Source organism: Apodemus sylvaticus, chromosome 12, assembly GCF_947179515.1.
Source record: "Apodemus sylvaticus chromosome 12, mApoSyl1.1, whole genome shotgun sequence".
Classification (NCBI taxonomy): Eukaryota; Metazoa; Chordata; class Mammalia; order Rodentia; family Muridae; genus Apodemus; species Apodemus sylvaticus.
Window position 1 is genome coordinate 98272338 of NC_067483.1, and position 243793 is coordinate 98516130.

Genomic DNA, 243793 nt, shown 5'->3' on the forward strand with positions numbered 1-243793 from the left:
CTTGTGGTTTCTGTCAGTGTAGTCAATCTGATGCTCCCCTGGCCTTGAAATCAGTGTGTGTGTGCCTGTGTGTGTGTGTGTGTTCAAGCTTATGTATGTGCTAATGTACTCTGTGCATATGTATATGTCTATATGTGTAGCAAGGGTGGGTGTTTATAGATGTGAGTTCATATAGGTACATATATATAATATATATAAGCTATGTGGCATATGTGTACATACATACATGGATCTATATATATGTATATATATATAGAGAAAGAGAGATTACATGTGTGTGCTCTGTATGTGTATGTTCAGGTGTCTATATATTTATGTATGTGTATGAATATATTTGGGTGTGGGTATGGATTGGTGTGTGTGCCCATGTGTGCATGTATGTGTGTGCCCTTGTGTGCATGTATGTGTGTGCCCTTGTGTGCATGTATGTGTGTGCCCATGCATGAATATGCTCCTGACTCCTGAGCCTACCCTTCATTACACTCAGGGCTAACAGACATCCTTTCTGGAGATATGCAGTTGGTAATAAGTTAGAAACCCCAGTTGCCCCATAAAGAAGAGTAGAAATACTGAGTATGAAGCGGCCAGCCGTTTCTTAAGCTATGATGATCGCAGGACACTGAGCCGAACGGTCAGGGAATGCCAGGGCCCTGGGGCATTTTAGAACAGCTGATCACAGAAACCAAAAGTGGGATCCAAGTGATAGGAGCAAAAAAGCCAGAGAGAGGGCAGACGTCTGCTGCGTGGAAACTGGTTTCAGAGTGGACCCACACGGCTGAGGCTGCGCGTGTGTCCTTCACAGCAGAACCGGGTGGAGGGCCTGCAGTGGGTGATTCTCAACTAAGTAAGTGCACCTCCGTCTTCTCTCTCCCAAACACGGTCCTCCCCAAAGTGAGGGCTTTCCAGGTTGGTTTGTCTGAAAGGCTTGTCATCTTACAGATTTCAAATGGTTTTGTGGAAGTCTCTGTAATCGAGCGGTGGAGACGGAGCTGTTGCAAGGAAAAGCCTCACACCCAGGCTGAGATGGAGGCTTTCCCAAGCCAGCTACGGCAAGGCTGCCCTTCTCCGTGCACACAGGGGTGGATTCCTAAGTGCCTCCCCCCAGCTCTCAGATGCGAGCTCATGGACATGCCTACATCCTAACTCTCTTGTCCCCTGGTAACTAGCCCGGGGACAGGCACAGGCCATCCATAAACGTCCACAGAAGAAACAGAAAGATGTCTTGGAGTGGCATGTGTAAGGTGGGGAAAGGACCCCCTGGGCATGGCAGTCCTCAAGATAAGATGCTCTCTGAGCTGTGACATGACTAAGAACCCAGAAGGGCAATGAGTGAAGACAGTCAATGTCCAGTTGGCCACCCTTCCCCGAGACGTGCCCTTGGTGCCGCAGCAAGGTAGGTACCAGGATGTTTTTGTTACATTCTCTGCTGACTGTGGAGAAAAAATAGAAACTCAACCCCCATCCTCAGAGACAGCGAATCCATGGAAGGACTCACTGCAGTGGAGCCTGTGCAGTGGCACTGTGGTTGTGCCTCATGGCATTCCGAACCACCCGGAAATGTTTGCCTGGTGCTATTTACCATGTCCGGCAGTTAATCTTCATTGTCAGCTAACTGGACTGAGAATCCTAGATTCTCAGGGTGTGTTAGGATGATATTCCTGGACGCATTTAACTGAGGAGGGAAGACCTTGAATGCAGGTGGCGCTATCTGATTGGCTGAGGTCCAAGGATGGAGGAAAAGCAGGGCTGGAGACTAGGATGGAGAGGAGCGCCGCCTGCATTCATCTCTCCCTGCTTCCTGACTGCAGGAGCAAAGTGGACAGCTGAATACCCGCACCCCTTCTGCCCTATGCCCCGCCCCTGCTGCCCCGCCCCTGCTGCCCTATGCCCCACCCTAATGCCCCGCCCATACTGCACCGCCCCTGCTGCCCTGCGCCCCTGCTGCCCTGCCCCCACCCCCATGCCCTGCACTCCCCTACTCCGAGCCTCGGACTGTCCTGCTGCCACCGCCCCGCCCCACGCATCTCTCCCCCCCCCCGCACTGCTCCCCCCCCCGCTTCCCCGCCACACCCACTGCCCCATGCCCTCACTACCTCACACTCTGCCATGTGCCTTCTCCACCCTTAAACTGTGAGACAAGATAAACCGTTCCTTCCTGAAGTTGTCAATGTTTTGTCTCAGCAATAAAATAATAATAATAATAATAATACACTACAGATGTCTGTACAGCCTACGGATGTTATTCTTCAAGCTCTCATGGATAAAGTGTCTTTTCCAGGTACCTGCTAGGACCAGCTCATGTTGCAGTTTGCAAGTCCTATGGTAACAACTTGATATCAGCCTTAGTGAGGAAATATTTACACTCCTGAAACCGAGGATGCTAACAGAGAAACTGAGTCACACACAGATGCTTTTGGCTCGGGCTCCCCAGTTCACTCTCTGTCCAGCTTCTCATGCTGCACTGCGTGCCCTGGAGAGTCCGTGGGAACTGAGCATGTGTAGACATGGGCCTTCTCGGAAGTCTAGGTGTTCACTGAAGGGTAACCAACACCCAGAAGGGGAACATTGATCTGAAATTAATCTTTAGCCTCACATTGTCCCTTCAGCCAGTGCTGTTTGAGACTTAACCAGACGCTACAACAAGGTCACACTCGATCCTTCAAGCTGAACTCAGAGGCTTAAATTTTTATTACCCTTCTAAAGTTACAGGAATTGCCTGTGGGAGCCCAAACTCGGCCTCAGGACTGCACAGCACCATGGCCTAGACTCTCTCTACTCCATCACTGTGGTCATGACATCACAGTCTCTCTACTCCATCACTGTGGTCATGACATCACAGTCTCTCTACTCCAGCACTGCAGTCATGACATCACAGTCTCTCTACTCCATCACTGAAGGGTCATGACATCACACTCTCTCTACTCCATCACTGAAGGGTCATGACATCACAGTCTCTCTACTCCATCACTGAAGGGTCATGACATCACATTCTCTCTACTCCATCACTGAAGGGTCATGACATCACACTCTCTCTACTCCATCACTGAAGGGTCATGACATCACATTCTCTCTACTCCATCACTGAAGGGTCATGACATCACAGTCTCTCTACTCCATCACTGAAGGGTCATGACATCACACTCTCTCTACTCCATCACTGAAGGGTCATGACATCACAGTCTCTCTACTCCATCACTGAAGGGTCATGACATCACACTCTCTCTACTCCATCACTGAAGGGTCATGACATCACAGTCTCTCTACTCCATCACTGAAGGGTCATGACATCACAGTCTCTCTACTCCATCACTGAAGGGTCATGACATCACAGTCTCTCTACTCCATCACTGAAGGGTCATGACATCACACTCTCTCTACTCCATCACTGAAGGGTCATGACATCACAGTATCTCTATTCCATCACTGAAGAGTCATGACATCACAGTCTCTCTACTCCATCACTGCAGTCATGACATCACAGTCTCTCTACTCCAGCACTGCAGTCATGACATCACACTCCCTCTACTTCATCACTGAAGGGTCATGACATCACAGTCTCTCTACTCCATCACTGAAGGGTCATGACATCACAGTCTCTCTACTCCATCACTGAAGGGTCATGACATCACAGTCTCTCTACTCCATCACTGAAGGGTCATGACATCACACTCTCTCTACTCCATCACTGAAGGGTCATGACATCACAGTCTCTCTACTCCACCACTGAAGGGTCATGACATCACAGTCTCTCTACTCCATCACTGAAGGGTCATGACATCACACTCTCTCTACTCCATCACTGCAGTCATGACATCACAGTCTCTCTACTCCATCACTGAAGGGTCATGACATCACATTCTCTCTACTCCATCACTGCAGTCATGACATCACAGTCTCTCTACTCCATCACTGAAGGGTCATGACATCACAGTCTCTCTACTCCATCACTGAAGGGTCATGACATCACACTCTCTCTACTCCATCACTGAAGGGTCATGACATCACAGTCTCTCTACTCCATCACTGAAGGGTCATGACATCACAGTCTCTCTACTCCATCACTGAAGGGTCATGACATCACACTCCCTCTACTCCATCACTGAAGGGTCATGACATCACAGTCTCTCTACTCCATCACTGAAGGGTCATGACATCACAGTCTCTCTACTCCATCACTGCAGTCATGACATCACAGTCTCTGTACTCCATCACTGCAGTCATGACATCACAGTCTCTCTACTCCATCACTGAAGGGTCATGACATCACATTCTCTCTACTCCATCACTGAAGGGTCATGACATCACAGTCTCTCTACTCCATCACTGAAGGGTCATGACATTACAGTCTCTCTAATCCATCACTGAAGGGTCATGACATCACAGTCTCTCTACTCCATCACTGAAGGGTCATGACATCACACTCTCTCTACTCCATCACTGAAGGGTCATGACATCACAGTCTCTCTATTCCATCACTGAAGGGTCATGACATCACAGTCTCTCTACTCCATCACTGCAGTCATGACATCAGTCTCTCTACTCCATCACTGCAGTCATGACATCACAGTCTCTCCATCACTGAAGGATCATGACATCACACTCTCTCTACTCCATCACTGAAGGGTCATGACATCACAGTCTCTCTACTCCATCACTGAAGGGTCATGACATCACACTCCCTCTACTCCATCACTGAAGGGTCATGACATCACAGTCTCTCTATTCCATCACTGAAGGGTCATGACATCACAGTCTCTCTACTCCATCACTGCAGTCATGACATCACAGTCTCTCTACTCCATCACTGCAGTCATGACATCACAGTCTCTCTACTCCATCACTGAAGGGTCATGACATCACAGTCTCTCTATTCCATCACTGAAGGGTCATGACATCACAGTCTCTCTACTCCATCACTGCAGTCATGACATCACAGTCTCTCTACTCCAGCACTGCAGTCATGACATCACAGTCTCTCTACTCCAGCACTGCAGTCATGACATCACACTCCCTCTACTCCATCACTGAAGGGTCATGACATCACAGTCTCTCTACTCCAGCACTGAAGGGTCATGACATCACAGTCTCTCTACTCCAGCACTGCACTACTCCATCACTGTGGTTATGACATCATACTCACTCTACTCCATCACTGCAGTCATGACATCACAGTCTCTCTACTCCATCATTGCAGTCATGACATCATAGTCTCTCTACTCCAGCACTGCAGTCATGACATCACAGTCTCTCTACTCCAGCACTGCAGTCATGACATCACAGTCTCTCTACTCCAGCACTGCAGTCATGACATCACACTCCCTCTACTCCATCACTGAAGGGTCATGACATCACAGTCTCTCTACTCCAGCACTGAAGGGTCATGACATCACAGTCTCTCTACTCCAGCACTGCACTACTCCATCACTGTGGTTATGACATCATACTCACTCTACTCCATCACTGCAGTCATGACATCACAGTCTCTCTACTCCATCATTGCAGTCATGACATCATAGTCTCTCTACTCCAGCACTGCAGTCATGACATCACAGTCTCTCTACTCCATCACTGCAGTCATTACATCACAGTCTCTCTACTCCAGCACTGCAGTCATGACATCACACTCTCTCTACTCCATCACTGAAGGGTCATGACATCACAGTCTCTCTACTCCAGCACTGAAGGGTCATGACATCACAGTCTCTCTACTCCAGCACTGCACTACTCCATCACTGTGGTCATGACATCATACTCACTCTACTCCATCACTGCAGTCATGACATCACAGTCTCTCTACTCCATCATTGCAGTCATGACATCATAGTCTCTCTACTCCAGCACTGCAGTCATGACATCACAGTCTCTCTACTCCAGCACTGCAGTCATGACATCACAGTCTCTCTACTCCAGCACTGCAGTCATGACATCACACTCCCTCTACTCCATCACTGAAGGGTCATGACATCACAGTCTCTCTACTCCAGCACTGAAGGGTCATGACATCACAGTCTCTCTACTCCAGCACTGCACTACTCCATCACTGTGGTTATGACATCATACTCACTCTACTCCATCACTGCAGTCATGACATCACAGTCTCTCTACTCCATCATTGCAGTCATGACATCATAGTCTCTCTACTCCAGCACTGCAGTCATGACATCACAGTCTCTCTACTCCATCACTGCAGTCATTACATCACAGTCTCTCTACTCCAGCACTGCAGTCATGACATCACACTCTCTCTACTCCATCACTGAAGGGTCATGACATCACAGTCTCTCTACTCCAGCACTGAAGGGTCATGACATCACAGTCTCTCTACTCCAGCACTGCACTACTCCATCACTGTGGTCATGACATCACACTCGCTCTACTCCATCACTGCAGTCATGACATCACAGTCTCTCTACTCCAGCACTGCAGTCATGACATCACAGTCTCTCTACTCCAGCACTGCGGTCATGACATCACAGTCTTTCTACTCCAGCACTGCAGTCATGATATCAGTATCTCTACTCCATTATTGCAGGGTTATGACATCACACAGTCTCTACTCTGTCACTACAGACATGACATCATACTTCATGTTCTCAGTCCTGGATTCCCCGACTTCTGCTACTAGCTAAGGGCAGACACAGAAGCAGCTGTGGCAGGCAATGATAGAGGGACAACATGGGAAGCCAGGACCCTCTCTACTAGAGAACTGGGAAGACAGGATCTGTCTGTGAGGCCTGCACCAGCAGCTCAGTAGATGAGCTGCATGCAGGCTGCCATTGTACTGATGGAGCCCTAATCCTCAGCAAGAGGGACGGCTGCCCTGCTGGCTTCTGCCTGCGTTTGTTATACAGCTGAGGCAGAGTAGAGAAAAAAATCTCTTTCCTGCCACAGAAATAAATAATTAAAACCAAAGTTTGCTAGCCTTGCCAATGGGTAGAGAGAACATAGTATATCCAAACCAAGTCTCTCACAGAAGAGCACCCACGGGCACTCGGGCCCGTCACCACCCTGGCAACGCTAGCTGTGTTTCTCAGAAGCCAAACTCTGCACCATGCATGTCACATTGCCACCTGGCCCCCAGGTTGCAAAGGGTTGGGGACTGAGGAAGAGGCTGAAGCGCAGGAGAGAAAAGATACAACACACTGAGGTTGGGAGGGACTGGGCGGCGCCACACACAGGCCACCAGTGAGCCAAGCAGAGTGCACTAGAGATCAGGACGGGAAAGGAGCTGGGTGTCTACGCTCTGGCATCCTGGCAGGGAAAGGATGTGATCTGGAGCTGCTGCCAATTTCTGTGGTGTAAATACTCTATGACTACTTCAAGGTACCAACAATCCAAAAACCAGCCTGCAGATGTCCTAAATATTTGATCAACAGCACCGGCACCCAGCTATGGGTGATTCCCAGAAACGACCCTAGCCTACAGTGAGCCTGGACATTCAGGTTGGAGTTACGTGATAGGGTAGATTTGTCACAGAGCAGAAATGGCCAAGAGTCACCTAAATGGAGTTTGGGGCTCTGCATGCCTTAGCCGTCCAGAGTCCTCACCCACCCAGCTCTTCTGTGTCCTTGCCTGTTCTTAGTCCTGTGATCTCTGCCTTCACTCCCACCTTGTCTGGGTCCCTGTGTTAGCCACGTCCTGGTGTCTCCTACTCTGGACCCCATAACACCTCCCCCAGGATGCTTCACCTTGACCATCAGTTTGACAGACCACTTGGGGGGAAAAGGTGATTTTTTTTTTCTATGTAAGTCTCCAGAGAAGCTTCTAGATTGGGTTAACTGAGGTGGAAAGACTTTCTCAATGCGGGCTCCCGTCTATAAGTTGGGGCCCCACAGTGAATTCAGAGAGGAAAGCCAGCGAGCAGCAGCATGCATCTATCTCTCTGCTTCTGGACCATGGGTGCCATGACCATGAGCCTCTCACTCATGCTGGGACGGCGCATCCATCATGGTGGATCGCACACACAGGAGAGGTGCACAGAAACCGCCCCCCCATCTTCTTTAGGTTGCCATGCCTTTGTCATGTCAACAAGGCATGTAATAACACTTCATGTATGTCAACCCTCAGTCCCAGCCCCTCTGCTGACTCCCTTCCCGTGGGACAGAGAACACACTTTGCTATGATCTCTTGACCTTTTACCCCATTCTCAAGCTCCCATCGATGACTTCATATTCAGAGGCACCATCTGCTCTGTCTGTCTCTCATCTCTCTAGCACACATACATGAACATACATTCAGACACACTCAGACATGCACACACCCACACATGCATGCACACACATGCAAATTCTCACATACTAACACACATATTCCTACACACTTACACACTCATATATACTCACACACATGAATAGACACATAGGCTCACAAACAGATGCACTCATGCACACACACTGACACATGCACACTCACCCATACTAACACACACATTCCCACACACTTAGACATTCATATACGCTCTCACACACATGCATACATGTATTCACTCACACACACTAACACATGCACACACACTCACAAGTACACTCATACACATAGTCACACAGTCACACACAGATGCACTCACATATGCACTCACACACACATGTGCATGCATACATGCATACACAATGAACACATGCACACACACGTACATATACATATACACACACATACTTCTCTGACCCTTAGCTCCTGTCCAAGCCTCCCCAAAAAATCCTGAAGAAGAAGCTGTAGAGGACATGACCAGACACAGCCTCATCCATACTTCATCCCAAGGACCAAATAGCAAGACACTGGAGCAAACACATGGGCAGTTGACGCCGATGAGACCAGCCAAGTCCTTCCAGAAGGAATGGCAGCCAATATGCTAAAGATAGTCGGCCTTTTTGCTCAGAGGGTCTTAAAATTGCCTGAATACTGGTATGGTGGACTTGAGAATGTGGGGCAACTGCTTGAGATTTGGAGTTGGGGGTAGCGGGAGACTGAGAAAAATTAGAGTTTGGAGCCCATGACTGGGGTGTGCTAGGAAAAAGAAAAATAGGCCTAGGCAGGATGGAAATTTCTTTAAGAATGCCTTTAGAAAACTGTTCTGGAACTTGGGAGCAGCTGACAAGGAAGCATGCAGCCTCAGTTAGGTCTTCCTATGACGCCCTCAGCATGCACCCCAAAGCTCACTAATGCATTAGTATGAGGGACTGGAGGGAGGGGGTGCTCAGAGAGAAAAACAAGGGGCCAGCTGACATCTGGGTTACCCCAGCTACAGCAGGGAGGAATGACAAGTGAATTCAGCAAAAATGTTTTATTTCCACGTCTATTGTCAAGCCTAATTATTGGTTGAAATTAGAGGTTCTGCCCTGATCATGGCCATGAATAAATAAAGATATGTTTGAATTTCCACAGATGTTATTGAGTTTCATGTATCTTTCCTTTCTGGGAATGAAAAGGAATCTGCAGCCAGCCCCACATACACTGGCATCTACGTACGTTTAAGGTATAGAGAGACCTTGCCCTCCTGAGGAGGCACCTGACTACACACACACAAGTCAGCCTTCTGACTGAGTTCTGACGTGTCCATCCATCAGACCACATGGATGACTAAATAAAACCAAGACAATCTGTGTTCCTGAGTTTTCCTCCGGGCTGTGGAAGATTCACTCGGGTATCGAATCCAAGCCCAGCAAGACAACGGCAGTGTGTGGAATGTTTCCCTCCATGCACGCCGCATGTGCAATCCTCACATTGTTGATCATTTAATCAGATGGTCTTGGAGCCAGCTTGGGCCTGAGAATACAGGTGACAATGAGAAAAACATAAAGACAAAAGACACAACAGTTTCTGCCTTGAGGAACCCAGGAGCTCATGCCCATCAGCACTTAGAACACTCTCCAGTTGCCCCTGATATCTGTGAAATCTGATTGACTGAATTCCACCAACCCTGGGTGGAAAACAAGAAGGGAATGTGCCTTGTGTTGAGGAGTTCAGACTTAGCCACATGAGTGAGCTAGATATGATTTAAATTATGTGGCTAGCCACGCTTGGCCCATGAATGCCCATAATCCAGCACTTGAGGGTTGGTAGACACTGGGTTCGAGGTCACCTTTGACTATATATCCAAGTTCCAGCCCAGCAGAGCTGCACGAGACCCTGTCTGGAAACAATGATGAATAATAAATGCATAAAGGCAAACAAAGTACTCAGAGTGCCAAGGCGGTGTTCAAACACTAAACAGGGCGTGAGCATCTGTGGACTTCAGTGAGGGGACTTGAGCCTCTGCCCTGATAATACCGAGTGACAGCCAGTGTTGACACCTCTCAGGAGTGAAGGTATTGTCACCCAGTTCCTTTTCCTAGAAACCACCCTACAGGAGTCTTAACAAAAGCAGGCCTCTACCTAGGCCTGAGTCCCCTTCACCTCTCACCTGTTCAGTCTCCCCTCACACTTCAGCCTGGCCTGCCTCCTGCCAGCTTCCTGCTCTCCACAACTTGAGAAGAAGTTGTAGAGCCCCCATCTTATCCCCTGCCTTCCCTCCTCCGTCTGACCAGCGCACCGGGCTGCCTGACAAACATGGTACTTCTCAGCAGCACTGGGATCTGGTGACAAGACTGCTCTCAAAATCAGTTCGTAGTAGCTTCATAGAACCTCAGCATGAGACAACTTATTCTGTATTGTGGCAAAGTTACCTTTGCCTGCTGACCAACTCACCAAAAAGGATCCATGTCTCGAGGCCAAACAGTGCAGAGATGGGTTTCAAAAGAACCAAACGACACATGAAATTAGAAGGACTGAGTATGAGGATCAGAGGGAAGAGGGGAGGGTGGCTGGGAGGAAGATAAGAGAAAAACACAACAACATTGTGTGCCTGTGTGTGCTCACACATGTGTGTGCTTGTGTGCCATCATAAAACCTACTACTTTATGCAATAACTTTTTTTAAAAGAGCCAAGCTACTAGAAGTGGCTCTGAGGGGACCCAGGGCCCAGCTTCCTGCCCTTGACTTCCTTTTTGAAGAACAATCAGAATCTTCCTTGTCGTGAATTACCCTGAGCAGAATTATTAGCATGCACTTGGCCTTGTATCTTAGACAAGAATAGGAAGGAAAGCAACACAAAAGCTATAAAGACTAAAAGTGCTCGGTTATGAACATTAACACTCCTGGTGTGGTCTCCGTGGCAGGCATTGTGCTGGGCTGTGTGCTTTTATCACAATGAACATGCAGTAAGCATTATGCTTCTACCTGATTCGTAAATTAGGAACCTTAGGCACAGAGAATGAAGAGCCAGGAGCTGGCAAGGCCTTACGCCATGGGTCCTCTGCCTCTCACTACTAATGCGGCACCAGCACTGCTAGACGGCTGGTGGTGTGCCTCCACTCTGCCCAAAACAAGATTCCATGTGTCAATCAAGCTAAGCCTGAGCTGCTTTCCAAAAGTCTGGGCCTGTGCAACAATGTTTCTCCCTGTCCTCTGCCTGCTCAGTTCCTTCATCAGTGGCCGGCAGTGCTCCTGAGAGAAGGGTCAGCCACAACCAGCGTGCACCCCAGAGCTGTGTTCATCCTATCCACTCTCACTTACGCCGCGGCTCCAGTGTGCTGTGTGTATCTCATTGTGCCAAGTCACCCTCCATCATGAGGCTTATGGGCTCGGCCAGGTGTAAAAGACAATGTGTTTGCCTTTCTGACTCTTTATGAGACTCAGATTGTAAACACATGGTGCTCAATAAATGCACACAAAAGGACTGAATCTGCATGTGACTTCAAATGCCAGTGAATTCTTAAGCTAAAACAAACAAAGGCCAGAGGCAACCTGAAGAAGAAAAATTAAACTGTAGAATGACATAAATTGGTATCCCCTCCAAAAACAATCCCAAATTTTCAACCTCAAGTTACCTGTGCAGTACAGAATCGTGCTTACACACATGCCCTAACCCTTTACTAATGCATGCTGCATTTGGTTTTAAAGGCTGAACCCAGGGCAACACAGCACTACCACCAGCCTGTCGTCACCAAGAGAGGCAAGATGTGCTCTTTCTAACCAGATGATGAGCATGACCCACCCCAAGCGCAGAGTCGACAGACTCTTTGCAACGTTCTCCTTGGTATCTAGAAAATTCCAGCCCAGTGAGAAAGCAGATGGGTAGAGGTACCAAAAAGGCAGAGCTGACAGACGTGCTCCCGGGTGTGCACTAAACCCAGGAGTGCTCCTCCAGCCATTACGAGCAGGGCGACACCCCACCCGAGTTCTCCAGATAGCGAACTCTTATCCCAGTGACTGTCACCATCATTCACCATATTTCCCATCCAAAAGCTCCTCTCGGCTGCACAGCGAGCAGCTTTTATAGCGGAGATGAGTGTCCACCCCTTTCAATTTTCATTGTTACATCTGCTTTGCTGTTTCCCTACAGCAGGTTGGATTACGGCGGAAGGATTAACGAGGAGATGGATGCAAACATTTTTATTTCAAATAGCTGCTTTCAGACAAGATCTGGAGAACAGAATCAAGCCATATGATTGTAAAAGGGAAAAAAAATCCCCACCATCCAACTATTGGGCATCTTGCCATTATTTGTGAATAGCATGTAAATACAAACAACTTAACTAGGGTGGGGGGGAGAGATGTACATTTTTCATTTGTGTCTAGCTAATCATTTTTTTTATTATTAATTTGGTCTCTTTTATTTCACATAAATGTCATCTCAAGCACCAAACATCAACAAATAAGATCGTTTATCTTGCCGGGGAAAGCAAAACACTGCTCACTGCCATTCAGAGAGGCAGCTGACGTCCCAGTCCCCGCCGCACTACTAATAAAGATGGCCTTCAGAACAAAAAATAATCATTTTCTATTACTTTCCACCAGGCCTCGTCCATAAACGCAGGGCCCTGCTGGTAATTGCCTTCAGTAAAGAAGCGGGCTCTGGCTAGTACAATTTCCAAGGATGAAAACCTGAAGAACACCCCAGATTGAGGCTTGAGCTGGGGTGCCTCTCTCTGCCTGCTGCTCTGAAGCAGAGGATGGAGATAAGAAGGGGGTGGGTAGCAGTGTCTTCTTTAGCCCTCCATTTTCCTTTTCTTGGCCTGAGTAGAAGGGAGAGGCGGGCACACAGTGGATGGAAAGGAAGGGGAGACACAGCAGCGTAGCCCAAGAACCCCGAGGCTGGTCCAGCAGCTGCTGCTCCCAGGCTCGGACACACAGGACGGCCGCATCTCTGCACACGTGCATGTGAACCTCCCGTCACAGGCAGGGAGGCTTCGTGGCGGCTGCGCCGATGGATCCAGCGCAAGCCCGCAGACTCCACGCTTCCCAGTCGTGGAAGCATTTGGCTCGCCCGCCCGAGCCGCCTGCTCTGCCAAGCGAGGCGCTGACTCCACAGGAGAACCGTCCTGTCGATCTCTGCAGGAACATAAGACCTTTTTTTCCAAGTAAAATGTTCCCCAACTCTGCAAGGGAGGTTGGCAGTACATCTCCAACTCTGGCCTGTCTTTTTAATACGCTTACAATAGCTCTGTTGGACTGAGACCAGCTGTTGGGACATTACCATTTGTAAATGCTTAAAACAGCTAACTCCTTGTTTTCTTGGCAATGGTGACTGGGGGTGGCAGTGGGGGGGGGGGGGGTAGAAAGAAAAGAAAAGAAAGAAAGAAGGCTAGCTCCAGCCACCTCCATTCAGACATTAAGAACCACTGCCTGCCAGCCTTGGCACTCAGCGGCCATTGTTTGCAAAGCTTTCTTCAACAAGTTTCTCAGCACACCTCACTATCTTCCACTCACCCAGGGGCCCTCGCAGAGCTCAACAGGGCGCTCCAGTCACCTGGGAGTTCACACCAGCAGTGTGTTCAGTCTTCATCTGAGAGGTTGAGAGATGCCCAGGGCTCTTTCTTAAGACCTCCCTAGTCCACTGGCGCCTGCTCAGGATGGTGGTCAGTCAGTGTTCTGGGATGGAGGAACCACATGAGATCTTCCAGAATTGCCACCCTTTCTTATTTTTGAATGCATGCAGATGAGGGGAGGATTCAGGGAAGATGAGGGGCGGGTAACTGAGGTGACAGAAACAAGCTAGGTCCCTCCACCTGAGGCTATGCTGAAGAAAGGTTCCTGTTCCAGGTCCACCTCTCAACTAAGTGAGGATCTCAGTCATCTTCAGGAAAGTCCCCCAGTCATCCTTGGTTACTCAAAAGATAGGGAATTCCTGGATGCACGGAGTTCTTCCCTGCCTTCCCACTTCTGGGCGGTCACTGTTGGCAAGGCAGCCTCCAGGGCCATGTGCCCATCCACCATGGGCACTTCACAGGCCTCCAGCCCAGCAGCCCTGGAGAAGAGGCACAGACAGACCCAGCACCACCACGGCGGGGACAATAGACTCCGTGTGCCATGGCCCGCTCTCTCGGCCTTCTGTTCGATGGCCTCCCCCACCAAGGGCAGTGGTGGCTGCATCTGTCCTCGATCCTTTAGTGGGGTTTCTGGGCATGAGATAGCGCAGTCTGTCTGTGTCGCACACACTCTTGGAGATGAGTGAATTCAAGTAGCCAAATGTCTCGGCAGGGTTGAAATCCCACACAGAAGCTCCGAGAGCCAGGGTGGTGCCCAGAATTGAGCTCAGGAGGATGAGCGCTGGGTGGGAGCCTTAGACAACTCAGCCTGAGATTGGAAAGTTCTGCCCTCGTGTGATGGCAGTGAGATACGGCCCGGTTCTTGTGTGTAGGACAGGAGTGTGGAACAGAAAAGTCGGCTGCAGGCCTAGGAGCAGGGCACAGAGGAAGGAGCAGAGACAATGAGCCCCTGAAAGTGCCCGGGGGTGGGGGTGGGGGGTGGGGGGTGGAGGTGGGGGGTGGGAGGGGGAGGGGACCTGCCCCATGGCCTAAACCATGTCATTTGCACCAGCCCGGCGGCGTTTGGTCCGAAAGCTGCCCTCGCTGCATCTGTTCTAGAATGACACTCCGAGACCCTCGGTGTGCCTGCCGACGCTCCGGTGTGAACTGGATGCTCCATTTGAAAACTAAAGCCTCTCTCTACATTTGTTAATCAGATAAACCCAAACCAGCCTAGATTTGTCTTTTCAGGAAAAAATAGCAAAAGGTCCTTTGATGGAAGCTTCTGATTCCCGGGAAAGGTGTAACGCTCAGCACAGAGTGGGCTCATCCTGAATCACATTCATTGAATGGAACAAATTTTCTGTGCAAAGTGGGGTTCTTGAGAAGGCAGCAGAGGTGACTTACAAGAACCAGGATGACCCGAAGAGAGACGTGTGAGGCTAAATCTTGAGGTGGAAGCTTTACACTTGCCCAGGTGCAGCTGACTTAGATCATGGATGGAGAACTGAAATGTAGGGCCTCTGTTGACCCTCATTACCACTGAGCAAGAAAAGGCCCAAGGATTCTTCAAGCAGAAGCAAGGATGGCATACAGGGTTGGGTGAGGCTTGCATGGGATTGTGTAGTTAGCCAGCTGCCAGCCCTCTTCATGCCCGTCTAATATTCCTCCCAAGCTGGAGCTCTGTCCTCCTTATCATACTGCATTTTCAGAGTCTTGCACCAAGGGTTTTCTGGTGTTAGTACTAATAACGAGACAGTCGTAAGGAAACTCGGAAGAGCTGAACCTCGGCCCTCGGATCCCCTCCCCTAGAGACATACGGGAGAGCAGCTGAACAAAACGAAAGGAAAAGAAAGACTCATGGCAGCTCATCTACGAGTATAGTTTTCTATGAGTTCTTGTTTTCATTTGTAGATGAGAAAGCTGAGGCACAGAGAGGCTAAGATACTTGCTCGGAGCTGCACAGTGACAAAGCCACGTTTTGAACCCAGGTGGTCTGATGGCTATGCCATCTGTCCTTCCTTTTTAGCCATTGTCTTAGCTAGGGTTTCCATTGCTGTGGAGAGACACCATGACCAAGGCAATTCTTATGAAAGAAAACATTTCTTTGGGTCTAGTCTGTTACCATCATGGTGGGAGCCTGGCAGCATGCAGGCAGACATGGTGCTGGGGGAGCTGAGAGTTCCACATCTTGATGTCTTCCATACTGGGTGTGGCTTGAGCCTTTAAGACCCCAAAGCCCCACCTTCATAGTGACACACTTCCTCTAACAAGGCCACACCTCCTAATAGCCCTATTTCCTATGGCCAAGCATTCAAACATACAAATCTATGTGGTACATAACTACTCAAACCACCACAGACATTACATGTTGCCTTCCATGACGAGATGGTAGGGCTTGCTCACATGGCCTGGTTGAGGATTCTGTAGACAAAGTCAAGAACACAGCATTGTACTTCTCTGGATGACTTGACAGAGACAGGTCCCATGCATCTTCTACTTTTTAGGCCCAGTATTTATTGCCTGAGAGGTTCAATGCTGATGAATAGACATTAGCTCAGTGTGGCAGCCCATACCTGTGGTCCTAGCACTGGGGTGGTTGAGGCAGGAGGATTGTGAGTTCCGGGCTAGCTGAGTTTGCATATTGAGACTATTCCAAACCATCTAAGTATATACTGCCAACGATAGACCTTCACAGGGCAGGTGTCTGAGGTGACGTGCCCCAGACCCTGCAGGGCTCTGAGTGGGGTGGACACAGCCAGTCCTGCATGCAGCTGCTCACAGGGGCACAGCTCAGTTGCGGGCATTTCAGCCAGGCAAGGTGGTTCCATTGTTGGTGGCTGGCATTCAGGTCCACCCAATCAGAAGCTGGCTAACTGCAGCTCAGTCGCCAACCGGCCTGTGTTTCCTGGTCTGAGAGCCTTCCTCGAAGGGCTTGGATGGTACTGTGGTGGCCGCTGGCTCTGTTCTGGCTACTATTTGTACACCGCCCCCTTCCCCTCCCCCTTCCCCTCCCCTTCCTTCCCCCTCCCCCCCTCCCCCCCCCCCCCCCGCAGTGGCTGCCCTGAAGTTGTGGGTGATTTATCATCATGGGTGAGGACTGGGAGGACGACATGAGCCCATGAGTCCTCTCATGGCTGTTGGCAGGAGCTGGGGGAGTTGGTGGGATTCGGAATGCAGCAGGGCCAACCCTGTTGGGCCCCCAGTTTCCTCACACTGTTGGGGGGATGCTTTATCTCCCAAATCCAGCAGCTGCTCTCCTGAGTCCCCTCCCTCCTACCAGTCCCACCTACAGAGGCCCAAAACACACACTCTCTCCTCTCCTGTCCCCATGATGGTGACGCTCACCCCTGTTCTGTTTTTAGCATTATTGTTTCAGGTGCTGGAGAGTTCAGCTGGCTGCGTGCCTGTCTGGCATGCACAAACAACCATGTTCAACCCCAGCACTCACGGCATCAGCTGGGTATAATAACACACATCTACCATCCCAGCATTGGGGAGATGAAGACAGGAACAGGGGGCTAACCTAAGCTAGCATAGAGAACTCACATTCCTGCCCCCAAAGCCTGGTTATACCATCGTGAAACTGGAAACCCAGGTTGAACAGGTTCAGTAAGGGGTTCTGGACCCACCATTTATGCCACTCCCAAGCAATAAGATAAAGATGGCTCAGGCATAGCCTCTGAATCACACACTTGGGTTAAATCTCTGTATAACCCACTCCTCTGTGACCCTGAACAGCCTTCCCTCCACTCCACGGTCCTTCCCGGAGAAGGTATCCATCTCAGTTCTTGTGGAATCACTGCATGGACCAGGATGGGGGTCATGGGTTTAGGTTTCAACATATGAACTGGGGGAGTGGGGGCAAACATTTGGTCCCCAATAAGTTTCGAGGTAGGTGTCGGGCTTATTTAACAGGGACTGAGAATCTGGGCCCCATCCACAAGCCTACAAGCAGGCAGTCACCCCAAAGGCTGGCCTTGCCAGGATAAGGTCTCCAGAGGAACCCAAACCCAGAAGCCTAAGAGGTGAGAGTAAGAGGAGCCCAGAGACAGTCTCTCTCTCTCTCTCTCTCTCTCTCTCTCTCTCTCTCTCATCATAAGCAACTGTTTTAATTGAGATGCTGGTCATCGGTAGTGGGTGGGATGAGTTCAGAGCATAGCTGATGGTTAGGATGGTAGGCAGGAAGAGGCCAGTGCTCAGCTCAACGCCTTAGCTGAGCTCTGTGGCTTTGGCTGTTGTCACAGGGCACAAGGCTAAATGACCCGTAAAAAAAAATAGAGATTTGCTGAATCTCACCGTTTGGGAGTCTCCGTCTGATCACATGACCCTGGCATCTTCTTGGCTTCTCCAAGGGACTTCCTGCTGCTTTGCCAAGAGCAAGCCCAGACATGTGTGCATGTGAGACAGCTCGCCTCTAAGTCAGCACTTCCCAACCTGTCACAGGGTTGGCCCCATGGCCATCAGAAAACACAGATATTTACATTACAGTTCTTAACAGTAGCAAAATTGCACCCATGGGATAGCAGTGAAAACAGTGGGGGGATAGCAGTTTTACAGTGGGGGGTCACCACAGCATGAGGAACTGTATTAAAGGGTCACAGAATTAGGAAGGTTGAGAACCACTGCTTTAAAGGTACCTATTCTCTGGAAACAACCAAACAAGCTCTGAGAAAATGAGCCCAGTTTGCTGAGAAAGGTGTTAACCCCTTACCACCTCATCACCTCCTAAAGGCGGCCCTTCCCAACACTGCCACCATGATGAGTTTGGGGACCAGATTCAAATTGTACCATGTACCAGTGGGACCTGGCTGGAGAGGCGGGGCTTATTCCAGAGATGGAAGCCCTGCTCTGCATCAAGAGTCCCCATAGCCAACTCACACGAGGGACCCCCAGTATCCAGTGTAGTCATTTAACTGTTTTGACCAGTGTTGGGATGTTACAAATGCACAGCCCCAACTCTTTCAGGATGCCTTCCCCAGCACTCAGGCAGCTCATGCCTGTGTTCCAGAAACACAGCCCCCAGGCTCAGCACTGGCAGGTTCTTGGGAATATTGCATGGGACGGGCTTCCCTCCCAGAAGGAAATGGCTGCGCCCAGTCATGGAGACAGTAGAGAAGAGCCTGTGAAGACTGAACTCTAATAGAAAACAATCAAGCTACAACCTTAGGCGTGACCTTCACAGCCTCCTGACTGCCAGCAGCAGGGCTTCCTGCCCCCCACCCGCTCTATGGAGGCAAGAGGGAAAGACAGCTTCTCCCAAAACCCTTTCAAGAAAGAAAGGGAAGAAAAGAAGGGACTGAGGAAAGAGAGTGGAACCTGACTCCCAAAAAAACCCGTTACTTTCCTGAGCCACGTGAATTATTTAACAGACAGCTGAAAGAACTGAACTCAACAGAAGAGTACAAACCCAGCCTGCAGTGCACACACCTTCCCCAAAGCCCGTGACAATGAAATGTGTTTTATGCCCCAGATCAACATGCCAGGGAAGGAGCTTCAGAGATAGATGCCCACTGGGATCATTAGCCCTTTATCTCTCAACCCTTGCCACCAGCATCAGATCCCTGAGCCTGGGCAGCCCAGGGGAGATGGGCTGAGAAGTGTCTATATTGTAAAGTGTTGGTTAAACAACCCCACCGCATTCTTATTTGCTGGAGGTTTTAGGGAGCAGATGTAGGACTGGCAGGGCTCGGAGCTGGCGACGTTGTTCCTCCTCACTCAGAGCCAACACGCACAAACACACACAAAAAGAAAGCTGCATTTGGTGCGCGTGTGCCTCACCCCTGCACTGTCCTCCTGTCCAAGGTTCCTCGGAATCTGAGCTGACCAACGCAAAACCAGCTTGGGGGCGGGCCAAGAGAAATCTGAGCTCTCCCAGAACCTGCATGTGGGTGTCTCTCTCCGAGAGGGCTTGCGAGTATCCCTGCCTGCAGGCACAGGGGCTGGGCAGGCGGTTCACCCACTGCAGGCTGGTGCAGCGGTTGCTAGAGAAAGGGCGGATGGATGCAGAAGCGACTATAACGGCCAGCGGCAGCGAGGCTATGCTGCAGCTGTCAGGCAATAACTTAGATAGTTACAGCTGCCATCACCTAGCTCGTGCGAGCTTTTTAATATCTTTTGGCAGCTCTCGTGTCACAGCACAAAGGGAGAATTGGCACTTCCTAGCACACTTTGTTTGACATAACTGTAGGCAGGACCCAGCTGATACCTTCAGTGCCGGGATGGGTTTGCTCTTAAGGTGCATTTGATTGGATCAAATGCCAGGATCCTCCTACCTCTCTCCCTCCTCACACCATGGCCCTGCTTCTGTGTGGGGCACATGACACCCCTAAATCACACACTGGGCACCAGATCAGGTGGATGGGAGGACACTGCGGGTGCTCGGCATAAGGCTGGCTCCGTGAGCATCCAGCAAAGGAGAAAAGAAGGGGAGCACAGCAAGACGCAGAAAGGAGGGATGGAAAACGGTGGTGAAACTTCCCCTAGCCTCGGGGAGAGGCAGTCCTGCTTTGCCCCTGCATCCAGAGAATACGGTGTCAATCACTACACCACCATCTTGTTTCCCACTTGGCACTCTAATCTAGGCCACACACCTCCTCTCCAGTCACTCGGGAACCCAGCCTGCTCCATGCAACTCCCTCCCTACACATCATGATTCTTCTGCACATCAACAACTAAGAAGGTGGGAGCAGCTTCTGTTTCTACCACAGTGACACTTCCACTGGCTGGGCTTCCCGGTTAGAGAGAACTATCATTCTAAGACCTACGGAACTAATGGGCATGAGGATAGGATGCAGAGGATGAGTGGGGGAGGGAGTGGGGGAGGGAGGGGCTCAGCCCCGGGGTGGGGGTGGGGTCCAGTTGTAGCCTCGGTGCCCAGTCATTCCGGTTCTATCCAATAGATACGTCTCTGTGCTCCTCTCTAGGAAGTGGCTCTAGAGGTGGGGGATCACCAGAAGACACAAAAGGAAAGTGTGTGAGGTCCGCCAAAGCTCAGGATGAGCCCTGCTCTATCAGCTTTCCAACCACTGTGGCAAATCCTGGTTAGAGTAAGCGGTTATTCTTGCTCACACAGTAGAAGGATCCAGGTCATGACAGGTTGGCCTGTTTGTTTGGGCTTGGCAGGACCAGAGGCATATCATGGCCGGCACACATGGACATCATACTAACATGAGCCAAGAACTAAAGAAAAGGAGGAGACCCGAAATCCCCTTTTGAGCATACCTCCCACTGGTCTAATACACACACACATCACACACACTCAAACACACACACTAAACCGCATCTATTAAAGACTCCACCACCGAAGCACCTCTCTGGATCCCAAGCCTCCTGCTTATGGACCTGGGGACACTTAAGACACAAACTATAGCAGCTCCTGGCTATATTCATCGCTAGGACCACTGTGCAAAATGCTGCAAACCAAACTGCTACAACAGAAGATGCTCTCATCTCATCTGGTATCTAGATGAAGGTGGCAGCAGATCTGAGCCCTCCTAAGGTCTGGAAGAGAGCACCTGGCCAGCCTCTCCCTTGGCTTCCAGTGGGTTTTATGCAAACTTTGGTCCTCCTTGGCTTGTAGATACACCTCTCCAACCTCTGCTTTCATCTTTATATAATGTTATGCACACCTATGTGTGCTTATGTATATGTGTATGTGTGCATACTTATGTAGAAGTGTGTCTGTATGTATGTATTCTGTAAGCATATTCAGATGTGTATATATGTGTATGTGTGAATAAGTATTTATGTATGAATGTGTTATATATGTGTATATGCATGTATATATGTATACATGTGTATGTATGCATAGTTATATAGAAGTGTGTGGGTATATGTATATGTGTACGTATATTCAGATGTGTATGTGTGTGTGACCTCTGACCTCCACATGCATATGCATGCACACACAAACACACACACACAGTGGGGAAGAAATGTAAACCCTACTCCTATTGCGTTACTTGCACAGTTCTCTACCTCCCAAACACTTTTCCTCTAGAAAAGCCACAGATCAGTGCCCCAGACACTAAGTTAGAGTACTAAAGTCCAAATAAATGAAGTTTCCCTACACTCAAGATCTGTCATGTGGATCCCAAGCTTAGAGGTGTGACCTCCCCATGCAGGCAAGGCCAATATCCAGCATCCAGACTCTAGCTTCTTAGATGAGGTGAGAATCCTCTACCCTTGGTCCTCTACTCCCTTTGGCAAAGGCAACTTCTTGCAGAGACTCCAACAGCTTCCAAAACAAAATTCGACGCAGCCACAGCTTGAGAAGTGCCCCAAATCCCAGGCTTCTGGCCTTCAGGACCATTATTCACTTAGTATCACTCAAAACAAATAAGAATGGTAAAACTTCAGCTGGATCCAGGCCAGGCCAGAAGGGATGGAACATCTCATAAAACTGTAGTATTCCATAAATAGAAAGTGTGAGAAAATGCAGGGAAAACAATGGTTTAGGACATTCTGACCTCCCTCCAAACACAGATCACCCGAAATAACATCACCGATGGATGCCTGTCTCACAGACAGCAAGAGCGCTGGTAAGGGCACCCTCGATGACAACCTCAGAAATAAAGCAAACATCCACATTCACAGGACAAGACCTTCAGTTCGTTTCCCTAGCTCCCAGCAAAGGAGAGGAGGCTGGGCTGGAGCCTTCGTGTTGGACGTAATAAAGGCATTGGGACAGCTCACTGTGTGTCCCTCCTCACCAAGGACAGCTCTGATGATGATCCAGAGCTGAACACTCCTTCTCTCTGGTTTACTGTGTGGGGTCCTGTGCTTGCTGTGTGCGGCCCTGTGTCATCCTTGGCCTACAGACCATGTCTCCCATTACAGCACTCTGGGGGTCGCCACTGCTGGCTTATCCCAAGGTCAGCCATTCACAGAGAAACTGTGGTTGGGATGTATTGGAAATAAACAAACAAAAAGTTAAAAAGAAAACATAGTGTATATTCAAAATGGATTACTATTCAGTGACTCAAAATACAATCTGATCCTTAAAAAAAATCACACACACACAGAAACAAGAAACAGAGATGGAACAAGGGCTCATAATGTTAAATAAAATAAGCCAAGAAAAGAAAGCAAAAGGAAAAGAAAAGAGAGGCGGAAACTCTCCCATCTGGAAGCATGATGTGACCACTGACAACATCATGTGATACTACATGATCTGACCACTACATCATGTGATACTACATGATCTGACCACTACATCATGTGATACTACATGATCTGACCACTACATCATGTGATCACTTCTCTTTGCTTCACTTGCTCCTCAAAACCTCTTTGATCTGGGTTTCTCTGGGGCTTGTATTCTCTCTCCAGGGAAACTCTCCTAAGCTTTATTCTCCAGAAGCCCAAGTCCTTTCGCTCAGGAATCAGAACCATCACACCCCCTAGTGGTGGCCAGACGAATCCCCCTCAGTTCCTCTACTCGCGCCACCCATGGGGACAGTTCTCAAGGTGTGCCCTACCTGGTGCCTCTGAAAACAGCCCAGGAGAAAGGGGCTTCAGCCTTCGGGCAAATTTGAAGACAATGAATGAGTTTGCTTTCCCACCACCACCACCTACCCCTGGTGGAGTCTGGTAGCTGTCAACTTGCTCAGGGCACCACGACTCTGTGGCTTCAGACTGCAGTAGGCTCCACATTCATCTAATAGAGCTTTTGGGAATTAACCAAATAACCATCCCTAACTGGATATAAATTATCACAGTACTTCCAACAGTGTGTGTGTGTGTGTGTGTGTGTGTACAGGTGCCTCAAGAGAGGATCTGGCCTTCTGGAGCAGGAGTAACGTTGCAGTTGTGCCTCATCTGACATGGGTGCTATGAGCTGTGTTCTCTGGTAGAGCAGTGTGACTGCTCTGAACCAGAATGTCCCCCACAGGCTCAAACATCCGAACGTGTGCCCCACTCCCCATTGGTGGAACTCTCTGGGAAGGACTGGGAGGTGTGGCCTTGTTAGAGGTGTGTCCCTCGGTGTGAGCTTTGAGATTTCAGAAGCTCTCTCCATTCTCAGTTTGCTCTGTGCCTCCTGATTTGAATTATAAGCTCTTCCGCTGTGCCAGCCTGCCTGCTGATGTGATGGTCTCAGACTCACCCTCTGAAACCATAAGCCCCAAATAGGCTTTCTTCTGTAAGTTGCCATGGTCACTGTGTCTCTTCGTAGCAATAGAACGCCTAGGCAGGCAGCAAGTGCTCTTAGCTGTTGAGCCACGTCTCCATCTCCCAGTGCTTCTATTTTGAGACAGGGAAATTGATGTTCAGAGTGCTCAATAAAAGCCCATCATCAGATGAGACAGGGGGATTTCTATGAGTCCCAGTACACACTCTCCCAGCCGCCTCATCAAAAGTTAAATTAAATTAAAATGTCAAATAACTTGCTTAGATGACCCAGAAGTCTGAGATCTTAATAATGACAAAATCAAATTCCCACTATGCCTGTCATTCTGCTTGGTCCCCGTGTCACTGGTTACAGGAAGCCAAATAGCAGGAAGCTTCTAGCTGAGAGAGAGAGAGAGAGAGAGAGAGAGAGAGAGAGAGAGAGAGAGAGAGAGGAGGGAGAGAGGGAGAGAGAGAGTCAAAGCACCTCTCGGTTCTCAGCAGAGGGGATGGGATGGGCACCACGTTGGGAGCCCCGTGGCACACTCCTGTGGGCACTGCAGAAGCTGCCTGGTTTTGTGAGCCAGCCATATTCTTCTTGTGTTTTCCATGACTGCTGGCTTTTACAGCCATAGCACATTCTGTAGGCATGTCATCTGTTGAAAATGGAAATTTAAAAAAATCTCATTTTAAGATACTTTGTCCTTGCATTTATTAGGGGAGGCTCACTCAAGACACAGCACACACATAGAGGTGGAGAGCTCTCCCACCCAGCGGGGCTCTGTGGACGGAAGTCAGTCATCAGGCTTAACAACAAGCCTTTACCACTGAGCCATCTCACCAGCCCAATGTCTCACATTTCAAATGTCACATTTAAGTGTATAGTATGTTTAAAAGTTTGATTCTGATAATACAGTTTTGGAGTTTTATTAAAACTGGTTTGCTTTTTTTGCTTTTTTTAGTTTGTTGTTATTACTGTTGCTGCTGCTGCTGCTATCTGACGCTGCTTCTCCCTCCTCCCTTCTCCCTCCTCTCTTCTCCCTCCTCCTCTTCTCCCTGCTCCTCTTTGATTTTATGAGACAGAATCCAAAAGATAACTTTCCCCACATCACTGAAAGTTTGGCCTCAGGCACAGAGCCCCAGTGAACGAAACTAGAATAGGCTGCTAGAAAATGTCTTGGCCCCTTTCATGATTGACACAGACATCCTCCAGTGACTGCACAGCACTCAGCGGCTGGGCTGAGCCATCCTTTCCGACACTGGCAGCCTTGTGCTGACCCTTGCTGAACATTTACAGAGACTGGATTTTCCCATCTGTACTGGCTGGTTTTGTGTGACAACTTAACATAAATAGGAATTATCACAGAGAAAGGAGCCTCCCTTGATGAAATTCCTCTATGAGATCCAGCTATAAGGCATTTTCTCAATTAGTGATCAAGGTGGAAGGGCCCAGCCCACTATGGGTGGCACCATCCCTGGGCTGGTAGTCCTGCATTCTATAAGAAAGCAAGCTGCGCAAGCCATGGGAGCAAGCCAGCAAGCAGCATCCCTCCATGGCCTCTGCATCAGCTCCTGCCTCCAGGTTACTCCCCAACTCGCTTCTTGGTCATGATGTTTTGTGCAGGAATAGAAACCCTGACTGAGACACGTAGCAACATCCCAGGCCACGCTACCTCTGCTGCTTCTGTGGAGACTGTGATAGGTCACAGGGCTTTCGGACACATTTTCCTTAAAGGCTTGGTTCTTAGGATGTCAGTACGTATAGACCCATGTATGCATATACTGCTATTAATAGTCATTTTTCCTAGCGATAATACTTTATACTGGCAAAGGTTTCCCCTGTGTCTGTTTTACAAATTTACCATTTAAAACTCCATAATTAGCCTGGAAAAATACATACATTCCGAGATATAACTATAGTTCAAGGTCAGTTAAGCTACAGGGGGAGAGAGAAGAAAATATAGAGGGAGACGGGTATGTACATATTTAAATTCACATTATGTCCATGTGTGTGTTTGCAAGACACATAGAAATGGAAAATAAGGAAACTTCACCAAAAAAATTAAAAGACAGACAGCTAGATAGCCCCAGATTTTAATGCCACCCCCAAGGTAGAACAGGTGGCGAAAATATAATAAAACATGTTGCAAGGAACTTGTCATGAATTTTAACAACAAAACCGCCTACAGACCAAATAAGCAGCTCCGACACCAGGCTAAATCCGAAGTTCCCGAACTATTTTAAATGACAAAGCAGAAGCCCCCTAGAGAAGGTCCAACAGAAATGGTTTGAGGGCAATTGCTGCTAAACTCCTATAGAAAAGAACTTGGAGAGAGGATGCAGCCTGCTCTCCCTGCCACAAAGGCCACGTGCAGATGTCCACAGCCAGACCATGTGCAGGACCAAGGCCTGTCCACAAAGGCCCCTGGGTGCCTCCCATGATCCCTTGACAGTGGGATTCTCAATACATATGATAGGATGCTGGGCTCCGGCTCACGGGCAGCCACTCCAGGGCCCCCTGTGAAGTAGGCTAGAGACAGAGGCTCTGGCTAGTACAGACTGACCCCCCACCTCAGCAGTGCCCACCCTCAGCAGTGCCCACCCTCAGCAGTGCCCACCCTCAGCAGTGTCCACCCTCATGCCCCCATCTGTTCTGTCATTGAAAGCACCAGCCTGTGCTTTGTTCCTGGCCAACCATATATGAAGAAGTTGCTTCCAGGGCCCCTCCCTGACCTCTGGGGGTCTGGGTGCTGCACAAGGTGACCTCGGTCTTCTTCCTGGTATCAAAGCGACTGGACAGACAGCATAAATCTCTGTCTCCTCCAGCACTGTGTTGACTGCAGTACGCTTATAATCTAGGGGATGCTCATAGGGTGCATATGTGAGAACCTACCACTTGGAGGGCCAATGCTTAAATATTTGGTTCCCAACCACAAGAATGACATTGATCAAAAGGAACCCCTGGAGATGTACCTCAGTCAGCAGAACCCTTGCCTAGTGTGCACAAAGTCCTGAGTTCAATCCCCACACAAGCTGAGAAAACTGGTCCCTGTGTTCCAGGGACAACTGAACATCATGCAGCCTTGCAGGACTGTTCACAACACCCAAGTCAGAGCATCAACAGAGGAATGGATAGAGACGTGATCTAGCTACGTCTGTGGGAAAATGGGAGAACTGGGGATTGTCATGTTTAGCACAATCAGCCAGGCTTAGACAAGTACTGCATGTTTTCTCTCATAGGTAGAAGCTAGAATTTTTAATAAACATGAAAGTATAAGCGGGGACTATTTGGAAAGCAAGGACCAGGGAGAGAAACCATATTATGAATAGGATTGAATAGGAACAAAGTACAGGAATCCACATATGAAAATATCACAGTGAACCCCTTTATTTTATACAATCAGTGTGTGCCAAGGAAAGACGACCTGCCCAAAGCTTTCTCTGCAGGGCCCACATGAGAAACTTCCCTCTCAGGAGATCCTGACAAGCCAGAAGCTCACTGGCTCCTGGTGGCTGGCCAGCCTTCTCCATGCTGTTCCCACTCTGAGGGGTGTGCCCTACTTTTGTCTCCTGCTTCTATGATAAAATACCCTACAAAAGCAATTAAGGGAGAAAAGGTTTATCCAGGTTCATAATTTCATGTGGTAGTCCATCATTAGAGGGGGGTCAAGTCGCAAGACGGCAGGATCCTGAAGCAACTAATACATCTATACTCAAGAGCAGACAGCAGTGAATCAGTGATCACTGAACATCCAGCTTGCTTTTCCAGTCCCAACCCAGAGAATGGTGCTGCCCACAGTGGGCAGATCTCCACACCTCAGTTAATATCATCAAGGTAATACCCCACAGATACACACAGAGGGCAATGTAGACAATCTCTCATCTAGACTGCCTTCCCAGGTGGCTCTACATTGTATCAAGTTAATAAGATTGATCACCAAATGGCTCCACTTCCAAACCTATTCCCTAAGCCAGAGACCCAGGCTCTCAGTGCACCTGCTGGGCCAGTTCTGCCTACCTTCTGCTTATATCGATAAAGTTCTACTGGAACACAAGCCCACCCATCCATTTCTGATTGTCTGCACTGCTTCCCTGTGGTACGTGTGGAGTCTAGTCATTGGACAGAGCATGCATGGCTGGCAAGCCTCACATGGTCACTCTGCACACCTTTCCAGAAAAACCCTGCAGACTGGCCCAGGACTTCTCTGTAGTATGTGGGTAGGCGATGTGTGCTTTCTAATGCAAAACTGAGAAAATCTTGCAAAATTGGGAACCCCATACAAAAAGCATTTCCTGAGCAATACAAGAGAAAGGGGTCCTAAGACTTTATAGGTCAAAAGTTTTAATCTTCTGTCTCTTGGGGTTTTGTATACCATTTCCCTAGGGAACACACATAATAAACCAATTGTTCTGTCCCTGGGTTTTCTAATAAGTGTGGGCAACATGCTTCCGGATAGTTATGGAAAAGGGCAGGCACTCCCATGAATTGATATTAGAGCCTAATTAGCCACCAAGCCCAGCTGATAACAGCCCATCAAACTCCGTTGCCCAAAGAAAGCTCAGGTGGAAGGAAAGAGGGGAAGAGAAGAGGAAACAAACAGCTAATTATGATAAACGGGTTTCCTTGGCAACACTGTTTACAGCGGTGGTGATGCTGGCGGACATTTAATGATAAGCACAAAGGTTTGATGTGACATTGCAAGACGCCCACCGTCTTCATGCTCATTCCACTCTAGCAAAGGCAAAGCCAGATGCACCTCAAATTTTGTCCAGCCTGGAGACCTCAGAGGTCTGTTAGTACAGTGTTCTCTGAGAGCCAGAGGTCAGGAATATGGACACACATTTGCAGTGTCTATGGCACCTGTATCCATTCGACCCTCCGAGTTTCAGACACAGCATTTCCTGGTTTTGGCTCAGCTGGACAATTGTCCTGTGGCTTGGGGAAGGTGGCTGGGAAAGGCTGTGCAGTGTGCAGTGGGCTGGGGTCCTTACTAGCTGTCAGCCAGCTATCAAAGGCACTCCTGAGACTGCTGGGCTATCTCATTTCCATCCCATTGGGAATGTGTGCATCTACATTTCTAAGAATAATAATTTGATTAAGATATTTTGGAAAAGGGCATATACTGTATTAGTTATTTCTGTATCCTTTTGAACAAAATACTTGAGAATAACTTAAAGGGACGAGTGACATATTTTGACTCAAATTTCAGAAGTGTCAGGCCACCATGCCAGAGGAGATAAGGCAAAACAGTATGTATACATGTACATGTAAGCATTATGTAATCTCACACTCACTCTTTGTGTTTACCACATGTATGATATGTGTGCTGACTTGTTACATCTCAGTTCAACATAAGCTTGAGTCATTTAGGAAGAAACCTCAGCTAAGGAAATGCCCCCACCAGACTGACCTGTGAGTAACTTGTGGTGCATTCTCCTGATTGGTGGTTGATTTGAGGTCCCAGCTCTGTGTGGTTGGTGCTGCCCTGGGCAGGTGGGCCTAGATGATACCAAGGAGGCAGGTGGAGAACGTCATGAGGAACAAACCAGTGAGCAGCACCCTCCACTGCCTCTGCTTCAGTGCCTGCCTCCGGGTTCCTGCCTTGAGTTTCTGTCCTGATTTCCCTCAGTTATGCATACACAGACAAGTATGCACACACATAAATACATAGATGCATACACACCACACATGTGCACACATATGCATATACATACACACATATATACATACATGTGCATACATATGCTCACACATGATATATACATGTGCATACATACTTTCACACATGATACATGCACACATGCATGCATATACACATACATACATTCACACAAAAATGCACATATATACTTGCACACATACATATATGCATGCACATGCATAAATACATGTACAAATACAATGTATACACATATATATACACACATACATATACCCATACATACAGACACACACATACATATATCATATACACACATATATGCATACATGCATACATGCACACACACCACACAGATCAGGTCGTCTTCATGCTGTCTACAAAGCTACCTTCAGTGGATTCTAAAAGCTCAAAGACTGTTTTCAATATTTTAAGATTTGATTAGCCAATTTGTACTTAAATGATTAAACTTCTCCGAGCTGTTACAGAGGTTGCCATGGCTCTAGTCAGTATTTAGCTGTTCGCACTGACAAGGTCTCCACTTCTAACGTCATTTCATATGTCTCTACTGCATTCCAGAAAGAATATCAGAGTGTCCAAACCCAGAACTGTTATCCATTTATAAGGATGGATGTTAAGGAAACAGATGCCCCTGAGGTTGGGTAGAGACATCTCATTATAGAATTGATTATAAAAGACAAATGTGTGCACTTGCTTAATTAAATATAATCTTATAAATAATATAGGAGCAGTCAAATACATTTTTGAAAAACCATCAACTGCTTTATTATATAGTCATTAAAATTTAAAAAAAAAAAAACGTTGGCGCAGTGTCTCAAGCCTCTAATCACGGGACTCAGAAGGCTGAGACAGGAGGGGCCATGGTTAAGCCTGTACTACATAAGGAGAATGTGTCTCAAAAAATGCGAAATATTTAATTCCAGGAAAATAAATATCCGGCAGGCTCTAGTACATTACCAAATAGGGTGTAAACTTCCATATATGCATATGTGTGAACATATACTTAAAATTCCATGCACTACTATACACATACATGAGCCATTTCATTATATGACTGGGTACATAGTAAATACACTGAAAGGACTACAATACACTGAATACACTGAAAGGACGTGCAAGCAGCTAATTGCTGGCCGTGCTGAGTGATCATAGTGGGGTTTTTTTTCTCTCAGCCTTAAATATTTTCTATAATGATTATTATTACTTTATAGTCTAAAAAACCAAAGTTATTTTAAAGAAAAAATATCCCAACATTTCAATGAATTCAGCTATTCTATCTTGGGTATTCTCCAACTGCATTATGTCATCCTTACGAGGCAAGAACAGGTGTGGCAGGGGAGTTTCCAGGTGTCTGCTTTGGAGAAATCTGATTTCTTACACACTCAGGGGCATCATTCACTCCACTCCCCTCCCCCTCCCCTCCGTCTCCCCTTCTCCTCCCCTGAATGTCTCTCAGAAGCATCCATCCCCTTTGCCAGAGCCCCTCTCCTGTCGTTTGGCTGGATCGCTGGGGTACTTACTGTGGCACTTGGACGGAGTCTCCGCTGGAAAATGAGTAAAACGCCATAAAAATGACCAATCTCCACATTAAAAGCAATCCTAAAGAACCTGCCCAGCACCTGTAGCCTTCAACAGCAGCCTGCAGACAGCTCTTTCCTACCTCAGAGAGGATAGACACTTAACTCGCATCTGTGTAACTGGGAAGACCCACAAGAGTGACCTGGCTCTCAAAGGCCACGCCTTGCACCCACTCCAAGTTCTAGAAGCCATTGCTGGCAGTTGCAGACGACCATTTCCAGTCTTCCTTTGGAGTGGAAATCCACAGCTCCAGAGCCATCCAGGTCCCAACCCTGAGGACAGATAAAGAGGCTTGGTGTGTCCAGTGGTCAGGGCTGGAGAACAGACACCAGGAAGGGCAGGGTATGATGCAGAGTCGGGATCTATCTGCCGTTTGGAAACAGTTCAACAAATATCAAAATGTCTACTCCAACAATTCCCAACCTCTGAGTTGCCATCTCTTGGGGGTTGAACAACTCTTTCATAAGGATCACCTAAGACCAGCCTGCATATCATATATTTATATTACAATTCATAACAGTAGCAAAATTAAAGTTATGAAATAGCAATAAAGATAATTCTATGGTTAGAGGTCATCACATGAGGAACTGTATTAAAGGGTCGCTTGCAGCATTAGGGAGGTTGAGAACCACTGTCTACATTTACCGTGGACAAGGCTCTCTGCCTCTGAAACAGCAGGCAGCGGCTATGTCTTTTACCACAAGCTCCTGGCTGTACCCTCCTGGTCTCTCAGCTCAAGGGTCCCCAAGCAGCTTCACTACAAAGCATACAGGGCCAGTTCTTCAATTTTATTTTTAAAAATATACCAAAAAGCAGGCTACTCTGTCTGTACATGACTGCACCTCTGCATTCAAAAAGGTTTTAGGTTAGCAGAACGTGGGTTCAAACAAAGCAGCTACAAACTTCCAGGAGATTTTGGAGGAGGCTAGCCAGTCGTGGAGCCTGCAAAGTTCTGGTCAGCTTTAGTCTGCAGGCTGGCCTGCAACCACACTAAACTGCAGTCTTCAGAAACCTGTGTGAACCTAAGGCAGGGGCCATGAGATGTCATCTCAGCATCTAGAAAATGCCCCTGTGTGCTCCAAAGCAACTCCATCTCTTTCTCTTCTTTGCTGCCTCAGGCTATCCCAGTGCTCACCTGTTACCCTCCTTAAGGGTCAGTGGGACAGAGAGTGAGCATTTAGGAGAAGAAAACTGAGTTTATACTCAAATTGCACAACAAGTGGGCTAACCTCGAAACTACAGCGATCCTCCTGGGTGCTGAGATTACAGGTATGCATCATTGTGACCACTTTATGTAATTTTTTGTAAGAATAAAATAACTGATTCTTCATCTTATTTAAAGAAAAGAAAACATGTAAAGACCTGCATCTGGTTAAAAATAAATATTTTCCTAAGCTAATCAAAGTTTATTCTTTATAAACAACAAGTAGCAGCTGTTTTAGCTTCATGCTTGTTGCTGTGATAAAATGTGTGACATGAGCAACTTTAAGAAAGGAAAAGGGTTATTACATTTATAGTTTCAGGTTACAGTTTATCACTGACAGGAGTCACCACAGGACAGCCAGCTGCCAATCTCAGCACACCCAGGGAGAGAAGAGAGAAATGGATGTGTGTGTGTGTGCATACTTGTTAACATTCAGTGGGCTCTCTACACGGCCAGGGAATGGCGCCACCCACAGTGGGCAGAGCTCTCCTACATCAAATGGCATCATAAAGACAATCCCCTACAGACCCATCTACAGGTCAGCCTGATCTAGACAATCGCCTCTGGTGATTCTATGTTGTGTCAAGTTGACAGAGCCAGACAGTACCACAAAAGAACAGTTGCCCAAGAAAGCCAAAGTGCTTTCAGTCCTAATCTGAGAAGAACAGCCTTGAGATACAGACCACTGTGTTGTCGGCTGGGTTTTCTCGTAGCCCTTCAACAAATCCAATCGAAGCCAGCAGGGAATGAATGCTTAGCGAACACCCTGTCTGCCCAGAGACTGCGCCAAGCACTTGGAAGACACTGTCTCATTCGATCCTTCTGTAGATGAGCTGCATAGGGTTTGTCATCGGTGGACGAGGGCGAGAGCTAGGGCCGCTTGGTAGCTTTCCCATCTCATCCACGAGAACAGGAAAGACTGTCCACTTTCCACCGTGGAAAAACTAAAGACGGCTTTTGCCCCATCAGCGGGGAATACTGTGCATGCTGTAGGGTTTCGGGGCAACAGCCAACAAATATGGCGTATACCTTAAGCAGGAACAGAGATAACCTCCGTCCTGGGTAAGGGTCTTTCTCTTCATTCCCACAGCATACCAGGCAACCTGGAGCTGAAATAACTCCACCCACCCCCGCCCGCCCCGCCCCACTCCAACCCGCCCCGCCCTGCCCTGAGGAAACCTCTCTCTTCCTCCCTTGTGAGAACTAAGCCACTTTTGTGTTCTTTCCTATGAGATTAGTAAAGTTCTCTCATTTTTCTATTGTTTTGCAAGCTGGTATTTTATTTATATTATTATGCTAATTATTCAGACACTTTACATAAATAACTACATATTTTCCTAATTATGAAGACGCTTAATGCTGCTAATCTCCACCACCACGAAGCATGAGCTGTTTTTCTCCTGAAAACCAACAATAATTTTTCTTGTATCCTTTGTGAAATGAAGGAGGAAAGGTTCAGGTAGGCAAAAGCACTCGGTGCGGAGACAGCTGCAGTCATGCCTATAGCCTGAGTTCCGCCCTCAGAATCCACACGGTGGACAAAGAAAGCCAACCCACAAATTGTCCTCTGCTGTCAACAAATGTGCCAGGCACACAGGCCTCCCTATCCTATGCAACACAGAATAAGTAAATACGTTTTTGCAGTAATGTACCTCACTACTGGTCGTTACTAATTCCCAATTTTCCTCGTTTCCACTAGAGAAAGGGGAAAGTTCCCAGCCTCACCTGTCCTTGGAGCCTCACTTCATGCCTATAGTCTGCGCCATTGTCTCCTCTGTGTGAGCTTCCTTCTGCTGTAGCTGAGATCTGGAATTTACTCCAAAGTCCCGTTATAACCCCATTCCCCATCGTATTTTTTTTTAGATTTTTATTTTCATTATATGTAAGTACACTGTAGCTGTCTTCAAACACCTCAGAAGAGGGCATCAGATCTCATTCCGGATGGTTGTGAGCCACCATGTGGTTGCCGGGATTTGAACTCAGGACCTCCAGAAAAACAGTCAGTGCTCTTAACTGCTGAGCCATCTCTCTAGCCCTGTCATGATCTTTTAAGAGGTAGGATCCAGTGAGAGAGTTTATGTCATCAAAGTGCACCATCCAAGGGAATCATGGGACCCTCATATCTTTTACCTTTGGTGTCTTGATTGTGAAGTGGATACCTCCCTCAGTTGCACTCACCACCGTGGCACACTGCCAACATGGACCCAATCAACCATGGACTGCAGCCTTCAAAAATTTGAGCCAAAATAAGGCTTTCTTCTTTTCAAGTTGATTGCCTTGGGTATTTTGTTACAGTATGGAAAAGTGACTAACAGTATCTGTTAAACATAAGAATGATGGATTTATTTATACTTCTGAATGAAGGTTGACTAATGCAGGTGAACAGCATAACTTCATTCTGATACTGCATAAGTCTTTTTCTAGGTGTCTTCCGCTGAGAGGAAACGCTGACTGCATGTGGAATGGCCACCCAGGGGCACGTTAGAGGCTGGTCTCTGATTCGGGTCAAACTAAGAAAGGCTTAATTCAGTGCGGCCCAGGAGCCACACTGGGATGTGTCACCCTGGACACACCATTCTTCTATTTACATAAGGGGGTGCTGTGGCACACGTGTGGAGGTCAAAGGGCAAGGTGCAGACATCATCTCTCTCCCTGCATCGTGGGCCTTGATGTTCAAACGTAAGCCATCAATCTGGACAGCCATCACCTCTCACACTGAGCCACCTCACCAGCCATGGCTGGTCCACGTGTCACCACTCATGATGCTCAGGGCTGTGAATCTGGTCCAGATGTGACATGATGACACTTGTCCTTGAAAACCGACATGTGGATTCTAAGTGGGCCGTAGAACGTGGTGTGCGGCAGTGGCCCAGACAGACTCCATGCAGAACCGGCTCTGTCGGCACAGCGTGTGTACAGGTGTGGAGGCCATTGTTCACTTGGTGGGTCAGGTGGAATCAGACTTGTCATCCTCCTGTTCGTCCTTCAAACAAGCAAGGAAAGCCAGGTAGTGATCGATGTTGTAACTGAGGAAAGGAATCAAGAAACAGAGATCCCGAAGTGATCCCCAAGCGCTAGGACTGCAGGTGTGTGCCACACGCCCAGCCGTGAGGGAAGCATGACCAGTCAGGGACCCTTTCTGTGTGTCTCCAAGCTGAGCCCAAGTTCTCCACACAGCACGCAGCCCCAGACAGTAGGTCTGACGTAGCTACCACCCAGCATCTGAGGAGAAAACAGTTCCCCATGGTGACAAAGAATTCTAGTCACAGGCTAGGTATGGAGGCACACACTAGGAATCACCTCCCTCTCACCGCTAAGTTCAAAGCTAGCCTGGGTTATAGAGTATTTTTTAGAAGATCAGAATTCAGGTAGTAGAGGCAAATATTGAGATTCAGACCTGAGCTGTGCCCCTTCCAGTAGCCTAGGGTGAGTCCCTTAATAGTTCTGAGGCTCATTTTTCTTAACAGATGACAATGCCATGTGTCCCCTACACAGGACTTTAATTGTGAGACTACTATGAAATTTAAAGTAATTCAAGGATCTTGTCATAAGGCCAGACACTTGACTGTGAGAAGAAGAAACTGTGGGGTAGTCTTAGCTCACTGGCACAGGAAGGGCTTCTGAACAGAACACTAATAGCACAGGCATTAAGATCAACAATTAATAAGTGGGTTCTCATGAAACCAAAAGGCGTCTATACAGAAAAAGGCACCATTATTTAAATAAAGAGATGACCTGCAGAGTGGAAAAATATTTACTATATATCCATCTGACAGAGGTTGGTATCTAGAATATACAAAGAACTCAAAAAATTAAACATCAAGGAAACAAACTAGTTTTAAAATGGAGCAGGGGTCTAAAGCCTTCTCAGACAATGAAGCCCAATGACTGAGTGACATTTTTGCATTCTAGATACCCAAACACATCAAATAAAATCAAAAATTAAAAACCTCAATGTCTCTGCCCATCACAGAAATTAACACTGAAACTATTCTGAGGTTCCGCCCCAGTCATATCAGCCAAGACCAAAGAAACAAATGGCAACAGATGCTTCATGGATGTGGGAAAGGGGAGGACGTCTCTCCTGCCGATGACGATCAAACTGGAGCAACCACTGTGGAACTCGGTCTACACACGGATCAACCCCAAGATCGATCCAGCTATCCCCCCGGGAACATAGAACCAAAACTCTACATCTGGCTACAGAGGCACCTGCCCATTCATGTTCATGCCCACTGGCACAACAGGGGTACAAACGTACTAGGAGTGGTCAACCACTTTCTGATTGGATCAAAGGCCCACTCCATGAGATGGAACCCATGCCCGACATTGTTAGAGTGACCAGGAACCCGTGGATACACGGGCCATAGGCACTAGGGAGAATCCAATGTTATTAATCAGCTAAGTGGACACAGCATTAAAATGACTCCTAATGACTTACTGCTATGCCCACAGATCACAGCCTCCCTCAACCCTCATCAGAAAAGCTTCTATTTGCCGTAAGTGGCAATTAACACCGAGACCCTCAACCAGTCGATGCAGAGAGGAAAAGACTGTGAACCGCTCAGTCCCAAATGAGACATACTCATCACATCCCCTGCAATCCCCAGGTCTTAGGAATCTTCAAAGAAGAGAAGGCAGAAAGACCATGAGAGCCAAAGATGTCGGACAACATCAAGGAAGTAATGTCTTTTAGACACAGCAGGGGAGATGAACATACAAACTCATAGAAATTGTAACATCATTGAAAAGACCCACACAAGCTCTAGCCAGTCAAGGTCCCAGCATAGAGGACAGGTAGGTATGAAATCCCATGCCTAGTCAAGGAACTGTGACCAGGTGGTAGCTATTGGGAGAGGAAGGACCTAAAGAAAACTTAAAATATTAAATAAAACTAATGATCTGACACCTAGTAGGTCCACCACACTCCAGGACAGGCTCCACTCCCAAGAACCATTGGGCGATATAAACTAGAGTCAATGTTGGGGAAAGACAAAAGGAAGATTATGAGAGGAGCTGGGGTGGGGGGGACATGAATATGTTCAAAATGTATTATATAAAATTCTCAAGGAACTAACCTTTAAAACCCTCTAAAAATTAATCTAAGTTCTTAAAACAATAACTGTCATATAGTAACCGCTCAATAAATGCTAACATCATATCGTTAGAGTGGCTGGCCGTGGAAGGGCCCTGAGGTTAACTCTGTCCTCTCAGACTCCTGGTCCGCATTCCTGCCTACTCCTCTTTGCCCTTCTCCTATAGAACAGCAAATATCTCCTCAGTGAGACACCAGCAGAGCCCAGGACACTCTCGAAGGCCCAGCCACCGCTTGTTCACTGGGCAACCTATAAGTGAGGCAGTGAGCTGATGTTTTCTGTTAAAACATAAACACATGTTCATCTACCCTCTCTGACGTCATCTGTCAGTCACTTGAGTATATGAACAAGGTCCGTATCCTTTTGTAAAAGCCAGTCTTCACTGGGAAGGTGGTGAAGGGAGCATGTTGAGGATCTGAGAGGACAATGACGGGAGGGTGTGTGGTTTTGAATGTCAAGTGTGACCCTCTACCCATTGCACTGGGTGGCATTTGGCATTAGCACACACTCCCTTCTAGCCCAGGGAAGATGGCATCTCTATGACCTCTATTTATGGAGGTGTAGACTTCTCTAAAGTGACTTCTCTAAGGTGGATCAGATGCAGACGACACAGCCCAGCTCTTCCAGGCACCTACCTCATCCTGCCCACCAGCGCTGCCTCTCACGGGCCAGAGCACTGTGTGCCCCGGTCACTCCCATCCACAGCCACACAGGTGGAGGCAGGCAGGCCTCATAGTCTGCTTCCCCCTCTGAGTCTATTCACCGAGACACCCACAGCAGGCCCAGATGTGTCAAAATAGAGAGAGAAAGGAAGAAAGGTCATTGTTCCCAACCATTTGCAAGAATATCTGAGTTAAAAATGGAAGATTTGTCATTTGCACAGTGAAGGGGAGTGGGGGGAGAGGGAGCATTGTTAGGTGTTGGTAATGTAAAAAACGCAAGTATGCTGTTATTTATGTAATTAGTTATTGCTTTCATTATGGGTGCAGTCTTAATGGTTATAGTATTTATGTATAATTACCTTAATATTCACTGAAATTTCCAAGTAGCTCCCTAATTAACTGTCTCAAATATATAATTACATTGCATCTTTACGCAAGACTTGCCTAATTAATGTAGTTACACCACTTCTTTTGTGATGCGCATTATCAACTGCTCTTTGCATCCTTCTTCTGACTTCTTGTAATTCACGCTTTACAAAAATTAAGACCTCGAATTAGAAGCCTTCAGAAGCAGCTCGGTCCTGCAGCAGAGTGGAGGCTCAGGGAGCTGCTTTGCAGAGCCCTCATTAGGACTCTCCTCCACAGCAGGTCTACCTGGAGGCAAGAGAACTGGGCTGGGTCACAGGCCCGTTAGAGGAGGCAGCTGGAGCCACGCCCTCGGGCTCAGTTCTCCTCCCCATCTCTGGCCATTCTCCTCCCCAGGGAAGACCACCCTGTGTCCCAGGGTCTCTGTGTGGTGGTGGGCTCCATTCTGCATCTCCTTCTACTAGGGACCTCTGAAGCCAGCTCTCTGAGCCTTGGCTTTCTAATGCAAAAAATAGAGCACAGCTCCTCAGAAAAGCTCTCTGAGAAAATGAGTTCCTGGGAAAATTCTACAGGGCTTGACCTTAAGCAAGGCAGAAAATAGCTCGCTGGTAAAGCGCTTACCTTATACGCACAAGGACCTGAGTTTGAACCCCAAAACCCACATATAAAAAGGCAGGGATGACATCACTCTTGTGATCCCAGCTCTGGGGAGGTGGAGCTGCTTCCACAGAGTTCACTGGTTACCCAGCCAAGCCTTCATGATAAACTCCAGGGCCCTAGAGTGACCCTTACCCTAAAAGCAAGGGGTGGTCCTGAAGAGCTGAAGCTGACTTCTGTCCCCACATGTGTATACACTCACTTGCACACTTGGACACAGACTCACAACCATTTAAAATAAGACTTGAAGAGCTAATGAGCCACCGAACTCACCACCCCATATGAGAGGCTTAGGACAAGCCTCGTGTCTACGGCCATACCTTTCTGAACATTAAAAGCTAAGTGGAGGAGGGGAGACCATGGGAGATGCACAAGGACCTGAGTTTGAACCCCACATTGTTCAGCTTCTAGCTGTGTGGGTGGATAATTGGGCCAGGCTCTGCTGAGCAAACTTTCTGGCTGGAATACACTCAACTAGTCTTCTCCCAAATCTATGATCACAAGAGGAATGGCCAAGATTTTTTTTCATGAAGATTCTCAGAATTTTGTACCAGGCTGGCCTTGCGGGGCTCCCTGATTGGAAGCATTCCCAGTCTGAGGTCAATAGCTACTAGGCTCCTAGACCAAAAACTGTACAATGTCACCTTCAGAGTGACTCATGAGGCAACCCAGATTCAAGGGCTGGGGGACAGACACTGTCTTCTCAGGAGGAATCTGTGCTGTTGCTTATAATTCACCTCGAGGCCTACTTCCAACCTATTCATGTGTAAGTAGTGTGTCTTATGCATGTGGTCTAATGGGTACACATGTATCCAGCCAGGTACACATGCATGTGTGTTCCATGGACACATGTTGCAGCAGCATGTATGCTTATATACATCCATGGGTGCACATGTATGAATGTGCATGGCATTTATATACATGAATATGAATACAAGTATACATGGGGGCGTCTGTATGTGTTTGTGTGTGTAGTGTATGCATGAGAGAGAGAGAGAGAGAGAGAGAGAGAGAGAGGAACTCGGGTGTGTTATTCTTCAGGCACCAGTCACTTATGTTTTTGAGACAAAGTCTCTCATTCTGGCTGGGGAGCCCTAGGGTCCTCGAGCCTCCACCCACTCAGAGCTGATTACAAACGTGTCTCACTGTCTCTTTATCACGGGGCCAAAGATTGAATTTAGGTCCTTGTATTTGAAAATGGAGGACTTTACCAACTGAGCCATCTCCTCAGACACTCCGATCTTTTCTTGTGGAGGTGAAAATAACTCTTCAACCAGTCAATGACCAAGAGCTCAGTGGGCATCGCTGTGGACTTGGGACCGTGGGAGAGTCCCGTGGGGAATCCAGACGCTGAAGACAGCATTTCAGCGCTGCCAGTGTCCACGGAGGAAGCAAAGCCAACGCAGATAGATGAGAAACAAGGCCCGTGGACGCTCTGAGCTCATGCTCTCGGCATCACGCTAATATCCACAAGTAACAGAAAGAAAGCTAAAGAAGTAGGCAGGAGTGCTGGAACCAGCAAGGCCGGCCAGACTCATGCCACGTGCAGGAAGCAGGAAGCACAGACGGGCTGATCACGTGGGTTATGCCGGAAGGCCCAGTGAAGCCTCTGGACTCGCTCGAAGCAGGAGACAGCAGAAAAGCAAAGGAACCTGAAGAGATTATTACTTTTCTACTACTGGGCATACAGTTCCCTTTCTAGGAGTCTAGGAACTCAGCCCTTCCCCGGACAAACTTCAGTCTCATAAATTCATACCTACTTCTCAGAGAGGCTTTCCCAGCAGCCCCTTGTGTGCTCACACGTGTCACATGCCCAGATGTGCACTCATGCACCTCCATCCTCATTAACCCCTTGTTCCACTTCACTGGTCTCAGAGAGACGTGTGCCCACTGCCTTGTGGAGCGCCATGTGCTTCTGTCTGCAGCTCCTCCATAGAGGACTGCAAGCGGCTTAAGGAAGGGCTGGAGCTGGGGCTGGAGCGGTGGCTCAGCAGTTAAGAACACTGACTGCTCTTCCAGAGGACCTGGGTTCAAATCCCAGCAACCACATGGTGACTCACAGCCATCTCTAATGGGATCCGATGCCCTCTTCTGGTGTGTCTGAAGACAGTGACAGTGTACTCACATACATGAAATAAATAAATAATACTTAAAAAAAAAAAAAAAGGAAGGGCTGGATCCATTTTGTATGGCGATGTGCCATCCCCAATTGCCTGACACACAACAGCCCCTCAGTGAGTACCTGTTGGATTGGGTGACTGAGGCACTGAATACACACTTCATGCCAGTAACCAATCATTGGGATCTGGTCAACACCAGAACAGCACTAAACCCAAAACCAGAATAATCATGATAGCCGAGAGAAGCAGCGCTGGGTTTAATGATAATTCAGCAAGACCACTGCTGTGGAGGCCAAATCTGCACATTTGAGAGCCCGGCTCCTCCCACCGCTCAGCCACCCAGAAGCAGACAGGCAGGTCGCCATGGCCATCCAACGTGCTTTTAGAAGAGTGTTCTGTTTTTTATGGCCAGAGGAAAAAGAGGACTTACCCAAGACCCAAAAGCTTGCTGACGATGAACAGGAGGCTCAAACCTATGCCTTCTCACTCAGACCCAGTCTCAGCTCCCAGCACACTCACTACTATGATACACAGCCTTATTGATCGAGAACTCCTGAGTCCTTCTATGAGTTAAGACTTATTTCCTGTTTCTTTCCAAACTCTGAGGTAGTTGGAGAGACAAAAGGAATGCAGATGATGTCAGAAGTCCTGAAAGTCTGCAGTCGCACACTGCAACTTGTGGAACAGCAGTAGTTGTGGCCGTCTGCAAGCTTGTGGTACCGAGAAAAAAACATCTTCCCTCCAGGACTCCCAGTGAAGGGCACCGTGGCCCACTATAGCATACTGAGAAGTTTTGCACTTCCTGTTTTACACGTAAAGACCAGAACAGGACTCCACAGGCTGCAGTGAGATGGGCCCCTTAGGGTCATGCAACCCAGGCTAAGACTGAGGAACTGTAGAAGAACTCAGTAAGCCATGTGATAACCAAGGACACAAAGTCTAGATCTGGATCCAGAAAACGTGAATTCGGTTCTGGATCCTTGATTCGCTTGTCCCCTGTTTTCAGTAAGTCACCCAAGTCCCCGAACCTCAGGCTGCTCATCCGCAACACACACATACACACACACACACTAAATAAATAGATGAGATAAAAGTACAAATAAAATAAATAATTTATAAATTAGAAAAACGTACCTTCAACTTCGGAAGTTGATTTTAATTATATATTGTTATATCTTACATATTGAGATCTCATCAATGTACTATAATGATAAAATGAACGAGAGCTGGAAACCTATCTCATAAGTCAAGAGTGATCACTGCTCTTGCAGAAAATGAGGTTTAGATTCCCAGCACCCACATGGTAGCCCACCACCATCCCTAACTTTAGATCCAAAGGCTCTGATGGCATCCTCTGACCTCCAAGGGCACCAGGCATGCATGTGGCGCATACAACATAACTACTTGCAGCCAAAACACTCATACATGTAAAATTTTAAAAATTTAAAGTGCATATTTTTTAAATGAAGTGTGTAAATTGTTTACCTGAATAATCTCGAGTCATTCCACACCTTGAATGCCTTCAATCCTGTGTGAACGAACAGAAGGCATGCCCTCAACATCACACAAAAAGCATCATGATAAATCTGCCCAATTATTCCAGCTGCCCTTTTAATTAGCTCTGATATTTTTTTCAGTGTTCTCTGCACATATGGTTACCCAGAATTAAAACTTCATTTCCCAGTCTCCATTGCAGCTTGTGGTCACATGACCATAGACTGTGGATCACGGATTAAATATAGAGGTAGAAATTATAAATGTGTGGGGGGGGAGGGAGAGAGGGAGGGAGAGGGAGAGGGAGAAGGAGAGGGAGAGAGGGAGAGGGAGAGAGAGAGAGCACTGAATGAGTATACTTTAAAGGAAGCCTAATTTCCTTCTGTCCTCACCTACCTGCTGGCTGGAATACAGGCAGCCACATTGGGCTTTGAAGTAGAACTTACAGGACAGCAGAGGACCTTGGCCTGAGATAGGCAAATTCTCTTCTGTCTTAAATCATTGCTACACAGGGATTTTTCCAGCTCACAGCCAAAGCTTATCCTGAAACAACAAGCCTCAGCATGTTCCCACATTCCCCATGGAGCTGTGAGCATTTGCCACCTCTCCTCTTGAGATCACAGCAAGACTTTGAGCTGCATTTCATCAAGGCCATCAGTAGTTCCGGTGTGGGAAATGGCCATCGTGGCTGGCTCTTCCTTTGGGCATTTCTCTGGGACTCAGTCATACATGTGCAAAGTAAGAATAATTTAACTTTCATCTATGCCATGGAAGCCATGCCTGTCAATGGTCAAGGTCACAGTTTTCCCATCATCTCCTAGGGAATTGTCACACCAATACCCAAAGAGAGCCAGTACACATACACATGATTCTTTCCCTTTTGTCTTATTTCTGTTGCTGTGATAAAACACCCTGACTGTCTTAGTTAGGATTTTACTGCTATGAACAGACACCATGACCAAGGCAAGTCTTATAAAGGACAGCATTTAACTGGGGCTGGCTTACAGGTTCAGAGGTTCAGTCCATTATCATCAAGGCCGGGGAGCATGGCAGCATCCAGGCAGCCATGGTGCAGGAGGAGCTGAGAGTTCTACATCTTCATCTGAAGGCTGCTAGTGGAAGACTGACTTCCAGGCAGCTAGGTTGAAGGTCTTAAGCCCACGCCCACAGTGACACACCTACTCCAACATGGCCACACCTTGTAATAGTGCCACTTCCTGGGCCGAGCATATACAAACCATCACACTGATCAAAAAGCAACTTGGGTAAGAAAGGGATTTCATCTCAGTTTCCAATTCTAGGTCACAGTCCTTTGTTGAAAGGAGTCAAGGCAGAAACTCAAATATCCACAATCCAGAGCAGAGAGAAACAAATGCACTGTTGGCAGCTGCTGGCTGCAGACTCTCTGTACTCTTAGATACTTCAGGTTGGTATCACCCACAGTGGGCCAGGTCTTCCTATCTCAGTTCCGATCAAGACACTTTCCCATAGATATGTCCATAAGCCAACATGACCTACATAATTCCTCATTAAGATTCTCGTCCTAAGTAATGCTAGGTTATGGCAAGTTAACATTAAAAGTTGTTATCATACCTTTAGGTTTCTAGCCTGTTCTCACATGTTACATATTTATTTCATGTGTGTAGTGAGTGTGTGTGTGTGTGTGTGTGTGTGTTTAGAAAGTGCAGAAGCCAGCTCCCTTTATTCTAAGTCCTAAGTGGTTAGGAGCTAAATATGGGGCAGGAATAAATTGCTGTGGTGTTTAGGGGATCCTTCTTGGGAAAAGTTGAGTCATCTATACATTTAGTTTGGTTTTGGGGGCTGTGTGTGTGTGGTCCACAATCCCTGGCCCTGACATCATGTAGATTCTGAGTAGGGATGATAACCTCGAGCACTCCTAACATAATCCATTCAGAGTATTTACAAACAGTTCATTTCAGGCTGGCGATGTGTTTCTGTTGGTAGAGTGTGTGCAGCACATGCACAGGCCCTGGGTTCTATCCCCAGCATGGCATAAACCAGGACTCCTGTGTGCCAGCCTGGACTCCTAGCACTCTATGGGATAACAAGTTGAAAATCATCTTCAGCTATGTAGTGAGTTTAGGCCAGCCTGGGCTACATAAGACCCTCTCTCAACACAAAAATAAAAATTAACTTAAATAATCACTAAAACCCAGGACAGCCATTCCTCCGTGGGGTGTGGTGGCACATGTCTGTAGCCTTAGCATTTGGGAGGCTGAGGCAGGGTGTCAAAATTTAAGAGCCTATGACTTGCCTCTAAAAAAAATTAATAAACTGCTTATCTAAATGTATAACTATTCAGTTTGAAACTTGTGTTAGAACAGAGAAGGGGAATCTAAGAGGCCTCTGGGAAGAAGATTTGGGAAGCTCTCCACTGAGGGGGAGGAGTCTGATTGCTGAACAGGAAGAGCCCTGGGTCAGAGGCACACACCCGGATTCCCAGCCCACTGTTCCTGCTCTATGACACCTCCTCTGGCTTCAGTTTCTCTCTAACTATGTCCCACATCCTCTACCTTGGTCACAGAGTGGAGATCCAGGAACTTGCCCCCTCTCTGCATGTTCTTACATCCCAGTGGTTAGGCCCCAGCCCTGCCCGTCTGCCAATACCATCTGAAGCCAGCCTTCAGATAACAGTGTGGCCCACAGTCTAGCAGAGAGAACACACTATCCGCAGAGAAGGGACTCCCCATGGCCCAGCTATGCCATCACCTCAGGCGCCCACAGAGCAGCTGACTAAATGGTGTCAGAGGAAGCAGTTTACTTCGCCGCGGGAGCTGGCCCACACGGCATTGACTAACGAGGTTCTTGCTATAGGCATCGCTCAGACCCAATTCCTGGGCATCACCACCTCTGCCAGGGATCTATTAGAGTCCCATCGGAGCAGCATATGTCTTCCGTGGCATCTTTCATTCCTATGTACAGAGGAATATGTTCTCTTCTGCCACGGCTGGATCGCTGTACTGGTGAGGTGTTTTAAAACCAAGACGTAGCCAGCCCAGCCGTGGTGGCGCATGCCTGTAATCCCAGCACTCTAGGAGGCAGAGGCAGGCGGATTTCTGAGTTCAAGGCCAGCCTGGTCTACAGAGTGAGTTCCAGGACAGCCAGGGCTACACAGAGAACCCTGTCTCAAAACAAAACAAAACAAACAAACAAAAAGCCAAGACATGCAGCAGAGAAGAGGCATCAGTAAGAACCGTGATCGCCCACAGGGAGGGCCCGGAGTGAAGCCTATAAGAGCCTGTGCACTGGAGGAAGAGCACATAGCTGGGATTGTGGCTGTTTTCTTGTATGGAGACTTTTGTCTGGAGGCATGCGTGTGCACATATGTTCAAATGAATATTATGTGTATGCACATGGATATGGAGGGCAGGTATCAGCCCTGGATGTCATTTCTCAGGGAACTGTTCATCCTGAGTTTAAGACAGGGGGCTTCTCACTTTGACTTGGAACTTGCTGATGGGGGATGGATGGATGGCCACACACCCCTGAATCCTCCAGCCGTCTCCTCCCCCATGCTGGGAGAAACACTCACACTGAGACCCATTTATTTTATGTGGGTTCTGAGAACCAAACTCAGGTCCTCCTGCATCACAGTGGGCACTTTCCTGACTGAGCCGTCTCTCCCCAACCCAAGTTGGGAACATTTCAAATGAAGTTACTATTATGTCTCACTTGGCTGTCCCAGTCAGTTTGTGACAACATTCAATCCATGTCTCTGGCCCATTATCCAGCCTGGAAAACATATATGGAATTTTCCTCCCCCAATATAGGACTTTTCCATTGTCTTCCCCCCACCCCCACCCCAACTCCACCTTCCCAGATCTTGTGAGACCCAGATAGTTACCAAAATAACCAATAACTGCAACATCTGGAAACCCAAACAGACACAGGAAAGATACCGCAGGAGGGAAGAGCTACAAAAACAGGAAACACCGAGGAGAATGAAAAAAAAAAAAAAAAGTCAAAAACAAGGTGGCCAGGCCCTGCCACCAGAGAGGAAGTCAGAAAGAGGGGTCACGAGCTCATCCACCCCAAGTCCCTCGGAGTCGACAGAGAATTTCCAATGGCATCCATCCTCCCATGATTACACAAAGGAACCACTGTGTGTTCACATCTGCTTCACACACTCACAGCCTTTGTCCAAACCAGGTAACAGCCGCATCAGCAGGAAGTGACGACACCGTATAGATGGCCACTGTGCCCAGCCAGGTCCCGAGGCCTCTCCGTCTCCACCATCTCCTTATTCTAAGGCACTGCTAAGCCAATACTGCAGTTAGCAAATGGCCAATCTGGACTAAAAATGGCTGACTGGATGGTTCCATACATATAGGTCACTTACCACCAAGCTGGACAATCTGAGTTCAATCCCTGGACCAGATGATAGTAGAGAGCTGACCCCTATATGTTGTCCTCTGACCTCCATATGTGCACAGTGGTGTACACACACACACACACACACACACACACACACAAATAAGTAAATAAATAAATAGGAAAAATTTAAGAATAACTCTGCCCATGCCACCCATCACTCATTCCCTGCCCTGGGTTTCCAGCTGAAATCAGGGTGATGAGCACCCACAGCGGAGGGGCTCAGCACCCAGGGGCTTCTCCTAAGCAGAGTAGAATGCCAGTGAGCCAGTGCCCTCAATGGCTGCCGAGGTGTCACAGACCCCAGAGGCAGGAAGTGTCTCTCTTTTGGAACGCAATGAAGCAAGGAGAGTTTATGTCTAAGAAGCCTCGGCCTCTGGGATCCCTCCAGCTCCGAAGGTTCTGCCTGCCTGGCCTGGAGCCGTGCACTGTGTGGGTCACCACCCTGCACAAGTGAGATAGCAGAGGCTCTCTCTGGCTCAGGTGGGCACCAGCTTGGTTTTGCCAACAGCTCCTATTCCTTTGAGCCCAAGATGGGTGAGGCCATTTCCCGGCGTCACTGGAAGCATCCCAGCCCTTCGGCACATGGCTCTGCAGGAGAAGGGCCCATCCAAGAGACATCTTCCCCTGGAAGGTCGGGTAGAAGCTACAGACCCTCGGCCAAGCAGCTCCTGCACAGTGAGTTCATCGCTCACACCTTCCCTCCTTGACAGATCGCACCGGACAGTGGCTCCATTGTGTGACTTTCCCAGGGTCTAGCCGTAAGTGGGTAAAGAGGCACAAAAACCTAAGATGAACCCAGGAGCCAGTTGGCTAAGGCATTCGCCAGGAAGAGTCTCAACTAACTTGGGGACGTGGGGACGAAGCAGAGCCTGACAGGTTTCTGCTCTATCCCATGGGAATCTCTTTCTCTGGCTGTTTGAAGTAAGGTCTAAGGAGCCAGGGCAGACACAATGCCCAGCGTGGGAGGCTCCCACTCCCTGCGGACCCCAGGGAGGCCCTCAGCCAGTCTGGGGAGGGGGTCTGGGGGAGCTTTCCGGCACTATGCCACCTCCCTCTTGAACTCTCCTCCCCGCCCCCTCCCAGGTTTCTTTGAGCGGGTGCCAGGGTTTCACATGCTGGCTCAGGAGCTGCTCCTTCCTCGTGAAAGGCCAAGCAGGAGGAGTTTTTGTTGCCGGCCCTGCTGGGGGGGCGGGGCCCAACGGTGAGACCCCCATGGAGGAAGGATTTCAGACAGCTGTCTGCCAAGGCACAGAGGCACGGCTTTCTTATTTTATGAGAAAGAAAACAAACAAACAAACAAAAAGATCTAAGGAGAAGGGAAGAAAGGTATCCACGGAGACGATTCTAAGGAGCCCAAGACAGCCAACGCGCCAGCCGGGCAGTGGGACGCTCCGCTTTGTTCTAGTGGAAGATCGAGGCTTACTTGGACCATAAAAAAACAAAACCACCAACTGAATAATCAGATGGCCCTGGACCGGCTATAGAAGACTCTATCTAGCGCCCATGCTGCTTGCCGGCTTCCTCCTGAGATGAGAACCTCCCCCCAAAACTGCATTCTCCAAAAGTCGAGTTCTTGGCATGGAGCTCGGACTCTGGCAGTAAGGGATTAGAGGGTCTGGGGCCTGCTCTGGTCTTCTTCCTGCCAGTTCTACATGGAACAAAATGCCTATTGCTGAGTGGCTCACTGGGAACCTCTACCCCAACCCCACTCTCCACTCCCATCGTGCCTGTATGTGCAAGGATCTTCCAAAGTTTGAGAATAAGATGGAGTCTCTTGGAAGAAGTCTCACTGAGTTTGCTGGGAAAAAAAGAGTCATTACAACTGTAAGACCAGGAGAAAATAAACTACCCAGAGGCCAGGCTAACTCAGCTGCACTTCATTTACCCAGTATATGGAAGGCTCTAGGTGTGAGCCCCAGCACACACACACACACACACACACACACACAATTTATCTCAATGACAATAAGTTCGGGGGGGTGGGGGGGGAGAAAAAACAACTGTGCTGTGTTGTTTGTTTTGTTTCATTTGGCCCAAGTGAGTCTGACTGACAGAAAAGGGCCTGTCACTCCCCCCCACCACCAAAAAAAGATGCTATTAATACCTGTCCTGATTTGGGGCCTGGAGTTAGGACAGGGAACTTATCTCCTAAAAGCCTCTGCTATGAAGTGAGCATTTGAAAAGGAAAAAATCAAAACAGGAAGGGACCCTTTTCTCTGTGACTCTCTTGGCTTGCCCTGCTCCTGGAATTAGCGTCAGGCTAGACTAACATTTCCTCAAACCAAACCGGTGTTTTTCTTCCTTTCCAATCCGTATGGGACTCATGTGCAATCTCTGTAATATTTGCAATTGGGAGATAGGTAGCATAGGACAGTGCAAAGAAACACAGAAAGGACATTGAACACACACACATGCATACATATACATATACTAATGTACACATAAATGCACACATGTATATACCTTCATGTACATGCCCATGAAAACATACATATATGCATGCATGTGAATACCCACACACATACATGTTCATACATAACCACATATACATGCACACACTCATATACATATATACATGCATGTGTATATCCACATATACATGTACACATGTGCATACTCACATATACATGAACACATGTGCACACACGTGCACTCATACTACTTCTATAATATCTTCCCCCCTATTTGCTTCTGCTTTCCTCTCCCGACTCCTCCCTGTTTCCACACACAACAGAGCCCGCCTAGCTGCTCCCCATCAACCTCGTCAGAAGACTACACAGGACCACGGGGATGGCAGACACATACTCCTAGTATGTCAATACAACAAAACTGATAGCTCAAGGAGAAGGAAAGAGCAGCGGTCAGTTGTAGCTCTGGCTGAGCAGCGGTCACTGGTAGCTCTGGGAAAGGTGACTGGCACCTAGGCGATACAAGTTTCAAAGACACTTTTTTTTCAAATTTTCAAATGTAACTCAGTTGTCAGAGCACTTGCCCACCATGCCTGAGATTCTGAGTTCAGTGCCCAGCACTGCATAAACCTAGCAAGGTAGCTGTGCTCCTGCAATCCCAGTATTTGGGAGGAGGGAGCAAATGGATCAGGAGCTCAGAGTGAGCTTCAGCCACCCAGACCGGCCTGGGCTACATGAAACCCCATCTTTCAAAAAGAAAATCAGTCACTGGTTTAAACAAGTATTTACTGCATACTTACTGAAGGCCAAGACTGGGTCTAGACGTGGGGGGTGGGGGAGGTAGCTGAGAGAGATATTGCCTCTGCCTTGCTGAGAGGAACAACAGACAAGATCTGCTGAGTGAAAATAAATACTTAAGATTTAAGTCTCACATGGGGGTTAGCAGCTGCAAAGAAGATAGTGACTCAGTAAAGAGACCGATGAAGGGGAAGTGTGCCCACCCTCCGGTCTTTGCAGGCAGAGCTGCATCATTTGAGGGCTTAGGATCGATTCTAAGATCCACCCGATGGAGGGCACCAAGGCTTGGGAAGAGCCAGGGAGGGGACTGGCAGGTGGAAGGAGCAGAAGGAGCAGGCAAGAGGAGGAGGGAAGCGTGGGAGAGACAGGGATGAATCACCTCGGCCGAGGCCCCTCATCTGAGGAAAGGCATTCAGATCTAATGCAAGCACAATTCCTTCCCTGCCTGGGCCTCTTGTTTTATTCCAGCCCCTGACTCTATTTCCTCTGCTTCCCAGTAGAGCATACACACAGGCACACAGCTAAAGGGGCTTCCCAGAGAAAATGAAGTCTTTTCTTCAAGATCTTAGGACCACCCGTAAGCTGGGCACATGACCAAAAACCCTGAGCGGAATGTGAGTCAGAGGCCGGGTGGCCGGGTGGCCAGGCCACCAAGCCACAGAACAGAGGAGGTGTCTGGGCAGGGCTCTGTCCTCTGTGCTTTATCTTCCCTTCTCCGTTCTGTGTGAACAGCCCTGGGTCTTAATGCACTGGCTCTTCCTTTTTAATAGATTAGGAGTCTGAGAGGTGAGGAACATGTCCCCGCAGCTGGCACATAGCATGACTTTTTTCTTTCTTTGCTCTCTGTCCTGTCAGTGATGCCTTCCTCCTCCTCCATCCAAGCCACCACCAGCCAGCAGTCTTCCTTTTCCTGTGTGTTGCTCGAATATTCAAAAGTTGGACAACAAGGCTTTAATTCAACTTGATCATCTTCTCAAAAGGAAAAATTAGAAGAGTTTTTTTGTTGTTTTTTTTTTTTAAAGAGGAAAAAAAGAACTGGGGGAAGAACAAAAGTTGGGAGAGGCCAGACTCAATGGGTCTGATCTGAATGCATATTTGTGTTACAACCAATACAACCGGCATCAGAGAGGGACCAAGATCAAATAATCGGAGGAACCTGACAAAGAGAAGAATGGATGGTACTGCAGCCATCTGTTCTGGAGGACACCCAAATCTGTCTGAATCTGTGAGGCCAAGCTACCAGCTATTCTAAGACGCCCCATTCCAAGAGTGGCCCGATGCGGGGCCGCACAATCAGTTTCTCTCACCATCACTTTGGCTGCAAGTTTTTTGTGCAATTAAGTAATTTATTCCTTTCTTCAGCCTCCTGATTCTAATGAAGCAGAGCCACAAACAAGCCTCAGTTGTTCCTATTCAAGGAGTCTGATTGCATCTGGCCATGATTGCTGAAAACGCTGAGGAGGAAGCCGGGAAGGGAGGCATGTTGTTTGAGGGGCAATAGGTGAGGACCTGCCTCTCTTGACCTATAATACATTAGTGTCAGTGAACATTTGGCAGCCTTCAGATGATTAGCAATGAAGATGAATCAAGCAAAAAAAGGGGGGTAGGAATCTGCCTCGTCTGAATCACCAGCACCGCATACATTTGCATGCTGATTAGCTGTTCTTTTGTCTGTGTTCCTAATTATTGTGACACATTATGTCTTCATCATGAGGGTTCTGATCTGTCTTGTTCAAAATGCACGTAGGAAAAAAGTGCTGTTTATTGATTCAACATGTAACTTTTATTTCTATGTTTGCTTTAATTAAATACATATTTGATTGCCTCTGCCTGCTGTCTTTTTTTTTTCTTTCTATTTTTTTTTTTTTGCTCTTATTTATTTCTTCTTGTTGACAAACACACAGGTAACCTCCCTCTATCAGGCTCCGATCGGTTGGTGCGCATAGCCTCTCCCGCTCTGCCTTCCATTCTCCGTCTCAGAGATGCTAGTTTCCTTGAAGAGGAAGGGAGGAAGGGGAGATGAAGAAGGAGGAGACCATCTTCCCCAGACCATCTTCCCCTCAGCTGTCCAACCTTAACAGGAGCAGGCAAATGCCACGGGGTAACTCCAGAGAAGGGTTTTCCTGGGATCACACGCAGCAGAAGAGGGTTAAAAATTACACGGTCCTATGGGAGATGGTCTTATTGCAGATGGGAGGTAGGGGTGTGGGTCTGTGAACTAGGGTACCACATGCCTGTGGGGTCAGGCCTCCTGGTCTCTGTTGGAAATACAGGTAGACAGGGAGGCTGTGTCCCCCCTCACCCCACCCCAGCCCCCAAAGCTGGCCTTACACCTAAGGAAATGCACCCAACCTCAAATATCCCCAAGCAACATGATCAGAAAATCAGCATCTCTAGAGAATGGGGTAGAGACAAAGAACTCCGAAAGGATGAGCGTGGGGAGCATGTACCTCACTGTCTGCTGGGTCTGTGCCCTCCAAAAGATAGGAGTCTTCCTTTTCAAGGAAGGCAGAGAGGGAAGGAGAGAACAGAAAGGTGTTTATTTCCTGTTCCAGCCACTCCTGATCCCGATGTCCTCCCACCTTCCAGCCTGGAGCATGCTCCACAGCTGTAAGGAACACAAAGCCACTGGGGAATCCAATCAGGACCCTTAGAGAGGAGAAGAGTACCACAGAGGAGGAGCGGATGCGGGCATAATTGAGAGCCAAGGGCCCATGCATGCCCAGAAAGCAGGCCCAGCCCACCAGAATGCAAATGGCTCCTTGCTGAAGAGGCATAATGCCCACGCTCTTCCTCTTAATGGGCGATGATTGGCTGGAAATGTAATCAACAGCTCTGCCCCCAACATCTATCCCTGGGGGAGGGAGGGTGTGGGGGGTGCTGGGATCCATATTCATGAGAGCACAGGCCTGCAGTGTGTGCTGGGGTGGGGTGGGGGCAGGGATGGCCTGGATGAGCTCAAGGCCCTTGGAGAGCAGTAATGAGACCCCAGCGCAGAACACAGGTGCTGTCAGAGCCCCTGGCCTGCCCAGGCTTTCCCTTCCAAATCAGCACCCTACATGGGCACGCGCCCCTCACCCTGGGACCAAAGAGAACTTGAATGCCGTGAGTCCATGCTCTGTGCATGGCTGTGTGGCTGTCCCTCCTCCCCAAATCCTCCTGGAAGTTCTTGTACCAGCCTTGTCCCATCCACACCTGCACGGTCAGCAAGAGCAGTCACAGAGAAGATGATGGTGACCAAGAGTCCAGGTGTCACAGAAGGCCTTCGAAATTAATCTTAGAACCACATGCTGGCTGGACCAAGCTGCTTCCTCTTCAGACCGCAGGTCTAAGCCCGCTAGGCTGGCATTAGTTTGCTGGTGTTGCCAGTCTTACCCCACACTTGCAGAGGCTGGACATCTAAGATCAAGGGCTCTCCTCGTTCTAAGATCCTGCCCTCATTGTAGCTTAGATGCTAATATGCCCCAGCCATGCAGAAATTATGGCAGAAGAGATGGAAAGAGTTTTCCTAGTATCCATTCATCACAACGTTAAAAGCCAGAAATCCCCTGGTTTGTTTAACAAACAAAAATCTAAGTCATGTAAACTTCCTACAAGAGTGTCACCACATGCCCTGCCCCCTTTGCACTGGGTACAGTTCTGGCTGATTTTTCACATGTGATTGTCCTCCAGCTCCTTCCAAATCCTATGCATGTTCCCAAAGGAAAAGACCAACATACACACACACACACACACACACACACACACAAGATAATTGTATCAAATGTGAGATTTAGAGATTCTAGGCAGGCAGCCATACTGAACTTGAGTCCCGAGTCCCAGGACTGAGGTTTTCCATCACAGGGCAGATCCACTCAAACCCAAATCCCCAAAATGCTAAATGAAGGGATACAAGAATTCTCAGAGTGAGAAAAATACTCCATATAATATTGCAGTACCGGGAGATGACTTCCATTGGCTTGGACCTGTAGAATTTACAACACCAAGAGCCAGCCCCAATGTAGACAATTCACCTGGAGGACTCAAAGGTCTCCATAGTCCTACTGAAATAAGTTTACCACCCTGGAAGGAGACTGCTTACATTTGAGTAACAGTGTACAACAGGGGAGAGGCCATATGGGAAACTGCTTCCTTTCTGTCAGTGAACCTAAAACTGCCCTTGAGACAAGGTAAGACAAGATAAAACAAAACATCATTTAAAAACAATGTTAAAGCCAACAAGTTTCTAGTGGACCCAGAACAAAAGGGGAATTAGAAAGAGAGGCAGTGGACCAGTAGCTCAGGGGGTTCGGCCCCATCACAGGCAAGTGTCTATGGTTTCCTGCATGGGAAACAGACCATAAGTCAACTGAAACAATTATGGATACCTATGCTACAGGCCCAGAACATACCAGAGGTTTACATGTCAAAACAGTCAAGGTGTGCAGGTGGCCTTGGAAGCTGGGAAGAGTATTTTGGAAGAGGATTCAACTCCAGAAGATCTCAACCCGTTGACAGTGTGATTTTTAGACTCTGATTGCCAGGGCTACAAAATAATAAATTTGTGGGCTTTAAGCCACTAAGTTTGTACCAAATTGTTAAACCACCAATAATCCAATGTGTCTCTGGCCTAAGGGCCTTATACAAGCTGCACACTCTTGGAAGGCTCCATCCCTCAGTAGCTCTCTGCCCCCTTTTCTGTTGCTTCGATAAACTTTGACAAAAACAACCCTGGGCGGGAGGAGGTGTATTTGACTGGATCTCAAGCAGGAACTGAGGCAGAGAATGTGGAGGAGCAAGGCTCAGTGGTGTGCTCTCCCGTGCGCTCTCCCGCCAGCTCTCATACAGCTGCCTTCCTCTGCAGCCCAGCTCCACCTGTCCAGGAAGAGAACCACACGTCCACTGTGGGTTGAACCTTCTTACATCCATTAGCAGTCAAGAAAATGCCCCACGGAGATGCCCACCAGCCAATCCAATGGAGCCAACTCTTCAACTGAACTTCCCTCTTCCCAGGTGTCTCAAGTCGACAGCCAGCAGCCATGATTCCTACTGCCTCTGTGTCATTGGCACCTCCTTAGAGTGGCTTTCTGGTAGCATTTGTTTAAAACTATAACCCAGGGTTGAAGAGATGGCTCTGTGGTTAAGAGCACTTCCTGCTGCAGTGTCTATAGGTATGGCCCCATAGACTCATGTGTTTCAATACTTGGCCACATGAAGTGGCACTATCAGGAGGTGTGGCCTTGTCAGAGGAAGTATATCATAGTGGGGAGGGCTTTGAGGTTTTATCTTCTCAAGCTATGTCCAGTCTTACAATCTCCTTCTAGTGCTTTCAGATCAAGATGTGGAACTGTCAGCTCCGCCTCCAGCACCATGCCTGCCTGGACGCTGCCATGCTTCCCTCCAGGATGATAATGGACTGAACCTCTGAAACTGTAAACCAGCCCCATTAAATGTTTGCCTTTCTAAGAGTTGCAGTGATTATTGTGTCTGTTCACAGCAATAAAGCCCTAGCTAAGTAAGACACTGTTCTTCCAGAGGATCTGAGTTCAGTTCCCAGCACCCATGTCAGGCAAGCTCCCTGTAACTCCAGCTCTGGGGGATCTGACACCTCTGGGGGGTACCTACACACACAATAACATACACACAAAAATACATAATAAATAATCTTTACAATAAAATAAAGCTGGGATCCTCTTCTACTGGGTCCTCTTTCCCTAGTCTTCTGGCATTCACACACGCACACGGACGCGCGCGCATGCAAACACACACACACACACACACACACACACACACACACGCACGCACACGCACATGCACACACGCAGGCACATATGCACGCATATCTGGCGTGTCTTATTTCTTCCTCCAGTGAATATATGCCTCATTACAACCAGGGCTTGCCTATTTTACCCAAAGCCCCAAACCCACATCTAGTGCATACGGTGTGAGATCGAGCTTGTCCAGGCGGGTGATTACCTTCCTCCAGCACTCCCCTGCACCGTGACATTGCTGTTTCTCCTATGCAGGTCTCCGCTTCAGTCCCACAAGTGGGAAATGACAGGAGGGAGGAGAGACTAAAAGCCTGGTGCAGGAAGACATGCTGACTCAGCCGACCACAGAGGCTCTTCACTCATGTCCCTCAAGGGGACTCTCCAAAGGACAAGGTGAGCAATGCTGATTTCTTATCAAGGTCACAGCATAGTGAGAACAGGAGGGGAGTATTTACCGGGGATGGCAAGCTGTGACACTCCCAAGAGTGACAGTGACACTCTACCCATCACCCTCTGCAAGTGACCAAAGCATTGAAAGCAGTAGTCAGTGTGTGTGCGTGCATATGTGCCTGTGTGTGTGTGTGTGTGTGTGTGTGTGGTGTCCATCTTTATAAGCACCTGTGTGTACATGGTGGATGTACATGAGGGAGTCAGTCACCCTCAAGTATCATTCCTCAGGAGCCATCCGCTTTGTTTCTGAGACAAGCTTTTCTTCCCTAGAACCTGAAGCTCATCTATTGGGCTAGGCTGTGTGGCCAGTGAGCCTCAGCCATGATGCTGGTGCAACCTCCCCAGGGCTGGGGTTACAAGCATGGGACACCAAGATTAAATTTGGGTCCTCATGTTTGCACAGCAAGCACTTTACACAGAGCTGTCTTCTCACAGACATCAGATTTTTAACAACTGTAATAAACCCACCATCACCTACTTTGAGATGGGCAAAGAGGTCACAAGTTTGGAAATATGGGAACCTTTTCAAAACTCTTAGACTTCTGCTTGGGAGCCCAGCCTTGGGACCTGCTCTCTTCCTCACGTTAGAGTTCCAAGAAGCACTGGAGCAGGTGGTAAGAGTCAAGATGATGAAGAGGCCACAGGCAAAGGGATTGGCCAGGAGCCCCAAAAAGGGGCATGCCCAACCGCTTGCTCCCTGAAGACCCACTTGTGGAGAGCTGAGACCCAGTAGCCTTGGCTCCCCAGGATCTCCTGGGAAGACATCCTTAGATTATCTTACGAGAGCCTTAAGTACCTGAAGGTAAGTAAGCAAAGGAAGCCCTTGGAGGCTCTATGATGGGCGGGACTTCCTTTGTTTGCCACTGCATTCTCAGTAGTAGACATAGTCAATAAACAAACACATGAGAAGACCCAGTGAGGTGTAAAAACAGATTTGCACAGGGCAGACAACTGCACATTCCGTTTATTTACCTCTTCTAACAAACTGATACCTGGGGTGACATTTATTAATAAACGGCGTTACCAGGTGCCTGATATGTGGCTCATGGAAATTAATTACCCAGCCCATGGTAAAACCCTAACAAGCCCGCAGCGCTGTAACATTTGTGCTAATTGAAAACGAGATAAGTGCTGTGGGTACAATCTGCATTCAATGCAGAATATTAATTACCTTTACTTCTCTTCATGATACATACACCTGACTGACTCACTCTCCTCATTTACCCAGTAATCGAGTCATAAGTGGATTCCTTTGGGCCCAAGGGAAGGAAGACCCTGAGTTGTGGGCAAGATGGAGACCTCGGCTCTTCCTGGTCCCTCCAGCAAGTTAGCCCAGGTTCCACTTTCCCAGGACCCTGTTATGTCCCTGAGCTCCCAGCCTCCAGCAGAATCCTTCTCCTACCAGGTCAATTGTTCTAGAAGCTCAGAGAACATTATGTTAGGAGGGATGCCTCTCAACACAAGCAGTGCCTCTACAGTGACTTCACGGAGTACGATGCCACTGCACTGCACTGGCCCACACTCAATGGAAAGAGGACTGAAGAAGAGGGAGGTCTTGGTTTTTAAATCCTGGGGATTCACAATAGATTCATACCTGAAGAGAGAGGGCTCCACTGACAGCTCCAATATGAGATACAGACCAAAGGCCCTCAGGGCCACATGGAAGGAAAGGCCTAGATTCAAGATGGAAGGAAGGAGACACGGAAGTCACTATGAGCTAGGGTTCCCCAGGCATGCAGTGCCGGGTACCTACAACATATCTATCATCCCTTCAGCTTCCTGGCAGTGTGTTCTCCTCGACTTCACACACCAAGCAGCAAAGACAGTCAGGGATAAGTGGCGATAGTAAGAACAGACAGGACAGTGACTGAATTCTGTTTGCTGTGGCTGTCAGGCTGTATGTAGCAAAGGGGCCTCACCCACAAGTGAGACAAGTGGCACACAACTCTCTTCTCAGCTGACTTTCTTGCTCATTCCGTCTCAAGATCCTGGTCTTGATTTCTGTCACTGTGATAAAGGCCATGACCAAAAGCAGCTTGGGGAGAAAAGGATTTATTTCACTTACTCTTCCACACCATCGTCCATCACTGAAGGAAGTCAGGACAGGAACCTGGAGGCAGGAACTGATGCAGAGGCCATGGAGGGATGCTGCTTACTGACTTGCTCATCATGGCTTGCTCTGCCTGCTTTCTTATAGAGCCCAGGATCACCATTGCAAGGATAAAACTACCCATATCAAATCACTAATTTAGGAAATGCCCTACGGGCTTGCCTACAACCCGATCTTTACAAAGGCATTTTCTCTATTGAGGCTCCCTCCTCTCTGATGATTCTAACTTGTGTCAAGTTGACATAAAACTAGCCAGCGCACCCTCTATCCCCAGCTCACACAGCCTCTCCAAGACCCCAAGATGCCTATGCTTGCTTCTAACCTGACATTGGTCCCAACCTATAGTCACCTCCCTTGGCCGATTACTTCAGAGGCAGCATGGCTTCCCCCTAGCTGGCCTGCAAGTGCAGAGCCTTGCCTGTCCCTTTGGCCCAGCCATGCTCCCAGGACAGAGTCCCAGACTCAGTATTTGTAGAATTGTTAGAGAGTTTGTGACCCCTGGGAAAAGACTGTAGACTCAATCCAGTTGTAATTAAAGGATTTATTGATCAGTCGCTACCAGGACTACAGCCTCGAGCCCAGTCTCAGGCATGTGGTGAAGAAGAGGAAGGGAGATAATGGGGGAAGCCACAAGAAGACTGTTCAACATCTATTCAAGCAAGCAACAACTAGTCTGCTTTGCCAAGTTAAGCAGTTAAGGCAACTCAAAACAATCTTTGGGGATCTACAAAGTTAACAGAAGAAAAAAGGGCAGTTAGTCATATAACAAGTAGATAGATGGTCAGGGCTGTACAGCTTTGGGTGGGGTTCACTGAGTCAGGGTTTGGGGGACTTATCTTCCAGAGGAGTCAGAGACAAGTGGCTAGAGAGTCCCAAGACTGATGCCTAGCCTAAAATGGAGTTTCTGTAGCCATCGAAAAATGAATGCAAATTTACCACAATCCTGCAGAGGCAAACCAAAACCTGAGTTATAACCCAAATCCAAGCAGGGCGTAGATTATGTCCTCAAAAGGATAAACTGAGGCAAGGGTGAAAACACCCAGCTCTGCCCATCACACTCAAAAAGGCCAGGAACCCCTTGAAGCAAGTATAACCATGAAATCCTATCCACTTCTAGAGGGAGGTCAGGCTTGCCTTCCACAGCCCCAGGGAAGAGGACAGAGTTAGTCCCTGCAGGAAAAACAGACTGGGCTCCAGTAAGCATACCTTTCCCAGTATGATGCTGACAGGAATTTCTCCTAAGCACAAAGACACCTTTGCATGTTGAACTGCAGGATTCCTAGAAGGAAGCGCCCCCTAGCGAGTGGGTACTCAGTGAGCATCCTTTCTCAAGCTTGTGAAGCCCTCTTGGCACAGATAGAGGGTGGGCCTCCAGCTTCATTAAGCCCCTAAGACAAGGGCCCCATGACACAGTCAGCAGCCCTGGGATAGCCCTACTGGGGGCGAGGGGCAGGGGTGTGGTGTGGTATGTGTGCCAGCTTGGGACTGTTCCCTCCTACAGTCCTTCATGGTAAAGTGAACCCCAGTAAAATTCACCCGTGGAGACCCACAGGATGTGGTATCTACTCTCAGATCTACGTCTCCTGGAGCATGCCACAAGCTCACTTCCACCCATGCCTGATACCACATGGCCACAGCCACCACCTGCAGATGTCTCCAATTCTCCTACCAGGTTACGCTTCTATGTGACAGATGACAGAAATACCTGTTCTCTCCTGAGGCTAAAAAAAATACAAGTCTGCCCTTCGTTCTGACACAAAGAATGGAACTTCTAATCTACGACTTCCAACATAAACTGAATATTTGCACACCATGCAAATTCATATGATAAAGCTCCAAACCCCAAACTGAACATACTTGGAGACAGGGACTTTAGGGAGAGAATTCAGGTTAAATGAGGTCCTGACCCAACAGAACTGATGTCCTTAAAAGAGCCATGGGAGAGTGGTTTGTATACCTCTGTGAAAAGACACTCAAAGGAAGCTGCCAGTGACAGACAGACTGACAGCTCAGAATGATAGATCATCTTGAGCTTGGCTTTCTAGCTTCCAGATTATGAGAGGCAAATTTTCATTATTTAAGCTACACAGTCACGAGCATTTTGTTACAGTAGCCCAAGATAACAGTCCCAGATCCAGGTGGTGCCATCCCTAGGCTGGTGGTCTTGGGTTCTATAAGAGAACAGGCTGAGCAAGCCAGGGGAAGCAAGCCGGTAAGTAACCTTCCTCCATGGCCTCTGTATCAGCTCCTGCTTCCTGACCTGCTTGTTCCAGTCCTGACTTCCTTTAGTGATGAACAGCAGTGAAGATAGTGTAAGCTGAATAAACCCTTTCCTCCCCAACTTGCTTGGTCATGATATTTGTACAGGAGTAGAAACCCTGACTAAGACAATAACCAAGACGCTTTAGCATCTTGGCATTTCACTACCCTGGGATATGAACTGCTCCAAAAGATGTGTGTATAACAGAGCAGGTAATTCGGGGCCAAAGGAGGCAGACAAAAGGTGAGAAACAGGTCAGAACATTGTTGCACGATGCTGGAAGATGTTCAGCTGCAGCGTCTGCCGGAATGCCAAGGGCAGAGCTTAAGCCAGGTCTAGCTCTCATAATAACCGTGTAAAGGACGTGTTGTTAACACCATTTTACAGGTGAGAAGAAGGAGGCCCTTAGAACAAGTCATCAGCACAAGACCACAGGGATAGAAAGGTGCAAGGCGGGTCAGGGTTTTGGCCCAGGTCTGTCTCCTTACACCTTCGTGCTCCTCACTTGAATGCTGACACAGGCCTGAAAAACAAGACAACCAAATACATGTAAGTTAAACAAATGCTTCCTATTCTAAGTAACCTTGCAGAGTGTGGAAGTGTAGAGTGCCTGCCTCACATGCCCAGAACCCTGGGGTAAGAAGGCTCCTAACACTGCATAAAACCAAGCTCTGAGGAGCTCGCCTCCTGTGATCCTCCCATGATTCAGTGGAGATATGAAGATCAGAAGTTCAAGGTCGTCTTTTTTAGCTACATATCAAGTTCAAGGCCAGTCTGAACTAGACAAGACTCTGCCTGAGGAAGACCATGCATGGCATGGGGTGGGGGCTTGGGGCTTTGGGGTTGACTAAATCTTGTAAACCTTAACCAAAAAAAAAAAAAAAAACAAAATGCCTTTCAATAACTATCCCTCCCACAAACTGTCTGTCTGTGATCAATACATCAGACTATACCATGCTTCAAAAAACACTTGGCTTTATGGTAACGTGTGATATTTTGCTAAGAAGCTGACTTTCTGTATACTTTCTCATCGATGTGGTAAAATACCAGACAGTCGCAACTTAGAGGAGAGAGGACGAGAGGACACAGAGCCCACCACAATGAGAAGACACGGGGACTGGAGTGGCTCTGTTTATGGGGCGGGAACTTTGGGTGTGTCTCGTCTGGATCTTGGTGGATCGGGAAGCAGAGAAGGTGCTGGGAGCAGGGCCAGGCTTTAGCGTCAGACTCACCTCCAACTGCTTGACCTCACAACAAACCTCTGGCAGCCATGCCTCTGGCCCCAAAGGAGGCACCAGACGCTGGGGATTATGTGTTCAAAGACATGAATCTGCAGAGAACATTTCACACTCAAACCAAGACTCTTATTAAATAAGCGTTGCAAATAGGCTTATCTTCCCAAATCAAACCAGTGGACAAACTCGCCATCAGGAGCCTGCTAGAAAAAGTCCATCCGAGATTAAACTTTTACCAAAAAGCCACATGCTGCTGTACGGGGTAAGATGAAGATTTATTGTTGTTGGAAATTATCATCATTACGTTCTTTGAAAAACAAACAGAAAATCACATTCTCTGCAGCAGTCCAGTGTGTTATCCCGTCATTTAAAATCATTGTGATTGAAAGTATAGAATCGCGTGAGGGCTCTCCGACTCTGCAGAGGCTCCTGGCTGAATTGCTGGCCTCAAACAGCAATTACCCACCGTACATGTTAAGATCTGCACTTGCTCCTCACTTCACAAGGGTGGCGGGGAGGCAGAGCAGGAGGCCCTGGGCAGTTCCATCCGGCTCTTGACTCAATTTGAACTGAGTCTTAAAAAAAAAATTTCTATCCCTCAGCACTCGTTTCGGAACTATTCAACACAAACAGCACCAGACTGAAGGTCACATTATTCTACGCACTTCATTTGGGGCAATTCATACGGCACAAGCAGCAGTCATTGGGCCTGCATCCCGCACCCTGGCTGTTAATGGAGAAAAGCCGGGGTAATACAAAAATGTTCTCAAGTTTCTACAGTCAAAAGAATTGGTAAAATAAGTTTCGCTGGGATGGTAAGATCCTGTTGCTAAAGACGCCACATACTTTTTTAGTTGCAAGACAGAAAGAAACTGAACTGTAATCCCCACCCTAGCCCCCAACCCCCAACCCTGCCAGCTAGCTTTCATGGCTTTCACACCGATGGAAAATGCAAGGCAGTTTCGTGGGGGAAAGAGACATCAACGGGAATATGAGGGATGGGTCAGCTCAGTATGGATCCTGCAAGCTGTGCTGCCCCCCAGGTCAGGGGTGCCCACCGATGCAATAGTGGCAGAGTGTTAAGGAGGTAACCAACTGCTTCATGCGCTAGGGAATCTTGCCTAACCAAAAGTCTGTGGGTTAGGAAGCCATAGGCCCATCAAAGTGCCTTCTATCTACTTATATTTAGCCCCACAGAGTTGTGCTGCTGTCGGCTTTAGGCAGAGGAGGTGCCCTTCGCAATGGCCAGTGGCCACTACAACTCACAACTCGTCAAAGTGCTGAGTGTAAGTGGTTGTTTAATGTGCAGCTCTAAATGGGACATCTGTCTCACCGTCTCCCACATAAAGGCCGAGGGAATATTGCAAAGGGAGGGGGATTAAGAGTCAGGAGAAAGAACTTTGCATGTTCTCAACCTGGCATGACATGGGTGTTACTCCTGAATGCACAACAGCTGTGATGACCACACACAAGAGAATCTCAGCACTCTGTCATGAGTCATGATCATGAGGCCCCACCTCTTCCCCACACTTTATAGGCAAACTAGTGATTGCTGGGGGAGAGGGGAAGAGACACCTTTAGTGATGTAGTCACTGGTAAGGTGTGTACATTCTAGCAAATGACCCAGCACTCACATTCCTGTAAGCAACCTGAATTAAATGTGTGGCCCTAATTTTATGTCATACACACACACACACATACATACATACATACATATTCACACACACATGCACATATACACCCAAATATACACAGATACACACATATACACACTCACACATACACATACACACATTCACACATACATGCATACATACATACAAATAGACACACATACACACATATATGTACTCACACATATACATGTGCCCATTTTATGTTCCTATATATCAGTTTAAATATGTTGGGTTTGGACTTTTTCGGTTTTGTTTTTTATTTTGTTTTGTTTTGTTTTTTTTTTTTGAGACAAATTTTCACTATGTAGCCCTGGATGGCCTGCAACTAGTTATATAGACTAGATTGGACTTGACCTCACAACATCTGCCTGTTTCCAAATAGAGGGATCGAGGGTGTGTGCTCCCACATCCAGCCCTATTTATTTATTTATTTAAAAGAGAGACCCCAGGCTGGAAATATGACTTAGGGGTTAAAGTGACAAACAAATGTGACCAGAGTTTGCGAGAAGCCACGTAAATGCAGGTCAGAACTCAAGGTGGGGCTGAGGGGGCCCCAGAGCAAGTTGGCCCAACTGGTCAACTGCTGAGCTCAGTATTCAATGAGAGACTCTGCCTCAGTGAATAAGGTAGAGAAGAAGGAAGACTCCTGATGTAGGCCTTGGGTCTTCTGTACCCATGCACATACATGTTCAAGTGCACCTGCACACACACACACACACACACACACACACACACACACCTATGTGCACAAAACACCCATACATACATATGTGCATCCCACGTGCATATACATGGGGGAAAGAGAGAAGCTCCTTAGAAGGCATCTTAAGTGCCAGGAGTAAATTCAAATGGGTGTACATGACACAAAGTGCTTAGCTGCAAGACAGACACCATGCAAGACACACAGCGCGCCCTGAAGCATCATGTCGAGTGGACGTGACCAAAAAGAATGTCAAAGGCAGGCACGGGGCTTGAGAAAAGCGTTCTCTGAGGTGGCCAGATACAGCTTCAAAATGGAAAGGGGCGGGGCAAAAAGAAAAGACTTTTCCATTGCTGTGATAAAACACTGACCAAAACCAACTTGCAGAAGGAAGAGCTTATTCAGGCTTACGGTTCCAGAGGGCTAAAGTGCCCCATGACTGGGAGGCATGGTAGCAAGCAGCAGCATGGGGGCCAGGGCAGGGCGCTGAGGGCGCACCTCTTGGACCTGAGCACTGAAGGAGAGCTTTTACTCCCAGAGCCCACCCCAGTGATGAACTCCTGCAGGGAGGCCACACCTCCTACACTTTCCAGAACAGCACCACCAAGTGGGAACAAAGTAGCAAAAGTCTGAGACCATAGAGGACATTTCTCATCCCAACTACTGCAAACACCATTCTAGACTTGTTAGTTTGAGACACACACAGCTCAGTTGACTAGAGGAGATCCACATACCCCTGAAAGCTTTCTCCCTGTGATGTTCAAAAGCCTCAAAGGCCCCGTGGATCTCTCAACAATGGCCTAAATCAGCTTTCAAAATACATATATTTTCCATTTCCATGAGTGTTGAGTTCTGGAGCTGCTTCCCCATCAGGAAAACAACATCTGAATGAGGAGAGCTAAACAATTAATAATTTGAAATCAGGCCAGTAAATGACTTCCCTCCTCCTGGTCCCAGAGAAAAGCTAAGGATAGGAGAGGTCTCTCTGAAACTTGGGAGTAGGAATTCTCCACCAAATAGAATGGAGGATGGTTTCTGTGGGGGAAGGGGGAATTCGGAACACCTTAACTTTTAGTGTGCAATATGCCTGTTAAATAGACCCACTAATGGTGTTATTGCGGCTAAAAACAGTGACTTGAAAATGTTGTGTACATTATTACTGTCATTATCCGCCAACTGTAAGAATGCTATGTTAAAACTAACTCAAAACACCTCGGGAAAGGTAATTGCTACTAATGGATCTGAAGTGTGCAAAATTGGACGTCATTACCCCCCTCCCGTGGAGGGCCGGGAGCTGCTAAAGATGATAGGGGGAGGCTCTCTCTTCTTTCAATCAGGATGTGGCTTGAGCAGAGGGCCCCTGGCTTTCAGGCTGCAGCAGGGATACAGCCCTGTCCGTCTCCTCCTTCTCCCCAGCCTCTCTGCTGTGGAGGAAGTGCCTGGAGCCAGAGTGAAGTACCCTGCTGGGGAATCTCCTCCAGCTGCCAGTTTCTCAGATCAGTGGCCGCCAAATGGTGAAGGCTTGCTGACCCTGAAATTCAAGGAAATAACCCAGAATCAGAGGCTTAGGAAAGGCAAGTGGGTCACCTCAAGCAATCTGTGAGCAGACATCTACGCCCCCGAGAGGGGGACTTGGCCTCTTCCCTGAGCTTCAGCTGCTGCCAGTATCCCAGCTCCCAGCCAGCCTGGGATGTAGGGTCAGCACTGGCCCTGGCTACGCTGCCCCCCCTACACTGCCCCCGGCTACACTGCCCCCCCTACACTGGCCCCTGGCTACACTGTCCCTGGCTAGGTTGAACTTCATCTCCTTGCCTCATACAACCCAAAGATTCCTCCCCTGATCCCAGCCAATCAGATTTTAAAATCCTTAGTCCTTGATTGTCTTCCAAATTTCAAAAGGAATGCTCCACGAAGTGTAAACCCTTCAATATCAGAGTGTTGCTCCCCTGCCCAACTCTATTAAATTACACACACTGCACATCACATACACTGCACTTCACACACTGCACATCATACACATTGCACATCACACACACTGTACATCACACACACTGCACATCACACACACTGCACATCACACACACTGCATATCATACACATTGCACATCACACACACTGCACATCATACACAGCACATCACACACACTGCACATCACACACACTGCAGATCACATACACTGTACATCACACACACTGCACATCACACACACTGCACATCACACCCATTGCACATCACATACTGCACATCACACACACTGCACATCACACACACTGCACATCACACACACTGCACATCACACACACTGCACATCACACCCATTGCACATCACATACTGCACATCATACACTGCACATCACACACACTGCACATCACACACTGCACATCACACACACTGCACATCACACACACTGTACATCACACACATTGCACATCACACATACTTCATACATGCACTGAACATCATACATGCACTATATATCATACATGCACTGTACCATACATGATTGCACGTCACACATCCACACACACTTTATCACACACATACTGAATATCACCCACACACTGCACATCACACACACTTGTATATCACATACACACTTCATCACACACCTACTGTGCATTAAACACATACTTCATCACATACACACTTCTCACACACTGCCTATCACATACACATACACACATACACACTTCATCACACACATACTGCATATCACACACACTTCATACACACTGCCCATCACACACACACATACACACACACTTAATTACGCACATACTACATATTACACACACACTTCATCACATACACACTTCACACAGTCTATCACACACACCACACACAGACACTTCATCACGCACATACTGCCCATCACACACACACATATGCACACACTTAATTACACACATACTACATATCACACACACACTTCATCACATACACACTTCACACACTGTCCATCACACACACACCACACACACACTTCATCACACACATACTGCACATCACACACACACTTCATACACACTGCCCATCACACACACACTTCATCACACACGTACTGCACATCACACACACACTTCATATATACTGCCCATCACACACACACACACACACACACACACACACACACACACACTTTATCACACATGCATTGTCCATCATGAAACCTAATGCTGATTGGTAATTTTCTTTCCTTTTTGTATTGCAAGTCCAAGCAAGTTTCCCTCCTCCTCTGGTCACAAAATAGGAGCTAAAAAAAAAAAAAAAATCATGAAGGCCCAAAGCCCGGAATAACCTAAGTTGGTTCTGATAAAGAACCCAGTCCAAATTCTAAAGATTTAAGAAAGCTTAAATTCTGAGCATTTAAAAGAAAAATTCCAAGCCAAGGGTGGTGGCACTCCTGGGACCCCAGAGCCAGCATCTGAGTAAGGAGTGTGGAGGACAGCACTTCCAGGCTAGCCTGGCCTACAGAGGGCCTTTCTTGAAAAGAATTAGTCCTCTGTACATGTAAGATGTTTCCTTCCACACGATGGTGTGAGAGGGGGAGGCATACAGCACTCACGGAAATCAGATCGGGGACACGAAGGGCAGCACTGACCAGGCCAATGCACTTTTCAGGGGGGTCAGAACCCTGGAGACGGACCACCTACAAAATGCCACTGTGTTCACAAGACAGGCTCTTACCATGCAGACCAGGCTGCTGTAGAACTCCCTACCCAGCCCACTGACCCTGACCCCTCCCGCCTCCTCCACACCTCCTGAGCGCCAAGCTGAGAGGCATGGTCAACCACTCCGACCTTTAGAGCACACTCTCATAAGAAGTCCCAGTATAAAGCCTGTCATTTATTCCTTTCTTTATTAATGTCCTTATTTCTTTTTATAAGTGGAATGTGTGCTCACAAACAGAAAAAGGTATAGCATAGCTGCTGACACTGGCAAAGAGGCCAACATAGAAACCACCAGGATCGCAGAAAGCCAGATAAATACACAAGTCCACCTGAGGTTAAGTAAGTCTGGACCAGTTTTCTTCATATGAAGAAAAATTAAGTATAAAAGGATGACGATAGGGTAGGGTGTCCCTTTGGGATATGTGAAGGTAACCAGAAGTACATGGAAAATCCAGGGGAATCAGGGAGGGGGGAATGCAAAGAATGGTAACAGGGAGCCTTAGAGCTGGAGGCTTAAAAGGAGGAAGGACCAGACAACCAAGGAGGAGGGACCAGATGACCCCCAAGGAGGAGGGACCAGACAGCCCCTAAAGCTAAATTAGGCACATGACTTGGTGGGCCTCCTAACCTCAGTGAGGTCTCGTATGTTTTTGCTTTTTAATTGTTTTATACATTCTATTAGCATATATTAATATTAAAACAATGGGTCTCATTATGACATTTCCATACCTCTATGCAAAGTTCTTTGGTCATGGCCTTTATTTCTCTTATGCCAACACTCTGTGGTGCTCCCTTTCCTCTTCCCAAGATGTCCTTTTTTTTGCTATATAATTCAAAGAAATTTCTGGTTTCCACAATGAGTGAAAATACCTAGCCTGGTATGTCTGGTTTATTTTGCTTACCACGACAATCTGCAGTTTCAGCCATTTTCCTATGAACAGTATCATTTATTCTTCATGCATACCCCAATGTCCTCACTCACCCATCTGGACAGGGTGGAATCATATGACCTGATTGATCCCATACATAGTGCAACTGTAACAACGATGTATGTGTGCATGGCTCTCAGTGTCCAGGGCACTGGGGTCCTGGATAGGGTGGCAGCAATCAGGACACAGGGGGTGCAGAGCAGCCGTGAACCACTGCATACGTCACTGAATTCTCCAGCATCTCTTATTGGCAAGTGAGATAAAGATTTCCCACAGCTTCTAATTCTCAACAGCGGCTGTTTCTCAAGCAATAGTTTATCTGGGTTCAAGGTGAGAGTTTATCTGGGTTCAAGGTGACTCAAACCTCCTTGTAGACTGAGACATATGTCAACAGCCCACCTCTTTTAAATGTTGCTTAGTTTAATCAAGACAAAATAAGTTTCTCATGAGAAGATGGTAATGAAGGCCACTTCCTTGGGCATGCAGCTTACTTGGCGGACATCAGGATTCTCTACTGAGAAAGTACTCTTTTCTCGGTGTCCCAGTCAGTGTTCTGGGATTCACAGATATCCTTAAGTCACTCACAGCTAGCAGGGTGGGAGCAGTCACCTCATGCCATTTCTCTACACACACAAACTTATTCTCAGGGTCCAAAGACACAGGAGATTCAAACAGAGAGGGAAGATGTTTCATAGAGATAGAGATAGAGATAGAGAGATAGAGAGATAGAGATAGAGATAGAGATAGAGATAGAGAGATAGAGAGATAGAGATCAGTAACAGCGGCATAGAGGGGACTCTGTGGGATCCTGGCTAGACCATCACTGTGGCAACCCAGAGGTGGGATGCAGAAGAACGGGGGAGACACAAACAGATTCATATGGTTCTCTGAAAGAAGTTTGAGGGGTCTGCTGCTGGGTACAGGATGGGGTTGAGAAAATGGCAAAGCAAGGCTCTGAGAGATGGGCGGGCTCTGGTCCTGTCCACCACAGCAACAAGATCTCACGCAGTGCATTTGCCATTTCTCATTGGGCTTCCTCCCCAAAGAGACAGTGGGGCTAGAAGACTTAGAATGCTCCCGGGAGCTCTTCTGTCTTTCCCTCCATTTCTGACAAGGGAAAATTCTATAGCACATCACTTTTAAAATATCCAGCTACCAACTCAAGAGTTCTTAGAGCTCAAATATGACCTTCGGCAGTTAGTTGTGTCAACTTGGTGGGATTTAAGATCATCATGGAAGAAAATCTCTGGGCCTGTCTATGAACTAGGTGAGTGGAGATGGGATGGCCTACCCTGCACCCGGATTGCACCACACTTGTGCTTGTGCTCCCTGAGCTGAGTGAAAAAGAGGAAGAAAGCTGAGGAGAAGCATCCGTAGCAGCAGCATCCCTGCTTACCCTGCTGCGTCTGCTGCACCTGCCTCAAGCTCCTCCCACCACGATGAGCAGCACTCTTGAACTCCGAGCCAAAATAAAATGCCCACTCTCAAGTTAGGAAATTCATTAGTGATAAGACACTAAGACAGATATGGGATCACCGTTCAGGTCCATGTTTCTCCTTCTACCACAGGTCCTAGGGATGGAACTCAGGCTGCCAAGCCCCAAGGCAGACATCGTCACCCACTGAGCCATCTTACAGGATCCTATGTCCTCTCTTTGATTTCTTGTTAACTCTCGTCTGCCAGACTTAGGGGACTCTGTCTTTGTGACTGGAGTAGTTATGTGATCATTAGGAACAAGTTTATGGGAAGCTTGGCCTCCTGCAAAATTTTGTTAAATTTTGTGATCCATTCAGATTTTACTTTCCTACATCCTAAACTTAGCTGAGAGATGGACCAAGAACAAAATATGCTAAAGACGTTGGCCACACACATGGTTCAGGCTCCAGTGTGGAGCAAGGGGAGAGAATGGTTTTATAAGCGATCATGCTGTTGCTCAATGGTTTCCTTCCTGCTGCAGTTGGAGACTGGGGTAATGAATGCTGAGGAGAACAGAAGGATCCTCGTGCCAATGAGCAGCCAGCTTCATTAAGTCTCTGGTGACAGACCTGAAATGTCATTTAGCAGGAAAACATGGTTTCCCAGCATCCATTGGTACATCTGATTGTATTTATATATAATGATAACACCTGAGGCTCAGTGGGTTCCCAGAGATAAAACGTTTTATATAACCTGTCGCTGCATATTTACTAGACAGGTACAGGAAAAACAAGAGGGAGATGCAGTTATTGTTTTTTCGGAAAAAAAATTATGTTTTTCCTCATTAATATTTCCTCTTTAATTCTGACTACATCCCCACATCTGGTGTGGCCCTTCATTTGCAGCCCTCTGCAGACCTTGGGAAGGCTCTAAGCCAGGGGTTTTTGGCCTGTGGGTCTTGACCCCACTGGCAAATCTCTATCTCCAAAACTATTAACAGTACAATTCATAATGATAGCAAAATTATACTTATGAAGTAGCAACAAAAATAATGCTTTGTTGGAGGTCACCGCAGCATGAGGAACTACATGAAAGGGTCCCAGCATTAGGAAGGTTCACAACACTGGTCTCAGCACATGCTGTACACACAGGAACTAGCGCAGCACACAGAGCACAGGGAAAGGCGTGAGAACGGGGAAGACAGAGGCAGCAAGCCGGCCGTGTGCTTCCTACAGAGACTCGGTCCTCAACTGCTGCGTGTGCAGAACACATCTCCCACGGAGAAGCCAGCCTTGGATTTTGGCTGAGAGTGGGTCAATTTGAAGATTCTTCTGGTCTTTCTGATATTTCTCCTGAAAGAACTGAAGAATGAAGGTGACCTGAGGTGGGTTTTTAAAACAAATGTTTTGAACTGGAAAGATCGCCCAGCAGTTAAAGAACATACTCTGTTCCCAACGCACACTGGAACTCCAGGGCCGGGGATCGTATCCCCTTTCAGCCTTTCTGGGCCGTGGACACACACATACACACACACACACTCAAAACTAAAGTACTCTTAAATGTTTTAAGCATGTTTAAAGAAGCAGAACACTGCTGCCACCCCTATGGGGAATCGCCAGAGGAGACAGGACTTGCCACACCTCCAGCTTCCTGTGGAATGCTATGTGGGGAGGAAGCACTTGGTCCCTTAGGAGGGATCCTCTGTAATGAGGAAAGCAAACCCGCACCCTTCCCATGGGTCAGGCCGCCTGCAGGGATGCTCAGAGCTGGGCTATCGGCCTCTGCATGGTGTCCTAGGCTCAGGGAGAGAAAGGGGGGGTGGTCCTCTGCTCTCTTCACCAACCACACCCAGGTCCACAGCCTATGGCAGGTGCAGATCGATCGCTGACACTGGTCCTACCATTTCCACCAGGCCTGGAACACCAGCATATACTGCAGCACCCACTGCCTTGTTCAGTGGATGAACCACTGCACCAAATGCTCCGTGGAATCTTTGCCCAGCTGCAAAACTCCTGGCTGCACGGTCAATTTCTTTGTGTGTCTGGCACAAAAAATCTAAAGCCCCATGCCACCCTTTCACAGGCAGCTAAAATCCCAACAATCTCCTTCAAGGGAGGCACTTCCCTCTGACGACAAAGGCGGACCCGCTTCCCCACCTCCCTGGCAACAGCAGGTCAGGCTCAGGCAGTTGTTTTCATGGCTCGGGGAACAGCTTCCGTGTATTTGTAAACAACAAATTCTGTGTGAAGCATCCAGCCCGTATAATGGATGCTCCTGACTCACTATTTGCCAATACTGTTTGCACATTGTTAATAATGGGTTTTTTTCTCTAATTACTGTGTTTGGAGTATGTTTTAAGAGTTTTTTTTTCTTAAATTCAGGTAGGCACAATTGTCATCAGTGTGTCCAGGACTCCTTCTGGAACACACGGCACGTCTACTTCCTGACCCCTGGCACTGTGGGATGGGGCCACAGAACTAACCCTGAAGGGAAGGCTCCAACCGCTGGTCACCTACGAAAGCACACTTGGGCCGTGTGCACATCACCTACCTCGGTGCGATAGCGGTGGAGTCCAGCCCACGAGAAAGGCTGGATCCTCAGCTGCTGCCACTGGTTGATGGAAGAAATGTCAGGAATTACACAGCCTCATAGGGAGAAGTTAAAGTTGTTGGAAATGTCTCCTTGAAAAAGCTATTGGGACCCTGGTCCCTTCCCTTCTCTCTCTAATACTACTGTGAAGAGTCTCCCTCTGCCATAGACTCTTGCCATAGGTAGGAGTCATCACAGCCTCAAGCAAAGGGCACACAACCGTGGGCTAGTCTGACGCACCTGCCACCAGGAGCCAAAGTTAGCTTCTCTCCCCTCAGGTATTATGTCACACTGATACAGAGCTAAACACATGGCAATGCCAAAATCATGTCTTAAGAGCAAGCAGCCACAACATCCCCACAGACTGGTTTGCTGAGGTCACATTCCACTGGGAAACAGCTGCCCGTGAGGAAAGAGACTTGGTTATATCAAGGCACTGGCTCCTTGGTATAGTTTGTTACACGGCATTACTTAGCTTATCCTGACGAGTATATAATAAACGAGGTCCACCAGTTCTGAAAGGATACCCGTTCCAAAGGCAAATGCTGGAAACGATCTGTGAGGTCAGCAAATGATGAACTCGCTCAGAAGCAAACACCTACGGTATCACACAACATTCTATGTTAACCAAAGAAGTGTTGTCAAAGAACACTTGTTAGCTTCTGGAAATGCCAACACAGTGTTAGGCAAACAATGCAATGAAAAAGTTGCCAGATATGTGATGTCAGTCTCCATAAAATCCATAGTATGCAAAGAAAGAATAGGAGGAAAAGATGTCAAAATTTTTACCACTAAATAGATCTAAGTAGTGCTTTTTATTTTTCTTTGAAGATTTCTATATTTTTCAGATTATTTCTAATAAGTATATATATAAAACATATATTATATATATTGAAATCAGGAAAATTTTTCTTAACAAAAAATTAATTTAAATTGTGGGCTTGGTGATTTCAATAATTCCAGGGTATGTTCTGTGGTGGAGAAAGCCTTGGTCAACCATCTGTACCTACCAGATGCAGCCCAGGACAAGGACCATGAGTGTTCAGTGTAATGGCTCTATGGAGGAGATGTTCTATTAATTAAATAAGTTATTATTATAATATCATTTGAAGTCCTGGTATTAAATTATGTCTACAACCCTTTGGTAGTCTAAAGCTATGCTGGACTTACCTCATTGAAAGCCCTGAGGAAGAGAAAGACCCTAAGTTCAAGGTCTGCTTACACAAACTCTCAAGCAAATCTCAAAGGGATTTGGCAGTGTGAGCTCTCAAGACAAAGCTGGGGATTTGGCGGTGTGGCACTTTTTGAACACATGCGAACCCCAGAGTCACATATTTAACACTGAAAATACAAGGGAGGAAGTCTAATTTTAAAAAAAAACCCTGTAAGAACAAATGCAGAACTCTTCTCCCCCACTTCTTTTCCCCAGTCCACCCTCCAGTTCAACCTCCTTCACCTACCTGCCGGCTCTGCTCATCTCCTGCACCTATGCTAGACCTCCCTCTCCCACGCTCTCCATAAACTCTGCCCTCTCTCTAGACAGTATGTCCATACAATGTTTTTAAATATACCTAGAATGAAATAACTCCTAAGATCGGTAGTTCTTATTGTTGTATTTGTTATTGTTTTGTTTTGTTTTCTAATTTTAACCCTTGGTCTAAACCTGGTTGGCATTCCTGAGCACAGAACCTCCCAATCTCTAGAAAGAAAAGGCAAATATTAGCTAAGAATTAATTAAGGATCAAGGGTTGTCTTTAGAAAACAAGCTCTAGATGTGTTTGTTACTTTTTTTTCCCTGTTTCTGTGATAAAAATCTCTGACAAAACAACTTACTGGAGACAAGGTTCACTTTCGCTAACAGTAAACAGAAAGTGGGGCTGGGCTCTAAAGCCTCAAGGCTCGCCCTAGTAACACATTCCCTCCTGTGTGGCTCCATCTCCTCAAGATTCCATATCATGCCAAACAGCGCCACCCTCTGGAGACCAAGTGCGCAGACACATGAGCCTGTGGGGGACATTCCACACGCAAACCTGATCGCTTCCTCCTCATCGATGTGCAAGGTCAGGTTGCCTAACTCCTGATGCTCCTGCACCTGCCCCAAGTTAGGATAACATTAGTGTGCCCATCTCTACGCTAGGACAAATGTATCTAAACAGTCCCCAGAATCTTGCATGTGAAAACTACGTGAAATTTTTTATGTCAAAAATCTAGTCCTTTTGGTACCTAATCTCCCAGAAACCTCCCAGAACCACTCTAGTCTCCACATAATGTTGCCACAGCTGCTTTAGCTACAGGTGTTGGCCTTTACCAAGGTGTACATCTGGGAAGGACATTATCAGGGACCACCAAATAAAAACACTTCAAGAAATCCCAAGCCATCATGTGCCTGCATGACACACTTCCACTCTGGAGGAGATCTGTGACTCAGGCTCCCTGGGGACTTTTCAGAAGGCAAAGCTCAGAACTGAGATGTCTTTCAAAGAACATCAAATAAACAGCAGGTCTGACCTGTGTTCCTTTGACCTCCGCCTTGCACCCCAGATCACAGTGCCCCACTAACAGCTGTGCGCACACCCTCAACTCTCTACGCAGCTTCATATAATCATCTTTTCCCTTCTGAGGCTTTGTTAATATTCTTAAAAATCCCTTCCTCTATCCCATTACTCTCTAAGCCAGAGATGAAAACATGGTAAATGGAGTGGCTGGGAATGCTTCAGACAGGTTGACTGCTCTTGCATGCCTCTCCTTGGGTTGAGGTTTGAAATGTGGTGACCTACTGCAGGCTTTACCGGCTGTCTTCTGGTACCCACACCATAGCCGCTCATCATGAGTTCTCCAGTCAAGAATGCTTCTGCAGACACTCCCTCCGGAATGATAGAACTGCTGGGAATCTGAGACAGAGATTCAGATTCACCGGTGCAGGAGTGGAGATTTAGGTTATTTGGAGGAGGGAACAATCTACAAATGATCAAATGATAAGACTTGGTAATTTTGGTGACCAAGGGACTGGAAATAACCTGCTGTGTGTGGGTCAGCTTCTCAAGGTTTCCCCAGACACTCCAGCCGATGAACGCATTGTGTCACTCTTCCTAGAGAGACATAAAGAAACATTTTTCCCCTGATATGGGGCAGTGATAGACCAACCCAGCCTGGTGAGCCAGTGAGTTTCCTTACAGCAGCCATATCTCCAGGACACCCCATCACAGTCAGGACAGTCCCCCACCATCACACAGGCCCCCACCATCAGGACAGTCCTCCACCATCAGACAGGCCCCCACCATCAGGACAGTCCCTCACCATCAGAATACCTCATCACCATCAGGATACCCACCACCACTATCAGGATACCTCCCCACCATCAGGACCCCCCACCGCCCCCGCCACTACAATCAGGACAGCCTCCACAATCAGGATACCCCATCACCATTAGGATACCCTCCACCGCTATCAGGATATCCCCCATTATCAGGACACACCACCACCACCATCACACTTGACTCACAGCAGCTGTATCACTCAGCAGTCTCACTCCCAGTAGATTACCTCAAACACAGTCTTAAGAGTCACATGAAGACCCTATGAAGAAGACCTCGTGAGTCCTGTGAGCCTTGTGACCTTCCCTTTTCCCTCTAAGCAGCAATGTTATTAGACCCCTGAGTCGCAGAGCATCTTCTCAGGCTGAACATGGTTGGTCTGCCTCTAGAGACCAATGGTCACATAAGTCACAGAGGAAACACCTACACTTCCTTGTGATCAGCCAATGACAATGGACTTATGTCTTCACAAACCATCATGGGCCACGGAGAACCAAACCAGCAGGGCCTGCCTGGCTTTTCTGGCTATACCTTCCTCAATGCAGAGCTCTCTCGGGGCCCCACCTGCATCACCCCACTACTGGGAATGAAGTGCAGAATAAATATGTCCTGCTTGGCTTCCTTCTATCCCAGCCGTGGCACACTGCATAGCAACTCTGTGCTCCTTTCAGACAAACAGCACAAAGGGAATGATGGGGTTTTAAAGCCAACACTGCATTCTGATGGGGAGTTATTATGGTCACCCCTATTTTCCCAGTTTCTCTAAGGTGCTTATAGGATCTTGAGGAATCACATCTCCTAATGAATAAATAGCCCGCCATGCCCTTCTTGGTCCAATAGGATTATAACCAATTTCTCCTAAGAGATTTCTAAGAATGTCTTTTTAAAAATCTTATATTTTCCAAGAAGATACTCAAGTCTTGAATCTTCGGGGGGTGGGGGGCGGGGGGGGTTACTTTAAACTTTGTCTTTAAAAAAAAAAAGTCTGTTTCCCTAGCAGACATGCATGTGGCTTAGAAATGACTAGACCCTGAAAAGCTTTCGTTTTCTCCTCCAAAATTCTACATAAATGGCATCTGGTCCTACCAAAGTGAGGCTCCCACATCGCGTGTCTTTATAATGGGGGTAGGGAGAGAGGGGGAAGGCAGGGGTAATTTTTTCCCAATATGTTTGTCATTATTATAGGTTATATATACAGAAGGAAAGTTAATTAAGCTTTTTTTAAAAAATCCATCACACATCAATGGCTGCATTTTAATGAGTACAAAAAGTTGAGGTGTTTACTACCAATTAAAGTGGTTTTTAAATAAGCATTAATTAACACAGAAATTCAGAAGAAAGTTATACCTTGTCAAAGAAAGGCCAGTGCAGGCTATGCCCACTTCTGCTCCCTTCCGTATTCAGATGGTAATTACCACCAACCCTATATTTTCCATAATAATGAGGAGATGCTGTCCTGTCCATCAAACAACAACACACACAAAAGTGGTGGAATTAGAAATTCTCAACCTGAGTAAACTTTTCAAATGTTCTCCTTCTGGATTTCCCCCCACATCCGTGTCAGAGTTACTCAAAGAAGAGGTTAGCCTCATTCCAAGGGTGAGCTTCTCTCTTTTTTTTTTTTTTTTTTTATTCTCTGTTTGTAGGGAACATGGCAGGGGAGCCCTCATTGGTCAAGGAGGCGTTGCTTAAGCCGGCATCAGCAAATCAGAAAGAGTTCCCAGTCCCCCTTGCGCGGCAGAAAGCCTCCCTTTGTTTCTGTCTAATCCTGAGCTTGGAAAGGGCTGACTCTTGGGATGCTAGGGGGCTTATATTGGTTACTTTCCTCTTTGCTGTGACAAAGTAACAGTGGCAATTTTAGAAAAGATTTATTTGGGCGCACAGTTCAAGGGTCCAGTCCAGCACCGTGGGGAGGTGCATGGTAGCTGGAGCGGGACCAGCTCGCCACAGGGCACCTGCAGTCGGGAAGCAGAGGGAGACATGGACGCTGGTGCTCAGCTCAGGGTTTCTTTTGTTCTGTCTGGGACCCCAGGCCATGGAATGCCAACAGCTACCTTGTCATCGTCGTCGTGTGTCTCAACTAAACCAACCTAGACAAGCCCTCACGGCATGCTCAGAGGCTTGCTCCCTGGGTGGTCCTAGATCCTGACGAGCTGACGGGTGATGATAATAAGCATCAGAGAATGAAAAATATCAAACCTTTCAAACACTGTCACTCGCATCCGGACGGGTAGCCTTACCCTGGAAGGATATGGGGACTGTGGGTGGCGGGGCAGAGAAGAACTTCTACAGCATCTCAGACAAGCTCCACACTGCCCTCCACCTCCTCAGGCAGGGGCTGGGGGTCTTATTGACAACCCTTTTCTAACAAAGTTCACAGGAAATTGACAGACACATCAGCATCATGGTTTCCAAGGAAACGATGAAGGAGCTTCTCCTTGCAGTCAAATCACTCTGACCCACGGGACACCAAATTTCCGTTAGATGGAGCAACAGAGGTCAAGAGGTCAACATATATAATATTCCAGTATGACATGTTATCACTATTGTAATATAAAATGCCAACAGAATAAAGGGTTCTCAACACTAAAGTGTTATCCACGTGACCTAAAATGTGTACGTTAATTCGCTAGATTTGTGTTGCTCTACAAGGTATGGCCCCTTCAGGACATCTTATTGTACACAGTAAATGCAGTCAGTTCTCTCTCCCAATCAAGAGTTTTAAATGCGAGTCACTAAGTAGCTTGACACTAAAGCCAGGAACGGTGGTAAATACCTACCACCCCAGTACTCAGGAGTCAGAGGCAGGAGGAGCATTGCATATCTGAGGCCAATCTTGGTCACCTCGTGAATTGTAGCCAGCCAAGGCTATATAACAAGCTAGCCCCTCCTCCCTAAACTAACAAGTGGCTTACGTTTGTTGTATCTAAAAGCAAGGATCGTGGGTATCTGGGTAGTATCAATAAATTACTTTGGTCACTTTGGGCCCCATTTCAGTGTAGATTCCTCTTGATCATGGCTGCCTAATGCAAAGGGATGCTCTGAACAGGAGGGCCTTCTACTGTGGTAACTTAACTGTTCAACTCTCTGCAAACAAGAGACTCTTTAGAGTCAAAGTTTTCAATCACAATTGAACACTAAATATGAAAAGACTGACCCTAGGGACATAAGCAAGAAATAACTAAATCATCAAGTTGATGTAGGACTAATTCCTTGAGGAAACCATGAGCATTTCCCAGAAAGGAGTGCTTTCCCCTAGGATATGAAGCAAAAAAAAGATACAGGGTGCTTCCAGACATCCCAGAAGAACGTGCATGGAAGGCAGGGGGCGTCTACTCTTCTCAGCCTGTGTGTTATACCTGCATGATGGCATGAATAAAGACAGTTGGTTGGGGGTCTAGATGTGGTAGCTCATGCCTGTAGCTCTAGCACTTGAGAGGCTGAGGTCGGAGGGTTGGGAGTTCTAGGTTCTAACCTAAGCTCTCCTTAGGTTGGGAGTTCTAGGTTCTAACCTAAGCTCTCCTTAGGTTGGGAGTTGCCAGCCTAAGCTACACAGTCAGACCTGTCTCAAACCAAAGTAAGACAGCTCTGGATGGAGATATGATTTAGCTACTAGGATCCTGGCAAGCTTGTGGTAGCTTCCAAAGTCTACTCACAGTGGCTGTCACAAGCAGTATCCTTGGAAGGGCGCTAACGAGCTTGTTTTACCCATCAGATGGCTCATGGGGTAGAGGTACCTGGCACCAAGCTTGGAGACCTGCATATGACCTCAGGACAAACATGGCCGCAGGGCACGAATGGCTGCAAGCTGTCCTCTGATAGCAAACAGGAAGCCACCTAGACTCACTCAATCTATCAATCCATCAATCAATATGTACTCTAAGTAAAAATTTTTCATATATTAGAAGAATTTTCTCTGGCCAGGGTTCATGGCACAGACCTGGGCAGAGCAGGAGAGTTGTGAGTTCAAGGCAAGGCTTTGTCCTAAAGAAACAGATGACAACAAAGAACTGTTTCTGGAAGCCACATTTGCAAGCAAATCTTTCCATTTTATTTGCATTAAATGTTTCCTGGAGTATCCTGGGGTTGCTGCTTCAGGAGCGGAGGAGATAAACCTTGGTCATTTGTTGTGGGGTCAGTGGGCGAGGGGGTAGCCCAGGACTCATCTGTCAGTGTCTAGCACAGGAGGGGACACAGGCTCATGCCCAGGTGTTTAGATGTGAAAGGCCCCGCCACACCCAGCAGCCACTTTCCCTCCATGCCTACTGACGTCCCCTAATTTGGGCCAGCTGACTTGACATTTGACCTGCCACAACGAGACATAGCAGGAGACTGAGAATCGACTAACCCAAATCACTCAAAATCAAACAAAACCGAAGTATACGATCTCATCTAGAAAGCCCTGGGCCAGGCTCTCAGCAGCAGAGAAAGACCTCTGCACCCAGGTCAAAGACACACCTCGCCTTGGAGCAGACACCGATGCCCCACCACCCAGACTGCACACGCATCTCAGCCTGCTTTAATCAGCCAACCTGCTCACACTCGCTGGAGCCCACTCTGAATACACAGTTGGCTTTAGTTCGTTTTGGAAAAGTGGCGTTTTCCCTACGGAGTAAGGGAAGGGAGCATGCCTCCTTGGTCACGTCTGGCAAAGTGAAATGTTCTTTTTTCTAATCCCTCAGTTATGTTACTCCCATTGTCTTGCTTTATTAAAATGGAGAGAACTCTCCCTTACATGTGCCCGTCCTGTGATTTACCAGAACCAGGGCCGGCCGTGCCTTTCCACTCAGTTTGGACAATGGAATGAGTTTCATTTTTATTTATGGGCTTCATAAATCCGTTTCACTTGCTGCTTTTCACGCCCCACTTCCACGCTGTTGTGTTGGGATTTCCCTCCCTGCCAGGCAATTAAACCAAAAACTCATGGAAGAAAATTTTTTCTTTACAAAATTCTTCTAAATTCAAAATATACATAAATCATCCCCATTTTGGGTCCAATCCATTTGAGGGATGGGGCTTCGAGGCCTTTTGGGCATCCAACGTGCCAGGTAAGCTCTGCTGTCAGCAAGCTCACATTTGAGAGCTTGTTTGTTCAGAACTCCAGGATGGAAAGAACTTTTTCAATTTTAGATATTTCCAGACCTGGTTCCAGGACATGAGAAGATGATCGGGTAGCCCTGTGGCTCAGAGGCTCAGAGATCTGTGAGGGACTTGCAAAGCATCATGGTCTGAGCCCAGAGCAGGGCCAAGAAACCCCAGAGCAGTGACAGCACTGGGATCATCTTGCATCCAAAGATAAAGGATAAAGATAGACAAAGCAACAACCAGACAGACAGACAGACAGACCACAGGAAGTCCTCACCAGTGAGGGAGGGGAGGGACTCAGCCTCTCTCAGGACTCTGTGACTCTCACAAGAAGTTTCTACCATTTCTCTAAACACAGAGGAGGCCTCCAGCTGATAGAGCTGAACCCAGCAGGACTCTGTAGTGCCAAGCAATAAAACTCATGGACCAGGCTCAGCACAGTTCCGTCTTGTACAACAACCAGGGGGAAAAAGTCAAACCTTTAGACAATGTGGTGGTTTGAAAAAGAAATGCCCCCCCCAAATGCCCCCCCCCGCCACCGCCAGTCTTGGGCATTTGAACTCTTTGTCCCGGCTGGTGGCACTGCTTAGGAAGGTTTAGGAGGCGTGGCCTTGCTGGAGGACTATGTCTTAGAAGGTTTAGGAGGCGTGGCCTTGCTGGAGGACTATGTCTTAGAAGGTTTAGGAGGCGTGGCCTTGCTGGAGGACTATGTCTTAGAAGGTTTAGGAGGCGTGGCCTTGCTGGAGGACTATGTCTTAGAAGGGCTTTGATGGGAAAGCCTCTCAGCACTTTCATCTCTCATCTGCTTCATGCCAATGATAAAGGATGTGAGCCTCAGATTCCTGTGCATGTCACCACACCTTTTCCTTTTGGGACTGTAAGCCAAGTAAACTCTTGGTCATGGTGTTTTATCACAGAAACAGAAAAGGCAGGATCTCACAAGGTCTACCCTCAACCTTGTTAAGTTATCAAGGATGGCCTGATTCACCTCCCTAGCTTTTTCAGTACTGGGATTACAGGCACAAGGCAGTACACCTGGCCTGGGTTTTCTCTTGATGCTTTCTCTGATTCATTCACATCATCCTTCTGTCTTTCCTTGCCAGACCTGCGCCCCCCCCCCCCCGCCCTGCACTGTACTTGGGATTGGACCAGGTACTTATGCATTGTAGTTAAGTATTCTGCATCAGGCTACATCTTGTGCCATGTTTAAAAGTCACGCCCCCCCCTCCCACTCCTTCTCCTCTTCTTTGTACTAGAAATTGAGCCTAGAGGCTCACACACCCTAGGCAAGTACATGCGCAACCCTACCTCCCCCCCTCTCTCTGTCGATTCACATGTGCCCCCAGAGTGTGCTGAGCGCCCCTGGATCAGCCTCCACTTCACATCTTCTTGGTACCCAGTTTGCAGCAGAAGGTGCCCACTGATTGTTGGTCTTATTTCCCTGGGATTCTCTGCATGGGGGGGGAGAGTGGGGGAGGGGAAGCTGCTGTTTCCTCTGTCAAGCCACACATTACAGGGCTGACCTTGTCTCTCAGGCTTACTAGTGGAAGTTGCTCCCTTCCTCCTCTCTGTGGAGCCTGGGAACATGAGCGACAGAGCAAGCATCTGTAGGTGTGTGTGCCACGTGACATGGCTGACACAAGTGTTTTGGTCCAGCTGGCAGGCATCTCCCTGGAGCAGAGATGGGTGGACCGGAGTCTGATGAGAATGTCAGAGACGATTAGGATCAGACACCTCCCTCTGTTTCACAGTTTCTCGCAGGGTAGAAAGGGGATGGAACTAGCAGGGGTACCCCTCTGGGGCATTACTGCTCATGATTCCCATTAAAAACTAGTAAACTTGCATTCTGATTTGAACCTCTACCACCATGGGTCTATCCTCCACCCTGTCAGCTGAGTTATGGTGATTCAAATTCCAGAGGCCAAGATGAAACCCAGAGCCCAAACTGCGCCAGCCACCGAAGGACATGGTGCCATAGAACTTTCTACCTCAGCTGCCAGGCAGCCCTTCCATTCCCAGTGCTGTGTAATGTCTCAGGAAGTGCTTAATTCTACCTCAGGGACACCATGTACTGCAATGAACAAGAGAAATAGTAGGTACCATAGCATTGCCTAGTCCCGCCAGAGCACACAATGCACTGAAGTAAAACTCTTCAAATAACAAAATCATGTTAGAAAAAGCATCCCAGTTCTTAATAAAACTGAATGAAGACAGACTTGGACCAACGTGGAGACCCAAGGCCATTTCATAAAACTGTGTGGGTTGTACACTGGACAAGAACATCATCAAAGAGGTGTCTTTCACTTCACAGACACTATAGGTTTTCTATTCACTGGCCACTAACAGTAAATGCCTTGAGGAAAGGCTGCCTTTTTCTAAATTGCAGATACTCCAATAAAAGATAGTCCTATAGAAATGGGAAAGGGACAAGGTGGCCAGTAGCTACTTTATATACATAGACACACATATGCACATGCATGTACATGCATATACACACATGTACATATATACTTGCACATGCATCCACACATAAGTATATACAGGCACACTTGCAGCAGGAACATACAAATATACAGTTGTGTACACATAGACATCTACTAGGCACATATTTGCGCATACAGACGCACATACACAAACACCCAGAGATGCACACACTACAAAGGCACACACACCAACACACCCATACATGAACAGCCTCAGCTACCCAAGACCCTATCCTTAAAAAAATGCACAGATAAATAAGTAGCAAAGATAACAACACATCACAAATTTATTTAGAGACTGGCCATTCAAATGAAGTGCTGTCAAGTCTTAACCGGTTCTCTCCATCCTCAGACTCTCCTTTCTCCCACGCTGAGAGCCCTGGTCCCTGAAGCAGAGGAAATGGCTAGTCTGAACTTCATGTATTAACATCCCTGCTTTATCCCACACATCCCGGACTGTTCTCTTATTCTGTAATGAGTAATTTACACACAGCAAGCGCTGTTTTCCATTCAGTGGCTACTCTTTGCCTCCTCATGATAAAGGTGCACCTCTGTTATAAAGACAGCCATCCTCCGTGGCTTGTTCGCTACCCCACGGGGATCAGCGGACATGAGGAGATGACATGGAAATCTTGCAGCCGTGTGTGGAGTGCTGGAATCCCCACACCTCCCCTTCCTCCTGTGCTCACAGATCTACAATTACTGAATTTGTGCATCTAGCCACTGCCTTTCTCCGCACTCCAACTGTCTATGATGTCGCTTCCACTCGGTTCCTTAGGAAGAGGGCATGGGAACTATCATAGATTGTTTGGTCCTTCCAGAGTTCATGGTGAGCCCTAGCCCAGTTTGGGATGGTAGAAGGTGGAGCCTTTGGTAACTAGGATTGGATAAGGTCATAAGGGTGGGGCCCTCAGGAAGGGGATTAGTGCCTTACAGGGAGCACAGAGAGCATGCCTCCTCTCTCCAACTCCCATGTCAGGACAGAAGACAGCATCCACATACAACAAGGAAGAAGGGACTCTTGCCAGGCCCATCATGTCCCCTAGTCTCATACTCCTAACCTCCCCAAACTCTCTGATCTCCATCAGCCATTGTTGTGTAGATCCGTTACAGCAGAATGACTAGGAGAGAAGACCCCGATTCCCCACTTATTACTAACTGCAGGTGCCTTTTCTACTTGGGTTTTGCTGGACGCAGAAGACTTCTGTGTTTTCCTTTCCACCAATGACGCTATTCTAAGTGGCGCGAGGCAGTGACCTTGTGTGGAACATCTGCCCCTTGTCCTCTAGGTGCTCAGAGCAGCCCCCATCCTTTCCTTGAGGTCACAGTGTTGGCAGTCCCAGTGTGCGATGCGTTGGGTCTAACTGGGTTGGCTCAGCGACTCCACCACCAACCCTGTTCTTGTTTTGATCTTATAATGGTATGCGCCATCCTTGAGCAGCTCAGTATTTGGTGTTTTCTCTTCCATCCTTATTTTGTTTTTGCCATTATTAATATCATCATCCTCATCATCATCACTACTGCTGTTGCTATGAAGATACTGTTTGCTTCTTGTTCTTATTCATTCTTTTGGTCATTCTGTTTTCATTTCTTGAAACTTTCTTTTCCCAATTCTTTCCTGAATCAGCTTCTCATTCTGGAACACATCTTTCTAGAATCTGTTCCTTGTGTACTAGGACATTATTGTAGCTCTGTCATATCTCTGTGTGTGTGTGTGTGAGAGAGAGAGAGTGAGAGAGAGAGACAGAGACAGAGACAGAGACAGAGAGAGACCCATAGACCCATAGAGCCCAGGCTGGTCTCAAGCTCACGATCCTCCTGCCTCAGCTTGCCAGGTGTGTACAGTGCAAGGCCACACTGCCATCTTCGTCCTCCACTCCTCACCTGTGGGCTTGCCCTCCTAATCTGTGGTAATAGATGAGGCTGTTCTGGCTCCCTCTTCTTTTGTCTGGGTGAAGTGTCTGACATGTCTGACACCTCGCTCCCTGAGACGGCTTGGCCCTCTCATCTGCTCTGAGCCTTTTCCTGCCTTGGTCCTGCTCAGCTTGGTTCTATCCTCCTCCATAGCTTTCCCTTGGCGTGGGGCCTTGAACTAGCTTGGAAGGTGGATGTGCCTTCCCCAAGCTCTGTGCACTTACAAGTGCTAGAATGGAGCACTTGCCTGCTATGTGCAGCTGCTGGCGCCAGGTGGCCCAGTGCCTCATGGGAAGACTGGCTTCCTGTATGGTGGGCTGCAGACAGATGCTCCATCGCTGTTCCCTTTCCCTCCTAGACAGCACAACCTCTTGTCTGTCAAGACTTCATTTTCAACCACTGACATCTAGGGTGTGTGGTCAACTCATTGTGGAGAAAGTTGTCTGTGAGTTCCCTTTGCTCTCTAGTTGCTCTAGAAGAGGGTGGAGATGGTCATCTCAGAATTCACACCGTCTTTGCCTCCTCTTGGCTGCTTCCTTCGGCTGGTCTTGGCCCTCGGCTTTGTAAAGAACAGTGTGTTGGGAAGGAGGTGCATAGAGAGGGGTCATGTGTGAATTTCTGATAGAATTTTCACATAGGGAGAAGCAATTCAGAAGAGAAACTTACCTCAGCTCATGGTTTGGGGGCTTTGCTCTGTGGTTAGCTGGTTTCATGGTTTCTCAGCTCAGGGAGGCAAACAGCGTTGCATCTCCACAACTGGGAAGCAGAAAGAGGTGGGAACAGGGAGAAAGCTGTTCCCTTCAAAGGTGCATGAACATCAACCCCTTCATCCAACCAGCCCCGCCTCCTAGTCTCCATCGCCCTCAGCAATGCTGCTGATTATCAATGCACTGATGAGGTCACCTCTGAGTGGCCAGATCCACCCCCTGGGGGCCACGCCTTCAACACGTGGACCTCGGTGGTACTTCAAACTACAGTGTCACTGGATGAGGCAGAGCTGCGACACTGCGCAGTCTCCACACTTAGTCTGGAACCCAGAACCCGAGCCCTGAGCACAGGGACTCTAGCCGCTGCTTTGAAGAGCCAGCTCCTCTGCGCCTGCCACGCGAATGAGAGTGGATCCTCTTCTTGGGACTTTTGTGTCTCCACCTGCTAAACAGATCACTCCCCTGGCCACAAAAACATGTGAATGGTACCATGGTCTGTGGGGAGGGAGGTGGCAGAAACATGTGGGTCCTGGGCACCACGGGCTGCATCCCGGAAGGCAGTGCTCCATCCTCGCCATGTCTCTCCCCTCCACACCCTGGACAGAGTGTCTGACACATTCTGAACTGGAGCCTTACACCTTGAAAGGAGGACTGAGCCCTACCATGCAATCATTAATTCAAAAGGCCCCCAAGCCTCATCAGTGGCGACAAGGGTTAATGTGTCCATGGTTGAGGGCTAGCCTCAGAAAAGACCTTCACATAGAAGAAATGGCCTTCACTTCAAACGTCAACCACCAGAAGACATGGAAGGGCTGAGTTTAAAATGCATTTTTTATTATTCAGCCTTCAGCAGAAATGTCACCTTTCTAAGGCAAGCTGTTATCATGCGTTCCCTGTGCCAAACGGGTGCCTCTGAGGAGTGGGACCTGATCTCTGCATTTTTTAGTGATTTGCGTTTCTCTTTCAAGGGGCTCCATGCCTTAAGGCACCTGCGGCACTCACAGCACAAGAAGGTAAGTTTGCAGGAGAAGCCAGCTCTGAAGTGTGGAACAGGGGTTCTTCTGCACAGGTCAGGAGAGCCATCAAAGCTAGAGCCCACAGTCCACTGCCCAGGAATCCAGGTCCCCTCTGCGCAGTGCATTGTTTTCTGGTGGGCACCATGGTCGAAAACATATTCTCAAAGAAACTCTGTTTTGTCACAAGGCCCCCATCCACAGGCTCTGCCACATGACAGGCCCAGAAGCAGCCAGCACAACTGCTGGCGACGCTTGCCAACGAGCCAGATGCTGCCGCACACTGGCATCTGGGTCCTGGAATAGTAAGCATGTTCTCAGTCTGGCTAGGGATTCTGACCCCGGCTTCAGAAGGAGACAAAAACAGGGAAGACGCAGTGGGATGGGGGGAGAAAGGTCGGCTGGGGAAGGCTCTCTTGGTAATTTCCCTATGGTGAATTTAGAGCTAGCGAAAGTCTCCTTGGAAAGCCGCTCCAGGAGATGCAGTGGTGGAAGAAGCGGGAGTGGGGGAGCCTTCTGGCACCTGGGAAGTGGGGGTGGCTGCGTCTAAAGGAGACAGCTGCAGCAGGCAGTTTCTCCCCCTCCTGTCCTCCAGCCATGATGGCCCACGGAGGAGCTAAGCTTTGTGGGACATGGCTGCAATCTGCAGCAGGGGAACAGGAGCAGGATCCGTGGCTGTCGAGCCTGCTCTCCAGGTGCCAAGGCTCACCACTGCCAGCCAGGCCAACTGAGCGGTAAGAGCCAGATCCAGACCCTGTGCAGAAGGGAGCCTTATAAGCAGAAAAGGTGCAGTCAGTAGGTTCTGTCCTCAGATACAGGGTGAAGGGGAAAGGAAGCCTCCGGGGGGCCTGGGGTCACACAGCCAGGGGCTGAGCAGTGCAGGGGCTGAGCAGCGCGGGGGCTGAGCAGTGCAGGGGCTGAGCAATGCAGGGGCTGAGCAGTGCGGGGGCCGAGCAGTGCAGGAGCTGAGCAGTGCAGGGGCTGACAGGGGCTGAGCAGCGCGGGGGCTGAGCAGTGCAGGGGCCGAGCAGCACAGGGGCTGAGCAGTGCAGGGGCTGAGCAGTGCAGGGGCTGAGCAGTGCAGGGGCTGAGCAGTGTGGGGGCTGAGCAGCGCGGGGGCTGAGCAGTGCAGGGGCTGAGCAGTGCAGGGGCTGAGCAGCACAGGGGCCGAGCAGCACAGGGGCTGAGCAGTGCAGGGGCTGAGCAGTGCAGGGGCTGAGCAGCACAGGGGCTGAGCAGCACAGGGGCCGAGCAGCACAGGGGCTGAGCAGTGCAGGGGCTGAGCAGTGCAGGGGCTGAGCAGTGCAGGGGCTGAGCAGTGTGGGGGCTGAGCAGCACAGGGGCTGAGCAGTGCAGGGGCTGAGCAGTGCAGGGGCTGAGCAGTGCAGGGGCTGAGCAGCGCGGGGGCTGAGCAGTGTGGGGGCTGAGCAGCGCGGGGGCTGAGCAGCGCAGTGGCTGACAGGGGCTGAGCAGCGCGGGGGCTGAGCAGTGCAGGGGCTGAGCAGTGCAGGGGCTGACAGGGGCTGAGCAGTGCAGGGGCTGACAGGGGCTGAGCAGTGCAGGGGCTGACAGGGGCTGAGCAGCGCGGGGGCTGAGCAGTGCAGGGGCTGAGCAGCGCAGGGGCCGAGCAGTGCAGGGGCCGAGCAGCGCGGGGGCTGACGGGGGCTGAGCAGTGCAGGGGCTGAGCAGCGCGGGGGCTGAGCAGCGCAGGGTGGGTAGGAAAGCAGAAGAATAAAACAGGAGCAGGCAGCAGTTCTTCCCTAGAACAGCAAATTCTATCCAGCACCCCCTTGGTTCCATCTCCATGCCTGGGCCCTGGGAGCAGCCTATGCTCAGAAGAGCCCTGCCCCCACAGCTACAGAGCCTGCAAAGCCGTGCAATGTCCCTCGTGGGACAGAGCAACTGTCTGGGCCTGGGTACCACAGCCTTTACCCAGACTCCTGATGCTCTTCTGGCCATCACAGGTCTCTTAGGCAACAGTGTCATTTAGAAAGGCCAGTGTTACTAGAACCATAGCCGAGTCAGCACAGCATAGACACAGGAAGTAACTGCTCGCGTGGAGATCTCTCCTGGCTGCTACATATGCAATTCTGCTTTCATAAGGCCGGCGGGAACGCCTCACGCTACTGCCACAGTCTTCCTATTGCAAACACAATTATCTGAACATTTTATATGTGTTTTCTGAAAAGTCAAATGAATATATACCTTATATATGATCTCAGCTAATGTATTCTTAATACTTTATAAAATGTCCTTCTGGTAAAACAATTTAAATTGGATCCTCTATATTCCCCACACTTCCACACTCCCATACACACCCTCGGCCTACAGAGATGGTTTACTCATAAAAGGCCTCCTGTTCAAGCATGAGAACTAGAGTTTGGATCCCAAGACCTGTGTTAGGCCCAGTGTGGTGGCACAGGCCATGTTATCACACCCCTGTGAAGCAGGTACAGAGATCGCTAAGGCTTGCTGACCTGTTAGCCTAGCCTAAACTCCAGGTTCAGTAAGAGACCCTGTCACAAAAAAAAAAAAAAAAAAAAAAAAAAAAAAAAAAAAAAAGGTGGAGAAGTCTGGTAGGATGTCTCAGTGGGTAGAACACTTGTGAAGCAACTCTAGCAACCTGAATTCCAGCCCAGAACTGGCATAAAGGGAGAGAGAGAAAAAACAATTCCCTAAAGATGTCCTCTGACCTCCACAAACGGCACAGTCATACCTCCCCTAACCCTGTGCACAAGAACAAATAAAACAAAAGGGTAGAGGTCACCCCACATTAACTTCTGCCTTCTATGTATATGTGCATTCAAGTACATGTGCACCTGCACACATCTATGCATACACATAGGAAAAAGTGCATGTGTGTGCATACACACACACTTTAAAAAGTACAAGCCTCATTTTCCTGATGTGAAATTCAATGCCCCTTGTAAAATGTAAAATGAACTGAAGTACCCCAGCTGAGGCCTGCCAGAGGAAAAGCCCAGCAGCAATGTGACTTTCAGATGACTTACTTTGAAGTCTGTGGTGGCCTGAATGACAACAGCCCCTACAGACTCATAGGGAGTGGCATTATTGGAGGTGTGGCCTTGTTGGAGTGGGTGTGGCCTTGTTGTAGGAAGAGTGTCACTGGGGGTGGCTTTGAGCTTTCAGATGCTCAGGCCAGGCTGGATGTCAGGCTCTCTTCCTGCTGCCTGACATCCAGGTGTAGAGCTCTCAGCCCCTCCTCCAGCAGCACTTCTCCCTGCAGGCCGCCATGCTTCCCACCAAGATGACAATGGACTAAACCTCTGAGCTGTAAGCCAGACCCAGTTAAATGCCGTCCTTTATAAGGTTGCTGTGGCCGTGGTTTCTGTTCACAGCAATAGGAACCCTAACAAAGACAGAGCCGTTGCATTGTCTTGAACAAGATGGAGACTAGATGCTGAATTTCAACTGCAGATCCCCTAAGAAGGAACATGAAACCCAATCTATTCTAGGAATCAAAACCTCTAATATCTATGCCATGCACTACAGCAGTGTCCTGGGAACAGGAGCTGTCTGTCAAAGAAACTGTACTGAGGCAGCTGATATCCTTGGGGACATAGACACTCTCTAACAAATGTTCCTCTTAAAGACATGAGCCACCAGGGCCCAGCTTGGACTCCTCTCGCCAGCTGCCTCTCAGTCACCCTTTCCTGTCTCCCCTCAGTCACCCTTTCCTGTCTCCCCTCAGTCACCCTTTCCCGTCTCCCCTCAGTCACCCTTTCCTGTCTCCCATCAGTCACCCTTTCCCACTGATATGAAGACTGGGCGACGTCCATGGAAATCTCACAATGTCTCCTAACTTAAGTGTTCCCAGGGTAAGCAAATGTCTCACACATCCTAGGCAGGTGCAAGACAGACTGTCCTAGAGATGTGCTGCACGGACCAGCAGGATGGGAACCAGAGCCTGCCTTTCTACCTATGCCCCATCCTGCTTTCCTAAAGGTTTATATAGATGCAATTTCAAACTCAAAGCAGAGTTGCAAGAAGATTCTCCAAGTCCCTTGACCCAGAATGGAGGTCACTCTTGAGAACCACGAGCAAACCAAGTTCTGTCAACAGTCTGGGACAAAGAGAGAAGGTATCCTGAGAACAAATGTCAGGATATTGCCGAAGCAGAAAGCAAACCGTCTGCATAAAAGTCATCTGAGAGGTGAGGCTGCGACCCAGGGCGTCGGGCCCTGAGTGGGGAAGCATCATTAGCAACCACAAATAGAGCTGCTTGGTTTTCTCCGAGGACAGTTATCTTCGGAGGAGTGGGAATGGGATTATAGTTCTCTGCATCCTCCTGTCACTCAGGATGCCATCTCCAGCCCAAATTTCTGTACTGAACCCTAACTATACCATCTCTAGTCTCTTTCCTTCTAATCACTCTCTATTTCCATCCTAAAGTCATCTCTCTAAAGAAGTTGCCATGCATACCAGCTACCTGAGAACCTTTACTGGTCTCCCACAATCTAGAGTCTACATCTCATGACCCAGCATGGCCTTGACCCCAGACCCACTCAGCTCCACGGACGAGAACAACAGCTACGTTCACCTCTGCAGTACACAGCAGATTCTCACTCACTCACACTCATTCATTCATCATTCATTCACTCACCTTCTCTTTCTCCTTCCCTCCCCCGAACTCACCTCCCATATGTCTCATGGAAACTTTCCTTTCCTTAAACAAAATATGGGGAGTGGGGAGAATACCTGTTTTTAAAAGTCCTCAGTGGGGCTGAAGAGATGGCTCAGTGGTTAAGAGCATTTGTTGCTCTTACAGCGGGCCTGGGTTCAGGTCCCAGGACCCACATGATGACTCACAACCATCTGTAACTCCAGTTCCAGTTCTAATGACCTATTTTGTAAGCATGTGGTGCAGACACACACACACATAAAAAGTCTTTAAGATCCTTTATAAACCATGCTCACACTGCACGGCACATGCTCACACTGCATGGCACATGCCCACACTTCACAGCACATGCTTATACTGCATGACGCATGCTCCCACTGCACCACACATGCTCATACTGGCACATGCTCGCACTGCACAGTACATGTTCACACTGGCACATGCTCCCACTACACAGTACATGCTCACACTGGCACATGCTCGCACTGCACAGCACATGCTCACACTGCATGGCACATGCTCACACTGCACAACACATGCTCACACTGCACAGCACATACTCGCACTGCACACCACATGCTCACACTGGCACATCCTCCCACTATACAGTACATGCTCACACTGGCACATGCTCGCACTGCACACCACATGCTCACACTGGCACATGCTCGCACTGCACAGCACATGCTCACACTGGCACATGCTCGCACTGCACAGTGCATGCTCACACTGCACGGCACATGCTCACACTGCACGGCACATGCTCACACTGGCACATGCTCACACTGCACAGTGCATGTTCACACTGGCACATGCTCACACTGGCACATGCTCCCACTATACAGTACATGCTCCCACTGGCACATGCTCTCACTGCACAGTGCATGTTCACACTGGCACATGCTCCCACTATACAGTACATGCTCACACTGGCACATGCTCACACTGCACAGTGCATGCTCACACTGGCACATGCTCACACTAAACAGTACATGCTCACACTGGCAAATGCTCACACTGCACAACACATGCTCACACTGGCACATGCTCACACTGCACAGCACATGCTCACACTGGCACATGCTCCCACTATACAGTACATGCTCACACTGGCACATGCTCGCACTGCACAGCACATGTTCACACTGGCACATGCTCTCACTATACAGTACATGCTCACACTGGTACATGCTCGCACTGCACAGCGCATGCTCACACTGGCACATGCTCACCACATGCGATCGCTCAGAGAATGCATCTTCTTTCCCCGTATTCTTTTCCAAAGTCCTTGAAGTGGGTGCTTTGTCTGTAGCTGTGGGGGGCGTGAGGGGCAGGTGCCAAGCAGATGAAGACAAATGGGGAAGCAGCAAGAAATCAGAAGGAAGACATGGTGGGGTGGAAGGTTTCCATTTCTTCGTCATTCAGAATTTTTGTGCAAAAATCATCCAGCTGATAGTCTCTTTCTAGATGCTAAGTAATCAAAGTGGTGTTTAATTTGCTTAATGTTCTTCTAACTCTAGACCTGGTTTTCTCTGTCAGCCGCTTTTGTGCACATCTCCCTGGTGACCAGGGAAACACAACTCAGTCCCTGTGCTGCCACTGAAATTGGCTTGTGCCCTTCAGTCCCCTCTCCTATTTACCTGTCTCAGTGGTGACCACACTTAGGCCCTATCTCTCCCAACCTTACCAAGTAGGCAAGCTCCTGGCGAGCTCTGATCAGCAGGCATCCCAGAGAGCTGACCTTCTGCTGATTTTCCTCTGTGCGAGTTCCAAGAGCAGCTTCAGCAGCTCTAAGTACATTCAGCTGCTATTCTTACCATGGTCAGCAAGCTTTCCCTCCTGAAAGAAACCCCAGTGGCCCACTGCAGATGCTGGTCTTGCCTTCACACCAGCATGCCAGCGGCTGGCAGCAAGCGACAGAGCCAAAAGGAAGCATGGCATTCTGTGCACCAAAGGTAGGCCAGCCATCTATGAGCTGGGGCCAAAAGGAGCAGTTGTAGCGTTTGCCTAACTCTTCCTGAAGAACAAAGAACTGCTTTTATTTTTTAATTGGCATGTGTGTCTGTGTCTGTGTGTGTGAATGTATAGCACATTAGTGCAGATGCCCACAGAATGTGTGTGTGTCTGTGTGTGAATACATGCCACATGAGTACAGATACTCACAGAATCCAAGCAAGCATTTCAGATCCCTGTTACAGACAGCTGTGGGCTGCTGATATCGAAGGGATCAAACTCGGGGTCTCCTTAGGCGCACAAGCAAAGCAGTTTCCACGTGAGCCATCTCCGCAGTCCCTCTACTCAGTCTTCTCCGCTGTGTGACCACCAGCGGATGTGCTAGTGAGTGGGGGTACGGCAGCAACACAAACCTCTAGGAATAACAAGAAAAGAATCATAAAACAAAGCAAAAACAAAAACGGGTAAGTACCAATTCAAGGCTTTCATTAACCTTGCCTTCCACAGTGTGAGATTATCATACTAGTTCATGGTAGAAAACCAAACCCACAGCACTCTTGTACAGTGCAGAGCTTGGTCCCTTCTCACTCTGCAGTGAGATCCCACAGCAGTGCCATCTGATTGAAACTGAAGGTCAGTTAGTCAGAGGCATAGCCAGGATGCCACTTAAGACGCTCTCGTGTGTGCCAGGACCCTCAAGGAGAAGCTTGGGCTTTTCCCCACCCACATCCATCACCCACAGCGCAGTGAAGCAGAGCCAGGCCCTCAGAAGAAGAAAAGCATCCTGTGAGAGAGTCCAGGCCGAGTGGCAGGAGGGGCCCTCGGAGGCAAGGCACTGCTCAGCACTGCAGTCAGACTGCTCAAGCACTGGCAACTTATGGGGCCAGTGAATCCAACCACGACATGCGGTGGTGCCCTGGCATAGTGTTACTGTCACCCACCCCAGGCATATGGGTGGCATGAAAGAGAATCTGTCCTTGGTTCCCACTGACCTAAAGTGTGTGCAAACAGGAAATGGTTGAGGGGGAAAACCCAACAGGGCTGCAGCTATTTAAGGACAGTCTGAGTAATGTGGGGAGATGATTGAGCGGGTGGAGGCTGCCACCCGAGTAGGGTCCTCACCCCGAGCATGGTCAGAGTCCACAGCGGCTAGCCTGGCAGACACAGCTAGTAAGAGACCTGTTCCAAACACAGTGCAGGGTGAGGAAGACTCTGATGTCCACAACCCACACAAATGCACATATGTTACACACACTAGACAGGGAAGTCTGAACAGATTCCCTAGATCCCAGAGAGCCCCAAAGAAGAACAGCGGCCACCTGAGGGAGGTGCTGGTCCACGGAACCCCACAGCAGGTGGTTCCCGAGGATGGCTCATATCCACAGCTGCAGAAAAACAGGACGCAAGACACAAATGTACCTGTGGGAATGTGTGTTCATAGGTTCCACAATATACACACATATCCAAACACTACATCGTGCCCAATAAATGCATAGTTACCTTTCAATTAAAATAAAGCCTAAAAGAGTTCCACTGTTACTGTTAAGTCAGTTGAAAATATGTCTCAAATAATACAAACTCACGTCACAGCATCTGCAAGCTGAGCGCTCTCAGATGGCATTCTCTTTGCTTTTAGAGGTAAAGTTGGTGATGTTCACATCACAGTGTGAGCACTGGCTACCTGTCTGAAAAAGTCTTCCAAAGGGCTTTTTCTCTGAAGAGCAGAGAAAAGTCAACACCAGAGCTTCCAGGTAAAACATATAAAGTCATGGGTGAGGACCCCTCAGGTACCTGCACGTCCAAGTTCTGGACACCATCACTCACAACAGCCCATCGGTGAGAGCATGTAAAGGCACAGCCCAGTCAGATGTGATAAACTGTCAACACAGCACAGTTAGCACAAGCACAGTAAGCCAGGCTGGGAGAACAGGTGACCAGGACCAGGGCTCAGGCAAGACAGCAGCCCCTTCTTAGGACTGGACTTCACTCAGCACGTGAATCACTTACACAAAAGTGATATAAACTCACTCAGTCTTTAGTAAGAGACAGACACAATGCACAGCATGGACTGACTTAGAAATGACACACTAGGAAACCAGACACACAGAAGCACAGTATATGATTCTACTTACCTTAAGTACCTACCATAGCCAAACCAGGAGATCTGGGGAGAGGACGGACAGGCCATAACCGTGGAGCAGATATGGTTAGGCTCAGGACAATAAATGGTTATGAAGAGTCAGCAGTGAGGGCTACACAAGGTTTAAGTGGCTAAATGCCGCTTCTGCACTGTATGCCTAAAGCTGGCTGAAATGGGGCTGGAGAGACGGCTCAGTGGGCAAAGGGCCGGCTGCACAAACAGGAGGGCGTCAAGTTCAGGCCCCAAGCTCCCCTGTTAACACACAGGCAGTGCAGCCCTGTGCTCCCTATGCCAGGGAGGAGGCAGGACCCCAGTCTCACTGCCAGTCTAGTCAAAACCAGTCTAGGTTCAGTGAAAGATACTGCCTCAAAAATACAATGGAGAGAAACCCAAGAAGACACTGCACTGGCTAGTGTTACGTCAACTGGACATAGCTAAAGTTACCCAAGGGAGCCTTCGTTAAAAAGATGCCTCCCTGAGTCAGGCTGTAGGCAAGCCTCCAAGGTATTTAGTGATTGATGGGGAAGGGCACAGCTCACTGTGGACGGGGCCATCCCTGGGCTGGTGGTCCTGGATTCTGTGAGAAAGCAGGCTGAACAAGCCATGATGGGCAAGCCAGTAAGCAGCATCCCTCCATGGCCTCTGCATCAGCTCCTGCCTCAGCTTCCTGCCCTGACTTCCTTTGATGATGAACATCGATATGCAGTGTAAGCTGAATAAACCCTTTCCTTCCCAACTTTCTTTTGGCCATGGTGCTTCATCACAGAAATAGAAAGCCTAAGTCAGATACCTATTGTTGACTTCTGACCCCTACACATATGGACATGTGGGTACACATACATTCAAAATGCCACTAAAATAGCCAAACTCTAGTTTTAAAAAAAAATGAGAAATTTCTTTTATGATTTGACCCATCTTCTACTCCTCAACTTGAGCTAATGAAATATTAACTACAACAGAAGCCAGTCCTGATCACCAGAGCTTCAAACACGTGTATACTATAGCATAAAAGACCCATGGCCATTATCCCGCTTATTTCTAAAATAATTTGTGTTCTATACGAGTGATGTGTTTACACTAAGTACACACTCCAATCAAACATGCAGAAAGAGAAATGGCACCTGTGGAGGTTGCCCTGGCAACCGATTTTGTTACTGTCCTTTGGGGCAGGGCCTTCACCTTAGCTGTGCTGTCCTGCTTCCATGTCACAGGGCATTTCTGGAAGGAAGTTCTGAGCGCTCACAGACTTCCTACCGACACACACAGGAAGTGCTTCTGTGTCTCACCTGCATGAGTTCCTGTCATGAGGCCACAGGGTGGTGAGCCAAAGCTGGTTCCAGGGACTGAAGTCATCTGGACTGAGGGGTGATCTTGGTGACCTGCTACATCCCAATCTGGTGTTGTCACAGTCCTTCAGCTGGGCTTCGGGTTATAAGGGGACCAAACAGGGAAGGGGGAGTCAAATGACGGAAGAAGGGAAAAGCCTGCATACTTCCTGTGTTTCAATAAGCATCTCTGCTTCTGGTTATCCTGATGGGAGACCGGGCAGTCTGCAGGCCGGTGCTGGGATGCTCTTGGGGCCTGGGTGGCCTCTCACACAGACTCACACAGACGCACATGAGTTAGAACAGAAAAACTCAGGAGCTGGAGCAAAACCCAATGGGACAGCATTTGCCTAGCATGCAGGCACAAGGCTCTAAGTCTAATCTTTGATATAACAAACACAAACAAAACCCATCAACAACTGAGAAAGAACAAAAATGTCAGGAACTGCTGGTGGCCTCTCACTCACGAGCAATAATTCTGTAATCTCTCGATGAAGTTTGACAAATACACGCTAACACTTGTCAAGCACCTGTAATTTTTGGCAAACAACATGGTGGCAGCCACCCTACCTCAGCGAGATGAAGAAGTGGCATCAGCAATGCCGGAGACAGCGTTTCTTTCCCAGCAAATGCTGGAGACAGGTGAACGCCTGGTTCTTTCCCAGAAGAGCAGGAGCTCAGCTCTGTGAATCATTAGACAAGAGACAAGACATCCCTCTGCGTGGATGATAGACCACAGCCCCTGGGATCCCAGCCTGAAGAAAAACGAGCACACTGAGATGCCGCGGGAGAAACTGTTCACTTTTCACAAGTGAAAGGACAGAAAGACCCTCGCAATGAACCTTTGAATCGTAAGCTATTAAATGAGGAAGCCATACAAGGTTTAACTACATTTATTTGACACCATGATTTCTTAGTCTTGTTAAGCTGGCAGTCTGGGGAAACACACCCCTTCCCTTTCTCGTTGCATATGTGTTAACAGAAGTAGGAAATGCAGAATCCAAGAGAGGCAGCAGAGGATGCAGGAGGTGGAGCAGGGTAGAGGGGACCTGGGGGACGGACGCATTCCCAGGGGCCCCTCAGGTTAGCAGCATCAGTCACCAAGTTCAAAGCTGGCCAGAGTGTTTCTCCTCAGAAATAACCGGCCTGCTCAGCACTGGGCATTTCTCTTTGTTTTGCCAGCCCACTGGTGACGCTGTTCACAGAGCACATTTAGTGTGTTACTCAGCAAATATTGACTGTATCTTGTAAACCAGTCTTGTTTAGCAGAAGCACCATTAGCTGCCACCAAAAGGGTCACATCAATCTTCCTTCTGTACTGCCAGCCTCCTGGCAGAGGCATGACACTTAATAAGTTACGTCTCATCTCGGGAAGGTGTACATAGCAGCTGCGGGCACGGCTAGCTAGTCTCTTTGCAGACGGCACGAGTGGGCCAATCTGTTAGCCTCCGGCCACATCACTTCCTCTAAAGTCCTTGTCCCAAGGCTCTGGCGCAGTGGCTGCAGGGTGTGCCTGAAGCCCAGCCCCTTGTGGAGCTCCGTCACCAGGGGACCCGTCTGGTAAGGACACTCCACGTGGGGTTCATCTTGTCAGCTCTGTCCAGTCCACAGGGGTGAAAAATGGGTGAGATTTGATATCTTCCACACCAGCCACTCCAGCACCCAGACGCTCCGTGGGGTTGAACTGTAGGAGCTGAAACACAAGATTCTGTGAGTGACAGTCACTGTGGCAGTGAGAGAGGACGGGGCTTGCAGAAAGGAACCAGGGGATAAAGGGGCATCCACAGCTGTCTGGCTGTGGGCTGGCAGAGCACCCCAACCGAGCAGCATGTTCTTTCAGGACTGCAAGCATAGCCACGGGTGATTCACTACGTGTCCCTCACCCTCAAACAGGGCCATGGGATCAAGAGAGACAGCTACTTTCTTCATGGCTCTAAAGTCTGGGAGTCCCACAAAATATTTCAGTTCCTTAACTACAACACATTAGGACTGCACGTGCTCAAATCTGAACAAACAAATCTATGTCTCCCAAAACACTTTCTCTGCAATGGCTGGTGGGTTTGATGAGGTAATTTGATCCAGTGAATGACACTGTTTCAGAATTAAGAATTATATATAAAATAAGCAAATAATGTTATAAGCAATCAGCTCTTCAGTAGTAAAAATCAGAGGCAATTGTGTATAACCATAGAAGGCCTTGGTCAGGCTGGAGAGTCATTCCCACATCCTCAAATTGTGTGTTAATAGCTATACTAAGAGATTATATATATATATACTGCAAGTTACAAGTGGACAGTTCGTGATCAGTTTAGACTCATGTCAGAGCCAGTCCAGCTCTAGGCCCCTCTGAAGAGCCTGGATGTCGGCTCCGTGGCATTTGTGTTACCCTACTACCTTGGCCCAAGGCAGCCACTGACTATGAACTTGTCTGTTTCAGGGACTTCTGTTGTACAGTACTAAGTAGGCCTTTATGCTGAGCTCAGTGCCTGGGGATTCAGCCATCTGGAAGTAGGCCTGGCCTTCGCTCTGATCAATATCCCATAATGACTCTACGGCATGCTATTAATCCAGTCACTTGCTAACAGGCCTTCAAGCTTCCAGTTCTGGACGATAATGAACGACATGCCATTAGGAGTCACGCATGTTCCTCAGGGGGACATATGTCTTCAGTTGATTCCATCCTAGGATCGGAACTGAAGGGCTGCTGGGTTACAGAGCAGGTTTGTATTTAACTTACTAAGAACCTGACAAACTTTCCCTGAGTGGCTGTTCCTGTCGACACTCCCATCAGCAGTGAGCCGGGGCTCAGGATTTTCTACCTCAGCAACATCTGGTCTTTACTAAACACAGCTCCAGAGGGCGCATGGAGTACTGTAGTGGTTTTAATCACACTCCCTGGTGACCGATGACACTGAGCGCCGCATAAGCTCACATGTCTCTACTCAAATAGCTCACCGACCACCCATTTCCAAACCAAGCTGTCTGCCTTGCTGGGTGACAAGCATTTATTCCTTCTGAACATAAGCACAGACAAGTGCCTTGCAAACTGTCTCCCAGCCTGTGGCTTGGTCTCACTTTCTTCCCATCTTTGAAGCACTCACGTTTTTAATTTTAATGAAGTCTACTTTATCAATGTTCCTTTTATAGATCATGCTTTTGGTGTCAGATCTAATTGGCTCTGCGTAGCCCAAGGCCATGGGTGTTTTCTCATGTTTTCCTTTACAGGTTTTACAGTATTCGCTCTTCCCTAAGGTCTGTGAGCTATTTTGAGTTAATTTTTGCATATGGTATGAAGCAAGGGCCTGGTTCACTGTGGTTTGGAAGGTGACTGCTTACTAATTTCCAAGCACTTGTAGAAGGTACATTGTTGTCTTGATGATCGCGGCACCAGGTTAGCTAGCTCAGAACTGTGGATGGCCAAGGCATCTCTGCCTCTTCGTGAACACTGCAATCAGAGTTTCTGCTCCCCACTGACCCCTTTTATGTTCTTTTGTTTTTCTCTCTGTGGTTGTTGCTTGTTCAGTTGGCTTTGAGTTTATTTTATTTGGATAGGCCCTTTCTGTATGTATTAATTCTTTTTTAAGTAGGGACTTATTCTAGAGCTCTAACTGGCTTGACTCCTGGCAATCCCCCTGCCTCAGTTTGCCAAGTGCTGGGATCATGGGTGTGCACCCTCATGTCCAGTTGTTTTCAGTGTCTCAGGGTGCAAGCTTAGACTGCTACCTGACGCAGCTCACCCCAGGAGCCCCGGGCACAGTTTCCACTTCTGTTCTGTTACAGCTGTGTTACGAGCTTTCGCATGACTTCTTTCACCCCACTGTGCAGAAGTAAGCATGTTGTTTAATTCCCACTGTCTGTGGGCTCAGCCCACTGGTTCAGGGTGGGGGAGGGGAGGGGCTTTGTCTTACATTGTTTTTTGAGGCAGGATCTCCTGTAGTCTAGGCTAGCTTTGAACGTGCTTGTGAAGGCAAGGTTGACCTTCAGGTTTATCGGAACACAGCACATGGTTACCCAGGAGGAGCTTTCGGTACCTGAAGTGCCTGAGCCTTCAACCTGTGTCATTACCTGTGTCCTCTGTAGCTGTCTGGTTTCTGTAACTACCACAGTTTGGAGCACTCCATTTGTTTTGTTGAGCTGTTTTTCCTTTCATTCAGCCTCTTATGTTCTTTGGGGCTATGACTCGGTACCCTCCCCTGTACTGGCCTCTTCTCCCAAGGAGCCATCAGTCTCTGGCAAGCCCCTGCCGCAGTGCCCACCATGCTGATTCTTACACTGCTCCAGCTCTCGGGTGACTGTGTGCAGGCTTACCTCTCCTTGACCTGTCCCTTTAACCCGCCATGTCTAAACTCAAAGTTGTCCCATGTACTGTTTCCAGGCACTTTAATGGCCTTTTGTGCGGTGTGTACAGATAATCACTTAGACTGTTCCCAGGGTTCTTTTCATAGTTGCTGTGGAAACCACACAATTTATCGCAATCTACTTCAGAATAGTACTAATGCAGTAACAGGCAAGAATTTTCTTCTACCGTGGTCCAATTCTGTCCCTCTACATTGCCAGGTAGAGTCACCCTTTGGTGTCTGTGGGGTCCTAGGTACAGAACCTGAATGAATATCAAGGCCATGGGTGCTCAAGTCCCTGACAGTGTTTGGAGAAATATCCTCCCACACAGGCAGATCATCTCAGATAACTTTAACTCACAACTCAATGTAACCAATATGCACATAGTTCCCACATGGCACTGTGCAGAGAAAGGTGACAAAAAAATCACGCACATAGCTTTCCTTTCTTGAAGCAGTGTCTTGTACTGTGACTCAGCTTGGTCTGAAATGACCCAGGCTGACCCTGAATTCATGGTAGACCTCCTGTCTTGATATTCCACACGCTGGGATGTGCTGTGTAAACTGCCAAGCCCAGAAAGCCTAGAATTTAATATATATATGGAATAGCAGGCATATATATAGATATATAGATATAGATATATAGATGTAGAGGTAGAGATAGAGATAGAGATAGAGATACAGATAGAGATAAGAGATAGAGATAAATATTTGATTTGTTGTTTGAATTTGTGGATAAAGAATGGACTTACACAAAGATAAATACATATATGTGTGTATGCATGTGTGCATGCATGCATGTACGTGTGTGTGTGTGTGTGTTTGTGTGTGTGTGTGTGTGTGTGTGTGTGTGTGTGAGAGAGAGAGAGAGAGAGAGAGAGAGAGAGGGAGATAGAGATCCAACAGTGCTGTCTCATAATTATTACTACACATTCTGTATCTTTTATAAGAGGTGGAGAAGGTGATCTCACTGCACTGTTCACCGCATCCTCAGACCTGAGTCCCACCACTCTCTCCGCCCGAGAGAGTCCCTAGCTTCTGATAGGTACATCCCCAGCTGGGAGTTTCTGTGTCATTTTTTTACTTTACCTTTTATGAAAAATAATTTTTCTGAGTTACTGGCTGACTGCTGTTCCCTTCCACACCACAGATGTTATTATAGCGCCCAGCCCTCTCTGCTGGTTTAATGACCAAGCATTACTGCCCCCGCCCCTGTGGGAGGGGCAGTTTTGAGCTTCTTTCTTCCTGGCCTCTGCCTCCCATAGACCTGCATCAGCCTGTCTGTCTATGGCTGTGGAGTCTGCTAAGTTCCTTCCTCGTTGCTCAGGAAACCGGGAACATTTCCTTCGCTATTCCTTCAAGTACTTTGTGACTTGTCCCAGCTTGTTTTCTTCTGGAGTCTTGTTTTAGGTACTTCGGCACATTTGAAGGAGAATATTGCCTCGCAGTCCCTTCTGGCCCTGCCCACTATTCTTCATGGATCTGGTCTGTCTCAGACTGGGCCACTCCCACTGACTGATGCTCCTGAGTCTGTCTCGGATGTGCTGCCACATTCCTCGGGGACTTCTTTCACTCAGTGAACTCCGCAAGCCAAGCCCCAACCTGCTTTTAAGCTTTCAGTCTGAGACCCACTTGGTTCACAGTTGTGACACTTTCCCTAATTCTTTAAACTGGGCATACTTAGTTCTCTGACAATATTCATAGTAACTTGAGTCTGGCTAAGCCCCACATCTGGGGTCACACCCTGACATCCTGAGACATGCCCATCATCGGTGCTTTTCCCTGCATCTACTGTTCTGCTTCAGCTAGGTTTCATGTCACATTTCCCTGAAGTCTCTCCCTACAAACTATCACAGCAGTTGGTCTGTTTCCACTCCAGCCAGCTCTGAATGTCTGCAGAGACCCCCACCCCACCCCACCCCACCCGACTCTGTCCCACACACTGAGCTATCTGCAAAGCACTTCTGACATCTCTGGTTGTTGGTTTTGATTTTAAGCCTCTTTGTCTCTATAGCTTGGCTGTCGACCAGTTGACCTTCTGCCCACAGGTAGGAGACTGACTGTATAAGTCAGGCTAACCTAGGGACTGACTGTAACTCTACGGACAGCTATCCTTCATTCCTTTCATAAAGAGAAAACAGAGACCCCAAGAAATTAGTAACCTACTTAAGATTATACAGGCACGTCCGTAACACATCCACAGCATCGAGAGCCTCCAAATGTGTAGTCACAGTCTGAGAAGCCACTATTCCTTTTGGTGTTACTATGCACAGAAGAGTGAAGCACACACTCCTGAAGGGCGTGGGTGACACTCCTAATGCCCTGGCTCAGACGGCAGAGACAGTAGGACTGCCTTGAGTTCAAAGTCATCCTGGTATTGCAGTTTTAGGTTAGCCAAAGCTATATGATAAGACCTTGTGTCAAAAGTAACTAAAATAAACAAAATACTAATAAATTTTTACCTGAAGTTATTTTACTAGCATTGTTAACCAACATAAAACTGTTAATCAAAGCTAATTGTTCAAAGAGCTTTTAGATTAGAAACCTGTAAAGTGTGGGCTTTTAGATCATTTTATTTGATGTGTATGATTAACTGTTTTGCCTGCATGTACATAGGTGCACCACATGCAAGCCAGTTGGCTCACAGAGGCCAGAAAAGGGTGTCAGATCCCCCTGGAATTGCAGAGACTTTTCTGCAGCTCTGCAGGGTCTGCATACCTGTAACTCCTTTCCTTACAACCGTCTTCTCACTCTGCCAAAGGGTCAAGAGAGGTCAAAGATCGAACTGCTTAGGAGGACATGTGAGCCAGCAGAGGCCCCACGAGGAACTCAGCACTGTCCAACAAGCTCCTTAACCTTATCTGGGACAGGGACAAGCAGGGAGACACAGGGACCTCATCTGAAGGTCTTTCTTCCTCATGGGTAGTACCCCACCAATGAAGGGCTGAGTGCTCAGGGCTGAGTCTATGCAAACACTGGCTCTGAGACCTCTTAGTGTCAGAAGAAACCACTTACCTCAGTACTGCCCACATTTCTAAGACTCAAGTAAGAAGCAGAAAGAGGAGAAAGGGAGGCTACCCAAAGCAGAGTAGGCATTTCCACATGGACTGTGCATGGCTCTTCTACAAGTGACCTCAATAACCTGCAGGGTGAGCCCTGCCGGGGACCCCTCCCTTCTGAGGGCAGATGGTATTTTCTCAGCATGGGCAGAGATAAGATGGCTGTTATTACACAATGGAACAGACCTTCAGCCTCAACCGCTGCATAGGGAGGACACCTGCTAAAGACAGGGGCAGAATGGTGGGTTATCATAGACAGTGCCCACTAGCTCAGCCAGTGGAGGTAGACTGTTCCTTTCCTGCAGCTCCAGGTCTATGCCTTAGCACTGCTAAATGGAGTCCAAATTTCTCTTTAGGGGAATACAATGTTTTTCTTCATATAACCCCCCTCTTTTAATTTTTATTTTCCCTGATTTTAAAACATCTATATTTATTAATTAATTTTAGTTCACCATTTTCAAATCACCTTTTTGGTTTTATAACTTTCTTTCGTGGAAGGGCAAGGACTACAAGCCCGCCTGGTGCGCTGTGAGCCTCTCCCCTCACAACAGGACAGGATGACACAGTGCCTTCCTCAGACACCCCTGCAGAGGCAGGAGTCTGAACACAAATTCTCAAACACCTGAAAGCTCAAGTTTCCTGAGTATACACAGGACTCTCAAAACCTTTCAGAGTTCAGAGCACTAGGTTTTCATTAGGAATGCCTAACCATAAAGTCTCCATACACAGGACAAAACACCACAATCTGGAAAGCTCTGGTCACTTGGGACTTGTGTTATCATGTAAATTAATATGTGAGAACTGGCTCGAACAGGTCTCTGACCCTACATGTATACATGTAGCCTACATATGCCTGTCTAGCATGCACAGAACATGTGTCATGTTCACTCCAAATATAACTATACATGAGTTTTTCCCTGCCCCAAACTAATTCCTAATGGCTTTAGTGCATGGGTTCTACTGACCTGCAAGGGTGAGGTACTTAGCCAGGGGGATGACTAAATTACCTGTTGAATGAGTGAACGAGCCTCTTCAGAAACACAATCTGGCATGTTCAAAGTAGTGTGGGTATTTATTCCCGCTGGGTGGCACTCCACCAATGTCTGAAAGAGTCAGTCAGGTACAGTTCTTATCCCAAATCACATCTCCCCCTGTTCTATCACAGGGCACGTAGGCAGCAAGTAAGAGAGCTCACACCATGTACTCAGGAGGCACAGCCAGCCACAGCACGGCACGGAGGCAGGTTAGAGCCCAGAGAGCATTTATGTAAAGCAGCTGACAGCCAGCACGCTCAAAGCCCAGGTTTGCCCCTTCTTCATCACCAGGGACTGGATCCCAACAGTGTGTAAGCTTAAGTTACACATGAACTCCAAAGAGCTCTGACATAACAAAGGTTCTTTAAAATCTTTCTTGTGTAGTTGGTTAATCAGTGTCTCAGACGCACATAGCTATACTTTACAGTTTAGCTGCGAGCACGACTTCACAGCAATCTTACATTGCCAATTCACACACTTAACAAAAGTGGGACTTTGTCTCCTCCAGTTTCTTCCAGGAGGCAAAAGACAAAAAACTCTGTTAGGGTCTATTAACCTTATTAATATTAATCACGCTTAAAAGCTACTAATCACAGAGTATATTCTCTGTCCACAAGCTAAAACAGATAGGGAAAATGTACAGTATTGGGGGTAAAGATGTTACCTTTAATACTAACACTGATTTTTAAAAATTGAATTCCCCCTAGCTTCAGACAAGACCCTTAAAGAATCTGGGGATTCTAGCCCAAGCCTGTCACCCACAGGTGTGGGTCTGTTAGAGCTGTATCACAGACAGCTCAGATGAGAACTGTAGCGTCACAGAGGCTTGCCATCAATTTATTCAATGTTACATGATTTTTAAAAGATCTTGACAAGTTTCTCTGCCTGTCTCTGACACTGAAGCTTGGCAAAAGCTAACGCGCTCAACTGAGTCTGGTGGCATCTGGATAAGAGCACCAGGTGTCTGGGTCACTGCGTACCTTGCCAGTGAGAAGTTCGAAGAGGACAGCACCCAGGCTCCACCAATCACAGGCTTCAGTTTCTTCTGTGACTGCTCCAACCTCTAAACAGACCAAAAAAGGTTAATATTAAAATTCCAGAGGTCAATTAAACTTTCAAAATTAACATGTATTAGCAAGGTGACCTTGTTAATGCTGAGAGAGCAAATCCTAACACTCCTGGGCTTTCAAATCCCTGAAAGTCGCTTTTCTCTTTGGTCACCTACTGGGGCTGCATTTTTCCCCGACACAGCCATACATTAAACAGAGACCTTTGTTCTTCAGCTGACGCAGGGGCACCTTCAAGACACTGTACTTAAGGCTGCAGGAGCCCACAAGGCCGGCACCTGTTCATCTTTCAATTCAAGGGAACACAGCTGAATTCCCCTTTCAAACCACCTTTTGTTTTAGAAATAAAGACTCCTTGTAACCAGAAGGAACTTCAAAAATTACCTAATTAATGACCCTGCTGGGGACCAGGGAAAACACCTCACCCACTGTCACACAACAGCAGATGACGACCTGGCCTCCCCTTCCTCTCTCAGTCTCTTCCTGAAGAGGGAGCCTGTGGAATCCAAGTCTGCACATTCTGAAGTTCAGAAGAAATACAGTTGAGACTCACAACAAAACTGCTCATTCAAACAGCCAGCAACCACGGATCTGCCTGTCCGTTCCTGGGGACCTTGGGGAGCCATCTTTCAGGTTGCCCCACAATGAGCACCAACTTTGAGGGTACAGTCACTGAATCCTGCCCGGGACCTCATTCTTTTGCAATGACTGGTGACTAGTCCCAAGGCCTTGCCAGCATCTGCCTCTCTGACATCAAACAAAAGCAGCTGACTTTAATTGACTACAGAGAGCCTACAACTCGAGACTATGTTCAGAAGTTTCTAGAAAGTTAGTGAGATATAGTGACATGTAGTAAGTAATGTAGGCCTCGGAACCCTGGTTTTAGCTGTACTCTGCAAAGCATGCTTGAGGAATAATTACGCAGTGCTCAGGACAGGACACTTCAGTCCTGCAGCAAGGGCAAGGCTGGTGACACCACTCCTCATGCCAACAGCCAGGGACAGACCCATTTCAGCAGCTTCTTGATGCTTCTTTGGGACTCCACAAACAGCCTTACAAACACTCTCACCTTACCCAGCAAGCTTAGGAGACATACTTCTTGGGGGCTGTTTCAAAGCTGCAGGACCCTCTCCTCCACACACAGAGCCACTGTTGCCTTCAGAGGACTGTTCTTAGAAATGTTAGCCAGGAGCTGAAGAGATGGCTCAGCAGTTAAGGGCACTGACTGCTCTTCTAGATGTCCTGAGTTCAATTCCCAGCAACCACATGGTGGCTCACAACCCTCTGTAATGGGGTCTGGTGCCCTCTTCTGGTGTGTCTGATGAGAGCAATGGTGGTGTACTCATATGTATAAAATAAATAAATAAATCTTTTTAAAAGAAAGAAAAGAAAAGAAAAGAAAAGAAAAGAAAAGAAAAGAAAAGAAAAGAAAAGAAAAGAAAAGAAAAGAAAAGGTTAGTCAGGATGTACGTTCCCAGAAGTCTCAGAAAAACAACGAAGAAATGGTCATAGGCCTGCCACCAAGCACAGCCTTGGCACACGCCCTTCCAGTCTGCAAGACAAACAGTTCACACAATTTCCCTTTCACATTCCCTGCACAGCATCTCATTGGCTGTACAATAACATGTAAATGTCTTGCTCAATCAGCCACGTATCAGGCCTCCGTGTAGGGTCTCAGCCATCCATCCGATCAACCAGTGTGGACACAGAAGCAGCAGAAATGAGGCTCTGCATTGGCCCAAAAGCACAGACTCTGCTACATATTGCAAACAATGAAAAGTTAAAACAAGTTTCCCCATCAGTATCCATAATGAATATTTTTTCTCTATTTCACTTCTTTAAGTATAGAGTAGATAGTCTTATGTTACTTAGTTTTCTTAAGGTTTTACCTGTTCAGAACTCAAGACTGTAATAACAGGTCAGTCACCCATTTAGAAGGTGCCGGCAACGCTCCACACCATGTGTAGACTCTGTTGTACTAGGCTGAGTGTCATAGTGATGGGCACAGCAGTCATACTGCAGACCACACTGTGATCAGAATAACTAGGCACCCTATGTATGCGACATGTCTCACATGTCAATCATTTTACACGTCCTAACATCTGACAGAACTTATTCGCATGGACTATGTATGAAGAGACACCATCCTCTGTGAGCAGGCAAGCCAGCTCAGAGAATACGCATGTTAGAGGATGCCTTTTAGGGTCTCACACCTTGCCTAAGGAGCTCCAGACTGGAACCATGCTGTCTCCCCACAGGGTTTTCTCTAAAGCCCGGGGAAGGCTTTACTGAGGCAACCTGAACCCATTACTGTAGCACAGTTTACAAGAACTTTTAATGACACCCAGCCCATCGAGAGCTCAAGTTCTGCCCACCTCCCATTACCACTGGGAACCTGCTCGCACGGCTAACACGGCAGGCACAAGGGGGCAAGGGTGCAGACGCAGGATAAATACTGGCTCTTCTGAACATGGAGGAACTAGGTGGGGGAGGGGTGGGAGAGAAGGACTCACTCTGGGACTCAAGGTAAAGCTGGCATGCATGCCAGATAGAAGACTTTAGAGACCCAGAATCCTACGTCACTAGTCACATGCCACCCCAGCAGTCAGAAGTCCCTGGGTTGAGATTACCAGGTACTTTATGGGACAGACCCGGAGGGCGGACCCTTCACCGTGCTGTGGATTTGGCCAGCCAGCCTCTAAGACTGAGATTTAAAACCCCTGGTCACACTGTCCAGGCGTCTGACAGGTAGACAATTACCAACACGCTTCAGTTGTGGACAGCAAGCGGGTGATGGCCCCGTGGGAATAAAGAAAACTTCCTTTCTCACTTCTCTGTGTGCACTAGCTCCTCGGGACGCCCCACAGGCACGGCCACTGTGGAGACACTTGCACTGTGCCTCGAGCTGCGGCTGTGTCCTCCCTCATCCCTCATCCTGCTTCTCTTCCTCTCCCCTGGTTCTCTCTCAGACGCAACCAGGTCCATGCTCTGAAGGCACCTGGGCCTTACACTGGTTCTCATCTCTATGACAAAGTATCTGATGTCACTCCAGGCACTTGCTTTGGCTCATAGTCTGCAGCTCCAGTGCAGGCTGGACAGCTTCCTGGCTTATGGCTCCAGAAAAGGAAGGGAAATGTGGCATGATGAAGCAAAGCTCTCACTTCATGGAGACCAGGAAGCTGGGGACAAGGCTCACCTTGCCAGCACATGCCTTGAGCGAGCCGCCTCCTCTGCCAGGAGGCCTGCCATCAGCACTCCATCAACTGCTCACCCTGCTGACAACATCAGGGCCATCAAACCCTCACTTCCCGGAAGCCCAGTCTGCAGCCACACCTCGGCACGCAGCCTCAGAGAACATTCCATTCATAAATCACAAGAGACCCTAAAGAGACTGCCAGCCACCTGAGAGCTATGTGCAAGAATATAAGGCCACTGCGCTGTGCACGGCGTGCATGCAGTTCTGAACCTCATTGCGGTGTCACTGGGGTCACAGCTGCTGTGCCCGGCTTTCCTAGGAGAGTCTAATCCACGGCAGAGTTACCTAAGGGAGCTATGTGCTCCTGAACTGTTTCATAGATTTAAACAAAGCCCCTCTTCTCTTCGTTGTCAGAATGCATGCTGTTGGCTGCCTTTTAAATGGCCCTGAAAAATAATTATTTCTTTTAATAAATTATATAAAGCCTTTAATATATAAGATGAAATTACATGGCTAAAAAGTAACTGAGGTTTTTTGTGGCTGTCAAACCCACTGCTCTAAAACTGCTTTACTTGCAAAATTTCAAAAATATTACAACTCTAGCCAGAGCCAGGGCACTGACTTACACAAGCAGCTATGAGACGGTTGACACGTCACTGCACGTCCACATGTGGCCAGTGAGGTGGCTCAGTGGGTAAAGGTGCACAAGCATGGCGCCCACGTGAGAGCCGGGTGTGATGGCTGACATCCACAACCCAGCACCCCACAGGGAGACGGAGGCACAGCCAGGCCAGCCAGAAGCCCACGGGTACAGCAGCCCCGGGTACAACCCGACACACACTGCGCACTCACCCCACACTGAGACAAAACTAAATCTTTACTGTAGAGACTGTAAGGAAACGCCACATACAGTGGTGTGGCTGTTTTTTTGAGCACTGTGTAGCAGGGAAGCCGGGAATCCCTTTTTAAAACTAACTTCATTTTGAAAATTCACTGAGGCCTGTGAAAGGACAGTCTGCCAATTTCAACTTGGTTTTCTTGCATACCCCACATGTTAATTTCTTGTGTGCCCCAACACAACCACTGTCATGGCAACCTCTGGGCTGGGAAGTGTCCTTGTCCCACAAGCACAGGGGTCTCATAGGCACTGAGCAAAGTGACCAGAGAAAACATGTTCCCCTCAGAAAACCACTTCTTAGGCTCTTCTCACAAAAACACGACGAGATGGTGGCGTCCAGGAATCAAAGGATTTTGTCTAGGCTCTGGCGGCACTGTTCTACGTGAGGTCAGCCACTTCTTCCCCTCTGTTCACTGCCGCGTCTTAAAGCGCTCAAGAGCTGTTCTCACGACTTCTCCTCTCCTAAGATGCCAAGCAGTGGGGAACACCGAGGTGAACAGGGGTGCTCCATCTCCATTTCCATCCACTGCCACAACTGTGCCTGCCTGCCTGCCGGCCTCCCTCCTTCCCTCCCTGCCTCCCTCCCTCCCTCCCCTCAGGCCTGTTCAAGGAAGGAGCGTCACCCTCTTCTCACAGTGTGAAGACACGGAAGCAGCTTGAATTATATTCCAGCTCACTGGAAAACTGATGAGGCCACACAGCATGTGCCAACAGTTCACAGAACTCGACAGAATCTTATCGAATAACCCATTCTAGTTCCTAACTTCAGTACAGAATCTTAATTCCGCGACTGAAGATTCAACCACCATGTTTCTTGGCTGCAGTATCACGTATGTGACGGCACCTTTGTCCTACTAGGGTTGACTGTCTCACAGAACCTCAACGAGCCACAGGAGTTTTCCGAAAAACAGTGTGGTCTTATCAATGCTGACCATCCACGGCTTCCTAAAACCCTTAGTAGAAGGTGAGTCCCTTAGCCCGTGACTGCCAGTCTTCTGAGTCTCCTCCTCCTTACAGCCAAAGCAGAACACAGGGAACCAGCTCCTGAGTCATTAGGAATAAAGTGGGATGTGTGGACTTACTTCTGAGCCTGTGGCGGCAGCCTACGATCCCAGCACTCAGAGGCTAAGCAGAAAAGTCCTGCATGCAAGGAGTACCTGCTTACAAAAGGAGATCCTGCCCCTATCCACAAAGAAGCATCTCTAACCATGTGGCAAGTGGCAAAGAAACCAAGCCTCACCCGCTCACAGGCTTCAGGGAATCTGACAGACCCTGGAGGCCAGGGCACAATTCCCGCACACAGAGTCAGGGCCACCTTCACCTCTGCAGTACCAGGGGTGCGGCTCCAGATCATGCAATGTCAACTAAGCGTGTATCAAAGGCTCAAGTGAAAAATAAAACCAAAGCCAGAGCCAAGACTCTTCTGGAAGCCACACTTGAAAATTGAGTAAACTAGAAAATGCAGATTAAACTCACCAAGGCTTTGAGTGAGTTTCTACAAAGCCTCCTACAAAGCCTCCTGAAGATGAATCAACCGTGCATTTTAAGCGCTGTGGTCCCCAACATTCCAAATTCAGAATCTGTTTTTGTTTACAAGCCGTTAACTGCCTTCTCGGGACGGTTAACGATCTTTCCCAGCAGCACGCTGTGCCCACTGGATTTCTCTAAGTTATTCTCTAAAAATTCTACTTTAATTTAGGATAATTATTTAAATATTCCTCCTAGATAAAGGCATGGTAGATCACACCTGTAATTCCAACCCTTGGGAGTTAGTTGGAAGCAGGAGGATTCGTGAGTTTGAAATGAGTCTAGGCTACGTAGTGAGTTCCAGGCCATCTTGGGCTACAGTGTAAGACTGTCTCAAAAAGCAAACACACACATACACACACACACACATCCAAGGGCAGGCAGAAGGGGCGCTTATCCACACATACCTATAGATGTCTGCATAGCCAGGGCAGGCAGAAGGGGCGCTTATCTACACATACCTATAGATGTCTGCATAGCCAGGGCAGGCAGAAGGGGCGCTTATCTACACATACCTATAGATGTCTGCATAGCCAGGGCAGGCAGAAGGGGCGCTTATCCACACATACCTATAGATGTCTGCATAGCCAGGGCAGGCAGAAGGGGCGCTTATCCACACATACCTATAGATGTCTGCATAGCCAGGGCAGGCAGAAGGGGCGCTTATCTATGTACCTATGGATCTCTGCATAGCTACATTGTTCTTCATAGACAAACTTGTAAATACATAAGTGTTGGACACTTAACTTCTTTTCTTTTCGGGGGGAAAAATAAAACTCAGTGAAAAAGCAGAAATTATAGTAAATGAAGTTTTTAAATAATACCATATTAAGCCAACATTTACACACTCACGCAGTGCCTCATCAGTAACATAATAAGCATATATCAGTCATGGACCAATTGTAAAGCCATAGACTCACACACTACACTAAGTTGATAGCAGAAGTTCTCTTTGTAAAAGAGTGAGAAACACAGACGATTTATGCTACAGGATCCTCTGGTTTGCAAATTGTCAAAAAACAAAAACTGAGTGCCTGACTTTGTGTGTGTGCAAGCATGACTACACTGAGTGCCTGACCTTGGCCTATGTGCCTGTCAATGCTGACTACATTGTCTAGTGCCTGACCTGTGCGTATGCATGTTAGTAGTAGCTACACTGTCTGACCTTGTGTGCGTGTGTGTGTGTGTGTGTGTGTGTGTGTGTGCACGCGCGCATCAGTACTGACTGCACTAAGCGTCTGACCTTGTGTGTACACATGTGTGTGCATGTTAGTGATGGTTACAGGTTGGACATCAGGGGTCTTCCTCATATGTTCTCCACTTATCTTCTGAGACGACAGTCACTGTACCTAGAATGGCCAGCTTGGCTAGACTGGGTGGCCAGTGTTCTCCAGGATTCCCTCTGTCTAACCTAACCGAGTGCTGGGTGAAAGATGTGCCGGCTTTTTATGTGGGTGCTTGGGCAAACACAAATCCTGTCTGTGTAGCAGGAGCATTAGCAACCAAACCACCTCGTATGTGCAGCCCCTGAGTAACTAGCTCTTAGAAATCCAAACTCTCTCTTGGAAAAGCAAACAAAAACATATCGCCTTTTAGGGTCAAAGAGAAACAATATAAATATAAAGGCAAAATTTTATGCATTTAAAATCAAGCACCATGCACACATTTATAACACTGTGTGTGTGTGTGTGTGTTTGTGTGTGTGTGTTTGTGGGGAGCTTGGCATGTCTAAATTCTTGTAAAATTCTTAAGTATTTTGTAAAATTTAAAGTAGTCAAGATTTTGCAAAGTTCTTACAAGAAGCCAGGCGTCAGCATGCTCGCACACAGTAAAGAAAGGTGCGTTGATAACGCCATCTGTCACTAGTGATTCACATGAGCCAGGGGAAAGAACATCTTTCTCCCGCGACACGTGTCCCTTAGCTAGCGCTGGGAAGCATTAGTCCCACGCTCCCACACGCACAAGCTCTCCCTGCAGCATCTGCTGCTAATTGAAAGGGACCAGAATTACAAAATCCTAGTCAATTTCTCTCCAGCTCTTGCTGTGTGTAAAGATTTTCTATGCGGGGGCTAAGCATTAGTCGTCCACTACAGCTGATGGCTAAAGACCAGAGAGAAGGAAACACGCAGGAAAGCATTTTGTGTCCAGCATTCTGTGGACTCAACTGTGGCAAGGGGGACAGCTAAGCATGCCTTTTGTTAGCTCAGTGCAATTCCATTCTGTAAATATAACTAGCTGCCTATGAAGGTCTATTAACATCCTAGTTAGCCAGTTGTATATGTCCTCTGTTGGGGTAGTCTCCTTTGATATAACTTCAAAAGTAACTGTCAATATTATACCAATTATGTCTTTATTTCTGGCTCCCGAGCATAGTTTCTGGAACACAGGAGGCACTTAATAAATGTGTGTGGAATACATAATCCAATTGCATCTCGTAACACTGTTCATTCAAAGCATTCAAAGTACCCACAAAGATCCTGGAATATTTGTTTTAAGAGCCATGCTCCATCTCAAGTCCTCTGCACTTTTACTCCATGTAGACTATGAAGTTTAAACAGCATCTGATGCGCACAGGGTGGCAAGTGGAACACAGATTATAGACAACGGCAGTGGGAGTCACTCGGCTGCTAACTGCAGTAGCTGACAGTGGCTTCAGCTGGGGAGTGGAGTGACACCTCTTACAGTAGCTGCCTCTGGGTGGCGGTTTGCTCTGCTGCGTGTGCCATGGGCCTATGGAAAGTGAAAAGGTTGGCAAATGCCTGGCAGAAAGCAAGCCGGGCCAAGAGGGGAGTCCAGGCCTCCTGTCTCTGCTCACCATGAGGAACCCAGGACCTGATGCAGTCAGTACCTGACTGACAAACTGACACCTGCTGAGTTCTCCTGGGACCACTGCTGTCAGATTTTTTTTTAAATGTTTTCAAAAACAGAATTATAAACAGACACACCACCTAGCTAAGCCCAGGGCATTACTTTAGGTACAGGGAAAATACTTTCTTGGAGAATTAAGAGCCGAGACAGAGCCTTCTAACCAGGAACTCGGGACTCTCCCATCTCAGCCTCCCAGATGTGGCTGAGGCAGGTGTGTGCTACCAGGTCCAGCTTACACACATTTGTTTTTAAGTTCCCACAACTAAGACAAAATGTTACAAATGAAGCCATAGCAACAGAGTGTAAAACTTGCTTGCAATATTAATGACTATACACCTAGGGCTGTCCCTGAGCTACATCCTATTCCCCAGTCTTCAAATCTGAGTTTCGTTACAGGTGTGGATGTTTCCTCTAATATCTATAAACAAAATTATCAAAGCTTAGCAGCTGAAATTTAAGTCTGAAAATTCAGAGCTATTTATAGGGACCTCAGGTTCAAAGCCAGTTCATCTGAACAAGTAAATGTTATCTGCCTAAGTGTTCACAGCGTCTCCAAGGCAGGTCGTAATTCACAGACAGATAGACAAGCAGGAGCCACCACCTCTCAGCCCATCCTTTTGAACACTGTGAGCCCAACTGTCCATTCTGTAGTTCCCAAGTTCTGTCACTGCTCCATTGCTTGTGCGTGTGGCACATTTGTCAAGCGTGGCATAAGAACAGTCTAGATGTTCGGATGTCCCCAGAGCCACGTGGCTCTAACCAGCTAGCGAGCTGCCCAAGGACGACTACGGTAGCACCTCACCCTGTCCTTCCAGGACACAAGGCACGCGCTCCGCCACCTTGCACAGCCCTGCTCTGGCCTCACCTTGGGCTCCAGCCTTGCTTCCTGCCTTGCGCTCCTAATCCAGTGTGTTGTGGGTGAAAAACAGGATAGGACCACAGGCCGAATGGGCTGGCTCACGTTAGGCCTCCAACTTAGGCCCAAATTTCTCCTTAGGGTGACCTGGCAACTGTGTTCTAGACTTTCCTGAATTACCTGCACAACCTGAGCCAAAACACTTTGGTTTCACGTGATCCAGCACTCTGGGGCCAAAAATAACTTGTTCAAGGAGTTTATGGGTATCAGCCGATGCTGTTTTCTCTGGAGACGAGATACGGAGGGTTAGGAGCCATGCAGCCTCTGGACGACTGATTCCTACCGCTACAGTCCTGCTTCCCCCTCCCCGCCCCCCCGCAGCCCACACTTCCAGCAGAGAAAACCAACAGCATGCCCCATCTGCACTGATCATCTCACAACTCTGCCCTGAATGGCCATCGGGGTCACTGCGCTCCTGACCAAAGCCGGACATTGATGGATGAGAAAAGGCTAACTGGAAACTGAGGATGAGAGGGTGTTCGTCCTTCCCGTGGCTCTGCAGGGCTGGGCAGGCCCAGGCAGCACGCTCCGTGGTTAAGCGCTTCTGCAGCCACCTGCCTTACCACTGCTAACTTTTTAAGAACCATAGCACTTCCAGACATTATCTAAAGGAAGTATTTATGAAGAATCACATAGAAGGAGTAAGCCCCAGATGTGGTATGCCATTAACTTCTTAAAACTTTAGCATTTCCAGACGTTTACCTGAGGGAAATGTTTGTGCAGAATTGCTTATAAAGAATAAGCCTTCGATGTGGCATGGAGACCAGAAACAGACAAGACTTTACAGGAAATGGGGTTACAGTTTACATGGAAGCAGCTCCTCAATCCTCAGAACTCAGTGCCTAAGATTAAGCACTGTGGGCCAGCGGGGGAGCTCAGGGTGCAGTGCTTGCTGCACAGACGTGAGACCTGAGTCCAAAACTCCAAACTCACTAAAAGTCAGGCGTGGTGGAGCAGCAGGGCACAGAACAGGCAGAAAGCCACGGGCTTCCTAGGCAGGCAGTCTAGCCTAATGGCTAGTCCCACATTTACTCAAAGACTGCCGCAAAAACAACGTGAAAAGCAATAGTAGAACACACCAGACTATGGTCTTCATGTGTGTGAGTCAAGCATGGGCAGAGGCACACACACGCGCGCACGCACGCACGCACGCACGCACGCACGCACACACAGGCACAGGCATACACACTCTATGATTCAGCCTTCTGTCTTCTCTGCTAATCAGAGAAAGTCACCTGACTTCCTGATGACAGTACAGCACTGTAGTCAGTTGCCTAACTGTCCCAAATCAACGCCAACATCAAGATAGGAAGCATTAGTTATTCTGCAGGCCCAGCTTCCAGGATTTCTTCCCTGAAGAAAAAGCCTGCACAAGATCAGAAAGGAAGGGGGTTGGTGAAAACACCAGGCTAAATTAACCTCCTCTTAATGGTCCAAAGTCTGGATAGTAAAGTCCCCAAGGGTCTGAGTGCTGAAGGACTTGTCCCCAGCTTAGCACTATAGGAAGCCAAGGAGTGTTTAAGGGCTGGGGCCTTGTAGGAGGTCTTTAGGTCACTGGGGACGGGTATTGAGGAAGATCTTGGGACCCAGGCATGAGAGGAATTCCTGGCCCCACCCACTCCTGTGTGCTGTCCAACAACTGCTCCAGCTGAGCCTGAACTAGAACCTCCAACAGGAAGAGCCGAAACAAGGCAGCTGGCTCTGTGAGCTACAGCAGTTCCCGATGCTGCCCTTGCCACGGAATGCCAGGCTGGGTGGAGGGACACAGAAAGTGGCGCTGAGCTTCACCTCTCCTGTGTGAGCACTGACTGCTGTGTGAGCACTGACTGCTGTGTGCGCACTGACTGCTGTGTGCGCACTGACTGCTGTGTGCGCACTGACTGCTGTGTGAGCACTGACTTCTGTGTGAGCACTGACTGCTGTGTGAGCACTGACTCCTGTGTGAGCACTGACTGCTGTGAGAGCACTGACTCCTGTGTGAGCACTGACTGCTGTGTGCGCACTGACTCCTGTGTGAGCACTGACTGCTGTGAGAGCACTGACTGCTGTGTGCGCACTGACTCCTGTGTGAGCACTGACTGCTGTGAGAGCACTGACTGCTGTGAGAGCACTGACTGCTGTGTGAGCACTGACTGCTGTGTGCGCACTGACTGCTGTGTGAGCACTGACTGCTGTGAGAGCACTGACTGCTGTGTGAGCACTGACTCCTGTGTGAGCACTGACTGCTGTGTGAGCACTGACTTCTGTGTGAGCACTAACTCCTGTGTGAGCACTAACTGCTGTGTGAGCACTGACTGCTGTGTGAGCACTGACTTCTGTATGAGCACTGACTGCTGTGTGAGCACTACTGACTGCTGTATGAGCACTGACTGCTGTGTGAGCACTACTGACTGCTGTGTGAGCACTGACTGCTGTGTGCGCACTGACTGCTGTGTGCGCACTGACTGCTGTGTGCGCACTGACTGCTGTGTGCGCACTGACTGCTGTGTGAGCACTGACTGCTGTGAGAGCACTGACTGCTGTGAGAGCACTGACTGCTGTGTGAGCACTGACTGCTGTGTGAGCACTGACTGCTGTGTGAGCACTGACTTCTGTGTGAGCACTAACTGCTGTGTGAGCACTGACTGCTGTGAGAGCACTGACTGCTGTGTGAGCACTGACTGCTGTGTGAGCACTGACTGCTGTGTGCGCACTGACTGCTGTGTGCGCACTAACTGCTGTGTGCGCACTGACTGCTGTGTGAGCACTGACTGCTGTGTGAGCACTGACTGCTGTGTGAGCACTGACTTCTGTATGAGCACTGACTGCTGTGTGAGCACTGACTGCTGTGTGAGCACTGACTGCTGTGAGAGCACTGACTGCTGTGTGAGCACTGACTGCTGTGTGCGCACTGACTGCTGTGTGCGCACTGACTGCTGTGTGCGCACTGACTGCTGTGTGCGCACTGACTGCTGTGTGAGCACTGACTGCTGTGTGAGCACTGACTGCTGTGTGAGCACTGACTTCTGTGTGAGCACTGACTGCTGTGTGAGCACTGACTGCTGTGAGAGCACTGACTGCTGTGTGAGCACTGACTGCTGTGTGAGCACTGACTGCTGTGTGAGCACTGACTTCTGTGTGAGCACTAACTGCTGTGTGAGCACTGACTGCTGTGAGAGCACTGACTGCTGTGTGAGCACTGACTGCTGTGTGAGCACTGACTGCTGTGTGTGCACTGACTGCTGTGTGCGCACTGACTGCTGTGTGTGCACTAACTGCTGTGTGCGCACTGACTGCTGTGTGAGCACTGACTGCTGTGTGAGCACTGACTGCTGTGTGAGCACTGACTTCTGTATGAGCACTGACTGCTGTGTGAGCACTGACTGCTGTGTGAGCACTGACTGCTGTGAGAGCACTGACTGCTGTGTGAGCACTGACTGCTGTGTGCGCACTGACTGCTGTGTGAGCACTGACTGCTGTGTGAGCACTGACTTCTGTGTGAGCACTGACTCCTGTGTGAGCACTAACTGCTGTGTGAGCACTGACTGCTGTGTGAGCACTGACTTCTGTATGAGCACTGACTGCTGTGTGAGCACTACTGACTGCTGTATGAGCACTGACTGCTGTGTGAGCACTACTGACTGCTGTGTGAGCACTGACTGCTGTGTGAGCACTGACTCCTGTGTGAGCACTGACTGCTGTGTGAGCACTGACTGCTGTGTGAGCACTGACTGCTGTGTGAGCACTGACTTCTGTATGAGCACCGACTCCTGTGTGAGCACTAACTGCTGTGTGAGCACTGACTGCTGTGTGAGCACTGACTTCTGTGTGAGCACTGACTGCTGTGTGAGCACTGACTGCTGTGTGAGCACTGACTGCTGTGTGAGCACTGACTGCTGTGTGAGCACTACTGACTCCTGTGTGAGCACTGACTGCTGTGTGAGCACTGACTCCTGTGTGAGCACTGACTGCTGTGTGAGCACTGACTCCTGTGTGAGCACTGACTGCTGTGTGAGCACTGACTGCTGTGTGAGCACTGAGTGCTGTGTGAGCACTGACTGCTGTGTGAGGACTGACTCCTGTGAGAGCACTGACTCCTGTGAGAGCACTAACTACTGACCACCCTTGCACAGTCTTTAATTGTAGGAGCGGACGAGTTTCTTCCCTTCGAGGCCCAGACATACATAGCTCTAAGATACTAAATGGCAGGAGTTCAGCGCTTCAGTGTCCACCATCTCATTCTCCGTTCTCACTCTGTGGCCAGTGACCTCAAAACACTGGGAACTGAGCTCGGTGAAGGTGCCAGGCCAAGTCAGGGTGCGCGTGAGGCTCCAGGACCCTTCCGAGCTGGGTCTGGGTAGGCCCCAAGGCAGCAGACCCTCAAGCCTTCCACATTCCCACATCCATCCCTCCCTCTCCTGAGTGGCAGACGGGCTTCCCTGACTGACAGGAAGGACGCCCTCTGCTTCGGCATGTGGTGGGGTACAAGTGTGAAACCCCTGCTCTTTTCTGGAAACTGCACAGTTCACTCACCTTGAAAGAAACAGGTTGGCTTTACAGAAAGCCAAAGATGAAAGACACTTGCTGATCAGTGCAGAAACACAGAAATGCCTATGTACCCGGGACCTACTGATCCTTTTGCTCAAGGGCAAATTCTACCAAGCCACAAATGCAGCTCTTCTCAAGTTAGCTTTAAACCTGGCCTCGCCTTCCACTACTTTCTCCAGAGAGGAAAAGCCTGCCTGAGACCACAGGCCGTTTCCTCACTACGTCCTCATAATTTCCGAGGACACAGCTTTATTTTGTTCCTGTTTGGTGAAATCATTCTACAACTCTTAAATGCTCATATTTAAATAAACCTTGCTTCTTTAATTCTTATTATTCCTGTTAAGAATCTTTTGGTGTATTCTAAGGTGTCTGGCTTCTTCCTCTTAATGAAAATTTTTCCATAAATCCCTCATTTCCATACATTATAGTTTTTATAAAAACTCTACAGACATATGAAAATATACTTTAAAAGTCTTCCAAGTAAAGTAATTCCTTGAACTCAACTGTTAGGTGGAATTCTGCACCTGATGAACTTGAATTCTGACCAATTTTTATGTAAGAAATGTGTCATATGATTCACATAGGTGATTATTTCTATTCAACAATCTACTTACTATTATGAAAAGGAGGTCTGAAAAATCTTAAATAACTTGTCCAAGATCAACACAAATGTTAATGCTATGTCCGGGACAAACCCTAAGGACCTAGCGATTCTCAATGACATCAAAATCTCTAAATTAATAAGTGTCTGATGGTCTCAAAACATATTAATCCATCCCTGGGGTGAATCCTAGCTATAATATAAAATACTGAAGTACACTGCTTAGTACCAAACTTACTAAGAAAGGAACGGAGGGAAGGGTGTTTATGGAGAAAGGCAGGAGAGACTATACCCCCAAAATATATTCATGGACTATGTGTGACTAGTCGGTGGGGGGACTCTCTGGGAAGCACGGGACAGAGGCACTTGAGTATCCTGCTCTACCCTGAATTCTGCAGAGTGAATTCTGTTTCGCTTTTCACTGTCAGCTGTGAGCTGTTTTCAAGTATGGCATTGCCTAATGGAGGGAGCAAAGCTGTCCTCTGCCGTCTGGGAGCGTGCAGATGAGGCAGTGTCAGTCCCCTCCAGTTCACATACACTCGCCTGTAAGACTCCAGTCTGGGAACTCTTCTCTGAGAAATACCAATGCAAATTTCAAGTATTTAAAATGAAGGGTTCACAAAGGGGTTGAAACGTAACAGTGGAAGATACACAGGATATTGTTTAAGGAAGGAAGGAGGTGTGTGGGTGAGGTTGTTAGCTTGGTAACTAAGATGTATCCGATTCTGCTCGCCTGAGCTAGCCTGAATTTTCAGTCTTTGCATTTCACATGGTTAAGAGTATCAGTTCTACTTCTAGCTGCCTTTGATGGTAAAAGATACTGCTATGAAAACATTAACTACAGCCCCTGACATTGTATTTTTTCTTTTCTATTACACTAAAAATGTTGCAGCAAAATTTATTCTATGCTACTAAGTGGGGAAATATTTCAAATCCTTAGGTCAAAAACTTGGTGAAGCTGTGGTTTCTATAGCATTAGAAGTAAAAATCCATGTTCCCGCGAGCAAGTGCTCCAGAGGGAAGCGAGCAGTGCCCTGGCCCTGGCTGCTGACCCAGCGCCTGTCCCAGTGCACCCAGGAGATCCTGAGGCAGTGCCGAGAGAGGACAGTGGTCCTACTCAGTGCTGTGTTCCCTCTGCCTACCTAGCACATCACCGCCCTGCTTCTCCTCTTTCTCCCCCACCATTCTGTGTGTCTGTGGTATGAAAAGAAGCCATTTACCATGAGTAATGTTTATTTAATAAAAACCTTGCTAAGTAATCGAAAGACACAAAATGAACCTGAAAGGTCTGACTTTGAGAACAGGGCTAGACCTGCTCTGTAAATTCGTATTCTCAAGATCCTCTCGATGGACCCGCAGCTGCAGCCACTGAAGGCACTGGGTTTTTCACAGACACAGATAGACAGAGCTCCATAGGTTTTGTCTTTGTATTGCTGGATCTCTTTGCTTTAACATAAAAGGCAACTTTTTTTCAAGTTTCTTAGTTTTATTGCAGAAACTTGTGAGCCCTAGACTGCCTTCGTAGACATGGCTAGAGGTCTGTGGCTTTAAATCCAAGATCACAAAGCTGGCAGAAGCAATTCTTAAACAACAGAAGGTGATCATTTGCATTTCAAAATTTATCTATCTTGCTTTTCCCCCTCAATTAGACCAAAACATGTTGATTCCCAGGTTTCTGTGAGTGTTTTCTGGTCTGAACTTATTTATAGAACAGAATAATAGCCCCCCTGCTAGCCTGGCATTTGCTCAAGTTTCTGTCCATGGAAATCGAATCTGTTACTGGAAATTTTTCTCAAAATATCAAGGCACATCATCCACAAGATAAAAGGATGCAGTGATAGTATAAAGTACAGGCAGGTGGGTAATGTTTTTTGAACAAACAGATGATAAGGATCCTGGGAGGGAGGAGGGTAGGGGCAGGCTGGGAGGGAGGAGGGTAGGGGCAGGGGTACTGGATAAACAGAGGGCAAAGCTCTGTTCAGCACCCTCTGGACTTTACTTTCTAACCAGGCAGCAGAGCGTTGGCTTTAGTGACTATCTCAGCAGGACTCAGGTCAGAGCTGGGGGGAGGGGAGAATGTGGGAGAGGGAAATTGCTGCCAGGGACTCTGTTTACCTTCTGCTATGGTCACTACCCACTGAAATGCTGGGCCACTACCACTGCTCTCTGCCACTGACAAGGGACAAGCGTCCCTTTCGGTCCTAAGGGACACTTTGCAGCTTGAGGCTCCAGCCCCTTTAGGGTCACTCGGGGCAGGCTCTGCCTCTCTAGGCTTGAGGTCCTGTTAACAAGAAGGAGGGATCTACGTTTCTGGGTTTCTCCTTGTTGCTAAAGTTGAACTGCCCAAGGGTTGGAGGTACGACCGTTGTTGCTCATGCACAGAGCAGCTAAGCAGCTGGAAGGTGCAATTCTTTCATGCAAACAATCACAACAAAGCCTCTCTTTAGACTACAGTTTGGCTGGATTCTTTCCCCCAAATGCTATGAAGGACAACCTGGAAGGGGACGGCAGAAATCGAAGAATCCATTAGTGGTGTACTGCCACCTGCTGGCCAAACGCGAGGAGTGGCATTCCTCCCGTTCAAGACAGGGCTTGGAAACGGTTAAACCTGGAATTGTTAATGTGGAACAGTACTTGGAAACTGATAAACTCAGCACGTGAAACTGAGAGTTGTGTGGAATAATTTTATCCGGAGAACCAGCCTTGATGTGCTCAGATGGCAAATAGCCCAACAGCCACTGTTAGGACAGAAGCATGCGCCCACGACACTCACTCTGATCTACTTGGCACACTGGACAGAACACACTTTACTTACAGGCTCTCCCAAGTTTCAGGTGGATTCTAGAACCTCTGAATGCACTGTAATTAACAAATATATCCATGCTAACTGGAACGTAAAATGTTAGTTCTTACCAAGGTGGAACGTGGCACCGGTGAACACAAGAGCAGTTTCACCACATGTTTTTGTTCTTCATTAACTACACGACAGTACTGGTTTGCAACAAAGGAAAGTTTGGGCATTTGCACTGTGTTGAAAACCTACCTTTCCTCAGCCCAGCAACTCTTATGACGGGAAGTTTTCCCTAAACACAATAAAGCCCTTTCATTCCTCATAACCATCCCTTCCTGCGAAGCTGAGCTACGCAAGGTGAGCAGCAGCACTGCGGCGAGCTAGCACAGATAAAGACCACACCCAGTGGAGGAGGTCCACTCCACCAGCCTGAGACACTTGGCAGCCAGTGGGCGTGGGCAAGGGATGAGTAAAGTCTGCGCCTTTCTGAGACTTAGCGCTCAGGAGACCTGAGTAAGCTGTGGTGTTAAGAGCCCCCTATGGCACTGACAAGAAGGCAGCTCAAACCCATGCGTGTGCTTAACTATGGCTGCCAATAGAGGCCTGGACGGCCACAGAAACACATCTGTGATGTTAAAAATAAAACATCAGGGAAGTAGGAAGGGGTGGATGGGAGAAAAGAAGGGAGGGAAGAGGGCTTATGGGACTTTCAGGGAGTGGGGGGCCAGAAAAGGGGAAATCATTTGAAATGTAAATAAAAATATATCGAATAAAAAAAAGAAAAAGAAAAAGCAGACCATATCTTAATAAAATTTAAAGTCTGCCCATGTGGAGAGGCTTAGGGGACACAAGGTCTTCCTTAAGACACTTTCAAAGAACACAGTGAGTTTCCAGAAACGTATGAATGTTTTTACCAAGAGCAGCGAGTGTGCATGTGTGTGTTTGCACACCCAGGGGCCTATCTTTGGCTCCATACAGTTCAATGCCCTACTTTTCTTCGTTAGGGCTGAAGGGGTGAGTGGGCCGACAAGCGTGAGGCGCTCGTGAAAGCACGGCCGACAGGCAGAGGGGAGAAGAGACGCCTTTCACGTGAAGCATTTGAGGCGCGTGCTCTAACCTGGGGCGCAGTACATTCTCGCCGCCGCATCGCTGTCACAGGAATCTTCAACCTCACTCCACCTGCTAAAATACGTTAGCTGAATGTGTCCTAAAAACAAAACGACAGGAGAAATCAAAACATTTTTCTCTTCCATTTTCTGCAGAAGCGAACTGTAATTACTCCTTTTGTAGCTAAAAACAGTATCATTAAGAATAATGGCATCATTAAGTACTAGAAGCTATTACTGGGGGTGAATTTGCCGCACTGATAATGAAGCTCTAGACAGGAAATGAAGATACTAATTACAAGATAAAACGCCTACTCAGTTAATTGGAAGCAACAGCGAATAAAAAGAAATGCATTTGTGAAAGTTCCTGACCTCCATCATTCAATAAGATGTTGTTTGGGTTCAGATCTCGGCACACAATCCCCTCTCTGTGCAAGGCGTCAAGGGCTACCACCATTTCCGCTGCCCATCTCTGAACGCAGCCCTCGGGGATGAAGAACCTGGAGCTTACTGCTAATCGCTTATCCAGGTCCTCAAAGATCTGATGGATTTCCTTGTCTGCCTCCCCGGCTCCCACAAGTCGTTCCTTATCTCTCTGGAACAGGGAATTCCGTTCTTCTTTAGTCGGTTCTGTAAACAGCAACACTTCCTCCGATGTGGCAGTGTCTGTGCGTGCACTGTGTTCTTTAGCACCTGAGCATGGACTAGAAATGTGGAAGAGGCTTTCTTGCAAGTCCCGTGCAGTGGCCGCTACCTCCACCTGCCCTGGTCTGTCAGACTCAGAATGCAAGCTGGAGAGTGGAGACTGGTCTCTTGAGCTCCTGTCATCAAAGGCAGCTGTGAATAACACCCCAGGATCAGCCTGAGAATCATGCTCTGGGGTCATAGCGCCAGGACCGAACTCGGTGGGACTGCTCGGTTCCTCTGGGCCTCCTTCTCCCAGGCCCTGGCACTGCTCAGAGCTCAGCCTGAGGCACAACACATCTGGGGCTTCCAGCAGTTTACTTTCCAGCCTGCCTGCACTGGCCTGTGAAAACTTAGTAGGGTCCATTGCCGAAGCCTCTTTGGTTGGCTGAGGTTCACCAGGTAGATTCACAAGAAGGTCAGGCCTTCCTTCCTCGGCACCACCGACATCCTCAGAGGCAGCCTCTTTAAACGAGATAACTGGGACAGAGTCATCCGAGTCCCTGCTGATGGAGTCCTGAGCTTCACTCTCTCCCTGGCTCTTGCTGATATCAAAACTCTGAGAAGGGCTGTCTCCATCTTCAAGGGTAAAGAGCACTTTCAAAGGCTCTGGTTTCAGACTGTGTAATTTCTCACCAAAATCCAGCCCCAGGAGTTCACTTGTGCTGTCTTTACTGTCTATTCTGAAGAATTCCATGGGGCTGTTTTTTGACCTACTGAGGGAATCAGATGTTCGAGGAGAAGAAACTGCTTCCAGGTCCTCATCTCCAGGGAAGAACTTGAGCTGTGTGCTGGGGCTCGCATGGTCAGTGGTGAGGGACGCTGAGAAACTCCTAAGAGCCTTGTCCCCTTCGGGCTGTGTGACAGACTCCTCGTTCAAAGACGCCAGGTCAATCTTTTCCTGCCCATACTCGTTGCACAGCGTTAGGTAGCCGGCTGTGCACTCTTCCTCTGAACTGGAGCCCGAGTCTGGCCACTTGGGAGAGCTGTCCTGGCCGTCGTCTTCCTGGTTGCTATCGTCTTGAGAACTCGGGGTGAGACTAGCCTTCAGAGGCAGAGCCTTCAGCATGCTCCCCATGCTCCCCGGGTCACTCCCTCTGGACTCGAGGCTGCCGCCGCCTTGAGGACCGGCACTTGGCTGCTGCAGGCGCACTTGAGGAGGCACGGGCGGCCTCGTTTCCTGAATGTCCAAGCTTTCTCGGGAGCTTCTGTTCAGAAATTTACTGATGTGCGACCAGAGTTTGCCGCCTGTGAACAACAATGACAAACAATTGAGATCTCTACCTTGGTAGTTACTGAGCCACAGAAGAAAATGAAATACTAAGATAATCAGTCAAAAAATCAGTCAATAAAGTTCATTAATATCAAAGACCTAGCATGTGGTATATGCAATAAAGTGTGACGGTCTTCTGTGGACTTCACTAAGTGTTGAATGCAGTGCCAATTATTTTAAAAATTGCAACCTATTTCTTCCCATTAAGCCTGATAACTTGTAATCCCCACACACTAGATCTTTAAGTTAAACACTGTTTAGTCTTGTGCTTAAGGCATAACTAGGCCACCAGAGATACGGTGTTGCATAACGCTGTACACTGTAGTAGGGAATATAGTACCAGTCCATTCTGAAAGTGCCCAGCCCAGACCTGGGGACCAGCAGGCAGCCTGGCAGCTGGTGCCTTCGAAAGTGACATGTTAACTTTTTCTCCCATCTTCTGCCTCTGGAACAGGGCACATACTCCGTATGAACAAATATGACTACTGGGGAAGATTAACTGAGCAGCTATTCATACGGTGAACTGCCAAGGGAAAGGCAGCCCATGTTCTGACACACCTCTAGACCCAGCACCTACCTGCGTCATCAGACGAGCATGAAATAACCCAGCACAGCACCCACAGTGCTGGCCATAATGGTGCCTCAGTCGACTATAGAGTACAGAGATATTCTAACTAGAACCTGCATGTTTTTTTAAAAATCATGGAAACTGTAAGGGTTGGAAATTTAATCATTAAAAACTATATCAAGAGAATAATTCATTAAGTTTGGGGCCAGAGTCTGCACAAGAAAAGCTGCAGATGCATTCTCTATGACAACAGTAAAGTTCCCATAACTGGGAAATGAAAGATAAGCTATGGTCAAGTGAGATGGCTCAGCAGGTAAAGACACGTGCAGCTGAGTCTGACGACGACCTAAGTTCAATTCCAAGGACCCACAGGAGCAGAAGGAGAAAATCAACTTCTGCAGACTGTGCTCTGACTTCTGGACGTATGCTGTGATATGCGTGTACACACATACACACACACAGACATAGAGAGAGAGAGAGAGAGAGAGAGAGAGAGAGAGAAAACAATGAATGAATGAAATTTTAAAAGAATGAGTTAAAATAAGTCTCACTACTTAGCTAAGGGTGAATTTTCAGATCAGTTTTCATTTGCTATTGGGTATTGTATACCAAGGGAGCTAAACTGAAATCCTTAAACATCAGCGGACAGCCACAGGTATAAAGCCATCAATCCAAGAAGCATCTAGTTCACAATTCACTCCAAGGACATCAGTAAAGCTAGAACTCGCTTACTCTGTCCTCAGCACAAGGGGCGCAGTCAGTGCCAGTGCCAGAGCTTCACACCTCTCCTGCTCATTCTCTGCCTCCCACTCCCTCTTCCTCTCCCTCTACATCTCCCTCTCCCCTGCTGTCCTGTCTCCTCCCCCTCTGTCTCCCTCTCTGTCTCCATCTCCCACTCCCTCTCCATCTCTGTCTCCCTCTCCGTCTCCCTCTCCCTTGGCCCTCCATGTCTCCTTCTGTCCTCTTTAGAGTGTATGTTCAGGACGTTGGTGCTCCCCCTACAATGTACTAACATTTAAGGATCACCACTGGCTTAACTGTGACTGCACCATCTTCTGACAGCAGTAACCTCTGTGTGAAGCTGTGAAGGTGAAACCTGGATCTCACTGGAGACCCCAAGATGTCGGAGCTGCCAGAGCTGAGGGTTACCTGCCAAGGAGAGCCGCCCACAGGTCAGAGCCAGCCCAAGAGAGAGAAGTGGGCTGGCGTTAACAAAGCTGAGAGGCGCTGGCAATCTGAAGAGCCCTCTGACATCAGACACGGAGACGCAGAGTTTGGAGTTTGCCCAGCTGGTTTTCAGCCTTGCTTTGGTCCAGTGTCTTCTCACTGTGCTCCCTCCCTATGTTTTGGAATGGTGATGTGCATCCTGTGACACTGTATGTTGGAAGTATGTGATCTGCTTTTTTATTTTGATTTTACAAGAGATTACAGTTAAGAGATTGTTTGAATCTCAGAATAGACTTCAGACTTTTAAAGAAGTTTGAGATTGTTATAGACTGTGAGACTTTTGAAATTGGACGGAATGCATTTCTGTATCATGATATGGCTACAAGCCTGTGGGGCCAGGGACTAGGATGTGTTGATCTGAATAAGAAAGTCCTCCCCGTAGGCTCATATCTGAATGCTTAGTCACACGGTAGTGGAACTGTCTGAGAAGGGTGAGGAGGTGTGGCCATGTTGGAAAAAGTTCATCACTTAGGCAGGACTTTGAGGTTTCATAAACCCACACTAGGCGTAGAGAGCATGTCTGTCTGTCTCTGTCTCGCCTTCTTCCTCCCTCCCTCCCTCTCCTCTCCCTGCCTGACACCTGAGGATGAGGATGTAACTCTCAGCTGTTGCTCCAACTCTAACTCACAATCAGCATTATATCATAACATTTTCATTAGAAAATTAGTTTAAATGATTGTACAGCACAGCAGGTCACACAGAAGGTGTTACAATACAGTCAACCACTCCTCTGTTAGCTGAATTTCCATCCTCCTGCCTCTAGCTGCTGAGCAGGTCCTGGGATCCCCGGCATATCCTGGGAATGTATTTCTAAGGCTCCTGTGCAAGCTGCTAAGTTGCTCTGCCAGAATCCGCTCCACACACGACAGACAACTCAGCTCCTTCTTCAGCTAGCTGCTATACCAGACATTAGCAATTAGCCATTTTATTAATCATAGTGACATCCTGTTGAATTTCTACTGTTTTCACTATTACAATTTTAAATGTGACTGTGGTGTTTCCTTTATGAAAACTTTGGGGCTCACATAAGCCCCTAACATGAATTATAGGAGCTGGGCCTCCCGGAGGGGAAGAGGCCACCTGAGCCCCTCCTGCTTCACTCCTGAGGCCAGTCCAGCCTCGCACTCAGTGTAGAGCAGGGCTAGGTGCCAAGCAAATCCTCTCCTCCGCTGATAAGTCATAAGTACTCACACCAGAGCGCATTATTCCTCCCACGTGCCAAATTCCTCCAAACTGTTCTGCTGTCTTCAAAACCAAGATCAACCCTGACAAACACTTACACAAACACTGATATGTCAACATTAACCATTGTTCATTAACTCTCAAAACAGAAATAGAAAATACTTAAAATATTGATCATACTAATATATCAAGTATAAAACTGATATTTTCTAGGCCCATTTAAAGCATGGGAAATTCCAGTTATTAAGCCAACTTAATCTATAAAATATTAATTCATAACATTTAATTAAACCTCTGTCTTTTAATTTATTGGTTTTCTACAAGACTGCACAATAAATGAGTGAATTTGCTTGAACAAACTTAGAAATTGGATTTAACAGAGATGATATTATTATAGCAAAGTAAAAATCACCTTTGACCTAGAAATTCCCACTTAAGATATATGCCATACAAATAATTCTTCAAAACAAAATAAAAATGCACAAAGATACATATATTCAAGTAACAGGAATAGTTCATATACCCAGCAATAGAGGAAGAGCTGCATCATGGGAAATGAGCAGAACCACTCCACAGGTCTTCAAGTCAAAGGCAGAGCAGCATCTGCAAACATGCAGAGCTTAAGGTGCCCACCACCCTTAGAAACACGCAGTACTCAGCACATGCCTGCAGCTACGTGCTGTACACATGGAGCTGTCTCATCCTCCTTCAGCCCTACTGAGTGCATAGTCACTGCGTTTCTATTTGGTGTACAAAGAAACTGAGGCACAGAAAGGCTAAGGAATGTGCCCAAGGCTACAGAACTAATAATGGTGAGACAGCTCACACTGCTGCATCCTTAACCTATAATCCAGGCTGGCTTTGAACTCACTATAATCTTTCTGTCTTAACCTTCTAAGTATTTCACCCAGAGAACACTTTCTTCCAAAAAGAAAAAAAGGAATGGGACGGGAGAGGAAGGGAGGGGAGGGTAAGGAAGGAGGAGGAGGAGAAGGAGGAGAAGAAAAGGGAAAGGGGAAGGAGGAGAAAGGAGGAGAAGGGAAGGGGAGGGGAAGGGAGGGGGAGGGAAGGGAAGGGGAGGGAAGAGGAGGGGGAAGGGAAGGGGAGGGAGGAAGGGAAGGGAATGGGGAAGGGGAAGAGAGGGGATTAGGGGAGGGGAAGGGGAGGGGAGGGGAAGGGAGGGGGAGGGAAGGGAAGAGGGAAGGGAATAGGAGGGGGAAGGGAAGGGGAGGGAGGAAGGGAAGGGAAGGGGGAAAAGAAAGGGAGGGGGTTAGGGGAGGGAGAGGGGAAGGGAGAGGGAGGGGAGGGGAAAGGGGGAAGGGGAGGGGGAGTGGGGAAGGGAAAGGGGGAGGGGAGAGGGAAGGAGGAGGGAGAGGAAGGGGGAGGAGGAGGAGGGGAGGGAAGGGGAGGAAGGAAAGGAAGGGAGGGGGGGGAGGGGAGGGAGGAGGTGAAGGAAGGGGGAGGGAAGAAGGGAAGGGGAAGGGAGAAGGGGAAGGGAGGGGGGAAGGGGAGGGGAGGGGGAGGGAAGGGAAGGGGGAAGGGGAAGGGAAAGGGAGGGGAGGGGCAAGGAGAGGGGAGGGGAGGGAAGGGGAAAAGGGAAGGGAGGGGAGGGGAGGGAAGGGAAGGGGAAAGAGGAAGGGAAGAGGAGGGGGAAGGGGAGGGGAGAGGGAAGGGGAAGGGAAGAGGAGGGGGAGGGAGGGAAGGGAAGTGGAAAGGGGAAGGGAGGGGAGGGAAGGAAAGGGGAAAGGGGAAGGGAAGATGAGGGGGAGGGGAGGGAGAAGGGGAGGGGAGGGGAGGGGGAAAGGAATGGGAGGGGAGGGGAAGGGAGGGGAGGGGAGGGAAGAGGAGGGGAGGGGAAAGTAGGTCTCATTACGCAGTCTACCTAGCCTTGGCTGGCGTGGTACTCACTATGTAGACCAGACTAGCCTTAAACTCAGATATCTGCCTGACTTTGGTTCTTGAGCCCTGGATGTGTGCCACCGCACAGAGCAATGTGACCTTTTATAACACAGCTCTAAGTAAACTCAGAAGGTGTCTAACGTGCATTGCTAAGACGACACGCAGGTGAAAGCCACCATAGTAGATCTGTTTGCATTGAAACACAGGAACAGACGTAATAGGCAGGGTGGCACGGACCTGTTATCTCAGCACTATGGAGGCTGGAGTTTGTGTGCTAGGTGGAGAAACCCCCCCTCCCCACGCCCTGCTCTGCCCTCACAGCTGAGGGCTTCTAACCTCATCATTCCCTCTTCCCTGACTAAGAACGTGCCACACGGTGAGCATTCCACGCGTGGCCAGGCTGAAGAACATCCTATAACCTCTGGTCTCTTCACATTAACACTCACAGCCTTGACTGAAGACCATTTCCCATCTGCTCCTCAAACAGAGCTAAGCAAATGGTTTAAAGAGCAGTGGCCATTTGAAACCTGTCCTCTAAGCTTGTTTTGTGGGCACAGGACTGTGAGCATGCTGAGACTGTACCACTAAGCTATGTCTTCTGCAGCTCCTGAAAACCGTCTCTCTCCTGCCTACTTCCATCTGGGTATTAACAAACATCTCCAGGGCTGGGGAAGAAGTGCTTGCCAGGCAATCACCAAGGTCATAAGAAAGCTGGGATCCCTGGGCCTGGCCAGCTAGCCACACCAGCCTCTGGGGCGTGGCAGACCCCAAGCCAAGCAAGAACTGTGTCTCAACACAACATGAACAGCTTCTGAGAGACCACATTTGCAGCTGACATATGACCTCCACAAGCATGTGCATGCACATGAACATGCACACACATGAACTCTACATGTATGCACACTGTCTCTAATTCATGTGTCCAAAACTGAGCCATTTTTTCCAACTCAATTTACTTTTCCCACAACTTGCTAAACAGAAGCCAAACACCCTGGAGTACTGCAAGGCTGAATCCTGACAGACAGTTCTACTTTCAAAACGTGTTCAGGCTCAAACAACAAAAAGCGAGTGTGGGCACAGACATTCAGATGCTAACAAACATCCCACCAGCAACACACACACTGTGGTCTGGAGACCTAACTATGCCTCCCGCAGGTCACAGACTGTAAGCTTGGCCCCCACTGTGGAGAGTGCTGCCAGCAGGAGGCTATACTGGAACTCGGGGTCTCACCCTTGAGGAGGGAATTCATGTCATTCTCATGGCACCCTAGGCTTGCTCTGGCTTCTGTGTCTCACTCTTTTTTTTTTTTTCAAGACAGGGTCTCTCTGTGTAGAACTTACTCTGTAGACCAGGCTGGCCTCGAACTCAGAAAGCCTCCTGCCTCTGCCTCCCAAATGCTGGGATTAAAGGCGTGCGCCACCACTGCCCGGCTCATGTCTCACTGTCACCACAGTGCTGCCTTCCATGAGTAGGTCCTCACTAGGACCCAACAGATCCCAGCGCCATGACCTGAGCATGCTTTCCTGACGAAGCACGTCTGCTCAGTCACAGAGAATGGCTGATGAGAGCACTGCCCAGCTGCCACCACGGCCTAGTTTTCTGCAAACTTCCAAGCTGTTCTCCTCCTTTTCTTCTGGTGGGCAGCAAGCTTCCCTCTTCTGCAGAGGCACAGAGTGGCCACGCTCTGCGAGCATCCCCCAACGACCTCTCATCTCGCTCAGCCAGGTTCTTATAAGCAGTGTAAGTGGCTGTGAGGCAGCACGGGCTGTGAGGCCCTGCCTTCCTGCTCCCTGCTCCTCTCCTCCGTCCCCACTCTACTCAGAGCATCTGAGCTCGGTGGGTAAGGCTGCTGCTCTCCCACAGAGCTCACCCCTGGCTCTGGTCTATGTGCTTGCTTTCTCTTGCCACGGTATTCTCTCCCCACAAACACACCCTGCTCCTCCTCTCTCACCAAATGCCCTTTCTCAGTACAGTGACGGCCGGACAGCCGGACGGCCGGGGAGAAGAGCCGCCCCAGCCCTTGACAGTCCGCTGTTCCGGATTATAGCAGTTTAGTATCGTCTCCTGTATGTGGCTACTGTTTGCCCCCATCTAAAACACCATGTGGGCTCCGTGCAGCAAACTCATCTACCTTGCTGTCGGCTGTGTCAGACCATGTCTACGCTCCAGAGGGCAGTCCAGGGGCTTCTAGGCGAGCCAAGCACAGCGTGAGACCTGCCCACGGTCTAGCTCTCTGAGCTCCGGGGAGCCGAAGCTGAGACTCATGGACATTCAGGGTTCAGAAGAGGAAGGGCTTGCCACAGTGTATGTATGTGGAAGTGGGAGGGTAACTTAGGGAGTCCATTCTCCCCTTCCACATGTGGATCTGGGACAATGGCTTCACTCCTGGAGGCTTTACCAAAAGGACCACAGTGGGTAAAGAACAGGAAATACACAAGTCCACCAGACCTGAAGACCACACCGTCACCATTTGCCGGGACTCGGCCTCAGCCTTTGCTCTGCTCCATACTTAGTTCACCTGTGAAGGCTAGTTTTTGTAAAGCTGACATAAACGTAGACATCATCAGGGGAAAGAACACATGAGCAGTTGCCTCCCTCAGAATGGGCTGTGGGAGCATTTATTTAACTAGTGGTAGTGCCGCCCCTGGGCAGGTGGTCCTGGGTTATATGGAAAAGCATGCTGAGCAAGCCAGTAAACAACAGTCTTCTACGGCTGCTGCTGCAGTTCCTGCCTCCAGCTTCCTGCCCCGAGCTCCTGCCCGGACAGCCCTGCATGGTGGACTGTCAGTAGGACCTGTAACTGAGTGGACCCTTTCTTCCCAACTGCCTTTGTCATAGTGTTTATCACAGCAGCAAAAGGCCAGTGACAGCACCACCTCCACACGACAAGGAGTGACCGTCCTGATTTGTTAGAAATCAGATCTCACGTGGCCCCAGGCTGCCGTCAGGAGTGGCCCTCTCCCACTTCTGGGATGGGTGCTTCATGCTGCCATCCCCTGCTAGTGAGTGAGTTTGTAAGGTGTGAGTCAGCTCTCACCCTGCAAGACCACGATGCTGCTTCTCCACAACAAAACAGCTGTCCTCGCCGGCCATGCCACAGCCACAGCCGCAGGCTCCTTTCTTGGTCCTCAAACACCCTGTTGTGACACAGCTCCTGTCCTTGGACCTTAAGTGCAAATGGCAGGGTTTTGTGACTCAACTCTTCCTAAATGTCACCATCTCAGAGAGGGCTCCTGGAGCACATGACATGAGGCAGTCCTCTCACTGCCACTCGGGAGGGAGGCCACCCGGTGTCTGTTAGGCATCAGAGTGGAGGCCTGACTCCACAGCAGCAGTGAGCATGGAAGAGGGCAGGGAGTGGGTTCTTGTCCTGCTCTGTTCACAGTGTGCTGCACACACGCACCAGCTGCTGAGAGAAGGGAGCTGAGGAGCCCACTTGCAATAACTTCCTTAACGTCACAAAGACTTCTAGAAAATTAAGCCACAGACTTTTGAAAGGAGAGACGTTCACAAGTCCATGACAGTCTGTGATTGTGCGTCCATCTGTCCGGGCCCTCAGAGCACTGTAACACTGGCACACCACACTAAATAACACCAGCTACAGTCTCAGTCCTGAGAGGATGGTAGAGGAAAGACGAGTGTGACGTGGAGGCCCGAGAACAGGAAGAAGACAAGCGCCACACAGCGGAGGTAAGCGAGGGGCGAAGCGCTGCCACAGATAATCTCCAACATGAATAATCCACACCGGGTAATAGAATATTGACCATAATTACATTCATCCTACTGACCTTGTTCTAAATTATTATGGATTATTACTACGCAAGTTATTTTGTTCCACACCAGAGGTGGCTGTATTTCGCTATCAGATGACATGACCTCTAATTCAATAATGTCTGTAATGCACTGGTATCCTCAGATAAAAGCTGTCTATAATGTCTGAACAAAGGTGAATCTGTTATCCAATTCACACACGCAATTAACTCTCTTACTACCTGTGAGCCGTGGAGCCCCTCTGAATTCCCTATTAAACACTGCGTGTGGGGTCTTCCCTCCACCTCGTTATCCCGTGCAGGTTTCATGCTAACAACATTAGTACCTCACTGCCCCCACCAAAAACTATGCATTAGTTATCATAAGAGACATCATTCCACAAGGCAGTGTCTCTTTTTTCCTGAGAAAAAGGTATTAAATTTAAATGTTATGTCTATTAGAAAAATAGAGTACTTTTCATACAGTGTTTCATTTTCAATATAAAATAAGGGCGCCTTCATGAAGAGTGGAAAATAATTTATATTTTCTTTATTAAGAATACCTGTTTAAACACCAAAAGGCAATAATACATGTGTGAATTTATAGTAACATGCTGTAGTCACCTAAATAGAAGACTATTTATTTAAATTCAGGTGTTATCCGGCAACACGGAGTCAGCCAGTGCCCGCTGCCACCTGGGCTCCGACGCGGCGGAAGGCGGAGCCCAGGCCCCGGCTTTGTGCTCACACTGCTGCCAGTGGCTGTGTTCACGAGACTCAGATCAGAAGCGAGGCAATGTCAAGTGTTACGCAAACACCCTTGCGTTCCCTCTGAAGGAAGCAATTAATTAATTCTGCAGGGGATGCTTTTTGTAGTCATCTAATGTAAGTGTAGCTTTTCAGTGCAGACAAGGGAACAGAATTAAATCTCTAAATAAAGCCTTGCTCTCGTGTCGCTGCTGGACCTCTCATTCTGTCAGTAAATCTAGCAAAGTGCACACATGAAGACCGTTCCACGGGTCAGGAGTGACACTGGCCAGTCACCTGGGCTGTCCTGTTCCCTCAAAACTCAGAGCAAGGAACCTGGGCAGGAGTGAGGAGACAGAGTCCACGCTCATGAAATGACTGGCAAAGCAACATCACTACACACGGCCCAGGCCACGCTCCTCACGCCAACCCACCTTCGGCGCGCTGCAGCACAAGAAACACCGATTCCTCTGAGATGATGTATGTGTGCAGACACACCATGTTAGGCACACAGCGGGGGATGATGGTCTTTCTGCTCCTGCTGCACTCGCTGCTTTTCCTTAGACCCTGACAGAGAACAAAAAGGTCAGTTGTACCCGCGGTTGCCTTTGGAGCCTGCTGTGCTCAGTGTTTATCAACCAAACTAATCTATCCGAGTTACTCCAGGCTCGAGAAACCACTCATCTGCTGCTCTGTGCCCCTCGGTCCCCAGAGGCTCCGCTGATGGCATCTGGCGTGAATCCAGACAACAGAAGATGCCACAAAGCTGCCATTAAAATCAATTACGTGGGTCAGTGTTTTTATTAGCGATGCTCTCAAACTAAGTCATCAGGATGACACACGGTTATTTCTCTGTGACCTCTAAGTTTGATGTTCCTTGTGTATCTCTTTAAGGCAGCAGCCAGTTTGAGTCACATTCTCCAGATGCCAGGCACATCCTGCATGAAGCAGTAACTTTTAAATTCTTTTCCAAAACACTAACAACAAATCTCCAAAAGCACAAGAGTTGTGCATTTCCTGGTGTTACACCCAGATTTTAAAACGCTAGGTAAATACCACCGGGCGTGGGGGCTGTTCATAAAGAGAGGCCGTGTTCACACTTGTCAGTGTGACCTCCCATCGTGCCTGATCAGCAAGAGGAGAGGGATGCCCAAGGCGGCCGCCCTTTGGGGTGCCACGGAATGTCTGATAAGGATATGTTTAGAATACTTACTATTGCAACCCATTCCAAAAACAAATCAAAACTAAAATTATCCACTTAATCATATACTGTGTTTGCACCAAAGAGCAGGCCAGGACACAGCTATCTGCTGAGTATCTATGGAAATCAGGTTTTAGGAGTTGTAATCGCAGCCCTACCGAGGCCCACGGGATCCTTGGGAGCCGGAACCACTTATCTGAAGCACACGCTCAGTTCTTGGATGCATTCAAATCATATATTCTCTAACATAAAAACGTTCTAAGGCATATTTATTGACTGCGAGAGACAGAAATACTCACGGCCAAAACCATGAAGCATCCAAGTGCCATGTATAAATATTTATCTTTCAAAAGCATGTTTATTTTTGAAAGTCAATTTTAAAATTCACTAAACTTACAAATTCTACTTACTTTTAAAATGAATGTCTGTTCTGTTCTTGTGTCCATTACAAGTAAAACCTAAAAAAACAAAAGAAACAATTAATAAATTCAGCAATATATAATAAAACAATTAACTCTTAGATTTGAGAGACTAAGAATCAGGTTCTGGTTGTGATGCTTCCAAAAATTCTAATTTCTGAATAAACTTTTTAAAAACCTTAAGTCATAGGACCCAAATAGCCTTGTCCAAATAAATTTTATTACAATTTGCTTTTCTAAAACTGCTACTTCTAGGAACATCACTGTGTTTCCTAGATTTATTTTTAAAATGTTTCTTACAAGTGCGACACAGGGCAAGCATGGTGCCCATGCAGCTGGTGCAACTGGAAATTGGTGGCAGGCGGCTGGTAAGAGCAAGGCCAGCCTGGTCTAGGCCACCCTTGAAAGGTGGCGAGACCCCAAAACAAGGTGGCGGGGGTAGAGAGTGGACAGTAGAAGAATTTTCTCACACGGCAAAGAGGAAGTAATTGTATTAAACTGATAGAGTTCCAGCCTTCTGTGATCTCTAAGCAGCCCGCTCTAACACCATCTCGACAACTGAGGCTCTAACGCCATCTCAGGCCTCCCTTGGGTACTGCTTCTCTACTCTGGACCAGATCTTCCCACCATCAGCAAATCCTATGGACTCCATAGTTAATATCTGTCCTGCCCCAATGCCCCAACCCAACCAGAGACCAGCTCTGCCCAGCTGACAACCAAGGTGTTGTGACAGCCCCAGCTCCCCTGCACACTGCACAGCTCTGGGGTCAATTATTAAAATACCAGGCAAGCTTCTTTTGTAAGTGTGTTCAGATGTATCACTGTTCCATGTCTCTGTAAGACACGCAGGCTTACCCCACAAGGACAGACCTTCATTTCACACACCGCACCCCTGAATGGCCTTCCCTGATGGCCAAGGAGAAGGAAACAGAAACAAGTCTCACCACATCTATGGCACATCTGTGGCTTATCTTTGCTAAGTACTATGGCAGATATAGGCCACAAAGGCCTGTCAGCGAGCCCCTGCGTGTCTACCACTACCTGTCTTTTGGCACTGCAGAAGGCTGCTGGCATCTTCCCTGACAGTCTCTGAGATGAGTGTCTGTCTCACCTGCACTATTTAAGTCAGCCTGTGTGGTAACACAATGCTATTCACAGACACCTCCCAGATGTCCTGCAGAGTTCCCAAACTCAAGTTCCAAGTCTCCCAGTTCTCCAACTACAAAGCCAGCAGGCAAGTCAACAGAGGAACCGCGCCTCCTGGGCCTTCCTGACCCCTCCTGCCGCTTCTCCCTCCTCGTTTTAAGCATTTACCATGTCCAATGTGGGTAATCAGTGTTCGTCCCCTCTGCCACCACTCCTGTTCCACACACCGTTGACCTCATGGCCCTGGGTGTGATGTTCTGATGAAAGATGACCAGGGCTGCCACCACATAGGAGCGAGGCTCTGAGATGATCTTACAAAGTTCACCCAGGGTCACAACTGCTGTCACTATTACTGCAGCCCCTCTCTGGAATATTCCCCCACCCACTTACTCAAGCAACTGCTTATCTCTGCATATTCAGCTCAAATGTCAATCTCTCTGTCTCTCTTATTAATACTGATGGCTCTTCCTTTGTCCTCAAATTTATATGGTACTGACTTCTATTATGACATCTCAAACTCTTCAGTTTGGTTTCATTTGATCATTTGCCATCTCCCAACCAGATGTAAAAACCCTTATGGGAATGTCACAGTCAGTGTCCCAGTCCCAGAAATGTTCATACCCCACTCAAGAATCTGTGAGCAGACTGTGCTGTAATAGAAAGGATGTCAGAGAAATAATGAAAATGGAGCTTACAGATCACCTGGGTTGTCCAGGCAGATAATGTTGAGTCACATGAACTTCAGAGTGACGTGGTAAAGGGGTCTTCCCAGTACGAGAAGGACTTGGCTAGGATGTAGACCCACTCACGTAGGCAAGAACCAACGGGATGTATCTAGATGCTCAGAGAGCCCGGGCGGAGCAGGCAACGTTTAGAAGCAAAGAGCAGCCCTGAGCAAACCACCAGCAAGGGGACAGCTCGTTCCTCCAACTGTGTGGAGGGTGGTCTGTTAGCAGTGTGAGCGTGCAGGTCCTCCACACACCACAGCAAGGCCTCTGACTCACCCAACTCTAACATAATGTACATAGGGTCTTCAGACAGCTAACTCTGCTGTTATCGGCTCTGCTGACAATAGGGTAGAAATGGTGTTTCTGTTTTAAGGGCACAGCTAGCTAGGTTCAACAAGAACTCAGAAGGTGGACAGCAAGGTGCAAATGGAGTTTTGAAACAAAGTCAGGACTGAGGGTTTATATTTGAGCATTCCCCACAAAGACACACAGCCACAGTGTTGAGGTTCAGGCAGTGCGATCATGGGGTGCTCTCAAAATCCCAAGCTAGTGCATATCTAATCAACTAAGTTTAAGGGGAAGCAAACAACTGTAAAACATCAACTGACCCTGCTTTATATAAAAGCTACCAAGCAAAGAAGGGGGAGATGTGTGCCCTGCACATGTGCAAACAGTACATTAGTTACACACTTGGCACACTGTAGGTGGGTATGAAAGCAGCCAAAAGAAGGGCATTACCAGGAAAGAGCAATTCAGATGTGAGACAGAGCACAGGGTGGAGTAGCCATCTGCCCGTTCAACAGGAACCCCCCTGGAGGACTGACAAGGAAACCCTGCAGAAGGCATAAGGAAGTGACAGAAGCCTGGCTGCTCCAAGTAAATCAGGCTGAGGAACACCAGAAGCAAGACTAAGAGAGGATGGTGGCCATCGACTCAGCAAAGACGCGGGCTCTTGCTGCCTGCACACAGGCCTATCCTCTCCTTAACTGCCAGCAGGGCTCCTGACACATTCTTTACAAAATGACCCTCTGAGGCATGGGAATGCACTCACAGTCCTTGAGTCCTGAGGGTGACTCAGCGGTCTCCTCCACACACAAGGCGATGGACAGTGGTGAGCTCTGTGGAGGAATCTGTGCTCCTAGCACCTCATCTGGTTTTACATCCACGCACAGCTCTTTATGTTACTCCCCAGAGGGCCAATCGTGTTTGCAAGGACTCTTCTACGTGAGATGGAAAACATCTCTCTAGGTAAAAGGTAAAGGCAGACAACTTCCTTTTCTTACCAGAAGCCTCCTGCCTGTCAGGACTGAACACTCCTGCAGGAATGGGGGTAGGAGGTTCCTCTCCCTGCTTGTCTCACTCGGCCATGGAGCATGAAGCAGACTGCATGAGGGCCGGTGAGGATGGACAGACCTGGCAGAAAGCGCCCGTAGAGCTGGGCTTTCTTCTCTCACCAACACTGCTTGCAACTCGACGACGTTCACATTGAGGTAATAAACACAAGAACATATGTGATTTTTTTTTTAAAATGTGCCCTTTGACTGTCAATTTCTCCCAAACAGGTGTTGCCTAAATGATTATAAATTGGCCTCTGGGTACACCTCTTCAACTGAGCCGTACAGGGCTGGTGATAATATAATTAGACCTAAAAACATCAGGCTGGCGACTGCTCCCCATCTGTTTGGCAATAATGTTTAGCTAACAATAGTCTTTAAAAGAAGCACCTTCAACTTTCATTCTTAAAGTTATTTATAGTGCTGTTCTTAACACGCCAGCACTCCTGCTAACAAGAGCTTTAGCCACTTGGAAATTATTAGCCATACGGCTGTACACAAAGAGAAGCGACTGCATTTAACATCTGTATCTCTCCACATTTATACACTGCAGCCTCATTGAAGTGAGTCCTTAATGAACAGTGGTATAGCATCGATATCGTAGCCGTGTGCACACAGATCATAAGGAGCCAGGCATGTTTTTAATGCCAACAGTAGGCCGATCTGTAATGAAGCTATCAGCATAAAGGACAAAATAACAGCGTCTTTAACCCTCAAACTGAATTTGTTCATTTGTAGACTGAAACACGATTTAAAAACTGCTCATGGGTTTGCTCACCTTTATAAAGACAAAAATCTAATTTGTACTAATTTGATACAATTGTCTTCCCAATAAAAGGCTCCTAAAACCACCTTTTATTTCATGATAAAACAAGTACTGTCACATACACTCATGAAATAATTACCTCAGACAGCATATCTTACTGAAAGAACACAATTAACATATTTCTCTTTCAATTTTCACATGTACATATCAGCACTATATTAGCATACGGCCTCACAGAAGGAGCTGCTCCTTCTCTGCCCATGGTGAGGCAGAGTGTTGCTGTAGCAATGTTCTGGGTAGAGAACAACTTAGGTTACTGACCAAACGCACCTGTGCCTCACCCCCACCAGAACCATGACCACAATGCTCAGAAAGGAGGAAGAGCAGTACACAAGGGCAAGAAAACTTACAAACCATTCACCTCAGAGCTGAGGAGAAAAGATGGTGCCTCATGCTATGCTCTCTTCTCAAGAGGCACACTCGACCTGACTACGGTTAGGCAAATGCTTAAGTGATTTCTGTCAGGAGCATTAAAACATCACCATTCTGCAGGCATGTATGGCTGTGTGTGGCAAACAGGCACCAGCTGCACACAGTCGGTGAACACAGCCTCTCCAGATCCCCATCTAAACCCACCGAGCTTCACATCCCCCACCCCCAACACAATACTTCTATTGACTCTTCGGGGATTCCCAGAATATACCCCCATTACACTAACTTCCCAGCCCTTCCCTACACCCAGCAAGAAAAGCAAGTCTACTTTGTGTCATCTACATATTCATAGGTAGTCCAGTGGCTTGCCTCCTATATGAGCTGGGTCCCTCCCCTCCCGGATGCCTACTGGATGTCATTTGCTGTGAGAGGTGTCACCCAGCATCCTTCAACATTTGAAGAATTCCCTCTGACCTTGGGAGCATGGGCTATAGGCTTCCACAGAGTTTCTGGCATCAGCACGGATCATGACCAGAGTTCCGATGTCTGCAGTTTACACAGCCGCCCGAAGTCTGTGATCCTAGATGCATGCAGACCCATTCCCTGGTCATACTCTGTGCGATGCCAGTTTGCATTCTCACAAAACTCAAACATGTTCCAATGCCATCACTCACAAAACTTCAGCTACCAGAAAAAAAAAGGGGGGGGCAGGGCCACTTTGACACCAAGTCTCTCACACAAGCATCACAACACGGTGTTACTGGCACCCTGTCCAAAAAACAGAAAGCAGGAATGAGCAGAAGTCCAAGGCTACAGCAGCAAGAACAATGGCTAAAACACATCATAAAGACGCTCCTCCTGAGAGACCAGAAGCCAGGCCTCCTTTGCTCTCCCAGAAGTTCTCTGCTCAGAATGGAAGTCTGAAAAGTCATATCGCCTAGATACTCAGCTCGTCAAGACAGCCTCGCCTCCTACTCTCAAGAAGCCATTTTGGTAGTAAATGCATCAGGCTTCCAGGATTTTATACACAATATTTTTAAATTTCCTTAGATGGAACCAAATCTTCTCTGTGCTAGAACTTCCAGTTTAATGTGTCACTACAGAATGATCAGGCAACCCGCAGAATCTTGTGAACTGTAGTAACATGTTACCTGCTCCATCACACAAAGAAGGGTAATCTTAGGACAGGCTGAATTCTTCAAGCATAAATTTAATCCAGAAATATCTAATATCTTCCAAGGTAGAAAAGAAAAGATCAAATCTACCAGAACCATGTGACATTAGAGTTCTCTCACTCTCTCTCTCTCTCTCTCTCTCTCTCTCTCTCTCTCTCTCTATATATATATATATATATATATATATATATATATATATATATATATATAAACTTCAAAGTATCTTAATTTAAAGTGTGCAACCATCTGTGGCTTCTAAGGCCCCTATCTCGGCCCTAATCACCTAGCTGCTGCCTTGACTTCTGCCAAAATCAAACTGGGACGACAGAGGAAGAGCTGTTGGGAAGCCCAGCAACGAGAAACTGCACTGACAAATAAATAACTACATTTCTAAGAAAACAACTAATTTTCATTTTCTTCAAATGCCCAGGCAGCTGCAAAGGTTTTCGTATGCTAATTTTTTAATTAGAAGGTATTTAGGCAGTGAAAGCTTTCATATGCACTTCTGATTCTTCATCAAACGTGAACTCCCCAACTTAGCATCAATATAGCTGGTGGCGGCCTGAAGGTTTACCATCTGCTGCTACCCAAAGTCACGGTGGCCACCTTCAGAACATATGCATCAAAGCCCAGAGATAAGAGACTGAAGAAATACTGCCTAAGTCAGCATAAGGGCGCTGATGAAGCCTGAGGCAGGCAACGGGCAAGCTACCAGAGAACACTGAACTCTGGGAGTGAGCAGTCATACCCAGAGAAGTGTCCAAGGTCGCTGCCTTTCCGACAGCTGGACCAAGGGCAGGAGAAGCAGCACCGATGCCGCCGCCGCCACCGTAGAGGGATGTTCTTGAGTCCTATGTGGTGGCTCTTCCTTTCAATAGAAGGCTGACTGGTTATATTGGAAATCAACCTTATTCAAAATAAGCCTGTTCTGAGTAAGCTCAAATGTAAGATTGAAGTTGCTTGCTCAGCCTGTGAATAATGACAACAAAGGCTTATGGCTTAGTCACAAACAGTGCTGCTAGAAAGGGCTTCTCTCCTGGGCACTTCAAGTCCAAACATTTCCCAAGGAAAATACACTCTGAGACAAGTTTAACAAAATCCACAAAATACCAATTAAAAGGCTGACTGGGTCGACTCAGTCTCTCTCTGGGCCTGGGGTAGACATGCCCCACACCCAGTTGGCACCACTGTATACACATGCTCAATTACCACCAGGACTGCTTCAGAGAGTAACAATTTTAATTGTAGTAAATGGCTAAAAATAAAGCAAATGTTTCCAGAGTAATTTATCTTCCAGAAATGCTAACACTGAATGAAAGGTGTCTTTGTGCTTGGAAAATATATTTGCAAACACTTAGGAAGCTAAGGCAGGTAGATTGCAAATTCAAGGTCAATCTAGACTCAAAAAAAAAAAAAAGGAAGGAGAGAGAGAGAGAGAGAGAGAGAGAGACCACCTTAAGGTGATATGCACATTCAGGTGCTATACATAACGTAGTTCACTGTGGTATTAGCTCACCTATAACACTGAATCTCAAAAATACATTTATCTTAACAGAAATTCATCTTTTAACCATAGTTAGAAAAAAACACAGAACATTTTTAGAATTTTTAAGATAGTTTTTAGAAAAAAGCAATAAATAAATAAATAAAATGATACCATCTTCTAAATAATGTCACCTAGCAACTCGGTTTGTGTTAATTCCAATCTTTCTCTAGAGTCATCCTTGTTCTATCTTAGGTGCCCGGGTGTTTTTCCTGTGTGTATGTGCACATGCAGCTCCTGAGGAGGCCAGAGAACGCACTGCAGGCTTGCTAGGAGCTGTAGCAGACGTCGCTTCAACAGAGGCTCCCTCCTCTCCAGTGACTGTAGCTTGTGTCAAGTTGACATAAAACCAGCCAGCACACAAAGTCATTAAAAAAATGATTGATAAGTGGATGTCATAGAAATTAAAAAGCATCTGCTCTGCTGAAGACAGTGTGCGCCCAAGCCACGGCCTGCCACCCAAGCACACAGACGCCTCAGACTCAGCAATAAGGAGCAGAGGACTTGACTCGGAGAGGGCCAAAGAGGGGTGGGTGGACCCGAGGTCTGCCACCATGAAGCCAAACAGACACAGAAGACAGTACTAAGTGTTCTCCCAGCAGGAGCTAAAAGCAAATGACCTTGTGAATGTCACCTGCAGAGCAGGGCTGGAGGCTGGATGTGGGGGTGGGACAGCAGGGCTCACAACAAATAGCTGTCCAGTTCAGAACATCTTTCAAAGATTTTTGGATGTTCTCAACAACACAAACTAAATGTTTCGAGTGGGAGCATACCAACTACCCTGCAGGCTGCACACGGCACACATGCACTGAAATACTACACAGTATCCCAGAACTACGGACGATCACTGTATGTCAGTGAGAATCCCCTCTGGGATAGAGCTGGGTGTAAAGCGCCTGCCGGGCATGCAAAGGCTAGGGAGGACACAGAGCACGTGACTTCCCTGGACAGCTGGTAGGAACACAAAGAGCCGCAGCTCCTTTGGAAGACAGCTGGGCAGTTTCATACAAAACTAAGTCTTCCTTCTCTTACGTGATTCAGCAATGGGGCCCCTGCTGGCTGCCAAAGGGACTGAAGATATGCCCACACAGAAAGTGCCCAGGACAGAGACAGCAGCTTTCTTCGTGAGCACCAGAAACACTAAGATGTCATTCAGAGGATAAGAGGATAAGCAAATACAGGCTGTGAGGTGAGGAAAGTCCCACACATGTCACAAAGTCAAGGACAGCCAACCCAAACGGCCGCACACAGGACGCTCAGCAGTGACCATCCGGAAAGGACAGCACTATGCAAAATGTGCGGGGCTGCCACAGTGCAGAGCAAAGGGCAGAGGGCGGTGGAGGCAGAGACTCGGGGCAATGAGGACGACCTGAAGGACAGACAGCACAGTGACCGCCACAAGTCATCCTATCTGTACAAAGAAGAACACTGTAGACAACAGCAAAAGTGAATCGTAACATGAATGAAGAGATGTTAAGATTCAAGTTTTTAGAGGCTACAGAGATGGCCTAGCACTTGCTACTCTTCAGAAGACCAGAACTGGACTCCCTGCACCTACATTACAGCTCACACCCACCTGTAACACCAGCTCTAGGACTCCCACACCTTTCTTAGGCTCTGCAGGTCCTGTACTCACACACACAAACCTATGTAGACCCACACAGACCCACGCACACATATAGTTTTTAAAAATACAAGAAACCATTTTTGTTTTTGTTATTAAAAATCCATGACATTAGCACAGATCTGTATTTCAAGAAGCCCTCAGATCAGGAGTAGGTTCTGGCAATGCCATCAGGTAGCATACATGACAGAAAAAAAGCAGGACAGAGCAGCACCGATGGTTACAGAACAGTGTCTACCTGACTGGAACATGGTCTGATCAGCTGGCTACCTACAACTGACTGGAGCTAGGATGCTGTGGCAGGCTGAGACTCGGTAGGTAATTTGTTATAAAATGTATGTGATGGTTTGGTCTTTGAACACTTCCCAAAGGCCCATGTGTTAGAAGCAGCTCAAAGTGCTGTCAGGAGATAGTGGAACTTTTAGTCTAGGAACCCAGAGAAGAATGCAAGGACACTGAGTATATGCCTTTGAAGTGGATGCTGGCCCCTGGCCCCTGGCCCCTTAGCTAAGGAGGAGAGACAAAGACAGTCAGTCTGTCCTGACTGGCCGTCCGTCTTACCTCGGAGATTCACAGTACTGGGCTTTTTTCCTCAGCAAAATGCAGTGAGGCAAATACCAAGGTCACCAGGTCTTGCATCCCCTGAGTTAGTTCTCAGGATTACATCTTAGAATAGATCTGTGTGTATGCACATGCATGTGTATATGCATATGAGTGTGTACATGTGTGTGCACATTCATGTGTATGTGTGTGCGCGTGTGTGTTCTTGTGCATGTATGTGTGTGTGCACTCTTCCTACAGTATAATGTACACATGTATTCTTCATATACAGACTATGAAATGCCCCTATCAGAGGCAATCATCTGGCTGAAGATGAGATGCAGACAGATCTCTAGGATGCTAACCTACTACTGTCTTCTCAGGTTGCCAGCTCTTTAAATAAAGCATAACTTGAAGACTCTAGTCCTGGTTTCTGTCTGTGTGAAGGACAGCACAGGCCTTTTACATCTCCACAGGCCGAGGAGTGAAGCCAAAAGCACATGCATGGTGTAGAGCTCTGGATGTACGAGCCAAAGTCCACCGTCATTTTTGCCACTGACCACCTCAGGGATTCTGCCCCAGCCCAGGAGGCTGCGTGCACTGTGAAGCTACGACCTTTCAGGTAGCTTAAGCTCTCAGGCTGACGTGGGCAATGTGGCTGCTGTCAGGGTGACGCCAGTGGAAGCTTCATGAGTATGGTCATGCAACAAGAGAAATCTCTCTACTTGCCTCTCAATTTTGCTGCTAACCTAAAAATATCCTAAAAATTGTCTTTTTATACTTTTTTCTTTATTTACAAGTCATTTGTACAAATCCCCAGTGCCTCACACCCTAAAACAAAAGAAAATGTAGGTTATTCTACAGTAAATAACCCAGGAAGTGACTATTTCAACCACAAACAATCATTTAAAATCTCTCCACTCCCAAACGCCAGCTGCTCGTTGATGGCTGCTCCTCAAGGGCACCTCGTGGGGTGAGGCTGGTGAATGATCCTCTGCAGAAACAGCCTTTGTGTGACTCTCCAAACCCTAGGCCTATCACCTACTACTACTTCCTGACACCTGCTTCCTTCCACAGTCCTAAGGAAACTGGATACAAGGGCAGCCGAGGCAGAGTACAGAGCACCAGGAGCTGGGTTTGACAAAGGACAGCTGAAGAGTGAGGGGAACAGCCACTCGGCTTGGATCGCAACACCTTTCTTTGTCTCCTAGAATTTGATTGTGTGCTTTGTGGTTTTGTGAAGAACCAGCCCAAGGCCATAAAGACACTGCTAAATAGATGGTAAACACAGAAGCCCTGGGTCCGCGGCCCAAGCCAGGCCAGCCCATTCAACTCCATCGAGAATTATTTATCCTGTTTCTCAGGTTTGAATCTCAAGTTTTCTTGAGATGATGGCTTGACTTTGTTACATTCAGGTGAAAATTAATTCTGCTAAAACTATAGTCTACTATCGTAACTCGCTTCGGAGCCCTGTTTGCATCTGTTAGAAAACACAGTATTTTTAGGTTGCTGTACAGGCTTTCCCTGCCCGTGCCCTGTGCAGACATGCCTGATCGGGTGAATGCCGAGAAGCTGCAGTGAGCTCCAACAGCAGCAGTCTACACACCACCATCTACCATCCACCGGTGAGAACGGCGCATGTGGGCCAGTCAGACACTCACACACAGCGATGGCAGCTGTGGCAGCAACTCCTGGCCTGGCGGTGCGTGCCCAAACCAGCTAGCTGCCTGGGAAGCCCAATTCCCTTTCTAAGAGAAAGGGCCTCAAAAGCAACACAGTTGTAAAAACGACTATTTTAATCAGTTTATACTTTTATAGCAGATGAACCCAAAGTTTGGTGCTGCTTCAAATGTAGCATTGTGATATAATCCAGAAGTGTAGCCTGAGAATGCAGCATGCCTTCCCAACAGTCTGAACCCTTCTAAAACACAAAGGCACAGCACTCATTGTCAGACCAGCCAAGCACCTGCCAGAAGTCCGCAGGCTTGCTCTGTGGGGGCTGTGACAGTGGCGGGGTGTGCTGACGGATGCTGCAGGTGTACACGGCCTTCAGATCTTCTGAAGTCATCTAGCATGTTTACTGTCTCTTCCTGTTGTCTCCAAAATTATTCAACGAGTATGCTTGGCCATTTGAGGAATCTAAAGTTTGCTGGAAAAAGGCACAGTAAACATCAAAATCTACTATACAGAGCTGGGCATAGTGGCTCCTGCCTATAACCCCACACTGAAAAGGCTGACAAAGGACTGCCTTGAGTTCCAGGCCAACCTGGGACTACATAGTAAGTCCCAGGCCAGCTTGAGCTAAGAGTACATCTCTTTTTCAAAACTAAAACCTGCTAGGTATGGGTGCATGCCTTTAATCCCAGCACTGGGAAGCAGAAATAGATGTGTGTCAGTCCAGCATAGGCCTGCTGCTCTACATAGTGAGTTCCTCAGCAGCTGGGACTATTGTTTCAAAATGTAAAAGAAAAAGATACATAAATAAAAGTGGTGCACAGGGTGGACCAGTGCCATAGCACGTGGTGCACAGGGTGGACCAGTGCATGTGTGTGACCTAGTCTAGCATATTACAACAAGCCTACAACAGGATTACTCAGAATTGTCAGTCTAGACAACAATGCTTTGTTATGCTGTTGTCTAAACTACAAAGGAGTATAGGAGAAAACTGGTGTTTACAAGGAGAAAACCACACAGCACTGGAGGCAAGTCAAGGGGACAAAGAATGACAAGCCAGCACCACTGATACAACAAGCTGATGTGTGGCCACACAACCCCAATTAGATATTAATATTCAACAAATCAATCCCACAGAGATTTGCTGAATGCCGTAGGACTAGACAGAGAGAAAGCAACCCATGGGCTGAACTTAAGAACACTGGTTACTTTGCAGAGGATATGCATTCAATTCCCAGTGTGCACACACACACTCATTCACACACACTCACACACACTCACACACTCACAAACACTCACATACACACTCACACACACACACTCACACACTCACACACTCACACACACTCACACACACACAGACACTCACATACACACTCACACACTCACACACTCACACACACACACACACACTCACAGACACTCACATACACACACACTCACACTCACACATATACTCACACACACACTCACACACACTTACACACACTCACACACACACACACTCACACTCACACACACACACACACACACACACACCAGCTCAGAACCAACTGTAACTCTAGTTCCAGGGGACCTGATGCCTACTTCTCTGCTTTCTGTGGGTACCAAGCATGTACATGGTGCACAGACATATATATTCAGGCAAACACTCATACATATAAAATAAAAATACATAGGTCTAATTTTTAAAAAATATGGATCAACATCTCAGAAACAAAAGGGATCCAGACCCCAAGAAATCCACAGCCTCCCCAGCAACCTCGTGTGTACGTAAGGAAGTCTACATTCTAACCCAGCAAACAGGGAGTGCTGCTGAAGGAGCGCTGAGCTAGCTCCCTCAAGTCACTGATGGGGGCTAAAGCAAGCTGGGGACAGCAGCACCCCCAGGTCACTGACAGGGACACACTGATGCGAGCTGGGAGAAGGCAGGACACACAGGTGTACTTTTAACCTGCTATGCCCAACTCTGGAAAAGTACAAAAAAAAAAAAAAGGAAGAAGAAAAAGAAAACAATCATAGCATTAGGAGATGACTGCCTGCTGCCGTGTCCATCCCAGGCAGAGGCAAAGAGCAATGCGTCCGAGGGCCAGACGATGTGGAGATGCTTACTGCATGTGCCGAGGAGTCTGAAAACAGGACTGAGTTTAACATTTCCCTACTGGACTGTATAAAACATTTAAGGTTCATATATTAAAAATGGTAATCATGTACATTTCAAATTTCTAACTGTTAATCAATAAATACAGTCACAATAATTTTGTCTTGTATAGTTTGGAGGCATTGGGAGTCTGCAAAATTCTCATATGTAGCAGGTATTAAGGATAAATGAGACCATGACTTAGCTATTCAGTTTGTGATAGCTAAGGCCTTTTGGTCGCTATGGGAACTTTCTACTTCTGTAGCTAAACTGTTGTTACTCACACTCTGGCATGTCATTAGGCACAATTGCTTCTTTAACATTTTACTGAGGATGAAATAGAAAAGGTTGATAGGAAACCTGAACATCACAACTACGACAACCCGGGTCTAACAATGAGAAGATGCAGTTTTAGAAAGAGACACATCTGGATTCAAACTCATGCTCTGTCTCAACATAAAAATGCATGTATGACCTTCTGAGTCATAAACTAAATGATTTACAGAGCCCTCAGAACCCTGTACAGTGTGCAGACTGTCTGTGATCCCTTAACACAGTGTCCTGCCCCTTAACAATCACAGCCACATGCAAAGGTGCAGTGGCCACCCTGTATCTGCAGAAACCTAACAGCCAGCTGCTGTGGGGCCACATGCTTCTCCTGTGTCTCTTAATATTTTAACAGTAACTGTGGCATTACAGTTTGGGATGAAGACATTGTTAAAGACACATCTTTATCCAATAAAATACTTTTTAATTTTAGATTCTTTATCTTTAGAACAATTTGACAAAACTGTAGCTTCCAAACACATCACAGGCCTAAACACACGACTTTGCTAAACAGAGCAACCCCCTACCCCCCCACAGCACCCTCTGATGCCACAACACACCCAGACTCACGGCTTTCGCAGCAGGCCACTGTGTACGCCGAGGCATGTTCCTGTATTGCCAGTAAGTTTTATAAGTCTGTGTGCTCTGGATAACAGTCTTCAATCAGTTATCTTTAAAGTGTTTTCTCCAGTCTATCAGGCTTGTATGATCACACCTATCATCGGATCTTTCACAGTCATAGTGTGCTAATTAAGTCCAGCATACAGCTGCCTTGACTGCTACCCTTTATGAGACAACTCAGGAAGTGTCAGCTCTCTGACTCCCGCCCTTCTCCTTCACTCTTCACTATTCCTCTGCCTATCTGCGGTCGTGCCCCTTCATATAAATTCTGGAGTCAGATTATTGATGTGCAGAGATTTACCTGGTGAGACTTTAAATCAGACTGTACTGAATCCACAGTTTAGGGACTTCCCCTGACAACAGTGAGTCTTCTTATCCATACCTCGCCCCTCTCCTCTTCAGTTCTGTTTTATTTCATCAAGATTACAGTCTTCCTTACACAGATGCTGTGTATACTTTCTTAAATTTATACATCAGTATTTAGTTTGAGGCACTAATGAAAATTATGTTTGGAGTTTTGTGGGAGGGCAGGGACAAACATGATCTTATTATATAACCTTGCTATCCTTAAAACACAGAATCCTCCTGCCTCAGAATCCTGAGTGTTAGAATCACAGCTGTGCACCACCACAGCTGACTGATGCTTAGGGGGTCAAACTCTAGAAGCCTTATACTCACAGCAGCAGTGAAGTCTACTGCGAAAGTGGTAGAGTTATTTCCTCAGCCACTTGATACTATTTTTAATTTCAGATTCTAATGGATCACATAGGAAAGCAACTAACTACAGTGTGTCAGGTTTACATCGTACAACCCTGATGTAACCATCTATTAGTTGTAAGAGTTTGTCAGTTCTTTCAGATTACACAGTCATGTCACTCACAGGCAAACACAGAAACTTTCCTTCCTAATCTCTATTCCACTACTTTCCTTTTCTATACTTGGAAGACATTGTAGAGTACTGGCTTCAAGTATTCTGTAAATGTTAGACGGAATTCAACTCCGCCTAGACCTAGTGCTGCTTTGTGAGCAGTCAGTAAGTACTCACTCACTTTCCTTGGTGGATAAGATAGGCATTTACACAGATGGCCTGTTCCTTCCGTAAAACAGGCTTTGTGTTTTAGGGGTGTAGTAGCATACTGTACAGTAATTAAATTCATCACATCCAAGCTCTTCACTGTACAAGGAGTGACATAGATCTGGTTTCTGATGTAAAGATCTTTCTTCCATAATTATCCTCTCTATGGGCTTAGTGATCTCACTGATGTTCAGAGAACATCATAAAGTGCCCTTTAGTGTGGTTAATTTTCCTATTGGTCTCCCTACTTTTAATTCCATTGATTTCTGCTCTAATGATCATGTTTCTTGTCTTCCTTTTCTTGGCTCCCACGGAAGTGTGGATTCTTGAGCCTGCTTCTCTCCAAACCCAGGCAAGCACTCCTACAAAGCCCTCCCTACTGCTTCATATGCATTTCAAATCAAGAAAATACTCCAAACAGGGTACACGGGGGTCACTCTGTGACTGCTGCAACCACCAGATCAACAGCTACAAGCTTCTACAAGCTGCAGCACACCTGAGCTCGTCTACTTGGTCTGTCACCCTCTGTATCTTACACTGTTTACCTACATAGACCCTCTGTACCTTACACTGTGTGTATCTACATAGACTCCTCTTCCGGTCACTCCCACAATGAGCTGCAGGACACGGGACAGAGATGAGTAAAGCCAGCGACACGGGGGAATTAGTGTCCATTGGCACTGAGTCAGGCACATCACACCAAAGCTGAGCTAATTCACCAGGAGCCAGCGTGGCCCTGGTGAGTATCTGTGCGGTCTGTGAGAGTCACTGCTGTAAACACTGCAGTGAGCACAGTCTACAGGGCACAGGGAAGCAGTGCACTCTACTCCTCCACTGTCAGCAGCAGTCTCAGTGCACAGTAAGACAATCTAGTGTCCTCCCTACCCTGGGCCTCCAAGTGCACCACAGCACAACTCCAGGACACCACTACACAGCCAGCAGCACTAAGCATCACACAGGCTGCACATGAAGAGCCAACGGCTGACGTTTACCTATGTGTGTGTCTGTTGGGAGGAGGAGGGTGTTGAGTGTCCCGCCCTCACATTGAATCTGAAATGAATCTCTCATACACATCGCAGGGCTGAGTCATATTTCTAATGCACTCCAATCATGTTTTCTTTAACCAATATAATTAGACTGTTTATGTTTAGTGTAATTGATAATGTGTCTGAGCTTACAGTTGTATGAGTTTTTAAACATTTTTCTGGGATTTTGTTGGTTTCTATTTACTGCTTCTATTTTATTATGAATTAATTGAATATTTTTAGAATTCTACGTTAGGTTAGATGTGGTGGCACATGCTTAAAACCTCAGCACTCAAGAGGGCAGGGTATGAGAATCATAGTTCAAGGCTACTTGGGCTACATAGCATGACTCTGCACCCACAATAAATAAATAAATAAATAAATACATAAATACATAAATACATAAATACATAAATACATAAATAAATAATAAATAATAAATAAATAAATATTTACTTTAGTTTATCTACTGAGCTCTGAGTGACATCTACACACTACCAACCGCAGTGGTGGCTGGAGTCACTCCATCGAGTTCTGTGGAGGTGTCCCTCTCTCTATTCTCTTTCTATACCTCCCTTATTTATAAATTATCTTTATAAAGACATATTTAAAACTACATCAGGGCTGGAGAGACAGTTTATCCGTTAAACATCAGGGCTCACAAAGAAAACCCATAAAACTCTATCAGACAGTCTTGCAACTGCAACTTCAGCCATGACAAGCTTTAGGAAGCAGGGAGTGCCGCCTGAAGCCTCCCCTCTGTGCTGAGGCCCTCGCTGCGCTTCTGCTTGGAACACGCATTGTCTATAAGCGGCACGGCCTTGCTTGCCTTTCACCAGAGAATGCCCACACTCCCTCATGCCTTCATGCTCTTTTGTAATGAGGTAGGGTTCCACTAGCTGTCTGGTCTAGACCAGGCTGTATTGATGTGCCTCAGAGATATGCCTGCCTCTGCCTCAAGCACAGAGATTAAAGGTGTGTCCACCACACGTGGCTTCTCCCTCCACTCCTGAAAAGTATTTTCTCAGGATACAGAAGTCCAGGTGGCAGTTCGGTGCTTTAGCACCGATGTCATGCAGTGTCCTTTGACCTCTACGGTTTCTAAGGTCACTGGATGTCTCTCCCTCCTGCTGTTACTTACTTCCCAGGCACTGGTGTAAGCACTGTGCACTGAGCACACACAGCATGCATCTTCACACACTCACAACACAGAGCATGGCACCTGCCAGGCAATGGGCTTCCAGGAAGATGACAGGAGCCCAGAGGCACCCACCAGTCTGCCTCTCATTTTTCTTCTGCTACTGCACAAGGAAAACATATACAGATGCATCTGAGAGCGGAAGGAAATCCTCAAAGTTATCGAACACAAAATCCACCAAACACTTAGCTCCCTCCACAGCATCCCTCTGCTGACATCCCCACCGTTCCTTGGATGCCTCTACTGAGAAGACACTCATAAGTCTCAGGTCTACTCCATCTTTGGTCAAGATACTAACTCTTAAAAGGCATGTCTAGCCAGGTGGTGATGGCTGGCGCACACCTTTAGTCCCAGCACTCAAAAGGCAGAGGCAGGCAGATCTCTGAGTTCAAGGCCAGCCTAGCTTACAGAATGAGTTTCAGGACAGCCAGAGCTATGCAGAGAGACCATGTCACTGAAGGAAGAAAGGAAGGAGGGAGGGATCTCTTAACTATGAGTCCAATTCTCTCTCTGCAACTTAAGCTTCTGTGGTTCTAGCTGTCTCCTGGGAGGAGGGGGAACCTACAAGTCCTCCTGCATACCACACCCTCTCAGTGAGCCCAGCACTCCCTTTGCCAGCATGCACTCATTGTCCCAGCATACCCAATACTCTCCTAGGTTTAAACAAGCATGACAGAGCTGCAGATCTGAAATACCTAAAGCCTGCACGTTTGACGAGGTGAAATGGCCTTGTTTATCATTTCTACAGCAGAATGGGCCCCTGCCGATCTATACTCTAAGAGCCCTGGTACTTACTCCTTGTTGCATAAAGGATTTTACAATCCCAACAAAGAAACAAGGCATTTCCTCCTGTCAGAACACTAAATCAGCCAAAACCACAGCTCACTCACTAGTGACCTTGTGGAGTGGCTCTAGAGAGCAGTCTCGGATTACACCAGTAGGTGTCACTCTGCAATACATTTTAAATTCTTTCCAATTCACTCATTCCACAACTGCATTGGGGCCCACAGTGTGGCTGGCACGTGGCATAGTTCTAGGTACAAAAAAAATGGTGGGAAGTCAAACAGCACAGCACCGTTCTCACGAGGTCTGCATTGCAGCCACTAAGGTCACCTCCTTCACTTGCCAAGTTAATAAATAACTTGAGATAATTCACAAAGAGCAAATTGAATTGCTAAAATAAGCAGAATCAGAGAGACTGCTGTCCCACATCTATGAGGTTATACCCTGAGTGTTTTCTAGACTTGAGCTTACTCAACCCCAAGTTTCTAAAACCAAAATTTAAGGGATTCCTTAGTATAACAAAAGGGAGTTTTCCTTGAACAACAATCCAAATTTGAAAACCTAGGTGTTTATGCCTGACCAGCCCATGTGAGGTTATGATCTTCAAGACTATCTGCAAAGGTGTCTGATTCCCAGACGCAGAGCTTCTTCTTACTACTTAGAAAATGGCTCTGGGAGGAGAGGCGCTGGTGAATGCAGACAGGAAGCAAGGTCTGTGCCTCAACTACAATAACAGAGCCTCTGCCACCGCCAAGAGTCTGCTTGTATTAATCTGTGGAACACCTAGCTATTACCAGAACTGTGTCACATCTTAAGGTTCAAAGCACAACAATGAACAGTCACAGAGTCATAAGATACAAGTCTAAGAGCTAATCCAACAGCACACGCAGGAAGGCGACGTGTCTGCACCTGCGTCCACTCGGTTCCCGTCTGGTTCAGTCTACTCTAAAACACAATGCCCTCCGTGATGCAGACCACAGAAGCAGTCACAGGAACACTGCAGGCAGAACACAACACGCAGAACGCACTGCTGCACAGACTCCTCTAAGCTCGAGCTTCACTCAGACCTGTCTGAGACAAGATGCTCACAAGAGTGAAACACCAAGAGCTTCTCCCAAGTTCTGACCTGATGTTCTTTTAGAAGGCTTCAGAGTATGAGCGCTCACTTGCTCGCCCAGGCTTCTCCAGATCACTGCTGACTGTTTGTACAGCAGGGACTCACAAGAACACTTCAGCACACGAGTGGCATTTGATGCACCAAAACAAACAACACTCAGATCTTTTAGGGACAATGCCCAGAGGTCAAGAGATTGAGATCCATTTGTGTCAACTTTAAGCACGGCATTTTCTTTGATGTTAAGATGGTAGAACAACCTAGTATTTCCAACGTATACAACTCAGTATTGACAAACATTTGGCATGACTGACATGTCTCAAAGCTTTGTGGGGCCAGAGGAGATGAAAAGGGCTCAATACACTGGGAAAGCAGGTTTTGTCCTCAGAACTCCTACAAGATGGCCGAGTGACTTCTGGGCAAGTTACTCTCTGTTCTGTATCGCTTTCCCACTAGGATGAACATAATGGAAATGTAAGAAGGCCTCCATTAGCCACTTTATATAAATGTCTACTATGGAGGTATGGGCACACAGTAGGTGCTCATAAATGACAGCTACCAGGAAGTCCAACTTTCTGACCATTAAAGTGACTGTATCGATTAATGTTGAACAGTCAAAAATTCACTAATTTAAGTGGTACAAAGTCTATGTTCCTATCACCATACTGTAGAAAATTAAAACCCCTTACTCAACTGAATGCCAACAAACATACACCTTCTCCTTGGCACAGATGTATTTTGCATGACCTTATGTGAGTTGCTAAGATAAAAGCCACTCTGCGGTGGCTTTGTTATTCTAAAGTGCAGATGCATTTGAGTCATTTCCCCTTTGTTTCACATCCTTAAGATCCAAAGCTTCAAAGACAGAATGTCAGCATGCAGTCGATTTATGACTGAACTCTTGAAGAGACACTGAAGAATTACCTTGTCAATCACCCCAAGGACTCTGAAGGCCTTCAGCTCCTCGGCAGGGCTCCTTAGGTTCCAAGGGGGCCTTGAACTTAGTGATCCTGGAGGCTAATGGAAGATATCAAAGATTACACATCAATGAGAGAGGTACTTGAAGGAAGACTGCCTACTGAAGCAAACACCAGGTCAAAGGAAACTAAATTTATCATAAATCAGAGAAGAGAGATAAAAGGAAAAAGTTACTGTTTGTCTGTAATATAAAATGAAAAAATCAAAATAAAGAAAATCAAAAAGAAAGCAAGACAAAAGCACAAGTAAATAAGTTATACCACTGAAAACAGGTTTTTAAAACAGAAAAAATAATGAGCTGATAATGTTTTTAGGACTATCATGAACTGTCTAACAATCAGCTAAGCTAACCAAAGTCAGTGATAACCTTGAATTTACCCAAGACAGACCAAAAGTAATTTAGGAAAAAAACAAACAAAAAATTATTTAACAGATTCACTTAAAACAGAAGAGGTATAACCTTGAAACAACAGTCCTTTAGTGTTTCTTTATAAAACAAAGCAAGCAGTTAGAAACTTTATATCATAAGCTCTAAAGAGAATTGGCAGATTCAAGTTCACCAGAAAAAGCACCAACCAATGGTGAGAAAAATAAATGCCCATCAATATAGCCAGTCATTATTAGAACAGAGATCAGAGTAATTCATAAGAAAAAGAGCTTCTCTTCAAATATTTGAATATCTGTGATGTGGAGACCAGTTTATTACCTACAAACAAGATCAGTAAATATGGGAAAAGGCTGCGTGAGCACCACGGTTAGAAACAGTCTCAACTTCCGAACTCTAGACTTAGCTTCGCCCTGACAGAGAGCTAAGTGTTGAGAGGAGCAGGGCTTAGTGTGTCCAGCCGGATTTCTGCAGTTCCTCCTCACAGGAGGTACAATGCCTTGTCACACAGGGCAGATGGCCTTATCAACACACTAGACTGCAATGCAGAGGGGACAACATGGTAAGGCATCTACTGAGACTCCTCTCCAGACACTTCACAGACTGGCATGGCCAGATAGAGCTCTCAATATGAACTGCACCCTGGTCACTATGGGTAGGATCAGGGAACTTAGCAAGGAGGTTGCCCTGGGGAACTGGGTATAAGCTGTAATGGGAAAACTACCACCTAGAAAGAAAGTGTCTGAGACAGCAATTCTCATTGCCTTCAGAGACTTTCCTCATCTCTGGGTGTAACAGGAAAAAGTTAAATCCAGACTATCTGGAACGGTGACGCTGGAGTTGGGAGGTGTTTGGTTTGGTTGGAATTTTGAAGGTAGGGTCTCCTGAAGACCAGGCTGGCCTCGTACTTGCTTTGTAGCCAAGGTTGATCTTGAACTAAGGATCCTCATGACTCCATCTCCCACATGCTGGAATTACAGGTATGTGCCACATATGGCTAAGGCTGTGTGTTGTGTGTCTGTCTGTCTGTCTGTCTGTCTGTATCTGTATGTATGCATGTGTATATTTACATGTATATATATATGCACATGCCCATAGAGATCAGAGGTCAACACTGGATGCTTCTTCAGTCACTCTCCATCTTACTGCTTGAGAAAGACTTCCCTGAACCTGCAGCTCACTGATTGGCTGGTCAGCTCCATGGACCCTGAGGTCCTCAATTTTGCTTCCCTGTGCATTACAGGCATACAATGCCATGGGTGCTGGGATCCCAGATCCTGATACTTTATCAATCAAGCCATTCTTATTCTTTGCCCCAGCTTTTGTTTTAGAGATGCTTTAACTTGATAAAATATCTCAATTGCACTAGATAATAATAATTTTTAAATGATATAATTTGATTTCTTAGATATGTCTCAACAAATGTTATTTGATATAGCATTTCATTAGGAACTAAAGTAGATGTCGGAAAACAGATATATAGCTGCCTCCTTAAAAGCTGAAAACGTAAGGAAAATATTTAATGAATACAAATGTGTATCAAGACATCTGTGAGTCCATTGAAACTGTCAAAAAACAGTCTCTTGTACAGGATTTCCATTGTCCTCCTTCATCTCTACCCTCCCATCCCCACACTGAGTGTGGTACTCACAGGAAGTTGCTCAGGGAAACTCAGAAGGATGAATCACTTCCATCCACCCTACTGCTGGCAATCTCTCTATTAAATGGTGCGTGTGTGTGTGCGCGCACACACACACATACACACCGCATGTACACATGTGCACATGCAAACATGTGCATCTTGCAACATTACCAACAACAACAAAAAAAGCTGCTTGTAATTTTAGGAAAGAGCTTCCAGGGGAAAGTAGTATTTTGCCTGTTACATTTGATATTTAATAAGCCAAACTCCATAATACAGTACCCCTGTCTTCTGTTCACATTTCTTAGTCACTGCTCACTGGTCTCTCAGAGTCCAAAGACAGTTTACTCTATTTATCCACTGAGTGCATGGTGAGAAACACAGCAGTGCTATGGTGCAGACTGCGGATGCATCCAACGCCCTATGTTGATGGCTCCGTCCCAGCTCAGCGTATTCATAAGTGAGGCCCCTGGGAGGAGCCTGGGTCTTGAGGGCTCTGACCACATCAATGATTCCACTTATGGATTAATAACTTAGAAGACTTTGGGGTTGTGTGTTAATGAGATTTAGGAAGTAGGCCTAAGCAGAGACAGTAGGTCACTGGAGGCTTGCCTCCCATTCTTACGCCCTACCACAGGCCCTCAATCTTTTAACTAGGCTCTCCATAGGGCAGAAACAACGGAGCCAAGTGACCACAGTATGAGAGGATGAGTCAATATAAATCCTTCTACCTTTTCCACAGCAATTAAAAACCTAATATGATACAGGTTACCAGGAGATATGAATGGTCTGCTGCAGTGACGGTCATAGTGGTGGACCAAAAAACAAAAGCCCATACTTGGGTTCAGTTTCCACAGCCCTTGAATGCCGAGAAGAAACAATTGCACTGTTCTGTCCCGAGTGGGGAGAGCAGGTGCTCTGTGTGAGAAAGGGGTTACGGAGCACTGAGTAGGTGCTCTGCGTGAGAAAGGGGCTACAGAGCACTGAGTAGGTGCTCTGTGTGAGAAAGGGGCTACGGAGCACTGAGTAGGTGCTCTGTGTGAGAAAGGGGCTACGGAGCACTGAGTAGGTGCTCTGCATGAGAAAGGGGCTACGGAGCACTGAGTAGGTGCTCTGCGTGAGAAAGGGGCTACGGAGCACTGAGTAGGTGCTCTGCGTGAGAAAGGGGCTACGGAGCACTGAGTAGGTACTCTGTGTGAGAAAGGGGCTACGGAGCACTGAGTAGGTGCTCTGCGTGAGAAAGGGGCTACGGAGCACTGAGTAGGTGCTCTGCGTGAGAAAGGGGCTACGGAGCACTGAGTAGGTGCTCTGCGTGAGAAAGGGGCTACGGAGCACTGAGTAGGTGCTCTGCGTGAGAAAGGGGCTACGGAGCACTGAGTAGGTGCTCTGCGTGAGAAAGGGGCTACGGAGCACTGAGTAGGTGCTCTGCGTGAGAAAGGGGCTACGGAGCACTGAGTAGGTGCTCTGCGTGAGAAAGGGGCTACGGAGCACTGAGTAGGTGCTCTGCGTGAGAAAGGGGCTACGGAGCACTGAGTAGGTGCTCTGCGTGAGAAAGGGGCTACGGAGCACTGAGTAGGTGCTCTGCGTGAGAAAGGGGCTACGGAGCACTGAGTAGGTGCTCTGCGTGAGAAAGGGGCTACGGAGCACTGAGTAGGTGCTGCTGTAAAGAGCAGTGACTTGGGGCAGATTGGAACAGCAAAAGCACAGACACAAAACTTCTCTTTCTTCTTTACAGTGCTTTGCAAGCTTCAGATCAGACAGAGTATACAAAGATTATGAAATCAAGATATCATTTTTAAAACCTCATACTGTTGGCTTCTATGAGAGGGAGAGTCAGTTTGCTTTGAGGGTATGGCCCCTGGTGGGTCTAACACATGCCACTGCATGGCCCACAACCATTAGTACACAGGCACCACACCGTGGACTTGTGAGTCAAAAAGGAAGACACAGGGTTGGAAGGGGGTGGGAGGACGATGGGGAGTGGATCTGGGAGAAGTGAGGAACGCATCTGATAAAATACATTGTAGGTGCATATGAAATGCTCAAAAATAAAATTATTCCTAATAATCTCTTATTTTTTATATATAGTAGCATTTAAATTATTTATAACTCCACAGATCTGTTCCTGTCTTTAGACAGCAAAAGGAAACATAAATCTACAGGATTTAATAAAATAAAGAGGCTTCAGAAACCAGATCTAGGACTCGGCTTCTTTTGTCTTTCTAACAGAAGGACGCTGAGAAGCAAGACAGCTAAGCTGTCTCTGGTGACAAAAGCTGGTGGCAGAGAGGCGGCTAACCTGTAAGGATATCCAGGTAGGTAAGGCTGCAGGCCTGCAATGCTAGCACTCAGGGCTACTGATGCAGGACTGCCATGAAGGCCAGGCCGGCCAGGGCTCCACGAGAGACCCTGTCCCAAGATGAATTAAATAATAAGCTCTTACTTCTAAGAAAGTATTACCAATGTAGTGCACTGTTTCAAAGGAGCAGGAAATGAATTCCTGGGCAACATAGCTCTGCCCTTGATGTAAAAAGTCAGTGTTCCCTTATCTGTAAGGGCCACTGTGGCAGAAGGTGTCAAGAAAGACTGGTTAGGTTCATCTATGCAGAACCACACACCAGAAGATCTGATGACCCAACAGAGATGGCAAGATAACACTGCTCAACGGGCCAGCACCTAAGGCCGGGACACACAGCTCCACTTGATGATGTCTACAGCCAGTACTGTGATCTGCAGTTAGCACAGCTAGGTAACAGCTGCCTGGCTTCTCCTTTGAGTCACCAGTTGAACTACCCAGTCTCTTTGATTTATTCAGTGTTCTCAGTATGCACTCTCCACCTGCCTGTAGACTCAGTGTCACTCAAACTATAGCACATACGCATATTGCTCAAGGATCTATCAAAGGGGAACACAGGATTCAGTAGGGCGGAGGTGGGCCCCAAAAGTCTGTGCTTCCAACAGGCTCACTGGTGGGGCTGCTGCTGTTAGGTAACCAGCCCCACTCAGAACAGAGTGAGCATGCCTCAAAAGATCTGAGCAGGAGCCATTCATTACTGTTAGGAAAAATACATAACAGACAAAAGGAAAGATATCCAGAACCCAGCTCTGAGTAAGGACAGCAGTGGACACCATCATCTCTGCACTAAGCAGGCAGGAGGCTGGCTGGGGTTATGCAGAAAGACACTGTGAGAAAGAAAAGAAGAAAAGAAAAGAAAAGAAAAGAGAAGAGAAGAGAAGAGAAGAGAAGAGAAGAGAAGAGAAGAGAAGAGAAGAGAAAAGAAAAGAAAAGAAAAGAAAAGAAAAGAAAAGAAAAGAAAAGAAAAGAAAAGAAAAGAAAGAAAGAGAGAAAGAGAGAGAGAGAAAGAAAGAAAGAAAGAAAGAAAGAAAGAAAGAGAAAGAAAGAAAGAAAAGAAAGAAAGAGAAAGGAAAGAAAGAAAGAAAGAGAGAGAAAGAAAGAAAGAGAGAGAGAAAGAGAGAGAAAGAAAGAAAGAAAGAAAGAAAGAAAGAAAGAAAGAAAGAAAGAAAGAAAGAAAGAAAGAAAGAAAGAGAGGAAGAAAGAAAGAAAGAGAAAAAAAGGAGGAGGAGGAGGAAGAAGAGGAAGAGGAAGAGGAAGAGGAAGAAGAAGAAGAAGAAGAAGAAGAAGAAGAAGAAGAAGAAGAAGAAGAAGAAGAAGAAGAAGAAGAAGAAGAAGAAGAAGAATTCAAACTCAGAACTTCAATATCTAGCCGAGTTGCTGAACTCAAGCTCTTCTGGGGTTCTTCTTCCTGGGCAAATGACTAGCTTGACCTCTCTCAGCCTCCCTTAGATGGCTAGCACGCCTGACATCTAACCACCTGTAACCGAGTCCCGTGCCCTCTTGCCACATCTGTCAGTGAGTTTCAACATCTTCTAATGGCACCTGTCGAGTTGGTCAACAACATCAGCAAACACAGATGTGCTACCAGTGTGCTCAGAATCTGCAGGGCACTCAGAACATTCTGCATAGTGACTGATGTCCAATCACCCTAGTAACTGCAGTATAAAACAGAATCTATATGTCCTATGTCATGCATTTAGATAATTTATTGTAACTTTTCTAAATTTAATTGATTTTAAATTTTCTTTTAAAAATGTTAAGTCTTTTGCAATATGGATAAATAAATAAATAAATAAATAAATGCGAGCTGCTGCCCTAAAGTCCAGAGTCTACCTGACCAGAGGCCTGCCTCTCCAATGTCCTTGGTGCTTTTAGGTATGATGTATGCAGCACAATGGGACTGTGTTCTGCTAGTTTCTTTTCCAATATCCTTTGTTTGCAAAGGATATGATTAGAAATAATGGGAAATTCAGGTTTTCTACATTGACAGCCTAAGAGGTTCCAAGGCTCCAAAGTTCATAAAGCAAAGAAAAAGAGATCTGGACAGAGGGAGCAGCACTGCCAAGAGGGGAGACAGAGACCAGCAGTGGTAAAATCCCAAGGGATTCCCTTATCTACTGTAACAGCTACGAAGAGATGTTTGCGCAAGGATTCTCCAAAGAAGTCACATCTACTTTGCACAGCATTGGAAAAAAGGAGCTGAATTGTTCACACTGAACCTCACCACACTGGCTGAAACTCAGATTCAAAGACTCAGCAAAGAGAAACAATGGGCTCACCAAGCTAATCTCAAGAAAAAAACCAAGCCTGCTCCACTTCGGACCAGTGTGGAGGAGACAGGCTTCACAGCACATGACAGCAAATGAAAAGCAAAAGTTTACCATGAAGAACAGCGCCATGTCTGCTCTCTCCTCCAGCCACCCTCACCAGAAACAAACACGAATTATACATCAGATCAGAGTCAGAAACACCACCACCACCCCAGCTCTGGGCGTCTCTGTAAGCCGTGACTCCTGAGCTCCTGAGCTCCAGTCATGCTGGAAGGTTGCACTAAGAGCCGCTGTGTCATGTTCTATGTGGCTCCCACATGGTCTGGCTAGATGCTACACAGCATCTTAAAAGGCATTTAACGACTGAGTAGCCTCATGAAATCAGCTTTCCTCTTTAGACCTGGGCTTTATTTTCTTCACAAGAACCTTGGAATCTCTTAGGTTGTAAAAGTAGAAACGTGAGACTCTGACTCATCTACATAGTGGTTGTACTCTGCAAAGCAGAATGTACCCTTGAGACCTTATGCTCATCTGCTATAACTCCAAGTCTGTCATACCCAGGTACAGAATGTCACGTCACAGTCAGTGTGAACTAACAGAGTGAATCTTACAAAAAGAAACTGTAACAGCGTTGAGCCAGTAGACTATCAATGCACATGGATGCACATGGGGACAAGGCAGCAGAGGTAACACAATGACTACTGGGGCACTCTTAACATACACCAGTCATACCCGAGGGATTCCACAGAGTATGTCTATTCATAGGGGCTCGTGTTGTTAGATGTTTTCATTCTTGTTCCCAAAGCAAAAGGGAGAATGAAGACACTTGCTCTGTAAGGGACAGAAGCTTTGATCCATGATTATGAATGGCTTTCCTTAACGTGACTAATCATAATGACCACCCAGCAGAAGGCCGTGAACACCCTCCTGTTCCAGATCCAGAAACAGATACTCCCTGGGACTAACAATGGGATATCCTACTCCCAGTATACACACACACACACACACACACACACACACACACAAAATGCAACTTACAACAAAAGTTTTGTCTCTTTCATTGCTTAAGTGACAGAATATGATGCCAAGACTGCCTGCCTGTGGTGGTGGTTTTATATACTTGGCATAGGCACTATTTGGAGGTGTGGCCTTGTTAGAGAAAGTGAGTCACTGTGGGCATGGGCTTTAATACCATCCTCCTAGCTTCCTGGAAGCCAGTCTTCTGTTTGTCTTCAGAACAAGATGTAGAACTCTTAGTACCTCCTGCACCATGCCTGCCTGGATGCTGCCATGTTCCCACCTCGATGATAATGGACTGAACCTCTGAACCTGTAAGCCAGTCCCAATTAAAGGTTGTCCTTGTAAGAGTTGCCTAGGTCATGGTGTCTGTTCAGAGCGGTAAAACCCTAAACAGAAGTTGGTAATGACGTAGAGTATTGCTGTGATTGGCTTGGCCATGCTTTTGTTTGGAGGACTGTGGATTTGGGGACTTTAGAAAGCAGTGGAACGCTTTAAGTGGGGTTTAATGGGCTATCCTGATCGATAGGAATATGTAAGACTTTGTTGCTAAGTGTGATGTGAACTGTAGAAGCCTGGCTATAGAGGTTTCAGAGGAAAAGAATTCTATATGTGTCAGAGAGACTATTCTTAGGATATTTTGGTGAAGAATGTAGCTGCTTTTTGCCCTTGTCTGAAGAGTCTGCCTGAGGCTAAGGTGAGAAGAGTTAAATTAATTGCACTAGCAAAACAACCGAGCTTAGACTCTGCTGGGGTTAGTTTCATGAAGAGTGTTTTGATAAAGCACAGCAAGCTTAAAAAGAAAAAATACGAAATGTGTCGTTCAGATGTTAATGGGGCCCCAGGAGCTGAATCCTATGTCCTGGGAGATGAACAGATTAAGGGAGCTAAGGCATGGCAGTACACACCTTTAATCCCAGGAGGCAGAAGCAAGCAGATCTCCCATTCCAGGCCAGCCTGGAACAGCAAGTTCAGCACAGAGAAAGCTGGAGTCCAGGGGTAGTGGTACACACCTTTAATCCCAGCATTTGGGAGGCAGAGCCATACAGATCTGTTGAGTTCAAGGTCAATCTACAGAGCAAGTTCCAGGACAGTCAGGCTTAGACAGTGAAGGAGTTGTTAAAGGGGGAGGGGTGTCCCAGCAAGCAACAGAACTCAGCAGCTTTGGCCACTGGGCTCTGACTTTAGAGTCCAGACTAGAAGGGACTACTTGGACAATTGATGCTGGTTAACTGGAGCTAAGAAATTAGTGGTGATTAAGAAGAGATGAGCATCACTAAGGTGAAATCCGGGAAGTGTTTTCTGAGAACACAAAGAAATTGTTCCAAAAAGCCAAGGCTGTACCTCATGTTGCAGCTGGACTTGATAATGTGTAAGAGTCATCAGGTGGTACTGGTTTCGAAGGCATGAAGGGGCCATGAAGAGCAGCTGAGGCTCGGCACTGTGAGAGGCCACGGTGAAGATCCAGCCCCAGTTGTAGTTGACAGCCCAGAACTGAAGGGGTCATGCAGATTAGAGGCTTGGCACCATGAAGAGCCTATAAGAGGTTGTTGGTGAAGCCTAGTTGCAGCAGAAGACCCCAGCCTACTGGAGATGCCAGTACCATGGGACGACCGTCACCAGCAGTAGCAGTAGTGGGGCTGAGCCAACCAGTGCTGGAGAAGTGACCCTGCAAACCCTTTGGAGGCGCCCAGAAGATCACGTGTGGATCCCAGACATTGAAACAAGAAGCTGTTGCCGTGGAGGCCCCATGATGTTCCAGATGCCAGAGCTGTGGGCTATCTGCTGAGGAAAGTGTCTAACAGGGAGTGGCACCAGCCCAGGGGCACTGTGCTCAAGTCAACAAAGATGCCAGGCATTGGTGATCTGAAGACCACTTGGGCATCAGCCTGCAAGACGCAGAGTTTGGAGTTTGCCCAGCTCGTTTTTGGTCTTGTTTGTTCCAGTATTTTCTCACAGCGGGGCAGCGGTGGTGGTGCATGCCTGTAATCCCAGCACTCTGGGAGGCAAGCAGATTTCTGAGTTCGAGGCCAGCCTGGTCTACAGAGTAAATTCCAGGACAGCCAGGACTACACAGAGAAACCCTATCTCAAATCCAAACCAAATCCAGTATTTTCTCACTATGATGCTTTAGAATGGTGATGTATATCCTGTGATGTTAAAGGTATGCGATCTGCCTTTTGATCTCAGGAAGACTTTGAACTTTGGACATTTAACACTGGGGGACTTTTGAACTTGGACTAAATGTATTTTACATTATGCTGTGTTTAGGTATGGCCCCATGACTTACATGTTTGAACAAGCCTCTGAGGGCCAAGGAGTAGAATGTGATAGTTTGGATATGCTTGGCTAGGGAGGAGCACTAGTTGTTAATGTGGCCTTATTGGAGTGGGTGTGGCCTTATTGGAGTGGGTGTGCCCTTGTTTGAGTGGGTGTGGCCTTGTTGGAGTGGGTGTGGCCTTGTTGGAGTAGGTGTGGCCTTGTTGGAGTGGGTGTGGCCTTGTTGGAGTAGGTGTGGCCTTGTTGGAGTAGGTATGTCCCTGTGGGCGTGGGCTTTAAGATCCTTCTCCTAGCTGCCTGGAAGTCAGTCTTCAGTTTGCTTTCAGAACAAGAAGTAGACTTCTCAGCTCCTCATGCACCACGCCTGCCTGGGAGCCGCCATGCTGCCACCTTGATGAAACGGACTGAACCTCTGAATGTGTAAGCCAGCCCCAATTAAACATTATCCTTGTAAGAGTTGCCTTGGTCATGGTGTCTGCTCACAGCAGTGAAACTCTAAGTAAGACACTACCTCTTGGATCAATTAAGGAAATAAACTAAATATGTTCTCCCATTTACAAAAACTTTAGTAAGAATTTAAAATAGAAAAGCTACTTCCAGAAACTGGACAAATCCAGACAGACCTGATATTAAAGCTATAAGAAATAATGTTCCTAAAGCCTTATGCTACGTAGACAGAGTTGGGGCAGTCCCAAATAGCGTAAATCATCACTGCAGTGTTGTACCTCGGCAATCACAGGCAACCACCAGCAAACCCTTGCAGGACTCCCTCACTCCAGGAGAGTTTCAAAAGGTTGATTAGGCTGCACAGGTATGCACGCAAGCTGTGGCTCACTCAGAAGCTGGGGGTGCACAAGAGTGGTGGCTTCACTCCACAGGGCTTGGAGCATTTGCAGGTGGCAAGGTTAGGATTACAGGAAGCATGATGGTTTTATCAACATTTATCAACTGACTTGGAATCACCTACAAGACACCTCTAGGCGTGTCTGTGAGGATGTTTCCAGAGAGGTTGAACTGAAGAAGGAAGACCCACCTAAACGTGGGCAGCACCACAGCATGGACTCAGGTCAGAACAGAATAAAGAGAAAAAAGAGAGCTCCCAGAGCACCGCCCTCGGCCTTTGCTTCCCACTCCACATAGATGTGAACAGACTGAGCTGCTGCCGCCTCCATGCCCTCCCTGACATGACCACCTTCTGTAAGCTCTGTCCTCACTGCCCAGGGCAGGACAAGGGCGCTCAGATGGTGGAGGGAGGCTCCGGAGGGTCTTTCCTACTCTACTCTGGAACTTCCTTTCTGACAATAACACAATTACAGAAAAATTCCAAAGGCCAAAATTCTCACTATTCTAATTATAAATAAAGCTGAAAGATAGGAACAAAAACAAAACGGCCAAAGAGCGCAGAGATGGCTCCCCATACCTGTGATCCTGTGTGGAGCTGAGGCGTGGCCCGGAGGCTACAGATGCTCTCTGCACGCATGAGGTACTCTGCTGTCCTTCTCTTCACAGCCTCCCGGCGTGTGGGGCTCGACTCTCCTGAGAGGACAAAGCAAAGTCTGGCCTTGTGAGAGGGAACCGGCATTTTCACCCCATCCAGGAAGTTACTTCTCTTTACCCAATCACAGCTGTAACTGTGAGGAAGAGGGTGAGGCTGGGAATGGCTCCAACCCCTCCAGGGTTGAGTCTGTCCCAGGCTGACAGGCCGCTCTCTGAATGCGCACTGACTCAGTATGGTAAGGCGTGACAAGCACATAGAAAACTGTATGTACAAAGTTGCACGTGTGGGAGCCAAGCCCTGGTTGAGGTAGTATTCAATTTCCAACTGAAAACTAAGGCCAGACAGACAGAGGAGGCTCAGGAAGCTGCACCCCGGAACTGACAGGTGCAGACAGCACCAACATCCAATCCAACCCAAGGAAAAAAACCACTGTGTCTGAATCAAAATCACACTAATTGAGCTGTGCACACTTCATTGGCAACCAGTTGCCACTCATCTTACACAGGAAAGCAGGAACATACCTGAGATCCTGACAGTATAAAATTATGTAAGTCTGTTAATAAACCTGGGTCTCTGCCTCCTAAAAATCCAAATTCTCAAGACTTGAGAGCTTATCGGGGGTCTCACCTCTTCACAATGGGATGTAGTATAGGACTAAGAAGCACCATTTCATTCAGATGGATAAAAGGCCATGTCTCTCTCTCTCTCTCTCTCTCTCTCTCTCTCTCTGTGTGTGTGTGTGTGTGTGTGTGTGTGTATGTTTTCCTGGCCTTGTCAAAAGAATGACTTTGTGCAAAGAGACTTAACTCAGCACCTACTCTGACTTTCAGGTCACATGATAATTAGATACTGCACTGTATCCAGTTAGCCCTTTCAACTGCACCCCTAAAAGCCTTTATATACTGTATTCCTGGAACAATACTGTTGAGCTGTCTCACTGAAGCTGATCCCAGAACTCAATCGGTTGGCACCAACCAAACCCTGCCCCTCCCCCATGTAGCACGTATGCACGCGCGTGCACACACACACACACTCACATACACACTCCCATTGCTCATTGTGGACTAGTGGTCAGTGGCCCATGAGGAAGGACACAGGACACACACACACCCCAAAATCAAAAACAAAAATCACATAAGTAGGTGCCGCATACTTGTGAAATGATGTCACTCACAAACAAGGCTGTTCTGTTCTCTGGTTCTGCACACCCAGGCTGTGACTGGGCTCACTGTTTTGGACTGTGATACCCACCACACACTCATTCTTCACATTCTAGGTAATATTCAGCAAGCTCTAACTTAAACCTCGGTTTAGCATTTGTTATGCTTCAAACTCAGCTCTATTCAAAGTAGTAAGCCTGTCTCACATGCTCACTTGAGATTCATGAAGAGTTATGGAATACTTGGCTACAGTCACACACAGTCCCGATCATATCTTGTCATCAAATCACTGCTTTTTAAACTTGTGGCTTTTCTGCCACTTCCTAGGCAGTCTCCATAGTAACAGAAGAAATGAGGACCGTAGGCAGAACTGAAATGAACGCCTGCTGCTGATGGTGGCCAATTCCATGGAAACTACGAGCAGGAGAGAAATAGTGGGAGGCTTCAGACTGTACCTTCCATATACAGAGGATGTGATTCCTCCACTCGGCCCCTTCAGCGGCCATGGTGACTGACAAACAGCAGCCGTGGGCAAAGACCAGCGCTTGAGGGAGCTGTCGTCAATCTGATGCCCTGGACCAGAACACAGGGGTAAAGCTCCAGAGCACCCCAACTCATTGTGTCATTCACAACGTGGTTCAAACAGGCTTAAGTGAGTAAAATGGTCGCGGTGGAGCGGGCATTGTCCCTGGGCTTTGGCATTCCAAGGAGAAAGACTCCCACTATTCAGACTGACAGTACTGTCGTAGACACCCACAGTTCTGGGTGTCTGTCAAGGTATTTCCAGAGATGACACATCTGGAGCAGGGAACTGAGGGGGGGAAGAGCCACCCTGAACAGGGCATTGGGGAGAAGGCAGAAGGGGACTTGCTTGCACAGCTCTGTCCTCCTAAGCAGAGGGAGGGAGTTTCCAAACTCTAGATCCTCCAGCCTAGGATGCACTCTCGGCAACTCGCCAAGGACCTTCCAGGTAAGGTCGCTGGTCTTTCTTGTCCCAAGTCGCTTGGTTTATTAGACTGCTGTTTTCCTGAACTCCCCAGCCTGTAGACAGCATTGTGTCTACTCTGACTCTGACTCTGACAACATAAACCACTGAACATAGCTGACAGTCACACATGCACATATTGGCTTTAGGGGCTTCTGGGGGACCATGATAAATACAGTCACTGTCCTGTCAAAAAAGGTCTACTGTCTCATAAAAGCTGAGTTAAATATAAAAGGAAAAATTAGAAACTGCATTTCTCTGGACACCAACTCTGATGTTTTTCAGAACACATGTCCTCTAGAACACATATATGCTAGACTATAGGAATACTAAACTATGCAAGAATCATGACCACTGGGCACCCCTTCACCGAATTGCACTCTACTTATAAAAAGAAAATTTTAAATTTAAAAAATAGTATTTCTTCTCTTTTACATAAGATGGGATGGGATGGGAAATGTCTTCTCAGTTACAGAGGTAATTTTAAACTCCACACCTAAGCCAGGTCTGTTCCAGTTTGGAGATGTGGTATGCTCCAAATGCCTGTTAACACTGGGCCTCAGCTGCTGGGTGCAGCCTCCACAACAGCTCCTCCTGAGGCTCTGCAGACCGCAGGTGGATTCACCTTGTGACTGACAGAAAGGACTGGAAACGCAGTCTAATTGGCGGGGACAGGCCACTGGGCTACCCTTCTGGGCCCGCTCTGCTCATCCTGCTCCCCGGCTGGCTGTGAGGTGAGAGGCTCTGCACATGCTCCCAAGTCACTGTCCCTCAGCCTCAGCTGACACTGGACTACAGCCTCGGAGACTCAAAGCTAAGCTGTCCCTCTGTGGCATCCGCACGGAAGGGACAAAGCAAGTGAACTTAAAAACTGATTGTCCTGTTGGTGTAGAACAAGAAAAAAAAGCGTGGAGAAGCACGGTGAGCAGGCCACCAAGGAAAAGAAACCTGAGCAGGCATGCATGGCATCTCACGGCAAGGTGCAGCCGGACACCCAGGCCAACAGACAGATGCACGGACATCAGAGCTCACCATGAAAGGAGCCCAGAAGGAATATGAAGAACCTAGTTCAAAAACTGCATTATTACACACACACACACACACACACACACCTACATTTTGATGTAATTCTAAAAAAGAAAAAAACAATTGTCATAACAATGTCAGTATGAGAAAATTGTTCTTTCGGGGGACAAACATCTCTCACCTGTATTGGTTACCCCAGAACTTACTTGGGAATCAGAGTCTTTTTTCACTTATCTGCCAAGGAGCAAAGGGCACAGGTACCTAAGTCACACAGGAAGCAGAGCCCAGCCCCACCCACACCAGCAGCCCTTCCACTCCGCCCTCCTCCATCCGCCCTTACTGCCCCACAAGAGAGCACTGACTGTACAACTGGCCAGCTTGGGAGCCGGCTGTCCATATGTGCACCTCGCCAGCCTGAGCCTCAGGGGGTCCTAGCCAGATTTTCAGCACAAGCACAGAACCTGATGCCCACACAAGCCTCTCCTGAGCACATCCTACCCATGAACTAGCTCTCTCTCTCTCTCTCTCTCTCTCTCTCTCTCTCTCTCTCTCTCTCTCTCTCTCTCTCTCTCTCTCTCTCTCCCCCTCACTGTCTCTCTCTGCCCACACAGTGGCCTCAGGTTTCCGAGCTTCCTCACTCGAGCAAGGACATCAGGCCAACCTGTGCACTGCGGTGAGTTCTATTTGTTGCTTTTTCTTTGCTTTTTCTTTTGTTTTTGTTTTACAACTGGGTCACATGAAAGAATGCTTGTATTTAAGATGGCCTTGGTGGCTACAGTTTTTAAGTGATGATTGACTAATTTAATGATGCTTTGTTCTTCTCAGGTATAGCCTACCATTTCCACCTTATGTTAAGTGTTCTGAAAACAAAAGGCAACCTTGAAAGAAGGAATGATTTACCCGTCTGCAAGTCTTGCAGGAGGTGACGCCCACAGCACTTCAGAGTGTGACAAGAGCCGGTCAGCCAGGGAATAGGCTTTGTACTTGTACTAAGCCAACCCCTATCAATGTTGTTCTCAAAACCAGTTGTTAAGTGACCTCCAGAAGTAAAAAGGTCACCAAAAACAGTTAAAGCAAAAGTCCTAGCGGTGCTCACTGCGTCCTCGGAATGCTTCCCTCTCAGTCACAGCCTGCCAGGCCCCTGTGTGCACTGGAAGCCAGCACCAGCAGATCCTGTGCTAACCGCCAGCTGCAGAGCCACTCTGAGATCGACTTCTCTCTGCTCTTTACCTTTGCTTTATTTTGTAATTTTAAAAGGAGATAACCAAAAGATTTTCATTTCTTTCAAAATATCATTGCTGGTCAAATACAGGATCCACCCTTAATCCCAACACTCAAGACATAAAAGCAGGTGGATCTCTGTGAGTTCAAGGCCAGCTGGGTTGGGTCTTTTTGTTTGGTTTTGAAACAGGGTTTCAAAAACCATACTGGCCAGGATCTTCTCCAAGGACTGGAATTGTACCTGTGCACCCACCAAGTCTAGCTCTGGGTTTTCTTTGATTTTAAAATGAGGTCTCAGCCCCTGAATACTGGGATCCCGCATCAGCCTCACCCAGACTCCCAGCACTAACACCAAAGCATAGACCACCACACCTCACTAAAGCTGGCTCTCTGCCTGGTCCTGGGCTGCCCATTAGTCTCAGTGCTAAGACTCAGCCCAGGACCTTGAACAGGTCACACACGCCACCCATGGCTCCTCCACTGAGCTACAGCCTCACCTGTGCTAAGAAACTCTCCCGATTCCTAAAGTTCTAATATTCTTATGTTCTCAAGTCAAATGGCTTGTGAAGGATAGAAACATTGAAGCCCACATTAGGAGGCACTAACTGGCCAGGCACATGGCAACAGGAGGCTAAGGCAGGAGAATTACGGAAAAGAGACAGAGACAAAAAGGAGAATGAAGACTCCAGAGAAGGGAGTCGGGCTGGTAGGAGACCGAGTCTAGTGACCTGAGTTTGACCCCTGAGCCCCACATATATAATTAACTGATGAACTAAGATGCAAAAGAATTGTTGTGCTTCACAATGTGGGCTAAATATACAAGAAAAGTTGGAATGGAAAGCATGCCAATTAATATCTGACTTTCTGATAAGTACAGAAAGATCCCTAACTTCCACAAAGCCCACACATTCTTTTATCAGCTGTATAACATTCTTTTATCAGCTGTATGAGGGACCATAGTACAAGTGGCAATCCACAAAAGAGCCAATAACAGTGGCCGATTTCTTCCTTTTCTTAAGCTCTATCTTCTGGGTGCGTGTGTGGGTGTCTGTCTGCGTGTGTGTACATGTGCCATGTGAATGTCTGGTGCCTACGGAAGCTAGACAAGGGCATCAGATCCCCTGGACCTGGAATTGAAGAGAATTGGGGGCCACCATGTGGGTCCCAGGAACTGAGCCTGGGTCCTCTGCAAGAGCTGCAAGTGCCCCTAGCCACTGAGCGTCTCTCCAGCCCCAGAAACAGTCTTCTTAAGACCATATTAATCTGCCTCATTTTTCATTTAAAATCAAGTAACATGAACAAGGAGTTGTACTTTATTATTCGATTTCCTAGAAGATTCACAGGTTCCATAAACACATCCCTTCCTTTAAAAAAAAAAAGTCACTACACTCATTTATTGCTTGTGCCATGACACACAAGCGGGTGTCAGAGTCAACTTGCACAAGTCAAGTTTCTCTTTTCACGGTGTGGCAGGATGTTGAATTCAAGTCATCCAGCTTGTCGGACATGCCTTCATGCACACAGTCCCTTCGCCAGCCCTAACAGCCCCTGGTTAAGCACTGACTGACGTGGTATCCATCAAAACACAACTCACCTTCCTGGAGCCACTTTACCATGAGGCTGTGCCCCCTGCCCACCCGCCCGCTGCAGCAGCAGCTCAGGCTGTGCAGCACGCCTGGACTAGACTGCTCGAGCTAAGTGCAGGAAGCGCAGGCTCTTCCCAGGGACGGTCTCCTTGTTAAGGAAGTAGCTAAAGCGAAAAGCAATCTATCCTGTTTACTCCTGGCACTCGCACACACCTGCAGGAGAGAGGCCTGGACACTAAACTAGGTCCCAGCAGCACCATCACCTCAGTGCTGTCTCAGGACATCACATACAGAAGACCCTGCAATAAAACTTTACTAACTGAATAAGCAAAAGAATTAATTACTTTGCACCAGCAGTACAAGGTCGGATTATAGACGCCCACAGTGGTCTCCCCCTTCTTCCATAGGGATTAAGTTCTAGACATCCAGTGGACATCCAAAGTCTGTGAAAGAGCCAAGCCTACATAAAGCTGCAGCTACATAAAGCCTACATAAAGCTACGGCTATACCAGAAACAGTCAATCTGGCAACCGAGCCAAGGCCCAAGTGACTGATGGCAGGCAGGTGCATAACACACATATTAGACAAAAGGATGGCCGGGGCCCCAGGCAGGCCGGCACAGGCATCCCGGGCAGGCTGGGGCCCCAGGCAGGCCGGCACAGGCATCCCAGGCAGGCTGGGGCCCCCAGGCTGGCTGGCACAGGACTCCAGAACTTAACTTAGAAGTGCACACATTTATACTTGCTAATTGTGGCTTTCTCCAATTTTCTACTTATTTTCAAACTGGAGCGGGGCAGGGGGACTATACCTTGACAGCTAGGGGTACCTCTCTTGCCCCTCCCTATATCTAGGTGCCTCTCTCCTAAAAAGCAACAAAGGCGAAAGATGTGTGGTTGGAGACCACAGTCTCTGCTGCTGTGATGTACATGAAAGGACCCTAGCAAAACTAAGCCACACAGTCACACTAAAAGAAAAGATGACATTTTGACATAATTTTGCTTGAAATTGTTAAAACTGTATCAACAAGAAAAGCAAGTATTCTAAGTAACTGTAAACCATGAGTAAGTAGGACGAAGTTTACCAACTATTTCTCCTACTTGACAGCCACAGTTGTGAGAGACGCCTTCTTTAATGATTTGTAGAAGCACAGGAGGCTTGCCTGGGACTGGGACTGCCCACTGCAGCGCGGAAGCTGCAGAGGAAAGGCAGGGTCACACTCAAAGGAGAACCAACCAGAGACTGCGCTGAGCAGCTTACACAGAGCAATGCCTGGTCGTGAATCCAAAGCAATCTGCAAGTTACCGGTCACAGCTCTTAATGCAAGGAGGCACAGAAGAATGTTAAAACTGTCTCAGAGAGCCTAAGAGCCTGTCAGGGCTAAAACAGTAGTTTGCAAACAGCTAGACAGTCGTTTTCCCCTTGAGGTTTTGGGGTTTTTTTTTTAATTTAATTTGATTTACATTATTCCTGGATATTTATATTTCTTCCTATCTGAATCAATGATTTCTTTAGTAATCACAGGATTAACACAGTCTTTTGAAGTGAGCATTCATAAACTGCATTGCTGAAGATAGAAAACTGTGCTCGTGCTGCTGACAGAGGTCGTCTGCTCAGCCCTGGGGAGTTCGCTGTCCCTGGCTTGTGCCACACAGCAGCTGTGCCTCAAACAGACTCACATGAATGAAAATATTTAGATGAGAAGCCACCCACTTAGTTTATTTTCCATATGACTTTCCTGTAATTATTTTGTAAACTGTTCACACAACAATACATAAAAACATCTGCAAAAACAGGTAATTAATGTGTCAAGCCACACTAATGCATTTTTATGGTGTCCATGCTTCGTCAACTGTAATTATAACTCTTTTTTAAGCAGATGATGATGTGTTTGTTGCAGTGTGCAAGTGGTGATTTCAGATGCTCTGTTTACTGCTCATACAGTCTGAATATCAAACTCCACAGCTACTTTTCCATCAGTGCTTTACCTAGCTTTCTGCTGAAGCACAAAAGCACTGCTCTTTTTCCAAGCTATAATTTCCAGTAAACATTTTTGTCATTAAAATGTGAAATTCTCAGCATAAAAGCTGGCATGAAAATAGTGAGAAACTCAAGGAGCAAACGCTGGCAAACTGTGCCCTGACTTCCTTCCTCCGCCTGTGACCCTCAGGACTCCAGCACTGCCGCCCACAGAGAACAGGCAGCCAAAGCTCCCCGTGGTCATGGTCAACAGCTTAGAGACTATCCTGCTTCTTAATGGCCCCGGAGTCCCTCAGACCCAGCACACACCGAGCTGACAAATGAAGACCAAGCCTTCCCCAACCCACTCTGCTCTGTGTCAGCTGACTCCGGGCTGCCCCACAGGGACTGTGGTACCTGCTGCTGTCACTGTGACTAATTCTGCTCCCCAATAATAAACCAACTGCAGACAGACAGTCCTGATGGCCCAAGGCATGTGACAACTCAAGTTGTTTCCTAAAATTACAAAATAAGCACAATACTATGCAGCCTTTCCTAGCTCCTTCTCCCCATCAGAAACAAAAGGACAATAAAAAAGCTAGGTGTGGTAGCTTACCCCATAATCTCAGCCCTACCCTCAAATAAGAGCATAGGGAATTCACCACCAGCCTGGGCTACATTACAAGTTCCAGGCCAGCCTAAACTACATCGGACCCTCTCTAAAAAACAAGGGAAGGGCCAGCGAGATGGCTCAGTGGGTAAAGATAGTTGCTGTCAAACCTGACAACCTGAGTTTTCCCTGGGACCCATTAGAGGAACCAGTTGCCCTCTGATCTCCATATTCACACCATGGCACACAAGTGTATCATGTGTATGTTTGTATGTGTGTGTACAAGAACACACAAAAAACAAATATGCATACATTTTAAGAAGAAATAAAAACATAGGGGGAACAGCAAAAGCATGAGCAGAGCCTGGCTCCAGGCCTGAATAATCAGAACAGGCACAAACAAGGCTCTGTGAGAGACGCGGAAATCCCATGCTGCGGGTCCAGACTACATGATATAAACCTCTGATGATGAGCTACTGTGTTCTTCAATGAACTATTACTGTGACATTGTTTCTCAAGAATATGAGTGACCATCCTGGACCACAGGAGTCTATTAACAGCCTGGTTCCATAAAGATCAGAAATATTAGAGCCAAGCAAACGACAGTTGCCAAGATTTGTCTTATAGCTAGAGGGACTTCTGGATGGAGTCCAGTCCCAGGGCTGCTAGAGAGGTACACATGACAAGGGAGGAAAGGGGACACGACACTGTGTGACAACCAGAAGCTCACAGTCGCTGCTGACGTTGTGAAGTTGATCTTAAAGAGATGACAGAGGGTAGGCTTCCAGAATGTTGGGGAATCACTTGGCAAAAGCTCTCCACAAATAAAACCATACAAAATGATCCAAAGCATCAATTCTAAACATTGATGGGAACATTTAAGAACTGAGGTAGGAGTGTGACTCTGTGTGTGTGTGTGTGTGTGTGTGTGCTATTTTAACATGAAGTTACTTCTCTGCTCCCCAGCCTAATGCAATAGAATGGTAACTATGAGGACCCAGCTGCCTTGAATCTCCCTAGAAACTTCATGGGAGAGCTGAAATCAGCATTGAGAAACAAGACAACCACACTGTGCCCCATAGGCTCCCAAGTAGTCCTGGGGTCTTAAAAGCTGCACACTTGCACAACAGGGAGCCCAGGATCTACTCATCCTCACAAACAATGGTCCTTTACAAGGAAAAAGCAAAAGCCATGGGTGACCTGCAGAGTATCTCACCTGTGAATACAGATGCTACCCTACACACCTCAGGGGCCACAGCTGAGCCACAGCTAAGAACAGAAAGTGACACAGAACAGAACAGAAGATAGCAGTGGTAGCTGCCCCTACAGGATGAAAAGGACTGTGGAATTGCTATAGAATCCAACATGTCAAGTTTTGAGCATTAAAGAAAATAGGGGACACACACACACACACATACTCGTGGTCCATACACAGAGGAAGGTGGCCAACAGGAACCCCAAGGGAACCCACATACGCATTTTAGCAGGCCGAGAAGTAAAGCAACTGCTACAGTGACGGTTCAGGGCTGTAAGAGAGCATGCTGGAGGAATTAAGGAAGAGAGTAAAGAGAGGACTGAGCTCGCAACAGAAGAACAAACTCAAGGAGAACCAGCAAGAGTAGACAGGAAGAAAACAGAACAAAGGCTTAAGCTCCTAGGGAAACCATCAAGTACATTAGTGTCCACAGAGCCCAGTGTACAAAATAGAAAAGAAGAAACAGGCAAGAAATTCCCTATTGAAGATGTAACAGAAAAAGATGCCCGGGCTTCATGAACACTGACACCCGCAGACACCAAGGAGACAAGTGCCAGTAACCAATTCAGAGACTAGAGCTATCCACGAGCACCCAGAGGCCACACACCACACAAAAGAGAAAATCCTCGCCCCTCCTCCAGCCTTTTGGTTTTTGTTGTTTTTTTGTTTCTTTGTTCATTAATTTCTTTGTTAGTTTGAAGTAGATTCTTGGTAAGTAGCCTAGGCTGGCCTTGAACTTAAAGCAATTCTCTGGCCTCAACCTATTGTGTGCTGGGATTACAAATACAGTAACTGTAAAACCACGTTATAAGGCTCATTTGTCTAAAGACGCAGCCTATGTAAGAAGAAAAGCCAGGGCCAGTGAGGACAGAGCTGCAGAGAAGCAGGGTCTATGTACTGCCGGTCTTCAGAGCAGGCGCTATCCTCAGGGAGTCTGCAGGGCTCTGGCCCAGCCAGAGTGGCCGAAGAGTTGTGGCTCTCCAAGGCAGAGAGGGAGCCAGAGCAGGGTGGGCCGTTGCTGGGAACAGGGGGCCAACGGTGTGCAGCGGGCAGCGGGCAGCTAGGAGCCAAGGTCAGGACCACGGAGAAGGAAGTGACTGCTGTTGGCTTGAGCAGAAAGCTTCTAGAGAGAATTCTCTTCCCCAAGGTCTTACAGCTCTCAGACAATCTTTGATGAAATAGCTCGGGCACTTTTTTCCCTTATGGACAGGGTCTTATATACATTTTGGGGTGGGTTGGGGTCTAAGAGCAGATGCTCTCCATTGTCTTGGTCTAAGTGTTAGGATGCCTCAGCTGCATATTGAGGGGCTTCGGGTGCTGCCCCCACATGACTGATTGTCACAGTCCTTTCCGTGGGGTATCGTGGCAATGTGTTCCAGTGCAGGGACCTCATCTGAAGTAGATTACACACCTACCTTTCTCAGATATGAGAATTTATCGGGGTTTCTGAATCCACTCGACCTTACCAAATTTTCTGTCTGCCCCACAATTACTGAAATTAGAATAATCTCACCATTTCAGCTGTAAACTAAAATGTTTATTTCTGGAATCTGCAGGAAAACTTCAGTGAGAACTCAAAGGCAATACAGCTTTAATAAGATGGCATTTTGGGAAATATCTACTTACTACAAAAGAAGAAAGGCTGACATCCACAGGATGGCAAACACAAGGAGGGCTGACGGAACTCCAGCTACATTAATACAGTAAATGTATGAAGCAGAGATAATTCCAAAGCCAGATTAAAAACAGATCCAACTGTCCCTTGTTTACAAGCAAGATACTCTGATTCCGAGCAAAAAACAGGTGAAGGTCAGAAAAGGTTATGCTATGCAGGAAACAATCACAGGCCAAGTAACTATAGGAATACCCATAGGAATACTTCATGAAAAAGTACAAGAAACAAAGACAGTTTATAACAGGGAAGGCAAATTAAACAGGAATGTAGTGATTACCATCAGGACCCCATAATATAGAAAGAAAGGGTTACGAAAATAAAGAGACAGACAATTCAGCAGCAGCAGAGACATCTCAACAATGGTTAAAATAAAGACAGAAAATGATGTTCAAGAATTGAGCAACATTTAAGCCAGCCTTACTACATGGCAGCTACAGAATACAGGGTCAGAACGGACAGTATTTACAAGCCCACACAGAACCTGCTCTAGGGAAGACTCTGTGCCGGCCATAGGACAAGGCCTGACAAAAATTTAAACTGCACACATCAGCCACCACAATTAAACTGAACAGCAATAATTCACAAATATTTTACTTATTCATGTTTTATTTCAGAAACTCTGTGTTGTTAAGTCCTAGAATTCATTATTTTGTTCTTTTGCAATAACACACACACACACATTCACACACAGAAACTTACAACTCTCTCTCACACACACACTTACTCACACTCTCACACACTCACACTCTCTCTCACACACACACTCACACACTCATAGACTCACAAGCACACACTCGCACCTCAAGTATTTTCCGTTCTGACAATATAACTATCATCTCTGGTTCACTTTCGGCCGTCTGTACTTCCTGTCTCTACCTAACTTTCTTCACACAAGCAAAAGTTGTAACAGGTTATTGTGTGATCGTCCCACTGCCCAGGTCACGAAGGCCATATGCTTCGCTCTCTCCTCACTTAAGGTGCCTTCTTCTGGCGCTGGGCGGATGGGATTTTATTGGCTCTTAACCAGTGTAAACTTCTCTTTGTTGGATTTTAGACACGTTTCTAATTCCTGAGTTTACTTTAGGATATTTAATTCTCTGAGGTCTTGTTTTTACAGTTGGCATACCTTCTTCAGTCCTTCTCAGCATCCCAGCCAATGCCCACGCTGAATTTGTCAGACTGCCTCTTTGCAGCAGATCCTGTCCTCAGCTCAGCACATCCCTGACAGTGGCTCCCTTCCCCTTCAGTGATGACTTCCCCATAAGCATTGGTCAGACTGCTCTGAGCATCCCAGCCAACACTCGGCTGCCTCCTGCCCAGACAGGACACACAGGACCTGCATCTCCAGCCTGCCAGTCCTAACTACAAGTAAGCTTTGGTCTTCTAGTCATTTATAAGCACAGCTCCATAAACAAAGGACTCATGGCTTCACCTCATTTGGATCCTGTTTACAAGAAACCACGGTCCATCACTGATGTATGGTATTTTTAGTTGTTTCAGAAAAGAAAGAATATATGGTTCTTGTTACCTATGTTACCCAGAAGAAGAAATTGGGGAGGGGGTCTACATACATGTGCTCAGGAGATATTAATGTGAAGACAAGAACATTCATGTCACAATACATGTACAGAGGTCAGAGGGGCACCTTCAGATTTGGTCCTCACATCCCCCTTGCTGGAGACAGGGCTCTAGCTGAACGCCACTGCATACGGCTAGCTAGCTAGCCCTTGCACTCCCAGATATCCTCCTGTGTCTAGCTCTCGTCTCACCACAGTAACAAGCAGGTGCAACCCAGCCCAGCTTTCCATGGGTTCTGGGATCTGAGCTTCTATCCTCAGGCTTTCATAACAAACACACCATGTGCTGAGCCATCTCCCAGCCCTAGAAATCCTATACTTACTAAAACTGACTATTAAAGAAAACTCCAAGACGGCATGTGACTTAGGTGACACTGCCATTATCAGGGACTACCGTAGGTCCTCACTCAAGCCCAGCAGGTGAGATTAGCTTGGAATCCAAGAAGCATGCAGTGGAGAGAGACCTAGTAGAGCAAAGGCAGAGGTTGGCCTAAGAATCAGAAAATTAAGTAATTACTCTGTCACCAAGGTGACAGAAGAGGCTTTGGAGGCAGAAGCTATATGAGAGTGCCATGCTAACTGATATGAAGTAACAAATGCTGGGGACTTAGGGCCTGCTCGAATCAGGAGCACTGAATCCCTGACACCTACCCTCCAGTCCAGAATGAGCAGTCCCCATGTGTGTGGAGACATGCGTGATCCCCATCTACCCAGAGAAATGCATGATCCCCACGTGTGTGGAGATATGAGTGATCCCCACGTGTGTGGAGATATGAGTGATCCCCACGTGCGTGGAGACATGAGTGATCCCCATGTGTACAGAGACATGAGTGACCCCCACGTGTGTGGAGATATAAGTGATCCCCACGTGTGTGGAGACATGAGTGATCCCCATGTGCACAGACACATGAGTGATCCCCACGTGTGTGGAGACATGAGTGATCCCCACGTGTACAGGGACATGAGTGATCCCACGTGTGTGGAAACATGAGTGATCCCACGTGTGTGGAGATAGCTGGGCACAGAGCTGACTGACCTCGCTTGCTGGATTATACTGCACTCTGTCTCCTCTCTGATGAGCTCAGTTCACTCAAAGGATGGTGAGTGCTTGGCCTGGCCGTCTACAGACTCCAGATCTCCCACTCCTAATCTCACTTCCTGAAGCTGCAGTAAGAAGAGCCTTTACCCACAGCAAGGCCAGGCGCTGCTCTCCCCAAATTATCTAAGGACTCAACAAGAGCATCCAACTTAAGGATCTGTTTCTCTACTTCCCTCTCCTGACTCCTGCCCTTCTCTGTCCCCAACACAGGGCTTTCCTCTTCCAGAGGAAAAGCTGTCACTGCTCTGGGCTTTTTCAAGGTAACTTTTATGCCAGCATTCTACTGTTCCAATAAAATAATTCTTAATTATCACAGAATAATTTCATCATATCCATTGTACTATAAAAGGAAGGTAGTGGAATATAGCTCAGTGGTAGACAACTTGCACACCTAATGTGTAATGCCTAAAATTCAATCTTAGAGAACAAGAAGATATATTTAACTTAAACAAACATGGCTATTTGTGTGAAATAGCAAATTGCTTGACAAAAATCAATGAAGTTGACAGAAAAGGCAGTACAGACCCTCCTTAGTGGCTGCCTAATTTTAGCAGCTATCAGGTTGAATCCACCATTAAACCCTTCCCTACAAGGTTGTCTCAGATCTGTTAAGTATGCCAACTGTACTGTGAATATTTAGAATGATCCCATTTTCTGGTCATGAAAGTCACAGGATAAAGGCCATAATGTTGATAATTTACCTTGAAATTCATCAGGTATGTATGTATAAAAATAAAAATATGCATATATAAACCACGAGTAAATAGCAGTGATCAAATACAACATATACAACATATTCCAACTGATAGAGCTGAACATTCAAAACCCATCCATGTAGACTTTGGGCTTTGAGGGCACTGGCAGCCATCCAACTCCCATCTCCCCACAGGACCTCTCACAATATGAAAAAATAGAGAGAGAAATAAATCCACATATGACAGAGATATTCAGAATGTCAGTAAACAGAGAAATAAGCCAAATTCCACAGAGCTTCCAGGGCCCCTGCCACAGTCTTTGAACATGCTTAAGTGACCCTTGGATAAACAGAAGGGGGCTCAACTAAGGCCAACATGGCGGAACATGGGCAACATTTGTGAGCTCAGAGCAGTCCACAGAGAAAGGCTTCGAGGTGAGCAGAACCAAAATGGCTTACTAAAGCTCTGTCCCTAGGGAAGCAGCAGACAGAGAGGTATCTTAGTGCTTCTACTGCTGTGGGGAACACCCTGACCACAAGCATCTTGGGGAGGAAAGGGTTTATTTAGCTTACACTTCAGTGTCTGGGTCCATCATCAAGTAAAGCCGGTGCAGGAGCTAGAGGCAGGCACTGAGCGGAGGCCCTGTTGGAACACTGCCTCCTGGCCTTCCATGGATGGCTCTCTGGAGCACTCTCACAGCGGACTCCGCAGAAGTTAACCAAAGAGAAACAAGATGGTGGCCGCTAGGGCACAGCCCGGGAAAGCTGACAGCAGCCACAGCCTGTCCTTACAAGGGGCAGGTAGGAAAAACAGGCCGCTGCACTTAATGCTATGAAGAGACCTGGGCACTATTATTGCCGGGATGGCTGGGAAGGGAGCTAGGGACACTCACGGATGCTGATCAGATGTTGCTTCTTGGTGCAAGAATCAGTTCTAAGAGACTCTTTTGTGCATGGTAATACACTGAGTTATGGTCTTACATACTTTTCTGAACATATCATTATACTTCAAATTTTTCAAAAGAGTTACCTATTCTTTGGATAATTATAGTCTAAGAACACATGAGAGAAAATGCATAAACAACCAATACAGGGTCAGCAAGATGGCTCGGAGGATAAAGGTGCTTGCTGTTAGGCCTACCACCCTGAATTTGATCCTCAAAAGCCACATGTGGAAAGAGAGAACCAACTCTCCCACAACTAATTTAAATAAATAGATAGATAGATAGATAGATAGATAGATAGATAGATAGATAGATAGATAGATAGATAAAACAACCTTTTAGTCAGGCAGGAGGTAAAGAAAGAATAATAAATAATGACAACCACCCAGAAGGTCAGCAGAGGGCGCCAGATCCAAAGTTACCCTGGACAACAAACCACACACAGGGAGGAAAACCCGGGGAGGGTGGCTGCCTCTGCTCAGCTGAGAAGTAGCAGAGAACTGGGCAGAATGCAGGGTTTACCAGCATTTCTGGGGTAGAGGGAGCTTCCAGGGTGGACTGGGATTGGAAGGATTGTGTGGCCTGATCTTGAGACAAGCTCAGGGATTGGTGGGATTTTTTTCTTGTGTGGCTACTCTTCCACCAAAGGCTGGAAATAACCTTTACAGCCATTAGCACAGGACTGTTAGAGCTGGTAGGCAAGGCTGCGGGGGAGGGGACGCTCTCAGCTTTGAGGGGCTGGTAAGATGGTAAGACAGTTACTGCCTGCCTGGTGGAGCTCCTCAGCCGAGCCTGGCCACTTGCAGCACTGAGGGTTTATGAAGCTGACAACTCAGTGCTAGAACAATTGCTCAGAGCCACAAACAAAACAGAGAAAAACTTAAATGAACTAAAATGGCAAGTGTCTGAAGGTTGGTTGGGTAACTTACACTGGTAATCCCTTTAGGAGTAGAGGCAGGAGATCGAGGTCCAGAGTCATTTTCAACTGTGTAATGAATCTGAGGCCGGCCTGAACAACACAAAAACCTGTCTTAAAAAAAAAAAAAAACACACACACACACACAAACAAAACTTTTTCTTTTGAATAGCCCTAAATAGTGAAAATCGTACTTTAGGGTGAATTAACTGAATGCACTAATTCTGCCAGGGCTGGCAAGGCAGCCCTGTGAGCACAGGTGTGTGCTGTCAAACTGAAGGGTGACCCATCGCTAGCTCCTGTTCGGTAGCCGGAGACAGCCAACTCCCTCAAGGTGTCCTTCGTGTTCCACGTCACATATGTGCACACAAATACACATACTAAATAAATAAACATAATAAACATGTCAAAGCTGTTTCCTTAACAGATAAACACCTGTTTTTTAGCTCTCTTGTGTCACCTAGACAACTGTTGAAAAAAAGGATGAGTCCAATCCGTAATGCTCTATGTAAGTTACTGTTTTCCCCTTTCCTGACTGTAATTATCAGTTGTCACATAGCTTTTTGGTTGCGATCTTTTCTTAAAATATTTATTATTGGAACTGGAGAGATGGCTCAGTGGTTAAGAGCACTGACTACTCTTCCAGAGGTCCTGAGTTCAATTCCCAACACCCACATAGTGACTCACAACCATCTGTAATGAGATCCGATGCCTCTTCTGGTGGGTCTGAAGACAGTGTACTCATATACGTAAGACAAATAATTACTTAAAAGAATATTGACCTTTACTCTATCTTATTTTATTCTGTTCTATTGTGTGAGTGTTCAGCCTGCATGGACGTCTGCTTCTGGAGCCCTGGAGGCCAGACAAGGGTGTCAGATCCTTTGGAACTGGAATCCCAGGCAGCTGTGAACCACGATGTGGGTTCTGGGAATCAGCCTTGGGTCCTGTGTTAGTGCAGTACCTGCTTCTAACCACTAAGCCATTTCTCCAAAATTTTCAATATTGCTTCAGCCTCATCTCTCTTGACCCCTTCTTATGCCCTATTTTAATTACAGTAGGCCATTTATTCAATAGAAGTCCACATGCCTTGTATATTCCTTTTTTAAAAAGACTTTTCCCTGTCTCAATTTGGATGATTTGTATTCATTTATAATCAAATGTATTAATCTTTCTCTGCTCTGTCTACTATATTATTAAATTTGTCCAAATGAGTTTTAAATTTTAGTTGTAACAGTATATAATTTAAAAATGTCCACTTGTTTTGAAATTCATCTTTCTCATATGTTTTCTCCCATCTTTATCATATTGTATTTAACTTATATATAATAGACAGAAATGTCTGTTGGCCAAATACTGTGTTATATGGAGGTCTTTGTCAATGTAAGTCACGCTTTCCTGGTCCCTAATTTCCCTCGTTCCCTGATGCTTGAGTTGGCATGACTAGCCAACATAAGGGAAAATGCCCTCCTCCCCCATGATCCCCAGGATCCATGAGGGCACAGCAGTGCAGCATGTGTGCAGACCAAGGACACAGCAGTACAGTGTGTGTGCAGACCAAGGGCACACAGTCACAGTACAGTGTGTGTGCAGAACAAGGGCACAGCAGTGCAGTGTGTGTGCAGAACAAGGACACAGCAGTGCAGTGTGTGTAAAGACCAAAGACACAGCAATGCAGTGTGTGTGCAGAACAAGGACACAGCAGTACAGTGTGTGTGCAGAACAAGGGCACAACAGTGCAGCGTGTGTGCAGACCAAGGGCACAGCAGTGGAGCGTGTGTGCAGAACAAGGGCACAGCAGTGCAGTGTGTGTGCAGACCAAGGGCACACAGTGCAGCGTGTGTGCAGACCAAGGGCACAGCAGTGCAGTGTGTGTGAAGACCAAAGACACAGCAGTGCAGTGTGTGTGCAGACCAAGGGCACAGCAGTGCAGTGTGTGTGCAGAACAAGGGCACAGCAGTACAGTGTGTGTGCAGACCAAGGGCACAGCAGTGCAGCGTGTGTGCAGACCAAGGGCACAGCAGTACAGTGTGTGTGCAGAACAAGGGCACAGCAGTGCAGTGTGTGTGCAGAACAAGGGCACAGCAGTGCAGTGTGTGTGCAGAACAAGGGCACAGCAGTACAGCATGTGTGCAGACCAAGGGCACAGCAGTACAGTGTGTGTGCAGACGAAGGGCACAGCAGTGCAGTGTGTGCAGAACAAGGGCAGAGCAGTGCAGTGTGTGTGCAGAACAAGGGCACAACAGTGCAGCATGTGTGCAGACTAAGGGCACAGCAGTGCAGTGTGTGTGCAGACCAAGGACACAGCAGTGCAGTGTGTGTGCAGACCAAGGACACAGCAGTGCAGCGTGTGTGCAGACCAAGGACACAGCAGTACAGTGTGTGTGCAGAACAAGGGCACACAGTCACAGTACAGTGTGTGTGCAGAACAAGGGCACAGCAGTGCAGTGTGTGTGCAGAACAAGGACACAGTAGTGCAGTGTGTGTAAAGACCAAAGACACAGCAATGCAGTGTGTGTGCAGAACAAGGACACAGCAGTACAGTGTGTGTGCAGAACAAGGGCACAACAGTGCAGCGTGTGTGCAGACCAAGGGCACAGCAGTGGAGTGTGTGTGCAGAACAAGGGCACAGCAGTGCAGTGTGTGTGCAGAACAAGGGCACAGCAGTGCAGCGTGTGTGCAGAACAAGGGCACAGCAGTGCAGCGTGTGTGCAGACCAAGGGCACAGCAGTACAGTGTGTGTGCAGAGCAAGTGCACACAGTGCAGCGTATGTGCAGACCAAGGGCACAGCAGTGCAGTGTGTGTGCAGAACAAGGGCACAGCAGTGCAGCGTGTGTGCAGACTAAGGGCACAGCAGTGCAGTGTGTGTGCAGACCAAGGACACAGCAGTGCAGCGTGTGTGCAGACCAAGGACACAGCAGTGCAGCGTGTGTGCAGACCAAGGGCACAGCAGTGCAGTGTGTGTGCAGAACAAGGGCACAGGAGTGCAGTGTGTGTGAAGACCAAAGACACAGCAATGCAAAGTATGTGCAGACCAAGAGCACAGTAGTGCAGCGTGTGTGCAGACCAAGGGCACAGCAGTACAGTATATGTGCAGAACAAGGACACAGCAGTGCAGCGTGTGTGCAGACCAAGGGCACAGCAGTGCAGTGTGTGTGCAGAGCTGGGCAATGCAAAAAGCAGAGGCGAGTTGATACTTCTTAAGATACCTAAGCTGAGGTAGCCACACAGCTCAGCATTTTCTGAGCTAACACTCTTGGATATGAACTGTGTGAGTTGCTAAGGGTTTTGTCACCCATACCTGGAAGAGTCCAGTCTAACACAAAGCCTGAAAGAAGTGACTAGGGAGAGGGTCTCCTGAAAGGCAAGTGCTCATCTGTGAGGACGGGTGTTCTCTGAGCCCACAGTCAGCCCTCAGCTCTCTGCCTCGGAACCGCCTTCTGCCAGCTCCCTTCCGAGCCTGCCTGAGAAGAGAGCAGGGCGCATGCTGGTGGAGACAGGGAGAGAGTGCAGGCGGGAACTTTACAGCTCCAAATCTTTACATTTCAGTCTTAATTTTACTGCTTTAAAATTCATCTGGCAGGCTTCAAAATGGTCAAGATCTGAAAAACTCTCAATTAAGGCAACTTATTGAATTATACTGAAAAGTATAATCTTTAAGAATAAAAAAAACTATAGAACTTTTCACATTAGAAAACTACCTACATTTATTTAATAGTGCTCTTCACTAAAAAGATCTCTTTTCCAACCATATCAAATGATGAATAAATAAAAAGAACTACCACCATGCTCAGTGTGGCTCCCATTACAACACAGGCCTCTGTGGTAAGCAGGACTTCTCCTGAGGAGCCGCTAACAGAAGGGAGGGAGTGGGGAAGCAGTGTTAGCTGAGCACTGAGAGAAGACAACTGTCGGGAGCCAGGGCAGGACAGAGACAAGATGAGGGAGACCCAGCAGGGACCCAGTGGCACCTACAAAGCTGAATCTCCTCCGATGGAAAAGACGGGGAGCCTCCCCAAGACCAGGACGAGTCAGGGCCAACTGGTTCCCAAACACACGTCTCTGCACTGAGTGTGACATACCAGACTGAAAGGAAGACCTGCTTTATCCACAAATAGTGTGTCAATTAACATGTGTGTATGCATGTGTGGGTCCACGAGTGTGCATGTATATGCACACATGTGTGTACATGTGTGCACACATGCGTTTGTACATGCGTATGCCAAATAATCCACAGCAAAATCACCAGATGTAACAAACTAGATGTAGTTCGAGGCGCTGGACATATCAACAAACAGAGCACCACTAGGCCTACACTCACCAACAGTGAACCACAGCAAACATTTTAATTCCATTTATAAGAAGAGCATCTCAGAGTGGAATGCCCTCAGGAAGAAACTGCACCCAGAACAGAAGCAAGACCCTGCAGAGAGAAGGGGAGGAAACAAGGTGAGGCCAGCTTCTCCCATCCAGAAGGATCTGAGCTCCTGTCAGCAAAGGACTCACAGCCTGAGCAGTTCTGCCCAAATCCAAAGACAACAGTCTTTACTAGAAAAATGCAAAACACCTAAGCACCCAGAATCAAAATTATACCAAAAGAGGAGAAAGTTCTCAAAGAGCTTTATAAATAAAAAGGCAAGAAGCCTCTGGATTAAAAGGCATTAACTGTCTCAAAACAAACATTTGTTTTTCCAACCCAGGCATAGTGGAACACACCTGCAGTCCCAGCACTCACAAGGCGGAGACAGTAGTATCACAAGTTCAAGGCCAGCCTACTCAGCATGGTGATTTCTAGGGGGAAAAAGACCTATACCAAAAACAAAAACAGGGGCTGGAGAGATGGTTACCTGGGTAAAATGCAGGCCATGCAAGTGTGAGGACCAGAGTTCAAATCCCTAGGACCTATATAAAGCCAGAAGCAATGGTGTATGCCTGCAATCCCAACAGACTTTTAGGGAATAGAAGGTGGAGATGACAGAGAACCCCTGGTCACCAGGTGACCACTGAGCCTAGAATCCACAACAGTAAACAAGATGGCATCAAGGACCAACCAATGCACAGGAGGCAGGCATAAAGCACCCCAGCTTCTTACATGGCCACCCTTGGTCTGACATGCTTCGTGCTGAGGCGAGCAGCAGGGGAAGTGAACGAGAAAGTGTGCCCATGGTGTGATGTTACAAGCACTAAGGGCAGAACATGTAACTCAAAGGTTAGAGTGCGATTTCCCATTTCCCAGATGCAGCAGTAACATCGGATGCCTCAGCTCCTCCAGTAAACCCAGACCTTCCTGCCTGTCCTGTCTGTCTGTCTGTCCACTTTAAAGCAAGCATGACAATCTACAGGGTTTCCAAATGTGTGAGCAACTCTCATTCAAGAGATGATCAGATCCCAGGCACTTCATACAGCAGCTGTGCAGGGATGACTATGGGCAGAGTGTGTCTGCACGGCCCAGGCAGGCTCTAGTACCAGCCTTTGGACACAGGGCTTAATTCAGAGCCTGCCCAGCGATGCAGCAGTCACCTATGAGTGCACAGGAGATCATGGCTCCTTCCGAGAAGGACCAGAATAGGCACACATCTCCTGGGGTGATGTGCAGAGTAGGAAAGGGTGGGTATTGTATTAGATCTTTGCCAGAATGAAAATGGCAGAAAGTAAGTTGTGTCTCTAAGCCAAGTCGTAACATTAGAACCAGCTGCACAAGTGACAAACATCAACAGAGGTTCCAAAGATAACATACATATCAACAACAATCTTTTTCATATAAATCTTCTTCAGAATGTGTACTGGAGCTATCAAAGGAAAAGGAAATAAAGGGAAGAGGAGGAGGGAGAAGAGAGGGGAGCAGAGGGAGAGGGGAAGAGAATAGGAGAGAAAGGAGGAGCGGGGAACACAGGAAATGGGAAAGACAGAACAAGGGTGGCATTGCCACCAAGTACCTGAAACACAGTTGTGGCTGGCAAATTTACCAAACCCTCCATGAGAAGTTTGTCACATCATCCCATCACACTACAGACACACACAGCAAGGGTGTGTCACCTGAGAGAGCCATCACAAACATGACTAATGCCCCATCTCCGTACCGGGTACACACGTGCACAGAGTGCTGCAGAATGATCTAGGTGGACAGAGCGTGAAGGAACAAGGAACAGGAGCCTGAGAAGGAGGAGACATACAAAGTCAAGTGCAGTGTGCAACACCGAGGGCCCCATCACAAAGCTCATGTGATCAGGAGACAAGGAGGTGAGAGGTACCACAGCCAGGAGGCCAGGTCTGGATGAGGAAAAGACTAGACTGGTTCCCAGCTCAACTTCACCACCCCAGACCAACTCCACCTGGATCTCAGTTCCCTCACCTGAAAGTGAGGGCCTAAGGTCACCTCAGCAGGAGTAAAGCCCACCACTCTGGCAACCAGAACGCACCAGGCGAAGGCAGCAAGATCAGCTCTGCGATTCCCAGGAGGCCCACAGGTGGGTACAGGAACAATACTTGTCATCTGGCAGATTCCTGCTTTAAATAATTATTCTTGCTAAGTAAGTGCCAAGCTTTTAGAGTCATTGTATCAAATATTTACTTTATTTCAGTGCCACTAAACAACGTCCAGTATGACTAGCTAGAATTCAACTTTGGTGTTCCTGAATATTAAAAATAACGTAAGAAAGTAATTGGTGCCATGACAGGCATTTAACACTTAACAGGCTGCTGCTGCTGCTGCCAGTGAAACTCTTCACTGGGTGCCTTTCCCATCCATCTGCCATGCTGTGTTGCCCTAAGTCCCCCAGCAAATCCACCCTTAGGACACAGTGGGACACTGAAGGATGGTAAGGAACAGACTGCCCATTCTTCACAAAGGTTCAAGTTGTTCTGCAGCCTTGACTTTCGGACCTTCTCTTTTTAAATCCATAGTGACCTGAGAGTCTAGAAAAGCCCAGTACAGCCCAGCTCTCAGCCGGCAAAGCCCCAGCAGGACTTGCTTGTTGCTAAAGGACAGAAGTTTTGCCACCACTGTGTTTGCATCTGGTGTCTGCTGAAAAAGCGCCGCTTCATAAGAAAAGCGCAGCATTTCCACCAGCTCCACCACAACACAACTTGACAAGCACGGCTCTACAATGAGCAGCTCCGTAAAGAAGCAAGCCCTTCTAGCCTGTGAGAACCAGAGACAAAGCTCACTGGCTTCTCTCTCAAAGACTTCTTCCCAGACTGCCAGAGGCCAAACCACAGCCATGAGAAGCGCCACAGGACGAACTGGCTGTGCTTCTGTATTTGGAGGTGTTACCAACTCCAAAGACATGTCAGTGACACTTCTGTCATGCCAGAATAAACCTGTCCGAGGAGGCATCTTTTCAGAGCATGGATGTCGAGCCAAGCACAGCTTAGAGACCTATTCTGCAAATTTAGGGACACAGGTCTGCTGGGTGGTGAGAACTCTGCTTCTGCAGGGTCCTCAGCCTGTGCACACTGCTCCCATGTCGCATTTTACAGAACATCATGTGTAAAACTGCATAGAGTGAAACACACATTCTTCTTAAAGAATCCGAATTCTATAGATGGAAGCTGAATGAAAAATCTGGAGTTCAGTAGCTGCAGCTCGCATGGCTTGTCTGAACAATGCACTGCTTGGAGAGTGAACAATAAGTAGTAAGTCAATGGCTGGCTCTCTGGATGGCTCGTTATCAGGGAGACCCTGTCAGGAGCAGGCGGGATACTGTGGCTTCAGACGGCCAGGCATGAAGACCGAAACAGCTCAGACAGCTGACTGACGCTAGACAGCTGCTCAGAGAGCTTTCTAGTGAGCTTACAGGATGACAGCCCAGCTCTCACAGCAGAGAAGAGCTGACTGAGGAGGCTTTGTCACTGCACATCTGCATTTATACTTCCCAGTCCTTGTCAGGCAATGATTTTTGTTTTTCTGGTGCCATCAAGTGGTAACATTATGAAGTGTCCTGGTTAAGGACAAATAACCTTTAGACAGATGTCAGTGATATGGCTCACTGACGCTAAGTAAGGACCAACGGTGTCTTAGCAAGCTAGCAAGTTGTGTTTGAGAAAAAAGGAGGAACGTGAGAGCAGATCTGCAGCTCATCCCACTACAACCCCAACCAAGATGACAGGGAAGAGAACGGAAATGAAAAGGCCTTTACACAGAATGTTCCACACACACACCCAACAGACCATATGCCTGAAAAACAAAGTCAGCTAAAATGTCACCTACCAATCAAAAGATGAAAAACCAAGTTTCAAGGGCTGAGTATGAGCCTCAGCCATTTGAACATGCAGCTCACGGTACGTGCAGGTCACGGTTAAATGATGAGTGACCCAGCAACATAGCAAGGTGACGGCTACTGGCCAGAGAGGAAGCAGGCCCCGCTCCTTTCATTCCTGCACATACAAACATCAGCAGCTTTGTGACCCTGGCCTCTGAAACAGACAGTGACAGTGCAACCTGAACTTCCAGCTAAAGGTTTCTACACTGCTCCTGAGACTCCCTTAGCATGACAGCGAAGGATTTACTTAAGACAAAAACCCTACAGGACAGAGATTTGAGAGACAAGAAGCAACTAAAGCTTAAAAACTAGGACGCCAATAAGAAATAAGTATTCTCACGACCCCTTTAAAAAAGGAAAATCGGTCAAAATGTTAGATAAGAAGCAGTTAGGACACACACACACATAAAAGTCCAGAGGGAGAGGAGGCTCCCAGTGAGCAGCACACACTGCTCTTCCAGAGGGCCCGAGTCACCGGCCTGCTCACAGCCGACTCTAACTTCAGCTCCAGAGGGGCCTCTTGCTTCTGCCAGCAAAGTACACTCACATGCACATGCCTGCCCCCTCCCATAACTAAAGCTAAAATTAAAAGGCAATGTTCTCACATATACAAAGTTAGAAGGAGCCCTGTGGAGGACTTGGGACACTAGATAACTAACAAGGTAGAACTGAAGGCTAACACAGCAGATCCAGGGCTGGAGAGGTGGCTCGGCACTTGAAAGCACTTTTTGCTCTTCTAGAGGATCCTGGTTCCCAACACCCATACGGCAGCTCACAGCAATCTGTAATTCCAATTCCAGGGGACCCACTGGCTTCTTTTGGCCTCCTCAGACATCAGGCTCACCCACAGGAGGTACTACACAGACAAAACACTCAAACACAAAATAAATAAATGAAAAAAAAAGCTTTAAGAAGAAATTCAGTCAATATGCTTGATAGGAAGCAATTTAGAAACACATACACAGAGCAGGAGAAGGTTCTAGACTAACAGGACAACAGGTGTACTGAGAGAAAATACCACAGGAAAATGTTAGTAGATAAGAAGTACCGCCAGGCACAGAAGAGCAGCAGTTCATCCTGCCCAGGAAGTCACACCAATAAGTACAGGGCATTTTATTCTGTTCTTGTGATAAAAAGGAAAGCACAAAAATAAAGCCTGGTACACACACACACACACACACACTTCTACTTGGAGACACTACATTATGCTCAGCTCAGCACATTCCTGTCACTTGCATTAACTAGGTGAAGGTTGACAGTCAACTCAGTTAACAGAAAGCAGAGTGGTGGACAAACCAGGAGCCTCTTCTTCTCCACTGCCAACGTCCACTGATAGTAAACCCATGGGCAGTCCCCAGAAGCACTCCTGGTGAACACTGGTCAAGTTAGGAGAAAGACAGCCATTCCCGCAGACCTATGGGGACCCTGCCTTTGGAGATAATCCACTTTCTTAGGTGGCTCGGAATGTCGAGCACCTGTGATGATGTCTCTCATGTGGGCTTCTCCTTTCCCCTCCTGAACACAGAATACCGAGCTTTCTGGCACAGGACAGACATTTGTTTCCTTGCACCATATAAGCCAAGCCAGGACCATACCTTGTACACCTTCCAGAAGCAGATCGACGCCCTTCCTGTAGAAGTCAGAAGCAGCTTCGTAGTCATCTTCCTCCTCCTTCTTTAAGGCCAGTTGGATAAGCTCCCCTGCCTTCTCCAGGTAATCTCTCCGGCCGCGCCGTGCCTTTAAGCTGCTGGGGAAGAGGCTGCGGCTTTCCCGCTCTTCTGCCCTGCTTGGCTCACTGTCAGAAGCGACAGCCCCTACTGCTGAAGAATCCGTAGACAGATTCAGACCAAAGGTTCTACTGGGAGAACCCTGACGGGAAGCCATTCCATCATCTACCTCGGCAAGAGAGTCCACATCAACAGTGAGGGACAGAAGGTCACTGTCACTGGAGAATCCTGAAATGAGGAGCACAGGAGTCAACATGAGACTAGAAGTAGCCACAGGGGCGCAGGTCACACATACTGCCATCCTCCCACAACTAACAGCAGAGAGGCTGTAGCCTGCTGGTGACTGGAAGCATCTAGCAGATTGTTTCAGTTTAGCTCATCTGATATTGATGGTCTGTAACTCACGGTCATCTGTCTGTAACTCATGTCATCTGTCTGTAACTCATGTCATCTGTCTGTAACTCATGGTCATCTGTCTGTAACTCATGGTCATCTATCTGTAACTCATGTCATCTGTCTATAACTCATGGTCATCTGACTGTAACTCATGGTCATCTGTCTGTAATTCATGTCATCTGTCTGTAACTCATGTCATCTGTCTGTAACTCATGTCATCTGTCTGTAACTCATGTCATCTGTCTGTAACTCATGGTCATCTGACTGTAACTCATGGTCATCTGTCTGTAATTCATGTCATCTGTCTGTAACTCATGTCATCTGTCTGTAACTCATGGTCATCTGTCTGTAACTCATGGTCATCCATCTGTAACTCATGGTCATCTGTCTGTAACTCATGTCATCTGTCTGTAACTCACAGCCATCTGTCTGTAACTCATGTCATCTGTCTGTAACTCATGTTATCTGTCTGTAACTCATGGTCATCTATCTGTAACTCATGGTCATCTGTCTGTAATTCATGTCATCTGTCTGTAACTCATGTCATCTGTCTGTAACTCATGGTCATCTGTCTGTAACTCATGGTCATCTGTCTGTAACTCATGGTCATCTGTCTGTAATTCATGTCATCTGTCTGTAACTCATGGTCATCTGTCTGTAACTCATGGTCATCTGTCTGTAACTCATGTCATCTGTCTGTAACTCACAGCCATCTGTCTGTAACTCATGTCATCTGTCTGTAACTCATGTTATCTGTCTGTAACTCATGGTCATCTATCTGTAACTCATGGTCATCTGTCTGTAATTCATGTCATCTGTCTGTAACTCATGTCACCTGTCTGTAACTCATGGTCATCTGTCTGTAACTCATGGTCATCTGTCTGTAACTCATGGTCATCTGTCTGTAATTCATGTCATCTGTCTGTAACTCATGGTCATCTGTCTGTAACTCATGGTCATCTGTCTGTAACTCATGTCATCTGTCTGTAACTCATGGTCATCCATCTGTAACTCATGGTCATCTGTCTGTAACTCATGTCATCTGTCTGTAACTCACAGCCATCTGTCTGTAACTCATGGTCATCTGTTTATAACTCATGGTCATCTGTCTGTAACTCATGGTTATCTGTCTGTAGCTCATGGTTATCTGTCTGTAACTCATGGTCATCTGTCTGTAACTCATGGTCATCTGTCTGTAACTCATGGTCATCTGTCTGTAACTCATGTCATCTGTCTGTAACTCATGGTCATCCGTCTGTAACTCATGGTCATCCGTCTGTAACTCATGGTTATCTGTCTGTAACTCATGGTCATCCGTCTGTAACTCATGGTCATCTGTCTGTAACTCATGGTCATCTGTCTGTAACTCATGGTCATCCATCTGTAATTCATGGTCATCTGTCTGTAACTCATGGTCATCTGTCTGTAACTCATGGTCATCCGTCTGTAATTCATGGTCATCTGTCTGTAACTCATGGTTATCTGTCTGTAACTCATGGTCATCTGTCTGTAATTCATGGTCATCTGTCTGTAACTCATGGTCATCTGTCTGTAACTCATGGTCATCTGTCTGTAATTCATGGTCATCTGTCTGTAACTCATGGTTATCTGTCTCTACCTCATGGTCATCCGTCTGTAATTCATGGTCATCTGTCTGTAACTCATGTCATCTGTCTGTAACTCATGTCATCTGTCTGTAACTCATGTCATCTGTCTGTAACTCATGGTCATCCGTCTGTAACTCATGGTCATCCGTCTGTAACTCATGGTTATCTGTCTCTCCCTCATGGTCATCCGTCTGTAACTCATGGTCATCTGTCTGTAACTCATGGTTATCTGTCTCTACCTCATGGTCATCCGTCTGTAATTCATGGTCATCTGTCTGTAACTCATGTCATCTGTTTGTAACTCATGGTCATCTATCTGTAACTCATGGTCATCTGTCTGTAACTCATGTCATCTGTCTGTAACTCATGTCATCTGTCTGTAACTCATGTCATCTGTCTGTAACTCATGGTCATCCGTCTGTAACTCATGGTCATCCGTCTGTAACTCATGGTTATCTGTCTCTCCCTCATGGTCATCCGTCTGTAACTCATGGTCATCTGTCTGTAACTCATGGTTATCTGTCTCTACCTCATGGTCATTCATCTGTAATTCATGGTCATCTGTCTGTAACTCATGGTCATCTGTCTGTAACTCATGTCATCTGTCTGTAACTCATGGTCATCTATCTGTAACTCATGGTTATCTGTCTGTAACTCATGGTTATCTGTCTGTAACTCATGTCATCTGTCTGTAACTCATGGTCATCCGTCTGTAACTCATGGTTATCTGTCTCTCCCTCATGGTCATCCGTCTGTAACTCATGGTCATCTGTCTGTAACTCATGGTTATCTGTCTCTACCTCATGGTCATCCGTCTGTAACTCATGGTCATCTGTCTGTAACTCATAGTTATCTGTCTGTAACTCATGGTCATCTGTCTGTAACTCATGGTTATCTGTCTGTAACTCATGGTCATCTGTCTGTAACTCATGGTCATCTGTCTGTAACTCATGGTCATCTGTAACTCATGATCATCTGTCTGTAACTCATGGTCATCTGTCTGTAACTCATGGTCATCTGTCTGTAACTCATGTCATCTATCTGTAACTCATGGTCATCTGTCTGTAACTCATGGTCATCTGTAACTCATGATCATCTGTCCGTAACTCATGTCATCTGTCTGTAACTCATGGTCATCTGTCTGTAACTCATGGTCATCTGTCTGTAACTCATGGTCATCTGTCTGTAACTCATGTCATCTATCTGTAACTCATGGTCATCTGTCTGTAACTCATGGTCATCCGTCTGTAACTCATGGTCATCCGTCTGTAACTCATGGTTATCTGTCTCTCCCTCATGGTCATCCGTCTGTAACTCATGGTCATCTGTCTGTAACTCATGGTTATCTGTCTCTACCTCATGGTCATCCATCTGTAATTCATGGTCATCTGTCTGTAACTCATGGTCATCTGTCTCTAACTCATGGCCATCTGTCTGTAACTCATGGTCATCCATCTGTAACTCATGTCATCTGTGTAACTCACGGTCATCTGTCTGTAACTCATGTCATCTGTCTCTAACTCATGGTCACCTGTCTGTAACTCATGGTCATCTATCTGTAACTCACGGTCATCTATCTGTAACTCACGGTCATCTATCTGTAATTCACAGCCATCTGTCTGTAACTCATGACCATCTACAGCCCAGTTCCAAAGGATATAACACCTTCTGGCCTCGAGTATACCAGGCACACATTAACAGATGCAGGCAAACACTCATACATATAAGATAAAAATAAGTCTTTTAGAGTCCAGTGCCACAGGGCCAGGCAGGGAGCAAGCCAGAGATGACCTCCCTCCTGGCCCCATCCAGTCCAACACCATGGGGTCTGAATACAGAGCAAGCCTGAGACACACAGGTGTGTCACACAGGTCCAGGCAGACAAACCACATCTGAGACAACCTCTGCCTCATGCCACATGGCACAGGTGGAGCACAACACTCCTGTGATTACTACAGAGATGACCCCTGACACCCAGGGCTCTCGGCACCACTAAGATAAGCAACTTTAGTGGTGGAGAGATGGAAGAGATAGAGAAGCAGAAGGACTGTGCACAATGAAGAGAGGCAGAACCGAAGACTTGAGGGTAGAGAGAAACAGCAATGCCACCTATGGCCATGTCTGGGTCCATGGCCCCACCAAAGGCCAGTAGGACCTCCCTGGACTGTGCTGCTGCTTGGGGCCATGTTGATGTCTGAGAGCTCTGCAGAGCTGCCCCGGACCCCTTGCCCAATACAGAATCTGCACTTTACCCAGGAGACACAGTAGAGCTGGCCCTGGTGGCAGGGGTGTGGGCAAGCTGGCCCTGTGCATGAAAGTGTGGGAGAACTGCCTCCGCCCCGCGCCTGCTGCAGTCCTCGGGAGAGCAGACCCTACACACACACAGGCAGCACAGCAGAGCTGTGCTCTGTTACAGACCTAAGTTACAGGCCCGTGGAGGCCTGCTCTGGCTGGGAAACGGGTTCAAATGGCACAGAGAGTTGGATGAAAGCCCAAAGACTGAAGATCTCTGTCTTATTAACTCTCTCTAACTATACTGAGACTGGAAGCTGACAGCTTCTAAAAACTTAACAATTTCTTGCTTATGCTGTGATTAAAACCTGCCCACCTCTGAATTGGGGGGAGGGGGTTGTAAAGACGTGATTATTCTTGTTCTTTGTTCTTTTCCTACAGATCTGGATTTCATCATCCAGGAAAAGAAAGTCATGCTCAGAGCAAGAAAAACTTTTTACATAAGCAAATACACACAGACACACACACTCACACACATACACATTCTGGTCAGGCCTGACCTCCTGTTTCAACTCCACAAGTATTCATGCATATTTACATATATATACATACACACACATATATATACACATGCACAATATATGTGTGTATGTATATATACATGCACATACACATATATTTGGTAGATGGAGCAAAAGACCGCACGAGCAAGTTCCACTGGGCAAGTACCAATGCATAAAACACTTACTCATTCTGGATGAAAAATAAGCTTCAACCTTTATTGCTCAGAGAAAGAAAAGGCTTCTACCTTTTTATTGCTGAAAATCCTAAGTAAGAGAAAAACCTCATCCTCTTTATTGCTGAAAAAAGTTTCATCTTTCTATTTGTGAAAGAAAAAACCTTTTTCTTTTTCATTGCTGACTGAAGGAAGTCATGTCCTTGTCAGTGGGAAGAAGCCTGCTTGCTTACTGTCACCATTCTGAGTTCCCACACTTTCTCAGGAGAGAATAGATCACATGGTCTTTCAACCATCTTTACATTCCAAAAGTTCATCACAAATCAAATAAGGAGTTTCAGCAGGAAAGTTCACAAGTGTTCTAACTAAACATTCCTTATCCTTCACTAGCTCCACAAGTTCATTAAGTTTAAAACAATAATTCTTTTTATAATTTCTTTTATTTTTTAAAACAATAATTCTTATGTCATAAGTTAGCATGGTTTTGCTAAAAGGCAAATCATCTGCCTTGTATCTCATTAGTTTTGAAGTTTGTATAGACAAATCTAGTCAATATTTTATTTTTTATCCTTGAACCTACAATAAATTGTCCATTCCTAGTTTATGACCTTTAGTTATCAGATAATGGTTTCATTGCTAACCTAGAAACAAAGTTTTCCCTGATTGTAAATTTGTTCTAAGCCCGCTTCCTATCCTAGTGCAATCAGCCCATGATTCGTGTAGATTTATAAAGCCCTAATCACAGCTTTCATACTATATAGAGGGCTCAAAACTACTTGTATAAATTTAGGAATTCCATAATAATAAAACATTATTAGGAATTATAAAATCATCAATTTGTCTACATAGCATTACTACAAGAGAGTACATCTTTGTTGATCTGCAGAAAATCTTCCCAATAGAGTGGGCTGATGCCCAAGAATTATTAGGCTAAGTTAATAATGACAGCAAAGGCACATCGGCTGCTAGAAGCAATCCTGGGATGGAGTCTCTGGGCCTTGCCTCTCAGAGCTCTCCCACCGCAGACCAAACAAAACAAGCGGTCTCCAGAAACGTCATCATTTGCATGTCGTTAGCCTATCCTCGATGGCTCCTGACACCTGTCCTGCCCTGAGAGTAAGACAGCAGAGAGCTGGCTCTGCCGCGCCAACTCTAGCACTGCATGAGCCAGCCAGGGAGCACTGAGAAGCCTGCCCTGGGGTGTGGATGTGGGAGAGATGGTGGGCTGACCAGGGACCACCCAGGCCCAGATGTGGGGCTTTGAGTTGACCCACCCCGACATCTACTCCATCTATGAACTGCTGGAGCACGTGAAGGGCCCCTCCTATAGATCCTAAGCTGCAGGATCTCCCTGACACAGGGCAGCAACAGGACATCTGAGAAGAGTCCCAGTGAGGACCCAGTATTGATGGTGTAGCAGAAGCCAGAAGCCTCAAACCAGACCAATGATTCATTGCAATGAACATTTCCCAATAAAGAAGTGTGGACAGAGGGTATATTGTGGGACACACAGTGACACAGCTACACAGTGAGATTCTACAGCTTCCACAGTGAGATTCCTTTTCTCATGGGGAGGTTATAAGGGTGGGAGCAGGTATAAAGGGAAGGGGGAGATGAGTAGGATTGGGATGCATAATGTGAAATTCACAAAAAAACAATAAAAAATTAAATAATAAATAAATCTTTTGAAATAAAACATTAAAACTATTACACATTAAATATTTTATAAATAGTAACTATATTCATCAAAACAAAAAATATTTATTGGGAGAAATGGCAACCTTTGATATTTTGCAAGTCTTGACATCTAGCTGAACAGAACGAGAGGTATTCCGATGCATGCTTCTGTGAACTCCCTGCTGTCACAGCCTGTAGTTGGAAGATGTTAATGAAAGGGAAAGTCATACAGAAGAGTGGCCGCTGCTGTACCCTCTGCCTTTCCTGTTATTACTCTGGGCGGGGCAGGGGCAGGAACCCACAGCACTCCCATGAGCTCAAAGGACACTGTGGGGGTCAGTGCTTTCCTTCGGCCACATGGATCCCAGGAACTGAACTCAAATTGTCAGGCTTGGCAGCAAACAACTTTACCTGCTGAGCCATCCTAAACTTCCCAAATTTGTGTTTTCTTCATGACACCAAAACTCCATGGTGCTACTTTCTTAAAACTGGCAGCAATGAACAATACATAAAATCCAGACACCGGAATCTGTAGGGTTCACTACATGTCAATCCATTGGTCTGTCTCAAATCATCTTTATCCCTGCTGTTTATAGCCTAACAAATCAATTATTTGTAAAATGTTAGTTCCCTGACTACCACAGACCTTCCACGTATCAACCTCCTATTTCATTATTATGGAATAAAAATCACACTAGGAAACTGTCAAATTCAAAGTGACACAAAAGCCCTAAGTTGGGGAGGAAAACTCTTTCACCGACAACAAACACCATGAGCTATTTTCCTTGAAGAGTCAGCGAGCTCATTTCAACACTGAAATGTTGTGAAATGTCACTGAAACATGTGAAAACACACATGGCACCACACACACAAGCCTCATGACAGCTGTCTGTCTGCTACTGATTCAAGCAAAATGGCCGCCCACGAGCAAGTGGCTTCTCAGCTCCGCTCCACCACTCACACCCGCCTTCCCTAGTGCAGCATGGTGGCTTAGCAGGGAGGGCACTGTGCCTCAGAGCACTCAGACAGTGCCGCTTTACCAGCAGCATGTGCAATAACCAATCTTGGTTTGGTGCCACCATCCCCAACAGTTTGACCCTCATGGCTTTCCTATGTGACATTCAACACAAAGGTCAGCACAGAAAAATGTCTTAGGTGACTGTATTACTAAAATGGTTTCCACACTGCGGATCCTTGGAAACATCAGGAGCACATACAGCTCTCAAATCCACTCATCGAGCTACTGATTCTGTAAGATAAAACTCGAAATGCCATCCCTGAAACAGTTCAGACACACACATCTGGAGATCTGCACTGTTCTATAAGAAAGCAAGCTGAGCAAGCCAGGAGAAGCAAGCCAGTAAGTAACATCCCTCCGTGGCCTCTGCATCAGCTCCTGCTTCCTGGCCTGCTTGAGTTCCAGTCCTGACTTCCTTTAGGGATGAACAGCAATATGGAACTATACGCTGAATAAACCCTTTCATCCCCAACTTGCTTCTTGGTCATGATGTTTGTCTTAGTTAGGATAGAAACCCTAACTAAGACACACAAATACCAAAGATTAAGTAATTTACAGCAAAACAAGCAGACCCATGTACAAAGAGGCTGGCCTAGAACTCTGTGATGAATAGAGATGCAGCCCCTGCCTGTGCACAGCATGTATGGCAAGCCCTGGGGGACAGCTGCTCCTGAGCCACGGAAGATCCTGAGCCACGGAAGATCCTGAGCATCTCGGGTAGACGCTTAGTGCTGTTGTTCAAGCTGCATACAAACCATGAACTGCAAAACAATGAACACTACAAATCACTCTGAGAATCAGAGGGGGTTGAAGAAACGTGTGGGTGCAGACCACTTGTCCTGTGCGGCCAGGACACAGCTTCAGCAAGTGCTTAGCATGGAAAGCCCTCAGACCTGGAAGACTTCAAAGGAGATGCTGCTGTCTTTCAAATGCAGGTTTGCTTGAAAGTATAGCTAAAGACGTCATTTACAGAATGTAACCCTGAATGGATAATCCAGCCGCACAGCCAAGGTACTCTTAGCGTAAGCAGAACTGTGGATGAGTGAGACCTACACCCCTCCTTGCCTTAGTCCTGCAGAAACTGCACACTGCCTGAGAGACCTGGCCCAGCCCCTGCATCAAGGGCTTGCCAGCTTCCACAGTTACTGGTCTCCCTCTCCTTATTGAAGCGGTTTCTCAACTCCCTTCTCAAGGAAGTACTCTCCAACAAGCTGCCTAAAAAGAAAAGATTTTTCAGTCCAGGCTTGGGGATCAAATGGGCCTCACATACACCAGGCAAAAGTCTACCACAGAGCCTCCACCATCATGCTACAGGTCAAAAAGCAGCCAACCATAGGTTAAAAACCTCTGGAGGTGCACACCAACCACTAAGTCAAAACCCCATTCTTCATTCATGTGTGTGTGTGTGTGTGTGTGTGTGTGTACATGTATATATGTGCACATATATAGAGATGTACAGATAGATGAGTAAGCATACGTGTATATATGCACACACATGTACCTATATAGACATGGCATGTAAATACACAAGTGTACATGTGTACACATAGATGTATATAGACATGATGTGCAAACACACAAGTGTCTATGTGTGTACACAGGCAGATGCAAAGACACACAAGACATGTAACTAGTTAGTACCGACTCCACCCATCTTACACTCGAGTACCTCAGCTTTATGTAGTCTTGCTCAGCATGGCCCTACAACTCACCCAGTTTTATATAAAATTCCATCTAAGCATCACGTGATGTAGAGACCACAACCCAGAGAGAGTAAGCACGTCACAGGCAGCTGCAAGCACCTTACAGACTGAGGGTCTCTCTGAGGAGGAAGGGGAGGGGTGGGTAGGGCAGCCGTGGGTTCTGGATACAGTATACAGAGACCTGTCAGAGCCAGTCCAGCCTCAGGGCCCTTCTAGGACATGGTGGAGTAGCAGGCACACCCTCCAACACAGTCACACAGCCCTAGGCCTCTTTTGGAAGGGATACAGGGAAAGTCAAAGGTTCCATGAGTCACCTGCCTCTGGGTGTGGAACACAGAGATTCCAGTCTCTGTGCTATTAGAGGGCCTCAGGTGACTTGTTAAAAAAGCAGCTACAGACAGGAGGGGTTTATTTGGCATCCCAGTCCACCTCCCTGCCCTCACCTCTGGGCTTTGAACTGCTCAGAGCCAGGCAGTAGAGCACACTCTGCCTGGGACACCACCTCTGAAAGATGGGCCTGGGGGAAAGGTTGAGCGGCCACACACAGGGCCTTTACAGCATGAGCCATCAGAGCCCCGCATTTGAAGACCAGCCGCACAAAGAGATCGGTCTCCTTTGACAACAGGTGGCCTCTCGCAGGGACTATATATAAAGCACGTGGCCTCGTTACTATTAGCTCATCACCTTCACTCAACTCTACAGGTCAAACACTGCCACACTCAACCAAAGGGACTTTCTACTTGACCTAGCAGCAATCACTCCTGCTTCATGCACACAAAAAGCACTTAGCCCAGAACCAAGATGACCCAGAGGTGGATGATGTGCAGATCAGATAGAATCTGGAATGACTCCTTCATGGAGGAGGGGCTCCCGCAGCCCCATCCCTAGCTGGGGAGTGCACAGCACCAACTGCATGCTGGGAGAGCAGCCTCTTTTCTTCAGTAGTGTAGCCAGGGGAAGCAGCCTGTGCTTCAGCCATCAGCACCACACTACACTCAGCAACAGCCATAACAACAGACACTCTGCAGGTCGCTGGACTTAAACAGGGAAAGCAGGGGGGAGATCTCCAGGGGAGGGGTCCAGAGAGAGTGGGGCAGGAAGAGAGGGGTGGAGTGTACCACATGCATATATGAAATTGTCAACGAATACTTTCTTTCATGACAGGGTTTCACAAGCAGCCCTGGCTGTCTTGGAACTCACTGTGTAGACCAGGCTCACCTCTAACTCGCAGAGATCCACCTGCCTCTGCCTCCCAAGTGCCAGGACTAAAGGCATGTGCCACCACACACTACAAAGAATACATTTTTCTAAAGGAAGAACGAAATGGGCCCTTCTAAATATGCCTGTGAGAAAATCCCGAAATCTGGAGCTGTGTGCTAGTCACATCCTGACATCTACGGCTCAACAGCTACAGGCCAGAAGAACCAGCCTTTGACAGTTCCTAGGTTAACAATGTGCCTGTGCTTCACCCTTGAGAAACCTCAGAGCCCCACAGACCCTACTGTGTATCTACAAGGAACAGAACAGGCTTCAAAGCCAGTGCTGATCCTGAGTGCAGGCCAGCAGAAGCATGGTGAAGTGCTCACACAGCTCCCTTTGGCCTCAGGGTCTGTTGTTCCATTGCCCGTCTTGTTTTGTGGACTCCAGGTTCCAACTGTTACCCTACACACATGCGTGCAAATGTATACACAGGTCCCTCTGAAGCCAGAGTAGGGCACGGAACTTCCTTAGAGCCAGAGGAAAGAGAGGTTGTGAAGCCGCCCAGTGGATTCTGGGAACTGACCTCCACAGTTGCTGAGCAGTCCTTCCAGACCCACCTGACCTTCCTACCCGAGAACACAATCACCCTTCACAGCACGTCAGAGTTCAGGGACTCAGCAAATCCCTAGCAGCACACACTTGACCATCGCCAAACCCCCTCGTTTACCTGAGAAGGAGAGTACTCTGTGACATCTAATGTCCCTTCTAATCCGAAACCCAAGCGACCAAAGCAAACCATGCCCTTCTAATGTGGCCACCCTACCGCTAAATTCTAAATGTCCCGTGTTACCACACCAGCCCTGGGATTTCAAGAATCATGCAAACTCTCTGTGCCTTCTCTTCTACAAGCAGCATACATACACTGTATCTGTTAGGGTTTCCTTGGTTTTGTTTGTAAGAAAGGAACTCTGAAACACAGGCTAATCTTAAACTCACTGTATAGGTGAGTTTGGCCTTCCTGATTCTCCTGTCTCAACTTCCAAGTACTGGGACTACAGGTGTACAGCACCAGCCCCGGTTAGATTGCACTTAAATTTACATAAAATTAAATTCCCTATTTTAAGATTTACCACTGAAGAAAATGTAACTAGTCAGAGACTGTGAACAACAGTGAGTAAGTAAGTAATAACAAAATATAACTACTTCTATCCGAGTGACAGGGACCCACTCTAGGAAGCCACAGGACTGAGGACAAGCCCAGGCCTAAGATTTTAATTCCCACAGCGCCACCTTGTGGATATTTGTAAAATAAAATCCTACTACAAGTGTAACCTGCTTTAGTTGGAGTTTCTATTTTGTCATAATTTACAGAACTCTACACCACAAAGACTTTAGTCTTAACACAGACATGTCACTAAACAGCCAGATTAAGGATGTCCACATTTAAAGTGGCTCTGCCTTGAAGCATAAACTTTAAATTCACTAAATAAAAACAACACAAAGAAAAAATAACACAATGGATTTTTTCTTTTTTGATCCTCCATGTATTTTCGTGTGCCTGTGTGCATGCGCACACACACACAGATGGTACAGCACACCTGCAGTCAGAGGACAACCTTGGATGTCAGTCCTGGACTCCACCTTATTTGTACCACACCTGGCTAGCTGACCTATGAGCTTCCTGGGAACTCTCCTGCCCCCACCTCCCATCTCGCTGTAGGAGCAGTGAAACTACCTGAGCACTGGGGATCTGAACTCAGATCCTCCTGTGTAGATGGGCGCTTTATCCACAAAGGCCTTAGCCTAGCCTTATACAAAAGGTTGTTTTAATCAAACTGAAATAACTCTACACTCTACATTTAATCCTCCAATGTTTTAAATAAACAACACTATCAAAATCAAACAGCTTAGCAGCAAGGCACCTGTATCTCAAAAGCAGGCCAACAGAGAGACGTGCTCCCAGAGGCTGTGCTCCCACTCCCGTCACCATCTCACTAATTCAAATAAAGCACACGAGTTTCAAATGAGATGCTCACCAACAACTAGGTGTCCCCTCATCATTCGGGGAACGGCTTGCATGGCCCTCCACACAGCAGAGAGCAAGGAGCCAGGGTCTCATGGAGGCTGGACGGCGGCTGGCTCAGCCATCAAGAGCATGTACTCCTACAGGTTCCCAGCTCACAACTGTTCAGAACTCCAGCTCCAGGGGACCTGACTCCCTCTTCTGACCTCCAACGGTGTCGTGCACACGTGGGTGCACCAACACATATGCAGTTTAAACACTCATATACATAAAAGAAAAGAAAAATTGTTTTTTAAAGGAAAAGGTTACTTTTTCTCTGAAAACCTAATTTTACTTCACACTACAATAGCTGCCAGTTTAACTATCAAGTTACTGTTTTACACAATCTGAAAGAGGCCTCACTCTTCTACTGTACTATAATAATCTTAAAACAGAAATTCTGTGTTTTCATGTTTCCATTAGTATGTTCCTTTTGAAGTAAACTAGAATTTGTCAGTTGTATATTCCAGTCACAAACAACAACAGAAATAATGATCCTTTGGCATCCAGATCTGTCTCTGGGAAGTGAATGTCTCCAAAAGCTTGTGTGTTCAGACCCCAGAAGCACCACGATGAGGTCGCCCTTAAAAGACATAAATGGACTTCTGTGGGAGCTGATGACCTAGACCGGCCCTCTTCAGTCTGGATTTCTACCCTGGCAAGTGTTGTGTTTTAAATGTGAAATGTCTCCCACAGCTCATGTGTCTGGTCAGCAGTGCTAGGTTTTGTGTTTTGTTTTTCTGTATTTTATTTATTTTATATGAGTATACACTGTCTGTTGCTGATTCAGACACACCAGAAGAGGCCATTAGATCCCTGCATAGATGGTTGTGGGCCACTAAGTCGTTGCTGAGAATTGAACTCAGAACCTCTGGCAGAGCAGTCAGTTTTCTTACCTGCTGAGCCATCTCTCCAGCCCAGCAGTGCTAGTTTTGAAGGTTACAGAACCTTTAGGAACTAGGGTGTAGCTGGAAAAAGCAGCCAATGGAGAGTTTCAAGGGTGGTACCTTTCATCAGGACCGACTAACCAAGCTTAGAGGATTCTGAGAGGCAGCGCATCGGTCACCTGCTCATGTTCAACACCTTGCAATATTTTAAAATACCATTCCGAAAAAAGGCATTTTAAATAACACTCCTTTGCCTCCCCCGGACCATCATGAAGTTCACAGGCCTCCTAACGGCTCCCACCAATGCCAGTGGGCATGTGAAATGGATTCTGGCCAGCCTCCCACATCACGTGGAGCCCCACGTGCAACAGAGGATTCCACCAGGCTCTCACCCTCCATCCCAGCCTAAGATTCTCAAACCAAAGCTAAATCGAGGGGGGTAAGCGCCCCCAGTCGCCACCCCTTGGCAACCTTCCACATGCTCTTTGGTTTTTGCTGGATGTCACAGAACTAGCACATTCCACAGGAATTCCTTTCTCAGGAACATGGAGTTGGAAGCAACTGAAAGACGGATCATGTCAACCAGAAAAGTCACCCATAAAACCCAACTTTAGAGTGAGAAGCCAGTGGCCCCCGAAAGCAGAGGCTACACGTTTCCAAACCCATGCAAGAAGCTGTCCTGGATAAGACATCCTCTTTCCAACAGCAAGACAGACTATAAAGCAACACAACTCTCAGCAAGTTTTTCTATGACCTCAGCAAAATGAGGATGAAGTCAGAGGCTGAGGGTCATCCCATGGAGGCCCATGGGGACACAGCATGCATATACTGCACAGAACACAGCCTCAAGTGGGTGGGGGAAAGGAAAAGAAAAACTCCCAGACTTGTACTCCTAAGGAGGAAGTTCTAAAGGAAAAAAATGTGTGTAATATCTTGCTGGATTCTACCAGCAAGGGAGAAAATGTGTGTGTGTGTGTGTGTGTGTGTGTGTGTGTGTGTGTGTGTGTGTGTGTAAATGTGTGTGTGTGTGTGTGTGTACGCGAGCATGAGTGTGGGAGAGTATGTGGGAGAGTGTATATGTGTCTGAGAGTGTATGTATGTGTGTGTGTATGAGTGTATATGTGTGTATGTGTGTATGAGTGTGTAAGAGTGTGTGAGTGTGTGTGTCTGAGAATGTGTGTGAGTGTGTCAGGGTCTGTGTGTGAGTATGTGTGAGTGTGTGTGAGAGTGTATGAGAGTGTGTGTGTGTGTGTGTATACACGAGCATGAGTGTGGGAGAGTGTGTGGGAGAGTGTATATGTGTCTGAGAGTGTATGTATGTATGTGTGTATGAGTGTATATGTGTGTATGTGTGTATGAGTGTGTAAGAGTGTGTGTGTGGTCTGAGAATGTGTGTGAGTGTGTCAGGGTCTGTGTGTGAGTATGTGTGAGTGTGTGTCTGAGAGTGTGTGTGAGAGTGTATGAGAGTGTGTGTGTGTGTGTGTGTGTGTGTGTGTCTGTTAGATCAGTGTCTGTGTCCATGCTGTTGTGTATACACATCATCCCACACAACAGACAGGAACCTGCTAGTTTTACCAAACCGGAATGAGAACATCCTATAGCACGTCTAGGACAGTGTGACTGCAGATGTCTAAGTGGGTGCACCCCTCCACTGAGACCCAAGGAGACCTGAGTTCCCAGTGCACTCTCAGGAGGACTCTCGGGCAGAGGCCCAAGTGTGCTGGCTCATCTATGAATTACTGTGACAAGCTAAGCCTAGGCTATCTCAGAAAAACCTGACTATTTTATTTATGAAGATCCTCCCCATCCCATAGCACAAACTCTCTTTTTTTATATTCTATAACCTGCCCTAAAGAAAAGTAGTTAGGAAATCCAAAAGCCAAAAGACATGAATTAAAATCTGCATGTAAGTTCACGTATAGCTAAACAAAACCAGAGCAAGATGTATCACAACGTTGAAGTTAAGAGATTGAAAGCAAAGTCCAAAGGGAAGCACAGCCAACACTAAAGCTGCCCTGGGCTTCTGCTTCCCCAGTGACCCACTTTTTTTAAAGCTGGTCTTGACTGGGCTGGGGTCAGGGGCTGCTGGGTGGGCTCCAGCGGACACTCACACAGCAAGGTCCACGGTCTGTATACAAACTGTCTTGCTGAGGTCTGATGTCCTGGTCATACCATCAGGGCAGAAGTGCCATGCACTGCAAAGCTACCAGTTACCTGTGAGGTGTCACCAAGCCAGCCCAGTGCTCATGTACAGAGCCTGAGGAAAGGAATTCAGACCAAGGAAGGACCTTCCACCTCCTATACACAGCTGCTACTACAATGTAACATGGCTGTGACCTGCATCTTCTGCCACTGAAACCTTTGAAACACAAGAAAACAGTCTCTTACCTTCAGTACCACACTCAGGAAGGGTGTTGGCCAAGGAGTCTGGGTAAGCTTCGGCAGGGCCAATTAGCTCAGAGCCATCGCTAATTATCCCACCCTGAGAAGGACAGAGCAGCCATGTTTCAGTAAGAGCACAAAGAGATGAGTGGTAAACACCCCTCTTCTCCACCAAGCACTCACAAGGCTTGAGGGAGTTACTACACAGATTGAACCTTTTACAGAACATAGTCAATCACCCCTGCCAGGGCTCGGCTGTACCAACGCACCACAGCCATGCTTAGTAAGTGGAACAAGGAATGCACAGCATAAATTACTTCCACAGGATCTCTCTGCAAACCTAAGCTGCTGGCCTGAAACTCACTATGCAGCCCAGGCTGGCCTGGAACTCAGAGGTGTTTGTTGCTGCCCCACTATGCAGCCCAGGCTGGCCTGGAACTCAGAGGTGTTTGTTGCTGCCCCACTATGCAGCCCAGGCTGGCCTGGAACTCAGAGGTGTTTGTTGCTGCCCCACTATGCAGCCCAGGCTGGCCTGGAACTCAGAGGCAGTGCCTCTGCCCCTTGAATGCTGGAATCAGAACAGTGCACCGCCATGTCCAGACCCAAGGTGAAAAGCAGCATGTTTAAGATCTGCCACAGACTTTAAGGAAACACAAGACTAGCAAAAACTGCAGTTAGTCAACTTTCAGCATCCTTAGGGCCTGATCATTGTAACCAGTAGGGACTCATCAGAAAGTCACTGAATTTTATGCAGTCACAAGTGACATCATATCAACAGCATATCATGTGATCTGAGGAGACACATGAGAAAACCACCCACCATAAAGAGATTTATGTAAAAAGACATTTTTTTCTGTTTTACGAATAGATTTGTGTACCTGACTGTATGCGTGCTCACTACAGGTGTGCAGTGACTACAGAGCCAGAAGAGGGGTTGAGATCTGCAGTTACGGGCTGCTGTGTAGCACCTAGTGCGAGAGTCAAGAACCCTTGGCTGCTGAGAACAAATATTATATAAATATTTTATTTATATATACACACACACAGCTTCTTGATGAAGCTATGATACTCATAACTACAAACCTAGCACTTAAGCGGCTGCGGCTGCCCAGTTGCGAGGAGCAGAAGTGAGTCTGGGCTCCAGTGTGGACTGTTACAAAGTCACTGAAGGAAGTCAAGTGTCCTTGTGACCAGCTCTTTAATCTTGTACCCACACTTACAAAGGTGAGCCTCAAAGCTATCGCTTCCCAGAGTAAGTCAGTCAGGCTGCTGTGCTGGGCCTTATGGCCTGAACTCTCCAATCAGAGACAAGCAGGCTTATTCCCCTTAAGCAATTATATCACTGAGACGCTAACTCCTTTGCTCTTTAACATCTGTTTTCCTTTCTTCTATCAACAGTTTTTTACGACAATGCTACAATCAAGATATCAAATCTCACAAGAAGAGCAGGCCCTTTTCTCCCCACCTGACAAGACTCAGCAGTGTGAGCTCATCACAGAATGTCCTCCTGGCAGTCCTTTTAGGTACACAGAGCACAGTCTCTAGGATACAGTGTGTGCTAGGAAATAAGTCGATTTAAAGGGACTGAAATCATATACTATGTGCTCGGATCACAAGAAAAAGGTCACTAGGCGGGCATGCCTCTGATGCACACAGGAGGCCTGAGGATCCAGGCCTGAGGCTCGGAGTGAAACACTGCCTCAAAGGGGAAAATGGAGAGCATGAAAACAAGGATGAAGAAAAATATGACACAGACGCAGGACACAAGGAGGATGAAGATGGAGACGAAGGCTAAGATGACAGAGATGGCAAATAAAAACTCAGGCTTAGAAGAGACTTGGAAATCCAGAAATATTTAGAAGTCACCACGGTTCTAAATAGCCAATGGGTCAACAGAAATATTACAATATACCGAACTGAATAAAAATGGAAATAAAACATAACAGTACATGGAAGAAGCTGGATGCTCAGGGCTATTGTGTTGGAAATGTTACTGTGGTAAATGCCTGCATCAGGCAAGAATAGTGCCAACAAGTACGTTTTCACGTGGGGTGGGGACAGGACAGCACCTGCCACCTGCCACCTGCCACCTGCCACCTGCCTGAGTCTGCTGGAAACAGACCCCACATCAGCTTGACTTCTCTTAAGCTCCAGTCTTCACATACCGTGTGTGTGTGTGTGTGTGTGTGTGTGTGTGTGTGTGTGTGTGTGCGCGCACACGCGCACAACCCGACCAACTTCTGAGCCCGTGGCATGCACTGGTTTACTCGGCAGGGTGGGGCCTCCCAGACCTCACTCCCAGAGAGCACGAGAGAACACTGAGTAGCAGCCTCGCCCTCACTTGGCCTTTTCCCCTGAAGCCCTACACTGGGTCTACACACGCAGCAGAGCCGTGCTCTGAGTCTGGTATGCAGAGTAATGACACCAGAAGTAAGGAGACCATCAGGAACAACACTATCACCATGGAAGTCAACAGGAGTCTTATTTCTACTTGTGACTCTGCAATGTCCTTCAAACAACGACCCTTCTTCAGTCAACTAAGTAAGGTCAAAAGTTGATCTTTGCTTAAAACCACTGTAGCCCAGCACCCCTGTGTCTTAGAAAGTAAAGTTATACAAGTGTGTGTTTTCTGCTAAAGAAATGAGCAAACAAGATGACACAGCCATTCTGCTCTTTATGAAAGCTAGTTAACTGCACTGGGGAATGTGCTTAAGAACTGTGATACCCACCAACAATGACAGTGACATTCAAACAAGTAAGGAAATGAGTGTTAACAATGATGGACATGCCTGCTCCCCAGCACCTGGGAGGCAAAGGCAGCGGGACCAAAGCGGGGGCCTGCCACTCACATCTGAGGTCCATCTCACATCCAAACAAATGAAAGGGTCAGAGAGCAGTGCCACATGTCAAGAAACATAAGCCACATATAGTCAATGACCTAGAAACACAATGCACAGACCCTTTGCAAGACTGCAATGAGCACTTCCACTAGGTCCTGCCACAAAGAAAGAGTGTGGACCGTGGTGCTCAGAAAGCCTGCCGTTCAAGCAGGCCTCAGAAGGAGCGCCTAGAGCCCACGAAGCCTCACCTTCCCAGTGTATTCCAACACAGCCCTCCAAGCCTTCTGCATCAAGGTTCTAAAGCCTGTAAATTGGAACCTGCAATGTCTACACCACAGACAGCAGCTCTGCCACAGCAATGGATACTGAGCAGAACCTTCTACTGCCTCGTAAGTAACAAAACTCAGAAGTGACAGAGCTATCTGGATTTTACACACCCAGGGGAACCGCATGAAATGACGCACTTTCACCTCCGCACTTTCACCTCCGGGAAGACTACACACCTTGAAGAAGTCCTGGAGCTGCTCGCTGTTGTACAGGGCGGGGATGTTGGCAGAGAACTGCAGCAGGTCCTCGGCACACTGCCGTCGCTCCTCAATCACAGTCTTGTCAAATCGCCCTGGAATTCAATGAGAGTCAGTACTTGAGGACAGAATAACACAGCTTGGTTTTGTGACGGTTCAGGGAGAGAAGCCACCGCAGGCCACACAGTCCATCTGCGGAGCTTATCACGTAAATGTCACATCACATCAAACCCTCACAATGTTTCTAATGAAATGGAGCAGCAATGTCACCTGATAAATAGACTGTACCCAAACCTGGCCACGTCCAGGACACTCACTAGTAAGAAGACAGCGATGGGAAACTAAAGTTGAAAAGAGAATTTTTAAAGAATTCAAATGGCTTCTTCTAGTAATTTAATACTATAATTACTCATGTAATTTTCTCTTCTCTACTCTTTTCTATTTAAAAAGGGGGATGAAGAGAAGAGATTATGAGAACATCTGTATTAGCAGTGGGGTCAAAAATCTGAGCTTGAAGCAGAAAGCTTTTATGCTGAATTCCACGTGTGCTGCTGGCAGTGGCCCACGGCGGCCTGCTGATGAGGATAGTGCCCAGCACAGGCCCGCCCCACAGGATGGAAAGGTGGCTCCACACAAGCTCCAACAAAATGTGCAAGTGCTGTTAAGACATCTTCCACATGAAATTGTATATAGCTCTCCTGTTTGATCACCAGCTAGCATCTGCCATGTGCCCTGCGTGCACATTTTAAAAATACCAAATCAGAAGAGTAGTGTCCTCACAGACTGAAAGCATTCAGAGTATAAACAAAAACCTAGGACAAAAGGCTTAGGTACCACAGACACTAAAATCCCTCACACCTGTCTCCTGCCTATGGTAAAGTATTTACATGACTGAAAAGTTGTACTGCAGGGAGGAGGAGATGGAGACAGACCTGGGTTCAAATCCAGCCCCTATGCTCCCTGCTACAGTGAGACTCTGACTAAGCACACGGGCACAGGCCTGCCTGTGGCTCCTATGCCAGCCTCAGCAAGCCTGCAGTAACACTACACAGATCATTGTGGGCTCTGAGTCCACACAAAGTCCCCATAGTGACTAGCACACAGCACGCTAGCAAATCTGTCTGGGCCACTGCCGACCAACAGAGACAGAAACCCTCCATTAACAGTCTTACAGTGGGACATCCTTATAGAAAAGCTGAACTGGATACACTGAGAGACAGACAGATGGACAGAAGCCACCACTCACACACTACAGAGTCACCAATGCTAGAACTGCACGTTCTTTCATGCTCTTAACTATAAAGATATAATTTATTTAGAAAAATAAAACATTTTTCTAGGCCCTGAATGGCCTAGAAGTCACTACATAGACCAGGCTAGCTTTGCACTAAAAACACCCTGCCTGCCTCTCCTCCAGAGTGCTGAGACTAAAGGTCACGTCGCCCAGCCTCTCCTTTTCTTCCGTATGACTTCTCCATGCGTGTCAGCCAAATGCATGCATCCTTCCCTGCAGCCTGGACATAGGATAGTGTGACCAACAGGCTATCAACAGAAGGCACTCTGCACGTCCCTCAAGTCCTACTGGAAGGCAGCTGCAAACACCCTCTCCCTGCTTCCCTCCCGGATCTCTCCCTCCTGCCAAGACAGACGATAATGATGTGGAAGGCAGAGGGGACAAAGCACGAGCTGAAACTTCTGGGCACTGTGGCACTTCCATCCCAGGCTGCACCTAGACTGCCAAACATATAAAACAAACCAGCTTCGTCTACTGTGTGTGAAACTGCCACATGTGACGGTGCTGAGGACGACCCGTGACACTAACAAATAAAACCAACTTGCCTGCAGCCACCACACATCCCTGTCCTACTGCTTCCTACCATCACCTCACCTGGAAATAAAATGTCCTGACCTACCTACACACACACACACACACACACACACACACGCATGCACACGCACACGCACACGCACACGCACACACACACACACACACGACCACATTAGAGCCGAGCACAGTGGCACGGGCTTCAAAGCCCAGCTCTGGGTAAGGGGCACAGGGTACCCGGCAAGCCCACCAGTCAGACAGTCAGCCTCAATGAATCAGCAAGCTCCGGGTTCAGTGTGAAACCCTGTCTCCAAAAGTAAGGTGGAGAGTGACTGAAGAAGACAGCACACACACACACAAACACACACACACACACACACAAATGCACACATTCACATGAACATGTACATAAAATAGTTAATATTGAATTAATATTACTTTAAGCATCTATGGTTTTGGAGTAAAAGCAAAAGCAATGATTTTTTACGTTTTAACCCATACCACCGCTACACATCCTCTTCTAATACATGAAGCACACGCTGAGACGTCAGCAGAGGTCTCAGTGAGCTGATGGTGCCCTGTAAGGCTCTCATTCCTATCTGAACCACGTACATAAGGACAGGAGGGCTGGAGCAACAGCTCAGTGGTTTAGAGCACTTCTTACATGGGACCCGGGCTGTCTCACAGCACATATGAGGCAGTGTACAGCCGTCACCACAGCTGTAACGACAATCCCAGGCCATACAATCCTTCCCTCTGCCTCCCTGGCACCAGCCACATGTGCAGTGCAGATTGGCATGTGAGAGGACCACTCATGTACATAAAATAAAATAGTTTTCAAAGACGGGGCTGGGGGGAGGGGGGAGGGCGGCTGCGATGCCAACGAGACGGCTAACCTTTCTCCATCAGGCAGGATGAAACTGCTTAAAGAGCAGGACACATCTGTTCAGGGCGGTCCCAGGCAGCAGAGCCACTGTCTATCAGATACAAGTATCCTCTAAGATTTCATCTTTCCCACTTTTTGAAATGGGGTCTACTTCTAACCTGGGCTGGACTAGAACTCATGGCAATCCTCCTGCTTCACCCTCCCAAGTGCTGATTAGAAGTGTGGGCCACCATGTCCAGCTCATTTCTTTAACTGTAACTTAGAACAAGTCAAAGCACCATTTACAATGTTAAATTTTATTATTTACCTACTTACTAATTTACTTTACGTGTATAGACACCAGAGGGAGGGCATCGGGTCCCAAAGGACCAGTTATGGATGATTGCACAGTTACGGATGGTTGGAAGTTACCTGTGAGTATGGGAAATTGAACACAGGCCCTCGGGAAGAGCAGCCAGTGCTCCCAACCACTCAGGCATCTCTCCAGACCGTATCAATTTTGAAAATGCCATGGTGAACCAGGCAGCGCACTCCTTAGTTAGCTCAGTAAGCACTCAGCTAGAGACTCAGTAAGCACTCAGAGGCTAGACAAGAGGAGTGCCACAAGTGTGAAGCCAGTCTAAGCTACATAGAGAGTTCTATGCTAGACTAAGCTGAAGAAATGGGGGTCAAGGGGAACTGGGAGGGAAGAGAAACAGAGATAGGGAAAGATAGAGACAGAAAGAAACAGAGGGACAGAGAGAAACAGAATTCATCACAACATTTAAAATTCCAATATAGTGGTTCGCACCAAGTCCTATAACCTAAGACTGACCCTCATCCAGGGTGAGTCAGCGGACGTTTGATGGTAATGCTGGTGATTCTTCTGGTCTCCAAACTCCATCCACAGGTCAGACAGAGGACAAGGACAGCAGGGGTCTCAGTGGGAACTATCACCAGCCAACCGGCACCAGGAGCACCCAAACTATCAACAGTTGGTCCCTGAGTCCCAGCAACTTGGCAGAGCATGCACCAGGCAGGGCATGCATACCATGCCTGGGACTGTACCCACCAAGTCTGGGCTGCTGTCAGGAGCTTTGAGAATAAATAGCCCGAGAAAGGTAAATTTATCCTGAATATCATGCTGTGAGGACTGGGGGCCAGGCCCTAACTCTTAATGTGTCGTTCTTAACCCTTACTATGAGGCAGGAGGCACATGCCAAGCTCAGGCTGTGACCTGCAAGGAGGTGGTGGCACTCAGGGTCACCAGGACCCTTTTTCTTCTTTCCTTTTGGTTTTGCAGTGCTGGAGTTAGAACCCAGGGCCTCTGACACACTAGACAGTGCTGCCCTGAGCCATATGCCAGCCTAAGCTTCGTTGTTTCTGCGGTTTGACAATATCCATGGTTTTATGCTCTGTCCCAGAACTCAGGAGGCGAGGCAGGAAGAATGTGAGTTCAAGGCTAGCCTGGGCCAAACACTAAGTTCCACGATGGCCTAACACAGAGTGTAAGCCCTTGTCTCAAAAAATTAATTAATTTCTAAAATCAGGTGACAAGAAAACGGGTGTAGCTCAGTGACAAGGCTTCTGAATTATGGGTCAGAAAGAAGAGGTGAAGGACAGATGGGGAAGTCAGTCTGCACAGGGACGGCCCATTTACACACTGCACCAATGCGCTTTTCATGGGTATGATATAGGACTGTGGCCATCAGGGAAACACAGGAAGTTACATCAAAATGTGACAAAATTTGCAACTTATTCCAAAATAGTGGGGGGGAGGGGGGAGAGCACCTGTGCAGAGAGAACACAGCCTGGGCTAAGAATAAGCCTGGGAAACAGCACAGGTGACGCTGCCCTTCCCTCATGTTCTCTTCTCTAAAGCTGAAAATAGTTACAAAACTGAAAAAAGATAAAATGAGTGCTACATTGATATCATTGAACATCATATGCATTAAAAAATAAGAATTAGCCGGGCAGTGGTGGCGCATACCTGTAATCCCAGCACTCTGGGAGGCAGAGGCAGGCGTATTTCTGAGTTCAAGGCCAGCCTGGTCTACAGAGTGAGTTCCAGGACAGCCAGGGCTACAAAGAGAAACCCTGTCTCGAAAAAACCAAAAATCAAAAAAAAAAAAAAAAAAAAAAAAAAAAAAACCCAAAAAAACAAAAATACTTACGAAAGGTTCTAGTTAATTAAGAAATGCTATACTGGTGCTCTGTAAAACTAGGAAGAAAAAGCCCAGCACTGTTTCAGTCCTAGCACTCAGAAGGCAGGAAGATCTCCGTGAATCCACAGCCAGCCTGATCAACACAGCAAGCCAGCAGATGACACCTTGGAAAACAGTCTGAAAGCCTAAGGCCTAAGCAAAGACTTGCTGCAGAGTGCAGTGCCAGAGGAGACACAGAAGGGAGGCGAGACCGAGCTGAGCACAGGCGATGCTGATGTCTCAATGAGCTGAACACTCAACAGATACACAGTAAGAAAGTTACACTTGGCAGAACTCTGTAAGGTCACACAGGAAAGCCAGACAGGGCTGCACAGGCCTATAACCCGAACCCTGGGGAGAAGGAGGCAGAAGACCAGGCATTCAAGGACATCCCCAGCTACTTCAAGGACATCCTGAATTACATGGGATCATCCTAAGATTGCATGGGCAACAGATGCTGGCAGCAGGCATGGCCTAGACACCTAACTGCCAAAGAGTATTTCCTTCACTATGGCCCTAGCACAATGCACCGCTGACACTCTGCAGACTATAGTAATGCCCCTCACTGCTGATGTTTACAGACTCAGTATGAGGGGAGCTAAAAGATGGATGGCTAACCAACAATTCTCTCCTTACAATCACAGCTGTGGCCTGCAGGGCTCACTGCAGTTACCAAGTGTTACTAATGAGCTGTAGCACTGACTAAAAGAGATAAACTATTCACTTATTAAGATTAATAAGGAAGCATGGAGACAAAGATAACCTGTTAATGACAAGCACTAAGCCGAGAGCATCTGTTAGAAGGCATCCCAACACACTGGCTTTAAAAGCCAAACCGTATCAGCAGCATCAGCTAAAACTGTACATGGTTAAATTTCCATCTATAGGGCTGGAGAGACAGCGCTATGGTTAAAAGCATGCAGAGGACCAGGTCCAATTCCCAATGCCCACACGGGGAGGCTCAGAACTGCCTATCGCTCCAGTTCCAGGGGACCGTGGACACTCCACTCGTGCACATACCCACGTAAACACATGTACATACAAATAAGTTAAAATAATGGACCTTTAAAAATGCTTTAAGGGATACAAATTGGAAAGGAAGAAGTCAAACTATCATTATTTGCAGATGATATGATAGTCTACCTAAGTGACCCAAAAAACTCCACTAGAGAACTCCTACAGCTGATAAGCAACTTCAGCAAAGTGGCAGGTTATAAAATCAACTCAAACAAATCAGTAGCCTTCCTATACTCAAAGGATAAGCAGGCTGAGAAAGAAATTAGGGAAATGACCCCCTTCACAATAGCCACAAACAGTATAAAGTACCTTGGGGTGACTCTTACCAAACATGTGAAAGATCTGTATGATAAGAACTTCAAGACTCTGAAGAAGGAAATAGAGGAAGACCTCAAAAAATGGAAAAACCTCCCATGCTCATGGATCGGCAGGATTAATATAGTTAAAATGGCCATTTTGCCAAAAGTAATATACAGATTCAACGCAATACCCATCAAAATCCCAACTCAATTCTTCATAGAGTTAGAAAGAGGAATTCTCAAATTCATCTGGAATAACAAAAAACCCAGGATAGCTAAAACTATTCTCAACAACAAAAGAAATTCTGGGGGAATCAGAATCCCTGACCTCAAGCAATATTACCGAGCAATAGTGTTAAAAACTGCATGGTATTGGTACAGTGACAGGCAGGCGGATCAATGGAACAGGATTGAAGATCCAGAAATGAACCCACACACCTATGGCCACTTGATCCTGGACAAAGGGGCTGAAAACATCCAATGGAGAAAAGATAGCCTTTTCAACAAATGGTGCTGGTTCAACTGGAGGTCAGCATGCAGAAGAATGGGAATTGATCCATCCTTGTCTCCTTGTACTAAGCTCAACTCCAAATGGATCAAGGACGTCCACATAAAGCCAGACACTCTGAAGCTAATAGAAAAGAAACTGGGGAAGACCCTTGAGGACATCGGTACAGGGGGAAAGTTCCTGAACAGAACACCAATAGCTTATGCTCTAAGATCAAGAATTGACAAATGGGACCTCATAAAATTACAAAGTTTCTGTAAAGCAAAGGACACCATCAAAAGGACAAATCGGCAAACAACAAATTGGGAAAAGATCTTCACCAACCCTACATCAGATAGAGGACTAATATCCAATATATACAAAGAACTCAAGAAGTTAGACCCCAGAAAACCAAATAACCCTATTAAAAAATGGGGTACAGAGTTAAACAAAGAATTCTCACCTGAAGAACTTCGGATGGCGGAGAAACATCTTAAAAAATGCTCAACTTCACTAGTCATCAGGGAAATGCAAATCAAAACAACCCTGAGATTTCACCTTACACCAGTCACAACGGCTAAGATTAAAAACTCAGGAGACAGCAGATGTTGGCGAGGATGTGGAGAAAGAGGAACACTCCTCCACTGCTGGTGGGGTTGCAAATTAGTACAACCACTCTGGAAATCAGTCTGGCAGTCCCTCAGAAAATTGGGCATGTCACTTCCGAAAGATCCTGCTATACTATTCCTGGACATATACCTAGAGGACTCCCCAGCATGTAATAAGGATATATGTTCCACTATGTTCATAGCAGCCCTATTTATAATAGTCAGAAGCTGGAAAGAACACAGGTATCCCTCAACAGAAGAATGGATGCAAAAAATGTGGTATATCTACACAATGGAGTACTATTCAGCCATTAGAAACAATGAATTCATGAAATTCTTAGGCAAATGGATGGAGCTGGAGAACATCATACTAAGTGAGGTAACCCAGTCTCAAAAGATCAATCATGGTATGCACTCACTAATAAGTGGATATTAGCTTGGAAAACTGGAATATGCAAAACATAATCCACACTTCAAATGAGGTACAAGAAGAATGGAGGAGTGGCCCCTAGTTCTGGAAAGACCCAGTGTAGCAGTATAAGACAAAACCAGAACAGGGAAGTGGGAAGGGATGGGTGGGAGAACAGAGGGAGGGAAGGGGGCTTATGTGACTTTCAGGGAGTGGGGAACCAGAAAAGGGGAAATCATTTGAAATGTAAATAAAAAATATATCGAATAAAATTTAAAAAAAATAAAATAAAATAAAAAATAAAAAAATGCTTTAAAAATTTACAATATAGAAAGTACATGGTAAGGATAAAAATATCCCTTGCGCGTCTCAGAAACTGTACGTTGTCAACACGATTAGGTGCTCTTCACACAGGGGCTGTATGTCTGCTCTCCACAGATGAGCTCTCACTCAACAAGCACTGTTCAATATTTGCTTTAACTCAAGATGTAGCTCTTATGACCGAAGGTGCACGGCACACCCCTTCAGTCCTAGCACTCAGGAGGGAGAGCAGAAAGCTCTCTGTGAGTCTAAGGCCAGTCTGATCAACACAGCAAATTCCAAGCCAGCCAGAGCCACACAATGATACCTTATCTCAAAATAAATTAATTAACTTTAGATGAGAGAAACTAAATATATATACATGTGTCCATGCATGCACACACATACACCTCAGGCACCCTTCCAATCCCAGCACGTTTCCAACAGCTTCAGACTGGGGCACATGCATGATACGTGTGGTGCTTTGAATGAGAACAGCCCCCACAGGCTCACAGATTTGAAACTTGGTCGGCAGGGAGTGGCATTATTTGAAAAGATTTGTGGGTGTGGCCTTCTTGGAGAAAGTGTGTCACTGGGATGGAAGCCTGATGCCCAGCCCAGGGTGTCTCTGTGCTACTGTGGAAGAGAAGTCTCAGCTCCCTCTCCAGCACACGTCTGCCTAAGTTCCACCATGCTTCCCACCAAGATGATAACAGACTAAACCTCTGAAACTGTAAGCCAGCCCCAATTATTGTTTTTCTAGCAAGCGTTGCTGTGGTCAGTGGTGTCCCTTGTACAGGAGGACACCGGCTATGACAACACACACAGTACTCAGTGGCCAGCATGCTTCATCGAGTCTGTGCTCTGGCACTTACTGCTCCTTCCTTGTGCTGACATTTGCACTAATGGTCTATACACAGCGACAGCGAGAGGTGGCCACCTTAGCAGGATGCCAGGCCACAGCGCCACACCCACCAATGACTATTTTACTCCTTTCTCCCAGTTACTCAGAGTTTTAAAAACTTGCATGACAGTTTCACTAAAATGAAAAGAATTCTCTTATGAAACAGTAACAATTATCAAACTTATTGAATCCTGGCCATAGGAGAACTCTCCATTTTAAAGTTCTGTGAAACAGAACAAACTGTGATTAGTGATACTTGGATGTGACACAGACATTTTCTCAAAAGAGAAAAGCGAGCCTAACGCTCCCAGGAAAGCCACCAGCACTGCTACTGGGAGAAGAGTCTAGCCCTGCAGAGAACTGGCACTTGCCAGCTCCATGGGACTTAAAACCTTCTCTTTAGAGATCTCTGGTCATATAAATGTTTGCTGGCATGATCTAACCAAACCAGGAACCATCTGCAAGATTGGCAAAACATGAGACATCAAAATATCCTCTTTCCTTAAGATTTACTTTTACTTGTGAATGTTTGCCTACTTGCAAGTCTGTGCACCTCGTGAGTGCCTGGTGAACTCAGAGGTCAGAAATGGCATCAGAACTGAACGGTAACTACAGATGGCAGTGAGCTGCCTTGTGGGCACTGCGAGCCAAGCCAGGATTCTATGAAAGAGCAGCGCTCTCAACTGCTCGGCCACCACCTCCCCAGCCCTAGCAAAGTATGTTCCAAATGGGAAAGCAGAATGCTACACAGTCAGACAGAGGTAGAGATGCATTCACAGGATGCCCAGAGTGTAACTGCGTGTTCTGAAGGAGCGCTCCTTCCTTCCAGGGCTTCTGACTCTATGCTGCATTGGTGTGCAGCTGCATTGGTGTGCTGCTGCATTGGTGTGCAGGATTTATCACTAGTGAAGTTCTGGTCCATCCAAGAATGTGATAGTTAAACATCCCTTTCACTGACAGCATCATCTGTGACCCACAGACAGCACACCACAGTGTAGAACTCAAATCTGGCTCAACTTCACTGTCTTCTCTTCTCTTTTGTTCCTTTCCTTTCTTTTCTCCTTTCTCTGCTACCACTGTGGTAAATGGTAATAGCTACAATCCACAGGACAGCAGTCCTCTCTGGCCCTCAGTCATCTTTATGAAGACAAAGAGAACTTCTACAACCCAATGCCTGCCCACTAGTATAAACTTCCTACACAGGAGAATACATTAATACAAAAATTCCCTCAAGAGATTGTAACTCACCTTCTTCCTCTGCTGTCTATTTCTCCACACTAGGCAGACCACACTAACTCTCAATGACCCCACCATTTACTAAGAAGCAAAGAAGGAGGTTCTTATTTTAGAGTGTAAGATCTGATGTGGCTTTAGAGATGGCAGCTAAGTTCTCAGGCTGTGGACTGTACTTTCGCTTTGTTTTCCTCTCTATTTTTTGAGATAAGCCTTGACATGTAGCTCAGGGTGGCTTTACACCCATGATCCTCCTGCCTCAGCATCCTGAGTGCTGGGATTATCGGTGTGCACCACCATATCCAGCAAAGTGGCTTCATAAAGTTTTCTGCACCTTCAATTACAACCAAAAGTGGCCCAGTGGGACACTAGCCTTGTGCTCCCATGACAGAGCCTGCCACAACCTGCGCAGTGCCTGCCTCTCACGTCTTCCACAGCAGGACCCTGAATTTCTTCAGACAGACCTTGTTTGAGCCCTCATTCCTGTTTTTTGCTTTTAATGTTTCTTGAATTAAGGGTGCCACCCAAGTTTCAGAGAAGTTACCATTGTATTGGAATTCATCCAAGAACAGTCTGACTAGTAGGTATGGAGCAGGGAGCCATGCTTGCTGGGAGAGTGGCAGCACAAGGGTGACTAAAAAGTCAGAGCGCAGTGGCCAAGAGTCACCCACTGTGAACAGAGAGGTCTGAAGGAGCAGGTGAGGGCCTAACACAAATGGAAGGACACGAAACACAAAGTCTGAGCCCCAGGACTCAGGAGGAAGGAACCAAAACCCCATTAAAACCAGCGGTTCAGATGCTTCCGAGCTAACGCCCAGACCTCGGAACCCAGCAGTGGCTCAGTAAGGCTTCCTCTGCAGGCCTGGCCTGGACCCTTACTTTTCTCACTGTGATAAAACACTAAAGGAAGCAATTCAAAGACAGACTTATTTAGCTCACACTTTGTTTGAGGAGACACAGTCTAAAATGGCAGTGATGGCACAGTAGTGAAAGTCACTCACTGGGAGGGATATGGAAGGGCAGGAAGCAGGGCAGGGTTCTAAACCTCAAGGCCTGCCCTACCACAACCTACTCCCTCGAGCTGGGCCCCGCCTCCAAAGGTTCCAGAGCACAACATTGAGCCCCTGGGTCAGAGTTCAAATTTAAACCACAGTGGCAACCAAGACAATTCGGCGACTGACATCAGGATATTGCCTAAACTCTCAGGCTGCTAAGTATTTCTTAATGAATACAGCAACTAGCTTTAGATGCCCAGTCTCCCTCTGGGAAATTCACAGTGCTAATGGGCTGTCCCTTCCAGGGTTCTGTGCACCAACCCCACCCTCAAGTTGTCAACCGTGCATAATGTCACGAGGAAGCAGGTGTGAAGACAGTGAGCACTGCAGTCCACAGCCGCCTGAAGAAATCCCTATTCTGTGGAGATTCCACTCAGTAGGGCCAGTAAGCACAGGCAGGAAGGGTGCTGCAAAGGCTCAACCAGGGCACGTCCATCAGTCCCTTCTCAGAAAGCAGAGGCTGCACGTGTGCCTTTGGTGGATGGCAACCCCACTTCCTGGTAACAACATCTATTAAGTACTTACTACTTTGTGACAGATCACAGTTACAGGGAGTTACTCTCACATGCTGCCTGTCATAGGCTACCGGCTTCTTTATAAGAAAACTGGTATGTCTCAGAGCAGGGAAGGGATTGGGGAGGATGAAGGGAGGAGAAAGGAGCAAGGGTTAGGAAACCGGAGAGGACAGAAAGTACAGAAAGAGGGCGGAAGACACAAGGAGGAATGCAGGGAGAGATGGAAAGAGGTAGAGGGGGGAGAGGAGGGAAGCGAGGGAAGGAGGGAGGGGGAAGGGAGGAAGGGAGGGAGGGAAGAGGGAAAGAGGTGGGAAGGAGGGAGGGAGGGAGGAAGGAAAGAGGAGGGAAGGAGGGAGGGAGAGAAACAGTTGAGGGAATGAGGGGGGAAGGACAGAGGGAAAGAGGAGGGAGGAAGAGAGGGAGGAAGGGAAAGAGAAGGGAGGGAGAGAGGGAGGGAGGGAGGGAGGGAGGGAGGGAGGGAGGGAGGGAGGAAGGAAAGGAAAGAGGAGAGAGGGAGGGAGGGAGGCAGGGAGGGAGGGAGGGAGGGAGGGAGGGAAGGGAGGGAGGGAGGGAGGGAGGAAGGAAGGGGAGGGAGAGAGAGAGAGGCAACTGGCTGACATGGGTCAAGTCCCTGTCATTATGGACACCAGCACAATCACAGAGGAACTGCACCAGGGGCTAGGACACAGGAGAGGCACTTGGAAGGCAAGAACCAACCAGCCAAGTCACAAGCATGAGTAATACATCTCTTCTTAGGCTCTTTGTCTGGCCAGAACTGCAGCTACCCCATGGGTGAGAAGAGGAAATGTATTTTGTGTGAACTACACTGAGAGCATGGGGAACAGTGTCAAGTGCTTGCTAAACTGGACAGACAGATTATCACAGAAGGGTAAAGGGCTCCACACAGACCATCACTAGCTAGTCACACTCACGTCAGTGTGGAGTGAGCTGCACTCACTGGCAGAGAACCTGCCTGGCAAGTGTGCGGTTCTCGTTCAATCCCCAGCCTGACACGGGGGTGGGATGACCGAACAGGGACATTAAACTACAGTTTCAGAATGGCACTTACCAAATACTGTCCCTTTAGCAAACGGAGGGAAAAGCTCAGAGTGTCGAAATGCATTCCTGTGAATTTGCCATAAGTCTCTGTGCAGCTTCTTAAAGTCGCTGTATCTCTTCCACACAATTATCTGAAACGAAAACAAAACTAAATGCATATCTCAAAGCATAACCATTCTGTCTCTGTGCTACAAATAATATTTTCTTTAAATATTCCAAATTACCATGCAAAGCAAACATGTATGTGCTCCAGCCTGCAAGGCCAACAGTCTGACGGAAACAGTTCCCATCAGAGCTAACGTTAGCACTTCTTCCTACAGCTGTTGACCTGAGGCTCTTCAGCCTGCTTTCTGAAAGTCTTTTGATTCACTGTGAAACATTATTCATTATTCACCCTGGTGTGCGCGATATAAAATATACTCTCCTTCATGAAACCACTTACTATTGACCCAGAAATTAATTACATGACTTAACACTGTCTCAAATATCACATTGACAGCCACAAAATAACTTGGGCACTTTATCCTTCAATCCTTCTTCAGATTCCCTCACTCATGCCACGTGCAGCTCCATGAGCCGGCATGATTGTGTGAGCTCATTCACTGTGTCACGGGCAGGTCTGTGAGCCAGCCTGAGTTGTGTATCACTTCGTGCGTGAGACCTGAGGCCAGAAACGAGGACTGGCTACCCTGGAACAGGGGTCACAGGTAGGTATGAGGCATGTAGACACTGGGACTGAACCCAGGTTCTCAGCCAAGAGCAGGAAGTTATTTAACCACCCACTCATCTCTCCAGGCCCCGACTAGGGAAAATTTTAAACAAAAAGGACAGAACATTTGCCCCTCCCAAAAGCAGACTAATAGTGAAAGAGAAAAGACTATGTGGAAAGAAAAACAGGAGTTTGTATATTCTATAATTTTTTTCATAAATCTTAATTTAAACTAACCATAAGATTTCAGGGTACAAAATAAACATTGACCGGGATATAATTAAGACCTGAATATCTCAAAAATGAAAGTAACACTCCTGTAGATTAGACAATGCAGAGAAGAACTGTCACTAGCTTAAATTATTTGACCTTACTTTACATTAACTCAGAAAAGCATACTCTATAAACAGGAAATATCTGATACATGGCTTTGATGTCACTGTTAACTCTGAGTTCCATGAAATAAAGGAAACCTTAGTTGTAAACTCCTTTCCTCCCAAACACTTTGTTATCTCACTTCTAATCCAGGCTACGTGTTTTCATGTATGCGCAGGGTAATGCTGATAATGATCAAACACTAGGCCAGGAAGGCTACTACACATGATTTTCAAGTCCTGCCAAACTCCATCCTACTATCTAAAGCTATCCTTGACAACTCTGCCTCCCTGAGTTCCTAAGTACAATTGTTGAGCAGCCTACAGACTATAACACGAGGTAGACAAGTTGCTTCTGCCCAGTGTGTCATTTTTATTAATTTACCCAACAAAAATGGTCACCCAAACCAGTGTGCCAACTGTGCTACACACTGTATTGTCCCAAAGTATGAGACTGGAAGCCCAGGCCCCTCCTTCAGGGTTCACTGTGAAGACAAGAAGAACAAGCCAGTCGGGACGCACATCACAAAGATCTGACAAGTGCTAAGGAACTGCACCAAAGTGGTACCGAGGGCTCCTTGCCCAGCCTGAACACTTCACAAGGCTACAAGGCCTGGTGTCTGGAGACATCACCAGAGCAAAGAACATGAGGAGATAGGAGGCTGAGGGTGACGTTTCTAAAGAGAAAAAAATGCCACAGAAATCTTGGCTTCTATGACTGACCAGTGGTAGTGCTGTGTACTTGAGGCCCATCAGGAGCCAGCTGTGCACATCTGGCTCACGTGCTTGTGAGTTGTTCAATAGGACACGTGGGTTTGGAGTGCAGACAACAGGGGGCTACAGCTATCACAGCTCCTGACTCTCTGTAGCTTCCAATCTTGATTCAGAGACACAATTTTGTCATGAAAAAAGTGTTACTTTTATATTTCAAAATATATCAAACTGAGCTGGACATGATGGCTGTTACCTAAAATCTCAGCACTCAAGAAGGCTAGGAGTAAGATCATAAGTTCAAGGTCAGCCTGGGCTACGCAGTGAGTTTTAGGCCAGTCTGAACTAGAGAGCAAGATCCTGTCTCATAACATCAAAATACAGACCCATCAACACTTAAGGAGCTCAAGCTATCTGGCACCGTGCTGCTGAGAGCTAAGGAAGGGCTGGGGTCAAGCTCCTGACCGCAGGGTCCGTGCCCAAACCAACGGGGTCTTACCAACGCTAAAACCAGGTGAGCATGAGAGATTCGGGAGACGAGAGATTATGAAGCGACCACATTTACAGATAAAACACCCTCCTTAAGATCATTTTCAAATAAAGGGATGTAACTTGAAAACTTTTCACAACTTAATCACAATACTGATTAAAATACCGAATTATATGAAGCCACATAAATCTGTCAGAGCCAGAGCTAGGACAGGACCAGGGGTGGTCTGGCTCTCACCAGAGCATCACTCACCGCTCACATGTCCCAGTGTATACCCAGGCTGCAGAACCAAACCACTCAGAGAGAAACGCCCCGCCCACTCTCTCCTTTCCTCTTACTCCTCTTAATTACACCTAAAGTTCCCAGAAATCCTCGGATGAAAATGAGAACAAATGCACGCTTCTAACAGAGCCAGGCCTGTGCTTGTGTCTACACTAAGACAGCACCTGACATAAACATATCTTATTCTCTCCATAAGGCCTGGTGGGTTCCCACTGAAACAACAGAAGGCCCCTCTGAGTTCACTGATGTCACTGAGGGAACTTTACCAATGAAGCACTCAATGACCATATGTAAGACTAAAAGCTACATTTCCACTATAGCCTTCTCTATAGCATTTCAACACATGAGAAACATTGCCTTTTTAGATACTTGAACTTCATGACACCAAAAGCCTTGTCTCCCTACATTTTCTAACATCACCTAGCCTAACAAGTCTGTTCACTCTCGTTCAGTAGCAGGCACTTGCTGGGTCAGCCTTGCTTACCACAAACATGGCTATAAGGCTGTTTGCTCATGAGCCGGGCGTGGTGGTGCATGCCTGTATCCACCACTCGGGAGGCAGAGGCAGGCAGATTTCTGAGTTCGAGGCCAGCCTGGTCTACAGAGTGAGTTCCAGGACAGCCAGGGCTACACTGAGAAACCCTGTCTAGAAAAAACCAAAGAAAAACAAAAAACAAAAAAAAGACTGTTTGCTCACACGGTTTCTTTCCCTCTTTTTTTGCATATTTGTTATATATTTGTGTGTGATGTACATGTGTATGCATAATTCATGTGTACCCATACATGTGGAAGCCAGAGGTGGACATTAAGTGTCATCCTCGCCCACTATTTTTAAGACAGAATCTCATATTCTGGAGCTTACTGATACAGTTAGAGTGGCGGGCCGAGATCCAGGGCTTTGAGTTGGCCCACCCCAACCTACCGCATCTATGACCTGCCACAGCACACAGACAGTCTGGTCCTGCAGAAGCGAAGCTACAGGATCTCCATGACACAGGGCAACTACAGGACATCCCAGAGGAGTCCTGTGAGGATGCAACAGTCATGGTGAAACAAGCCTCGGCCTCGGACCAAATCAGGACTCACTTCAGAGGCCTCTGTCTACACTATGACTCACTTCAGAGGTCTCGGGTCAGACCAGGACTCACTGCACAGAGGCCTCAGTCTAGACCTGGACTCAGTGCACAGAGGCCTCGGTCTAGACCAGGACTCACTTCAGAGGCCTCGGTCTAGACCAGGACTCACTGCACAGAGGCCTCGGTCTAGACCAGGACTCACTGCACAGAGGCCTCGGTCTAGACCAGGACTCACTGCACAGAGGCCTCGGTCTAGACCAGGACTCACTGCAATGAACATTTGCAGGTAAAGCTGTTTGAGTAAAAGGGTGCTCTATGTGGGACACTGTGACACTCCACAGCTTCCACGAAGAGATTTATTTTTATTTTTGGTTTTTTGGTTGTTTTCCTTTTAGTGGCAGGAGGTTGCAAGGGTAGAGGGCAGAATGGAGGGATGGGAAAATAAACGAGATTGGGGTACATGATGTGAAATTCACAAAAAAGTCAATAAAAAGTTATAAAAAAACAAAAACAAAAAAACAAACATGAGTCACTGTAACAGGGAGAATGTGAGATCTTATGATCACACTCAGGCCTCCTCCCTGCATACTCACACTCAGGCCTCCTCCCTGCACACTCACACTCAGGCCTCCTCCCTGCACACTCACACTCAGGCCTCCTGCCCACACACTCACACTCAGGCCTCCTGCCCACACACTCACACTCAGGCCTCCTCCTGCACACTCACACTCAGGCTTCCTCCCTGCACACTCACACTCAGGCCTCCTGCCCACACACTCACACTCAGGCCTCCTGCCCGTATACTCACACTTAGGCCTCCTCCCTGCACACTCACACTCAGGCCTCCTGCCCGCACACTCACACTCAGGCCTCCTGCCTGCACACTCACACTCAGGCCTCCTGCCCGCACACTCACACTCAGGCCTCCTGCCCGCACACTCACACTCAGGCCTCCTGCCCGCACACTCACACTCAGGCCTCCTCCCTGCACACTCACACTCAGGCCTCCTGCCCGCACACTCACACTCAGGCCTCCTGCCCGCACACTCACACTCAGGCCTCCTGCCCGCACACTCACACTCAGGCCTCCTGCCCGCACACTCACACTCAGGCCTCCTGCCCGCACACTCACACTCAGGCCTCCTGCCCGCACACTCACACTCAGGCCTCCTGCCCGCACACTCACACTCAGGCCTCCTGCCTGCACACTCACACTCAGGCCTCCTGCCTGCACACTCACACTCAGGCCTCCTGCCTGCACACTCACACTCAGGTCTCCTGCCTGCACACTCACACTCAGGCCTCCTGCCTGCACATTCACACTCAGGCCTCCTGCCCGCACACTCACACTCAGGCCTCCTGCCTGCACACTCACACTCAGGCCTCCTGCCTGCACACTCACACTCAGGCCTCCTGCCTGCACACTCACACTCAGGCCTCCTGCCTGCATACTCACACTCAGGCCTCCTACCCGCACAGACCACACTCAGGCCTCCTGCCTGCACAGCAAACACTTCATGAATCATCTTCCCAACCCACTCAACTTTTTTCAAACTTGAGAGGGAACTGGGAAAGGGAAGCTGCCCTACATAATCTCAAATGACTCACTCGCTGCTCACATTCTCTTAGCACTCTCAGGAAGGCAAGAGCTCTGGAGGGTCGAGAAGGGACAAGCTCTACAAAAGGACAGAAACATCTCTCCATTAGTAAGGACCATCAAGACATGGTCTGAGAGAGCTGGCCATGTGCTCACTGGTCCCCAAGAGCTTGGGGAGCCTGAGTAACTATAGAACAGACCCTAATCTGCATGTGAGTCCTCGGCATTAAGACGGTGAAGAGAAAGGACCTGGAGCCTGAGGCTCAAACTCTTCCCAAAGTGAATACCAGTGCGGGAACTGACAGGTGAGAACCTGACAGGACTCAGGATTTCAGGTCAACTCACACAAGTCTTGAAGTGCTTTGTACCATTTCTAAGAGAAGAACATGCAACCGTGTGATGGAAGGACACTTACAAGAGCTCGCTGATGACTGGGTCACCAGCAGTTGCTGCTATAAGAGTGTCCCCCAGAAAGGACTAAGGAGTGGCAGAGAGCTCGCTCATGGACAAGCTGGTTCGGGATTCTCCTGGAAAAGGTGAACATCAAGGAACAACCACAGCACGGCAGTCAGAGGACATGGTCAGAGGAGATGCACCCCATTCCCACGTCTAACAGAGCTGTAAACTTACTAGAGCCGGATCAACCCGGAATGGCAACAATCAAACAGAAGTGGAACTCTAAAGAATGTTGCATGCCTAGCCAGGCAGTGGTGGTGCACACCTTTAATCCCAGCACTTGGGAGGCCGAGGCAGGAGGATTTCTGAGTTCAAGGCCAGCCTGGTCTACAGAGTGAGTTCCAGGACAGCTAGGGCTACACAGAGAAACCCTGTCTCAAAAAAACACAAAAAGAAAAAAGAAAAAAAAAAAAAAAGGAAAAAAAGGAATGTTTTGTGCTATCAACTGGCACATAAGGACAGCAGTTGTGAGACATACATATATACATACATACATATGTCATTCTCTTCTGAAGCAAGAGTGTTCTAATATTCTCCCTATTAGGCAAGCAAAGATGTCTCAAAACCCATGCAGGAAATACTATACAATCTTTATTTTAAGGTGTCTTTCACTGTGGTTTTGAGTTACAAGACAAAAACAAACACCTAGCAGACACATCAAGAGTCTGATGAACTTGGGCCAAGAGTATGAAACAACTCAAATATGTGAATCAAGCCGGGTACTCCTGACCAGAGTGGCACCTGCAGCTAAGCAGATGTCCACATCCCATCTAAAGACACTGAGCTGGGGACAACCAACGCTACTGTAGAATCAAGACTATTAAATTTACAGCATCTGTTTAAACACTTGAATGGGGGTGGAGGGGGCACAACATAGTGTGTCTAGTCTCAAAAATGAGTGGGAACCAATCAGAGTAAATCAACATGCAGTGAGGGAAGCAGACTGCTTGGGCGGCGTCCCTAATGAGGCACCACGCGCAGACAAGCCCTAGTGAGAATCCTACCGTTCTAAGCAGAGCAAGCCAGGCCAGCATCAGCATGGAGAGAGAGGCAGATGGAAGCACAGACAACTCTGCAAAAAAACTGGTCAAAAACTCCAAAACTAAGCAGGGATACTGCAGCAGCTCACGGGAGCAGCAGGCCAGGCCAGCACAGACACGGCGGTGTGCAGAGCCCTACTCTGCTGCTACAACTGTAATGCTTGGGCCTAAGCGAGGTGAGAGAAGCTTTGGCTAGGCTAAGGCAGGTGAGGGCTAGAGAGAGGGCCCTGGCCCTTCAGAGCCTCACTCACACCTCGCTGCACCTCTTCAGCAGAATGAAGCGTGACTGCAGCTACTGTCACGCAGCTGAAGAAACAGTTACCAAGTACAAACACTCAGACAAGTGACTTGGGCAGTTCCTTCAACAGGGGTAAAGGGAATGTTCACATGCATAGGCAGGCTACCTCCTGGACGTCCTCTGGATTTCTTCGTGAGACAACCTAAAACCAAACACAGACAGAAAGAAATACTCATTATCAAATAAGATTTCACAGCTCTGCAATTGCTTTCAATAGTATCTGCATAAAATGTCACTGTGGGAAAGAAAATGAATGCCGTATCAGTTACTAAATTCAGTCAATGTGGTAATTTTACCCTGCAATATTACAACCTCAGGAGAAGAGCAGTGTGCATGCAGTCCATGTGCATTACACTCTCAAGAAAACACCTCGCCTCAGTCAATCCTTGCTGGCTAGCTACTATCTCTCAGACCCCACATAAATCCAAGCATGTGTATCCTGATCCTTCTGCATTTTTCCCTTTGTGGTGCAAGGGACTGAACCCCACCTCATAGGTACTAGGCAGGCGTTACCAAGTCCTCTCAGGGCTACTCCACCACCAGGACTCAGCCTGGAAGGTCAAGCAACAAAGTGCTGCATGTAATACATCAGGAAATGCGAGGGAAAGATAATAAACTAGGACAGAGAGGACATCCCTTTCCACTTTTCAGAGACACAAATCTCTAAGAGTGGTAATGGGATGACAGGCTACAAAAAAGGCTGTGTGACACTGAACGTGACTCCCTGTGGTGATCTGGTACACCAAACGGCACATTCATCACTGTAACACATGTGACCTTGGCTTTCAGACATTAACTTTCATATGGATATATTGCATCTCTTTCATATGGATAAACTGCATCCCGTGCACACAAATCCAGGGCTCTGGCAGGATGGTTAGGCACTCACTCCAAAGTGTTCAGCTCCTATGTATAACTGTCATCTTAGCGGATCCAACCCCCTCTCACTGCGACACCTGCTCCCGGCTCCTCTCTCCCTGGCCGCCCTGCAGAGATGCAGGTGTCACAAGCTGGCAAGAGGACATGGGGCAGTTATCACCGGCCAGCCAGGTAGTGTGGACCCCAGAGACTGCACCTGCACAAACTATCAGCAGACTGGTTTACATTTTCTGGTTCTCTGCAGCCAATGAGCTCCTGGATAAGACAGACAAGTCGACAGGACAAGGTCTAGGAACTCCGCTTTCTAATGAGTTTTCATGGAAGGTTCTAGTACTACATGGACTGAATGTCTGTGTCCACCTCAAACTCACGTGATGGCTCTTTTATCCTCAAGTGCACAACACATGGAAATAAAGCCTTGGGGGAAATAATTAGGGACTAGTGTCCTCACCAGAAAAAGGCAAATGACCTCTCAGTCATGAAGGGGGACAAGAAGGCACTTATCTACAAACAGAAATTGGACTCTCCACAGACCCTGAACCAGCTGGTACCTTGACCACTGGCTATGCAGCTTTAAAAACTATAATTTTTGTAAAGAATGGTTTGTTGCTTAAGCCGCTCAGCCAATAGTGTCTTGTTATAAAACCTGGTGAACACGGGGGCTGGAGAGATGGCTCAGTGGTTAAGAGCACTGATTGCTCTTCGGAAGGTCCTGAGTTCAAATCCCGGCAACCACATGGTGGCTCACAACTATCTGCAATGGGATCCAATGCCCTCTTCTGGTGTGTCTGAAGACAGCTACAGTGTACTCATATATACATAAAATAAATAAATCTTTAAAAAAGAAAAAAGAAGAAACTGGTGAACACAAATTGAGTAAAACATGAATTGAAGAACCGTGAGAAGGCTCGGTGGTAAAGTGCTTGCTGCCAAACTTGACCATCTGAGTTCAAACCCTGAGATTCATATGGTAGAAGGAGAGAACATACAAATAAATAAGCACACATACTGACTGACAGATGTAATATGAAATACATTTACAAAAGATAGGAATAGCAGCTTTCTTTCTTTCTTTTTCTTTATTTTTCTTTCTTTCTTTTTTTTTTCTTCTTTGGTTTTTTTCAAGACAGGGTTTCTCTGTGTAGCTCTGGCTGTCCTGGAATTCATTCTGTAGACCAGGCTGGCCTCAAACTCAGAAATCCGTCTGCTTCTGCCTCCCAAGTACTGGGATTAAGGTATGAATTACCATTACCCGGTAGGAATAGCAGTCTTCTACATTATTAAAATAAGACCCAAATCTTGGGAGAACAAAACCTAGCGATCACTCACTCAATGGCAAGTAATCAAATGCTTGCCCGAGTTGCTACTCCTCTCAAACTTTAACAACTCAGTGCCAAACTACAGCAAACCATTCCCAGCCAAGGTTCAAAGAATATCAAAATTTGAATGCTATGAAAACTTGCAGTTTAAATACATCTTAGATACATCTTGAGTATCTAAGTATTGACATATTGAGATGTCAATAAACAAGTTTACATTTTTAAAAATCCATTTACTAAAATTTTGGTATAAAAGAGTTTCATGCTAAACAATACTAATAATCAAAAACATGATAGATTAAAACAAGATATTGGAAAGAACAGAAAAATTTGGGAGCCATGGGTTTTCAAATATTTAAGTGCCCACACATATAACAGACAGAGGCCCGGGTGGGACACCCCAGAATCTAATGAGATGCTTCTGACATGGGCCTCTGGCAGCATGGCTTGTTCCTGGTGGGCCTGCTACCAGCCTACTCTCATTCAAACGCAAACCCCACTCCCTGCCTGCCCATGATCATGAAAACGTAACTTAGCTTCTCTAAGCTTTGACTCTCTCTCATCAGCAATGTGGAAATAACAGCAGTTCTCGGTCCCTGGGCAGCTACAGGCAGAGGTGTCTGTTTATATCGAAGTTGATCACAGTAAACACCCTCCAAGTATCTGCTAGCGTCATTCAATAAGCGTCAGCCTCATGAAATGAGGACGCATATAGGCTCAGCCCGAAACTCCATGCTACATGCAGGACTGGCAACCTCAAAACACTTCTCTAAAGGAAGAGCTAAATAAACAGGGGGTCTATATGAACATATACCGGAAGAGTTGCTATTTTTAAGTCAACAATTCTTCTAAAATTAATCTTTTAGATTAAAAATTTCAAGGCAATCCTACATTAAAAATATAAGCAGACTCTTTTTAAAGAATTTGAAAAAATCTAAATAACAAATTTTGAAAGAAAGAGTATTTACACAACCTGATTTCAAGATAGAGTACAAAGATAGAAATAAACAACAACTTTGAAAGGTGGTGCGGCAGCAGAGGAACAAGGCCACATATGCCAATAACTTCAGGAGAGCTCACAGGAGGCTTTCACAGGGGTCGCACTCCAAACGGCCCCAACCTGAAGCCACGCAAATGTCCACCGCGAGGCCAACAGGTGAAAGAAACATACCGCAACCTGCCCGAGGCGAGCCACCCACACACCGCAACCACGCCCGAGGCGAGCCACCCAGGACCAGCTAAGCAGCCCTTAGAACACAATCCCACCTAAGCCTGACAGTGGGTCACAAAAGCTTCTGACCATTGTGCATGACTGCTCTGGAAACTTCTGTAAGGCTTATGTTCCAGTAAAATATTTTTGGTTACTCTAAAAACAATAATTAAAAAGCAGTAAATCTGTTGGCTTGCTTGTAAATAACCATGAAGCTATCTCAAGCCTACCAAGTTCTTTTAAAAAGAAAAAAAACGTCGGGTGGTGGCGGCACACACCTGTAATCCCAGCACTTGGGAGGCAGAGGCAGGCAGATTTCTGAGTTCAAGGCCAGCCTGGTCTACAGAGTGAGTTCCAGGACAGCCAGGGCTATACAGAGAAACCCTGTCTTGGAAAAAAAAAAATAGGAAGAAAAGGAAAAGTACTAAAGAAATTGAAGATAAAAGAGTTTCTTTGCTGTCCAATGTGTTGTAATGGTTGTAATTCTACTCCTGATGACCATACATAAAGAAATTGTTCCTCAAAGCTTGATCAGGAGCTGAAGCACAGGAAGGTGGCTGTAACCTTTCTCCTGTGTTCTCAGGGGAGTGCAGTTACCTGATTAATTCTCCTGAGGAAAGATGTTTTTCTTCTTAAGTTCCAGAAAAACAATAAATATTTTATTTGATTATAATGTTATGCATAATTATTTTTAAAATGAACCTCCACCTTGACCCTTAATTTAAAAAACAAAATGTGTATGTGTATAGAACTCAAGCTGTGAGGCCACTGAGTGCGTGGCTGGCTGGCTCGGTGAGTCGGCCTGCCCTCCCAGGTTCAATCTGCAGAGCTCACGTGCCGACCTCCACACGCACACCAGGGGCCCTCACCCACACATTCATACGCACACACAAAAAAATAAATACAGAATGTTAAAAAAAAAAACCCTCAGGCTGTGCGCACGGCTCAGCAGCACAGGCTCCCGCTACTGTGAGGCCCCAGGTTTGATCCCACCTTTGACAACAACCAGAAGAAAACAAAAACAAAAACAAAACAAAAAGACCTGCTCACTTGTAAGACCCACACTGTGTAATGTGAACAATGGATGAGGACAGACACTTACGGAGAGAGAAAAGTCAGTGACCCGCCATGGGCAGCGTGCACAGCACAAGCATGTGGGTCAGTCTCAGCAATGAGCTACGTCACCTCCCAGGTCACATCTAATGTTTTAAATCTGCATCCAGGCAACCTTCCTTTTTGAAAAGTAAGAATACAATTATGGTCAGGGCTTTTAGTCAGCGCCACAGACATTCATACCCCGGGCCTTTATAGGCTCCATCCGTTGCTTCCACCTCCAACCCCCTCTCCTTTCTCAACTGTTCGCATCTTGTGCCACCTGAGCCGTAGCCGTGGTCCTCCGACCCCTAAAGCTCTTTACTATGGTACCTGTGGAACTGTACTGTGATCCCATATTCCTAGACTGTCTGTACCTGTTCAAGCACAATAAACTCCATTCCACTGTAAGTACAAAGAGGAAGCCAAGGACTCTGCCTTGCATACCTTCTAGTGCCAAGTGCCTGGAACTGCACACCCACTACACACAGTGACTAAAACAAGGAGGAGAACATTCCGGAGAGATGGCTCGGTGTCCAGGAGCACTGGCTGCTCTTGCAGAGGGCCCAGGTTTCGGGTCCCAGCACCCATGTGGTCGCTCACTACAGTCTGAGGATTCCTCAACCTCTTCTGGCCTCTGCCTGCACCAAGCACATGTACAGTGCACATACCTACATGCAAGTAAAACACTCATGCATATAAAATAAAAATAAATAAATCTTGGGAAGGAAAAAGTAAACCTCTATCGATGTGGGTGTCTGCCCCAGCCACTGCCTTAGTTAAAATGAAGAAACCAGGACCAGTGCTGGATAGAAACCTGCTCTCTGTCTAGCAAGAGGCAAGACCTCTGCACAGACCGGTGCAATGCAGCCGTGAGACCGAGCAGCTCACTATGCTGGTCTGAAAGACACCTTGAGCCTGTTAAACGGGTCTGATTCTATAAGCTGTGTATCAGGAAACCAAAGATCGCAAATGACCAAGGAGGTCTCAAGATTGGCACAGGAAGAATTTCCTCGTTTCCTTATACTTCTTTGAAAAAAACTGCTACCCACACCCCATGTACACAACACTCTGCCTTAGGCAGACTTCTCCCTGCTCTTATGAACTTGGTCTTCTCGCTGTCTTGAGAGACTTGCACAACCCAGCGGCTCACTCCCATCAGTCTGACTCTGCATCATCTCCAAATGCCGCCGGCCCCTCGCATGTCCCACTCCCTCCTTACCCCAATCTCTCCTCTCAGGTTTTCGGGGCCGGCTTCCTGAGGGCTTCCTGATGCACTATCCACACTATTACTACTCCTCCATCTACACATCTCTTCAAAACCTAAGACTAGCAACTGAGCTAATTTGTGTCACTTTCTTCATCTTGGCCTACTCAGAAATAGTCCAAAGCCCAAAGCTGCTACTGCTTTGCAACAGAAACTTTAGCAAACTTCTAAACTTCCTTGAATCTGCTTCCTCATCATGAAGTTGTACAAAATGCCCAGCATACACACAGCAGTGCACACAAATGCTGCACACATTTATTTCATGTCATTTTTCTCATTTCCCAGGAAAAGGAGTTCTCAAAACTCAAGCTGAGGCAACCAAATTGAAGAAAAACAGTACTAAATTTGGAACAGTGAACTTAAATAAACAACCTCACAAAAAGAAAAATAAATTACCACTTATTTATTTGGGGGGAACCACAGCTTCAGTGGTCAGAGGACAATTTGCAAGAGTCAGTTCTCTCCTTCTGACATGTAGGTCCCAGGGATTGAAAACCATTCTTGAGGCTTAGCAGCAAGCACCTTTATCTGCTGAGCCATCTTGCCAGCCCAACCACCTTACCAGCCAACTCAGGTAAGACCACTTAAGTACACATGTGTCTCCTGAAAAGACTCAGAAAACCCAGAGACAAAGGCTAGAGATCCAAGATGCAGGGCTTAATAGCGAGACCTTCACAGCAGCCTACCTGCCTCACAGCAAGCCAGTCCCTGAATGAAAAGAGGAGACATCCCTTCGCTTACATAAGCCCCACAACACACCCACTAACGTTTTTAAGTGTGTGTTTTCCCTCTGGAACAAGCCAGCCCAATTCTGCAAATTTCATTCTAAGAGAAAGTCCACATGGGACGGAGACTAGGTCATCCATTTAAAGCGGCCCACCAGTATTCCCCCCCAGAATTGCTGGTGGAGCCTGGCATCCCTATGCAGCCAGCACTCCTAGTCTACCAGGTGTCCATTCATGCTTAGAGTTCCCATCATCTCCATCCTTGGGTCCCTCTCTCCTGCCTGAGGTCCCCATCACCTCCAGCCTGGAGTCCTGCCTCCTGTCCAGGGTCTCCAGCATCTCCATTCTGGGGTCCCATCCCCTGCCTGGGGTCCTCAACATCTCCGTCCATCTCTTGCCAGGAGTTCCCAGCATCTCCATCCTAAAGTCCAGTCTCTGCCTGGAGTTCCTGTGTACTGCCTAGGGTCTCCTGTCCGAGTCTCCCTCCGTCCCGACCTACTTACCACTCGCTGCACCCAGCCGCAGCCCGGAGCCCGTGCCCCACCCAGTGTCCCTATCCAAGCACTCACCCGTGCGGTAACCTTATAGACCGTGTAGCCCTTGGGGTGTCGCTGGGGCTCGGTGACAGTGTAGAAGCGGGCCAGGTCGGCACTGTGACCCCAAGGAGAGGTCATCCTCCCTCTGCCCGTGCTTCCGCCAGCTGGGGACCATCGGGCAGCCCCAGCCGCAGCGTACTCAACGCAGCACCAAGCAGGAGCACCGCGACGAGGGGGCGGTGGCTCCTGGGGGCTGCCGCATGATCTGCTTCCGGATCACCACACACACTTCCGGGTCACCCCGTCAACGTTCGGGATAGGAGTGGCGTCGCTTTGGATTCTCTCGGGACTGTTGCCTCGGCAGCCGTTGTTAGCGCCAGGCTCAGTCACTTTGGAGACTTGAGGCGTCCCTACTTAGTCTCCTCGTGCACTAGCTTCGACGTCTAATAGAATTTGCGAGCTGGGGAGAGGTTTGGACCTCCCGCTCTGGGCTCCTGCAGGTCCTGGGTGATGGGCGCAGATTTACCGGAATCAAGCACTCTCCTTTCCTTCCCTACTCAGTTTGTCTATGCCGTGCCCACAGCGACACAGACACGTCTGCATTTTTCCTGTAGATGAAGCCTGTCTTTCATCTGCATCCTTGACACACCTACAGCTGCACGGCAAGCCCCAGCCTTACGTAGAGGCGCATCCCTGTAACCCGCAATCTCAGGAAGATCGCTGAGCGTTT

At 47.4% G+C, this 243793-nt stretch overlaps 1 protein-coding gene across 6 annotated transcripts; it reads right to left on the bottom strand.

The window, feature by feature from the left end:
• Positions 1 to 98594: 98594 nt before the first annotated feature.
• Positions 98595 to 243322, bottom strand: Rps6kc1 (ribosomal protein S6 kinase C1). 6 transcript variants are annotated; one of them, XM_052200296.1, is made up of 15 exons: positions 243097 to 243322; positions 236142 to 236177; positions 229013 to 229133; positions 216202 to 216317; positions 212865 to 212958; positions 196827 to 197186; positions 170188 to 170303; positions 158764 to 158856; positions 138586 to 138633; positions 137409 to 137541; positions 126017 to 127576; positions 125656 to 125745; positions 107128 to 107210; positions 106121 to 106216; positions 98595 to 99410 (listed from the first exon to the last, which is right to left on the bottom strand). In XM_052200296.1, exons 1-15 carry the CDS (start codon positions 243199 to 243201, stop codon positions 99300 to 99302), a joined length of 3162 nt encoding a protein of 1053 aa, XP_052056256.1. In that variant the 5' UTR covers positions 243202 to 243322; the 3' UTR covers positions 98595 to 99299. The 6 variants fall into 6 exon arrangements, with proteins under 6 accessions (XP_052056256.1, XP_052056257.1, XP_052056258.1 ...); XM_052200297.1 differs by lacking the exon at positions 236142 to 236177; XM_052200298.1 differs by lacking the exon at positions 158764 to 158856.
• Between the last annotated feature and the right edge of the window lie 471 nt (positions 243323 to 243793).

What these genes read in the sequence shown, in the direction of transcription:
- Rps6kc1 (XM_052200296.1), bottom strand. Translation starts at nt 243,201, where the DNA reads ATGACCTCTCCTTGGGGTCACAGTGCCGACCTGGCCCGCTTCTACACT. An exon ending in TGCTAAAGGGACAGTATTTG is followed by an intron (nt 216,318 to 229,012) that starts GTAAGTGCCATT and finishes ATTGAATTCCAG; the next exon opens with GGCGATTTGACAAGACTGTG. An exon ending in AACAGACATTCATTTTAAAA is followed by an intron (nt 137,542 to 138,585) that starts GTAAGTAGAATT and finishes GTTCTCTGTCAG; the next exon opens with GGTCTAAGGAAAAGCAGCGA.